The sequence below is a fragment of the Dromiciops gliroides genome, chromosome 2 (genome assembly GCF_019393635.1).
Source record: "Dromiciops gliroides isolate mDroGli1 chromosome 2, mDroGli1.pri, whole genome shotgun sequence".
NCBI lineage: Eukaryota > Metazoa > Chordata > Mammalia > Microbiotheria > Microbiotheriidae > Dromiciops > Dromiciops gliroides.
In genome coordinates, this window is record NC_057862.1 from 211,486,263 (window position 1) to 211,774,620 (window position 288,358).

General features: G+C 40.6%; 3 protein-coding genes across 3 annotated transcripts; 1 reads left to right on the plus strand and 2 right to left on the minus strand.

The window, feature by feature from the left end:
- Nucleotides 1-341: 341 nt before the first annotated feature.
- On the plus strand, nt 342-163,434 carry RIN3 (Ras and Rab interactor 3). Its single transcript, XM_043980311.1, has 11 exons — nt 342-728; nt 54,137-54,350; nt 68,247-68,364; nt 99,447-99,519; nt 107,023-107,114; nt 128,259-128,763; nt 128,893-130,079; nt 135,530-135,838; nt 147,270-147,401; nt 160,067-160,230; nt 162,000-163,434. The coding sequence occupies exons 1-11, from the start codon at nt 685-687 to the stop codon at nt 162,306-162,308; spliced, it is 3,147 nt and encodes a 1,048-aa protein (XP_043836246.1). The 5' UTR covers nt 342-684; the 3' UTR covers nt 162,309-163,434.
- Nucleotides 163,435-190,773: 27,339 nt separating this feature from the next.
- LOC122744092 (legumain-like) lies at nt 190,774-226,488 on the minus strand. The gene is made up of 14 exons (XM_043989434.1): nt 226,323-226,488; nt 223,137-223,293; nt 212,294-212,391; nt 210,506-210,587; nt 207,979-208,064; nt 205,089-205,164; nt 204,030-204,092; nt 199,546-199,612; nt 198,349-198,467; nt 198,169-198,258; nt 195,844-196,044; nt 193,977-194,147; nt 193,434-193,501; nt 190,774-191,324 (listed from the first exon to the last, which is right to left on the minus strand). Exons 2-14 carry the CDS (start codon nt 223,272-223,274, stop codon nt 191,282-191,284), a joined length of 1,302 nt encoding a protein of 433 aa, XP_043845369.1. The 5' UTR covers nt 223,275-223,293; nt 226,323-226,488; the 3' UTR covers nt 190,774-191,281.
- Nucleotides 226,489-254,087: 27,599 nt separating this feature from the next.
- LOC122742038 (legumain-like) lies at nt 254,088-276,249 on the minus strand. The gene is made up of 13 exons (XM_043986016.1): nt 276,097-276,249; nt 269,882-269,979; nt 268,507-268,588; nt 267,143-267,228; nt 265,312-265,387; nt 264,257-264,319; nt 261,614-261,680; nt 260,596-260,714; nt 260,416-260,505; nt 258,895-259,095; nt 258,034-258,204; nt 257,493-257,560; nt 254,088-254,647 (listed from the first exon to the last, which is right to left on the minus strand). The coding sequence occupies exons 1-13, from the start codon at nt 276,232-276,234 to the stop codon at nt 254,605-254,607; spliced, it is 1,302 nt and encodes a 433-aa protein (XP_043841951.1). The 5' UTR covers nt 276,235-276,249; the 3' UTR covers nt 254,088-254,604.
- Between the last annotated feature and the right edge of the window lie 12,109 nt (nt 276,250-288,358).

Genomic DNA, 288,358 nt, shown 5'->3' on the forward strand with positions numbered 1-288,358 from the left:
GTGAGGCTGAGCCTTAGGATCCAAGGAGGCAGCGAGGAAAGCCTGTCCTCAAAACACCCCGCCTTACCCTAATCAAGGCAAAGTCTGCTGACTCCAGCTGGTTCCAGTTAGCCTGTAGGAATATAGACAGACCCAGGCTGTAGGAATGAACCGGCTCTTTCTGACTGGTCTGAAACAGCCTCAGAAAGCCCTCCCAAAGCATTGAGTACTGCTCTCAGTACCTGCAGCCTTCTCTATGAGCCCGTCCCTTCCTTGGTCCCTGGGACCCGAAGGCGTGCAAGTGTCCAGCGTCTGCCTTCCATGGGCCTGGGACCCCCTTGTCCTCGGAGCTGGAAGGCATGCATGCCTCAACGCGGCTTTTGACCGAAAAAGCCAACGCAAAGTTTGACCAGCAAGGGACAGCCTCTTCCTGAAATCCCCCGCTCACTTCAATACAGGAAGTAGACTGAAAAGGCAGGTCTCAAAGTCTCTTCCCCACTTCGCAGGTCTGCGCTCGGGCGGTTTGGGCCCCGGGACTGGGCGGGGGAAGCCGAGAAGGACGTGTCCTGCTGAGTGAAGCTTGGACCCTCCCTGAAAAGAAGAGAAAGGGGGAGAACGATGCGGAGAAGCCGAGGGGCCGCTGCCTGCAGGAGGGACTCGGAAAGCCCTTCTGAAGTTTGAGCTACCCTCAGTGACTTGGCAGGGATGATGAAACCGGCGGGGGGCCGAGGAGTCGGGGACCACCCTGGGTAAGCCTTTGCAAACTCTGCCCAGGGAAGGAACGGGAGCTGGGCGGGGGGAGTGGTCTTCGCCCCCTGGCCTTTTGCAACAAAGGGCTCTTTCACATGTTCCCGGTGACAGCCTCCCTAAGGAGGTTGGGTGGAGGCTCGCGCCTCTTGTTGGGTGAAGGGACGCCCGGGCCAGGACGTCACTGGGCATCTTGCAGGCACGGTTACTGGCTGAATGCCCTATGGCATGCCCTGGGTTCCCCAGGGGGTTTGCAACCTCCTCGATAAGTCATCTGGAGGCCTGGAGGGTGGACAGTGTGCTGGTAGGGGAAGGACAAGAGTTTTGGGGGAAATGGGATCCCCAAAGTTGCGTGCAGACTCATTTTCAAAGCAATCCAAGTCACTCACGTGAGAGAGTCCTTGGGTTTCCCGGCTTTTCCCTCCCCCGCAAGGTGAGGATGGAGGAATGGAAGGAAATGGGAGATTAGGGGCTCCCAGGTGACAGCGCTAGGGCTCCCCGGGAGCTCTAGGGACCGTTTCACAGTCCGCCTGGAAACCCGCCTAAGTCGAAAAAGACCATCGCGGAACCTGTCCATGTTTCCTATTGCCTTCTGGGGAAGCCAGTGCAGGCTTTGGTAGACTTGGACACGGCTTCCCCAACTAGAAATGCCCCGAGAGCGCAGCGCTGGGTGTCTGGTAACTGTCAGACATCGGAGCGAGGAAGGCGGGGAATGAATAGACCAGAGCAGTCTAGGTGCCTACGTGGGCTGAGCTGCGCAGCCCCGGAGGCCCCGGAGCCTCCTGCTTCAAAGTCTGCCCAGTGAAAGTTCCTCCTGGCCCAGATTTGGGGGATCCCGAGTGTGGAGGAGGACTCAGCCTCCTTGGAGGATTGCAGCCAGAGCAAGGCGAACTTTGGAAGTTTGTCGTCTCCTCTGCGCTCAGGAAAGGGAAGAAAAGGGAGCCCGAAAGAGTTTTTTAAGGGCGGAAAGGGACCTTATTCGAGATCGTCTGTTCTATCTAGCTCCTTCATTTTGTGTTCTTTAAGTCAATTTTTTATTCAGATGTCAGAAATCTATTTTTCCCCCCCACCCCCATGGGGAGCTGGGGGGGGAGAGGAAGAAGAAAGGAAACTTGTAACAAATATGCAAGGTCAAGAACAATAAATTCTCGCGTTGGCCTTGTCCAAAAAATAAATGTATATCACTTTCAGCACCCTGAGTCTACCTCTTTATCGGGAGATTAAACCCCTTCTTTTTGCAGAAGAGGAAATTGAGGCCCAGAGGGAGGAAATGACGAGTCCGAGGACCTGGGTTCGAATCCCAGCTTTGCTACTTAATTCTTGTGTGACTTTAAGGCAATTCACTAAGGTTCTCTGTAGTACCTTACCTATAAAACGGGGAGATTGGACTAGCTAATTTCCAAGTCCTTTCCCGGTCCAAAACTATAATCCAGTCTAAAATACTGACAAAGTTTTTTTTATCCCTAAAGGGAATCCAGATTACAGGATTAGGCCTCTCCTGCCCTCTAATTCCCCCACCTCCCAAAATAACAAATTTTTGGGCGGGTTTATTTTATCTGACAAACTAGCCTCAGGGGCTATACTCCTATAGCATCCTCCCCTCCCCCACCTCACATACCGGGCTGGAAACTTCTCTCCCCCCGGGAAATTGAAAACCTTATCTCTAGTTTTAGGAGGAGGGGCCGGGAGTGAAAAGATTCTTGGATCCTTTGCCCTGGGGAAGGCTAGTGAGTGTGACATCTCGCCTTCGGGCCTAAGTGGTTAATAGCTGACAGGCTGAAACCACATACATTGAAAGTAACCGGTGTCAGAGTGGAGTTTGCCCTGCCTACTGCTTCCCCAGCCTGCTCGGCCCCAGGGAGGATGACTGCACGCAGGAGGTATGCCAAGCCTCAGGATTGTGACTGGGCCAAGTGCAGAGGAAACATTGAGAGTATTGGCCAAAAGGGCTGCACTTTTAAAAATCATTCTACTTACTGTACCAAAGAGCGCTTTGTTGGACTGGAGTATCCATTTGCAGCTCTTGAAGAAAAGAATAAAGTTCTTGGCCTTCGATAAACCAAACTGGTGCTGGGAAGCCAAGCTTTCCAGAATGGTCGGATTAATTTGAATCTCCCCCAACCACAGTTTGTTATCATGCCTGCCCTCCAACAATTGTCTTTTTCTTCTTTTCTCAAAGCTGGCAGTCTGATGGCTGTGAGGTAGAACCTCAGGGTGGTTTTCATCTGCTCTTCACTCATTATTAGCAATTGGTGGCATTAAAAAAATTTGGTTATTGATAGCTGCCTTTCTTATTTTGAGAACTCCTGGTCCGTGCCCTTTGACCACTCACTTATTAGGTAGATAAGTGAGTTTGGTCTTATATATATTTGTTTTAATTCTTGATGTATTGGGAAAATCAGGCCTTTATCGGAGAAGTTTGCTTCCACCCAGTTACATGGTTCCCTTTAATTTTCAGTTTTATGTAATAATTATTGCCCTTTTTTTTCCTGTAATCCTTTATATCCCTTGTTTGGTCAAGAGCTCCTCTCCCATTCATAGTTGTGAAACATATCTTCTCTGTTCTTTTATTTTGTGACCTGACCCTTTATATATTTAGGTCGTGTATCCATTTGAAATTTACTCTGGTACATGGTTATGAGATGTTAGTCTAAGATTTAAGTTGCATAATAGTTGATCTGCATTGGTAAACAGTTTCCTCACTTAGAAGTCCTGACACCAATCAAATCATAGGTTAAGACAAAAGTAAATTGTGTGTATTTGTATGTGTGTGTTTGTGTTATGTTTTAAGGGAGAGAGAGAACTATTATAATCAGCTAGGCCAACTCCCTTATTTTGGAGATGCTACTAGAAAGTAGCAGTCAGAATTTTAGAACAGGTTTCATTACTCTAAATCCAATACTCTTTCCACTATACCATAACCCTATATATTTCTGCTGAATATTAGGAAAATCTTCCTAACAATTGAAATTGTCTTAAATCCAAACCTAAGTACCCCAAGAGATATTGACATGAAGGCTGGACGACCACTTTACCAGAATGTTGTAGAGGGATTCCTGCAGAGAAATGAATGACATGCCTTCTGATGTCGCTTCCAACCTTGAGATTCTGTGATTCTGTCACCACACTGCAAGGTTCCAGGGCTGTGGGATTTGAGTATGCTTGACTCCAGTTCCCCCACCATATTTGTCTGTGTCTCATCACGTGAGTTGGTCACGTCTAGAAGTGTTCCCATCAGTTTTACCAAACAAAATTTGACATATTGGAGCAGCTTGTGTGGTAGAAAGAATAGGGGTATGGAAATTAAGAGACCTAGGTTCTTGTACTATGTTTGTCACTTACTGTATGACCCTGGGTAAGTCACTTCTCTGGGTCTTAATTTCCTCATTCATAAAGAGGAACAGGTTGGACTCAAAGAACTTGGAAAGTACCTTCCAGCTCTAACATTGTAAGATATCTATAATTCAGTTTGGAAGATGAGGGGGTGAGGTTAGGGGGGCGGGTGAGAATTTCTGGCAGTTTCAGAATATATATGAGGATAAAGTCTCTTAAATTGGAATTGACTGGGGCAGTTCTCTACCCCATCAAACTATGTGTCCACCCATATAGTATGATTAGAAGAATATCTAAAGACAAAACTACCATAAATGCTGCCCCTACCCTTCCTATCTCCTGCAATGTCTGGAATTCCCACTCTTGCAGTTATTTCTTTTGGAAGAAGGCACAGTTTCCATAAGGACTACATTGAAATGTAAATATTGTTGCTACCTGAGATGATTTATTAACATACTGACTGCTGTTAGCACCATAACAAGTTAGTGTAGCTTCTTGGTTTGTAAATAATAAAGAGTTGGAAGGAACTTTAGAGGCCCTTTAGTTGCAGTTCCTTTCCAAATCATGAATCCTTTCTTTTTTTTTTCTTTTTTTTTTTAGTGAGGCAATTGGGGTTAAGTGACTTGCCCAGGGTCACACAGCTAGTAAGTGTTAAGTGTCTGAGGCCGGATTTGAACTCGGGTACTCCTGACTCCAGGGCCAGTGCTCTATCCACTGTGCCACCAGTGAATATTTCTTTTTAAATTGAAGTACTCAGAACTGAGCACAGTGCTTCAGATATGATTTGACAGCGGAGTGCAAGAGGAACTATCAACCTCACTCTGGATATTATGATTCTATTCATGCTATCAAGTAGATAGGAGCCTTTAAGGAATAGGATACAGACCAAGTAAATTTTGAGGGAGCAGGGTTGGGAACTGATGAGGACTGGGTAGGGCACTAGGCATATTAAAGCAAGGTATTAGTGGAGGGAGGAAGGGAAGGCTAGAGGTCAACAAAAGGAAAAAGAGTTAAAACTCTTTAGGGTAGACAAGTGCTTGTGACAAATTTGACAACATGTATTTCCTAGTATTTTCAGCATCACACAGGCTAATTTTATTTCTCATTTTTCTCTTACCTTTCCTTGGAAAGGGGAAGAAAAAAACAGTACAATTTTCCCTATTCTTACATCTTTCTTTCAGTTCACAGAATTTTAGACTCACAGGTTGTTAGGACTAGAAGGGGGGGGACATGCTACAGTTCGAGGAGTCTTTAGAGATCATCTAAATCAGGAATTCTTTGGGTTTCTGAATTTTGTAAAAAATTGATGACTGTCTTTCTTTCTTTCTTTTTTTTTTTGTGAGACAATTGGGGTTAAGTGACTTGCCTAGGGTCACACAGCTAGTAAGTGTTAAGTGTCTGAGGCCGGATTTGAACTCAGGTACTCCTGACTCCAGGGCCAGTGCTCTATCTACTGCACCATCTAGCTGCCCCAGATGACTGTCTTTCAATATAAGTGGTTTCCTTTCTAATGCTATGTATTTGGTTTTATACATTTAAGAACATTATTCTGAGAAGAGTGTCATAGGTTAAGAGGGGTCTGTGACACAAAAAGGACTAAGAACTGCTGATCTAAGTCAACTGCCTTATTTTACAGATGAGGAAACCGAGGCCCAGAGAGATCACAGCTAATCAGCTGAATTGGGACAAGAACCCAAGTCTTCTCATTACCAGAGAGGCATTCTTTCTAAGCAAGTCCATAAACAAATGGGCAAGTGTTTCTTTTGGTCAGAGTCCCTTTCTGTATCTAATTATCCAAATCCTTCACATTCTAGTTCAAATCCCACCTTCTCCATGAGCCATCCCATGATGATCCTTCTCTTCCTTCTTAAAATCTATGCTATGTTTTTTGCATCTTATTACAAACTGTCCAGATCACTGAACTGTTTAGGCAGGTTAGATTTACATGGGTGAACTTGCCTTGGTGATATCTGCCTAAGGCTCAGCTAGTGTCAGAAGTTAGGATTTAAACTTCTTGACTCCAAGACCAGCTTTCTATCCATTACATGATATTGCTATATACATTGGACATAGACTCTCAGAGCTGATGGTACTTAAGTGGTCAGTTAGTCCTGATAAAGGAATTTCATTTACAGCTTCCCCAAGAAGAAGGCTCTGCTTGAGATATCTAGTGACAGAGAACTCATTGTCTTATAAGACAAATTAATTCCACAACTGTAATTGTTAGTATTTACCATATGCTCAGATGAAATTTGCCTTCCTGTAACTTCATTGTTTTTTTGTGTTGTTTTTTTTTTTGCGAGGCAATAAGGGTTAAGTGACTTTCCCAGGGTCACACAGCTAGTAAGTGTCAAGTTGTCTGCAGCTGGATTTGAACTCAGGTCCTCCTGGATCCAGGGCTGGTGCTTTATCCACTGCACCACCTAGCTGTCCCCAACTTCAATGTATTCTTTCTTGAGTCACTACTCAAACCCAGAAGGAACTGCTAGGTGGTGCAGTGGATAGAGCGCTAGATCTGAAGTTGGGAGGACCGAAGTTCAAATCTCACCTCAGACACTTTACTAGCTGTGTGACTCTGGGCAGGTCACTTAACCCTAATTGCCTTAAATATCTGGGGCTATCTCCAGTCATCCTGATATGTATCTTGCCCAGATGGCTCTTGAGAGAGTGAAGCTGGTGACTTTACCCAGCCCTCCCCTACTTTAATCCAATTTACTGCAAATCATGACATCACATCTATGTCATGATCCTCTTTGAGAACAAAGGACAAACAAAACAACAATCTAAAGCCAGAACCCAAAGTATTCATCCTCCACATTCCACATCTAGTACTTTGGCCTGCTTCCCCCCTCCCCAAGTCTTCTTTAATTTGTTTGGCTTCTCTTTGCTCTTAAGCATCTTTTGAAATCTGAACCACACCCCCATACATCCAACCCAGAGTAAGTCACCTGTTACTCAGGAGACATTATTTGAAAGAATCGATGACCTCTTCCTCTACAAATTATAGCTCTGAAGGGCAGTCTGCCTGCATCTGATCCTCGTCTGCATTCTTAGCTGAGTTCTTTTTCCCTCCTCAAACGGCACAGACTTGAAATCCTGGCCAGGATTCTTTTTTAAATTGTTGATATCTTTTCTTTTGATATCACCTTCATTTGATATCATACCTTTTTTTTCCCCCAGGGCAATGAGGGTTAAGTGACTTGCCCAGGATCACACAATTAGTAAGTGTCAAGTGTCTGAGGTTGGATTTGAACTCAGGTCCTCCTGAATCCAGGGCCAGTACTTTATCCACTGTGCCACCTAGCTGCTCCACCTTCATTTGATATCATCTTTCATATATTCCTCTCCCCTCCTCAACCCAAAGAGTTATCCTTTATAACATAAAAGAGTAAATTTATAAAATCCCTTATAAAAGAATAAAAGAGAAAAGGAGAAAAAAGAACCAGTTCAGCAAAATGAACCAAATATCAATCAGCGAGGTCTGACACTGTATGTGGTATTCCCCATCCATAGTATCCCATGTGTGAAAAAAGAGAGGGAGCTGTCTCTATTTCATAATCAAGCTTGGTCCTTAAAATTACACAGCATTCATTTTTTATTTTTGTTATTGCTGGGTTTTCCACTTACGTTATTGTCATTGTGAATTTTCCTTTTGCTTTCCTCACTTCTCATCAGTTTCCATGTCTTCCCACTGGTCCTTTTTCTTCATTTCTTATAGAACAGTAATATTCCATCACATTTGTTTTGCCTTTTCCCAGTGGATGGAAATCTTCCTTCCAATTCTTTGCTACGAAAAATAGTTCTGCTCTAAGTATTTTGTTGTATGTGGGACCTTTCTTTCTTACTTAGCTCCTTGGGGGTATGCTCCTAGCAGTGGGATCTGTGGGTATATCCATGTAGAATAAGAAAGAAGGGTCATAAATGTTGACCCCAAGTGACATTTGTTAGGGGATAGTGAGGCTTTCTCCCTAAACGAAAGATAAGTTTCCTGAACAGTTAACCAGAAAGCTTTTAATGGGTTTTTACTCTTGGTAGAGAAAGGTAAAACCAAGGTAGCCAGGAACCACCACTCTGCCCTTGAAATAGAATGAAAGACTAGGAGGCCCATTGGGAAATTGAAAGCCAATCAAGTCAGACTTTGGTGGTCTACCTAACTGCTAGAGATCTTAATCAGCAGTGTCTGCTTCCTGAAGCATGAGCCTTGTCTGAATAAATAGACTGTTAGTGACAAGTATAGGTAGAAAACAAATTGTAAGTGTGCTTTGCAGCCTTCGGCTGTAGAAGAAGCTTTGGATTTGGAGTCTGAAGATCTGGGTTTGAATCCTATTTACTATCCCTGACTTTGGGCAGGTCACTTGACTTCTTTGGGCCTCAGTTTGTAAGATGTGGGGGTTGGATTAGATGTCCTTTAAGAATTGTGGTCCTGGGGCAGCTAGATGGCGCAGTAGATAGAGCACCGGCCCTGGAGTCAGGAGTACCTGAGTTCAAATCTGGCCTCAGACACTTGACACTTACTAGCTATGTGACCCTGGGCAAGTCACTTAACCCCCGTTGCCCTGCAAAAAAAAAATCACAAATTATATGTAAAAAGAATTGTGGTCCTGTGATTCACCCTGGTAAGGTGTAAGAACATTTAACATGGTACAGTGCTGCTCAGAGCATAAACACAAAACTGGCATGTTACTGCCCAATCCTCTTCCTTTATGGAAGAGAGGTTCAGGGATCAAAAAATGTTTTTAAAGTACTTTAAAACCTATAAAGTACCCTAGAAGGGAAGGAGAAAAAACTACATTTATTAAGTACTTGCTATATTCCAAGCACTGTGCTAAATGCTTTACAAATATTTATCTTATTTGAGCTTCACAACAACCAGGTGCTGTTATTAGCCCTATTTTACAGTTGAGGAAACTGAGTCCCAAAGAGGTTAAGTGATTTGCCCAGGGTCATACAACTAATAGTAGTAAGTGTCTGAGATCAAACTTGAACCCAGATCTTTCTGACTCTAGGCTCAGCGCTCTACCCAGCTGCCTCTCTTTAGGCGATTATCTCATTTGAACCTCTTGACAACCCTATGAATTAGGTATTACAAGCAAAGAGACTAAAGCTCTTGAGAGGTTAAAAATGTACCTTGTTACATAGCTAGGAGTCACACATCAGGGGTAGACCTTCTTGACTCTGAGATCAGCATTCTAACTATGGAATCACACTTCTTTCCCCTTAGATATCATCTTTAATCTACTCACAACCCACCTCCCTCTTCTGCTCTCTACCACCACCACCATTTTGTAGATTAACTCAGTGAGGCTCAGGGAAGATAAACTTGACTCCAGGTTATACAGGTAGTAAGAGTCACAGCCAGGGGCAGCTAGGTGGCGCAGTGGATAAAGCACCGGCCCTGGAGTCAGGAGGACCTGAGTTCAAATCCGGCCTCAGACAATTGACACTTACTAGCTGTGTGACCCTCGGCAAGTCACTTAACCCCAATTGCTTCACCCCCCCAAAAAAAAAAGAGTCACAGCCCCAAATTTGAATATATGCCAAGTTCGGTCTTCTTTCCACCAAACTGGGCTGCTTCCTTACTTAGCGCCTATCAACCATTCAATCAAAAAACCTTATGCAGTGCCAGACCACTGGGGATAGGAAGCCAGTGGTAGACAGTATTTACTTATATAGTTATCTACAAAATAGGTACCGGATGATGGGGGCACAGAGCTGGAGAAGGAAGGTTCTAACCACTATTAGGATCAGAAATGGCCTTGTATAGGAAAATATGGTCCTTAAGCTGAATCTTAAGGAAAATAGGGATACCAAATGATGGAGGCACAGAGAGAGTCTGTTGGGCACAGCTACTACAAAGACAAAGGCAGGAAATAGAATGTCACATAGGAGGAGCCATAAGAAGCCCAGTTTGGCTAGACTAGAGTTAGGCTAGAGCCAGGTTGTAAAGGGTTGTGAATGCCAAACATGGCACCTGAATGTGATAGGAATCCACTGGGATTTACTGAGTAGGGGAGGGACAGGATCGGATTTGTGCTTTAGGAGAGTCCGTTAGGCATCCAAGTGGAGAATGGACTGGATCGGGGAAGGACTTGAGTCAGAGAGACCAGTTAGAAGCTATTTGTTAAAGTCTAGGCCGGGGTGAAAAATGGGCCTAAACTTCTGTAGAGTGGAAGCCATGTGAGTGGAGAGGAGATGGATAGAAGAGATGTTTTAGAGGTAGAAATGACCCAAGCTATTAATAATAATTTTCTTGTTGGTTAATTGTGTCCAATGACAATAGCACCCCAATACTGTCTATAGGGTTTTCTTGGCAAAGATTAAGGCAAAGAGAGGTTAAGATATCCATGGGGCTTGTTGATGTTCAGTTTTGTCCAACTCTTTGTGACTCCTTTTGGCCTTTCTTGGCATATGGGTATGGTGTGGCAAAGGAAGGGAATTTTAGTCTAGAAAGTCACCTAAGGGATAGTGAACGGGACCAGAGGGTAGTACTTTGTACTTGCCTTTTCTGCATGTCTATTTTAGTGCGTGTTCCATTAAGGAGTGATATGAATGAGTGAATGGATGGATGGATGGATCCAGAAGATGGTACAGAAGAAAGAATGTGGGGTTGGGAATCAGAAGACCTGAGTTCTAATTCTGGTCTTATCAGTTAGAGCTGGGAAAGACCATTGGGATCATTTAGTCTGAACTCCTCATTTGACAAGAGGATTGCTGAAGTCTAGAAAAGAAAAGAAAAAGATTTGTCCAAGAATTCAGAACTAATTAGAAACAGCAAGGTTGCACGGTAAATAAAGCACTGAACTTAAGAGAAACTGAGTTCAAATCTAGCCTCATACACTGCCTAGCTGTGTAATCCTGGGGAAGTCACTTACTCTGTCTGCCTTTGTTTCTCCCTCTATAAATGGAGATAATAATAGCACCTACCACCCAGGGTTATTGTGGGGATGAAATGAAATAATAGTTGTAAAGGGTTTTGCAAAACTTAAAGTGCTATGTAAATAAACATTAATTAGGGGCAGAGTTTAGAGTTTAATGATTTCTGGGTCTCTGTTTGCTTCATCCATAAAATGAAGACAATAATCCATACTCTGCCCTTTTCACAGGACTATCCTGGGGAGCTAGTGAGGCCAGGGTTGTAAAAACACTTTGTGAACTATAAAATTCACATAAATGCAAGAAATTGTGTCTATTGTCAATTAATAATAATAGTCATCACCACAACTTTTTAAAGTCCTAAGTTACTTGTGAGCTATCTCTTTACAGTTACAAAGCATTTCTCTTATAACAGACCTGGGAGGTAAATAGTGCAAATAGTATTCCCACTTTTTCTCATTAAGAAAATTAATTTGGGGGCAGCTAGGTGGTGTGGAGGATAAAGCACCAGCCCTGTATTCAGGAGGAACTGAGTTCAAATCTGACCTCAGACACTTGACACACTTACTAACTGTGTGACCCTGGGCAAGTCGCTTAACCCTCATTGCCCTAAAAAAAAAAAAGAAAGAAAATGAATTTGAGAGTCTGAGTGACTAGCTAGTAAGTAGCAGAGCTGAAATTTCCACGCAGGTTCTGTTCTCTATATATTATTTGTTGTTCACTTATATCCAACTCTTTGTGATCCCTCATGGGGTTTTCTTGGCAAATATACTGGACTGGTTTGCCATTTCCTTCTCCAGTGGATTAAGGCCAACAAAGGTTAAGTGACTTGCCCAGGGTTACATAGCTAGTGAGTGTCTGAAGCCAGATTGGAACTCTAGTCTTCCTAACTTCAGGCTCTATCCACTGAGCCACCCAGCAGCCTCTTGACTATGCTAACTCTAAACCGGTAAAAGGGATTGATATTGTTATTATTTATATAGTATCTTATGATTTAAAATGCTTTATGTATGTTATCTCAGTTGATCCCCCACGACAACCCTGGGAGGCATAGTGGTTTAAATTTTATTATTTCTACTTTACAAATGAGGAGACTGAGACCCTGAGGAATAAATCGGTCTGCTCGTGGTCACATAGTTAGTAAGGTACTAAATACATAGTACTGTTATTTATTCTAGTCACCCTGTAGATGGGAAAAGTATAGCTAAAAAATAGCTGACATTTATATAGAATTGTCAAGTTTGCAAATCACTTAAGTTATCTCATTTAAACTGTCAAGTCATCCTGCAATGTAGGTACTTATGGGTTTAACTATTACCATTTTACAGAGGAATCTGATCATCTAACTACATGCTTGAGTGGTCATTCAGCTCATTAAGCAGCAGAGGCAGTATATGAACCCATACTTTACTGACTTCAAGTCTAGCACTTTATCTGCTGTGAAATATTGCCCTGACACATAAAGGGTTAATGAGCCAGGCCAAGCAGAACATCTTCCCCAGGGCCCAAAAGGTGAGGGGTCCTCCAACAGTTGTACTCTGTAATGAAAACATCCTCTCAACAACAAAGACAAAGGAGAGAGGGCCCTTCCGGGTCCTTATTATGACCAAGTATTAGGAAGGAAACAATGAGTTATTGGTTTTTTTCTTGTTGGGGTTTTTAACTTCATATCTCTGGGTTTGTTATTTCAAATTCATCTTGAAAAAAATGTATTTAATGTGAAATCAAGGGCACAACTGCACCATGCCCTCTTGTTAGCTGTATTGAGGATGGTTCTGTTTGGGGATGGGCTTGATTATCCTGAGGCAAAGGGAGAGTGTCAGAGTTCTTTAGGTGAACAAATTTGGAAAGTTTCACACACTGGGTAGGACACAGGCCTCTCTTGAAGTGGCCTAGTTCAGAGTGGAGCCTGTTACTCTGCCCAGAGCAATGAGGCAGTGTTTCAGGCAGAGACTTACTTCATTTCCTCTTTAGGGTTCTTGTACACTGTCACCTAATTCATTTTTGGTGTGAGAGAAGTCACAGTGGCATAATTCACCGGTTTTAGAATTAGAAGGAGGGGCGCCTAGGTGGTGCAGTGGGTAAAGTACTGGCCCTGGATTCAGGAGTACCTGAGTTCAAATCTGGCCTCAGACACTTGACACTTACTAGCTGTGTGACCCTGGGCAAGTCACTTAACCCCCATTGCCCCACGCAAAAAAAAAAAAATAGAATTAGAAGGAACTTAAAGTTCATAAAACCTGTGGTTCTTAACCTGGGATTGGTGAATCTTTGAGAGGTCTGTGGATAGATTTTTATGAACATGTGTGTGTTTGTTTAATATTTTGATACTGTTCATTCTTTTTTTAGTCATGTCCAACTCTTCGTGACCTCATTTGGGGTTTTCGTGGCAAAGACCAGAGTGATTTGCCATTTTCCCTAGCTCATTTTACAGATGAGGAAACTGAGACAAACAAGGTTAAGTGACTTGCCCAGGGTCACACAGCTAGGAAGTGTTTGAGGCCAGATTTTGCACTTGGAAAGATGAACCTTCTTGATTTCATGCCCAGCACTCTATCTACTATACCACTTAGCTGCCCATATTGATAACTGTGGTTCAATATAATTGGTTTCCTTTTATTCCTATATATTTTATTTCATGCATTTAAAAACTTTATTCTGAGAAGGGGTACGTAGGTTCACCAGACTTCTTCTTTTTTTGGGGGGGTGAGGCAATTGGGGTTAAGTGACTTTCCCAGGGTCACACAGCTGGTAAGTATTAAGTGTCTGAGGTTGGATTTGAACTCAGGTCCTCCTGACTCCAGGGCCGGTGCTCTATCCACTGCACCACCTAGCTGCCCTGGTTCACCAGACTTCTAAAGGGTTCCAAGACACTAAAAAGATTTTTACAAAAAGGTTAAGGGGGGGGGGGTGGCTAGGTGGTGCAGTGGATAAAGCACGGGCCCTGGATTCAGGAGTACCTGAGTTCAAATCGGGCCTCAGACACTTGACACTTACCAGCTGTGTGACCCTGGGAAAGTCACTTAACCCCCATTGCCCTGCAAAAAAACCCCAAAAAACAAAAAAGTTAATGAACCCCTTTATGGGATGGATGAGGAAACTGAGGTCACAGAATTTTTAAGTTGGAAGAGACTTAAGATTCTATCTAGTCCAAACCATCACTGGAAAAAAAAAATCCTCACTACATCATACCTAAGTTGTGGTCCAGCCTCTGCTTGAATACTTCTAGTGATGGGAAGCCCACTCCCTACCCAAGACAACCCATTCCACTTTTGGACAGCTTTTCCTCACAGAAAGCCTATGTTTTTCTTTGTAACTTCTTCCCATTCTCTTGGTTCAGCTCTCTGGGACCAAACAGAGCAAATCGAATTCCTTCTGCACATTAGAATCTGTCAAATGCTTGAAAACAGCTATCCTATCATATTCCTCCTTTTGCCTCCCCCCCTTTCATTTTTACTTCCCCTGTTTCGTTTACTTGATCCTCATGGCATGAACTCAAGGCCGCTTACCCTTCTCTTGATATTCCCCAGCTTATCAATAAATATTTTTACTAAATGGTGGCACCCAGAACTTATCCAGATGTGTTCTGAATAGGACAGAGTCCAATCCATTGGGTTATTGGTTTTATCTTCTTATCATTTTTTTTCTAACTTGTGGGAGTGAAGAACAATGCCATGTAACCGTACTTCAATCATCTTGAAAAGCTGGTTTTTCAAATCCAAGTATAAGATCCAAGGTCACCCAGTTTGTAAATTGGAAAGCCGGGATTTAAGCCCAGTTTATTTGCATAGGCCAGCATTTTTATTTTCCTGGGAGGCCAATCATAAAGATCTGGAGAACCATCCATTGTTTGAGGGGCAAGAGGCACTCACTGCGACTCTTCCCTAGAGTTAGCTTAGCTTTGGGAATGGGGGGAGAGATATGAGTGAGAAGAAGGGATATACTTGGAATACTCAGGGTTATACTTAAAATGGGATGGGAAGATGGGAGTAGGTGTGGGGATATGTGCTAGAAAATAGAAGCAATTGGCTATCCCTCCCCCAGTGTGCCTATTCAGGTTCTAATGAACCCAAAGAGCTATCTTGAAGAGGAAAGAAACGGGTATAATGGAGAGAACACTGAACCTGAATTTGGAATATACCTGTTTGAGTTCCAGTCCTCCTACTTTCTGGTTGTATGATGTTGAACAAATCACCACTTAATGTCTCTGAGCCTCCTTTTTTTCCTCATCTGTAAAATGAGTTGGGGCAGGGATGGGTGAGAGTAGTACTGGAGCCAACTATCGGCATAGAGAGCCTAATTGTTAAATTTCCAGTGTGAGATTTTACACCTTGGAAATTGACAACTGATCCAAATTTGGGCTTGATTTATTGTTTTGTTGATTGCTGAGACTTAATAAAATGTTGGAGGAAAATGGTACTAATGTAGATTTTTTTTTACATTTTTTTTTTTTTTTTTTAGTGAGGCAGTTGGGGTTAAGTGACTTGCCCAGGGTCAAACAGCTAGTATCAAGTGTCTGAGTCTGGATTTGAACTCAGGTCCTCCTGACTCCAGGACCAGTGCCTTATCCACTGCTCCACCTAGCTGCCCCCTAATGTAGATTGAGAAAGAGTGTCATTGGTACTTTGGGGGTAGAGGAGCTGGTTGTTAAACATTTACCAGCATGTGCCTGGGGGTGGATCAACTATCTGTAATGCCTCTTCAAGTTCTAACATCCTGTGATTCTATCGCTTTCTTAAGGGAATCCAGAGTATTGAAGGTGGAGGGAAGAGAAGACTCCCCCTCTCTTCCCTCTAATTTGCTTTGGGAATTAGGGGTGAGGTAGCAGGATAGGTGTAGACTGATTGTATGTATGTGACCTCGAACAGTCATTTTTACCTTTGTTGGCCCTAGTCTTCTTTTATGTTTTTTAAAAAAAGGAGGGGTAGACTAGGTATCTCTAAAGTCTCTTCAGTTCCGACACTGTATACTGTTATCTGAGTTTATCAGAATCTAACGTCTCTTTTTTTAGCATCAGCTAGAGGAAGATCTCCCTCCCCCAGCATGCCTCCTTGAGTCACTGAAGCCCTGAGCCCCTTCCCTGTCCCCGAAATGAGAGGGTTTGAGGTGACTATTCTAAATAGGTTTATTGTATAATGAATGATATGATAGTCCATTTGGGAAGGAGATTTCTTTCCCCCTCCCCCTTCCCATTTTGTACATGTTGGAAGTAAAAACTGGTAAGCTGTGAAGCAAAAACTCTCCTTTAGAAAGAAACAGCAAGGCAAGCGGTTGTGGTCAAGACCCAGTACTTCTGAGCCCCCGGAGCTTATTCAGGCCACATCCTATTTAGTAATTGCTCTAGCCACAAATGCTTCTGTCCCATCTACTCTCAAAACTTTGGCCTTCCCCTAGCAATTCCCTGAGCCCCTGAAGCACAGATTTGAATGGAAATATTCTGAGCGGAGAAAAGGATCTAGGGAGAAAGGAATGTGAGAGCAAGAGACTTCTCCCAGAGAATATCTGAAAAATCCAGGGCGGTGATTGGTAGAGCAGCCAGTCCCCTAGGCCCTTGCACTGGCTTGGCTGCCCTTTTCGGAATCAGGTCTCTGCATGGGGTTCACCTACAGGGAAAGGCCTTCATAGAATTTTAGCATCTCAGAGGTAGAAAGGACATTGGAAATTTGATTGCTATCATGGAATATCAGAGCAGGGACCTCAGAAACATGGAATGTTAGAACTGGAATTCAGAGGGAGAAAAAGGTCTCCGAAGAGAGATGGAGGTGAATACAAACTCTACCTCCATAATTTTTCTGAGAATTGGTCCTTCTCACTGAATTTTTTTGCAAGGTTGTAAGCCTTTGTCATCATGTCCTCGTTGCTATCTGTTCTCCCAAGCACTGAATTCGCTTTCTCATCCTATTTTGTCTCACATCAGCATTCTCGGTGTATTGAATAGCTTTGAATTTGGTTGAAGACCCTTGTCTGTCATTCCAAATAAAACTTGAAATGCAATACCCTGATTAATTTCTTATTTGTTCTTCCCTGCTAAAGCTTTCCCCAATAGGGAAGGACAAGTAGGAAGATTCACCAGGGTCCTGTTTATACCATGTAGTCAATAACACAAGGGAAGAACAATTAGAAAAATTCACAAGGATCCCATTTATATATAAGTTCTACTTTAAACCTACTAGGACCTGGCTGATTTGTCCTTCATTCTCAAGGACCGAAACATAGGGATGATGTCATGATTTGCAGTAAATTGGATTTAAGTGAGGGAGGGCTGTGCAAGGTCACCAACCTCACTCTCTCCTCCAGGGCTATCTGGGTCCAGTGGCAAGATATACATCAGGACTCGACCCCAGTCAAGCACTGTACTAGGTTATGGGGAGATCTACAGATAACTAAAAGGAGGTTCCTGACCTCAAGAAATTCAAAATCTGGTAGAGAAGGTATGACATGCACACAAATAACTGTGAAACAAACAAGAACGTGGCAAGTATTTAAGAGGGATGCATGACTGGAAAAAGAGGTGGGTTGGGCTGGTAGTGAGATTGAAGGATAATTGATGTGCCTTGTCACATTCTATGTAGCCATGAAATGTCAAGCCATCTAGAGGAAGTTGAAATTGGGTGTACGCCACTGTGAAACATTTATGGCGATAAATGGAATGAGTTTTGAAGTTAAAAAAAAAAAAGCAGATAGGCTGTTACCTGAACTATTTTTTTTTTCAGTTTATCCTTTTATTTATTTTATTTTTAATTTATGGAAAAAATAAGCATTTCCATAACATAGTATAATACAAAAAGGTGATGGCAATGAAACTGTAAATGTATTGTGTACAACTTGCTATTCCTTTTAAATATATAATTTAATTTAAATATATAAGTTATCATGTAGGGGCAGCTAAGTGGTACAGTGGATAAAGTACTGGCCTTGGATTCAGAGGACCTGAGTTCAAATGTGGCTTCAGATACTTGCTAGCTGTGTGACCCTGGGCAAGTCACTTAACCCCCATTGCCCCCCCCCCACACACACAAAAAAAGTTATCATGTAGAGGTCTTTCTTCCTCCTTACCCCCACCCTGCCCTAAAGATGGGTACCATTAGACAAATATACATATATACTTTTTTAATCATAAAAGTATTTTATTATTTTCCAGTTACACGTAGAGATAGTTTTCAACATTTGTTTTTACAAGATTTCTAGTTTCAGATTTTTCTCCCTCCCACCCCCCTCCCCAAGACAGCAAGCAATCTGATATAGGTTATATATGTACAATCACATTAAACATATTTTTGCATTAGTCATGCTGTGCAAGAAGAATCAGAACAAAAGGGAAAAACCTCAAAAAAGAAAAACAGTATGGTTTAATCTGCATCCAGATTCCACAGTTCTTTTTTTTTCTGGATTTGGAGAGTATTTCCCATCTCGAGTCCTTTGGAACTATCTTGGACCATTGTGTTGCTGAGAAGAGTCGAGTCTATCACAGTTGATCAACACACAATATTGTTGATACTGTTGTTACCTGAACTATTAAAGGAACTCTCCACATTGATGACTTTACAGATCCAGTCTATGGAAGTGCATAAGAGAAGTACAAACATTGCAGCTGGGTAAAGAAAGATCATTTCTGGGCTAGAAAAGGAATGAAAATCAGAGAAGGCTTCACGGAGGAGGCCGAATTAGGCCTGAGCCTTGAAAGACAGGAATGATAATAAGCAGAGATGGGGAGGAGAGCATTCCAGGGCTAAGGAATAAGGTGAACAAAGAAAGATGAGAAAGCCTTTGTTATGTGAGGGATAATAAGTGATTTGCTAGCATAAAGTGCACATGATGGGAATTGTATGATAGAAGGCTAGAAAGGTGAATTGGGGACAGATTGTATAGGACCAGTGAACAAGCATGTTGTGTTTCATAGAATTAATGGTGTGGAACTGGAGGGGGCTTTAGGGACTATTCAGTCCAACTTTCATTTTATAGACCTTCATCATAGAGAGAGGAAAAGTGACCTATTCAGTGTCACACAGTAATTTGCTTAAATTCAACAATCATTTGAGTTCCTACTATGTACCAGACCTTTTGACAGGTCCTAGGGATACAAAGGGACAGTTTGGTGGCACAGTGGATAGAATCAGGAAGACAAGAGTTCAGATCCCAGCCTCATATACTTAATAGCTATGTGACCTTGGTCAAGTCACTTAACCCTGTTTGCCTCAGTGGACAACCACTCCTGTATCTCTGCCAAGAAAACCCTAAATGGAGTCATGAAAAGTAGGTCATGACTGAACAACAACAAAGTGATGCAAAGACAAAAAAAGTCTCTGCCCTCCTAGGAAAGGGAAGGATGAAGGGAATGAGCATTTGCATAGTTCCTAGTAGGTACCAGTCACTGTGCTGAATAATCATCTCATTTGATCTTTACAACAACCTTGGGAGGTAGGCACTATTATTATTCCCATTTTATAGTTGAAGAAACTGAGGCAAATAGGTTAAGTGACTTGTCCAGGGTCACACAGCTAATAAGTTTCTGAGGCCAGATTTGAACTCATGTCTCCCTTCCTGACTACACACACCCAGTCCTCTGTTCACTGCATGCTCTATATGCCTCTAGTTTTTTACTGGGAGCATATATCATGTACAAAGATACGTAAATATAATGAAATTTCAGGTTGAAGAGGGCAGTAACAGCAAGGGAGGAGATCAGGAAAAGCTTCAAGTAGGAAGCAATTACCTGAGCCTTGAAGGAAGCCAGGGATACTAAAGGATAGAGGGGGAGGAGAGAGGATGTTCCATGTGTATAAGACTGCTCTTGCAAAGACACCAAGGGAGGGAGAAAGAATCTTGATTTCAAGGAACAGTTAGGTCATTTTGACTGGCATAGAGTGTGAATGAGAGTAATGTGCAGAGTAGGTAAGGAAAGGTAGATAGGAGCCAGATGGAGGAGAGCTTTGAATACCAGGCCAAAGATTTTCTATTTTATCCCAAAGGCAATAAGGAGTCACTGCAGATTTTGAATAGGAGAGTGACACTTAGTGGCAGATCCCAGATTAGAACCCACCTCCAAGTTTGATGCTCCTTCCTATACTGACAGCCTCAAGCTGTCTTTTGATGGGCATTTGATAGAGTTCAGATATGCTAGAGTGGCTTAAAATGAGAATTAATTGTTAAATTTTCATTGTGAGCATTTATAACTTAGAAATGGGCAAACAGGGGCAGCTAGGTGGCCAGTGGATAGAGCATTGGCCCTGGATTCAGGAGGACCTGAGTTCAAATCCAACTTCAGACACTTGACACTTACTAGCTGTGTGACCCTGGGCAAGTCACTTAACCCCAACTGCCTTACCCAAAAAGAAAGAGAAAGAAAGAAATGGGCAAACAGGGAGGAGCTAGGTGTAGGAGTACTGAGCTTAGAATTAGAAGGACCTGAGTCCAAATCTGGCCTCAGACACTTAGTAGCTATGTGACCCGGGGCAAGTCACTTAACCCCAATTTCCTCCAAAAAAAAAAGAAAGAAAAGAAAAGAAGGGGAAAAAATGGGCAAACATTGTAAATTAGGGCTTGATTTATTGTTTTGCTGATTAGCTGGACTTAAGTGATGGAGAAAATGTTAATGCAAATTAAATTTTAAAAGTCCCTTGCATACAATTTTTCTGGAGAGCTGCTTATTAAATATTACCAGCACATGGTTGATTATATGTATTCCTTTCTATAACTTATTGATTCAACCCAATGGTTTTTGGGTTCTTTTCATCAAAAGTATACACGATTTTCCCCTTTATCAAGTTATAGCCCAACTCTGCTATGTCCTTGAGAGATGTTAAGACCTTACTTGGTATTGGGGGTAATTCCCACCTTTGCCCTAAATAAGTAATATAGCAGAATGACTTGGTTATTTTCAGCAATGCAATGATCCAAGATAACTGAAGGACTTATGAAAATTGCAATCTATCTACAAAGAAGGAACTGATGGTATCTGAAAACAGATTGAAGCATAATTTTTTTGATAGTTCCTTAATCAGAAGTTCTGTTTTTGTCTGTTTTCTTTCACAACCTGGCTAATATGGAGATGTTTTGCATGACTACTCATGTATAATTTATATTGAATTGCTTGAGTTCTTGGGAGGGGTGGGGAGGGAGGGAGGAAGAGAAGTTGGAACACAAGTTTTTTTTTTTAATTGGTGTCAAAAATTGTTTTTACATGTAATTTGGAAAATAAAATTCTAAATTAGTAACACAGCACCAGTGATCTCTTACCACTACACAACATTTCACAGGCAACTTTCCCATACAATCTCTAACTTAATATCCCTAACAGAACTGGAAGAAGTTAGCCAGGTCAGGCCCTATTATCCCCATTTCAAAGAAGAGGAAACTGAAACTTTAACAAGATTAGGCCTAGAAGGTATCTCTTCTTGATTTCTAACCTGAGTTCTTTATTCCCACAAATAATTAAATTGTTATATCCTCATTTGGTGATACTGTTCCATGTTGGCTAGTTGCTAATATTCCTAAGCATTTGGAATGATTCTTTGAATAATAGAAGTGATACAATAGAATCATAGGATTTGAAACATCAGAGTTTTTTCCTAAGCTGAGAAGAACCTTAGACATGAAACTAAGGCCCAGAGAGGCTAAATGAGATAGCTCATTGGTGGTAGAGCCAATTTTGTAGTAAGGGGGCCTTGTGAATAAATATGGACACATAAAAAATATAAGTAGCCAGGTACAAAGGGGCTGATTTCTAACTGGCACCCAGGTGACTTCAGATGAGGTGGACTCCCCAAATGCCCCAGCTTGGTTGCAGTAGGTGCTTGAAAGATGTTTGGTGGATGGATGGATGGATGGGTGGGTAGATAAGGTGAATGGGTGGGTAGATAAGGTGAATGGGTGGGTAGATAAGGTGAATGCATAGATTCAGGTCCCTGGACTCCCAGGCCTAGATCCTTTTCCCCATATTTGTTGTTAGTGAGTCATTTCAGTTTGGCTTTGTCATCCTGGGCAAGTCACTGAACCACTGTCTGAGTTTCTTCGGTTGTAAAATGGGTTTTATAATAGAGGATAAAATGAGATAACATTTGTGAGGTGTTTAGCACAGTTCCTGGTACACAGTAGGTGCTTAATAAATGTTTGTTTCTTCCCTTGAGGTGTCCAACACACCACTTGCAGCCCACAACACTCCCAAGTGCTGCCCAAACCAGATTAAAATGTAATTGGGAAGCATTTAACAAAATAATTCAAAATGCAATAAGACGGCTGATATTACATTCTAAAAATAAGTCTCTGCAGCCCACAGGGATGCATTTAATGGCCCCATTTCTATTTGAGTGTGACACCATTATTTTAAGCAACTCTAAGCTGTACGTAGCAAAGTCAGGAGCTGATCTCTATTGATAGGAGTTTCCTGAGCTGGGAGTTCCCATCCCAATATCTAGTCCCTATCTTTTTTTTCTAATAGTTAGATATTTTATTCTTTAAACTACTAGCATTTCTTTCTTTTTCTTTCTTTTTTTTTTTTGGCAGGGCAATGAGGGTTAAGTGACTTGCCCAGGGTCACACAGCTAGTGTCAAGTGTCTGAGGCCAGATTTGAACTCAGGTCTTAGTGAATCCAGGGCCGGTGCTTTATCCACTGCACCATCTAGCTGCCCCTAGCATTTTCTTTTTTTAAATTTATTTTATTATTTAAAGTATTTTATTTTCCCCCCAGTTACATGTAAAGACAATTTTTAGCGTTCTTTTTTTTTTTTAATGGGTTCCGGGGCAGCTAGGTGGCGCAGTTTATAGAGTACCGGCCCTGGAGTTAGGAGTACCTAGTTCAAATCCGGCCTCAGACACTTAACACTTACTAGCTGTGTGACCCTGGGCAAGTCACTTAACCCCAATTGCCTCACAAAAAAAAAAGGGGGGGGGTTCCAAATTCTCTGTCTCCCTCACTTCCACCCTCATTGAGAAGGCAAGCAATTTGATTTGGGTTATCCATGTGCAGTCATGCAAAACATTTCATATAGTCATATTAAGGAAAGAAACAGACACCCCCCAAAAAAAAACCAACCCAAGAAAAATAAAGTTTAAAAAAATAACCTTCGATCTGCATTCAGACTCCATCAGTCCTTTTTCTGGGGATGGATAGCATTTTTCCTAAGTCCTTCAGAATGGTCTTGTGAAATATCAACATTTTCACAAAGGGCATTTAAGTACTGCCTTAGTCTACAGGCTTCACCTGGCCTCATCAACTCTAACCTCCAGAGTGAGAGAACAGCTTCCTCTAGGTAATGTATTCTTATTGTTGTTGGGCCATGCTGCTTCCCAATGAGAGCCTTGGAGACTTAAAGCCTTCTTTGTGAATGGAAATGGGCTACCTAGAATGTGGTCTTCAGATTTTCAGAATTTAAGGACTGTGGCTCCGATCAACCTCATGGTAGGGCAGATTATGTCTTGTCCTTTTGCCGATCAAGATAGTGTAACTGACTGTTTCCTTTGCTTGAGGCCAGTTGGGGAAACAGCATAGTTGTAGGAGAAGGGGCTCTAGATTTGGGAAGGGAGTCAGTCTAATCTCAGCTGTACCCCCTCTCTAGGACTCAGTTTCTATATCTGTAAAATGAGTTTTCATAGCTGTAAAATGACTTCTCAAGTCCCCTCCTACTCTTGTTGTTCAGTTGTTTTTCAGTCATGTCCGACTTGTCATGACCCCATCTGGGGTTTTCTTGACAAAGAAACCATTTCCTTCTCCACCTCATTTTACAGATGAAGAAACTGGGGCAAACAGGGTTAAATGACTTGCTCAGGGTCACACAGCTAGTAAGTATCTGAGGCTAGATTTGAACTCAGGTCTTCCTGACTCCAGGCTCAATGCCAAATTTGAATTCAGGAAGATAAGTCTTCCGGACTCCAGGCCTGGCACTTTATCCACTGTACCACCTAGCTGCCCACTTCCCAGTTTAATGATCTGTAATGATATATTTTGGTTATCCCTAAGGTCCTTTCTAGTTCTGATATTCTGTTAGGCAGCTAAAAGTGCTAGTCCTGGAATCAGGAAACCTGAGTGTGACCCTGGCAAATCACTTAAACCTCTTTCTGCCTCAGTTTCCTCATCTATAAAATGGATATAATAATAGTACACAGGGCTATTGTGGGGATCAAATGAGATTACACTTTGAAAACTCCAAAGTACCATATAAATACTAGCTATGTGACCCTGAGCAAGTCACTTAACCCTGTTATTTTTATTTTTATTTTTTTGTTTGGTTTGTTTTGGGTTTTTTTGCCAGGCAATGAGAGTTAAGTGACTTGCCCAGGGTCACAAAGCTAATAAGTGTCAAGTATCTAAGGTCAGATTTGAACTCAGGTCCTCCTGAATCCAGGGCCGGTGCTTTATCCATTGTGCCATCTAGCTGCCCCCCACTTAACCCTGTTTGCCTCAGTTTCCTCATCTGTAAAATGAGCTGGAGAAGGAAATGACAAACCACTCCAGTATCTCTGCCAAGAAAACCCCAAATCAAGGTCAGCTGAAATGACTGAACAATCACAATAATTAATTCTTAGGTCTTAAAACCCTTTCTAAACTCTAACATGCTGGGACTCTTGTCAAGCCTTTCAAATGCTAGTAATCAATCAAGACAGATGTTGAACACATTCGTCTGTTTCTTGTTCTTTTCTGCAGCAGCCATTAACTGATGTTAGAGCTTTGTCTAGCTGTGACAGGGCTCCAGAAAAACTTTTGTCCTGAGATGGCTGGTGTTTTATTTCCCCTTTTCCTGGCTTAATCAGGCTTGTTCATAGCCTGAGATCACCTCCTCCAAATCTCCTTCTCACCACACTTCCTGTGACAGGGGGTCATATGGTTAACATGAGATTTCCTATGGGGTGTGGAACAAACCCCACAGTTTCCCCTGCTCTCTCTCCTTTGGGTGAAGGCCCCATCACAAGGCAAATGTCTTCCCCATAATGGAATAGACCTGAATCCACCATCTACCACCAGTATCCTAGCTCAAGGTTAGCTTTATCAGACAGCGAGGTCCAGCAGGGACTGGACAGAGGATTTTCATTTCAGGCTTTCCCAAGAGGGACAAGGGGTTCCTTCTTGGTGTACTAGGAGGGATTGGAAAAGGGTTCAAAATGACAGAAAACAGTACCAAAGGACCTTGGGCAGGTAGGTGGCAAACTGGTTAGAACGCTGGCACTGAAGTTAGTTGGGAGGACTTGAGTTCAAATCTTACCTCAGACACTAGCTGTGTGACCCTGGGCAAGTCACTTAACCCCAATTGCCCTTAACATCCAGGGCCATCTCCAGTCATCCTGATTCATATCTTTTTGTTGTTGTTGTTGTTGTTTTTGTTTTTGCGGGGCAATGAGGGTTAAGTGACTTGCCCAGGGTCACACAGCTAGTAAGTGTCAAGTGTCTGAGGTAGGATTTGAACTCAGGTCCTCCTGAATCCAGGGGCAACACTTTATCCACTGCGTCACCTAGCTGTCCCCCTGATTCATATCTTGCCACTGCACCCAGATGGCTCTGGAGGAAAGAGTGCATACACCGAGTTAATAGCAATGTAAGGACTCTGATCAGCCCAGTGGTCCTTCCACCAGGCATGGCTACCTAACAGATCTGGGACAAGCTTAACTGGCCCACAGCATCTGATCCACCTCAGCAGGAAATAGGTTGTGGGATAGGGAAGTTCTATTGAAGAGAAAGGAATGAGTGTAATAAAATGAGTGCCTCTACTTAGGCCCAGCTCTGCCTCTTAGCTTAGCTCTTGGTTACCTAGAGAAAGTCACTACCTCTCTGGGCCTCAATTTCCTCATCTGCAAAGTTTGGGCTTGATTATTTCTAATGTTCCTATCTATCTAAGGCTCTATGAATTCCAATACAATAAGTGCCTGGGGAACAGGGGGGCTTTTTCTGTAGTTTATCTTTGTACACCCAGTACCTAGCACAGTACCTGACAGACAGCACTTGATTGGCTAATTTAATAATAGCATTATTGATATGGTACCCGAAACTCTACCAAGTGCTTTTTGTTTGTTTGTTTGTTTTGTTTTTTGGATGGGGCAATGAGGGTTAAGTGACTTGCCCAGGGTCACACAGCTAGTTAAGTGTCAAGTGTCTGAGACCAGATTTGAACTCAGGTCCTCCTGAATCCAAGGCTGGTGCTTTATCCACTGTGCCACCTAGCTGCCCCCTACAAAGTGCTTTTTATACATTGTCATCTAATAGCCTTATAGAGTAAGTGGTACAAGTATGATTATCCTCATTTTATAGATAAAGAAACTGAGAGGCTCATTCATAGGCCATTTGGCCCCAAATCCTACCGCTGAGTGTCAGAGCTGGGATTTTGAAACCAAATTCAGATGGTGTAGTGGATAGAACCAGACCCAGGAGTCAGGAGGACCTGAGTTCAAATACGGCCTCAAACACTAGCTGTGTGATCCTGAGCAAGCCACTTAACTCCCATTGCCTTTTTTTTTTTTTTAGTGAGGCAATGGGGGTTAAGTGACTTGCCCAGGGTCACACAGCTAGTAAGTCTTAAGTGTCTGAGGTCGGATTTGAACTCAGGTCTTCCTGACTCCAGGGCCAGTGCTCTATCCACTGCGACACCTAGCTGCCTCTCCCATTGCCTTCTAAAAAAAAATTTTTTTTTAAACTCCAAACCAAGTCTTCGTATTCATATGCTGTTTCCATCATATGGGGAAAGAGGGAGCCTGGGGCTCCTGGCATTTCCCTCATAGTGGGTGTAGGAGGTCCTTAGGTATTCTTCTGTAAAGAATAACACTCTGCACGAAGTCCAGTTAGAATTAAAATGGTCCTTTATTGGACACTAGAGAAAATGACAGAGAGGAAAGTCAAAGACAGCCTCAAGAGGAGGAGATGGCTTAGAGACATCTTCCTCCCAGAACTGAAGGAAGGCAAAAGCTTTTATAGAGGATAGATGGGGTGACCACCTGACAATGGAAAGTTCCTTTTGGGGGTGGGATGGGGTGGGGAAAGATTCCTGAGAGTCTGGAGGATTTTCTTTTTTTGTAATGATAGTTCTGACCTCTGGAGTTATCTCTGTCTCCTTGCTCAGGTAATAGCCACTCCTAACTGACTTTCCTGTTATAGAATTTTATCTCCCCATACTTCTTTTTTTAAAAATTGTTTTGTTTTTGTTTTACAGAGCAGTGAGAGTTAAGTGACTTGCCCAGGGTCACACAGCTAGTAAATGCCAAGTGTCTGAGACTGGATTTGAACTCAGGTCCTCCTCAATCCAGGGCCAGTGCTTTATCCGCTTCACCACCTAGCTGCCCTTCCCCTTATTTCTTAGGATATCTAGTTGGCTAGTTTAAACCTTAATAGTCCCTTGACGCTTTGATATATCTGTCCTATCTTAAACCTCATGTCAATGGGATTCTTGAATTGTCAAGGACTCACATAGCATCATAGACAGAACTGGATGGAACCTTAGAGGTCATGTAGTTCAAACCCTTTACCGAAAGGAAACTAAGTCCAAAGAAGCTTGCCCAAGGCCACACAGTCAATCAATAGTAGTTAGGATTTATATGGTGCTTAAACATTTGCAAAATGCTATTTTATCCCCACAACAAACTTGAGAGGTTGGTGCCAGAGCCCTCATTTTACAGAAAGCTTAAATGAATTGCCTAGGGTGACATAGCTAGTAAGTGTCTGAGGCAAGATTTGAACTCAGGTCTTCTTGACTCTAGGCCCAGAGCTTTAATGGTGTCAGGTGCTGTGTGTGGGTAGTGTCAACCTGAAAATGAATAAAAATGATGTAGCAAAATGAAGGGGCAGAGGAGTTTGCAGGAATGGGGCTGGGAACAGGGTTCATTTGGGGCAACAAAACCGAGTGACAGATTGCCTTTGGGAGGTAAGTTTTACAGAGCTAGCAAAAGTAGATAAAGAAAGCTTGGGAATCTCTAGGCTTTTACAAAATAATCAGAAGCTTGAATGATGATGTGGGTCAGCGCTAGGCAATTCATTGGCCTAGGAATGAAACTAGCTGGAGTTCAGTCAGTTCTCAGTCTGTTATGTTTGTCCATAGGAAGTCAAAACCAAAAACAAACCCTAACCCTCAAGGAGCTTGTATTCTGCCTATTTCCTGGGAAACTAGAACTAGAGCTGCCTAGAGGCAGAGATGAGGAAGGAAAGAGTCCTTCACTTGGGGAACAGGCCAGGGAAAATGCCCAGAGTCAGTGGATGAAGTGTCTGGTTTGAGAAATAATAAAAAGAGGCAGCTAGGGAGGAAGTGGATAGAGAGCCTGGCTTGGAGTCAGGAAGACCTGAGTTCAAGTTCTGTCTCAGATACTTATCTGCTGTGTGACCCTGGGCAAGTCACTTAACCTGTTTGCCTGATTCCTCATCTGTCAAATGAGCTAGAGAGGAAATGGCAAACCACTCTAGTATCTTTACCAAGAGAACTCCAAATGGGGTCCCAAAGAATCAGACATGGCTGAAACAACTGAATAACAAAAAGAAGCCAGAGTCACTGGATCATATGGGGAGATGAATGTATAAGAAGAATAGAAAGGGACTGGAGAGAGCAGGTTATAAAAGTTATAAAAAAAGAACCATACAGAAGATTTTATATTTGATCCTGGAAGTGATAGGGAGCCATTGTAGTTCATTGAGTAGGGGAGTGGCTTTAGGAACACTAAAGTTCTTGAGGAAAAGAACTTGACAGCTGAGTGGAGGATCTAAGGAAGGGTTTCCTTACATCACAGATAAATCTCACTTCTCTTTAACTTCCACCCATTGTTCCCTTTGGAGGGGGGAGGAGGGAGGGACTCCAATCCCATTTCCTCTGGACCATCTTTCAATGCTTGAAGCTGTCCTTTGTATCTCCCCTGAGACCTCCCTGCCACCACCACTACCAGTAACCTCTAATCACTTGAACCCATTGAATCAGCTTTTTTAACTGGAAAAAAAAGAAAAAGAATACTTTTAGTATTTCTCTCACATAATTATTATGAGATACAAAAAAAGGATAATGTAGATAGCATGATATGGAAAGCAAGATATATATATATATATATATATATATATATATATATATTCATGAATTGTTGCTATTATTGTTATTACTATTACTATCAGGCCCAGGTGAAAATTGAAGATTATGGTTTACCTTGAAAACCTTCAGTCTTCGGGGCAGCTAGATGGTGGGGCAGCTAGGTGGTGAAGTGGATAAAGCACTGGCCTTGGATTCAGGAGGACCTGAGTTCAAATCCTGCCTCAGACACTTGACATTTACTAGCTGTGTGACCCTGGGCAAGTCACTTAACCCTCATTGCCCTGAAAAAAAAACCCAACAAAAAACCTTCAGTCTTAAGCCCCTTCTGAACTTTTCCTCACTTTGGCTATACCTTCAGGCTTCTCCTCCCACTGCACAGGCCTCAAACTTGTCCTCCCCTACCTTCCTCCAATCTATCCAAATTTGCCCCAGAAGTGCACTGAGATATAAAGGACTTGAAACCGTTTGGAGTTGCCCCTTCCTGGGGGATTTGCATTCTTGTGTGTATCTAAGTCAACCCAAAGAAATGATGCTCTAATGGTGAAATTTCAGGCATTGATTAGTAGGGACCATACCCTTTGGAAAAGCAGGAAAGGGAGGGAAGGAGGGTCGAAACTTTCCCTATCTCAGTTTTGGTATATCTCTGGCTAGCATAAGAAATTAAATGGGAATTTTGAATGAGTTTTCCCAAAGCTACAGAAGAAGTTTAGAAACTCAGAAATGCATAAAATATATGTATGATATGGTATAATATCAACCCATTTTTTAAGATAAGGTACCGTAAATACTCCATAAAAGAAAAAGAAAAAAATCAAGACTTCTTCTCTGGTACACAGAGAAGGCCAAAAATGTTTATATAGATTTTCCAGATCTTGGGGGCGCTGTGCCCCTGACCCCCACAATGTAGAAGAGTTTTTCAGTGGTTGTCCTTCATAATCATGGAAAGACTTCATAAAGAGAATCTACTGGCCCACTAATATCTCCTTTTAGAAGGGGGGTGGGAAGTGGGGGAGGGTTGACTTATAGATAAGAAAGACAAAGTAACATTTTGACATTTGGATTTATCTGCAAAGTCTTTGATTCTCACATGACACTCTCACCACCAAGCAAAGGAAAAAGTGGTCACAAGTGTTAGGCAGGTTGTAGAATCATACTAGTGAGCAGTCCTTGGTGACTCAGTGGAACCTTCAGGGTGGGGAGTTGTAGGATGAACTTGAGGAGCTTCCTGCGGGGTTCAGATCAGAACCTGGTCTCTGGTACAATTTTCTCATTCATTATCTTGATTGAATTTCAAAGGCCACTGTGTGCTGGTCAGACTTGCTCAGCCAATGTTTGGGAAGGTAAGAATGAAATCATAAGCCATCATCTCCAAAATGTGGTGATCTCACCAGACGATCTCTAAAGTTTCTTCCAGTTCTCAATCCTAGGATCCATTATTTCTTATTTTAAAAGCTTTTTTCTAAGCATCGGCAAAAGCTTTTAACAAATATAACCTTCCCTTTTATCTGTTATTTCTAGTATCTATCATATACTTGTATCTATTATTTTAGAGCAAGACTTCTTTAAAAGTGTTTTTCACACTCATTTTATCCTTTGACTCTAATAGCTACCCTGTGAAGTCAGGGCAGGAATGACTAACCATATTTTACAGATAGGGAAACTGAGGCTCATAGAGGGGAAATGCCTTTTCCCAAGGTCACCCAACTAGGTAGCAAGGGAAGGAAGACTTAAGACTCTTGAGCTCCTAACTCTAGCTCAGCGTTCTTTTTTTCCAATGAACCATTCATGGAAAATTGAATTAAAGGACAGAAGTAGGATGTAATTCAATCGGGACCTAATACACTTAGGGAAAAAAATGTTAACCTCATAAAGTTGCTATAGGTGTTTGGAAAGGAAAGGTACCCAGTGATCAGAGTATTTATGGTGACTTAAATTTAACTTCTTCACTTCCGAGAGAGTAAAAACTCTTCTGAATAACAACAGTCCCCCACACCCCCACATACACCCCATCCACCCACCCACACACCCCAGGCTTATTTTCTCTTCTCTTCCTCTTTTCTGTTTCCAATATCTTCACCATACCACCCCCTTGTCCAAAGCAACATGAGGTGAGAGAACTGTTATGCTTACTTCCTTGCTCTTCCCATACATAGAGACAAAAATTAACAGATTAGATTTAGATCAATGGGGCAGAGAAGAGGGAAGAGAGGACCATGAGGTATGAATCTCTGGGATTGGATGAATTTTGGTCAATTCAATTCAAGAAACATTTATTCTGTACATGAAAATAGTTCTGGATACTTGGAATATAAGAATGGATACAAAACAGGGGCAGCTGGGTGGTGCAGTGGATAGAGCACCGGCCCTGGAGTCAGGAGTACCTGAGTTCAAATCTGGCCTCAGACACTTGACACTTACTAGCTGTGTGACCCTGGGCAAGTCACTTAACCCCAATTGCCTCACTTAAAAAAAAGAAAAAGAAAAAAGAATGGATACAAAACAGACCCTGACCTCAAGGAGTTTATAATCTTTATTAGATTTTTTTTTTTTTGGTGAGGCAGTGAGGGTTAAGTGACTTGCCCAGGGTCACACAGCTATTAAGTGTCAAGTGTCTGAGGCTGGATTTGAACTCAGGTCCTCCTGAATCCAAGGCCAGTGCTTTATCCACTATGCCACCTAGCTGCCCCAAGGAGCTTACAATCTTTAAAAAAAAAAATTATTCTGAAGTTAACAAACACCAAATAAAATGAGCATTACCTAACAAAGTAGAACAGAAAGAGAGGATTGTATATGACCAAATAAATTTGTCCAATGCTGGGCAGAATCAGGTCTTTCCTTTTGTTCTCCATCTCATTTGTGGTTGCATGTTGGGAGAAATTGAAATGGGTTTAATAATAATAGTTACAAATAACTATATAATAACTAACATTAAAATAGAGCTTACCATGTGCCAGGCACTGTACTAAGCACCTTATAATTATTATCTCATTCGATCCTTAAGATAACCCTGGTAGGTAGGTGCTAATGTTATCCCCACTTCACAAATGAGGAAACAGGTTAAGTGATTTGCCCAAGGTTAAGTGATTTGCTCAAGGTCACACAACTAGTAAGCAACAAAGGCTAGATTAGAACTCAGGTCTTCCTGAGACTTTTAAGCCCAACATTCTAGATGCTGAGCCAACTAGCTGCCTCAAAGAGGGTCTGTGGTTTTCACAGTCTTTATTCTAGAGGGGAAAAGAATGAAAGTTTTAGAGATACAGGCATCATGGAGTCCCAAAATGTTAGAGCCAAAAAAAAAAACTTAGAACATAGGTGCAAATGTAGAATATAAAACCTCAGAGTTGGAAGGGAATTTAGACTGTAAAATGTGAAGCCATAAAATGTCAGAATGGAAAGGGACCACAAAGATCCCATCAGTCTCCCCCATTTTATGGATGAAAATACTGAGGTCTTGAAAGTGATTTGTAGCATGGTAGAATACAAAGAGCATCAAAATGTCCCACAGTAGATAGAGGTGGCCTCGGAGTCAATTGGCAAGACCTGGGTTCAAGTTCCACTTCTGACGTGGAAGAACTGTGTGACTTTGGACAAGTCACTTAACCTCTCAGTGCCTCAGGAACCTCTCAAAGACTAAGTTGCAGAATAATTGCTGTTATGCTTTGGTGGAGGGAGATTCCTCGAAAGTTATTTATATCAATGAAATCATGAGTCTAGTCCAAAAGAAAAAAATAGTGGAAAGAATATTGTACTAATAGCCAAGAAAAAAATGTCTTGGCTCCATCATTCTAGTCCTGTGACCAAGGGTAAATCACTTGGCATCTCTGACCTGGTCACCCTTCAGAAGGTAAGTTCCTTTGAGGACAAGCACTGTTGTTTTTATTTATTTATTTATTTATTTATTTTTTGCATCCCCATTGACTAGCACAGTGCTTGGCACATAGAGTAGGTAGCTAATAAATGCTAATTGGTTGATCAATATCTTCATCTAAAAGACAGCAATAAATAATACTTGCCCTTCCTATCTCCTAGGGCTGCTATGAAGAAGGTGCTTAGTAAAGAATTATGAGCTTATTATAATTATTGCTACCCAAAGTCATGCGAATAGAGAAGGCTATAAGGTAACTTAAGAGAAACAGACAGCTATGTAGCCCAGTGGATAGAAGGCCTGGAATCAGGAAGACTCATCTTCCAGAGTTCAAATCTGGCCTCAGACACTTATTAGCCATGTGACCCTGGGCAAGTCACTTTACCCTGTTCCACTTAATTTCCTCATCTGTAAAATGAGTTGGAGAAGGAAATGGCAAAACAATCCAATATCTCTGCCAAGAAAACCCCAAATGGGATCACAAAGAGTCAATCACAACAGAAAATAGACTGAACAAGAGAATATGAGAATATTAGAATATGAAGGTGGCTCTCTCAGATTTATTCTATGTTCAGGTTCCATGAAAGGAAGAACAAGATTAAGAGGATAGTAGTGGGGCACTGGATTGGCATTCAGGAAGATCTACATTCAGATCTTGCCTCAGAATATGGGGCTTTTTTAGCAAGTCATTCCACCTGCATTAGTTAATTCATCTGTAAAATGAAGGGATTGGGCAATGGCCCTTTAAGGTCCTTTCCAATTCTAAATCAGTCACTCAATATTTATTAAGTGCCTACTATGTGCCAGGCACTGTGCTAAGCACTAAATCTCTGATCTGTGAGATATAAGGAAGCTGTTCCCAGCAGGAAGGTCTATTAAACACTGGACCAGATGGCTAGAAGAATGGTTATTTCCCTTTCCTTGACAATGTCTGGATGGATAGGCTAGATAACCTCCTGTTTGTTGTAACCTAGGTACAGTTGGACTCTGAGGCTGGTCTGGTCTCTGTTAGTTGTGTTATTTTAGAGGGCATGATTGCATTTTGGGGGGGCAGCTAGGTGGCGCAGTGGATAAAGCACCGGCCTTGGATTCAGGAGGACCGGAGTTCAAATTTGACTTCAGACACTTGGTACTTACTAGCTGTGTGACCCTGGGCAAGTCACTTAACCCTCATTGCCCTGCAAAAAAAAAAAAGTCTAGGCAATTAACAAAACAAAAAATCAAGACCAGATTTGTAATATTTGATGATTTCCAAGGTGTAAATGCCCACAGTCCCCTTCAAGCCAACTCTCCAATGCCGCTGAGCACAACTGTAGGATTTAGAGCTGGAAAAGACCTTAGAAATTTTTCTAACCCACCTCCTTCCTTTTAGTTTTGCTGGGTAGGTGATTCTTGGTTGTAATCCCATTTCCTTTGCCCTCTGGAATATCATATTCCATGCCCTCTGGTCCTTTAATGTAGAAGCTGCTAGATCTTGTGCTATCCTGACTGGGGCTCCACAGTACTTGAATTCTTTCTTTTTGGCAGCTTGCAATATTTTCTCCTTGACCTGAGAGCTCTGGAATTTGGAATATTCCTATGAGTTTTCCTTTTGGGATCTCTTTCTGGAGGTGATCAGTGGATTCTTTCAATTTCTATTTTAGCTTTTTCTTCTAGAATTTCAGGACAATTTTCCCTGAGAATATCTTGGAAGATGATGTCTAAGCTCCTTCCTTGATCATGGTTTTCAGGTAGACCAATAATTGTCAAATTATCTCTCCTGGACCTATTTTCCAGGTCAGCAGTTTTTCCCAGAAGATATTTCACATTGCCCTCTATTTTTTTATTCATTTGGTTTTGCTTTATTGTGTCTTGGTTTCTCATAAAGTCACTAGCTTCCATCTGTTCAATCCTAATTCTTATGCAATTATTTTTGTCAGAGAGCTTTTATACCTTTTTCCATTTGGCCAATTTGACTTTTCAAGCTGTTGACTTTTTTCTTATGTCTTTCCTGCATCACCCTCATTTTTCTTTCCATTTTTTCCTCTACCTATCTAACTTTATCTTCAAAGTCCTTTTTGAGCGCCTCTATGGCCTGAGATCAATTCATATTTTTCTTGGAAGCTTTAGATATAGGGGCCCTGATGTTGACATCTTCCTCTGAGGGTGCCCCTCGGTTTTCCTTGTTACTGAAGAAACTTTCTATGGTCCTCACCTTTCTCTGTCTGCTCATCTTGCCTTTCTTTTACTTGACTTTTAGCTCCTTAAAGTGGGGCACTGTTTCCAGGCTGCAGTATCCCAAGCTTAAGAAGTCCCAGCATAGACCCCTGTGGTCTCCCCACTACCCAGGGCTCAGCCCTCTCACCAGATTGTGAGCTTAGTTCCAGACGACACTGGTGCTGCAGCTGATTCAGAGGCTCTGGGGAGTCTCCTTCTCTGATAAGGCCTTCTTGGGACTGGATGTGTGTCAGGGTGACTGTGGGGTTGGGCTCGACTCCTGTATCAGCACAGCAGCTCCCTCCTTCTGACCTTCCAAGCCGTTCTTGGTTAGAAGATTCACCCCTTTCCTTTTTTTTTTTTTTTCCAGGGCAATGGGGGTTAAGTGACTTGCCCAGAGTCACACAGCTAGTAAGTGTCAAGTGTCTGAGGCCGGATTTGAATTCAGGTACTCCTGAATCCAGGGCCGGTGCTTTATCCACTGCGCCACCTAGCCACCCCCACCCCTTTCCCTTTACAGAGGAGGAAACTGAAGGCCCGAGAAAAGTGGCTTTGTTCAACATGACACAAGGGAGTAAGGGCTTGAACCCAAACCCTCAGACCTCAAATGGGGACATGAAGAGTTGGACATGAGTGAAAATGACTGAACAGCAACCACTGTTTCCCCCAGTCTTTGTAGTTTGGGGAAGGTCAGGGGCCTTTTCCAGAATCACAAACAAAAAAAAAACACTCAAGAAATAAGACCTGGAGGACCTGAGTTCAAATGTGACCTCAGATATTTAATAGCTGTGTGATCCAGGGCAAGTCACTTAATCCCGATTACTGAGGAGGAGGAAGGAAGAAAGAAGTTGTAATATAAAACCTTGTTCAATATTTGGGTCTGCTTTTTTCTAGCCATGTGACCTTGAGCAAGTCTGGGCCTCAGTTTCCTCCTGTGGAAAATGAAAGGTTGGGATTACATGATCTCAGAGGTCCTTTCCAGCTCCAAATACTACCAAGTACCTGTGGACCACGAGAAATGTGTAAACATATGTTATGTTAACAGAAATGAAACTTGAATAAAGGCAAGTTCCTATTTCCAGCCCTCAGTGATCTAGGTCTCCTACATCTTGTGTCTTTTAGATCCAATCTCAGGGTGGTGAAATGTCAGTGCACTATATAAGGAAACAATACTACAGAGTAGAAGGAGTCTTGAATTTGGACTAAGATGACCTGAGTTCAAATCCTCCCTTTGCCACTTAGTATCTCTATAACCCTGAGAAAGTCACTTAAGCTCTGTGGGCCTCAGTTTCCTCATCTGTAAAATGAGGAGTTGGACTAGGTTTGAGTCCTTTCTCTGCTTCTTATTTTACTTTATTATTTTTTTTTTGTAGGGCAGTGAGGGTTAAGTGACTTGCCTAGGGTCACACAGCTAGTAAGTGTCAAGTGTCTGAGGCCAGATTTGAACTCAGGTCCTCCTGAATCCAGGGCCAGTGCTTTATCCGCTGTGCCACCTAGCTGCCCCTGCTTTCTCTGCTTCTTACTTGCAGGGCAATCCTGGACAAGTTACTCTTTGAACCTCAGTTTCCTCATTTGTAAAATGGTGATAATAATAATAGCACCTATTTCACTGGGTGGTTGTGTGGATGACATGAGTTAACATATATAAAATGCTCTGCAAACCTTCTAAGTGCTATGTAACATCTTAGCAATTGTTATTTTTATTATCTGAAAGAGTTGTCACAATAATAAAATATTATCATGTATATAAAGCATTTGATAAACCTTTCTGTTTTGTGGACATATCAGTCATTGCTATTATAATTGGTGTAAGTCAGTGGCTCAGTGGATAGAGCACTGGCCCTGAATTTGGGAGGACCTGAGTTCTGATCTCTGAAACTTACTAGCTGTGTAACCCTGGGCAAGTCACTTAACCCCAACTGCCTCAAACATCCAGGGCCATCTCCAGTCATCCTGATGTGTATCTTGCCACTGGACCCAGATGGCTCTGGAGGAGAGAGTGAGGCTGGTGATCTTGCATTTCCCCCCTCCCTTAAATTGAATTCGGTGCAAGTCATGACATCACTTCCCAATGTCACGATCCTCTCCTAGAATGAAGGACAAGCAACAACAGTAATTATTGTGAGTCAGTAGGAGTACTTGGGGGGTGGTACTAGGGTACAGATGAGGGGGTAAGAAAGTGTCAAACTCAATTTTCATCTATTTCAGTGTTGTCTCAGGTCAGCACAGCCCCAGAAAGGAGGAAGAAAATTCTTCAACTGTTCTAGCATGTGATCCTCTGTTCCTAAGCACAGTATTCAGGCCAATAATTTTAAAATCACATTTCAATAATATTTTAAAATTTATAAAATATTTCTTCACAGTGTTCTTACAGTTAAGTAATGTAATAGTTCATTTTGACAGAAAGGAAAACTAAGGCTTTGACGGGTTAAATGTTCAATACTTTCAGTCATGTCTTACTCTTTGTGACCCTATTTGGGGTTTTCTTGGCAAAGAAAGGGAGAAAAAATTACAGATGAGGAAGTGAGGCAAACAGGGTTTAAGTGACTGATCCAGGGTTACATAGCTAGCAATTGTAGGAGGTCAAATTTGAACTCAGTTCCTCCTGACTCCAAGCTCTGTGCTCTATCCACTGCACCACTTAGCTGTCTTCTGTCCATTATCTGAGCCAAATTTTAACCCACTTCCCTTGACTCTAACTTTCACTACATCATCTATATTTCTAATGGATTAATATTAATAGTAAATCTTTTCCATATAATGGGCTAAATAGCCCTTTGTGAGCTAGCCTGGGGAACATAAGCACTATTTATAACACTTTCTCTGGGAAAATCTGTTCCTAGTTACAACCAGCTGACTTAGAAACAAACTTTTGAAACATCCCCAGAGCTGTAATTAACACTGGGCAGCATGTTCTTTGCCCCAGGGTAAAGACAGCTGGGTGGGCAAGCTTTACTGTGGGTTTCTGGGTCCTCCACTAGCCTCCTGTCTCCAAGCACAAACTTGCCTGTTCCGAGGGCATCAATACTCCCTCAGATACCATCATCATCACACATCTCCTGGGGCTCTCACTTTCCCCAACCACTGGAACTGTTTTATTGTAGCATTACTGTCATAGCCTGACAAAGTTGAGCTGTTCAGCTCCGCCTGAGGACCTACCCTGTGGGATCAGTGACAATGGTGACATGTTTTGACATCCCCAGAAGTGTCCTCTGTAATCAAAATTTTGTTTTTATGCTTATCTCCTACAGAAAGCAAATCAGAGAAATTATTTTCATAACGTCTCCTACAAGAAAAACCAAATCAGAGACAGGAAAAACAGAGTACCAGTTTTTTTGTCCCAAGAATAAGCAAGCATGAATCATAGGGAGACTCCTTCCAAAGAAGGAGTTCAAAAGATATATAAACAAGGTGTTATCAATTCAATCAACTTGATACAAATCAACTTAAAAGCAAACACTGACAAGAATGTATGAAATACAAATCAGCTTAACAATTTCAATTATAACAGGAAAGTATGAAATGCCAATCAGTTCAATAGTTTGACATAAAGCAAACACTATGGTAAGATTATATGATTCAGAAAAGACGTTTGGCAGGGACAAGAATGCCCAGATATTTTTACAAGATAGGGTCTTACTATGCTGGGGAAAGAAGTTAGCAGATAGGGACCTATCTGCTAGCTATCTGGGTTCACTTTGGAGGGCATTTTACTCCTATTAATCCGGAGTTTCATAAAATCTTTTTGGGTGATAAGGCAGCTCCATCAAATCCAGGTGGTCCGTACATTCATTATAACACCTCAGATTTACTGTTGGCTCCATCCTTCTCTACCCCCTCCAAATTAATCCCTCTGGGTGTCAGAATTAGTTCTGCAAAACCCATTCATTATTGTAGGTTTACTAGCCATGTGACCCTGGGTAAGTCACTTTAACCCTCTTTGCCTTAATTCCTCATGTGTCAAATGACCTGGAGAAGGAAATGCAAACCACCCCAATACCTCTGCCAAGAAAACTCCAAATTGGGGTCATGAAGAGTTGGACACAACTGAAACAGACTCAACAACAAGAAAAAGTCCTTGCATGGTGAAACATTCATAGGTTTTTCTGTAGAAGATAACAGTTTTCTTCCTGGGGAATCCTGAGTCACAGGATTTAGATTTAGAGTTGGGAGGATCATCTAGTACAACTCCTCACTTCAGGAATGAGGAAACTCATGGTTAAGATCAAACAAACGCTAAGCAGTTAGACCTGTGTCTTCTAAAGCCCTCAGTTTCCTCATCTGTGAAATGAGTGATTAGATTAGATGATCTCTAAGATCTCTTCCAATCCTAAAACTATGACACTATAATTAAACTAACATTTATTTAGACCTTTATCTAGGCTCTGCAAAATCCTTTACATACATTATTTTATTTGGTCCTCACAACAACCCTGTGAAATTGGCATTACAGGTATTGACATGTCCAGTTTCCAGATGAGGAAACAAGGTAAGGAGGCTGAAATATAAGGTGGAGAGTAGGATGGGCAGCTAGGTGGTGTAGTGGATAGAGCACTGACCCTGAAGTCAGGAGGACCTGACTTCAAGTGTCACCTCAGACACTTACTTGCTGTGTGACCCTGGGCAAGTCACTTAACCCCAATTGACTTAAACTTCTGAAGCCTTCTCCACTCACCCTGATGTATATCTTGCCACTGGACCCAGATGGCTCTGGAGAAAATGAGGTTGGTAAGTTTGCACAGCCCTCTTTCACTTAAATCTCATTTAGTGCAGATCATGACCTCACCCTGATATCATGGTCCTCTGTGAGAACAAAGGACAAACAATAACAACAAGGAGAATAGGATGATAAAGGAGAGTGGACTGATGAACTGTCCAGGAGAGATACTGCTTTGATTCTAATAATCAATATTTATTATCTTGTTGTAGTCTGAAGGCCCCCTTCTCTAAGTTATAAAGAGCACTGACTCTGAACTAAAGGGGGTTGGCCTAAATGACCTTTGAACTCCCTTATGACTATAAGGCTATAAGTTCCCTATTGCCTCCAGGATCAAAATATAAAATCCTCTGGCTTTTAACACCTTCCATAGCTGAGCCCCTTCCTACTTTTCCAGTCTTCTTATGCCATACCATCCTGAACACACTCATTCAGCAATCCAGAGATGCTGTCCTTGCTCCTTGATCATGGTTTTCAGGTAGACCAATAATTTTCAAATTATCTCTCCTGGACCTATTTTCCAGGTCAGCAGTTTTTCCCAGAAGATATTTCACATTGCCCTCTTTTTTTCATTCATTTGGTTTTGCTTTATTGTGTCTTGGTTTCTCATAAAGTCACTAGCTTCCATCTGTTCAATCCTAATTCTTATGCAATTATTTTCATCAGAGATCTTTTGTACCTCTTTTTCCATTTGGCCAATTTGACTTTTCAAGCTGTTGACTTTTTTCTCATGTCTTTCCTGCATCACCCTCATTTCTCTTTCCATTTTTTCCTCTACCTCTCTAACTTTATCTTCAAAGTCCTTTTTGAGCATCTCTATGGCCTGAGAACAATTCATATTTTTCTTGGAAGCTTTAGATATAGGGGCTCTGATGTTGACATCTTCCTCTGAGGGTGCACCTCGGTCTTCCTTGTCACTGAAGAAACTTTCTATGGTCCTCACCTTTCTCTGTCTGATCATATTTTACTTGACTTTTAGCTCCTTAAAGTGGGGCACTGTTTCCAGACTGCACTATCTCAAGTTTCAGAAGTCCCAGGTGGTATGATTTAAGGAGGATCAGGTTCTTCACTAGCCTGGCCTGTTCCCTGGTCTGTAGACCAGACCAACTTGCTAATCAACCAGCTTTATGTGTTGTGGTTGTCAGCTCAGCTCCGATGAGCCTGTGCTCCTCCCCCACCTGGGCCACTGCTACTCAAGCCTCCCTCTTGGTTCCCAGCAGGGGTGAAAAACCCAAGTTCTGCCTCAGCACCAGCATAGACTCCTGTAGTCTCCCCCCTGCCCAGGGCTCAGCCCTCTCACCAGACTGTGAGCTTAGTTCCAGACGACACTGGTGCTGCAGCTGATTCAGAGGCTCTGGGGGTCTCCTTCTCTGGTGAGGCCTTCCTGGGACTGGATCTGTGTCAGGGTGACTGGGGTTGGGTTCCACTCCTGTCTCAGCACAGCAGCTCCCTCCTTCTGACCTTCCAAGCCGTTCTTGGTTAGAAGATGATTTCAGCACATTCATCTGTGGGTTTTGCTACTCCAGGCATTGTCCTATGGCATTATTTGGTTGTTTTTTGGAGTGATCGTGTCATGAGTTCAAGAGCTCATGGCCTTTCCTCTGCCATCTCGGCTCCACCCCGCTAAAGCAATCTGATTTCTGTCTTTGCTCTTTCTCAAACAATACATTCCCATCTCCCACCTATGGGCATTTTCACTTGCCCTCCCAATGCCTAGAGCTCTCTCCCTTCTCCTTTTGACCTCCTGGCTCCCCTGGCTTCTTTCAAGTCTCAGCTAAAGGTCTACCTTCTGCAAGAAGTCTTTTCTGATCCCCCTTAATGCTAATTAATGCCTTCCCTCTGTGGATTATCTCCAATTTATCCAGTATATAGTTTATAGCTCATTGGTTGTTGAGGTCAGGGACTGTCTTTTGCCTAGCATCTCTAGTTCTTGGCCCAGTGTCTGACACATAGTAGGTGAATGACAAATGTTTGTTGACTAAAACTTTTTTTTTAGTGAGGCAATTGGGGTTAAGTGACTTGCCCAGGGTCACACAGCTAGTAAGTGTTAAGTGTCTGAGGCCGGATTTGAACTCAGGTACTCCTGACTCCAGGGCTGGTGCTTTATCCATTGCGCCACCTAGCCGCCCCAACATATATATTTTTTAAAAGGCAATTCTGGACAAAATGCATCTTCCTCTCTTCATTGTAGTGTAAGAAGTGAGGTCTTGGGGAGACCACAGAGATGGAATGTTGCATATCCTGTTAGACATCACTGTATCAGTTTTACTGAATTGTCTTTTTCTTTCCTTTTAAATTTTGATTTCAAGGGACAGCTTGCTGGGGAGGGGAGGGCAGAGGATAGATTTGGAAGTTGCCAAGATATAAGGTGTCCATAAAAATGAGATGGAAAACATTTTAAATACACAATTTCTTGTTCAATTTTATGTTCTGGTTTCTTGAATGAATATATTCATTAGAAGGGAGTGCTCTTGGCAAATTCCAGCTTGCCTCAGTTGCAGTTAAGTTGTCAGGCATGTGTAGCCTTTAGCAATTTAAGCTTACTGTGGCGCACTGGGGAGAGTAGATTGGACTGAAGCTCCGATTCAATTCCCATTCCTACCAGCTTTTTTTAGTCTTAGGCAAGTCAGTTCACTGATGTGAGCCTCAGTTTTCTCATCTGTCCTGCTGTGTTCTTATGAAAACAATATGAAGTAATAGCTATGAAAATGCTTTTTTATAAATGTGTTCTAAACATGCAAACAAGGGGTTAAGTTGGCATTCTGGTTAAACTGACATCAGTCTGTGTCTTGCCTACCTGATTACATTTGAACAAACTAATTAAATCCAAATTTTTGAAACTGCAAAGCAGATGACCAAACCCAGCGTGCACTTCTATGTTTACTACAGGAAAGGTAGGGAGGGAGGAGAAATTTCTTCTCAATATTCATTGGGGTGGGGGGAGGGAAAGGACTAATTCCTTGGAGTTTCTCATTGGAATTCATTAGGCACTTTCCATTGGAATAGGGGGAAATGATAGTCTTTCTACTGCTCAGCCTCATTGTTAGTAAAACTGGCTTTTGTAAACTGCTCCTGGAATTTAATCGCCCTTATAACATTGTTTCTATTGGGAAGTTTATTTCTCCATATCTGTAGAACTTGGCTGTCCTCTTTGTCCCACTAATTTTCCTTCCGGGCTGTCTTCCCCTCCACGCCCTTTTCTTCTCCTTTGACCTCAGTCAATCAACAAACATTTCTTGGGTTCCTGCTATGTTGATCAATTTAACTAAAGAGGGTGCCCCCGTGCTTGCTTCAGCTGCACTTATACTAAATAGGGTGCCCCTCAAGTTTTAGTACACACGAAGTTAGAAAATTAAAACTGCACCAAGACTTTGGGGACATCCTGTATAGTCTGGTAGACAACATAATGAAGGGTTAAGAAGACGTGGTCCTTGTCTCTTAACGTCCTTTCAGTCTAATAATGGGAGAGATAGAACAGCATAGTGAAAAAGGATCTGGCCTCTGAGTTTGGAAAATACGGGTTCTTGTAAAATTTTTGTATGTGTTGGCTTATATGTACTGGCTGTCTGATACTGGGCAAGTCACTTAACCTCTAGATGCCTGGGGCAACTCTAAGAACACTAATTATATAGCTAGTATAGCTCTGTATTGATGAAGTTCTCTCTCCAGTGAAATCACAGGTCTGGTCTGTTATGGGAATGCAGTGGGACCCCAAGAAACCAAAAGATCCCAACCCTCCCTAGGAATCCTTGAACTCTCCCAGGGGAGGGGCAGCTCTGCCTCCCACCTCAGGAATGGGTGTTGAGGAGCACTACCCTGGTAAACTGATATGCAAAATATGGATGGGTGCTGCATATCTTACTGATGCCCCATTATTCCAAAATCCCCTCCCAGTTGTTACATTTCCCTCCTAGTTCTTTGTAACTTCCTTCCCTCCTGGTAAAAATACAAAAGACCAGTCTTCTCTTACTTCTTACTTACTACTCTACTTCTTACTTCTACTTACTTACTAGGTGATCTGTTCCCCAGCCATATTTCTCCTAATAAATCTCTTTATTTTACAAGATTCATGATGAGCCTCCAATTCTTTTGGGTGACCCCAATCAAGGTCGCAAGTCTCCCCCAAAACAGGTCCAACATAGGTTTTAGTGTTAAACTGTGGGACTGACTAGGACAAACTGGTATATTGGAGAAAGTACTGATCTCCTGATCTCTTATCCATGTGGATTTCCCTACATCTCAGCATCCTTGTCTATTAAAATGACATAATTTGGCTAGACCTGGGAGTTTTTACCCTGGGGCCCAAAAATCTAGTTTGTAAAATATTTTGATATCTGTATTTCACTAGAATTGGTTTCCTTTTTAATCCTGTGGATTTTATTAGGTGCATTTTTTTTTTTTTAGTGAGGCAATTGGGGTTAAGTGACTTGCCCAGGGTCACACAGCTAGTAAGTGTTAAGTATCTGAGGCCAGATTTGAACTCAGGTACTCCTGACTCCAGGGCCAGTGCTCAATCCACTGCGCCACCTAGCTGCCCCTATGAGGTGCATTTTAACACATTATTCTGGGAAGGAGTCCATAGGCTTCACTAGATTTGTAAAGGACATGACAAAAAATTTTTAAGAACCTTTGGATTAAAGTATCTCTTATTTGTTGTTTTTAAGTTGTGTCTAACTCTTCATGACCCCATTTGGGGTTTTCTTGGCAAAGATACTAGAGTGATTTAGCCATTCCTTCTCTAGCTCATTTTACAGATGAGGAAACTAAAGCAAACGGGATTAAGTGACTTGCCCAGGATCATACTGCTAGTAAGTATCTGAGGCTAAATTTGAACTCTCATCCTCCTGACTCCAGGCCCTACACTCTATCCATTGCATCACCTACCTGCCCATGAAAAGAATCTCTTAGGGGCCCTTCTAACTCTGATATTAAATGAGTCTGTGACTCCAGGTACTGCGGAAGTTCAGAATATAAGCTTCTTGAGGGCACAGGTGATTTTCTTTTTTTTTTTTAGTCCATTTTCATTTCATTTTGACCATGCCATGCACAAAGTAGGCACGTGAGAGATGTTTATTGAAGTGAACTAAAACAAAGTGTCATATGAAGCCTGACCTGTTGTCATTATAGCCAGGCAGAATCAGAGAAGATTTCCTGGAGGAGGTAGCATTAAGAGAAGAACATTCCAAACTGGTAGACTGGTAGAGCAGAACAGGGAGGCAGCTGGATGGCCCAGTGGATAGAGAGCTGGGTCTAGAGTCAAGAAGATCTGAGTTCAAATGCAGCCATAGACAATAGCTGTATGACCCTGGACCAGTTACTTAACCCTGTTTGCTCCAGTTTCCTCATCTGTAAAATGAGCTAAAGAAGGAAATGGCAAACTGCTCTAATATCTTTGCCAAGAAAACCCCATGGACAGTATGGTCTACATAGTCACAGAGTCAGATACAGCTGAACAGGTTGAGAACAAACAAAAGACATGGGTACTCACACGAGTAGGGTGTGTTTTTGGCAAAGGCTGAATAAAACTATTCATTTTGATCCAATAAGTATTTGGGGGGATGGGTAATGAGGATTGAGTTATTTGCCCAGGGTCGCACAGCTAGTAAGTGTCAAGTATCTGAGGCCACATTTGAACTGAGGTCCTCCTGAATTCAGGGCCGGTGCTTTATCCACTGTGTCACCTAGCTGCCCCTCAATAAGTATTTATTAAGCATCCTCTGTGTTCTAAGTCTGAGTGAGGCACTTGGTATAGCATGTAAGGACAAAATCCAAAGAATCCCTGTTTTTCCCTTTCCATTCTCTTGGAATAAGACAACAGGTATACAGTTACATAAACATAAAATACACACAAGGTAATTACAAAGTAATTTTGTGGCAGAGAAAATTAGGCAAGATCTCTTGTACAATGTGGCCCTTGAGCTGACCCTTGACTTCTGGGTTGTTTTGTTTTTTGTTTTTTTTTTTTAGTGAGGCATTTGAGGTTAAGTGACTTGCCCAGGGTCACACAGCTAGTAAGTGTTAAGTGTCTGAGGTCAGATTTGAACTCAGATACTCCTGACCCCAGGGCTGGTGCTCTATCCACTGCACCACCTAGCTGCTCCTGACCCTTGACTTCTGAAAGGCGCTAAGGAGGGGTTCCAAGAGGCAGAGGTGAGGAGACTGAGTTTTCCCCAAACACAAGTGGGAGAGGGGATGTTGTGTACACAAATCAGCAAGTGCACCAGTGTTGGAAAAGCAAATGGAAGCCAAATAGTGGTAGACTTTAAACACTGTATAAAGGAGTCTGTATTTTATCCCAAGGGCAATAAGAAGGACAAGGGAACTTCTTGAGTTGGGGTTCAAACCTGTTCAAACCTATGTTTGAGTTATATCCGTTTAGGGGGGCAGCTAGGTGGTACAGTGGATAAAGCACCGGCCCTGGATTCAGGAAGACCTGAGTTCAAATACAGCCTCAGACACTTTATACTTACTAGCTGTGTGACCCTGGGCAAGTCACTTAACCCTCATTGCCCCACCAAAAAAAAAAAGAAAGAAAGAAAGAAAGAGAGTTATATCCGTTTAGCAGTTGTGTGAAGGAAGGATTGAAGAAGGCACTGAATGCTTAGGGAATAATTTAGGAGACTAAGTAATAGGCCACTCAGAGATGATAAGGATGTTAAGGAGACAGGAGAGATGTTGAAGAGGTAGAATCAACAAGATTTAGCAACTGATTAGATATAGGAGGTAGAGGACTCCAAGGTTGTAAACTTGTATGATACTGCTGTTGTCGCTCATTTGTTTCCATCATGTCCAACTCTTCGTGACCCCTCAGACACTTACTAGCTGGGCAAATCAGTTAACTCTGTTTGCCTCAGTTTCCTCATCTGTAAAATGAGCTGGAGAAGGAAAAGGTAAGCCACGCCAGTTTTACAGGATCATAGAGTCAGACCCGACTGAAACGACTGAACAGCAATGAAATTATCATCATTATTGGAGGAAGAGAGGATGTGGTTGGAGAAGGCTGTTTGTTGCACTGAACAAAGCAGGAGATGACTAGGGACCTTTTCTTCCCTCTCTCCCCTGTATCCCTGGAGTTTTGCACTTGTCTATCCAGTGACATTGATAACAATAGTTCCCTATCTCAAGGTCTCATTAGGGTGCACATCTTTCTGTCCTTTTCTGAATTGCTTTCCCAGAGACCTAAAGTTGGCAGCCCAGAGGATGATTTTTGTGGATCTGTTTATAGTTGGGCCACTGCCTCTCTTTCCTTTGAAGCAGGTTTAGAGACTGGCCCAGGTCCCATCACCCTCAGTATGCCAGGTCATCTCTTTCCACACGTCAGCTTCCATGCCCCCAACCCTCCCAGGAAGTTGGGCTTTCTTCCTTTCTCAGGAACAGGGGCACCACCACTGTATATTTTAACAGTGGAAGATGTCAATCAGATCTTTCCTTCTGAGAGCTGATTAGAAAACCCTCCATGGACAAATCCCCCAAATATAGGAGAGCACCAGGCTCTGGGATTTACACCTTGAGGCCCAGGGGGTAGGTAGGGTTTTCCTGAGTCACTTTCCATAATGAAGTGGTTTGGGATCGAACTTCGTTTCCCCCTGGCTCTAGCCTAATTCTGCAAACCTCATGGAGTTATACTACTGGCATGAGACAATTGTTTCATTACTTGTGAGCGGAAGGGAAAATTGTCCTGAAACTATTATTGTTTCCAGGGGAGCCTCTGTGAGAAGAGGCTCATTATTTTGTGGAAGGCAGGCTGCTCATTAACAGAGGTCACCACCGCTGATGAAAGTTGCCACTGTGTACCCAAGCAAACTTCCATGATGGCTGAAGTCGGAGTTTAAATAGAAAGGGAAGTTGTGAATTTTATTCATTTATCCATTCAACAATTTTTTTTTTGTCCTCCTACCACTCACCACGATATGTGCAAGGTACTGAGGGGAAGCTGAAAATCAAACTGAGATGAGATGTCGTTATACCCTTTAGGAACATCCTTTCTAGTAATGATAATTCATATTTTTAGAGCATTTTAAAGATTTCCAGGGTGATATCTTTTTGTTTGTTTGTTTGTTTGTTTGTTTTTAGTGAGGCAATTGGGGTTAAGTGACTTGCCCAGGGTCACACAGCCAGAAGGGTCAAGTGTCTGAGGCCGGATTTGAACTCAGGTCCTCCTGACTCCAGGGCCGGTGCTCTATCCACTGCACCAGCTAGCTGCCCCTCAGGGTGATATCTTGATGGGCCATCCATACAAGTTAGATAAAATGCATTTTTCATAGATTTGGTTTTTTTCCCAGGTGAGTAACTTGGCCAATGTATTCAGAATAACCTTAGTTTTTTTCTCAAGAAGTCCCTGTAGTATTCTGGGTCTTGATGCAACTATCATGATGCCATCTATAAACAGGAGATCACTATCTATAGGGAATGATAGCAATTATAATGCTCTTTGGCTATGAATCATAGAACACTACAATCTCAGGAGAATGAAAAAAAAAATATATATATATATATATATACCCTCTGTGCCCCAAGGAACAATGGAAAACCATGTGTGGTGAGCAGGGATGGCATATTCCCAACAATGACTCATCCATAGACACAGATGACCAGAAAATGAGGTTAGCCGTGGTACAAGACTAAGTGAAGATAGGATGGAGTTTTGCCCTGGCTATTTGTAAAGTTCGAGACAATTCAAATAATGGTCTCCAGCACATTGGGTAGGCAGATCTTCTAGAAAAGAGTCATAGAAGAGGGGTAGACAAGAATCACACAGAGTGTGATGGTATAGATGGGTTTTGATCTACACCAGAGGTTCTCAAAGTGTGGTGGAATCCCTGAGTCTTCCCCACACCCTATCAGCTGTTCTATGAGGTTAAAACTAATTTCTTTTTATACTTTCAGTTTTATTGATGAGTTTCATTTTTACATTAAACACATTTACAGATTACTTCAAGTTCCCAAGGTCTCTTGTACCAGCAAAACAGTTAAGCAAAACTAACAATAAAATGACCCTGTCTGAACATCCATATAACATTTCGCATCTGTGGCACCCCCTACCTCTTTTTTTTTTTTTGTGTGGGGCAATGAGAGTTAAGTAACTTGCCCCGTGTCACACAGCTAGGAAGTGTCAAGTGTCTGAGGCTGGATTTGAACTCAGGTCCTCCTGAATCCAAGGCCAGTGCTTTATCCACTGCACCACCTAGCTGCCCCCTGCCTCTTATTTTTAAAAAATGAACAGATAGGTATTTTCTCTCCTTCCTTCACACTGGGGCAGGGGAGGGAAGAGAGAAGAAAATTTCTTATAACAGTTAAGCAAGACAAATTCCCCCAATGGCTCTCTCTCTCTGTCTCCCTGTCTCTCTGTTTGTCTTGTCTGTCTCTGCATATATGTGTATTATATATAAAATGTATGTATATATGTGTTTTTCATTTTGTACCCTAAGTCCATCACTTCTCTATAATGGTTTCATCACCAGTCTTCCTAATATTTATTAGTACTGGTATTAGTATTTTTTTTTAATTTAAAAAAAAATGGGGGGGGGCCAATGAGGGTTAAGTGACTTGCCCAGGGTCAAGTGTCTGAGGCCCATTTGAACTCACATCCTCCTGAATCCAGGGCCGGCGCTCTATCCAGTGCACCACCTAGCTGTAACTGGTATTAGTATTAATAGAAAATATGGCTTAGTAGAAAGAACACTGGATCACCTGCATTCAAATCATACTTTCTAGCTGGGTGGCCACCAGTCAGTCACTTTGTGTCTCCAAATCAACATGTTTGTTTCCTTATCTGTAAAATGCAAATAATACCTGTAGTTACTGCCTCACAGGGTTGTTGTAAGGCTAAAATGAGATAAAATATGTAAATAATAAATTTTAGTTAGTTCTGCATACAAATATATACAGGGGAAAGCTTGGTGGCACAGTGGATAAAGCACCTGTCCTGGATTCAGGAGGACCTGAGTTCAAATGGGGCCTCAGATACTTGACACATACTAGCTGTATGACCCTGTGCAAGTCACTTAACCCTCATTGCTCACAAAAAAAAAAAAAAAAAGCAACCTCCCTCCTTCCCCGGTCATATACAGGGTGTCCCAAAAGTCTTAGTGCATTGTAGTCTTAGTCCCAAATGATAAAGCTTTTAATTGAAACAAGACTTTTAGGACACATATATGCATATAATGTATTACATATTTACATGAGTATATACATGTAACTATACTTGTACCTATACCAATTTCTATATACATACATAGCTATGGTATATTTGAACTCAGGAGATCTATGTGTCCTGTGTCTACCACTTACTTATTCTTGGGACCTCAAAGCCAGTCACTTAACTGCTCTGAGCCAGAGTTTCCTCCTTTACAAAATGAGTCTACTAGTACTTTACCTGCCTACCTTTGGGTTTCTTGAAAGGGCCAAATGAGCTTGACACATGTGAGAAGTGCTTTCCAATCAGCCAAGGTCTATGTCCATAATTTATCCATAAGTTATTCCCTGCTTTGCCTGCAGGAAAAAGGAATCCAGATCATAGGAGAAACTAAGGGTACTTCTTAAAAAAAAATGTAGTGGAGGGGCGGCTAGGTGGCGCAGTGGATAAAGCACCGGCCCTGGATTCAGGAGTACCTGAGTTCAAATCCGGCCTCAGACACTTGACACTTACTAGCTGTGTGACCCTGGGCAAGTCACTTAACCCCCATTGCCCCGCAAAAAAAAAAAAAAGTAGTGGAGACTCTGAAGGAAGCTCAACCTTGGGTCCTGCCTTTCAGTTTATCTCCAGTCTCCTGTGGAGTTTGAGGTTTAGATGTGCGTGTGTGGTTCCCACATAATCAAGCAGGTGTCTCTGTGGTTAGCTTGGATGATAGGCTAAACCACACACCATGTTAACACATTAGTATCATCCTTCCATCTGCCCAAGGCAGAAGAGGAAGCCTGTGGCAGCACTCCCTAAGCAGGCTTAGTAGCATTACAATGATACAGGCTCCAGCTCGAGTCTGACCCCTATTTTTTACAAAGGAGACTTGAGAAGTCCCTAAAAGGAAACTGTTTGGCTCAAGGTCATAGAGATAGGAAAACAGCAAAACTAGAACAAGAACCTAGGTCTCCTGACTTCCAACCTAGTGTTCTTTCCACTATTCAACACTATTTCCACTGCTATTCCCTCCCATAGTGTCTTCAGAGAACTGAAGATACATTTGGAGCAAGAGTAGATTCATATTTTCATGATTTCTTTTGTTATAAAAGAAAAGGTGCTCTCAGTCCTGACAAGGCAGCCTGGGCAAGGAGCTGGTGAGGTTAGGTCACTTGGCAGAGATTCAGTTCCAAGGGCACAAAAGTACAGGTTAATCCCAGGCTTCTGGGCAATGGCCCTCATGCCCTGTAGGGGAGTGAGTATCCCTGGGGTCAAGCTAGAACAAGATAATCATCAAGTCTTTCCTGGATGGGAATACTTGTTTTGAAACTTGTGTACAAAACTATGTTAATACAAAGACAAACTTCTGAGAGGAGGCTGTTGTAATTAGAAAGGTAGCATGGTGAGAAAAGATTCAGAAGATTTGGGTTTCAGCTCTGACATGTCCTTACTGTGTAGTCACACAAGTAACTTAATCTCTCCAAGCTTTATTTTCCTTATCTAAAAAATGGGAGTAATAAATCCTATATTAGAAAGTTGTTGCAGGAATCAGAGGTAATCCAGGTAAAACACTATTTTAAAAGACAGGAATTATCTTTTATTTGAGCGCTAGAGAAAGGAAACCAAGAGAAGACAAACTTCTCTCAAAGGGAGATAACAGAGACACATGATTCTCTGAGATACCTATCTCTTCATACAGGAGAAAGGCCATAGCTTTTATAGTTGGTAGATGGGGGTGATCACCTGAGAGTGGAATGTCCCTTATTGGGTGGCTTGGGAGAAGTCAGGTGAGGGGCGGTTGTTGGAGCTATATCTGTCCCCTTGGCTCCACTCAGGCAGCAGTCACGCCTAATGGGACTATCTACCCAAGGGGTAGGGGGAGACTAGAATGGAGGGTGGTGGTCCTGGAGTTATCTCAGGCCTGAGTGGGTGCCGCTTATCTTCCTTCTTTAGGTGTGTCTGTCCTATGGTTTAGCTTCTCAAGGAGAACCAGCCCAGACACGGGTCCCCATGCCTAACTGGCCAGTTCAAACCTCAGCATTCTATGTTCTCAAGACCTTTCCAGGTTTTAAAATTTAGTCTTTTTGTGTTTCGACATTCCATGTTTTAAAGTCCCTTCAAACGCCAACATTCTCTGTCTTATTCTCTAACATTAATAATAATGATGATGATAATTTATATAATGCTTTCAGGTTTGCATAATTCTTTAAAAATATTATTTCATTTGATCCTCACAAAAACTCTGGGAGGTAGATGCTATTATTAGAGATAGAGAAACTGAGGCTGAGTTGAGGTGACATGCCAGGGTCACACAAGTAGTAAATGTCCAAGCCTGGATTTGAACTCTAGTTTTCCTCACTCTAGGATCAGCACTCTAACCACTATGCCACCCAGCTATATTCTATGTCCTAAGGTCATTTATAAGTATCATTTTATGGTTTTAAGATTAAGTGAGGGCTGAAGGGAAGGAGGAAAAAGGTGAAAAGTGGCAAATTCTTAGGACTGAGGCTGATAGCTCACATTGTCTAGGATCTTCCTTTTTCTACTTTTCACCTCTATTTGTGGAGTGCTATAAGCCCCTGGGGTACTGTTTCTTCCACCATAGCATCCAAATAATGAAATACAGGACTCCATGAAGATGTTACTCTTTAGCTAGCTATAATTCTACTTCTCTGCTTTCAGCATGAGGCAAGTATATCAATGTTCAGATGTTGTCATTCATTCTGCAAACATTAAACACTGACTGTATATTCCTCCCAAGTGAAATGAAGCTGTGCTAGGCACTGGGGGAGGAGAAATGTTTAGATGAGATGGTCCCTGACCTCACTGAGCTTGTATTTTGTTCCACACGGAATAGAAGCACTCTGAAGATGTGACATGGGTCAGATCTCATTGAATTTTCCAATCACACCAAATTGGAAGGATTAACATTCTAGATGGCAGGTTCAGATTCCAGAGGGCTAGGACATTGGGCTGGATCTAATAGGATAAAGTTTATAGCAATAAATGTAAAATCTTATATTTGGATACAAAAAATGAGTTTCCCAAATAGAGTACAGGAGGGCTATGGTTAGACAAGTACCAGTTTGTCTAAAAGACTTTCTGGACTTAAGAAAGTGATAGAGAAAATGTTAGTAACAGATAAAACTTGAAAGTGTATCATGTGCTGAGTGAAATGAACAAAACCAAGAGAACACTGGTTGTTGTTTTGTTTTGTTTTGTATTCCGGGCAATGAGGGTTAAGTGACTTGCCCAGGATCACACAGCTAGTAAGTATCAAGTGTCTGAGGCTGGATTTGAACTCAGGTCCTCCTGAATCCAGGGCCGGTGGTGCTTTATTCATTGCCCCACAGAGCTGTGGGCCCCCCACCCCCCACCCCCAACATTGTACATAGTATCAACAACATTGTGTGATGATCAACTGTGTTTGACTTAACTCTGTCTTGGATCATTGTATTGCTGAATGCCAAAAGACTTATGGTGGAAAGTGCTCTCCACATGGAGTCTGGATGCAGATTGAAGCATACTGTTTTCACTTTTGTTGCTGCTTTTTTGTTATTGTTATTGTTTCTTTCTTGAATTTTTCTTCCTTTTGTTCTGATTTTTCTCTTACAACATGACTAACATGGAAATATGTTTAACATGATTGTAATGTGTAACCTATATCAAATTGCTTGCTGACCTCGGGATGGGGGAGGGAAGGGAGAGGGGAAGAAAAATTTGGAACTCAAAAAAATATCTTTATATGTAATTGGGGAAAAAATAAAAATTTCATTTAATTTTAAAAAATAAAAGAAAATGCATCAAAAATACTTCCCCCCCACACCCCCCACTCCCGCCCCAGAAAACCAGTTGTTAAATATCTACCAGCATGTCCCAGGAGAGGCAGGACTTGATTTCATGTCTTCCTGTTTCCAAGGCCAGTTCTCTATCCGTGACATCATGTTGCCTGTGTTGAGCAGACAAAGATGAAAATGAAACAGTGTCAACCATGTGAATTTTCTTTTCTTTTTTTTTTTTTTGGTGAGGCAATTAGGGTTAAGTGACTTGCCCAGGGTCACACAGCCAGCAAGTGTTAAGTGTTTGAGGCCTGATCTGAACTCAGGCACTCCCGACTCCAGGGTCGGCGCTCCATTCACTGCGCCACCTAGCTGCCCCAACCATGTGAATTTTGCTAGAGAATTTAGGAATTACAGACAATCACTGCTACAGAAAAACATTGAGAAGTCAGGCATTATATTTCTAATTCTTTCTTTTTTAAAAATTATCACCAATTCCCCTTTAGGATATCTGCCTATTCAGTGATCACGTTCTTTTGTCCCTTCAGTCCTATTCCAGATAATGGACAAGGAGAGAAAGAAGAAAAGACAGATGATGAAGAGGAAGAAGACACTGAGTCCCTTTGGTCAGCTGCCCTGAGCAAATGCCTTCCCCGGGGAATTAGTGTTCTGGAGAAGCTTATTGCCACCTGCCCAGTCTGGCTACAGTTGGACATGGACCGGGACAAGGCAGCTCAGATCCTGGAAAGGGAAACAACTGGGGTGAGTTGGGCTTGATACTTATCATGTATGTTCGGCTCTGGGTGCCACATTTTAGCAAGGACATTGACGTGCTGGAGCATTGCCAAAGAGGTATTGACCTGAATGGTAAAGAAGTGATGTAAAAAATGGGGGCAGTGAGAGTAGCCAACATTTTCTAGGAGTTTGGCGGCAAAAGGAAGGAGAAATAGAGAATGATAGCTTGAGAGGATGGTAAAGTCAAGCAGAGGGTTTTTGTTTGTTTTTTAAAGCTATCTCTGGGGGCAGCTAGGTAGCATGGTGGATAAAGCACTTGCCCTGGAGTCAGGAGGACCCGAGTTCAGATCCAGCCTCAGACACTAGCTGAATGACCTTGAGCAAGTCACTTCACCCTGATGGCTTGGGTGAGGGTGGAAGAGAGATAGGACTGTAGAAATGAAAAACAAAATTAAAAGCTGGTTCTTTGAAAAGAAGAATAAGAAAATTAATAAGCCTTTCATAACCTAAATAAAATAAAGAGGGCAGAAAATGCAATCTACAAAACAGCAAATGAACAAGGTGAAATCACAACAACAAAGAACGAAACAAAACAAAACAAAATATCACTGACCTGAACAGGTTTATAGGTGAGAATAAAAAGCTAAAAATAAAGAGAGGAGGAAGGGGGGAGAAGAGACAGGCAGAGACAGAGATAGAAGGAGGGAGGGAAAGGGATAAAGAGAAAGAAAGAGAAATTATCCATGGGACAATCTTCTGGAGGGGATGAGTTTAAGGCTCTGAGTAGAGAAGTGGACTCAATTTGTAAAATAAAAACAGAGGTTTCTGCCCAATTACCTGCTAATCCTCCCCACTCATGAAGATGCAGGTAAAATTAGCCCTTCCATCCTGAGCATGAAAGAGCAGAGCAGAGTTTTCCAAAGATGATGGGTTTTTTTGAGGTGGAAGAAGTTCATTTCCCACCTGCTAGGGAAACATTGGGGAGCCTCAGGGGAAAGTGTGTGAGGAACATTCTGCAGAGATGCCCAGGAATGGCCCTCTCTACCTATGTGTAGGAATATGAGTTCTGTGCCTGGGGAGGGGAAGGCCTGGGAGCAGATTTTTGTACTGTGGCCGGAAGAACCACACCCCTCTGGCTCCTATTGGGGAAGGAAGTCAAGACAGCTGGAATAATAGCAATCACAATAACAACTCACATTTCTATTGTACTGTAAGGTTTGCAAAGTATTTACCTTAGATTGATGTTCTATCCCCATTTTTACATAGTGAGGAAACCAAGGTTCAGACAAATGGTTGCTCAATTAGTAATAATAATAATAATAATAGCTAACATTTACATAATGCTTTAAGGTTTGCTGAGCACTTTACAAATATTAACTCATTTTTATCTTCAGAATTACACTAGAAGGTAGAGGCCATTATTATTCCCATTTTACAGATGAGGAAACTGAGGAAGACCAGTTAAGTAGCTTGACCAGGGTCACACAGCTAGCTAATCAGTGCCTGAGGCAGTATCCCAGTTCCAGAACTCTTCTTCTGCAAGCAAGGTTAAGTGACTTGCTCAGGATTTCACAGTTAGTAAAGTGTCAGAGGCCAAATTTGAACTCAGGTCTTCCGGACTCTAAGTCTAGCATGTTATCAATCAATTAATCTATTTTATCAGTGAGAATTTATTAAGCACCTAAGTGTTAATTACTGTGCTAGGTCCTGGAATCCACTCTTTTAGGACAAATACCAAATTGTACCAAAAAAGGAAATATTTCCCCTTTGCTCTCAGCATTTCTTGCCTCCCTTTAATCTCTCTCTCTCTCTCTCTCTCTCTCTCTCTCTCTCTCTCTCTCTCTCTCTCTCTGTGTCTCTCTCTGTTTCTCTCTCTCTGTCTGTCTTCCCCCTAGTTGTCTATAGTTAGGGCCCCCATGGACAACTCTGAACCACCAATCCTTCCCAACATCCCCAATAGTTTCAACAACCTTCTACTATACAATAACAACAATAGCTAACATGTACGTATATGATGCTTTAAGGTTTGCCAAGAGTTTTACAGACATCTCATTTGATCCTCAAAACAACTTTGTGAGGTAGGTCATATTATTGTCCTCATTTTATATGTTAGGAGGCTGACAGTCATTAATAAGTGATTTGCCTAAAGTATCAGGATGTATTTTTTTTAAACTTAGAATTTTATTTTTTCCCAATTACATGTAAATACAATTTTAAACATCCATTTTTAAAACTTTGTGTTCCAAATTCTCTTCCTTCCTCCCTCCCCATGCCCCCTTAAGGGAAGCAATTCAATATAAATTATACTTGTAGTAGTCATGCAAAACATTTCCATATTAGTCAGGTTGTGAAAGAAAACAGACCAAAAAACCTCAAGAAAAATAAAGTAAAAAAAATATGCTTCAATCTGTATTCAGACACCATCAATTCTTTCTCTGGGGATGGATAACATTTTTCATCATGGGAATTGTCTTGGATTATTGTATTGCTGAGAATAGCCAAGTCATTCACAGCCGATCATTGTACCATTTTGCTGTATACTTTGTATACAGTACATTTCACTTTGTACCAGCTCATCTAAGTACTTCCAGGTTTCTCTGAAATCTGCCTGCTCATCGTTTCTTACAGCACAATAGAATTCCATTACATTCATATATCACAACTTGTTCAGCCATTCCCCACTTGATGGGCATCCCCTTAATTTCCAATTCTTTGCCACCAGAAATGAGCTGCCAGAAATATTTTTTTGTACATATAGATCATCAGTAAGGCAGGATTTGAACTCAGGTTTTCTTTACTCAACTTCTAATAATCTGTCCTGACTCCAGGGCCAGTGCTCTATCCACTGCACCACCTAGCTGCCCCCTAAAATTAAAAAAAATTAAATTAAATTAAAAAAGAAATTAATTAAAAAAGAAATTTTAAAAAGGGGGGCAGCTAAGTGTTGCAGCCCTGCAGTCAGGAGTTCAAATCTGACCTCAGACACTTGACACTTACTAGCTATGTGACCTTGGGCAAGTCACTTAACCCCAAGTGCCTCACCAAAAAAACCCAAACAAACCAAACAAAAAAATACTAGAGGAGTTCAGAAGAAATTGCTTCTGATTGGGGAAATTTGGGAGGGAGGAGAGGTCTCAGAGAGGAAGTGGAGTTCAAGCTAACCCTTCAGGGATAAGCAGTGTATTGAATACAGAACTGTTCCTAGAATTAGGAACACTTCAAAGCTGGCTTGGGCCATTATGTGACTCAGGGCAAGTCACTTAACCTCTGCCTGCCTCAGTTTCCTTAATTGTAAAATGGGAATAATAATAGCGTCTACTTCATAGTTGTGAGGATCAAATGAGATAATATCTGTAAAGTGCTTAGCACAGTGCCTGGCACATAGTAGGCACTTAATGAATGCTTGTTTTCTTCCTTTCAATTGTCTGAGGAATGCATTCAGAGTGGGGGAGCAGAACATTATGAGGAAAGAAGTTCCATTTCTGTTTGTGGATCAGAGAAGAGGAGATTGACTAGTTTAGAGGGAACATGGATAGGTGGAACAGAGCTAGGTTTGTGGAACTCCTTCAAAGCAAGGCAGAGGTTTGCAAATGCTTTGTATACATTATCTTGCATGATTCTTGATTTAAAGTTGTATTTTTTCAAGGGAAACTGGGAAGAGCTCAGGCAACTTCCTGCCTTTTTTTCTGTCATCTTGGCTCTGCCTCATCTTGTTTGATTTTTAGGAAGTTAGTGCTACAGTTGTTATTCTTACCATTTTACAGAAAAGTAAAATGAGGCTAAGAGAACTTAAGTGATTTGCCTAATTTGTTACCTCCTTATACATATCTGAGGTGGGATTTGAATCCCTGTCTACCTAATTCCAAGTCCATCACTATGCACTAAGCCACACCGCCCCACAAACTGAGGCAATGGTAAATGTATCATTCTTAGAGTTATATCACCTGGGCAGACAGAAATTATACCAAGTTACTGGGTTAGATATTGTATTGACAGTAAGAAGTAGAATTCTTATTCTTTTTTTGGGTGGGGCAATGAAGGTTAAGTGACTTGGCTCAGGGTCACACAGCTAGTGTCAAGTGTCTGAGGCCAGCTTTGAACTCAGGTTCTCCTGAATCCAGGACCAGTGCTTTATCCACTGCTCCACCTAGCTGCCCTCTAGAATTCTTATTCTTATAGCACTTTGTCCCTCTCCTCTGTAGATCTCATATTTCATCTGTCTTCTCATTATGGTTTTACATGCCTTGTCTCCCGACTTGAGCATAAGGTCCAAGAAGGCAGGATCTTAATGACTTTAGAGAGCAGAGCACAATGTTTCCTACATAGTTGATGATGAATATCTATTTGTTGAACCACTAAATAAACTAAAACTATGGCTCGATGGGAGGCCAGTGATCCTCTTTACCCCAACCACCTGGCCAGAAAGTCAGCAGGATAACCCGGCTAAGGTCTGCTGAATTGGAGAATAGATCTCTCTTTGGAAACTAAGAACAACAGAGGCTTCCAAATAGAGAAAGCTTCTGAATTCCTCTTGAAATGACCTCTGAGGCCGTAAAAATTAGAATGAGCTTTTCCAGGTGTGAAGGCAGCTGGGCATTTTTACGGAAAGATTTGGCAAGATTGAAATAGCTCAGCTATGTCCAGTCATGAACGAACCCCACTGTCTATCAGATCTGACCTGGGCCATGCAGCAGGTCATTAGTCCAGTGTTCTATCCGCTATATATGGAGGCATTCATAGCAGAAGAAAATCTTGTTTTTCATTTTCGTTTTTGTTTTCTTTTTTGGTGAGACAACTGGGGTGAAATGACTTGCCCAGGGTCACACAGCTAGTAAGTGTTAAGTGTCTGAGGCCGGATTTGAACTCAGGTCCTCCTGAATCCAGGGCCAGTGCTCTATCCACTGTGCCACCAACTGCCCCACAGAAGAAAATCTTAAAGTGGCCCTTGCCAGTAAGTCATTGCTTTCCAACTGTAGTCAAAACCTATAGCTAAAGGGATGGTGATGTAATGATGGAAACTGAGGCATCATTTAGTCAGTGGAGGAAGCACCAGGCAGGAGGGCAGGTCTCTCAAGTCACGTACAAAGAAGGTTACCTGTTCTACAGTCAATATCTTTCTTTATCTGTGTGCCATCCACCTTTTCTATGCAATGGCATTATAAACTGGTAAAGGTGGTCACATCCATAGACAAAATAAATGGTGGTCTACCTAGCGTAATTTCAGAGGGGCTTGAAAATCCCCCCAAACCCAATATATCTCTTCCACAGGTATCACATAATGCCTAGAACACTACCAGTGAAGGTTTATTCATTTAGATAAAGCATTCCAAAGCATTAAAAAAAATACCCTGGGGGCAGCTAGGTGGCACAGTGGATAAAGCACTGACCCTGGATTCAGGAGTACTTGAGTTAAAATCTGGCCTCAGACATTTGACACATACTAGCTGTGTGACCCCGGGCAAGTCACTTAACCCCCATTGCCCTGCAAAAAAAAAAAAAATACCCCTAGAAAGGAATCATAGAATTGAGAGCTGGAAGAGACCTTAAAACATCGGATGCTAAAACTTATAGAACATAGAATATAAGCATTAGAAGAGACTTAGAGTACAGCATGCTAGAACATAGAATCCTATAGCAGGTAAGAACTTTTGACATCATTGTTCAGGCCAACCCTATAATTTTCTTTTTTCATTTTTTAAAGTAATAACCATTTTTATTTATAGTTTTGGGTTCTAATTTTTATCCCTCCTTCCCTCTCTCACCTCTCCCTTCCCTGAGGCAGAGAGCAATCTGATATGGATTATACATGTAGGATTATGTAAAACATTACCATATTAGTCATTTTGTATAAGTAAACAAGAATAAAAGAAAAGAATGAAAGAAAGTGAAAAATAGTATGCTTCAGTCCATATTTCATCAATATCAGTTCTTTCTTTGGAGGTGGATACTGTGTTTCATCAATAGTCCTTTGCAACCTTATTATTTTTTTTTTTTTGCAGGGCAATGTGACTTGCCCAGGGTCACACAGTTAGTAAGTGTCAAGTGTCTGAGGCCAGATCTGATCTGAACTCAGGTCCTCCTGAATCCAGGGCCAGTGCTTTATCTACTGCACCACCTAACTTCCCCCCACCTTATCATTTTCTAGATGAGGAAATAGGGACTCAGAGAAATGACCTATTCAAGTCACATCAAGAATTAGTGACAAAGGTAGGACTCATGTCTAGGTCTCCAGGGTTGCTTTCATGGCTGACCATATGGCTGACAGTGTGCCTTTTTCTTTCCTAATTGGCTAATTTATCAATAGATACTAGAAGGCAGTTAAAAAAAAACACCTTTCTTCATTTATGTAAAAATAAATAAACAGTGAATGAAAATAAATGAAACCTGCAAAAAGAAATTTGATTTTTATACTGGAGACAAATTATGTCCTACATAAAAGTTGTACATACAAAAAATTTGTAATAATTTAAACTTCTTATAAAAATGCAACAACCAGACGGAGCCAAGATGGTGGAGGAAAGGCAGTAAGCTCTCGGGGCTCCCAACACGATCACATCAAAAATGCAACAAAGGGTTGCAATTAGTGTCAGGTCGCATGTATTCAGGAAATACCATCTGATTTTGATCTGAGACAAGGAAAAACAGACAATAAAAGTCCTTTTCAAGAGTCTAGAGAAACTGTTGCAAATAGCAAGAAAGTATGTTGTTTTTCAGTAGTGTCCAACTTTTCATGATCCTATTTGGAGTTTTCTTGGCAGAGATACTGGAGTGGTTTGCCATTTCCTTCTACAGCACATTTTACAGATGAGGAAACTGAGGCAAGCAGTGTTAAGTGATTTGCTCAGAGTCACAGAGCTATTAAGTATGAGAAAGAAAGAGTATATATTGAGGGAAATATAGGCTTCAGTTTTCTCATCTGCGAAATGAAAAGATTAAGTGATCAATTAACAAATATTTATTTAATCACCTACTATTTTCTAGGCACTGTGCTAAGCACTGGAGATACAAAAAGAGGCAAAAAAATAGTTCCTGCCCTCAGGAAGTTTATAATCTAATGGGATGGTCTCTAAGATCCATGGTCTATATTTTAACATTCCAGGGGGCAGCTAGGTGGTGCAGTGAATAAAGCACCAGCCCTGGATTCAGGAGGACCTGAGTTCAAATCTCGCTTCAGACACTTGACACTTAAATTAGCTGTGTGACCTTGGACAGGTCACTTAACCATAATTGCCCTGCTGCACCCTCCCCCCCAATTCTTTAAGTTTATGGCTTGCCTCTTTTTCATAAGTGCAGGACTAGAGGAATTAAAAGAATTCATTTCAGTGCTCACCCAACCTGGAATTGAATTTTAGAGCTGGAAAGTGTACCTCATAACTTGCATAAGTGTAGCTCAAATCCTGCATTTTACTGATAAGGATACTGAAGCCCAGTGTGAGGGAATCTCTTGATATTTAAAGCATAATCTGGTTTCAGACTACCTTTCCAAGTGTATTGCACCTTAGTCCCCTTCATATGCCTGACAATCCAACCAAACTGGCCTGGTTGCTGGTCATTTCTCTTCCTCAATGTTACATGTCCCATCTCCATTCCTTTGCACACACTATCCTCTATGCCTGCAACACCTTCCCTTCTCACATCAGCCTCTTGGAATCCTTAGCTCCTTTCAAAACCCAGGTAGGTGAAGTAATGGACACAGAACTTGGAGTCAGAAAGACTCTGTGATGTTTAAAATCTAAATTGTGGTTGCCTTAAATTAGAAGCTTCAGCACCAGTCTTTGGGCATTAAACATTTATTAAAGCATACAGGTATTCACAAGGAGTTCAGAAAGTTAAGAAAAAGCCTATCTAGCCTAGAGTTCCAGCCTGGTTGGGTTCTTCTTCAAGTCCTCCTCCACAAGCCTGCTTTAATCAGGAACTCCCTAGCAAACTGATTGTGAAGCTTTTTATAGGTCTTGAACAGAGGCGGGTCCTTACACACTGCTTCAAGCTGATTGGTTGGTGTCCTCCAAACCCATTGGTTCACTGAACTTGAAGGTGTTCTCAAGTTAAGTTCAAAGTCTAGCTTCTGAAAACCATACCTTCTTAAGGGCTAGCCAGGTGTGATTACAATCTAGTTAACTTTGAAGTAGACTAATCAGCAGTCAATCACTCTCACTTGATACAATCAGTTTAGATTAATCTCCAGGTGGGTCTTTGAGTATCTGCTAAATCCCATTATTTTATTACATTCCCCCCTTTGTTTCTTCTAGGAATAGGTGTTCCTTGATGAAACACCTCAGATACTTAACTGCTGTGAGTCTCTGGGCAAGTCACTTAACCTGTCTCAGTTTTCCCATCTGTAAAATAATAATAGCACCTGCTTCACAGGGTGAAGATCAAATGAGTTAACAATTTTGCAAAACCCAAAGCAATATGTGGAATGTTATCCATTTGATAACGGCCAGCTGCATTTTGAGACCTTTCTTAATCACCAACAGCTACAAGTATCCCCTGAAATCACTTACTTTTCCTTTGTATGTTATTTTATATGTGTATAGGTCATTTCTCCTGATAGAATGTAAGCTTTTTGAAGGAGGGATGAGAGGATTTTTGTCTTTGTATTCTCATAACGTAGCATGATTCCCAGCACACGTAGTAGGTGCTAAATAAATTCATGGTTGGTCAGTTGCCAAGGTCTCACCTAATGAGCAGCAGAGCTTGGACAGGAACCCCAGATGTCCTGACTCCCCGTCCAGTGCTCTCTCTGCCATACTATATCATGCAGAATTAGTAAACTAATAGCAGATGGAATAGAACAACACAAAGATTTCTGCTCACATCATCATGATCAGGAAAATAGAAAAAGCAATTCACTTTGGAAGGGAGATTGGATGTCATGGTATATTAACATTTGCTCATGTCTCATTAATCAAGGAGGTGATCCCACCCAGTAGAACTGCTGATCCTTCTCTCTTCATTTCCCACTGTTTTTAGTATTTTTATTAATAATAATAGGTAGCATTTATGGATGGGTACTTTATATAGCACCTACTATGTACAGGTACTTTATATAGTACCTACTATGTACAGGTATGGTTTTAAGTACTTTACAAATATTATCTTATTGTTATTATCTAGTGTAAGCCACAATAATGGCAGAGTGGATAGCTGGCACATATACTATGTGATCCAGGTAAGTGACTTTATCTCTCAATGTTCTAGGAACTAAGGCTAAGCTGTATGGAAGGTGCCGACCTGTATGGGTAGAGAAAGCTTCTACCATTGAAACTTCTCCACACTAATGAAATCACAGTTCCAGTACCTAGCCCTATTGAGCCATAAAGAGAATAAAAGATAATAATAATAGTTAACATTTATATAGCACCTACTATGTGCCACTAGCTGTGTGACCCTGAGCAAGTCACTTAATCTCTGTTTGCCTTAATCCACGAGAGAAGGAAATGGTGGACCACTCCAGCATTTTTTTTTTTTTTGGTAAGGCAATTGGGGTTAAGTGACTTGCCCAGGGTCACACAGCTAGTAAGTGTCAAGTGTCTGAGGCCAGATCTGAACTCAGGTCCTCCTGAATCCAGGGCCCGTGCTTTATCCACTGTACACCTAGCTGCCCCTCCCCCTTTATGAGAAAGAAAGAAAAGGCACTTGTTTTTTAACTAAAATTTGTGACTCCTATCCATGATGATCTCTCTCAGCCTAAGACTACATGTCCTGCAGCTTTGCTTTCCTCTTTCATATTGTTTCTTCCTTTTTTTTTTTTTAATATTGTTTCAAAGGAATCCTATCCAGACCACCTACTAGAAAGGCATCTTCTATGTAGAGGCTTCTTTGAGCTGTACTCAGGAAAGAGGGATTGAGGAAGCACAAGGGAAATAAACACCGCTGGAAACCTAAAGTCCTTGTTTTAGTTCATTTTAGTTTTCTCTCCTGCTCCCAATTTTTTCCCACAACTCTTTTTTTTTTTTTACAGCAAATTTTCTTTTCCTCCTCTGCCTCCTCCTCCTCCTCTCCTCTTCTTCTTCTTCAAGGCAAGCAAGGTTAAGTGACTTGCCCAGGGTCACACAACTATCTCTGAGGCCAGATTTGAACTCAGAAATGAGTCTTACTGACTCCAGGCCTGACACTCTATCATTGTGCCACCTAGCTGCCCAAGCAAAGCACTCAGTAACATGTTAAGCACTATGGTGCTTTATAGATAGTATCATTAAGCAGAAAAGGGCCAAGGGAGTTTGCACACTGAATAACCTTAGTCCTTTCAGCCTATGTTGCATACACAGATGGTAACTACCATAAGAAGAGTATCTTAAGAATATAACAGGGATACAGAAGGATGGGATATTCCTAGCTTGGGCCGAGGCAGCCTATGGGGCAACCTAGCAATGGGGGAGGGAGAGTCCCAAATTTCTGACCCACTTGGGTCTTTAGGACCTTGTTCTCTCCGGTCAGCAATGTGGTGCATTGTAAAGAGGGCTGGACTTTGAATATCAACACAGATTCTAGCTGTGTGACCCTGGGGGACTGACACAACTTCTCTGAACCTCAGCATCCTCTTCCATGAAATAGGGACAATAATAACCTGTAGAACCTATCGACTTTGTAAGGTGGTTGTGAAGATCAGAGGAAACAAGCTTTCTTCTTTCTTCTTTCTTTTTTTTTTTTTGATGAGGCAATTCGGGTTAAGTGACTTGCCCAGGGTCATACAGCTAGTAAGTGTCAAGTGTCTGAGGTCAGATTTGAACTCAGGTCCTCCTGACTCCAGGGCCAGTGCTCTATCTACTGCTCCACCTAGCTGCCCCTACAAGCTTTCTTCCCAACCATATTATAAGCTGTCCTCATTTGGGCTTGTCCTCATTTCACAGATGAACAAAGTGGAACCAAGAGCAGCTAAATGGATGTTTTTACATGGCTGCTAAATGGTAGAACTGGGAAGAGATCCAGATCTCCTGCCTCCTCCTTGAAAGCTACCCTGATTGACCATGGCTTATATTAAACCTACCCCATTTCTGAATTTTAATGCCACATCATTCATATCAAAGTAGCTAGGTAGCTCAGTGGATACAGCAATGGGCCTGAACTTAGGAAGACTCATCTTCCTGAGTTCAAATCTGGCCTCAGACACTTAGTAGCTGTGGGACCCTGGGCAAGTCACTTCCCCCAGCTTAGCTCAGTTTCCTCATCTGTAAAATGAGCTGGAGAAGGAAATAGCAAATCACTCCGGTATCTCTGCCAAGAAAACCCCAGTGTGGTCACAAACATTCGGACATGACTGAAAAACTACTGTATCATCCATATCATTCATATTATCGAAAATAGCATTTGAGCATACACTTTTGTTTTACCGTTCTCTAGCTGCTGTAAGTCTGTTGAGCCCTGCCTCCCCAACTACTTTAGTATAAATTCCCTAAAGGAGGGAAGTATGTCATCTACTTTTTTATCTGCATGAAGCTTAGTTCAGTGCTACACATATAGCAAAGAGCATTTCATCAGTATTTGACTTAAAATAAGTGGCTTGCTAGATTGTGATCTTCTCCAGGCCAGAAAGCAGACCACATGTGGAATCAGTCCACGGAATAGCCTATACCAAGTTCTGATCTAGTCCCCAGAGCTGACTCATTGGACCAAAGCATCCAACTTCCTTCTGCCTCTGGGGGAGATAAGGAGCTAGCTATCTTAGGGAGAGCTGACTTTCAGAGATAGATAGCGGATATGGCTGTAAGACCCATTGCTAAAGAGGAAGTACTGTGTGATACTGCTAACCAAAAGGGTGGCTATTTAACTGTTCTGGGGCTTGGGCTACATAACACATCAGGCTCTTTTAGGAGAAAGTGACAAACATAAAGCTGGCCCGTTCTTTCCAAAATGACTTCCAGCCAGGGAAGACTGAGCATGTTCAAGGCAGAAATCCAGCCAAGAAATGATAGCAACAACAAGTGAAATTCTAAGATTCCGTGGTTCCTTCATTCTGAAAATTCTGTGAGATCCCATGATTCCATGAATCTCAAATCCTAAAATGCCAAGATTTCATTCATTCCTTAAATAATTAAGGGACTATACTATGTGCAAAGAATGTTCAAAGGGTGAGGAGGGAAAGATGATATTCCTATAGATTAATATGGGCAAAACACTTTGAGAAGAAGAAGAGAGGGAGAGGGAGACAGTAAGTCTGGTAAATTTGAGCCAAATCATGTAGGATTTTAAATGATATGCTAAGGAGTTTTTATTTTATTTTATTTTGTTTTGGTTTTGGTTTTGGTTTTTTTTGGGGTTTTTTGTTTTTTTTTGGTGAGGCAATTGGGGTTAAGTGACTTGCCCAGGGTCACACAGCTAGTAAGTGTTAAGTGTCTGAGACCAGATTTGAACTCAGGTACTCCTGAATCCAGGGCTGGTGCTCTATCCACTGCGCCACCTAGCTGCCCCCTATTTTATTTTATTTCATTGGCAGGGAGTGGGGGGTGGGGTGGGGGGGGTGGAGCAGGCCAATGAGAGTTAAGTGACTTGCCAGGGTCACACAATTAATAAGTGTCAAGTGTCTGACGTTGGATTTGAACTCAGGTCCTCCTGAATCCAGGGCTGGTGCTTTATCCACTGTGCCACCTAGCTGCCCCTGGAGTTTTTATTTTATAAAATATAACTTTGTTTACAAAACACACATATGATCTCCTTTGATCCTCAGGAGCTATGTATTCTTTTTTGGTTTTTTGTATTTTAATACCATCTGTACTTTGTCCCATAGTCCATTGGGAACACCCAAGTGGTGGCTACAATGGCATTGTTGGGGATATTAATTTGCTATAGAAATTTTAACAGATCTTTTCCCTTTCAAAAAATCTGTTCTCCTTCTAGCCCCTCTAAACTTATTCAGGCTGGTACTTGAAAAATAGACAAAATCTGAAGCCTCTCCAACATAGTGGAACCTTGCTAGAGTTTTTGCTTCTCTTTATTAACCTTTGAGCACTAAGGATCACTTGTGCACCATAGAATAAATAGATTTTATGGCCATTAATACTAATAGGCAGTTAATACAAGTATTATTATGCCTATTTAATGGATGAGGAGAATGAGATCAAGAGAGATTAGTCAGCTTGATTGTTACACAGCTAGATCCCCTGTCTCTTTCTGCTATAACATTGTTTTATCATTTGCTGAAGGGCAAGGCAACTAGGAAGTCACTTTTCCTTTCTGTTACCATTACCAATAATGTAATAAGTAGATTATAGTGCTTACATTAAATATTATATTATTATATAGAGTATGTTAACATTATAGTGAGCAACAAGTAGAAGATAGAATATCAGGGCTAGAAGGAGTCCTGAAACCAATCTAGTCTGGGGATTCTTAACCTTTTTTGTGGCTTGGATGGACCCCTTTAGCTATCTGGTGAATCTCTACAGGTACATTCTCAGAATGTTTTTAAATGCGCAGGATTGCAAAGGAAACCAATTATATTGAGATACTTTTTTTTTTAAAGTCAAGTTCACCTCCCCCAGGTTAAGCACCCTAATCTAGTCCAATTCTTTCTTTTGATAGAAGAGCAAAGTAAGGCCCAGATATTTTTAGTGGCCCAGGACAGTTAGTGACAGAGGTAAGGTCAGAACTTAGATCTCTTCTCTCAGTCAACTATTTTAACCACTGTGTCCTTCCTCTTCCCTGTTTGAAGGCAATCTGGAAACATTTTTCTCTTATCTTTTTTTAAAGGTTCCTCTCTGGGGGGCAGCTAGGTGGCACAGTAGATAAAGCACCAACCCTGAATTCAGGAGGACCTGAGTTCAAATCCAGCCTCAAACATTTGACACTTAACTAGCTGTGTGACCCTGGGCAACTCACTTAACCCTCATTGCCACAGGGGAAAAAAAGGTTCCTCCCCGGACCAATGCTGGAATTTCATTTTACAGCTCAGAGAACATAATTCTATCTTTCTTTATGTTCTAGATCTTCTTGGTCCGTCGGGAGAGTAATCTCAAGCACATGATCCTCTCTGTCCATTTCCCTTCCCTGAACGAGACTCTTTCACATGTACTGGAATACAACATTAAAGAAGAAAAGTCAAGTAAGTATATAAACCTTTCCTTTTCTGGCCTTGGACCAATAAGCTGCATTAGCCACTTTCCAACCACAAGCACTTGCCGACAAACATTTGATAGTGTTTAAATTAGGAGGAAAAGAATGTCTTCAGCAGTCACAGCTGAGCAGAGTTTCCTCTGACCTCAAGTCAAGAAAGGCTGCTCTGAATTTGATGCATCACTTTAATTTGCACCTGCCAATGTCATGGGTTATTTTCTCTGCATCCCATATGGCCTCAGTAGAATTTCCTTTCATTTTCAAGAAGTCAAAGGTAAGAAGGCAGCCATTTAAGGAGCAGGCAAATTGAATTGGGAGACAGGATAACTGGGTATCAGTCCCTGCTCCATTACTAACTCAAAACATAACCCTGGGCAAGTAGTAGATTCTTAGAACTAGAAGGGACCTGAGAGGTTCATTTGTTTCGACCCACACGTGAAGCAACATTCTACAACATTCCAATTTTCCCCCTTGCAACTGGCCATAAAATTTCTCTTTTCCCCACTTAGCTGGTAGGTGCAAAAGTACTTTGGGAAGCATAACATTGTCCAAAGATCAGGGATTTGTTTTAAGATGTTTAAACTGAGTCTTCTCAAATGGTTTTGCACTTCAAACAATGATACAAGATTTCACAATTTCCTCTTCTATAAAAAGAGGGAATTAAACTAAATGACCCCTTAGGTTCCTCCCCACTCAATCCTCTGATTCTATGAACCTAGGTGTTTGCTAGAAGTTTCTCACTATTGTTTGGCAGTGACACAAAGACAGGTGGTTAAAAAACAGATGATGAAATTGGCCCCATATTTTGGTTTCCCAGTGACACATTAATTATTCTAGGTTGTTCCTTCATGTGACAAGTCTGACTTCTTTGTTTTTATTGTTATCTTTTTCTCTACATCACCATAATTTCCTAGTATCTCTTTCCTATCCCTCCTAGATAGCTATCCTATAAAACAAATAGCATTTGTTAAAGACAAAAAAGAAAAAAGGAGGAAAAATCAGCATAAACTGGTCAATAAATTGGAATATTCTGAGAATGTTTGCAATGCACACTTGTGAACTTAGCACCTTTGTAATGCGGTGGGGTGGGTAGAAATGTTTTCTCATATTCCTTTCAGGCCATGCTTATTCTTTGTAATTTTTGCAGTACTCACTTTTGAGTTTTCTTGTGGTGGTTCTTTCTATTTATATTGTTTGTAGTCATTTTGTATTTTTATTTCTTGGTTCTGCTTACTTCATTCTGCATCACTCCATGTAGATCTTTCCATGCTTCTCTGTTTTCATCACATTCATCATTTCTTAGAGCCCAGTAATATTTAATTACGTTAATGTACCACAATTTGTTTAGCTATTCCCAAATTGATGGATATCTCTTTTGTTTCTAAATTACCTGCTATCACAAAAAGTGCTATCATAAATATTTTGATGTACAGTAGGACTTTCTTTTTTATCAATGGACACCTGGGGGTATAATAATAGTAATGGATGGAATCTCTGGGTCAAAGGGTATGGACATTTTAGTCACTTATTTGCATACCTTCAAATTGATTTCCAAAATGGTTGTACTGATTCTCATAGCTCCACCAACAATTCACTTGTGTGCCTACCTTCCCACAACTGCCCTGATATTATTTAGTCCCATTTTTTATCTTCAGATCTACTGGGTGGTACAGTGGATAGAGTGCCAGGCCTGGAGTCAGGAAGATTCATTTTCCTAAGTTCAAATCTCGCCTCACACACTTACTTCCTGTGTGACCCTGAGCCAGTCACTCAACCCTATTTGCTTCAGTTTCCTCATCTGTAAAATGAGCTAGAGAAGAAAATGGCAAACCACTCCAGTATCTTTGCCAAGAAAATCCCAAATAGGGTTACAAAGAGTCTGAAACAATTGAACAATAACTGATTCTTTTTTTTCTTTAAAAATAAAAAACTAATTTCTTAAAAGGCAATGTGGTGGGGGCAGCTAGATGGCGCAGTGGTTAAAGCGTTGGCCCTGGATTCAGGAGTACCTGAGTTCAAATCCGGCCTCAGACACTTAACACTTACTAGCTGTGTGACCCTGGGCAAGTTGCTTAACCCCCATTGCCCAGCAAAAAAAAAAAAAAAAAAAAAGGCAATGTGGTATAGTGGAAAGAGTCCTATATGTAGAATTACCTTATGTTTATTTGAGATATATATTTTAATATACTTATGTGTGCATGTTATCTTGCCTATGAGGACAAGTACTTTCATTTTTGTCTTTGAATCCCTTGTTCTTTGTATAGCAAGTTGAGACAGTCACTGCCACCAAAGTTTTTATGGTCTAACTAGGTAGATGATATATTTGAAAAGTTAAAAGGGGGGCGGTGGGGCTAACTATCTAGGCAAGATGGGCAGCTAGGTAGCACAATAGATAAAGCACTGGACCTGGACTCAGAATGAGGAAGATGTGAGTTCAAAGACAGCCTTAGACACTTACTAGCTGTGTGACCTTGGGCAAGTCACTTAACTGCTGTCTGCCTCAGTTTTCTTATCCCTTAAAATGGGGGAAATAATGCCACCTACCTTACAGGGTTATTATGAGGATCAAGTACGGTAATATTTGTAAAATGTTATGTAAATGGTAGCCATTATTATTATTATCCCTTTGCCAATAAACACACTTGATATATTGGAATGAGTAAACCTCATAGCTGCCAAACCAAATTTGGCAGAGTATTGGGAGGTGGGGTATCAAAATGGAAAGGATTATTGTTTATTATTTGAAACTTCTACTAGTGTTTTTTTCAGTGGCTCAGCGGTGACTTTTTAAAAAAATTTGTAATAAACATTTTTATTTATAGTTTTGGGTTCCCATTTTTATCCCTCTTTCCCTCCCTCCCCTAACCTGCTCCCTGAGGTGGCAAACAATCACATATGAGTTATACATGTATGATTATGAAAAACACTACCATATTTGTCATTTTGTACAAGAAAATTTGATTAAAAGAAAAAAATGGAAGAAAATGAAAAATAGCATGCTTCAGTCTGTTACATCAATATCAGTTCTTTCTCTAGAGGCGGATAGTAATGTTTCATCAACAGTCCTTTGGGATTGTCTTGGATCGTTGTATTATTGAGAATAGTCAAGTCATTCACAGTTTCTTCATCAAACAATATTGCTGTCTCTGTGCACATTGTTCTCATGGTTCTGCTCACTTCACTATATATCATTTCATACATGTCTTTCCAGGCCTTTCTGAAGTCATCCTGCTTGTCATTTCTTATAGCACAATAATATTTCATCATCATCATCATATACCACAGGTTGTTTAGCCATTCCCCAATTGATGGGCATTCCTTTGATTTCCAATTCTTAGCCACTACAAAAAGAGCTACTAGAAATATTTTTGTCTTTTTCTCTTTTGGGGGATGTCTTAGGGTTATAAACCTAGCAGTGGTATTGCTGGATCAAAAGAGTATGCACAGTTCTATAGCCCTTTGGGCATAGTTCCAAATTACTCTCCAAAATGGTTGGATCTTTTTACAACTCTACCAACAGTGGATTAGCAACAGTGGTCACTTCTTAAAAGTCACGTCCGGGGGAACACAGGGTCTGACAGGGCCTATCAAGGTAAAGAGGCTTTTAGTATGATTATAGTATCATCACAAATGACACAGATGTGTCATCCAAAGAGTTACCTAGCAAGTAGAAAAGGATTCACTTGGGGGCAGCTAGGTCGTGCAGTGGATAAAACACTGGTCTTGGATTCAGGAGGACCTGAGTTCAAATCTGGCCTCAAACACTTGACACTAGCTGTGTAACCCTGGGCAAGTCACTTAACCCTCATTGCCCTGCAAAAAAAAAAAAAGGATTCACTTGGGCAGCTATGTGACACAGTGGATAGGATGCTGCACTTGGAATCAGTTCAGATACAATCTTCAGACATTACTAGCTATATGACCTTAAAGAAGTCATATATAACCTCTTTTTGCCTCAGTTTTCTTATCTATAAAATGGGTAGAATAATAGCACCTGCCTCCCAGGGTTGTTGAAAGGATCAAATGAGAAAATATTTGTAAAACTTAAAGCCTTATATAAATGGCCAGAATGTTGGCCACAAGGGAAAGAGGGGTTGAGAGAAAAGAGAAGGATTTTGTATCAGTTAAGAGTATCTTCAACAATGAAATCATGTATTATTATTTTTTTTGAAGCATGTATTTTTTTATCATAAGAATATTTTGTTATTTTCTAGTTACATGTAGAGATAGGAATCATGTATTCTTTTTTTTTTTTTTTTTGCGGGGCAGTGCGGGTTAAGTGACTTGCCCAGGGTCACACAGCTAGTAAGTGTCAAGTGTCTGAAGTCGGATTTGAACTCAGGTACTCCTGACTCCAGGGCTGGTGCTTTATCCACTGCGCCACCTAGCTGCCCCTCCCCAAGTATTCTTAAAGTAGGAAGCATTATTTGGAAAGAGAACATTGGACCCTCGGAGGAATGCTAGAGAACCTCTGGTGCAGTCCCCTCATTTTATAGATGAGGAAGCACAAAGAGATTTCGTGATTTACTCTTGGCACTATAGTTATGCGGTGGCAGAATTGGGCCTCAGACCCTTTTTCTTTTGATTCCAAGTGTGATTTTTTTCCTGTACATCAAGCTTCCGATCAGTCTGAACCAGGGGACGTACATGAGTTGAAAAGGCATCTCACTCCTTAAAATGGATGTAACTTCCCTAGTCTCTTGGCCAACTTCTCCAATATTGATTAAAAAATGCTCTTGGGGCAGCTAGGTAGCACAGTGGATAAAGCACTGGCCCTGGATTCAGAAGGACCTGAGTTCAAATCTGGCCTCAGACACTTGACACATACTAGCTGTATGATCCTAGGCAAGTCACTTGACCCTCATTGTCCACCCACCCCCCCCCCCCCCCCCCCCCCCACAAAAGTGGCTTGCCCAGGGCCATCCAGCTAGAAAGCACCTGAGGAAGGATTTGAACTCAGATCTTTTTGAATACAAGTCCAGTGTTCTAGTCATTACTAGACTTGGGTGCTTCTAGGTGGTAGAAGTAATTACAACTCCACAAATATTTATTGAATGGTTTGTATGTTCTACACCACGCTAGGCAATGGTCAAATAAGACAGGGTCACTTCCCAGAAGATGCTAGCAGTACCAATGGAGAGAAAAGGCATACACAGGAAAAATTAGTTTGTAATATTAGATAGTATGGGAGATTCAACTGCTTCATTCAGTTCTGAATACCTTGTTTTAGAAAGAACATTGATATACTAGAGCAGTCAGAAAGGGACCAGTGTAGCAAGAGTCCTGGAAATCATATCATGAGCATCAGCTATGAGACAGATGATTATTTCTCTCTTATGCTAATAACCCTTTACTGGTGGGGAGATCTGGGACTTTTTTCCCTTCTGAGTTCCTCAGTCTCTACTACTTCAAATCAGTCCCTGAACAATAGGGCTGATAATGAATTTGGATTTAGCATTCTCCTCACTTTCCTTCAGATTCCACCCAACTGGGGAGGCCCATTGTGGAGTGTTTTTTTGTTTTGTTTTGTTTTTGGTGAGGCAGTTGGGGTTAAGTGACTTGCCCAGGGTCACACAGCTAGTAAGTGTCAAGTATCTGAGACTGGATTTGAACTCAGGTCCTCCTGACTCCAGGGCCGGTGCTCTATCCACTGCGCCACCTCAGTTGCCCCAGCCCATTGTGTTTTACTGGGCTTGGATAGGGGTGGAGTGGGGAGATCCTGTCTGGGAGTAAGAGTGACATAATCAAAGTCATATCCCTCAGCCCCTCATTAGAATAGTTTGTCCTCTCATTATAATATTCATTATTCTCATTAACTGTTAACCAATCAGAGTTGGCTGCCATCTATCAGGAACATCCACTCTTCAAAGGTCATATAAGGGTCAGTAGGCTGCCATGATCCATCTTCAGTTCAGGAGAGACGGCCAAATGACCAATCCCTTTTTTAATTACTTGCTAATCATAATTAATAAAATGATTACTTATCCAGAAATTGTCTCTCAAACTTTTTATATATCACAGCTGAAGGGATTTTTATCTGTTTATTTATATACTTTCGTATATTTGTATATTTGTTCTATTAATCATGGGGGTGTGTAGTCAGGAGAAGAGAAGAACAAGGGGATTATTGTTGCTGTTCAGTCATGTCAGTTATGTCCAACCCTCCAAGATCCCACTTGGGGTTTTTTTGGCAAAAAGACAATGGAGCAGTTTGCCATTTCCTTCTCCAGCTCAGTTGATAGATGAGGAAACTGAAGCAAACAGGGTTAAGTGACTGGCCCAAAGTCACACAGCTAGTAAGTGTCTGAATTTGACTCAGATCTTCCTGACTCCCAGGCCCCTATACTCTATGCACTATACCACTGAGTTGCACTCAAGGAAGTACACAGTAGCTATCTGTTTAAAGAGCTAGCATTTCACTTGTCCTCTTTGGCCTGTTTGGCCCCAAAGGGCAAACTGAAAGCAAAAGGTAGAAGTTACAAAGAGCAGACTTAATGTAAAGTAAAACTGCTATTCCAGAGTGGAAGTATCGCCTCAAGGGTTAGTGAATTCATTATCACCTGGAAATCTTCAAATAGTTAAAAGTGTTGTGGCAAAATGATTAGACTACTGGACTTGGAGTCAAAAGATCCTGCCTCTAAAACTTATATTCTAAGCCTCAGTTCACTCATCTATAAAATGGGTATATTAATGACACCTATATTAGTTCATCAGTTCACAAGCATTTCTTAAGAAATTATGATGTGGCAGGTACAACAGGGTTGTTAAGAAGATCAAATAAGATAATATATTCAAAGAATTTTGCAAACTTGAAAGCCATATATTAATGTCAATTATTATTCAAGCAAAAGCTAGACAGCCCTGCTTGGCCTCTGAGAATAGAAGTGAGGAAGCTGGAAAGAAGCAAATTTAGGTGTGATATAAGGAAATATTTCCCAACGAATGGATGAATGGACAAAGCATTTATTAATCACTTACTATGTGCCAAGCACTATGATAAGCTATTGGGTGGGGATACCAACAGAAAAATGAAAAGTCAGAGCTCATATTTGTTGGAGAGATAAGTAAACAAAAGTTCAGCTTTAGACCACAGGGGAAAGCCCAGAAGTCTGAGTGGGTACATAGTGGTCCTCTGTTGCCCCATGAAGGAATCTTCTATAACATCACTTGAAAACCTATGGTGAGGGGGAACTCACTATCTTATCTGGCAGTTTACTAGCTAATACCATAATGAGAATTAGATTATCTGATTAATCCATTACTAATTTTTTTCCACGTGCAGACAGCAGGGCCCTGAAAGCATGGAACAGAGGAAAGGAAGGCTTTGACAGGTATGAAGAAAAGGTTCCAAAAATAGATATTCACCAAACTTACATGTAATAGCTAATAATAATAATAACCCACAACAATAATAATAACTAGCATTAAGTTTGCAGAGTACTTTACGAATATTATTTCATTTCCTTCCAGCTCTAAATCCTAATCTTTGATCAAATCCTACAGTGAGAAAAAATTGGGTGAATTCCATTGTAAGACTAAGTAAATAAGAATTTAATTCACGATCAATTTGTCCACCATACATTTGTTAAGAATCTAGGGGCAGCTAGGTGGCGCAGTGGATAGAGCATGGGCCCTAGAGTCAGGAGGACCTGAGTTCAAATCCAGTCCTCAGACACTTAACACTTACTAGCTGTGTGACCCTGGGCAAGTCACTTAACCCAAATTGCCTCACTATAAAAAGAATCTAGCACGAACAGTTTTAATTTGCCGTATAAGATAAATTGAGTCCTGGTCTCTGCCCATAAGACGTTTGCAGTTTTGTAGAAGGGATGAGACATTACACAGACTACTCATACAAATTAGAAATGTGAATAAACGCAGGAAGGCATTTATTTTTATATGTTTATTTATATACTTTCATATATTTGTATATTTGTTCTATTAATCATTACGTCATCACAGATCATTAATTATTTGTATTGATTAGTATGATAATATAGTTATCATATGAGTATATTATAGTCTATATCCTATTTGAATATTTATATGGTTACAGTCATGTTTGTTTACGATATATTTTTTATATTTCAGGTATTTTTATGTGTATATATTATCCTCTCCAATAGAATACAAGTTTCTTGAGGAAAGAGGCTGTTTCATTTTTTGTTTTTTGTTTTTTTTTTAATGTATGAGGTATTTTATTTTTTCCGTTACATGTAAAAATAGTTCTCAACTTTTGTTTATACATGCTTTACAATTCCAGATTTTTCTCCCTCCCTCCCCTCCCTCCCCCCTCCCCTAGACAGCAGGTAATCTGATATAGGTTATATCTATATATCTCTATACATATACATATAGATATATATATATATACACACATATATATATACACATAATAACATTAATCCTATTTCTGCATTAATCCTGTTACAAGAGAATCAGAGCAGTGATGCAAAACCTCAAAATAGAAAAAAAAAACAGCACCCAAAACAAAAGAAATAATATGGTTCAATCAGCATCTATACTCCACAGTTTCTTTCTTTCTTTTTTTTTCTTGGATTTGGAGATCCTCCTCTATCATGAGTTCCCTGGAACTCTTCTGTACCATTGCATTGGTGAGAAGAATATAGTCCATCACAGTAGATCAACACTCAATGTTGATGATACTGTGTACAATGTTCTTCTGGTTCTGCTCATCTCACTCATCATCAGCTCATGTAAGACCCTCCAGGTTTCTCTGAACTAGAGGCTGTTTCATTTTTAATAATAATGATGATCATGATCATAGCTAACAAGTATATAGGGCAGCGAGATGGTGCAGTAGTATCTCCAGCCTTGGAGTTAGGAAGACTCATCTTCCCAAATTCAAATCCAACCTCAGACATTACAAGCTGCATGACCCTGTTTGCCTCAGTTTCCTCATCTGTCAAATAAGCTGGAGAAGGAAATAGCCAACCGCTTCAGTGTCTTTGCCAAGAAAACCCCAAATGGGAGGGGGAGGGAGGGGATCAGACACTACTGAAATAATGACTGACTGAAACATTTATATAGTGTCTACAATGTGCCAGGCACTGTGCTAAGCACATCACAAATATTATCTCATTTCATCCTCACAGCCACTCTGGGAGATGGGTACTATTATTATCCTCATTTTACAGATGAGGAAAACTGAGCAGGTAGCATTTAAGTGACTTGACCAAGGTCAACAGTGTCTGAGGCCAGATTTGAATTCCAATCTTCCTGACTCCACCTGTCTTTGTATCACCAGGGTCCAGAACAACAGTTGGCACACGGTAGCTGCTGTGTATACTGAATGATTGACCTAATGGTTATCACAAATATGTGTCAAAACTGCTCTTTGATTCCAGATATCGTTGACTCTAAGTCTAGGACTCATTTTGTTATACCAGTTTGACGTCTCCAGTCTTAGGAGTTTAATTAAAGGGAAAGCTTCACATCCGTGTTTATGTTTTTGTTTTTTTGGCAGGGCAATGAGGGTTAAGGTGACTTGCCCAGGGTCACACAGCTAGTATGTGTCAAGTGTCTGAGGTCGGATTTGAACTCAGGTCCTCCTGAATCCAGGGCCAGTGCTCCATTCACTGTACCACCTAACTGCCCCCAGTGTCCTGTAGGTTTTTTTTGTTTTTTTTGTTTTTTTAGTGAGGCAATTGGGGTTAAGTGACTTGCCCAAGGTCACACAGCTAGTAAGTGTTAAGTGTCTGAGACCGGATTTGAACTCAGGTACTCCTGATTCCAGGGCCGGTGCTCTATCCACTGCGCCACCTAGCTGCCCCGTCTGTAGTTTTTGATGGTATGTGTTTTGTTATAGTTCCCCTCCACCCCCCCCCCCCCATTAATCATTTTGTTATTCTCACTGAAACCATATGAGGTAACTAGACATGCTTTGTGTAATCAACTTATTGGGAAGCCAAGATGTTCTCCTGAAGAATGCAAATGTCATTTTATTTATTTATTTATTCCACAAAATGCAAACCCAGGACAAATCTATCGATTCTATTTTTATGCCCCACCTAGATGCCTCCTCAACTTCTCTGGACTCCAGTGACTCAATCAAAATTGCTTTCCTGAGGAAGTAAAAGACCCAGTCTTAGTGAATTCAGAATACAAATCACAGTACCCACAGCTTTGCCCTTGTAGTTTCACAAATAGGAAGTTGTGGGCATCTTTGGAGCTGTTACATGGCCCAGTGGAAAATGCATTGGCCTGGAAGTAAAAGAGATGATCTTGATTCCCTCCTTGGCTCTGATAATAATTTGCAGTGTAAATGTAAGCAATTCACTAAACTTCTGTGGGCCTCGGTTTTTCTCACATTTAAAATGGGAATAATAATACCACAACCTCATCTTTTCATGGGATTATTGTGAGAATAAAATGCAAGCACAGACCTAAAATCACTGTGGGAATTCAAAAGAGTTTGAAAAGCTGTAAGGAATGTGTTTTGGGTTTTGTTTTTTTTTAAAGTCTTCATTGTGATCTCATATGCCCAGAGCACAATGCCTTCTGCCACTCCCCACAGACCAATCGGTAAATTGAGAGTTGTTCTATAACAGTTTTACCTACCTCTTCTCGTTTCCTGCCTCTCCACAAAACTACAGAAGCGGCCAGGGGAGAAGTTTATTGGAAAGTACCAGCCAAATGAACTGGCAAGTTCATTGTCTATCTTTCCATATCTCCAAGAAGATTAAAGATTCTTTTGTACTTTAGGAAGCTGGAAATCCTGATCCTGAAAAGTATTATTGCTTTTCACAATATTATGTTGTTACTTCTCCCCTTCAATCTTGTTCTCACTGTGGAAACTTTCTGGATTGTTTAGTGGAATTTTCCCTAACAGAAATGTTCTTCATTCAGTCATCATCCCTGTTCCAAGCCCACTTGGCTTTCCTTTAGTACCTGTGAAAATAGGGTTCACCCACAGTACTGGAACTGTAGGTGTTTTTAGTAAATTTTTATTGATGCTTTTGCTTTTATGCTGTTTGGGTTTCTCCTTGTATCTGTCCCACTCACCCTTCCAGAGAGTCATTCCTTATAACAAAGACTTCTTTAAAAAATGAAAACAAAAAAGGAGGAAATAGAGAAAAAATAATTCAGTAAAACCTATAACACAACAAAAAAGTCTGGCATATACTTTAAAGACAGAAGCACATCAGGTGTTGTCTAGTACAATCTACCCCTATCCATTTCATTAAGCAAACATTTATCAAGCCTCTCTTTATTATTTTGTTGATTTTTCTAGACTTAAGAAATGATGGAGGAAATGTCAACATACAGATTAAACTTTAAAATGTATTGCCGGGCAGCTAGGTTGCGCAGTGGATAGAGCACCGGCCCTGGAGTCAGGAGTACCTGAGTTCAAATCCGGTCTCAGACACTTAACACTTACTAGCTGTGTGACCCTGGGCAAGTCACTTAACCCCAATTTGCCTCACTAAAAAAAAATAATAATAATAAAATAAAATGTATTGCTACTGTTTTTTTCCAGCAAACTTATTGTTTAATATTTACCAGCATTCCCAATATTAATATATATTTACATAATATATAAGCACAGCAACACAATATCAATATGTGGTATTAATGATAAATATAATTAGTGTGATATATAGATTATCTCTGTGATCTATCCAGCAAGAGGACTTACAACTTCCTCTTGATTATGGACATTTAACCTTAGACTCTATTCTCCATTAACCAAAAACAAGCATTATAATCACTGAATCCTATATAGGGAAGAAGGGATTGTACACATCATTCTTACAGCAGTGTCACTTTCTGAAATTCTCAAAAGTTCCCTTGGAGGAGGGAGAATTTGTTAAGGGAACAGGATGGGGAAGTAGGGTAGATACAGTCTGAACAATTTATACCTATGACTTATGTTTTATTTCCTTTCCTCTTTTAGCAGAGGGATGTATTAACATAAAAACCTTTGGAATTACCCAAGAGTCTACCGTGAAATATTATAGACAAAGAGGTCATCATTTTATTAAAGAGAAGTATTAATGCTTCTAGTCAACACAAGAAGACTTAATTGAATTGAATAGCATTTAGAGGTAGTGGGGTATAACAGAAAGCACACTCAGTTTGGAATTAGAATACCAGAGATCCATATCTGGTCATGCCACTAACTTAACTAGCTTTGTGATTTGGAGGAGTTCATTAAGCTTCTTCATCTGTAAAATGAAAGGACTGGGCCAGATAATGCTAAGATCCTTCCCAAACCCCAACATTCTGTTTTATAATCTAACATTCTATTATTTATTTATTATTCATTCATCCATTCATTATTTGTTTGTTTATTTTGTGAGGGCAATGAGGTTAAGTGACTTGCCCAGGGTTACACAACTAGTAAGTGTGTCTGAGGCCAGATTTGAACTCACATCTTCCTGAATCCAGGGCCAGTGCTTTATCCACTGTACCACCCAGCTGCCCCCCATAATCTAACATTCTATCTTCTAGTTCTATTGTCCAATATAAGATATGTTCTATATAGATGCCAATATAATAATGTTCTATGCTCTAAGTTCCCTCTGCTGGTCCCAGTTAGGGACCCCACTGTTTACTGTGGTTTACCAAAGGGGCATTTATGGAGTTCCTTATAGGTAGAATCTGTGATAAAACTCTTTGAAAAAGGATACCCACAAAATTTTGTGTTTGGTCTGAAACTTCTTTAAGAAGGGAAGTTGGGTCCATTAGTTGGGTTTTGAAGAGGATGTGTGAGAGAAGAGGAATTGTTTTCTTACGTGTAGCTAATAGTAAATTAGAATGAACCCCAAGGAAGAGAAGGCTGGGGTTATGTGAGAGGTTTGGGTTTATTAGGTATTTCAGGGTGAGTAATGTAGCATGTCTAATCAGATGAGGTGTCATTATCTTGAAGTCATGCAAGAGATTGGTAATGTCACCCAAGGCTATTTCACTAAGACTTTGGGCTGGCCCAGTGTATGGGCGGTAGATTAGAAATTAGATGTCCAGAATTTAGCCACATATCCAATTTAGCCATATTTAACACTTATTGATTCATCTCTGCAGTATTTTATAGTCATAAAATTGCTTCCCCAGTGCTGTATCATTACTCTCAGGGGGAACTCAATGTTAGTTTAACACAAAATCAGCCATACTACTGGATAAAAACTCAACAGTCATATTCCATGGGGTTTTGATGGCATTGTACACCCTTCAAGGGGAGTAGCCAGATAATCAAGTATATACAGTACTGGGGCCAGAGTTAGGAACACTCATTTTCCTGAGTTCAAATCTGGCCTCAGACACTTACTTGCTGTGTAACCCTGTTTGCCTCAGTTTCCTAATCTACAAAATAAGCTGAGAAGGAAATGGCAAAGCACTTCATATCTGCCAAGGAACCCCAAATGGGGGCCATAAAGAATCAGATATGAATTAAAACTGAACAACAATAAAACCCCTTTCAGGGATGAGTGTGGTTAGTAGCACTATTTCCATATATAAAGGTCTATACTTTCCCTCCTCCTGTCCAAACCTCAGAGGCAAAATGTTGTTTCTCAGAATAAGCCTCAAACATCCCAGCATCCCCTAAACTGTGGTCTTGGAATTAAAAGACAAACACTCCTCTTAGAGAACTGAAACACATTCAGTGTAGATATTAAGACCATTGGACACTGCTGATCTTCACAGAGCTTTATTACCTCGCCACCTCCCTCCCCAACTCCCTTTCTGGAGCCCTTTTCTCATCCAGAAAACTGCCTCATTTTTGGCTACTCTTTAGGCATCCCCGACATTTTGCAATTTGCAAATCTCTTAATTGTCTATTCTCTTGTTTTGGCACAGTAGCCTAAAATACTCTGCAGGAAGAGCCCTGGTCTCTCTGTTGACAGTTAATACACTATTCCTGTTTTCAGACTCTGAAATTCTAATCTGGACACTTCCTAAATATGGAACAGAATCACATGAGAAAAGGACCCTGTATTCAGACTGAAGAGTCAGGGTCTCTAATAGGGCCAAGCAGAAAGCATCAGAGATTCTGAGGTGACAAGATACCTATCAGTCCCACAAAAAAAAAAGCAATAGACAAATTCTGCTGGCATCAAAATGAAATCTTGGACAATTTAAATTTTACTCTGACCCATCAAGAATTGGATTTGGAAAAGAAGCGAGGGAAAGAACATATTTTAGCCTGAAAATCTGATCTACTGCCGTGTGCATTGCCTGGTATACAGTAGGATTCATCCCCTGCTTGAAAACCTTCAATGGCTCCTTGGTGCTTTCTGAATAAAATCTAAACTCAGTCTGACATTCAAGGCCCCAACCTAACTGCCCTGCTTAGTACCAGGTAGTTTCATTTTTGTCTTTATATTTTCAGTACCTAGGACAGGGCCTGACACATAGTAGGCACTTAAATTCTTACTGAATGATCTCATGCTACCCCTACTACATACCCTTGGCCCCTTGTCATACTAGATTTCAATCATTCATCTCTCAAACTCTCCCTTCCTCTTGGCTTCCCTACTTTTTTTTTTCCCATCTCAAGTTCTATTCTCTTCTTCCTATATTCCTACTCCTTTTTCTTTCTGTTGAAAACCCTGCCTATCCACTAAGGATTAGCCTAGATATCATCTCTAGTTAAAACACTCTGGCTGGAGGTCTCTCACAACCCCTAACATTGTACCTTTCCTATGCATTTATCATCATCTGATTTTTCTTATATCAGTTGGCATTATCTTCTTGAACTTTGTTAGAAGTGTTTTACTCTTCTTTTCATCTTACATGGCCTGCAGTAGGCTTTGCACATAGCAGGGAGATGAGGCAACTATCTTTTAAAGAAGAGAAGACTTTCCCAAGGTCATACATTCTCTCTAGTAAATGACAGCACTGGACATAGAAAGGAAAAGAGATGGTTGCTATATTCGAGAGACCTGGATTTGAACCCCACACTTACCACTTGAGCAAATCACTTAATTCTTCTGGCCTTAGTTTTTTCCTCCCACATCCCCCTACCAGATAACCTCAAGTCAGTTTATCAAAGTTTTAGTGAGGATCTTACCTACATATCTCGTTCTGTCAGTGCCATCATCCAAGTCCAGGCCCTCATTACCTCAAGTCTGTTGTTGTTCAGGTCTTTTCCATCATGTCCAACTCTCCATGACCCCATTTGGGTTTGTCTTGGCAAAGATACTAGAGTGGGTATGCCATTTCCTTCTCCAGCTCATTTTACAGATGAGGAAACTGAGGCTAGCAGGGTTGAGTGACTTGCCCAGGGTCATACAGCTAGGAGAAGTGTCTGAGGCCAAGTTTGAAGTCAGGGAGAGGAACCTTTCTGACTCCAAGCCCAGCATTCTATCCACTGCACACCCCTAGCTGCCCCCTCGTCAGGCCTAGATTATTTCAACAGCCTGATGGTCAGTCTTCCTGGCCCAAGTCTCCCTCCACTCCTATCTTCTACTCAACAATCAGTCTGATCTTTTTCAAAGCATGTCCTGACTGTGTCACCACCAAAACCCTCCCCCTCATTTAATGACTCTAATGGCTTCCTATTATATCCAGGTTCAAATATAAAATCCTGTTTGGGCTTTTACAGTTCTACATTACATCTACTCCCTGCCAAGTACCTTGTGATCCAGTGACCCTGGACTCCTGGCTATTCCTTGAACAAGATGCGCCATCTCTCAACTGGGCATTTTCACTGGCTGTCTTCCTTGCCTGGAATTCTGTTCTTCTTCATCTCCAACTTCTGGTTTCCTCTGGTCTTAGTGGCAAGACCCACCTTCTACAAGAGACCTTTCCTAGTCCTCTTTATTCTTTTTTTTTTTTAGTGAGGCAATTGGGGTTAAGTGACTTGCCCAGGGTCACACAGCTAGTAAGTGTTAAGTGCCTGAGGCTGATTTGAACTCAGGTACTCCTAACTCCAGCACCAGTGCTCTATCCACTGTGCCACCTAGCTGCCCCCTCTTTATTCTTATGCCTTCCTTCGGAGATTATCTCCAATTTATCTTGGTCTATGTCTTGTTACCATAGTGGTTTCCTGCCTTTCTTGCTTCCCCAGTACTTAACACAATGCCTGGTACTAGTAGGTGCTTAATAAATGTTTTATTGGTTTTGAGTTAGGGGGCTACTTGGATGAGTAAGACATAGTGTTATCACTGTCAAGGGAGGGGTGGTATTCATGTTGCCTGCTACCAAAATTCCCCCTTGTGACCTAGAACTCCCAAATAGCCAAAACTCTTCTAATAGCTTTGCGCTAAATTGTGAGATATAGTGGAACCCTAGACCTAGCAGTACTTCTAGAAGGGAGACCTATTTGGCATCATCTCCAAGTGACTCTGAGGTCCCAGGAACCAAAACTAAACCTTTGAGGGAGACGGGGGAGTGATGTCTGAAAAGGGCCTGGGGGTGGGGTGGGGGTGGGGAGGGGAGCAGCTCGAAACCCACACCAGGTGGTAGTTGTCATGGCAACCTCACAATCATCATGTTGGGATTGTAGAGAGTCTTTTAAAAAACAACAAAACATCAAAAAGCTATGTTCTGGAGTCAAAACAGAGCACCCAGTCAGTCAAACCTATCTTTGCCTTTTTCTTTTCTATTTTTTTTTTAAGGGGGTGTGGAAGTTGGGAGACAGGACCTCTCATTTCATTGACAATGCAGATCACCTTTGCAATGTATGGTCTTAAAGACTTGCCCTGAGGCACTGAAGTGGAGGCGTCTGGGGTCACACAGATAAGACTTCCAGAATGGGACTTCATAGAACAAAATTATGTGGAATTGAAATGGAATTTCTATGAAATTTTGAATTCTGCCAAAATTGAAAGTGGTCTTCTCGGTCATGTAGTCCAACTCTTACAGGATCCCCATTATAACATATCAGCCTCTGCTTGAAGATAACCAAGGAGGGAGAACTACTCACCTCTTGAGGCAGTCTGTTCCACTTTGGGACAAGTCTAATTGTTAGGAAGTTTTCTGGACATCATTTTTTTTTAATTAAATTTTTTCAATTTAACAAAAATTGATTTTTATCTCCCATCTACCCTTTAGGGAAAAAAAAGGGGGGGGGAACAAACCCCTTGTAACAATTATGGAGAGTGAAGTTGAACAAATTCCTACATTGGCCATGTCCAAAAATGTGTCTCATTCTACACCCTGAGTCCATCTATCAGAAGGGTGGAGTAGGAAGTTCATCATCTCCCATCCGGAATTGAAGTTGTTCCTGATATCAAGATTAAATTTGTGAGGAAGCTAAATTTTGCAGTGGATACAGTATCAGCCTGGAATAAGGAGGACCTGAGTTCAAATGCAGCCTCAGAAACTTACTAGCTGTATGATCCTGGGGAAGTTGCGCCCCCCCCCCCCCCCCCCCCCGCAAAAAAAAAAAAAATTAAATTTGCTTTTGCAACTTGCACTCCTTGCTCTGTTTTGCCCTCTAGGGCTAACTAGAACAAGAATAATCCTTCCTCCAAGTAAAGAGTCTTCTGTTCTCTATGCTAAAGTGCTCAGTTTGTTCCACAAACCCTCATTTAACCAGAACCCAAGTCTTAGGCTAGGTCTTTATTCACTATTGCCATGCTGCCTTTAAGCCATTTGATTGGGGGTTTGAATTGGAGACAATTACAATCTGGTATGGGTTGATTTGGGTGGGAAGTCGGGATTCACCTGCAGAAGGGCTGACTAAAGAAAAAGCAGTCAGTGCCTTCAAGGGGGACACCTGGGAGAGCAGGTGTGACCCAAGTGTGACCTAGTGCACAACAGAAACTAAATTTCTCACCTCCACCCTCTTCCTGAGGACTAACAGCCCAGCCCCACTCTCTCTGTAATATGTTTTGCCATAAGATCTTTCACTTTTCATCTTTTCAACCCAAACTCCTTTTCTCTGACTAAAGAGTAAGGGTACTAATATCAGTAGCCTGCCACCCCCATCAGGGAAGGGAGAATACTACTAAAGCTTAATTTATTGTAGTTAGGTCATGTTGGGACTCTTCATGACCACATATAAGGTTTCTTGGCAAAGATATTGGAGTGGTTTACCCTTTCCTTCTCTAGGTCATTTTACAGATGAGGAAACTGAGGCAAGCAGATTTTAAGTGACTTGCTCAGAATCACACAGCCTGTACCTTTCTGAGGTCAAATTTGAATTCAGGTCTTCCTGACTTCAGACTCCAGTGCTCTATCCACTAGCCACCTAGCTACCTCTGAATCTTAATAACTCCCCACAAATGTAGCTTTGCTTTCTGGGGTGAACAGCATGGTACAACGTCTAGATGCAACCTTGAAAGCCAGTAAGATGTGGGGTTTAGGTCCCCACCTCTGACCTATGCTGACAGACTCCAGCATGTCACAACTCTAGGCAACTGTGTAAGACTGTAAGTTGTAGATAAAGAGCTGACCTTCCTTGGTAGAGGAAGTTTCCTCACTTGGTAATTCCCTATAACAGTGAAATCAAAGGTCCAGTTCCTATCCCCATTTTTCTTCACTTTGCGGAATTTAGGCAGTTTTTCTCTGACCAACACAAGTAATTGATACTATAGATCAGGGTCAGTCTATTCATTCTTTCCTCCTGACCCAGGGCTATCCTTTAAAAAACAAATGAGTAAACAAACAAAAAAACCTCCTGAGGCACAGCTAGGTGGCTTCAGTGGATAAAGCACTGGCCTTGGATTCATGAGGACCCTGAGTTCAAATCCGGACTCAGACACTTGACACTTAACTAGCTGTGTGACCTTGGGCAAGTCACTTAACCCTCATTGCCCCATCAAAAAACCCCCCAAAAAAAACCTCCTGAGTTTAAAATTGGGGTGCCTAGGTTTGAGTCCTTACTCTTCCACTTTAAATGTGTGACCGGTAGAGAAAGCATCCCCATTCTAAGCCTTGGTTTCTCATCTGTAAAATGGCAAGGCTTGAACTAAGTGATGTATAAGTGATCACTAAGTGAAATAAGTGATCCAGTTCTAATATTCTTGCTCCATATCTAGACTCTTTTGAGAGACAGAGAGTGTAAAGACATAGAGAAGTAAGTCAGTTGTTTATAGAAAGTTTGTGTCAGTGGGAAGGGTCACAGTTGTGACTCTAGGTCCCACTACTTCCTGTCACTCTCGTCTTAACTCTGTAAGTATATCTTCTGACCTCATCACTGAACTGAAAGTACTCTCTCCACAGTTACCAATGAACTTTTAGATGCTGTATCTACTGGCCTTTCATGTTGATGATCACCTTCTTTTTTGCCATGATACTCTATTCTGATTTCCAGACCCTACTCTCTCCTCATCCTCCTCTTAGCAGTCTGGTCAGTCAGCCTCCTTTTGCTGCATCTTCATTCACATCATGTGTACTAATTGTGAGTCTCCCTCCTGTCCTGAGCCCTCTTCTCCCTCTATATTATTTCACTTGTTGATCTCACCAGTTTTCATAGATTTAATTGTTATCTCTCTACTGATGATTCGCAGTTGTATTTATTCATCCTAAGCCTGTCACCTAACTTCCAATCTCACATCTCCAATTTCCTATTGCAAATCTCAAATTGGATGTTCCATAGATTAATCAAACTCAGCATTACTCCAGAATCATCTATTTCAAATACATTCATTTTCCCACTTAAGAATCTGAGGCCCAGAGAGAAAAAGTGACTTGTGCAAAAGTCAATTCAATAAAGATGTATTAAATTCCAGAGGGGGAAGAATAACAAACTTTGGACCAGATTTATTTACAAGTAAATTAGGGACAGCTAGGTGTCACAGTGGATAAAACACTGGCCCTTGATTCAGGAGGACCTGACTTCAAATCTGGCCTCAGACACTTGACACTAGCTGTGTGACCCGGGGCAAGTCACTTAAACCCTCATTGCCCCTGTAAAAAAACAAAAACGAATAAAAAACAAATAAATTATATAAACATCCTGAGAGGGGGCGGCTAGGTGGCACAGTGGATAAGCACCGGCCCTGGCTTCAGGAGTACCTGAGTTCAAATCTGGCCTCAGACACTTGACACTTACTAGCTGTGTGACCCTGGGCAAGTCACTTAACCCCCCATTGCCTCGCAAAAACAAAACAAAAAATAAAACATCCTTGAGAACAATAAAAATTCCAATATTACATAAATTGTTTACCAAAAAAATGAAAGGATCCTTCCAAATTTCTCTATAAAAATGTGGTCCTGATACCTTAACCAGAGAGAGATGAATGAAAGAAATCAAGTTGTAAACCAATATGCCTAATGAATACGACACAAACTTATTGAATAAAGCATTGGCAAAAAGGCTATGGCAAAAAAATCAAAAAGTATGCACAGGGCAGCTAGGTGGCGCAGTGGATAAAGCACCAGCCCTGGATTCAGGAGGACCTGAGTTCAAATCTGGCCTTAGACACTTGACACTTACTAGCTGTGTGACCCTAGGCAAGTCACTTAACCCTCAGTGCCCCACCAAAAAAAAAAAAATAGGTACATACATATATATATATATATATATATATAGCAGCTAGGTGGTACAGTGGATAGATAAAGTGCCAGCTCTGGAATCTGGAATACTCATCTTCCTGGGTTTAAATCTGGTCTCAAACACTTACTAGGCTGTGTGACCCTGGGTAAATCACTTAACCCTGTTTTGCCCTCAGTTTCTTGATATGTAAAATGAACTGGTCACTGGAAATGGCAAATCACTACAGTATCTTTGCCAAGAAAACCCCAAATGAGGTCAAAAAGAGTTGGACACAACTGAAACAACTCAACAACAAATATTACAGTACAGCCTGGGTTTTCCCTCCCCTTTAAAGTATGTAACAAATTCAACATGATAGTTCCCAAACTGTCCTTCTTATCTGTGTTTCCCTTTGAACTTCCTTCTGCTCTTTTCTGGCCATTTTTAAGTGGTTTGTCCAAGGTCTCAAAGAAAGTTTGTAAGGTTTGTGTAAGAATGGAAACTAAAACCCAGGTATTCTTGCCACCATAGAATGCTTCTTCTTGCAATGCAGATTCTAATCCTCATTCTCTCATTTACTGTGTTGACTTTACTTGGCCTCAGTTCCTTTGCTATCAAATAGAGTGGGCTGTGCATCTTCAGTCATAACATTCTATGGCCTGAGGTCTCTTCCGACTCTTAACATTCTGGCATTTCATCTCTCAGCCCATTAAAACTATCAGGACTTGGCCTCATCGTACCAAATTAATGACAACACTTGAAATCTTTTGGAAATAATAGAGTTTAACAGCTAGTTAGCAAGAATAATTAGCTAAAATAAGAAACTTCTCTATGGTGGATGGAGTGAGCCTGCTGCGACTCCTTCTCAATCCCCAGTGTACAGCCTAGGGATGGATGGCCTGACACTGGTAGTGTGTGGTCTCTCTTCCCTAGCAGTGTTCCCCCAATCTCAGCTGAGGATGCCAGAACGAAAATTCTTAGTTATAGCTCTGGACTGCAAATACTAATAATAGCTAACATTTATATTGTTCTTTAAGGTTTTCAAAGCTTTACAAATGTTATCTTGTTTGATCTTCACAACAACCCCTTGGCAGGGGTTTTTGTTGTTGTTTTGTTTTTTTGGTGAGAGGCAGGTTATTATCCCCATTTTTACAGATGAGGAAACTGGGACAAATAGAAGTTAGGGGACTTGCCCACTTTCACATAGCTAGTGTATGTGCCTGAGACCAGATTTGAATTCAGGTCTTCCCTGACTTGAGTCTACTGCTGCCTCATGTTATTTGTTGTTCAGTTGCTTTCAGTCATGTCCAACTCTTCACCTCATTTGAGGTTTCTTCACAAAGATACTGGAGGGAGGGGGCAGCTGGGTGGCGCAGTCGATAAAGCACTGGCCCTGGATTCAGGAGGACCTGAGTTTCAAATTTGGCCTCAGATATTTGACCCTTACTAGCCTTGCGACCCTGGCAAGTCCTTTAAACCCTTATTACCCCACCAAAAAAAAAAGTAACATAAACAAAAGATACTGGAGTAGTTGGCCATTTTCTTCTTTAGTTTATTTTACACTGAGGCAAAGAGGGTTAAGTGACTTGCTCAGGGTCACACAGCTAGCTAGATTTTAACTCAGAAAGATGAGTCTTCTTGACTCTATTCCCAGCCCCTAATCCATTGTGCCACCTAGTTGCCTTGTTCATAGCTGCCTCAAACAGAAATTTATAGAAACATTTTTTTTTCTCTCACCTCAGTCCCACTGCATTAGAATACAGTGTTTAGTATTTAGAAGCATTTGAGTCATATTAAACACTGACACTAGGTGGAGCTGTGGTCTATCCTACCCTGTGGTTCTCACTCAAAGCCCAGTAATGAACTAGTGTGAAACACGTGATTTCCAGTTCTTTGCAACTATACTAGAAAATTAAAACCAAATCACAGGATCCCCCATAGGAGTTTGAAGCCAGAAGAGACCAACTTTCTTATTTTACAGTTGAGGAAACTGAGGCCCAGGGTTAAATGACTTGCCCAGGGTCCCATAGGTAGAACACAGCAAAGGTAGGATTTGAACCTAGATCTTCTGATGCTAGCACCAGTTTTCTTTCCATTATGCCATGTGATATGGAAGTTTCTTTCTCAAGGTCACACAGAGAGACAGATACAGAGTGCTAGATTTTGAGTCAGGAAGACCTAGGTTCAAATCCTGCCCCAGACATTCACTGTGTGTGATGCTGGGCAAGGCATTAAAACTTCCCTGGGCCTCAGTTTCTTCATATGTAAAAGAAAGGGTCTGGACTTGCATAATGTCTAAGTGCTCTTTCAATTCCAAATCTATGATCCCATGATGCTAAGTAGTCATTGAAATGGAGTCATCTTGACTCCAGACCCACTTATGCTGGTCTACTCCTCTCTCTCATCCCTTATAGAGCAATCCATTGTGAGCTCTCTCACAAGGTTAGAAGATTTGTCTTTTCCTTACTAATTAACGACTCTCTCCAGAGCTGAGTTAGACACCATTTCCTTATCTACTAGTTATACTGTATGAAGAAATCCTAGAGACTCAGCTAGAACCAGCACTAAGATACAGGAGTTTTATATAGTCTAACCAGGGAAATGAAATTGCAACAGGGAAATCATCAGAAAACAACATGATACTTATAATAGTCAACCCGACTCCCTAATCCCATTGTTCTATAGTCCTTCCATCTAGTGCTACTTAATCTACCTATGAGCCTCAGTTCTACCCAAGGTTTGAGGTTCAACCTTATGCAATAAACCTGTATCAAGTATCTCTTTGTTCAAATCACTGTTTTCGGGGCAGCTAGGTGGCACAGTGGATGGAGCACCAGCCCTGGAGTTGGGAGTGCCTGAGTTCAGATCTGTCCTCAGACGATTGACACTTGCTAGCTGTGTGACCCTGGGCAAGTCACTTGACCCCAATTGCCTCCCAAAAAAAACAAAAACAAAAACAAAAAACAAAAAAAACCAAATCACTGTTTTCAATGCTGGGGAGTTACTAACTCTCAATAAGACTCTCTTCTGTATTCAAGGAACTTACAATCTAGTTCAATGTAGTCAGGGGATAGGACAAAAATATAGATAACTGTAATATTCATCCAATTATAAAAATACAGATAACCATAGTATTCAATAATGTTATCAAGGTATTCGATACAAAACAAACTGCTATGTGAGGTCCAAAAGGAAGGGTTATTCTTGTTTTGGGTTTTGTTTTTTTTTGGTGAGGCAATTGGGGTTAAGTGACTTGCTCAGGGTCACACAGCTAGTAAGGTGTCAAGGGTCTGATGTCGGAATTGAACTCGGGTCCTCCTGAATCCAGGGCCAGTGCTCTATCCACTGCGCTACCTAGCTGCCCCCGGAAAGGTTATTCTGAATTGTGGGAATCAGGGAAAGCTTCACAGAGGTAAATGTAGAAATATATGGTAGCATGGATTAGGAAGCACTGAAAAATCAAGTAAACAATGATAAGCCAATCTATGCCCCAAAAAAGAGTTTTGCCTGGAGAAGTGTAGTTTTGTTGTTGCTCCGTCATTTCAGTCACATCCAACTCATCAGGACCCCACTTGAGATTTCTTGGCAAAGATACCAGAATGGTTTGCCATTTCCTTCTCCAGCTCATTTTACAGATGAAGAAATGGAGGCAAAGAGGGTTAAGTGACTTGCCTAAAGCCACATAACTAGTTAAGTGTCTGAGGCCAGATTTGAACTCAAGGAGATTAGTCTTCTTTGCTCCAGGCCCAATGCTCTATCCACTGTGCCACCTAGCTGCCCTGATCAGGTGTTTAGGTAAGGGAAATATAAGTATTCCAGTCCAAGTACTCAGGCTGATAGTCTGGCTTGACCTTATATCATGCTTCTAGTAACTGGGCTCTAAGTTTCCTAATTGCTATATACTCCTCTTGAACCTCAATTCTACATAAGTTGATTCACTTCCTTGCTTTTCATGCGCAAGGCCCTACTATGGTCCCCAGCCTGGCATTTTGGTTCCTCAAGAACTAGAGTCATTTCTTTTCTTTATTTCTTTTTTTTTTTTTTTTTTGCATGGGGCAATTGGGGTTAAGTGACTTGCCCAGGGTTCCCACAGCTAGTAAGTGTTAAGTGTCTGAGGCCGGATTTGAACTCAGGTCCTCCTGAGTCCAGGGCCGGTGCTCTATCCACTGCGCCACCTAGCTGCCCCTAGAGTAATTTCTTCCATTCACTGGTCTTCCTTAGGGCTGGAGTCCTCTAACCTTGCAGGAACAGGCTTCTGCATGCTGCTAGATTTCCTCAGACCCCTAATTGCTCATTTGAACGTCTGTTACTGGTCTACTGCCAAGCTCTCTGATGTTATTTCCTTGTCCACGTGCTCACAGGCCCCCTTCTGACACCAGCCTCATGCCAATCTGGGTCTCTGAGGGAGCCCACTTTGGATCTGGAACTTGTTGGGGCTGTGCTATATAGGAACAGAGCTAAGCTGTGGACCTATTCCTGTTCCCCACTCCAGAGGATGAGGATACGGGGGAGGAGGGGTCCTTCTAACTTGAGAATTCTTGATATTCAGTCCTGTTATTTGGGTAGAGCTTTTACCCAGAGCCCATACATATAGACACACTCAGGAACACTTCTCCCTTAGACTATAGACACATAGGCACTTCTCCCTTGTTTGCCATCCAGGTTGCTTATAATTGGATTCTGGTCCACTGGCTTCCTCCCAAGCATTCTCTCCCCATGCAGAGACTACTGAAGCTCCAAACTGTGCCAATCAGACAATAACATTTATTCCATTGTCATCACAATCTCTAAAATGCTGATACTGTTTCTTAGAATGACCTCTATGATCAGTTCCATAGGCAGAGGTCATCTTTTTCAGCCTGGCCCACTGAACATGGACTTAAAAGACCTTTTCTCTATTCTCACATTCTAAGCACAATCTCAGTTCCACATTTAGAGGCCCTTCCTTCCTTACATTCATTCCCCAAAATGCAACAGGGCTCTTCACTGACCCAACATTGTCTTGTGCCCCTGCCCCCAACCATGTCAAATCAGAGGACTTCTCAGTGTTCTACTTCAATCCCTTCAAATAACCACTTCCACCAACTTCCAATACATACAGACTCCAGATCTCACTAGCACCACGTCAGCTCTAATAGCCCAGGGCAGTTTGGGGGCAGCTGCAAGAATTCTCCTTCTTGGCTGTGTTTTTTTTTTCTGCACAGCTGTTTGCCTTTCCCCAGGATTCTCAACTTTAACAATCCCAGTGATTTCAACTATGGATTCTTTCTTTTCCCCACTAAGCCAGGGCCTTCAGTGTTGATTAAAGGAAAAACGGTGACAGTCATAGAACAGAGAAGGTTAGAGCTGGAAGGGCAGCTTTAGAACACGAGTGCCAGAATTAGGAGACCGTAACACAACTCTTAAAGAAGTCCAGCCCCCTCATTTAACATTTTATTTCATTTTTTAATTAACAAAAATTTGTTTTCTCTCATTCCTGCCTCCCTTCCCCCTTGGTAAAAGAAAAAAGAAAAACCCTTGTAACAAATATGCGTAGTTAAGCAAAACAAATTCCCACACTGGAGGGTGTGTGTGTGTGTGTGTGTGTGTGTGTGTGTGTATACAATGTGAGTGTGTGTGTATATACACATACATAAACATATACATATATCCAATTCCAGAGACATTTTAATAAACCCTGGACTCAAAATGCCTTCTCCTTGATTACAGCAATTTGTCACAAGGATAATACACTATGACCAGGTGGGATTTATACCAGGAATGCAGGACTGGTTCAACATTAGGAAAACTATCAACATAATCAAACACATCAGTGACAAAACTAACCCAAATCATATGATTATCTCAATAGATGCAGAGAAAACTTTTGACAAAATACAGCACTCATTCCTATTAGAAACACTAGAAAGCATAGAAATAGGTGGAGCTTTCCTTAAAATAAAATACCTTCTCCTTGCTAGCAATGTTTAATTCAAATCCTTAAGGATGTGTAATTTCATCAGCATGGGTACATCCTTCACAGACAAGAAACCATTTAGTTCAGCAGTTCTCTAACTTTTTGTTCTCAGGACTCTCAAAAATGATTGAGCCCCCCTCCTCCCCTGTGGTTTTATGTGGGTTATATCAACATTTACTATATTGGAAATTAAAACACCTTAGTATTATTATGAAAATAGTTTTGACTCGTGGACCCTTTGAAAGTGTCTTGGGGACCCCCAAGAACCACTAAGTCCAACATTATCTCTGACCAAGAATCCCTCCACAACATTACAGCTAGGAGGCTAGCCTCTCTCTGAAGACCTAGGGGAAAGCCACCACTTCCTAACAAGAAGCGATTGTTTCATTCTTTCTATTTGGTTTCCCTAGAGTCTAGCACAGTGACTGGCGCATAGGGGATGCTTAATGAATATTTGTTCATCAATTGGTCCAGAGATCCCATGCCTTTCTTCTTCCGCTCTAACTCTTTGGAAGTGTTGTTTGGTTTTTTTACTTCAATCTTTCTGCAGATTCCACCCACTGTTCCTAGTTCAGTTGTCTGAGGCCAGGCTGAAAAAATCTAATCCTTCTTCCATCCTTCACATACTGATGAGAGGCAGCTATTGTTTCTCTTATTAACCTTCTCTTCTCTAGGTCAATCATCCCTAATTTCTTTAATTCCTTATATGGCATGGTCTTGAAGTCTCTCAGCATGCCGATCACCCTTCTCTAAATAGTCTCCAGATCAACAATGTCCTTCCTTAAATGTGGTGTCCAGAAATCAGTCTGAGAGCTGCCTAGGACAAGACATGATAGAATGATCACCTTCCACATTTTGGACACCTTTTTGTTCTTCATGTGGCCCAAGACCACATTAGGTTGATGCAATATTAGACTATTGATTCATACTGACTTTACACTAACATCCCCCCCTGAGAATTTTGGTTTTTGTTCTCTTTTTTCTTTTTAAATATTTTTGATGCTTTTTTTTCCTTCTTTTGCATCACTTATTTCCTTATGACTTTCTCCTACACAATAGAAACCCCTAACACACGCATATAGTTAGAGCAAATAAACACTCGGTCATGTCTAAGGATATATGCTTCATTCCACACCTATAAAAAGTAGTAGCACCTCTATTTAGGGAGGCGTGTTTTACCATCAGCCTTCTGAAGTCATGCTTTATTTATCAGAGTGTATATTTTTAAAATGAGCCACTTCCCATCCAAACTTCACCACCCTTTACTTTAGGAAGTTGATTTCTTGGACCCAAATGTAGAACTTTCCATTGATCGCTATTACATTTTATCTTATTAGATTCAACCCATCTCAATCTTTTTTTTTTTTTTTTTTTGGTGGGGCCATGAGGGTTGAAGTGACTTGCCCAGGATCACACAGCTAGTACGTGTCAAGTGTCTGAGGTCAGATTTGAACTCAGGTCTTCCTGAATCCAGCTTTATCCACTGCACTACCTAGCTGCCGTGTGCGCGCACCCTCCTCTTCCACCCCACCCCCATCTTGATCTTTTTGGATCCTATCTCAGGGATGCAGCAGGCTACCAAATCCCTCTTAGCTTCATGTCAACTGAACTCTTTATAACCTTACTCCCCTAGAGGTAAGGATTGGATTCTGCAATCCAATGACACTGGCCTCCTTGCTTGTCCTCTCACAAAATACCAACATCTCCCTATTCTGGCATTATCACTGGCCATCCCCCATGCCTGAAATTCCCTCCCTCCTCAACTCTCCCTTCTGTATTCCTTGGTCTCAGTTACAATCTCAACTTCTGCAAGAAACCTTTCCCAGTCCTTAATATAGTCCCTTCCCTCTGAGATGAGTCCCAACTTATCTATCCATAACTTATTGGCACATGGTTGTTTGCATGGTCTCACTCATTAGACCATGAGCTTCTCTAAAGCAAGGACGGTTTTCACCTTTTAAAAAATCCCTGGTATTTAGGAAAGTACCTGACACAAAGAAGCTGCTTTATATATACTTGTTGACTTGAGCTTTACTTCTTGACTTCAATAAAGTCATTGACAAAACTGTTGAAAAACACACAAGACAAAACCTGGGATACCACACTAAAGATGTCCCTCTAAGTTGACATTATTAATCCATTAATAACTCTTATTTGTGTATAAATCATTCAATCACTTTGGACCCCACTTAACTTTACTATCCTGTAAATTTTTTCTTTCCATATTGTCCACAAGCATGAAACACTCTGTTAAATGCTTGCTTGAAATCTAAATACACTTTCTTTACAACTTTCTTCTGATCCAACAATTTAGATATGCTTTCAAAATAGGAAGTGAAATTACTTTACTTGTGTCTTCAGAAAGTCATTCTTGAAAACACCTCCCCCCTTCTTAGGCCAACTTCCTTAGCAAAATATTAGGCCAGGATATCCTACCTATCTTTCTCTAATCCCTTGAGATCTAATGCAAATTTCAGACCATACTTACTTAGCCTCTCATTCTCTGTCATGAGATAGAAAACTGACCATGAAGAAGTAACCCACTCCCCATGATTCTTGACATGCCCACATCCCTCCCAGTCCCTCTCAGATGGCCAAAATCGGTTCCAGAATAAAAGCTCCTCTAGTCACTTACTTCCTCTATTTTTGAGGGTTGAAATTATGCTGAAATCAATAGACTTTTTTTTTAATCAGTCATGGCCAGAAAAAGCCCCCCAAAACTAGGCACCTAGAAGCCTGACCTAGGAATATAATAACCCTCTCCACTCTTGGCTAGTCTTATTCTTAGACGATAAATATACAGATGTTCATTGTTAGACCTATACTTGAAAACTTTCTATCTTGAGAGCATTTACCAAAATTTGTGATCAGCCTAAATAGCTCTGGAGAATCCCAGGCCATTTCCATGCCTAATGCACCACTAGCCCTCCTATTAACAAAATGTCACCCAAGGCCCCGGGACCCTTCATTAAGGGTTCTGGGAAGATGTAGGCTGGGATCGGTCCTAGGGGAGATCTACTCTAAAGGGTCATTTCTTCTTTTTAGCTCTTTGCCTCCATCTGGAGTCGGTCCAGAGAAATCTCTAAAATAAAGTATGGGAACAGGGACCCTAATGCTCACAATAAGCATCCAGTGCACAGTATGTGTATCAAGTATGGAACGGCTTTTATTTCACTTGCTACAGAAAATACATGACTCCAAGGACTCCCAGGAGCCCATAAATACAGAAACATAAAGCACTCACATGGCCCATTAGACTCATTAGGTTCCTTCAAAAGGCAAAGGTATGTTAAGGGGAGGTAGGGGGGTAGGAATGATTCTCATTCATCTTCTACTTACACTGTCCAGGCAACTCCCAAATAGATGCAGCAGGCGTGGCAAAGTCCAGATCTCCCGGCCTCCCATAATATGGTTCTAATACTCTAACACTTGCTGGGGCCACGTTGGTGCTCTTCTTAACTCCAAGTAGAATGCTATCGAGGAAGCCAGCTCTTGAACTTGGGGACTCTCAAATTCAGGGTTAATAATAATAATACTTATTATATATATAGTGCTTTGAGATCGGAAAAGCAGTTTATTTATGCCATCTCATTTGATCCCCAATGACAACCCTGTGAGGTAGCTGGGATTATTATCCTCTTTTTGTTTTGTTTTGTTTTTTGTTTTTGGTGAGGCAATTGGGGTTAAGTGACTTGCCCAGGGTCACACAGCTAGTAAGTGTCAAGGGTCTGAGGCCGAATCTGAACTCAGGTCCTCCTGAATCCAGGGCTGGTGCTCTATCCACTGCGCCACCTAGCTGCCCCTTTTCTCTTTTTACAGATGAAGAAACTGATTGAAACGACTAAACAACAACAATACAGTGAGGAGAGTTTCTCAAGTTTCTTCTCACTCCAATCCATCCTCCATTCAGCAACTAAAGTGGTTTTCCTAAAGTGCAGTTCATGCCCTCCCTCATCCTGCACTCAATAAACAGTGGCTCCCTATTACCTCTAGGATCAAATACAAAATGCTCTATTTGGCGATCAAAGACCCTCATCGCCTAGCCCCTTTCTACCTTTCTAGTCTTCTTACACTTTTTTCCCTTCTTCTCTCCAGTGACACTGGCCTCTTGGTTCTTTCACAAAAGATGCTCCATCTCTCTCTGATCTGGGCCTTCTCTCTGGCTGTCCCCCATGCCTGGGATGCTCTCCTTCCTCCTATCCAAAGACTGGACCTTCCTGGCTTCCTTTAAGTCCCAACTAAATCCTGCCTTCTCTGGGAAGCCTCCCTCAATTGCCCTTAATTCTAATGCCTTTTCTCTGTTAATTATTTCTTATTTATCCTGTATATAGCTTACTTTGTATATATCTGCTTGTTATCTCCCCCATTAGATTGTGAGCTCCTTGAAGGCAAGGACTGCCTTTTGTCTTTTAGCATTCCCAGCTCTAAGTACAATCCCTAGCAAATAGTGTTGTTGGGGCAGCTAGGTGGTGCAATGGATAAAGCACCAGCCCTGATTTCAGGAGGACCTGAGTTCAAATCCAGCCTCAGACACTCAACACTTACTAGCTGTGTGACCCTGGGCAAGTCACTTAACCCTCATTGCTCTGCAAAAAGAAAAAGACTTCCATGGAAAAATGAGCTGTTATTATTTCCTTATACCTGTACACTCTCCTGTCCCCCTTATTCCCCCCAATTCTTAGGGCTAAAGGAAAACATTCACTGAAAGTCTTTTTCTGTCTCTCCTCAGTCCTGTACCTGGAAGGATCTGTTCTTGTATTTGAGGATATCTTCAAACTGATCGCTTTCTACTGCGTTAGTAGGTAAGTAGAACTCAGCCACCCCACCCCTCCCTTTTGTCCCTACAGGCAATTGATGTTTTTTCTTAATTTTTTCCTCAATTAAATATAAACAAAAATGAACATTCTTTTTTTTTTTTAATTTTGAATTCCAAATTCTCTCCCTCTCTCACTTCCCTGCCCCCTCCTTGAGAAGGCAAGCGATTTGATATCGATTACACATGTTATCATGCAAAATGGGTAATTAATCTTCGAAGCACTGACAACCCCAGGCCAAAAGAGCTATCATTAAAGAAGGTAAAGGAACTGAGGATATCCATAGGGGACTCAGGTATAGTTGAGTGGAAAGAGTACTGATCCTGGAATCAGGCATCCTTGGTTCAAACTATCTGTGTGACCTTGGAGAAGTCACTTGACCTTTGGTACCTCAGTTTCCTCATCTGTAAATTAGAGGATTGAACTAGATGACCCCTGTGGTCTCTTTTATTTTGTTTTTCGGTGGGTTTTTTTGGCTGGGCAATGAGGGTTAAGTGACTTGCCCAGGGTCACACAGCTAGTTAAGTGTCAAGTGTCTGAGGCTAGATTTGAACTCAGGTCCTCCTGAATCCAAGGCCAGTTCTTTATCCACTGCACAACCTAGCTGCCCCTGTGGTCTCTTTTAAATCATGATCCAGGATCCTTCATGCTTCCCCACCCTTCAGTATGTTTCTCTAGGTAAAAATGGGTTAGAAGTGGGATTCTTAACTTGGTATGCATGATGTTTGTGGGATTTTTTAAATTAAGTATGCCAAAACTGAGGGGTTTTAAATTAATTGCTATTACACCAGTTTTGGCAGCAAGCATGTATTATTAATTAATATTATATATACCAATAAAGAATTGGCCATGTGGTAGAGAAAGCAGGGAGAGCGTTTCGGCATGGCAGATAGCAAGAGCAAGAGAAAAGCCCCAGAAGATCATGGTCTCAAGGAGAGTTCAGAAGACTGATGCTGTCCTAAGAAGAAGATCTAAGCCAAGAGCGTGTCCAGAGAGAAAGCTTGTGGCCTTTTCCAAGAGTTTTTATCCTCTTTTGATAGAGGCGGGTCATTATACATTGATCAAAGCTAATTGTTTAGCATCATTCCATTCCATTGGTTGGCATCATTTGAGGGTGGTCTGCATTAAAATGAACTCTACAGATGACATCAGGGAGAATGTAAAAGACCCTTGGTGAAGGGCAAAGGCAAAGTCCAGAAACTAGGCATAGTTCGATCCCATCAGTCCCTCACTGAGCTAAACAAAAGAGTCTATCTCTATTTCTTTTGTTCCTTTGGGTTTGTCCCAGACAAGGAGAACAGGACTATCTAGAGTAGGCAGTGAGGGGCAGCGGGGTTGGGGGGAGGTGGGGAGGAGGGAGGACTGATCTCTGGGTTCCCCAGGAAATCCATTATTAATAATATGTTTCAACATAATTGGTTTCCTTTATAATACTATGAATTTTATTGTATGCATTTAAAACGTTATTCTGAGAAGGGGTCTATAAGCCTCACCAGACTACCAAAGGAGTCTCAATGACACAAATAACACAAAGAATTGTAATGGTGGGAAATGGGGTATGAGGTTTGAGGTTCAGGGGTGACAGTGGTATGGGGTGGAGGGGAGGCTGGAGGCTCAGGGGTTGTACCATCTGCCTGGGGGGTGACCAATGTTGCTGATGTCACTTCAATGGTTATGGAGCTAGGAGATTTGGTACCTCTGAGCCATGTGCTTTGTTGCCTATCTCCCCATGAGAAGTCCAAGGATTTCTGTCATGGTTTCCCTCCCCCCACCCTTCCCTACCCTTACTCCTAAATAAACTACCACCTTATTCTAACTACTTTTGTGTGCAAGAGGGTGTAATTCTTTAAAGAGGAATTCCTAAGAACCCCAACCCCTACCCCAACCCGTACCCCATTTCCCACCATTACAGAATGAACATCAGAGGCTACTTTGAAGAAGAAAAAGAGGTCACAGAAGGTCAACACAGAAGTTTAGGGCTTTGAGGGAGGGGAGAAAGATAGTGCAATATGTATATGAACAGGGCAGCTAGGTGGTGCAGTGGATAGAGTGCCAACCCTGGAGTCAGGAAAACTCATCTTCCTGGGTTCAAATCTGGTCTCAAACACTCACTAGTTGTGTAACTCTGGGTAAGTCACTTAATCCTGCTTGCCTCAGTTTCCTTGTCTGTAAAATGAGCGGGAGAAGGAAATGGTAAATCACTCCATTATCTTTGCCAAGAAAACCCCAAATGGGGTCTGGGAGAGTTGAAGGACACTAAACATCATTTGTATATGAGTCATATTTCTCTCTTAACCTGGCCTTGAGTCACTGCCCTAGGGAGCAGCTTCCTCCACCCCCAAGCCAACATCCCACGCCCACGCCACTCCCATCGTCCATAATCAAAGGTTCACAGGCAGATTTGAATTCCACCTCTAATAGCTCCTAGCTGAGCTTCAGTTTTCACATCTGCAACATAGAGATAATACCTTTTGTTGCCACCTCACTACTTAATTGTGAGGATCAAATGAGATAATGTGTATAAAGTACTTTATAAAAACCTTAAAGTCTATTTTAGCTCATAGGATTTAGAATTGGAAATGACGTTAAAGATCTTCTATGCCTTCATAATACAAATGAGGGAAATGAGGCCCAGAGAGAGGAAGTAATTTGCCCAAGGTTACACACATAAGTATCAAATTTGTTGTTAAGTGTGTTCCACTCTTCACGACCACATTTGGGGTTTTCTTGGAAAAGACACTGGAGTGGTTTGTCATTTCCTTCTCCAGCTCATTTTACATATGAGGAAACTGAGGCAAGCAGGGTTAAGTGACTTGCTTAGCTAGTAAGTGTCTGAGGCCAGTTTTGAACTAGGCTTCTCCTGATTGCAGGCCTGGCGCTCTGTCTACTTTGCCACCTAGCTGCCCCAGCTGGTGCTCAAAATTATTTCCATTGTTCCCCCTGTTACAGCACATCGCCTCATAATTAGCTCAGTTGGGTAACGATGAGTGCTTTAGAATCTTCTAGGGTATACTTTTCATCAGTGACCTGACAATAAGTCAAAACATTAAGATAGTAAGTCAAGGGGAAAAAAAAAGGAATTTCCTTCATTCAGGAGTAGCTGGTAGGTACCAATGGCTTACTGGCCCATTTGTGGGACTAAATTGTGGCCCAACATATATTTGACATGGATGACATATATTTTTAACATGGATGAGGTGAAAGTAACAACTGTGAAAGAGGGATGATAATACTTGCCTATAGGCTTCTTGTGAGAAAAACATTTCATTGACTCAAAAGCCCTATATAAATCTAAGCTGTTAATAGGCTAGGGACGAGATTAGTGTTATGGTTGGTGGAAGGGAAACTCTTCAGTGAGAAATTTCTCTCTACTGATACAAGTCAGCACTTTCTCTGCAAATTATAGTCTTAGAGAGGTTCCTAGGTCAGTGAGAGGTTAATAAGTCATTTGTCCAAGGTCACATAGCCAGTGTATATCAGAGGTAGAATATGAATTCAGCTCTTCCTGGCTCCCATCCCAGCTCTCTAACCATTCTATACTACGTCTCAAAGCCATTCTCATTATTTTATATCAGTTCCAGAGGTCTGATTTTATGTTTGTGGCTGATAAAAGAAAGAAACACAAGAGCCTTCAGTAAGGGTCTTTGCTCCTTGTGAATAGTGAGCAAGGGCTCCAATGTTCCTTCAAGTTAGTCATGGTGGGTATTATCCCTTTTTTTGAACGTGAGAAATCTGAGGTATGAAGGGTGAAGTGATTTGATCAAGTCCCATAGCTGGTAAATGGAGGAACTGGAAATGGGTCTGTGGACCCATCATAAAGATGATAATTTGGCTGGAGCCAGCATTTCCAGTTCTGTGTTCCCATCTTTGGGGCAGTGGATAGAGCACCTGGCATGAAGTCAGGATGGTGCATCTTTCTGAGTTCAAATCTGGCCTCAGACACTTACTAGCTGTGTGACCCTGGGGAATTCACTTGCCCCTGTTTGCCTCAGGTTCCTCATCAGTAAAATGAGCTGGAGAAGAAAATGGCAAGTCACTCCAGTATCTCTGCCAAAATACCCTAAATGAGGTCATGAAGAGTCGGACAAAACTGAAATGATTCAGCAACTCCTGGCCCTTTCCAATGAAGCTCATCTCCTCTTCTTCAGCCTCAGGCAGATAGGGCATGAGTTCTTAACTCCACTGATTCCCAGAGACATCAAGCGAATAATTCCATTAGAGAGACAAAAGTCACTATTTTTCTTTGTAGCTTCTCAGCAGATGTTTTCCATGTGTCACGTTAAAGAGCATGTCCAGATTTAATTATTTGATGATATGTGCATCCACTGAAGAAGGAAGGAAGGAAAGAGAGGGGAAAAAAAGGAAGGAAGGAAAGAAATAACCTTTAATAGTGTTTTAAGGTTTGCAAAGTGCTATTCATATATTATCTCTTTTTAAAATTTTTTTTTATTTTGTTTTTTGTTTCATTTGAGTTTCAAGTTGTTTCCCTCTTTCCCTCATATCCCCACACTAGAGAAAGCCAATATATATGTATGTGTGTGTGTGAGAGAGAAACTATAGAATCTTCCTTCATAGGTCTATTGTAGTTCTTTCTTTCCTTTTTTTTTTTTTTTTTGGTGGGGCTATGGGGGTTAAGTGACTTGCCCAAGGTCACACAGCTAGTAAATGTCAAGTGTCTGAGGTGGGATTTGAACTCAGGTATTCCTGAATCCAGGGCCAGTGCTTTATCCACTGCACCACCTAGCTGCCCCGGTCTATTGTAGTTCATTTAAATACTCACATTACTCAGTGCAGTTAATCATTCCCATTTGCTCTTTAAACAATATTGCTATTACTATTTGTAATGTTCTCTTGGTTCTACTCATTTTCCTCTTCATTATTTCATGCAAGTCTTTCCACGTTTTCCTAAAATCAACCTGCTCATCGTACAGCACAATTTTATTCCATCAAAATAATTTACCATGACTTGTTCAGCCATTTCCTAGTTGATGGGCATCCCTTCAATTCCCAGTTCTTTGCTACCACACATATGTTATCTCATTTGATCTTCATAACCACCCCAAAAGAGGTGAGTGCCACTATTATCCCTTTTTTACAAATGAGAGAACTGGGGCAGGCAGTGGTTAAGCGACTTGTCCAGGGTCACACAGTGAGGAAGTATCTGCTGCTGGATTTGACCCCAAGTCTTCCCAATTCCGGGTCTGGTCCTCTAGCTACTGCACCACCCAGCTGTGAAGCAAGGAGCATTTATTTATCATTTAATAAGAGCAAAGAACTGGGGGTACAAAAAAGCCCCTGATATCAAGGACTTTGCTTTATAAAGGGATCGCTGAGAGGGAGACCTAATATGTTGGATGATGAAGTCATGATCTTAAAAAGATCGTGACAGGCCAGGACGGTGGACCAGATCCATCCAATAAGGTGAAATCTAATAGAGGAAAATGAAAAGTCTTACCCTTGGGTTCGTTTGTTTGTTTTTGTGGGACATGGAGGGTTAAGTGACTTGCCCAGGGTCACACAGCTAGTAAGTGTCAAATGTCTGAGGTCAGATTTGAACTCAGGTCCTCCTGAATCCAGGGCCAGTGCTTTATCCACTGCACCACCTAGCTGCCCCCTTACCCTTGGGTTCAAAAAATCAACATCACAAATTCAGGATAGATATGGCAGAGGCATGGAACAAGAATCTATTCTGGGTGAAAATCCAGAAATGGACTACAAGCTCAAAATGAATCAACAGTGTAACATGGTAAAAACTGACATTATTGTATAAAGTGTTGCAGTGGATAGAGTTCTAGGCCTGGAGTTGGGAAGACTTGAGTTCAAATCTAGCATCAGATACTTCCTCACTGTGTGACCCTGGACAAGTCACTTAAATTTCCTCAACTATAAAATGAGATAATAATAGTACCTCCCTCCCTAGGATTACTGTGAAGATTAAATGAAATTATATTTGTGAAGAGCTTAGCACAGTACCTGGCATATTGTAGATGCCTGATAAAGTCTTTTTTTTCTTTCATATCATAGATTGCATTAAGAAATAAATATATAGTGGCAAAGATTTGGAAATCGAGGGGATCCCCATAAGTTGGGGAATGGCTGAGCAAGTTGTGGTATATGAATGTAATGGAATATTATTGTATTATAAGAAATGATGAGCAGTTAGATTTCAGAAAAACCTTGAAGGATTTACATGAACTGATGCTGAGTGAACTGAGCAGAACCAGGAAAACATTGCACATAGTAACAGCAACATTGTGTGATGATCAGCTGTGATAGACTTAACTCCTTTCAGCAATACAACGATCCAAGATAATTCCAAAGGGCTCAAGATGGAAAATGCTCTCCACATCCGGAAAAAAGAACTATGGAATCTGAATGCAGATCGAACCATACTATTTCTACTCCTTTTTTTTCTTTTTTGAGGTTTTTCCCTTTTGTTCTGATTCACAACATGACTAATGCAGAAATATGTTTAATGTGATTGTACATACATAACCTATATCATATTGCTTTCTGTCTTGGGGAGGGAAGGAAGGGAGAAAAATTTGGAGCTCTAAATCTTATAAAAACAAATGTTGAAAACTATCTTTACATGTAAGTGGGAAAAAATAGAATACTGTTAAGATTGGGGGGGGGGAAGAGAGTTGTATATTGTCCATAACTTAGGCATTAGTAATCCTATAACTGGAATATTATACTCTGTTTGGGGAGCAACATTTTAGAAAGGACATTGAAACAAGAGAGCGCAAACAAATGAAGTTGACCTGTACAGTGAGGAGGCTCAAGATTAAAACCGATAGGGGCAGCTAGATGGCGCAGTGGTTAAAGCACCGGCCCTGAATTCAGGAGTACCTGAGTTCAAATCCGGCCTCAGACACTTGACACTTACTAGCTGTGTGACCCTGACCCTGGGCAAGTCACTTAACCCCCATTGCCTACAAAAACAAAAAACAAAAAACGAAAAGATTACAACCGATAAGGGGTGGTTGAAAGAACTGAGGCTGTTTAGTGTGGAGAAGCAAAGACAGTGGGGGGACATGGCATCTATTCTCAAGTATTCGAAGAACTACCACACGGAAGATGATTTAGACTGGTTTGGCTTGGCCCCAGAGGACAGAGCTAGGATCAGTGGGTGAAAGCTACATAGAGGCAGATTTAGGGTTTATTTTACCAAACCAAACCAAACAACACCAACAAATAGGGCTGTAAAAAGAAATGGGACCTGACAGCTAAGGAATGCATAGATTCACTAGACATTGGTATGAAATGTACCTTAGAACATAACATGTTGGAATGTCAAACCTAAAATGCTAGGGTGCCAAGAGTCACTGGGATATTATTAACACTAGAAAGGCTGGTAGAAGATGGAATGTTAAAGCGGAAGGGACCTTAGGGACCAGCTGCCATTTATGAATTCCTCATCTCTTCCCTTGTATTTTTTCTTTTTCTCTCTCCCGAATTCTCCCTCCCCCTCGTGATGTGCCTGTGCAGAGATTTGCTGCCCTTCACCTTAAGACTGCCTCAGGCGATTTTGGAAGCCAACAACTTTAAAGAGCTTGAAACCATCTCTAATCTGGGGATAGGTAAGTCCTCTATTCACTACAAGGGAGGGAGCAGCAGAGACTTTAACAGAGCAGCCTTTGAGTCTACTCTAGGTCTACAGTAGCCAACAGAGTAAGCCAGATTTCTCCTGTCCCTTATCCAGGAGCCTTAGGTGAAAAGAAAGAATTTCAGGACTTTAAGTAACTTGCCTCTGGATATATGTTGGATATATGTAGGAAATATGTAAGTTGGATATATGTAGGAAATCGTGTCTACATGGGGAGTCAGTCAGTGTCCCTGGGTCTTGGTGTTAGTCTCATGGAAGGAACAAAGCTGTAGTTTGTCTGCATGGCTAAAGTGGCATAAATCTAGAGCCCTCCTTCTTTACTTTCTCTCTCCTTCCCCTTTCTTTCAGCACAGTCTATCAACTAAAACCACCCCAGGTGAAAGAAGTTGTATCTTGGGTTTTTGGGGCTTTTGGGGTTTTTTTTTGCAGGGTAATGGGGATTAAGTGACTTGCCCAGGGTCACACAGCTAGTAAGTGTCAAGTGTCTGAGGCTGGATTTGAACTCAGGTACTCCTGAATCCAGGGCCGGTGCTTTATCCACTGCGCCACCTAGCTGCCCCCAGTTCTTCTTTTCAAACTCCAGATCCAGTACTTTATTCCCACCTCTCACTTCCTCCCACGGCAATGTGCTATGGTGGCACTGGAATTAGCACACCTAGGGTCAGATTCTGGCTCAGGCTAGCCATGTTTGGGTCTGTAATTTAACTTCTCATCTGTGAAATGAGGGTTATAAGTCTTTATACCACCTGCCTCACAGGGTTGGTTGTTATGAGGGGAACATTTTGTAAAACTTCAAATCCCATAGAAATGTAGGTTGTTATTTCATACGAGAATCCCCACTGAACTCAGATTGAGGCATCTTACTGAAACCTCAACTAGTCACGAACTGTTAGATTCAGAGATGTTTACCTCATCTGGAGCCTGAGGAGAAGTTACAAGGCTCAGGGAAAAAATAAAATATCACTACCATATTTGAATTTGAAATCTGAAAAATGCTGATCACCCCTGAGAAAACCACATTCCATTATAGAACCAGACACCTCTTTTACCCTGGGACAGCTCAGCAGGGATGACAAACTCACTGCTGCATCTCATGACATGGATGTCATCTCCTGGGTATGTGTCGAGAAAGTTGACACTACTTAAAATTCTGCCATGTCAACATTCACTTCCTTAAAATCTAGGTTCAAGTGACACCCAATGCGCATGTGTCTTGAGAAATTAGGTTGTCCTGCTTTTATGCAGAATTGTCAAGTGTTTGAGGGCCTACTGTGGGAATGTGTGGTTTTCTGAGGCTAAAGTTCTGAGAAGAAACTTTGCCTAGATTGTTTTTTTCACCATATTAGGGTACTTCAATTATATTTTCTTGTGCCTCTATCTCTATCAAAAGCCTTCCCTTTATTTAAGGGTAGACTCAGATGTTATCTCCTATATGAAGCTTTTCTTGACCTACCTACCCCACCCTCAGCTAGAAGTGATCCTTCCCTCCTTATATGTCTCATAGTAAAACTTTAGACCACCCTTTTTCTCATTCTTCCTTATATCATAACTATTTGTTCATTTGGATCTGTGCCACTCCCAATTAGGTTGTAAGCTCTTTGAGAATTGGGTCTGTCCTATATTTCTTCCCAATGCCCAGTAAAGAGCCTTGCAGATAGTAATAAATGTTGTGAAATGAATTGAATGGATGAGACATTCTGTACTAGGGTATAAGAGATTGTATTTGGCTAGTCTGCCCTCTATCAGAGGTAGAGTTGTTCATATCCTTGGACATTGTACTGGGAGGACTTTGGCTTCATTGTACCTGATATCGTGACTAAGAAATAGGGATATACTTGGTCCCTTGCCTGTGTTCCATTCCCACTTTTAACCTTCCATTAGCCTAACTTCCTTTTCCTTCCTAACTCTTCCCTCCTCTTTCCCCTAGTTCTTCGGTGTAAGAGGATCCATACCACCTCAAAGCCCTATCTAAGATTACAGCAGTTTCCAGAGAAAATCAATCATTAAACACAGATTAACCACTTGCTATGTACATAACACATTACTAGGAAGCTGTAGGGGTTATGAGATTTATCAGTATGACTTCTCGGTCACTTGCATGTCAGAAAGGATGGAATGAATACATTATGGGCAATTCCTTGTTTCTCTGGTTCATGGTCCCTCTCACCTAGCCCCCCATACCCCCAACTGGGAAGCCTGGGTTTTCCCATGTTTGTGTGATATGTAAGAATTGTGAAGGGAGGCAAGAGTCACAACAGATTCTAAATGTTAGAAGGGACCTCATGTCTCACCAAGATTCTCACCCATATTCCCAGCCTGTACTTGAAGCCCTCCAATGAAGGAGAGTCCACTGCTTCCCAAAGGCATCCTATTACATTTTGGGGGGGCGGGGCAATGGGGGTTAAGTGACTTGCCCAGGGTCACACAGCTAGTAAGTGTCAAGTGTCTGAGGTTAGATTTGAACTCAGGTACTCCTGAATCCAGGGCCAGTGCTTTATCCACTACGCCACCTGGCTGCCCCCCATCCTATTACATTTTTAGACAGTTTGGGACAGTTCTAATTGTCAGGATGTTTTTCCTTACATGCAACCTAATTCTGCCTCTCTGCAGCTTCTGCCTGTTAGTCCTAGCTCTGTCTTTTGGAGCTAAGCCTAAGAAATCTAATCACTCTTTTATGTGAAAACTCTTTCTACATTTGGAGATGACTTTTGCATTCTCCCCCTCATCCTGTCTTCTCCTCTTTAGGTAAAACATACCCAATTCCAGATTCTAATATAACATTTCCTGGCCTTCTCACTATTCTCTTCTGGATGTGTCTTTCCTGAAATAGGGTGCCCACAAATGAATACCGTTTTGACTTGATTAAGGCGGAGATTAATAGGACCTTTCTTCTAGATACTGTATCTTTCTTCCTTTCTTTCTTTTTTTTGGGGGGTGAGGCAATTGGGGTTAAGTGACTTGCCCAGGGTCACAAAGCTAGTAAGTGTCAAGTGTCTGAGGTCGGATTTGAACTCAGGTCCTCTTGAATCCAGGACTGGTGTTCTATCCACTGTGCCACCTAGCTACCCCATACTGTATCTTTCTTAATGTAGCCCAGGATAGTATTATTTTTGAAGGGTGTTTCATAAGACTTGTCTGGCTGTGTCTCCCCATCTTATAGTTGCAAGGTATTCAAAATTTTAGACAAAACTTTACATTTGTCCCTATTGAAATTCATCTTAGTGTCATATCAGGTATTGTTCTGGCCCATAGAGCTCTTTTCAAATGGCTTGTCTCAAGAAATTTGGCAGACATGACATTTCTGCCTTCATCGGAGTCACTGATTAAAATGTCAATGAAAGAGCATTCCACAAGGAAGTCCCTTCAAGTTGACATCATCCCATCAATGGCTATTTTTTTGATCTGGTCATTTAGCAAGTTTCAAATCTACCTAAATAGACCATTTTCTAGCCCATATCAAGAAGAGTGAAGGAGATTCTCAAATGCTTTGCTGACAGCTGGATAGGGAAGAAATTAAGTGGCCTGGAGCTACTCTTGGAAAGCTGATTGTTGAATTTTCCATGTGAGCATTTTAACCCTAGAAATTGGCAAAGCAAACCAAAGCATGATTTATTGTTTTGTTGATTGATTAGACTTAAAGTGATGGAGAAAATGATAATACTGAAGATTAAACTTTAAAATTTATATTGCATCTTTTGATTGTTAAACATTTACAGGCCCACTGCAACATGATATATCTGATATGATCTTAATATTTGTAAAGAAGATCCTGCATTTTATTATATTGACTTTTTTTAGTAATTAATTTGTAGTTTTTTTTACCTCTCTTTCAATTGAGTGATTGTGAAGGAGTAAATTGCTATAAAAAATCAACTTTAAAAATTGATCTGAGCCACTTTAACATCTCAATCAAAAATATCTTTAATGTATGGATGGACCATTATCATAATAATTTTGAAGAAATGAGAAACAAGGCATTTGGTTCTGTCGTTGTTGATGTCTTCTTTGTTGCCTTTTTTTTTTTTCTTTGCAGGGCAATGGGGGGTTAAGTGACTTGCCCAGGGTCACACAGCTAGTAAGTATCAAGTGTCTGAGGCCAGATTTGAACTCAGGTACTCCTGAATTCAGGGCTGGTGCTTTATCCACTGCACCACCTAGCTGCCCCTTTGTTGCCTTTTTAAGGTAAACAATACCAACATATGACATTTTACATTCTTTTGGAGTTTTCCTCTCCTTGAGCTATCTTCATAATCAATCTCTGAGTGCTTTTAATTCGGTTTAAGTCAGTTTTCAGTTCAACAGACGATTGGTAAGCACTTACTATATATATAAAGCTATATGCTAGTAGGTTCTGACAATACAAAGACAAGTACTAAATAGTTCCTACCTCAAGTAGTTTATATTTTACTGGGTGGAGACAGTATGTGCACAAATAAGCACAGTGCCAAGAAATTTAAAATTTGATCATAGGATTTAGAGTTCGAAGGAATTATAGAGATATCTAGTTCATCTCTCTCATTTCACAAAGGAAGAAACAGAAGTCTAAAGAGGCAAAGTAAATTGTTCAAGGTCATTCACATTGGTAGTAAGTAAAGAAGCAATATTTGAACATAGATTCTCTGACTCCAAATCCCATGTTCTTTCCGTAACATTTCTCTACATTTGTATCTATCACAAATTTCTTTTTTTGGGGGGGGGGGGAGGCAGGGCAATGAGTGTTAAGTGACTTGCCCAGGGTCACAAAGCTAATAAGTGTCAAGTATCTGAGGCTGGATTTGAATTCAGGTCCTCCTGAATCCAGGGCCGGTGCTTTATCCACTGTGCCACCTAGCTGCCCCCCCTAATTTCTTCTTTGTATGTTTGGTCAAGTTCAGTTGCTTTTGTCTCTTTAACTTCAGTTTTTTAAATATTTTCTCTCTCTCATAGTATATTGGGTACCAATAAGATGTTAAAATCTAGATGTAGTGATTCTATTGTCAACAATGATGAGACTACATCTCTATTTGTCTATTTGTGGTCCTACCAACTTAAGGCAAGGATGTTCATAATGGACAATAATTTTCATCTGCAATGATTCACAATCGTACTTGACCTCTAAATTGCCCTTGGCTGTCATGTACTCTGATTGGCAAGGATATCAAGAGTTTATTGGCTAAACTAACTTCCCAAATGTTTTTGGCTACTTCATTGTAATAAGTTTTATATCATTCAAATGTCTAAGTACTGGTGTTTTAAAAAATCAATGTCGGGCAGCTAGGTGGCGCAGTGGATAGAGCACCGGCCCTGGAGTCAGGAGTACCTGAGCTCAAATCCGGCCTCAGACACTTAACACTTGCTAGCTGTGTGACCCTGGGCAAGTGGCTTAACCCCAATTGCCTCACTTAAAAAAAAAAATCAATGTCTTTACTTTATCCTTTTCCCATTTTTTATATTATTCTAATAGGTCAAACTAGAGCTGTGTAAGTGCTCTAATTATTTTCATTATCATCTTTACATTTCTTTCTAATTTGATATTGATTCTGACCTTTTCTCTAATCAACCAATCATTTTATTCTCATGTAGATAAATGTTATAAGATAGTCTATTTAATTTTTTGTGGTGTCAAGTCCTTAACACACCAATCGCTTTTTGATGAACTTCTTGAAGAAATGGTTCATTATCTATAGGTATTTCATTTGTTGTTGTTCAGTCATTACTGACTCTTCGTGACCCCTTAGGGTTTTCTTGGCAAAGATACTGGAGTGGTTTGCCATTTCCTTCTTCAGCTCATTTTTCAGATGAGGAAACTGAGGCAACCAGGGTTAAGTGACTTGTCCAAGGTCACCCAGCTAGTAGTAACTGTCTGAGGCCAGATTTGAACTCAGGAAGATGAATCTTCCTGACTCTATACTCAGCACTCTATGCACTGTACCAAGGCTTCTGAATAATGTGTGTACCTGAGATGCCTTTCATTTCTTAACTATGTTTTTTGGTTGTTGTTTTTTTTTTTTTGGCAGGGCAATGGGGGTTAAGTGACTTGCCCAGTGTCACACAGCTAGTAAGTGTCAAATGTCTGAGGTCAGATTTGAACTCAGGTCCTCCTGAATCGAGGGCCGGCGCTTTATCCACTGCGCCACCTAGCTGCCCCCTCGTTTCTTAACTATGAACCATATTTACCAACATTATTTTTGCTATTTTCCCTCTTTGTCCACCTGTACAATCCCAGTATACATTGATTTGATTTGGGAAAGCTTTTAATTTCTTCACAGAACTTCCATATTTCTCCATCCTCTACAACAGATGATAAAGAATTTGCAGTTATCTTCCTGGTGATGTATTTGTTATGCTTTTCAAACATTCTAAAGTGAGATGATAAAGTGCCCATTAAAATTATGCTTCTTTTTGCCCTTGGGCCCATTAAGAAGCAGAGATTGGCCCGTGTAATCCCATTCCCTGAGCCCATGGTGCAGCATGCCTTCAGATCCCCAGAGAGGGGTGAGTCTTGAGGCCCTGATAGAGCCTCTAAAATGGCCACTTCCACATCCAGAATGAGACACAAGCAGAGATAACTAACGAGGACCTCTAAGATGAGGTGGCATGCCAACCTCCTGCCACTCTATAGTGTAGCCTCTGAGCACCATGTCCAAGGATTTGCCAATGCCTGGCATAACACAAAATGTTTTTCTGCTTCTCTTCCCACTTGCTACCCAGCAAAGCCACTAAGGAAAACCACTAACTTCCCCTTTTTTTCTGAAATGTCACACACCCAAACTGCCCCCGCAGTTCACTGACATGTTCTTTGCATGCTACTGAGTGTCCCAGCTGCCACAGGAAAGGAACCAATCGGCCATCTCTTCCAGGAGCAAGTGATATCATCTGTAACATTCAGCCAGTATCCATCAGGAACAGGCCCAGAAGGTCATAGAACTCCTCAATATCCTTTTCTGTGTTTATTGTTCTCAGACACACAAACTCCAGTACTTCTTCCCACTAAACTTTCTTCCTGCTTCCACAGGCATGGCCTTTGTATAGAACTTTCTGAACAACCATAGAAAATGTGCTTCCTTTCAAATATGTACATATAGGGGCATCTGGGTGGTGCAGTGGATAGAGCACTGGCTCTGGATTCAGAAGGACCTGAGTTCAAATCCAATCTCAGACACTTGACACTTACTAGCTGTGTGACCCTGAGCAAGTCACTTAACCCCAATTGCCTCACCAAAAAGAACGCATAATCTAATGGCCCTTTAATGTTTACAAAGCACATTCTTCTCCTAATTGCCCTGTGAGATAGATAATGCAATCATTTATTATCCTTACTTTACAGGGAACTGAGAGGCCAAAACAACTTAAGTCTCTTGCCATGACTTCAAAAGTGGTAAAGTCAGGATTTGAACTGAGGTTTTATAAGGACTGGGTCCTTTTTCTACTCTAGCAAGATGTATTATTGTTATCATTTTACAAAATGAGGAAACTGAGCAGTGAAGTTACTTGCCCAGGGTCATGTTGTTGTTCAGTTGTTTACGACTCTTTGTGACCTTATTTGGAGTTTTCTTGGCAAAGATACTGGAGTGGTTTGCCATTTCCTTCTCTGGCTCATTTTACAGATGAGGAAACTGAGGCAAATAAGGTTAAGTGATTTGCCCAGGGTCATACAGCTGGTAAGTGTCTGAGGTCAGATTTTAACTCAGGTCTTCCTGACTTCTTCAGCCCTGTCGCTCTATCCACTGTGTCACCTGGCTGTCCCCTGCCTAGGGTCATAGAGTTAGTAAGTACAGACCCGGATATAGTCATAGCAATGGCCCTTAGCAAATTTTGAAGGAGTAGTTTGCCCTTGGGCATCCTTATTTCCCTCTCTCCTGGGCTGCCCACTATGCCAGGACTCTTATCATTCTCATCAAACTTTCCTGCCCCCATATCTCATCCTCCCACTGCCCTGCTTTGCAGCCAAGTTGATAAACTAATTCAATTTTAGGTTTAGTGGCTAAGAATCTCACAGAAAACAATCACATTGTCATTTGAGATCTTTATGTTAGGAAAAAAAGAAATTGATTTTGTGGGAGTCTGAAGGAAGGTCGTTTAGAGGGAAGGAGAGATTTTTTTTGGCCAAGGACACCTTTGCAGAACCCTTCAATTTGTAGTTACCTATTTTAACCAAGTGTGATAATAGTCCTGTGTCTGATGCCCCCTCCAGTAGAAAAGAATCTGTTATAATCATTAACAACAGGGTGTTAAATCTGAAAGTGGGGCTTGAGGATCATAGAACATCAAATCTCAGGGTTTAAAGGAATTGTGAAGATCATTTAGTCCAACCATGTCATGTTACAGAAGAGGTGACTAAGGCCCACCTGAGCAAAGGAAAATAGAGAATTTACTTGACCTGTTGTAGATGCTGCCCTTAACATTGACTAAAAACTTTACTAATTTTGAGAATGGGAAGTTACAGTAAGTATAAATTATTTCCTCTTCAGTAGTTCTCACCAGGAAATAAAGCTTGTTATTGGAAACATTTGGAGCTTTGTAATCTTCTTTTGAGTCATTTTAATTTTGCCACTTTACCTTCTTTTTTGTATTCTTCTAATACATATTTAATTTTTCAAAGAATTTAGGAATTACGAAACACCTCAGAAGCCATCTAGTTTACCCAAAACACGAATCTCCTCTGTAACATCCTCCTTCCCGGCAGATGTTATTATCATCCCCATCTCATAATTGAGGAAACTGAGGCAAACAGAGGTTAAATATTTGCCCAAGATCATGCAGCTAGTATGTGACACTGAATTCAAACTCAGGTCTTCCCAACTCCAGTGCCAATGCTGTAAACAGAGGCTCTGAGACTTTCAATGACTTGGCCAAAGCCACAGTTAGTAAGTGTTGGAGGTAGGATTTGAGTTGTCTTCTTGACTTCAAGACCAACACTCTACCTACTATGACATTCTAGCTGGTATTATTTATATAAACTTGGGCAGGTGACTTAATTTCTCTGGGCTTCAATTTTTTCAAGTCAAACAAGTGGGTTAAAGTAGATAGTCATTAAGATCCCTTCTGTCTTTAAGTTCTACAGTCATATAGCTTCCTCATATTATGCCAATATTGACCTCTACCTCTGAGAAAGCTGAGGAAGGAAGGAACACCTCCAATTCAAGGGATTAGGGAAGGCTTCATGAGCAAATGACCCCTGAGTGGGGACTTGAGAAGACAGAAACAAGGGTTGGGCAGGATCCATCCAGACATGAGTAAAGGCAAATGAGATATGATGGGATTAAAAACTGGGGTTGGTGAATAGTCTATTTTGGCTACAATACATGAAGGAGAACATTATGGAATAAAAGGTAGGTCGAAGGTCTTAAATGCCAGGATCAAGACATTACATTACATTACATTCAATAATAATAGATAACATTTATAAAGTGCTTTACAAAAAATATCTTGCTTTGTCCTCACTCTAGGAGGTAGGTATAGTTATTATCTTCTTTTTATAGAGGAGGAAACTGAGGCACAACTAAATAAATGTCAGAGGCAGGATTTTAACTCAGGTCTTCCTGAATCTAAGGCCAGTACTCCATCCAGTGGGCCATCTAGCTGCTTAGGCAATGGGGAGCCACTGGATATTTTTAAATAGAAGGGAAGCGTGATCAAAGCAGAGATTTAGGGAAATTCCTTGGGCAGCAAATTGAAAAAAGTATTGGAGACATAAGAGAGACAAGAGAAAGAACATTCAGGAAGCTGGCACCTTTCCTTTATTTTCTATAGTATATCTTTTGATAGCTAGGCTTGCCCAAATATCTAACACACTATGTACTTAATCCTGTTTGCCTCAGTTTCCTCATCTGTCAAATGAGCTGGAGAAGAAAAATAGCAAACCACTTCAGGACCTTTGCCAAGAAATCCCAAATGGGATCACAAGGAGTCAGACATGTCTAATTGGCCAAACAACAACAAGCCATCTAAAGAGAACTGTTTTCAGCTCATTTCTCTGTGAGTTTGTACCAGGCGTCAGTAAAGCTTTCATCTCTTCCAGATCATACATTCAGGCCTTGGTTAATTGGACTGAACTGATTTTTGAAAGTAGGATTTTTGAAGGCAGCAATAGTAACCCCGCTCATTTCTCTTCTTCACCAGGCTAATATCCCATGATAGGGTTTCAGCAACCAACCCTCAACATCACAGGTGGCCTTCTTTCAAAGGTTATCTATTGCCTCCTTTGTTTCATACATGAATGCAGAAACTTGCTTTGTCATGTCCCTTGGGCTGCTTGGTTACACCATTAACCCATTGAGCTTGTCATCCACTTAAACCCCCACATTTTTGTTTTCTAGTAAACTGCTAGCCAATACTTTCCCCATCTTGTCGACGTAAAGGGCGTTTGTTACAATTCAGGTCCGTTTAGGGGCGTTCTGAAGCCAGCCATACTGGCCCCCCTCACTGTTAAATCTTTAGTGTAAGCATCTACACTTCAGATTTATTGTTTTGTTGATTGTCTAGACTTAAGGTGCAGATTAAACAGAAAAGGTGTGTCCTGGACGTTTTTGGAGAAAGTTCACTGTTAAACATTTACGAGCACACTCGTGCATGTATTCTTATTAAATTTCATCTTTTATTTGACCCATTGTTCTAATGTCCTGAGATCTTTTTGTATGTATGATTATCCCTTCTGAATTGCATGTGGGGGGGGGTGTTAGGGGTCTGGACTCCCCCCCCCAAATCTGGAAAATCTGCATAAAATTATTTGGCCCTCACTGTATCAGAGAAGTCTGAATTATTACAGTATTAAAAGATAAAATATATTGATATTATACAATGCTATACATATATTTTATGCATCTGCTAGCCTTCATGTGTCATCTGTGGCTTCTGCAAAACTCTCCCAAAATTCCCATTTTTTTCTTATACCAACCCACAATATATTGATACCACAATGGGGAGAGTGGTGATGTGGAAGAGATAACTCTACTAAGATCTTTTTGGCTCTGTGGCCAGGTGCTACCCAGAACTAGGCACAGTACAGTCTTATCAAAGCCCTTTTTTAAAAATCCTAACAAAGAAATAAGATTTGTTTTCCTTTTGACTTTTATTGTTTTTAGTGAGACAATTGGGGTTAAGTGACTTGCCCAGGGTCACACATTTAGTAAGTGTTAAGTGTCTGAAGCTGGATTTTGAATTCAGGTCCTCCTGACTTCAGGGCTGGTGCTCTATCCACTGTACCACCTAGCTGCCCCTTGTTTTCCTTTTTAAACAATAAAAACTACTTGGAAAACTGGTAGCAATAGTTGTCTTAGATTAAAATTGGCACCAGTGTTTATACAAACACTAGATTCATTTGGAAGTAAGGGATATGGGAAACTTAAAGATTTATTAATTACTAATAATTGTAAAGTGCTTAGCAAAGTGCTTGGTATGTAGAAAACACTATATAGATATTAGTGATGGTGATGGTGGTGGTGTGCCAGGCACTGTACCAAGTACTGCTGTTACAAATAAGAAGAAAAACAGTTCCTGCCCTTAAGAAGCTTACAATCTAATGAAGAAAGACAAAAGGAAACTGAAAATCTGGAGGTGGGGGGGAGGGTCACCAACAAAAGGCATGTAGAACACAGGAATGGTTTTCATGTATAGTTATTATCTAGTTCTAGGTATCACTATTTATCTCTGCTTTGATCACACTTCCCTTCTATTTAAAAATATCCAGTGGCTCCCCATTGCCTAAGCAGCTAGATGGCCCACTGGATGGAGTACTGGCCTTAGATTCAGGAAGACCTGAGTTAAAATCCTGCCTCTGACACTTATTTAGTTGCATGACCCTGAGCAAGTCACTTAATGTCTATCTGCCTCAGTTTCCTCCTCTATAAAAAGAAGATAATAACTATACATGAAATAACTAAATATCTGGTCCAGTTTTGCTTTGCCCTCCAGCTCTCAGATCAGAGGGGAGGAAAAACTGGGGTTAATGGAGAGGTTTTGGGTATCAAAGCTGAAGCAATCTCTATAATGATGAGATTTGTGGTGAAGAGCTTATCCTGAGGGAAGCATGATGTCCCTGAGTCAAAACCAAGAAGAGCAGCTGGTGGGAAGTAAAGAGGAAGTAATAGAATTGTCCGTTGTAGACATCCTGTTTCCAAGAAAGCTGAAACAGAAAACAACTATCATGAAGAATTGGAATCAAAAGTAAAAATTTCTTTCCCATAATGAGGAGAGTGGATGAAGAGTAGAGGTGACATGCCAAAAGACTATTATTATGTGTATTCATTTGATCAATAGCATTGGCTTTTCTTGCCAGTGAGGGATTTGAGGGCTACAGTTCCCTTTAACCTCACTGATAAGGCATTGCTCTTGGGGGTGAGGTGGGAAGGCACACAGTGTTCTTAAGCTCGTTGAACTCTTCCAGAAGATAAGCCCATCTGCTTCCTATTCTCTATGGGGGGGAGGGGGAGTCTCCTTACATACACAGTATTGTGGTTCTGTAGAGCTCAGTCCTTGTCTGTATTTCATTTGACATATTTACTCTTCACTTGGCTGAAGACATAGATCGATCAAACAATATTTATTAAGTGCCTACTATGTGCCAGGCAATGAAGGTATCCTCAGATTTGTGGGTAACTTGAAGCTGATAGGTAACTAATACAAGGAATAGCAGAATGATCACCTTTCCATGTCTCCCCCTTCCCCAAACATTCTGACAGGTGGAAATGGATGTAAATCATTAGGGACAAATGTAAATAGGTGTACAGATAGAGGATGTAGGAAATGGTGGTTGGATTTATAGTTGGTTTTAGTGGATTACAAGTTTAGTACTAGGGCAGCTAGGTAACTTTATTTACATTCTGCTTCAGTTACTAACTGTCGTGACCCTCAGCAAGTCACTGGACCTCTCTCATCTGTAAAATGAGGAAATTAGATGAGATGGCCTCTAAAGTGCCTTCCAGATCTTAGTCTAATGAATATGAAGCCATATTGTATTGTGATGACCCAACGCTAAACTATTGCTGCACAAAAGTTCTTTGGGGCTATTGCTCCCACATTTGGAATGACAGCAGTAATTGACTCAATTAGAAACATTTCTGCTGAGGTTGAAAGGTTAGCTCAGGATACAACTCAAGCCATTGCTCAGACAACTAAAGCCATCTTCTTCCTCCATCCAGGAAGAGATGGACTCTTTAGCAAAAACAGAACTGCAGAATCCATTGGCTTTAGATCTTCTCACTGTAGCTTCAGGAGAAGCCTGCGAACTCTCTTAGGACTTCTTTGACACCATGTGCCAGAGATAGCATGGGGCTTTGGGGGCTTTTGTCCTGCTTGAGCTAACTGGCATGTTGAAGCTCTCTCCTTGATTCTTCTACCACCCGGCCTGAGACCATGAGAAGCTAGGGAGACTCGTGGTCAATCCTTTACTGGTATATCATATTGATAAATTAAAATATGCTAGCCCCAAACTGATATTTAACAATAGCAATTCTTTTAAAAAACACAATGGCAAGTCTATAAAATAATCATGACAATACTACTACTACCATTTATAAAGCTTATGTGCTAAGCACTCTACAATTATTATCTCATTTTATCCTTACAATAACCCTGGGGGGTGGGGGGTAGGTGCTATGATTATCCCCCTTTTACAGATGAGAAAACTGGAGCTAAAAGAGGACAAGTGATTTGCCCAGGGTCACACAGTTAGGAATTCTCTGGGACCATATTTGAACTAAGTTCTTCCTGACTCCATGATCAACACTCCCTCCACTGTGCCATCTGTTTAAAAATGAGAAATAATCTATGTTACCAAGAATTAGAGAAGGGTTTGAATGAATCATGATATATTCATGTAATGGAATATTATAGTGCTATGAAAAATGATAAGAATGAAGAAAGAACTGATCACCAGATCTATATAAAATGATCCAAAGGGAAATCAGCATTACAAGAATAGTAGTATACAGGGGCAGCTAGGTAGTGTAGTGGATAAAGCACTGGCCCTGGATTCAGGAGGACCTGAGTTCAAATCCAGCCTTAGACAATTGACACTTAACTAGCTGTGTGACCCTGAGCAAGTCACTTAACCCTCATTGCCCTGCCTCTCCCCCCCCCCCAAAAAAAAAAAAAAGAAAAGAAAGGGGAGGAAAGGCAGAAATAGCATAAAATCAAGACTATCTGGATAGGAACACAGAATAAAAATGTTCTTTTGTTTGGTATTTTTTTAAAAAAACCAAAAACTAAACTATTCCAGCCGCGAGCTCAATAAAGGGATAATGCAGAGAATAAAAGTAATGATCATTCTTGGTCAGATCACAAATAGAATATTGTTTCTAGTTCTGGGTATCACTATTTATTTATTTATGCATTCAGTTATTTATTTATTTGCTTGCTTGCTTGCTTGTTGCTTGTTCATTTCTTTGAGGGAGGCAATTGGGGTTAAGCGACTTGCCCAAGTTTATACAATTAGTAAGTGTCTGAGGCCAAATTTGAACTCAGGTCTTCCTTACTCCAGGACTGGTGCTCTATCCACTATACCATCCACCTGCCACTTGGGTACCATATTTTAGAAACGAAAGACATTTACAAACCTGGTGTTTATCTATGGTATTGTCTTGGATCATTGTATTGCTGAGAGTAAAGTCATTCACAATTTCTCATAGAGCGATAATGTTTTCACTGTGCACAATGTTTTCCTGGTTCTGCTCACTTCACATCAGTTCATATGGGTCTTTCCAGGTTTTTCTGAAATCATCCTGCTTGTCATTTCTTATAGTACAATAATATTCCATCACCATCATATGCCACAGCTTATTTAGCCATTCCGCAATTGATGGGCATTCCTTTGATTTCCAATTCTTAGCCACCACAAAGAGTTGCTATAAATATTTTTGTACTTTTTTCTTTTCTCATTTTCACAGTTACTATTATTAACTGTTCCCTTCCATCCTATTCCCTTCCCCATGATATTTGCTCTATTTTCTATCTTTCACCCTATTCCCCCTCAAAAGGGATTTGCTTCTGTCTGCTCCCTCCCCCAATCTGCCCTCCCTTCTTCTACCCCTCTCTCCTTATCCCCTTCCCCTCCTACTTTCCTGCTGGGTTAGATAGATTATTCCATCCAATCAAGTGTGTGTGTTATTCCCTCCCGGAGCAAATTCTGATGAGTATAAGGCTCATTCACTGCCCAGTTTAGATAGATTACTCCACCTATTTGGGTGTGTATGCTAATCCCTCCTTGAGTCAACTCTGATGAGATTAAGGTCTTTGAGCATATTCTGATGATATTTACTGCCCTGCTTCTCCCCCATCTCTCCCCTCACACCATAAGCCCTTTCTTGTTTCTTTCATATGTAATTTCAACCCATTCTACCTCTCCCCTCCCCCAGTTCATTCCTCTCACCCCATAATTTTACCCTAAAGATGTCACCATGGGGTAGCTAGGTGACACAGTGGACAAAGCACCTACCCTGGACCCAAGAGGACCTGAGCCCAAATCTGGGCTCACCTTAAATTAAAAATTTTAGCACCAGTCTTTGGGCATTAAGCATTTATTAAAGCATACTAGGTATTAGTGAAAACAGAACACATGGAGTTAAGAAAAAAAGTTAAGAAAAGGCCTAAAAAGTTAAGAAAGTTAAGTTAAGAAAGTTAAGAAAAGGCCTAAAAAGAAAAGAAAAGGCCTGTCTAGCCTAGAGTTCTAGCCTGGTCTGGTTCTTCCTTAAGTCCTCAACCATGAACTGCCTGAGCAAACTGAGTGTGGAAGCTGTTTATAGGTCTGGAGGAGAGGCAGTCCTTACACATTGCTTCAAGATGATTGGTTAGTGTCATCCAAATCCATTGGTTCACTGGACTTGAGGGGGGTCTTGTGTTGATGTCATAGTCCACAGCCTCTGAGAACATGCCCTCCTGGGAGTCAATCAGGTGTGGCTTTAATTGAATTAATTGTAAGTAGGTCAATCAGCAGTCAATCAGTCTCACAATTCAATCAGTTCTAAATTAATCTCAGGTGGGGCCTTTGAGTATCTGCCAAATCCCATTATTCTCTGACACTCACCCACTGCATGACCCCAGATACATAACCCAACTCCAAATACCCCACAATAAAAAAGATAAAAAATAAATGCTTTACAGATATCATCCCTTCATAATCAATTCCTACCTGTACCCTCTGTCTAAATTTATTTCTCTCATCTGCCCTAATACTGTAAGTAGTTTAACCTTTTAACATCTCTCTTAATTTCTTTTTCCTGTTTACCTTTTTATGCTTCTCTAGGGTCTTGTATCTGAAAGTCCAATTTTCTATTCAGTTCAGATCTTTTCATCACGAATATTAGAAAGTCCTCTTTTTCATTGAAGTCCCATTTTTCCCCCTGATATATTATACACAATTTTGCTGGATAGGTTATTCTTGGTTGTAATCCCATTTCCTTTGCCCTCTGGAATATCATATTCCATGCCCTCCAGTCCTTTAATATGGAAGCTGCTAGATCTTGTGCTATCCTGACTGTGGCTCCACAGTACTCAAATTGTTTCTTTTTGGCAGCTTGCAATATTTTCTCCTTGACCTGGGAGCTCTGGAATTTGGCTATAATATTCCTGGGAGTTTTCATTTTGGGATCGCTTTCAGTAGGTGATCGGTGGATTCTTTCAGTTTCTATTTTACCTTCTGCTTCTAGAATATCAGGGCAATTTTCCATGACAATTTCCTGGAAGATGATGTCTAAGCTCTTTCCTTGATCATGGTATTCAGGTAGTCCAGTAATTTTCAAATATCTCTTCTGGATCTATTTTCCAGGTCAGCTGTTTTTCCAAGGAAATATTTCACATTAACCTCTTTTTATTCATTTGGATTTGTTTTATTGTGTCTTGATTTCTCATAAAGTCATTAGCTTCTATTTGCTCAATCCTAATTTTTAAGCAATGATTTTCTTCAGAGAGCTTTTGTACCTCCTTTTCCACTTGGCCAATTTGGCTTTTCAAGCTATTAACTTTTTTTTCCATGACCCTCCTGCATCACTCTCATTTCTCTTTCTATTTTTTCCTCTACCTCTCTTACTTTATCTTCAAGGTCCTTTTTGAGCTCCTCTATGGCCTGAGACCAATTCATATTTTTCTTGGAAGCTTTGGATGTAGGAGCCCTAATGTTGCTATCGTCTACTGAGGATGCATCTCGATCTTCCTTGTCACTAAAGAAACTTTCAGTGGTCTTCACCTTTCTCTGTATACTCATCTTGCCTGTCTTTTACTTGACTTTCCAGGTTTTACTGAAATCTGCCTGTTCATCATTTCCTATAGCACAATAGTATTCCATTATATTCATATACCACAACTTGTTCAGCCATTCACCAATTGATGGGCCTCAGTTTCTAATTCTTTACCCCCACAAAAAGAGCAGCTATAAATATTTTTGTATGTATGAGTCCTTTTCCCTTTTTTATGATCTCTTTGGAATATAGACCTAGTCGTAGTATTGCTGGGTCAAAGGTATGCAGTTTTATAACCCTTGGGGCATAGTTCCAAACTGTTCTCCAAAATAGTTAGATCAGTTCATAGCTCCATGTAGGTGATGTTTTAAAATTTTTCCCAGAGAGGGATAATACATGAAGTTGGGAAAGCCTTAGTATGAGGTAATTTTCCCTAAGAAAGATTGTTAGGGATGAGAACCCCTTACAATTTCCCCCAAATCTTATTGTACCTTAGGGATCACAAGAGTGGGGTCTGTTTGCCCTAAATCCCCAACAAGGCCATAGGATCTATGTCAGTAAGTTATTTGATCAGTGGGTCTCTTCCTAAGACCATTCAGGGATCTTTCTCAGCTCTACCACTGCCCTGACCTCTCCAGATGCAAGGATAATTATCATCATCTTCAGAATTCTCAGGAACATTATTATAAGTAATATTATTCTAGTGGAAGAAGCCCTCAGGGTTGAAGATTCAAAGTCAGGTTCTATCACTGACTGACTATGTAACCTTGGGCAACTCTATCATTATCTTTATTGTTATTATTGTTAATATTTTATAAATAGTAGTAATTGTTATCAATAATAATTACCACTCAGTAATTTATGTTTATAGAGCATTTTGCACACACATTTGAGTCTTATAACAACACTGTGAGGTAGATACTATGGGCATCATCCCCAGTTACTGATTTGGAAACTGAGGCCCAACAAGGTGAAGTGGGTTTCCCCAAATCACCTGACTAGTAAGCGGCACAGCCAGAACACAAAGTTAAGACATCTAGTTCCCATACTAAATCTTTTTTTTTTTAACTACTTTTCTTGGCCTTTGTATGCAAAGTGAGGATATTATATCTACCTACTCCTTACCACACAAAGCTGTTGAGAAATGAAACTAAGATATATAGGCAGTGTTCTGAGATTCTTGAAAGAAAATACTCTCTATGCATTCAGGGCTGTAAATTATTATTATCCTAGTTTCTTGTCATGGGGAAAAAAGTTATCAGTAAAAGTACCTTAATAAAAAATATACTCTGAAAAAGTATTTTGATTTATCCCTCTTTAATCCATTCATCATGTAATGTTATATATTATAGATATCTGTGAATAGGTCTTCTCACTGAATTAGTTTCATGAAGTCAGGGGTCATGTCATGTGCAAACTCTGTATCTCCCCAAGAGCCTAGCACAGTGTTCTGCATATAGTAGGTACTTAAATATTTGTTTTATTGAATTGATTAAATATATGGAGAAGTTTGGAAATGGAATGGTGTACAGAGGGAAGATTATTGAGAGGTTACTGAAGCAATGTGGTAGGGTGATAGGAGCCCAACACTTGGAATTAAAATACCTCCCTGGTCCCAGGCTCTACTAATTACTTTTTTTTTTTTTTGCGGAACAACGAGGGTTAAGTGACTTGCCCAGGGTCACACAGCTAGTAAGTGTCAAGTGTCTGAGGCCAGATTTGAACTCAGGTATTCCTGAATCCAGGGCCAGTGTTTTATCCACTGTGCCACCTAGCTGCCCCTCTACTAATTACTATCTATATAAACTGGAATAAGTCATTTTGCTTTCCTAGATCTCAGTTTTCTCATCTGTATAATGGAGTTAAACTAGATGTCCTCCCAATTTCCTTTCAGGTTTGGGACTCCAATAACTATCTTTATGTCCAGAATGATCAAGGACTGATTTAGAGACACTTGAAGACAGGGAGATGACCATGCTTTTCTCCTGAAGTTTTTTATAGTTTGAGATTTTGACACTGAATTTAAGTTGAAAGCTCAACTTAGGGCTGAATTAAAAAGTAGGTTTCAGCACTTTTGAGTTTTATGTTATGATCTTCTTGTCTGTGATCAAAATGATACTTAAAGTAGAAATAATCCTAGGGGGCAGCTAGGTGGTGCAGTGGATAAAGCACTGGGCCTGGATTCAAGAGGACCTGAGTTACTTGAGTTCAAAATGGGCCTCAGACACTTGACACTTAGTAGCTGTGTGACCCTGGGCAAGTCACTTAACCCTCACTGCCCTGCCAAAAAAAAAAAAGGGAAAGGAAAGAAAGAAAGAAAGAAAGAATCCTAGACAGGGAATCAGGATTTTAATCCCAGGGCAAGTGTAACCTTTGGGCAAGTTCCTTCCCTGATGAAGAATTCAGTTTCTTCCTCTGGAAAAGATAGTGTCTGGACTAAATAGTCTGTAAGGGCCTATCCAGTTATGACATTCTATGATTGACTTAATTGATATTAAGTATTGGCTAAGTATGTTTCCCATAATCTGGGATTCCCATAACTGATTATTTCACAGTTAGCATTTGGCTCAGCCCAGGATCTTCATGTACAAGTTCATTTTGAGTTCCATCATCTCCACAAATCCACACTTCAAAACTTTTCATCGTGATATATTTACTCTTCCTTTGTTCCAGGCTCAGAGAATTTGTTTCCAAAACTAATCCCTCTGCTGATGTTCTTAGTCCCATCCCCTCCCATAGGGAGTTTTCCTCATTGACCATTTATCTTCTTTCTTTCTCTCTCTCTCTCTCTCTCTCTCTCTCTCTCTCTCTCTCTCTCTCTCTCTCTCTCTCTCTCTCTCTCTCTCTCTCTCTCCCCCTCTCTCTCCTTCCCTCCTCCCCTCCCTCCCTCAGTGTGTGTGTTTCTGCCTCTCTCTGTCTCCTCTTTCTTTACTACCGATAAACATGTCTCTCCTATGCAAACAGAACCAGAAGTTCACACCCTATTTGCACATAACTGTTTTCATTAGTAGAGATTGATTGTACGTTGTTGTTTTGCTCTTTTAAAGTCTATTTTGCAAAAAAGAAAACAACCTTCGTAAAGTCCTTTTTTGATGGATGCATGGAATCCAACAGAGTGTGGTAAAGGAGGAAGGGACCTTAAAACAAAGATCGTTAAAACTTAGACTATTAGAATTATACTCTTCCCTGCCATCTGCAGAGAAACATTAAAGATCATCCAGTCCAATACCCTCATTTTATAGTGAAGGAAACTTGGCCCAGAGAAGGTAAGTGACTTCTCCAAATTCACACAACTACTAAGTGAAAAGTTAGGATGAGTATCACCAGCTTCATTAGTACTCTTCTTCACTGTCTCCCCATCTCTTCAGTACCCCACAATTACAACCAAAGTCCTGTTTGTGGGTATTGTGAGGTACTTTTTTTTTTGTTGTTGTTGTTGTTGTTGTTGTTTTTGTGAGGCAATTGGGGCTAAGTGACTTGCCCAGGGTCACACAGCTAGTGTTAAGTATCTGAGGCTGAATTTGAACTCAGGTCCTCCTGACTCTAGGGCCAGCTCTCTATCCACTGCGCCACCTAGCTGCCCCATGAGGTACTTTTGATTCCCCCAAGAATCAGGAAGTGTTGAGAAAGCTGGAAAGAACAACAATGAAAAAGAAGGAGGGGCAGCTAGGTGGCGCAGTAGATAGAGCACCGGCCCTGGAGTCAGGAGTACCTGAGCTCAAATCCGGCCTCAGACACTTAACACTTACTAGCTGTGTGACCCTGGGCAAGTCACTTAACCCCAGTTGCCTCACTAAAAAAAAAAAAAAAAAAGAAAATGAAAGAGAAAAAAGTGAAATAAACTCTTTCTACTCTTCTCTCCTGCCCTATCCTCCATATAAGGCTTCTTCAGTGCTTCCTCAGCACTTCAACTAACCAGGAGCAGGAACTTACTACACATCTCTCCTCGTTTCCCTCCCTTCGCACAGGTTTCTGGGACTCATCTCTAAATCCTCGGAGAAGGAGAGATACCACTGGCTCAGCTCCAGCGACACCGCTAGCCACCAGTGGCCGATCCCCACCACGTTATGCAAACTGTTCCTGTGAAATTGAGTTGTCAATAGGAAATGACAGACTGTGGTTTGTGAATCCTATTTTTATAGAGGACTGTAACAGCTCACTACCTTCAGAAGAAGCCGTACTTCAGAGTTGCCAGGCCAGTTTGATTCCCCCTATTGCTACCTCACCTGCTTCTACAAGAACTCCTCGAAGGCGGCCACCTCCTCCACCTCCTCCTCCTCCTCTTTCTTCTTCTGCTGCTGCTGTCCCCCTCTCTCCTCCTGATCCTACTGTCTCTGCTGCTGCTGCTGCTCCCCTCTCTGCCCCTGCCCCTTCTGTCTCTCCTGCTCCCCTCTCTGTCTCTGCTGCTGCTCCCCTCTCTGCCCCTGCCCCTTCTGTCTCTGCTGCTCCCCTCCCTGCCCCTGCCCCCTCTGTCTCTTCTGCTGCTCCCCTCTCTGCCCCTGCCCCCTCTGTCTCTGCTGCTGCTGCTGCTGTTCCCCTCTCTGCCCCCGCCCCCTCTGTCTCTGCTGCTGATGCCCCCTTCTCTCTTCCTACCCCCATTTCATCTTCTGCTGCTGCCAATGTCCCCCTGGCTCTTGCTGCATCTTCTCTTTCATCAGTTCCTCCACCCTGCCTTCCAGTTGCTACTGCACCTCCTGTAGGACTTCCTGGAAAGTCTGGCCAGCAGCCTGTGACTCCCTGTGCGAAGGTCCCACCCTGTCCAGTGAACTTAGGACAAATTGGTGAAGGGGATAAAAAGGAGGCCGTGGTGCCCAACTCATCCCCACAGCTCCTGGAATCCAAAAAGAGCACCCGGCCAGCTATTCCCCCGAGGAGGAAGCTCTCAGAGAGGATTTCATTGGAAGACAACAGCATGGTGAAGACTGAAGGGGGGGATGGAACGGAAGGAGTGAGGTGGCAGGGAGAGCAGCAGGATTATCCCCAGACCGTCCCCAATAGCCTTCCAATCAAAAAAGCAATAGGTGTTCCCAGAAGAGCTATGGAGCAAGGCCTCCATGTGAAGGAATCTGCCATGGTCAGTGTTATAGGAAATGGCCCTGAGCAAGAGAAAAAGACTAAGCAACCTCCCATCCCACCCCCAAGGAAGAAGAGGATTTCTCGACAGCTTGCTTCCTACCTCCCCAGCCAGCCCGAAAACCCTGAACCTACAGGTGCACAGTTACATGGACAACACACCCCAACTCTTCCCATAACCAGCTCCCCTGCCCACAGAGGCTCTGGCACCCATGTGTCGACTCAGTGGGAGGCCAAAGGCACCCCGCCATCCTTGGGTTCCTCAGAGTTCAAAGGCTCCATGGCTTCACTGGCTGACAGCCTGGGGACATCAGCCCTCACCCCAGACCAGGACTCCTACTCCACCAGCAGCACAGAGGATGATCTGGACCAGTTCAGCAGCCCCAGTGTGAAGAAGAAGTCCTCCGTGATCCTGGGCAAGGCCAAACACCGACTGTCCTTTGTGAATTTCTCCAATGTCTTCAATGCCTTCCTTTCCAGCAACCGGAAGCTACAAAAGAAACTGGTGGAGTTGGCCCAGGAAAAGGACTCATACTTTGGCAACCTGGTACAGGACTATAAAGTGTACAGCTTGGAGATGATGGCAAAGCAGAACTCCAGCACAGAGATGCTCCAAGAAATACGAATGATGATGACCCAGCTGAAGAGTTACCTGCTGCAGAGCACGGAGCTTAAGTCTTTGGTGGATCTTACCCTTCATTCAGAGGAAGAACTTGGTGAGTGCTTAGCAGGAGTGGAGATGCCTATCTTTGCTGGGGGGTGGGGGGGAGGTCGGCACATGGATGGCGCCTAGGGAATGGGGGGGGGGGTCTTGTAGTGGAATCTTAAGACCATAATGCTCTATTCTTTCTGGTTTCATCCCCCACCCTCCAACACCAACTCTGATCAGGATAGCAGTTCACCTTTCTATAGCACATTAAGGTTGGTGAAGTGCTTTCCCTACAACTCTGACCTAGGTGATAGGAAGTTTTTTATCCTTATCTTGCAGTTGAAGAAAACACTGGTCAGATTGGCAAAAATGACTTTCCATAGGTAACAGAGCCAGTAAGTGGCCAAGCCAGGATTCTCGTTATTGCTGATATTGTTATAGAAGTCCTGAGGCAGGAAGAGGGACAGTCAGTGCAGTGGGCTAAAGAGAGGACACAGCTATTGGGAGGCAGGGTGGAGTGCCTGAAGTGAAAGAAAATTCATCAGGAGAGATGGGGCACAGCTGCAGAAGAGAAGGCTTGGGGATGGAAGAGAGAAGGGAGCGTGTGTGAGCATGCATACAGTGTTTACTGGTCCCTTCTTTCTCTTTTGCTCCTGCTCCAGTGTATGTATGTAGGTATATACCTGTGTGTGTGTACACACACACACACACACACACACACACACACGTTGTTTTTCAGTTATTTTCACTTGTGTCCAATTATCTCCTAATTATAGCTCCAGGCACCACTTAATATCACTTAAGCCAGTGATATCAACTCTGCACAGGGGTTTGCTGATCAATGTTTAACAATCAACTATCTGGAGAAAATAATGAGTGCACAGAACACTTTTAAGTTTAATTTGCAGGGGTGGCATAGTGCAAAGCTTTGGGGGGGGGGGCAGGGCAGTGCGGGTTAAGTGACTTTCCCAAAGTCACACAGCTAATAAGTGTCAAGCGTCTGAGGTCGGATCTGAACTCTGGTCCTCCTGAATCCAGGGCTGGTGCTTTATCCATTGCACCACCTAGCTGCCCTCAAAGTTTCTAAACTGTGGGTTGCAACCCCATATGGGGTCACATAACTGAATGTGGAATTTGTGAAAAATTTGGCAACAGAAAATGGTTACATATACCTATTTTTTATACCTGTACACCTGGGGTTGTGTAAAAATTTCTCGGGTGAAAAGGGGTTGCAAGTGGAAAAAGTTTAAGAAACTCTAGCATAATGAATAGAGCACTGGTGGCATCAGGAGGACCAGAGTTCAAATCTGCTCTCAGACACTTAAGCTATGTGACCCCAGGCAAGTAACTTAACCCCCCCGATTGCCTCCAAAATAAAGTTTAGTCTGCCTTACTAACATTCTCTCCATTACTTTCTCAATTCTAGATAACCAACAAAAATAAATCAAGCCCTGGTTTTATATTGTTTGCAAATTTCTGAGGTGTAAATGGTAATGGTGAAAATCTAACAATTTCATGTCTTCCTTAGCTCTTCAGTAAAATTGAAAAACTTAATTTTGTACTAGATTATCAGTGCCGTGGGCCAACTAACAGATTGACTGTTTTTCGAGGAATCAGTCTGTAAGAGGTGATGTAGGGAGATAGTCAGAGCATAAGCAGAAGTGTTTACTGGCTTCAGATTTATGGTAAACAAAACTATTAGTCTATGAGGGTGTTGTGTTAATACAGGAAAGCTGAGGAGGGAAATTTCAGAAAAAGAGGAACAAAGGGTATAAACTCTGTATAGAGTAGCTAGATAGCAACCTGACCTGGGGCTGGGTGGGGTGGGGAGGATACATTATAGGAGGAGACGTGATGACCGGGATGGGGAGGTGGGTTGGTGGTTTGGAGCAGGGGTGGAGTTTGTGGACAGAGAGACAGAAAGTAGGTCTCATTGGGAAGCCCCTGGGTGTAAGAGTAGCAGGAGGGCTTTTTCACAGAATGTTTGTGATGCCTGTATATAACTCATCGGGGGACTACCTACACGCACAGACATTCTTTTTTTTTTAATTAATAAAGTATTTTATTTTTTTTCTGTTACATGTAAAGATAGTTCTCAACCTTTGTTTATACAAGCTTTACAATTTCAGATTTTTCTCCCTCCCTCCCCCCTCCCCTAGACAGCAGGTAATCTGATATAGGTTATATATATATATATATATATATATATATACATACATACATACATAATAACATTAATCCTATTTCTGCATTAGTCATGTTATAAGAGAAAAAAAATCAGAGCAATGATGGAAAACCTCAAAATAGAAAAAAAAAAACAACAGCATCAAAAACAAAAGAAATAGTATGGTTCATTTAGCTTCTATACTCTGCAGTTCTTTTTTTTTTTTTCCCCTGGATTTGGAGATCCTCTTCCATCACGCGTTCCCTGGAACTCTTCTGTACCATTGCATTGGTGAGAAGAATATAGTCCATCACAGTAGATCAGCACTCAATGTTGATGTTACTGTGTACAATGTTCTTCTAGTTCTGCTCATCTCACTCACCATCAGCCCATGCAAGACCCTCCAGGTTTCTCTGAACTCCTCCTGCTCATCGTTTCTTATAGCACAATAGTATTCCATTGTATTCATATACCACAACTTGTCCAGCCATTCCCCAATTGATGGGCACCCCCTCAACTTCCAATTCTTTGCCACCACGTAAAGAGCAGCTATAAATATTTTTGTACATGTGGGTCCCTTTCCTCCTTCCATGATCTCTTTGGGAAAAAGACCCAAAAGGCGCACAGACATTCTTAGGAATAAGTGCACGGCTAAGGAAGGAGAAATAAGCTAGGCAGTAGACTGAAGACGCAGAAGACCACAGTGACTGAAAGGGAGACAGAAAGAAGGACAAAGAGATATGGAATTGAGTTACTGAGTGAAATAAGTAGTCCATTTTACAGATTTGTAAATAAAGTGTGACGAATAAAACTAATGTGTGGTTGCCTTATTCCTGTCCCAAGTGTAGGGAAAATTAGCTAGGGTTTACTTATAAATTAGAAGCTTTATCACCAGTTTGGGGTATTAAGCATTTATTAAAACATACCAGATATTAGTAAAACACCTGGGTCAGAAAGTTAAGAAATGGCCTATCTAGCCTAGAGTTCCTCAAGTCCTCCTCCACGAGCCTGTTCAAGAGATGAACTCAGTTGAAGCTCCTCCTTCATCCAGAGGAGAGGTGGTCCTTACACACTGCTTCAAGCTAATTGGCTAGCATCACCCAAATCCATTGGTTCACTGGACTTGAGGGTGGTCCCATGTTGAGGTCACAGTCTATACCCCCTGAGATCCAGCATCTCAGGTAGGTGTAGTTTCAATCAAGTCAACTTCCAGTGAGTCAATCAGCAGTCAGTCCATCTCATCAATCCAAATCAATCCAAGTCAATCCCCTCGACCTGGGACCTTTGGGCGTTGGCAAAACCCGTTCTTTTCTCACAGAAGGATTGGGGGGGTGGTATCCCATGGCTGGTAGATAGCAGAGCTGCAATTCCAGCCCCCATCTTCTAATTCTGTAATCAGTGGTTTTCCATTATACCTCACTCACTGTCGGTCCAGGAAAGATTTTGGCCTTTAACCATCAAAGCAATATGGCTGTGGGAAGCCTAAGTTTTATGTGGTGACTTTCTGTACTAGATACCCACACCAGGTCTGTGTAGGAACCTTCCCAGCATCTCTCAAAATAATGCCCACAGGTGAGTGACTGTCCCTTTATGAGACCAGCCCTAGCTATGCCTGGGTGTGTGACACTCCCTTGGCATGGTAAGGGAGTTTGTTACAAGGGTAGTGAACAGTGGAGGAGATAACATCTTACCTGTCATGCCTAGGAGTCTTCAACCTAGTCTGGAAAACCCTAGAGTGATTCTGAAAGATTACTCTGGGTACTGCTACCATGTGGTTTGAGACAAGCGAAGAAGGTGGGCCTTACCTTAGACTGGATGCCCAGAAGGGATGTTGTGTGTTGGGATGCAGGATCCCAGGGTGCTAGGGTTTGAAAGCTACAAGGGATCTTATCCAGAGAGCTGAAAGGGAGCCTTGGAACAGAGAATGGCAGAACCACAGAACACAGAGTGTTAGCATTGGAAAGGACCTTCAAATGTGGACTGTTAGAACATAAAATATGGGATATCAGAACTAAAAAGGGACCTTAGAAAATTATGTTAAACTCTAAAACATAGAATGTTTGAATTGAACTTAAAACTAAGATGTTGGCATTGGAAGGGGCCTTAAAAATCATAGATTATAGAATATTAAAGTTGGAAGGGGCTTCAAGTCCACCCCTTTCCTTGAGCTAACTAGGTGGTAGAACAGATAGAGCATTAGGCCTGAAATCAGGAAGACCTGAGTTCAAATCTAGGCTCAGATATTTGCTGTGTGACCCTGGGCAAATCACTTAACTTCTGTCTGCCTCAGTTTCTTCCACTATAAAATGGGCATAATAATAGCACTTGCTTCCCAGGGTTATGATAAGGATGAAATGAGATAGTATTTGTAAAGTATTTAGCAAAGTGCCTGGCATATTTCCTTCCTTTTACAGATGAATAAACTTTCAGATCACTTACTAATTATGATAGAAGCAGAACTAGAGCCTAGACTGCCTGACTTCTTCACTTTCTCCTCTCTGTACCAGTTAGAAAGCTAAAATGCCTGGAATAGATAAAGAAAGAAAAATGATAATAGTTTCTTCATGGAGTTGAAGGTATACTGTTCTCCAGACTCAGAAAGGCAGCTTTGTAAGCTCCATTGGAAAGCATTATTAAATAATACACTAGTCCCAAGTAAGAATCAGTCATTCAATAAGTATGTATTGACACTGTCATTTAAGAGTAGAATCATAATGTTTTTAGATTTGAAACTTAGTCAAGGGCAGTCAATTCATTTTGCTCCTGAGAAAACTGAGTCTGAGATAAGGGAAACAATTTAATCCAAGGTTACTTAGCGAGTTAACAGTGGCATAGGTACCAGAAGCCTGGTCTCCTAGGTTCCAGTTTGATGCTTTTTGTTAAGTGCTATAGGGTGAAGAGTATCCATAAAGAATGAAGCAGGAGCGGGGCAGCTAGGTGGCACAGTGGATAGAGCTCCAGCCCTGGAATCAGGAGGACCTGAGTTCAAATCCAGCCTCAGACACTTCACACTTACTTGCTGTGTGACCCTAGGCAAGTCACTTAACCCCAATTGCCTCACCAAAAAAAAAAAAAAGAAAAAAGAATGAAGCAGAAACTTCAGGGGGCTGTTTCCTCAAGGCACTGTATCCTAACTTCAGGCTGTGTGTGAAACATCTTATCTTGGCCCCATTTCATTTTATATGACAGAATCTGAGAGCCACAGGCAACAGACATTTGGCAGGATTGGAAATGATGAAGGGTCGGAGAGAGCTGGCTGCCCACATCAGATGAATGTTGAGAAGCAGGGCCTTTGAGGTATGTTTCCTCTCAATCAGTTTCTCTGTTTTAATCCTTCTCTCCCTCACTCGCAGAAGCCATTGTGGAGTCTGCCTTATATAAATGTGTGCTGAAGCCCCTGAAGGAAGCCATTTATTCACACCTCCAGGAGATCCACATCAAGGATGGGGCCCTACAGCTCCTAAAAGGAAATCAGTTAGTCATCTTGGCCACCACCACCACTGACCTGGGTGTGACCACCAGTGTGCCGGAAGTTTCCACCATGGAGAAGATCCTTCACAAGTTCACTAGCATGCACGAAGCCTACTCCCCTGAGAAGAAGATTTCAATCCTGCTCAAGTCCTGCAAACTCATCTATGACTCCATGGCCTTAGGGAACCCAGGTAGGCAAAACTGGAAGATGAGGTTTGTACTTAGGGGTGGGTTGGGCCAAGTGACCTCTGAGAGTCTGTGAAGGACAGGAACAGCTAGATTCTCCAACATTCCTATTTCTAGGGTCAATGAACAGAAGGCCTTCCTTGAGTAGTCCCAGGCAAGAGTTAGAAGGTCTTGAAAGACTTTTTCACTGCTCAGCAGTAAAGCCCAGATGCTTCCTGAAGCTTCCATTCTGCTGGGGGGGGGGGGGCGCAGAAAGCAGGGGGATATATATCCACAGACAAGTGAATATAATTTGTGATTTATTTGTTTTGTTTTTTGTGAGGCAATTGGGGTTAAGTGACTTGCCCAGGATCACACAGCTAGTAAGTGTCAAATGTCTGAGGCCGGATTTGAACTCAGGTACTCCTGACTCCAGGGCCGGTGCTTTATCCACTGCGCCACCCAGCTGCCCCTTAATTTGTGATTTATAATGTTGCAGAATGGTATAGCACTGGAGAACTAACCTCTGGTCAAGAAGAGGTTCAGGGGCAGCTAGATGGCACAGTGGTTAAAGCACCGGCCCTGGATTCAGGAGTACCTGAGTTCAAATCCGGCCTCAGACACTTGACACTTACTAGCTGTGTGACCGTGGGCAAGTCACTTAACCCCCATTGCCTAAAAAAGAAAAGAAGACTTGGGTTCAAGTCCCTTCTTTGATACATACCGGTTATATGACTGAACAAATCGCTTAACCTCCCTGTCCCACATGCAACTCTCTGAGAACATAAGTTGTCCAGAGGAAGTGAGGTGGTATAGTAGAAAGAATATTAGAATTTGATTCAAGAAAGCTTGAGTTCAAATTCTGCCTCAGACACTTACTTGCCTGTATCACCCTGGCCGAGTCACTTAACCCCTGTTTGCCTCAATGCCCTTAACTATAAAATGGGGATAATAATAGCACCTACCTCTCAGGGTTGGTGTGAGGATCAAATGAGATAATATTTGTAAAGTGCTTAGCACAGTGCTCTCGAGGAACAAAAGGGAGGATTGTGGTAAAAAGTTTTAACAGTTGGTTAGATAATGGAGAGACGCCAGGTTTTTTTTTAGGACCACCCTTTTGGGGAGGAGACCAACAGCATGAGCTACACACACCACCTGCAACGCACGCCAGATTGCCTGCTGAGCACTCGACTTCTGGGGTGCGAGCTTAAAAGGCAAGGAGAGAACGGAAGTAGGGCTTTTTTCCTGCTCCGCTGGTCTCCTGGCTGCGCTGCACAGACAGACGAGGACTGGAGTTTGCGCTTGACTCGGTCTCTCTCCCCAAAGGTGGCCTAGACTTAAGACGATTTGTATTGTATTTCTACTTTCCTATCCTTCTAATCAACATCACCTTGTGACTACCATACAATAAAAGCTCTATCTAGAAAACCAGAAGCCTCTTCCATTTACTAGTCTGGGAGATAAATTAAGGGAAAGGTTAAGTAGGGTAGATTTATGATCTAATATCCAATTTTAATCTCACAGTGCCTAGCCCATGGTAAACACTATATAAATGTTAGTCATTATTATTATATGATTGTTGTTGTTTGTTATTATTATAAGTTATAGAACCTTTGTCAGTATGCCTTAGCAAAAGGAGTTTCCTCACTGGAGTTATGTAGAATGATGAAATAACACATACTGACTAAAGACAATTGTAACAGTCATTTAAGACCACAGGGAGATACAGAGTTCAAGGTGAGGCCTAAGGGAAATCGGATCCCTTTGGCTTGGTGGAATCTGGGGAAGTTTCATGGAAGAGGTGACATTGAAGCTAGACCTTAACAGATAAATAAAATTTGAACAGTAATGATGTTGGGCAGGAAGTAGTTCTTTTGGCGCATAAGGAGTGGTAAGAGCAAGAGTTTAGAAAATATAGGCAGAAAAAAACAAACAAACAAACAAACAAAAAAAGGGGCGGCTAGGTGGTGAAGTGGATAAAGCACTGGCCCTGGATTCAGGAGGACCTGAGTTCAAATCCGGCCTCAGACACTTGACACTTACTAGCTGTGTGACCCTGGGCAAGTCACTTAACCCCCATTGCCCCACAAAAAAACAAAACAAAACAAAACAAAAAAAAGAAAATATAGGCGGGGGTGCAGCTAGGTGGTGCAGTGGATAAAGCACCGGCCCTGGATTCAGGAGGACCTGAGTTCAAATTCGGCCTCAGACACTTGACAGTTATTAGCTGTGTGACCTTGGGCAAGTCGCTTAACCCTCATTACCCTGTTTAAAAGAACGAAAGAAAGAAAAAAAGAAAATGTAGGAAAGGGTGGAAAGGACCAAGTTAGTTCAGTTAGACTGTTGCACAGGGCATGTATATACACATCAACACTGGAGACGCAGAAAGATTCTGGTCACCACAGTTATCAGCACCTCATACCCTGTGGCGGTGATGGGGGGGCTAGGGTGGGAATTTACAATCTGGCTGGATTCCCCTATCCCAGTTCCTCTCACATCTTTATTCCCTCTCTGATAGAATGGACATCATCCAGAGATGAGATGTCAAACATGACCCATGGCCACATGTGGCCCACAACACTCTCAAGTGTGGCCCAAACCAGATTAAATTGCCATTGAGAAATATTTAACAAAGTAAATAAAAATGTACTAAAGCATAGCTAACACAACTATGTGCCTTTCTAAATCAACATGTGGCCCATAGAGATCCTTATTATAGTTGAGTGGTCCCCATTTCTATTTGAGTTGGATACCACTGATCCAGAGAAATCTCTGCTTCCAGGTTACTAAAACATCAATCGAATAAAGAAGGGGAAGACCTGGGTTCTAGTCCCCAATCTGTCACTAACTGGCTCTGTAACCTTAGGCAACTAAGTCATTTAACCTATGAGCCTCAGTTTCCTTCTCTGTAAACTTATTTCATTTGAGCTAGATGACCTCTAAGGTCATGTCAGCATCTAAGTGACATAGTAGATAGACCTCTGGATCTGGTGACAGGAAGACTTGAGTTCAAATCCAGCCTTCAGATTCTTACTAGCTGTGTGACTAAACAAGTCATTTAACCCCTGTCATTCTATTCCATGTGTAAAATGGGGATAATAATAGCACCCACCTCCCAGGGTTGTTGTGAGGATAAAAAAAGGATAATTTTTATAAAGCACTTTGCAAACATTAAAAGTGCTATATAAATACTACCTCTTATTAGCCATGCAGCTAGGTGGTGCAATGGATAGAGCGCCAGGCTTGGAATGAGGAAGACTCATCTTCCTGAGTTCAAATCTGGTCTCAGACACTTACCAGTTGTGTGGCCCTGGGCAAGTCACTTAATCCTGTTTGCCTCAGTTTCCTCCTCTATAAAATGATCTGGAGAAGGAAATGGCAAACTGCTCCTGTATCCCCACCAAGAAAACCCCAGTGCGGGGTCACAAAGAGTCAGACACAACTGGATCAACAACACCAATGTTCCCAAATCTCTTCTAGGTCTGATATTCTACATACTGAGGACTCTTTCTAGCTCTTTCTTTGCTCTGAAGCAGAGTTTCTTAACCTGGGGTCCGTGAACTTAGGGGATTTTGGGGGGTTTTAGGGTGTATTGGGATTAAGTGACTTGCCCAGGGTCACACAGCTAATAAGTATCAAGTGTCTGAGGTCAGATTTGAACTCAGGTCCTCCTGAATCCAGGACTGGTGCTCTATCCACTGTACCACCTAGTTGCCCCATGTGAACTTAGTTTTGTTTTTGTTTTTAATATTTTGATAACTATTTCAGCACAACTGGTTTCCCTTGAAATCATCTGTAGTTAATTTTATGCATTTAAAGACATTTTTCTGGAGAGTCCATAGGCTTCTCCAGACTACCAAGGGGGTCCAAGACACAAAAACAGGTTAAGAACCCCCATTCTGAAGTCTCGCCTGGCTCTGCAATGCCATGGTTCTATGATGGAGGCCCATCAGTCCTCATCCTGGCCCCAACCAGCAGGTTACATGATGTAAACAGGCCCAATTTTCCTTCTCTGGCAATAGGGCCATTGGCTTTTGGAAGCATCCATTTGTGGTTCCTTGAAGTAATTTATTTCCAGAGACTATAATAAGTAAGTAAATCATTGTATTTATTTGCAAGCAGTGACTTTTTCAAGGAATCCAAAACTTTCCAATGGGATAACGTCCAATCAAAGCGGGTCTTATAAATAATAAATATAAATAACACCGTTCCATCCTGCCAGAACACTGTCTTATCTAATAGCCTTCTGAACTCTGCAATCAGTATTTCTGAGCATGTAATAAATCACTTCAAAATGCCAAGTTACACAACCAAGAGATAGTGAGCACTGGTTGGGCAAAGCTGAGGGGCAATTAACATAACACCTGGAGAATAGAGACATGTGGTCTTTTCCTTTTGCTGCTGAAGACTTTGAGTGGGTCACCCCACATCCCAGCATGCCCCCATTTCTCCACAGTGTAACCCTATGAACTCTGTGGTACAATTGTTATTATAGGGAAATTGACAGTCAGAAAGAAGTGACCTGTACTATATCATATCGCCAATAACCGACAGCACCAGGACAAGACCCTGGGTCCTCTGGGTTCCCCAAGTCCAGAGAAGCCTTCCTGCTATACATTATGGCTCTCTTCTATACATGAAGGCTTATCCCTTATTTGCATGATGATCATAAATCAGTTTCTATAGTGCCTCAAAGTTTATAAAACACTTTGCCCACAATAACACTATGAGGTAGATAGTACAAGTAGTATCAGCATTTGTAGATTAGGAAACTGAGTCTGAGAGATGTAATTTGCATGTAGTCATGTAATAATAATTAGTGTTTATAAAGTGCTTTGTTAAGATTGACAAAGAACTTCATATATATTACCTCGTTTGATCCTCACAACAACCTGGGAGATAGGTGCTATTATTATCCCCATTTTACAAATGAGGAAATTGAGTCAGCCAGCCATTAAATGACTTGCCCAAGGTCACACAGATAGTAAATGTCTGAGGCTGGATTTGACTCTCGTCTTCCTGATTCCAGGACCAGCGCTCTATTCACCCAGCTGCTTTATCACAATTCTACAACTAGTAGAACCTGTATTCAAATTCAGATTTTCTGACTCCCAATATAACTCTTTCTTTTACACTACCCTGTCTCTAATTATTTTATCAGATGAGTCTTTTGAGTTAGTTTGAAATATGACCTGACACCTTACAGTGACCCCAAAAGCTGGGAAGAATGATAGCCCATGAGAGGCCAAGAACCTGAAGCTGTCAAGAGAATAGAAAATAGCACTGGACTTTTCCGTGGCCAGAACCTGGCTATTTTGGAGGATCCTGGCCAACCCTGGCTATAAAAAATTGTCACTGAGGACCAGATAGGGGAAGTGGGATCTTCAAAACTTAGATCACTTTTTATGCAACTCTGGCTTTGGGTTATGAAAATACGTGGTCAAGGCCACGCTTGTTAGTTATCTTTTTAGCTCCTCAGTGCCTTGCTCATGGTAGGTACTTAAAATGTGCTTCTTGGCTTGGTTTATATTGGATTGGATAATTCTTCTTGGCTCCTAATTCTGGGCTCTGCATACCGGATAGGGAAAGGAGCCTTAGGCCAGCAGTGAGAAGACTGTTCTGCCATGTGGGTGTGACCCTAAGCAAGTCACTTCAGAATCTTGAAATTGGAAGTCACCTTAGAAGCCACAGTTTGTACTATATATGAATCTTCTTCACAATATCCCCAAACCATTGGCTACCAGCCTCCACCTGAAGACCGCTAGTGATGGGAAGCCTCTGGCATCCAAGTCAGCCTTTGGATAGTTCTAATTGTTAGAAACTTTCCTGGATTTCAGTTTCATCATCTGTAAGAGGAGCCGGGCCAACCACTAAGATTCCTGTGAATTGTCGGGAGGAGCCTAATCTTGAGCACATCCAGAGGATGGTGACCCATATAGTGAGAGGACTAGAATTCATATGATCAACAGCTAAAGAACTAGAGGATCATTAGCCTGCAGAAGAGAGTTAGTTGGGGCAGCTAGGTGGCACAGTGGATAGAGCACCGGCTCTGGAGTCAGGAGGACCTGAGTTCAAGTCCGGCCTCAGACACTTAACACTTACTAGCTGTGTGACCCTGGGCAAGTCACTTAACCCCAATTGCCTCACTTAAAAAAAAAAAAAAGAAGAGAGTTAGTTGCTGTCTTTAAACGCCTTAAGGTACCTCTCCCCACTGTGGGAGAGACAATATACACATAATGCCTCTAATTTTGAACCCTATGCCCTCCTAACCCTCTACTATTTCCTATCTCATGATTGGGTAGCCCCTACAATTGATTTCTTCACTTCCGCTCCAGGACCGCTGAGCATTTGTGAGGAAAATTATGAAACTAAGCTCATTTCAGCCACTACAAATTTATATTGCATAACCTCAGTTGGGCCTTTCATGCGACTTAACCATTTTTGCTCTTCCCTTAGTGACTCCCTACTTCATTCCCCACTACATTTATTCCAAACCTCTTCTCTTCTCTTACTCCTACTCCCACCCTGACCCTCCGCACTGATTGGGGTGTAGGAGTACTTAGCCTTCCACTTTGCTGAGAAGACTAGGGCCTTCTGGTAATGAGTTTCTTTATCCTCCTTCCTCCTTTCTTCAGAATTACTCAGTACGCTCCTCCTCTTCTCTAATCTTGTTAAAGCTAATTTCTCTACCTGAGCCTTTGATTCCATTACCTCCCAAAAATCACCCCACCAGTCTTATACATTTTCAATCTCTTCCTTTTTACTCTCCACCACACTCAAGCCTCTTCAATCATGCAAAAAAGCCTTCTCTCAGACCCTTCTGTGCCATATAGTTATTGTCCCGTTTGTCTACTCCCTTAAACTTCTTGGAAAAAAAATTTCTGTGTGCAATATCATAGTTTCTTCACTGCTCACTACTCTTTGTAATCTGGTTTTTATCTCTTCTACTTTACTGAAACCACTCTGTCAAAGATCATCAGTCCAGCAGCAAATCCAATGGCCTTTATACTGTGCTCTCATCCTCTTTGACCTCACTGGACATTTTGACATAGTTGAGTAATCCCCCTCTCACTTGTTATTCTCTCCTCCCTTAGCTTTATCTTGTTCTCCTTCTTCCTCTCTAAACACTCCTTTACTCTTATGGTGTGTGTCCATCAAGGGTCATTCCTCAGCCCTCAGTTCTTCTTTGTCAATACTTTTCCCTTTAAAAATCTCATTCACAGGGCAGCTAGATGGCACAGTGGATAAAGCACTGGCCCTGGATTCAGGACCTGAGTTCAAATTCGGCCTCAAGCACTTGATACTTACTAGCTGTGTGACCCTGGGCAAGTCACTTAACCCTTATTACCCTGCAAAAAAAGAACAAACAAAAACAAAACAAAACAAAAGAAATCTCATTCACTCCTACAATTTCAACTATCACTTCTAGGCAGGCTTTTCCCCCCAGATTCTATTTGGTTTTGTTTTGTTTTGTTATTTAATTTAATTTTCACTTATTTAATTTTTAATTTATGGAATATGACAAGCATTTCCATAACATAGTATAAAAAGAAGATGATTGCACATGAAACAGTAAATCTATTATATACAACCTGCCATTCCTTTTAAATGTTTAATAAGGTTATCATGTAAATTTCTTACTTTTTCTTCCCTTCCACTCTCCAGTCCTTGCCCTAGAGATGGTTACTATTAGACACAGGTACACTCTTGCCTCCCCCAAAAGCTGAATGGACATCTTCCCTCCATCCATAGAGGTGAAGGGTTGATTTGCCAAATATCAGTTCTCACCATGCCATTTATCGCTAAACATAAGCCAAAGGGTGGCTTGCTGTAATAAAAAAGAGAACTAGTCTTAGAATCTCAAGGCCTGGGTTCAAGTGCTGGCACTGTGATTTTTTTGTTTGCCAAGGTTACCTTCACTAGTCACCCCTATGAGCCCTCTCCCTTTCATCATAGTAAAAATAAGGACTAAAATACTTTTTTTTTTAATTGGGGTTAAGTGACTTGCCCAGGGTCACACAGCTAGTAAGTGTTAAGTGTCTGAGGCCGGATTTGAACTCAGGAACTCCAGACTCCAGGGCCAGTGCTTTATCCAGTGCACCACCTAGCCACCCCCAACTGAAATACTTTTACTGCCTACCTCAAAGGTTTGTTTGGGTAAATGGGGGAATCAAATGAGATAACATGTATGTAAAGGTATGCAGGGTACATTGCACATGTGAAATACTACATGGACGTAAACTCCTTGAATTATTTTCCTAAGCAGATTGGATTCTGTGTTATTTAAAATATTGGAGACTAGGCTAGTTTTTCTAAAATATTGCTACTTAAAAATTAATGGCTATTGCACCAGTTTGGCAGTAAGCATTTTTTTTTTTTTTTTAGTGAGGCAATTGGGGTTAAGCGACTTGCCCAGGGTCACACAGCTAGTAAGTGTTAAGTGTCTGAGGCCGGATTTGAACTCAGGTACTCCTGACTCCAGGGCCGGTGCTTTATCCACTGCGCCACCTAGCTGCCCCGTAAGCATTTATTATTAATTAATATCACCTACTAATAAAGCATTGACCACGTGTCTCCCTGACTTCCCCATTAGTCACAGCCTTACAGGCCTAAACAATTACATACCCAGCATGGAGAATAAAAGAGTCCCAGGAAGAAGAGACAAGAGAGAGATCCTCCTGCTGTGCCCAGGGGGTTTTATCCTCTTTTTGGTAGAGGTGGACCACCACCTAATTGGTTAGCATCATTCAGCTCCATTGATTGACGCCATTAGGGGGCTTGGTCTAGAGATCAAATTCCAGCCATCTAGGTGTGCTTCTTCCCCATGCTAAGCAGAAGGATCAATCTGCATTGCTTTTGTTAAGCTGAAGGCTCATTCCAGGCTGGTTTCTGGTGAGAGGGAGAGAGCAGCTAACATCCCAAATTGTGCCTAGCGCATAAATGACTTGCGATCTGCACAGCTGTTACCTCTTTGGACATCTTTGGGAAAAAGAAAGGATGGTCAAGTCCTCAGGGTCCTAGGAAACCTCAGAGGCCATGAAATCCAACCCCCTCATTTTACATGTAACAAAACTGAGCACCAAAGTGGATAAATGACTTATCCAAGGTTTCCTTTGTTATAAGAATAATAGGGGGGCAGCTAGGTGACACAGTGGATAAAGCACTGGCCTTGGATTCAGAAGTACCTGAGTTCAAATCCAGCTTCAGACACTTGACACTTACTAGCTGTGTGACCCTGGGCAAGTCACTTAACCCTCATTACACTGCAAAAAATAATAATAATAATAGGCAGGCTTTGAGAAGCACTGCTTTTTCTACTATATTAGATGTTAATGCAAATCATGCATTTGTCAGTTCCACCAGTACAGCAATCAAGCAAGTAGATGGGTAAACAAACATGTCTCCTCTGCATGGGACATCAGGCAAGGCACCAGACTCCCACAGGCCTTAGTTTCTTCATGTGCAAAAAGAGGTTCCATTCCATTATTGAATGTCACTGAAAGAACCATTGAACTTTGGAGTTGGAAAGAACCTTAAAGACCATCTAATCCAACCCTCTCAATATAAAAATGGTGAAATGCCAATGCAATGGTACAGAAGAGTTCCAGGGAACTCATGATAGAAGAGGATCTCCAAATTCAGGGGAAAAAAAAAACAAAACTGTGGAGTATAGATGCTGAATGAACCATACATACTATTTCTTTTGTTTTTGGTGCTGTTGGGTTTTTTTTCTATTTTGAGGTTTTTCATCATTGCTCTGATTTTTTTCTCTTATAACAGGACTAATGCAGAAATAGGATTAATGTTATTATGTGTATATATATATATATATATATATATGTGTGTGTGTGTGTGTATATCTATATCTATATAGATATAACCTATATCAGATTACCTGCTGTCTAGGGGAGGGGGGAGGGAGGGGAGGGAGGGAGAAAAATCTGAAATTGTAAAGCTTGTATAAACAAAAGTTGAGAACTATCTTTACATGTAACGGAAAAAATAAAAATACCTTATGTGTAAAATAATTAATTAATTAATTTTTTTTTAAAAAAGAAAAGGTTAAAAAAAATGGTGAAATGCAGACTTTAAGACTTTTAAGTGTTTTCCCAAGGTTGAAAAGATAAGAAATAAAAGACCTGGCATCCAAAGCTAGGTCTGATGCCTCTAAAACCAGTGTGCTCATTTCTTATGTAATTTTTTGTTTCCAAGTATTTGGGGCTAGCCTTGGAAGAACTAATTCATTCAATGAGCAATTACTGAGTGCCTACTATTTGCAGAGCCCTGTGCTACAAGCTCCAAAGGATACTAAGACTCATATGCACGTATGGTTCCTGGCCTCACAGGGAAGAGAGAGAGAGATTCAATGCTTACTATGTGTCAGGTACTGTGCTAAGCCATAAGCAAACAAAATCATTCCTACCCTCACAAGGCTTACATTCTAATGGGGGAAAGACAAACATAAAAGAGAATTGGTGGTAGAAGGAGAGTGCCCAGCAGGGACATGATGAGGAGGCAGTCAGGAGGTGGCTGCAGAAGTGTGCTGGAGTCAGCTTGTACTGGTGTAGAGAGGGGGTTGTTAAATTTTCGGGATGAGTATGTACACTTCAAAAATTGGCAAACACTACAAATCAGGGTTTGATTTATCATTTTGTTGATTGTCTAGGCTTAAGAAAGTGATGGAAAAAAATGTTAATATAAGATTAAACTTTAAAATATGTTATACTTTTAGGTGGAGAGTAGGTTATTAAACATTTACTGGGGGCAGCTAGTTGGCTCAGTGCATAAAGCACCGGTCCTGGATTCAGGAGGACCTGAGTTCAAATCCGGCCTCAGACACTTGACACTTACTAACTATGTGACTCGGGGCAAGTCACTTAACCCTCATTGCCCTTCAAAAAACAACAACAAAAACAACATAACCAAAACATTTACCAGCAAATCCTTGCTCAAAGGCCTGGATCCTTGCAGGATAAAGTGAATATTTACCTATGTGGGGGTGGAATGGGGGTGGGGGGCAATATGGAGAAGAACCAAGTATGGATTCCAAGTTTCTGGTGGATAGAGAGTGTTGAAGAGTAGGGTCATGTGAGAAAATCTAGTAGAAACTTTGTTTGCAATGTTTCCAGTCCTTCACTTGCTATTTCAGAACCCTTTCTTCCCCATAAAGATACCCCTCTCCAATTCCATTCCCAGGCTCCTCTGTTTTCTTGCTGTTCTGGGTCTCTCCCATGAAAGTCCAATAGGGCATAGGAGACTCGCTGTGCTCCCCAGACCCACTTCCCACCAAGAGGGAATCCTAACTCAATGAAATGCTGTTAAATGCCGGGCCTTGGGACCTGGAAGACCAAGACTCTAACACGCCAAAGAACTTTGGAGAGGAACGAGAGTCCTTTCCCTCAACGGTGTGAGCTGTACAGAGCCAACTTTTCACCATCGGTTACTTCCTTCATACAGGGAAACCCTATGGAGCTGATGACTTTCTTCCAGTCCTCATGTATGTCCTGGCCCGCAGCAACCTGACAGAAATGCTTCTCAATGTAGAATACATGATGGAGCTCATGGACCCCGCCCTGCAACTGGGGGAAGGTAAGAGATCAAGGTTCTGCTTCCTGAGGGGCAGCCCTGTCACATACATAGACACACACAGATTGGGGGGAAGGGGCAAAAGAGGCATTTTTCTCTAAAGGGACCAGAGAGACCAATGACCTTCATTTAACAAAGGAGGAAACAGACCCATAGAGGTTAAGTAACTTACCTAAGGTCACATAGCTTATAAGAAACAAAACCAAGAATCAAACCCAGCTCTTTCAGCCTCCAGCTCCAGTTGTCTTTCTGTGATACAACACTGCCTTGACACACTGGAGAGAAGGAGCCAGCCAGGCAGCCGTGTGGAAAAATAATGGGGAAAATGCCTGACTGGTAGGATTCATTCAACAAATATTATTCATTCAGCTGGGCTGAGAGGGCCCATTCAACAAACATTCATTTGATACATTCCATAATAATAGCTTTGATCACTAGCATTTTGAAATTTGAAAAAGTCTTTCTTCCAAATAACTCTATGAAGCGGGTAGGGTATGTTTTACATTACAGCTGAATAAACTAAGGTTTTAGCTAATAAATGCCAAAGTCAGGATTGGAACCCAAGTATCTTGACTCCCTATACAACTCTAGGGAGTCTTTAATTACAAATAAGACATGATCCCTGCCCATCAAAGAGCTTACAGTTTTGTGAGTATTAGATAGAGAGCAGTAGTGTCAAACTCAAATAGAAACTGGGCTGCTCATCCATACCTATGAGCAACACATTGACTTTGATTTAAAATTTATTTATGTTTAATTATATTTTTATTCTATTAATATTTCCTAATTACATTTTTTGGGGCAGGGCAATGAGGGTTAAGTGACTTGCCCAGGGTCACACAGCTAGTAAGTGTCAAGCATCTGAGTCTGGATTTGAATTCAGGTCCTCCTGAATCCAGGGCCAGTGCTTCAGCCACTGTGCCACCTAGCTGTCGTCCCCCCCCCCCCATTACATTTTAATCTAGGTTTTTTACCTCGGTTTTTGGAAACTATCCCAGGGAAATGTATGTTCTAGTAGGTTCTACTACAACCTCCTAGAAGAGCTACAATAATGGGCCTGGTCAAAGATAGAGTGTCTGTTACCTGAGGACCAACCCAGATGAAAAATGACCTCCAGGTATGCCTATAATGATGATAATTGTGATGATGGTGGTTAGCACGTATAGAGTGCCTTCTATGTGCCAGGTACTGTATCTAGGATGTAACGGGTAGTATAAGACCCATGGGCTGAGTGTTTGACCCCTTGGAGTAGAGGCCTGTGGCTCACTTCACCACCCAGTCTTCCCAACACACAGGTGACTGGCTCCCTAGGAAGTAGGGCATGGCAGGGAATGGGCATATCCTCTTACCAAAAAGTATTCATTAAAAAGGCAAACAAAGGTAATTAAAGGTGACAAAAGTGTTCGAATGTAAATTGCCAGCATGGTTTTTTGGCCCTTCCTTCAGTTTCCCTTTTCAACACACCCTTCCTCCTTTCCTCATTGGAAGCCAAAAGCCCATTGGTACCACTGTTAGACAGAACATTGGACTTCTAGTTTTCCATTGCTAATTGGGGAACCTATTGTAGAAGAACAGGGTTGCCTTTCTAATGTTCCTCTCTTCAAGAGAACACATTTCTGACTCCCTTTGGCTGAAAATGACTATGCCTAGCACGAAGTAATCACCAAATAGATGCTTGATTAACTGATTGATTTTCCCCCCTCAGATATCTCAGGGTATGTCACCTGGACCTCACATTTATTCTTCCCCTGCTCATCCCTTGTAATCATGGTTGTTTATAGTTCTTGTTGAGTAGTCTTAGTTGTGTCTTACTCTTTGTGACCTCAATTGGTTTTCTTGGCAATGATACTGGAGGGGTTTGCCATTTCCTCCTCCTGCTCTTTTATTTATTTATTTTTAATAGATTAGGAAATCAAAATAAAATAAACAGGGTTAAGTGACTTTCCCACAGTCACACAGCTAGGAAGTGTCAGAGGCCAGATATGAGCTCAGAAAGATGAATCTTACTGACTCCAGGTCCAGCACTCTCTCCAATGTGCCACCTAGCTGCCTGATTTATTATTTAACCTCATTTAGATTCTTAGCACTTGGCACATAATCTTTTGCTTTTTTATTCAGTTGATTTGAATGCCAGCATCCATAGTTAGAATTATTAAGCACCTACTGTGTGCTAGGCACTGTGCTATACATGGGAGACATAAGGACAGAGATAAAATCATCCTTACTCATTTAAACTCAAAGAGCTTAATTATGGCTCCGTTCTTCAATACTTGGAAAGATCTGTGATTTTATTGCTATTGGTGCTCCCTCTATGTCTTAGTAGTCATTGTGACTCAAAAATATGTCAGAAAGCTAGATGGAGCAGTGGATAGAGTTCTGGGCTTGGCTTCAGGAAGACCTGAGTTCAAATGCATGACCTTAAGTCATGTAATCTCTCTCTTTTTTTTTTTTTTAAGTGAGGCATTTGGGGTTAAGTGACTTGCCCAGGGTCACACAGCTAGTAAGTGTTAAGTGTCTGAGGCTGGATTTGAACTCAGGTACTCCTGAATCCAGGGCCGGTGCTCTATCCACTGCGCTACCTAGCTGCCCCTGGTCACGTAATCTCTTAGCCTTAGTTTACTCATCTGTAAAATTGGGATGATAATAGTACCTACCTCCTAGAGTTGTTGTGAGGATCAAATGAAATAATATTTGTAAGGCATGGTGCCTAGCACATAGAAGGTGCTTATATAATTTTATTAGTATTATTATGGGGTAGGTAGGATGGCACTGTGGGTAGAGACCTGGGCTTGGAATCAAGAAGACTCATCTTCCTAAGTTCAACTCTGGCTTCAGATACTTACTACTGTGTGTCCTTGGGCAAGTCACTTCCCTCTGTTTGCCTCAGTTTCCTCTTCTGTCAAATGAGCTGGAGAAGGAAATAGCAAACCACTCTGGTATCTCTGCCAAGAAAGCCCCAAATGGAGTCATGAAGAGTAGGACAAAACTGAGAATGGCTGAACAATAACAAATCATTATTATGTGCATCCCCTGGTGGGCATCTTTCATCTAGGTTGGTACTCAGATGACAGACACTCTATGACCAGGCCCATTCTTGAAGCTTGATACTGCCTACCAGAACCCATACTTCCCTGGAAGGGCCAGGGTCACCTCCACATGACCATGAGGCATCAGATAAGGAGGGCTTTAGTGGGGGATGAGTCTACTATCTAAACCCTGCTTTAATCCGTGGCTATTTTCAGTCTGTACCATTTATCAGGATATATGATTCTAATAGGGTATTTCTTATGTTCTTAACAGATCAAGGGAACACATTAGAAATGAGGGCATTTGCCATCGCTTTATGACCTTGGGCTTACCTAGTGCATAAGCCATCGTGTGCTATAGCTTTAAAAAGACAAATAAAACCAAACCTTGTTTTCAAATGACAAGACCTGGGTCTGGCTCTGCTGCTTTGCTATTGACATGACCTTGGGAAGGTCATTTCCCTTTTTTTCTGAGCCTCGTTTCATAGATTGGATAAACCTCGAAAGTCCTTCTTGAGGCTTTTAAAAGCCCTTCTTTAGCCTATAAAACTAGAGAGGCTTTCTCTCCTTTTTTTTTTTTGGTGGGGCAATGAGGGTTAAGTGACTTGCCCAGGGTCACACAGTAGTAAGTGTCAGGTGACTGAGGCTGAATTTGAACTCAGGTCCTCCTGAATCCAGGGCCGGTGCTCTATCCACTGCACCACCTAGGTGTCCCCCTTTTCTCCTTAAATATTTTTTTTCCTGTTGTAAGAATAACACCCCGTGGGGCACGTAGTCCAATCCCTGTCATTTTATAAATGAGGACATTTTGGCCTGGAGGGATTAATTTATCCAAGGTCACACAGAACATGTCAGAGGTAGGATTTGAACCTGGATCCTCTAACTCCAGAGGCAGTACCCTTGCCACTGTATTAAAAAGTAGCTACATGATGCACTGCCTAGAACACCGGGAGTCAGAAAATCTAGCCTCAGATACTTGCTAGCTGTGTGATCCTGGGTAAGTCATTTAAGTTTCCTCCTGTGTAAAACAGGGATAATAATAGTACCTACCAGGGCAGCTAGGTGGCACAGTGGATAAAGCACCAGCCCTGGATTCAGGAGGACCTGATTTCAAATCCGACCTCAGCCACTTGACACTTACTAGCCGTGTGACCCTGGGCAAGTTATTTAACCCCTCGTTGCCCTGCAAGAAAATAATAATAATAATAATAGTACCTACCTCCAAGGGTTGTTGTGAAGATCAAATGAAATAACATGTGCAAAACCCTTTGCAAATCTTACAGAGCTAATCATGTAAATCACATAGTGCATATAATGCAAATCATAGAAATGCTCACTCTTGTTGTTGTTCTGTCTCCTGAGCATAATCCACTGTTCTAGGCTCTGGAGATAAAAAGACAAAAGTGATATGTCCTAGCTCTCATAGAGCTGACATACTGAGGGGTATGTGGGGTTCAAGAGGAATCCCATGGGGCAGAGAGCGAGGTTGACATGTGAATGTGGACCTAGCTCTTCTTCCCTGCTGCACTCTTCCTCTTTATAGACTAGCAAAATAAGCTAGGATAGACTTTAATAAGTCCTTTGGTCTATGTTGCTAAGGTATTATTATGTCCATTTTACAGATTAATCAATCAACAAGCATTTTAATTTTACTAAGCAATGCCAGGCACTGTCCTAGATTCTAGAGAGACAGACAAAACAAAATAGTTTGTATCTCAAGGAATTTATATTCTGTCTGGGGAAATAGCATCTCCATATACAAGTAAACACAAAATAAGTACAAGGTAGTTTGGGGAGGTAGCTCAAGGAGGTGGGGTATCAGGGAATGCCTCATGTAAGAGGTGGCAAGTGAGTTGAGCATTTGAAGGAAGCTGGGGATTCTAATAAGCAGAGGAGAAAGCTTAGAAAAGTTATGAAGAGTTTTAAATGCTAAACAGATGAACCTACGTTCTATTCTAGGGGCAATAGGGAGCCACTAGAGGTTTTTGAGCCGGGTGGTGATGTGCCCAAAACCGTGGCTTAGGAATTTGGTAGCAATCCGCTAACCTATGTCAAGTGGCTAGTCTGAAAGAATGGTTATCTTCCCAAATGAGAGATTGTTTACTGCTCTTTCAACAGAAGGACTGGGCACCTGCCAATAGATTGGCCACCCCCTTTTTCAGAATTTACTGAGGTACCAGACCTCAGTATTCCTCTGATAACTCATTGTGGCATGGAGGTCATCCTGGGTTCTCAAAGCCTACACTAGTGGAGTATAAACTCTGGGTACCCCTACCAATAGTAAGGCAAGGGGAGGTTTACTAGTGAAGGCCCTTTGGTAAACTAGCCACATGTATGTCTGTGAAAAAAGCACAGCTTAGTTTTGGGAGTATGATTAATTATAGCTCCCTTCTTCAATACCCAGAAAGATCTGTGATTTTGTTGTTACAGGGTGGTAAATTTTTCTACCACTATTCCCAGATCCTACCTTACCAAGTAGAAGAGTTGTAGTCAGTCAGCATCTATTAAGTGCTTATCAAGGCACTGTTCTCTCTATCAGTGGGAAGACCCATATCTACAAAATCACAGCTCCTAGAAGTATTGAAATACAGATACCAGAAAGAAGGAAAGTCATGCAAGCATTTATGAAGTTCCTCCTGTATGCCAGATACTCTTCTGAGATACAGAGATGAAAATGAAACAGTCCCAACGCTCAATCTGTTAGGGAAAACAATATGTAACAGGTGATCTGGAGAGCCCTCTGGTCAGCTTCCCATGGAACTAGAGACCTGTGGCCTTTGGCTCTTTGGGGAGGTGCCCCAGTCCTGAAGATCTGGGCTTTGCCCAGATGGCTCCTATTATAAATCCATTGTTATTGTTGTCATTGTTCAGTCATTTTTCAGTCGTGTCCAACTCTGCATGACCCCATTTGGGGTTTTCTTGGCAAAGATACTGGAATGGTTTGCCATTTCCTTCTCCAGCTCATTTTATAGATGAGGAAACTGAAGCAAACAGGGTTAAGTGACTCGCCCAGGATCACACAGCTAGTAAGTGTCCAAGGCTAGATTTGAACTCTGGAAGATAAGCATTCCTGATTTCAGGCCTGGCACTCTATCCACTCTGCCATACAGCTTCTCATTTAAATTAATACATGGGGGCAGCTAGGTGGTGCAGTGGATAAAGCACAGGCCCTGGATTCAGGAGGACCTGAGTTCAAATCCAGCCTCAGACACTTGACACTTACTAGCTGTGTGACCTTGGGCAAGTCACTTAACCCCCATTGCCTCAAACCCCCCCCCCCAAAAAAAATTAATACATGTACTCATTTAAATTCATACAATCTAATTTGGTTGAGCTGGGGAGAGAAGAAGAGGTACTGGGGTAGGGGTGAGGAGCAGAGATCATGCAAAGCCTTGTAACCCTTGGGTCCTGCCAAAGCTGCCACGTTACTCAGAACCCAAGACTTTTGACACCTAGTCCTTTGCTTTTTTTTAACACCTCAAAATCAGTTGGTTTAGTTTAAAAAAAACAAAAAGCATCAGAGGGATAAGATCCTGGCTCCACTTCCTGATACCTGTGTGATCTTGGGCAAGTCAATCAACCCCTGTAGGCCTGTTTTCTCAACTGTAAAATGGGGGTGTTTGGACTGTGTGTGCCCTCTATGGTCCCTTCTACATGGAAGCCTAGGAATGATACCATACTGTTAATTGGAAACTTGAGAGCTTTGAGGAGGTGAAGCCTGCCACCTAGTGGTCCTGAGAGTCATTTCAGGGCATCCAAAATGACAAATGCTTTCACAGAATCTCCAAATGGGGGGGGATCTTGGTAGCCATCTTGTCCAATCCAGACCTGAAAAGAAATCTTCTATACAACACCACTGATGAGTGATTATCTAGTCTGGGTCTTCCAGCGAAGGGGAGCACACTACCTCCCCCATTCTTACATAACTCTAATTAAGAAAGTTTTCCTGACTTCAGATATAAATCATCATGTTACTTCTAAGTCTTCTCATTCCTAGTTCCTCCAACACCATGTTTCTCAAACTTTTTGGTCTTTATACTCTTTTTTTTTTTTTTAAGTGAGGCAATTGGGGTTAAGCGACTTGCCCAGGGTCACACAGCTAGTAAGTGTTAAGTGTCTGAGGTCAGATTTGAACTCAGGTACTCCTGACTCCAGGGCCGGTGCTCTATCCATTGCGCCACCTAGCCGCCCCGGTCTTTATACTCTTAAAGATTATTGAGCCAAGGGGCAGCTAGGTGGTGCAGTGGATAGAGCACCAGCCTTGGATTCAGGAGTACCTGAGTTCAAATCCGGCTTCAGACACTTGACACTTACTAGCTGTGTGACCCTGGGCAAGTCGCTTAACCCCCATTGCCCCGCAAAAAAAAAAAAAAAAAGATTATTGAGCCCTTGCCCCCAAAATATATGGACAATGTCTATTAATATTTTCCATACTAGTAAGTAAAATATATTATTAGGAAAATAATTTTTACTTTGTAGACTCCCTACAAGGGTTTTGGGGATTTTGGGGGGTCCCCAGACCACACTTAGAGAACCCCTGCTCTAACCTGTCCTTATGATATTATCTTGAGGCACCTCACTATCCTTTGGATGCTTTCTGGTTTGTCAGTATCCCTCTTTAAATGTAGTTAGGTGTTCTCTTACAGTCTCCTTACCTATATTGAATTTTAGCTCACATTTCTGTTCTGGTCTCTCCAGTACAAATATTATTCCTTTGGCAAAGAAAACAGATAACACAAGAGCTGAGTACTTTTTCTTACCGTATATCATCTGTGGACATAACTCCATCTATCCAAAGCATTGGTCTTGTCCTTCTTTATACTCCTTTTTTCCCCCAAAATAGTGCGTGTGTTTTTTTAATTTTTAGGAAAGCCTTTCACTTTCCTAAGTATTCATTATCATCCTAAATTTGTTCCAAGTTTTCACAATCCCAAAACTTTTCTTCTAAGATTCTGCCTTAATTTTTGTATACATTTTCCATGATCCACAAAGGCACCTTCCACACATTAATTTCAATTGAAGATGGTCAGTGAGTTCCCTGTACATCTCCTTTGGTCTCTCTACACAACTCTTCTTCTTTCTCATTGATATTGTTTCTTTTGGCATCTTCAGAATTTTTTTTTTTAGAGTTTCTTGTCCACGATGGACTTTACTTCCCCTATGGAATTTTAGACTGTGTAATTTTGCTTATTGTTTCTAAGAACACTTTTACGTTGGATTCCCCCAGAACCTAAGCTGTTCATCAAACTATGCCCAACTTCCCTCTCACTTATAAATTGTAAGACAAAGTGGTCACTTTCCCCCAAGTTTCCTGTTGTTTCTACTTTAGCAGCCATTTCCTAATTGTTAGAATCAAATACAGAATAGCTGTTCCCTTTCTTTATTTCCCACAGGCAATAACTTTCACTTTCTTTAAAAAACAAAACCAGGGCAGCTAGGTGGCACAGTGGATAAAGCACTGGCCCTACTGCCTAAGGACCTAAGTTCAAATCTGGCCTCAGACACTTGATACTTACTAGCTGTGTGATCCTGGGCAAGTCACTTAACCCTCATTGCCCTGCCCGAAAAAACCAAAACCAAAACCAGGGCTTTGAATACTTTTCAGGATAAGACATGTACACCCAGTGATATGCTTAACAGCCAGCTCTCCAGGGAAAAAACTTAAGACACCCTTTTATTTTTTTAGAGGAAAAAAATAAAAAACTAAAAAACTATTGGTTTTTTAAAACATAATATTTTTTTCTCCAATTACGTCAATCTTTTTTTTTTAAAGGTTTTTTTTTTTTAGTGAGGCAATTGGGGTTAAGTGACTTGCCCAGGGTCACACAGCTAGTAAGTGTTAAGTGTCTGAGGCCGGATTTGAACTCAGGTCCTCTTGACTCTAGGGCCGGTGCTCTATCCACTGTGCCACCTAGCTGCCCCTGGAACTCAAAACTTTAAAAAAGGGGCAGCTAGGTGGCACAGTGGATAGAGCACCGGCCCTAGAGTCAAGAGGACCTGAGTTCAAATCCGGCCTCAGACACTTAACACTTACTAGCTGTGTGACCCTGGGCAAGTCACTTAACCCCAATTGCCTCACAAAAAAAAAAAGTAGGTGCTTAAGTTTTGAGTTCCAAATTCTATCCCTCTCTCCCTCACTCATACAGATATAATTTATAAGTACAAAATGAAGGCACTTCTTTTAGTTTGTCATCTATTTCTTCTGACTTGTTGATTTTATATTCTCTCTGCATGATAAGTACTCAGCGATAACCAGGGTTTCATCTTCTAGAGTTGAGTAAAGATAATCCCCAGGTTCTAGACTATGACCCAAGAGTTCATTGATGCCTCTGTTTCCATATCTTCATCTCTTGAGGCACTAGAAGTAACAGCATAACCTAAGGGGGATTTTATCGATGAAGCTGAAGAGGAATCTTCAGGTAGTATATTTACATCAGGGAGAAGGCATCCTCCCTCATATGCAAGTGTCTGAGCAGCCTGCTGAACATTTCCTCTAAATATTCTGAGAATTGTCTTGGCTGTCTCAGCTTCAAAACCTATATATACCAACTTAGCAATATTTTCTTGAGAAACATGGTTGCTGCTAGCGTGAGGATCTGCATCATTTAGCCACCACCTCTGAGGTTGACTGAGAAGAATCTTGAGGGCTTCCCCCAGGTTTCCTCTTGCCTAGTGGAGCGCTTCTTTTTTTTTTTTTTGGTCAGCTTTCTCTTTCTTTAGTTCTTCCTGAAGATTTCTTAGAGCATTTTCTTCTGACTGCTTGAGTTCAAGTTCAAGTTTTCTCATTGTGTGTAACCCCTTGCTCTTCCAGGATTTTCCCTAAATAAAGGATTCCGCTATTCGTGATCTTTGATGTGCAGTTTGGTTTCTTATGTTTTCTTAGTATTGAAGGCAAGAATATCTCAATTGTAGTAACACCTGTGGTTTTTAAATTTTTCATTTCCTGTTCTACATTCAATTGCTTTATACCATCTTTCTTCAATTATTTTTTCTCTTTCATTCCTACAGCATTCTGGCTTGTCTGAATATTTCTTTACAAGTTCCTTCAATGCCAAACCAGCTTCCTTGTTCTCAGTTTTATATGAAGGTTTCCAAAGTTGAATTTTATTTTCCCCTAAGAAGTAGGGTCAGTTTTGCTTATAGGTGATATTTCTTTTATGCCATCCTTCATATCCCCAGTGCTGGTCCCAGAGCACAGTGGAAACAAGACCTCCACTCTCCTGCAACTCCTCTGGGGCAAGGGGGACTGGGTGACCCTCAGTTCCAGGAGAATCCCAGGGGATAGGGTGGGGTAGGGCATGGCTACAGGGCTTGACCAGAGCTGACCCCACTGGAAACTGGACTGATGAGAGGCAAGGAAGAAGGCCCCCAGCCTACCATCTCAGTCCAGCCCAGCCAGGCCAAAGCCTCACTCACCTAAGACACACTTTTTTGGGTTTTTTGGGTTTTTTTGTGAGGCAATTGGGGTTAAATGACCTGCCTGGGGTCACACAGCTGGTAAGTGTCAAGCATCCAAGGCCAGACCTGAACTCAGGTCATCCCGAATCCAGGGCCGGTGCTCCATCCACTGCACCACCCAACTGCCCCCTAAGACATACTGTTAAAAATGTAATCTTCATTATTGACCTTTTTCTCCATCAATTAAAGTCTAGACAATCAACAAAACAATAAATCAAGCTCTGATTTATAGCCCTTGCCAATTTCAAAGGTGTAAATGCTAACACTAATATTTAATTAACAATGGGCTCTCTAGGCCCCATATGAGCTGGCTGAAGTATATTCCTGTGCATACCTGAATATCCTCCCATCTCTATCCAAACCTTTGGACTACATCCAAAATTTAATATGGGAGGAAAAAAAGAGAGGGGATGGAGAGGGAGTAGGAAAGAGGAAGAGGAGAGGAGTAACTCACTATTTTACATGGATAGGGTGCTTAAGGAAAAGAGGAAGGGTAGAGAGGGAGGAGGCATCTCATGGGCTCACTTTTATCTGAGCCAGAAAAGGAGAGTTGGAACACACATATACAAACAAACACACATGGGCAGACATAGAATTTGGTATAGAAATACATTAAATTCAACAGAGAAACTGGCAATGACAGGGAAAGGGGATGGGGGAGGGGAGAATAAGAGTTCTATAGGGAATAGTTACAAGCAAAATAAATTTCAGCTTTATAGGATTGATCATAAAAAGGGAAACAAAAGAGAGAAAGAGAATGAAAGAACCAGCCTTGGTGAAGAGAGTAAAGCCCAAAGGAGTAGAAACAGAACACTTCAGTTACAGAATTCTAGTAATTTTTTTTTTTCTTAATAAGAGTCCTTCTCTTTCTCTACCCCTTTGTAAAAAGGGCAATAGGAGGAAAAAGTAGCAGACGTTGTGATGGAGGGAAACTCACAATTAATAATCATAGGAGTGAATGAAATGAACTTGTCCAGAAAAGGGAAGAGAGTAGCAAAATAGATCTAGCTAAATTCAATGTTATTTACAAGAATCACACTCAAATTATAAAGATTATTGTTAAAGTACATAGATATAAAATAATCACAAAAATAATCAGCCTTTCTGCTTATTACTAGCAAAACCAATAGGAAGAACTAGAAAAATACATTTTGCTCAAAGTAACAGAAAAATGTATAAAATGTTTGGTAATCTAGATACCAAGACACACACAAGAATTGCGAACACAACAACAAAACACTATTTAGGGAAATAAAAGCAGACTTAATGATTTGAAGAGTTATTGTTTGCTCATGTTTGTACAATTCCAATATAATAAGTTATATATAATACTACCTAAATTAATTGATTATAGCCAATGCTATGCCAACCAAGTACCTCGTATAGTTATATATAATATATGCACATATATATATTTATTCTACATATTCTTACATGTGTACATGTTGTATCCCCAATAAAATATAAATTCCTTAAGAGAAGGAATTGTTTTATTCTTTGTATTTATTGATTGTAATGATTGATTAATTTCCACTATTTGTACAGCCAGCCCCCTCAATGAATGCCTACCCATATTTTCAAGCCTAAATCTAATCCCACTTCCTCCAAAAAACTTTCCATGAATCCCCATCTGTAATATCCTTTCCCCTTAAAATCAATGTACCAAGATTGTACATTATAGTTTTCTGTTTTTATGCCCTTTCTAGGTAGTTCTTATATAAACTCTGCATTTCCATTTGCACGTAGCTCAGTGCTCTGAACATAGCAGGCACTTAATAAATATTTATTGAATTGAATTGAATTGAATCTACTTGATCCTTACCATAGTTCTATAGGGCTGGCAAGTCAAAGATCTTTCCCACCAATTTATAGATGAAGAAACTAAGGCTGAGGGGGGCTTAAGTGATTTGCTCAAGACCAAACAATTAGACAGTGGCATAGCCAAGACTCTTGATTCTTGGTTCCTTGACTCTCTCCACAGTCTACAGGGACAAGAGTAATTCTTCCCCCCTCTCCTCAACCTTGAGCACATATGCAAAGCCACATGGTAATACTCAGGGAGAAATGGGTCTTAGGTCTGTTCATTGAATCCCAATAACTATATCCTTATTTCCTTCTTCCCTAACCACCCACCACCAAATCCTACCTTTTCTGTTTATTAATGGGTTCCTCTTGTTCTGCTAGGTTCCTACTATCTCACCACAACTTATGGGGCCCTGGAACACATCAAGAACTATGACAAGATCACTGTCACAAGGCAGCTAAGCGTGGAGGTACAGGATTCCATCCACCGCTGGGAACGCCGCCGGACCCTCAACAAGGCCCGAGCTTCTCGCTCATCTGTGCAGGTGAGTGGTTTGACAGGGTAGCTACAAGTGGCAGCCCAGGCTGTCATCCCAGTTATGGTGGGGGTTATCATCTATTTGATTCAGGAAAGATTCCTTATCTAGAATACAAGTTCCTGACCCACAGAGCAGCTAAAATGAGCTAAAAAGGAGTCAGTGCAAGGAAAAGAACCATTTCCCACTGATCAACCTTGTCAAAGCTAGGCTTCATAAAGGCAGAGGGACTTGGGTAGATAGCTAAAAGTTCTGCCCTATCCAAGAGAGTTATATTGGTCCTTTAAGAAGTGGAAGGGAAACTATAGGTCCTAAGATGATACAATTATAAATACCCCAGAGTGAGTATGGATTGATCATGAGATTCAGCAGCCTCAAGGTATCTGGGTAGGGGACACCATTTCTATCCAGACCTCTCTGGCTAGTTTTCTTCTTCAAGAGCTGGGTCTCCCTAAACTCTAATGGAGGAGACCAAGGACTGGGTTTCTTTCCCCAAGTAAGGGTCTAGATTCTGTTTATACTCTGAACAGAAATTAAGTTTCCCAGTTGGGTTTTTTCTCTCATGGTTTTTCCCTTTTGCTCTGATTCTTCTTTCACAACATGATTAATGTGGAAATTTATTTAAAATTATTGTACATGTATAACCTAGAGCAGATTGCTTGCTTTCTATGGGAGCTGGGGGAGGAGGGAGGGAGAAAAATGTGGAACTCAAAATCTTATTAAAAATAAATGTTTACGGGGCAGCTAGGTGGCTCAGAGGATAGAGCACCAGCCCTAGATTCAGGAGGGCCTGAGTTCAAATCTAGCTTCAGACACTTGACACTTCCTAGCTGTGTGACCCTGGGCAAGTCACTTAACCCCAACTGCCTCACCAAAAAAAAAAAAAAAGCATGTTTAAAACTATCTTTACATGTAATTAGAAAAAAATACTATTAAGTGGGAAAAAAGAAGCTGTCTTTACACATAATTGGGAAAAATAAAATACCATTTTAAAAACAACAACAACAACATTATTTTAGGTGTCCCTAGTCTGTCCACAGTGTCCAGACTTCCAAGGGGTAGCACAGACAATGTTATGGACTTCTGCTCTGAGGCCACATCTACCTCTGAGTTCCATGAGCCCCGAACGTGGCAACTTAGGGACATCACAGACGACCGCTCCTTGATATTCCTCCAGGGATCTAGTCGTAGGGTTCAGGGGCAATATATCAGGCCCTGGCTCTTGTCAAACTAATGACCCTGTGTGAGTCCAGACACAAGAAGACAAAGCTCTTTTCTAGGCAGCTAGGTGGGGCAGTTGATGGTTCAATTTGAGACCCAAGTCTAAATCCTTCCTTAGATGTTTGCTAGCTGTGTGACCCTGGACAAGTCACTTCACCTCTGTCTGCCTCCATTCCTCATCTGTAAAATGGGAGAATAACTGCCCCTACCTCATAGGGTTGTCGTGAGGATCAAATGAGGTAATATGGGGGGTCAGCTAGGTGGCGCAGTGGATAAAGCACTGGCCCTGGATTCAGAAGGACCCAAGTTCAAAATCCCGCCTCAGACACTTGACACTAGCTGTGTGACCCTGGGCAAGTCACTTAACCCTCTTTGCCCTGCAAAAAAAAAAAAAAGGTAATATGTATTAAGAACACTTTGCAAACCTCAAAGTATTGCTGAAATAATAGTTATTATTTGTTTCGTTTTGGTTTTCTCCTTTCTTCCCACTCTGGCCCCAATTCACTGACCATGAACCTTATTTCTCCCCCCCCCCCCCCCCCCCCCCCCCCCGCCAGGACTTCATCTGCATTTCCTTCCTGGAGCCTGACAACCAATCACGAACACTGGCGTCGAAGTCGGACACATTAGCTGAGCAGCTGAGAGCCCAGTGTGCCGAGAAATTCGAAGTGGCTGAGCCCCAAGACCACAGACTCTTTGTCCTGGTGGATGGCAAGTGCTTCCAGCTGGCAGATGACTCGCTTCCCCATCACATCAAAGCCTACCTGCTGAAGAGCGAGCCCAAGAGGGATTTCCATTTTATTTATAAAGCCATGGATGAAGGAGAGACCCAGATTCCCATTGTAAAGGAACCAAACTTTCTCTGAGAGCAAGACCTTCCTTGCAGCTCCGCATGTACAAAGGCAGAGGTGTACACCTGGTGTTTACAGTGTGGGATTCAGGCCTGAGAGTTGGATCTCACTAATAAGCAGTATTTCCCCCAAGGTCCTCCCTCTTCCTATTAGAAGAAAACCATTGTGGACCAGGGCAGTAAAATGTATGTGTGTGTGTGTGTGTGTGTGTGTGTGTGTGTGAATACACATACACACACACGAGCCTTCAGACCTTAGAATCATGGACTGCTTCTCATAGTACATTAAAAGCATCCAGTCCAACCTCCCTCATTTTAAAAACAAAGAAGTAGAGGCCCAGAGATGGGGAATGACTTGCCCAGTAGGGTCACATAGCTAGTGAGAAAAAAAGCTGGGGCTTTTCAAACTCAGGTCTCCTGTTTTTCACCCCAAGGCTCTCTCCACGATGGCTCCTCCCTGGGTCAGGGGGACTCGGTTTTTAACAGAGAAAAAGTTACTGGGGAAATGACCCCCATACTATTTCAGACATAGAACTGCCTGACTGGGGGAAGGGAGGAGGAGGAAGTAGGGAGCTACAGCTCTGTGGGTCCTGTGGTTACCCAGCTTCAAGGCCAACAAGACAATGGCATTTGGCCTCGTGTGGATCCCTGCCTTGGGCCCTCCATGAAACCATCCTTGTGAAGTGGAGCCCCAGTGGGAGGGCTTGTGAAGACTACCCAGAGGTGGCCTAGCATGGCAGTCTCTGACCGTCCTGTGCAGTGAGAAGGGATGCAGTTCAGAAATCCCTCTGACACTGTAGCAGGCTGCAGGAATGCTCAGGACTTCCACAGGAGACTACTGGGAGACTTTGCCACTGTCACTTCAGTTGGGCATGTCAGGGGAAGGAGAAGTCCCATTCCCTTCAACTCCACTGCCCTCGGGAATGTTTACCTTGGCACAATGAAGAATGGAGCCCCCAAGTATCCTTCTCTGCCGAAGGGAAAACTGACAGGAACATAAATAAACAAGGGAGGTATGGACTCAAAGACCAAATGTAAAGTACTTTGGGGAATTCAATAAACATAATAATTTTGAAACTGGTTCAGCCTCTGGCCTGAACAATGAGGATATGAGATGTAGGTCCAAGATTTCCTGAGTTAAATTGTTGGAGATTGAAAGGAAACTTCCCTTTTAGTGCTTTTTTTTTTTTTTTTTGGTGGGGCAGTGTGGGTTAAGTGACTTGCCCAGGGTCACACAGCTAGTAAGTGCCAAGTGTCTGAGGCCGGATTTGAACTCAGGTACTCCTGAATCCAGGGCCGGTGCTTAATCCACTGTGCCACCTAGCCGCCGCCGCCCTCCCCCCCCCCCCCCCCCCCCCCCCCGTTTTAGTGCTTTTAAGCCCCTCGTTGTGACATTCATGTTTTCTGTTTCAAGTTGTAAGGCTAAACAATCTGTTTCTGATTTGGTTGTCTCTTCTGTCACACTCCCTGACAAGCCTTTGATTAGTTGGGATCCTAAATTGTTCTCATCTCCGGCATCCTCAGTCGCTGTTCTCTTTGTCTTAACTACTCCCTCTGCAAACCAGGAAGCCACCCCACCCACAAACACAGAAGATAGCCCATTCCTTTCAAACCATAATTAAATTAAATCTGTCAGCCAACAAGCATTCACTAAGTGCCAAGGACTGGACATACAAAAATTAAAATTAAAATAGTCCCTGCCCTCAAGGATCTTACAGTCTAGCCTGTTAGGAGGCAGTTGATCAATAAATGTATTAAATGTCCACCACCACCACCTACTAGACCTGGAGTCAGGAAGATGAGTTCAAATATGACTTCTGACATTTATTAGCTATGTGGTCCTAGGCCAATCACTTCATCTCTGTCTACCTCAGTTTGCCCCTCCATAAAACAGAAATAATAATAGCACTTCCCAAGGTGGTTGTTGAGATCAAATGAGATATTTGGAAAGTGTTCTGCAAGCCTTAAAGCTCTTTATAAATGCTATCTATAACTCTCATTGTGTGCTAGGCACTGTGTTATGAGCTAGACAAAAATGAAGCAGCTTCTGATCTTGAAGAATTTAGATTGTATCAGAAGAAATAATAAGTACATATATGTGTGTGCATGTGTATATACATATATAAATATATGCACAAATATACACATACATATATAGACAGATAGATAGATATGGATATAAAGTATAGTGGGTGATTGATTGGGGACCCTGATCAGCTGAGAAACATCCACACCATCTAACTTGATAAATTTATAGAATACAAAGAGCAATTAATAGAAAATATAAGGAATAGGGTTTTGCTCCTTATATCCTAAAATGTTATTCAGTTGTGTCCAACTCTTTGTGACCTCATTTGGGGTTTTCTTGGCAAAGATGCTGGAATGGTTTGCCATTTCCTTCTCTGGCTCATTTTATAGATGAGGAAACTGAGGCAAACAGTGGAAATGGTTTGGAAAATTCGGAAACTAATAACTAAGGCAGCTAGGTGATAGATAATGGATAGCACACTGGTGTAGGATTCAAGAAGCCTTGAGTTCCAATCCAGGCTCAGACACTTAGTAGCTGTGTGACTATCTGAGCCTGGATTGGAACTCAAGGCTTCTTGAATCCTACACCAGTGTGCTATCCATTATATCATGATGGCGGCAGAGGGGACAGATTCAGTTATGCTGTGCAGCATAATTCCAGCAGGCCTAAAGACCTCTTCAGTAAAGAAGTGCCTCCCCACATTGGTTTGTTTTGTTTTGTTGGGTGAGGCAATTGGGATTAAGTGACTTGCCCAGGGTCACATAGCTAGTAAGTGTTAAGTGTTTGAGGCCAGATTTGAACTCAGGTCCTCCTGAATCCAGGGTCAGTGCTCTATCCACTGTGCCATCTAGCTGCCTGTCCTTCATTCTCAAAGAGGACCATGACAGGTTGATGTCATGACTTGCAGTGTATTGTATTTAAGTGAAGCAGAGCTGTGCAAATTCACCAACCTCACTGTCTCTTTCAGAGCCATCTGGGTCCAGTAGCAAGGTATGTATCAGGACAACTGGAGATGGCCCTGGATATTTAAGGCAATTGAGGTTAAGTGACTTGTCCAGGTCACACAGCTAGTAAGTGTCTGAGGTCAAATTTGAACTCAGGTCCTCTCAACTTCAAGGCCCCCACATTGAAGCCTTCAGAGAAAGCCCCAGTTGTCCCATTTTAGTTATAGCTCTGAAAATCAGGTTCTCCCATAATAAGTTACTAATTAACCTAATGTGCCTCTGCTTATTAACTCATAGAAATTTAGAGCCAAAAGAAAAGATAAATCCAACAGATGAGGTAATGGTGATAAGAGAATGATATGTCCAAAGTAATTCATTAAACAGCCAGCAAACATTTACTAAACACTGTGATAGGCTCTGTGGGGCATTAAAAAACACATGACAAAGTCTTCCCTGAGAAAGCTTCCCCCTTTATAGACAGGATAAGACACACATACAAGAAGAACTAAGTGCTAAATGATGAGTCAAAAAAGACCTCTCCAAAATGCACCACGTGTTCACACTGGACATGGAGGAACAGGGAATGCTTCAAGGAGCAGGTGGTGTTTGATCTGGCCCTTGAAGGATGGGATAAGATTTCAACAGCTAGCAATGGAAAGACCCTTCAGATGGTTAGAATTATGCGAGTAAAAATAAAAAGCCCTGAAGATTTTGAAGAGTGAACATTGGCTGGCTATTATGTAGGGTTGCCATAGCATAGGAGATGAACCTGAAAAAATAGGTTGGGGCCAGAGCATGGAGGAGGTCCGAATAAGGAAGTAGTTATACCTATATGTGAAGAACATTAATTTAGTGACATATGTAAAGTGGATTTGAGCAGGGAGAAATATGGGAGATGAGACTAGGCAGGAGGCTGTTACAATAGTCCAGGTGAGAAGTAAGGAGAAACTGAATGAACCAGGGTGGTAGGGAGAAATGAGGCAGCTAGATGGCACAGTGGAAAAAGGCCTGGGCCTGGGGGCAGAAAGACCTGAGTTCAAATCCATCCTCAGACACTTACTAGCTATGTGACCTTGCACAAGTCACTTAACAAATTTCTAGTTGCCTCAGTTTCATCACAATGAGAATAATACCTACCTTGCGGGGCTATTGTGAAGATCCAATAAGATAATAATAAAGTGCTCAACACGATCTCAAGCACATAGGAAGTGCTATGTAAATGTTAGCTATTCTTATTGTTGTTATTAATAGGTTCAAGATCCATTGAAAAGCTAGACTCAAAGTGACCTCAGAACCAATTAGGTATAAGGAGTGAGAGGAAAAAATCAAATATGGTAGAGACTTTTAGTCTAGGATACATATTCATTGGGAACAAATTTTGAATTTGGGCCCAAAGATGAAAAGGGTCAGAACTAGCTGGAAGGGGTGAAAAGTACAGAGTAATCAATTTCAGCTCAATATTAAAAAGAAAAAAATTTCCTAACAATTAGGAAAAACAAATTAGGAAAACACCTTGGGAGATGGTGAGTTCCATATCAGTGGATGCTTTTTTTGGTTGTTTTTGTTTTGTTTTTGTTTTTTTGTAGGGCGATGAGGGTTAAGTGACTTGCCCAGGGTCACACAGCTAGTAAGTGTCAAGTGTCTGAGGCTGGATTTGAACTCGGGTCTTCCTGAATCCAGGGCCGGTGCTTTATACACTGTGCCACCTGGCTGCCCCCAGTGGATGCTTTTTTTTTTCTTTTTTTTTTTTTGCGGGGCAATGGGGGTTAAGTGACTTGCCCAGGGTCACACAGCTAGTGTCAAGTGTCTGAGGCTGGATTTGAACTTGGGTACTCCTGAATCCAGGGCCGGTGCTTTATCTACTGTGCCACCTAGCCGCAACCCCCCGCCTGTGGATGCTTTTAAGTAGGATAAGCCCTGTCAGGGATTTCTGCTCAGGATTATTATATTGGATAAAATGTTCTCCAAGGTTCTGCAGTATACAGCAGAGGGTTCACCAAAAAACATAGGCACTCTGATGTGACTTGTTTTTAAGTTGCAGAAACATCCTGGTGGGGTGAGAGGGTCTAGAATATCCTCTCCAGGCCCACCATTTTCTGGACAGTGGTGCTCCAACCCTGTGATGCATGAAAAATTTGGTCTTTCTGATTTGTTCTTATGTCTTTCAATGACCAGCCTGTGAAATCCTACAGATCATACTTCTCAAGCAAATGGCACAGGGTCAGGCCACACAGACAGAAACATGGTTCCAAGCTGAAATGGTCATGCAAATCATTCATTAGCTCCCAAATGATGAGAACTTTATCTGGACCCTAGAATAGCATAGATCCTGACATAGCCCTCATATAAAACTTCTTTAATTCCTTCTTGGCTCCAAGGAACAAGTGAATCCACTCTTAAGTTTTACAGCCTTTCACACATCTCAAATGATCCACCCATGAAAGGAACTCATCCTTTACAATGTGCAAATGCAGAGTCTGAATGAGACATACCCTTTCCTGAGTAAGACCTCATGAGTCACAGCCGTAGGGCCTAACACATAAGGCTTCACCAGACATATAATAAGCAGAGAACACTCAGTGAATGAATGCCAACCAAGAACATCAGACCATGCATTCTGTTGACCTCACTCCTTGGATCCTTGCTATAGTAATTCTGTCTAGCTTGTACACAAAATGAGTGACCTCTTTCCTCTTGAGAGGTAACTAGGAATTTAACGTAAGTGCCCTCTCTAGTCCGTGACCCCCATTAGATCATAGCTCATAACATTTAGAAATAGACCTTCAAGGTTAATCTAATCCACCTTTATTTTACAATTAAAGAAACTGAGGACCATCAAAAATCAAGAATTTTTTTTTTTGCAGGGCAATGAGGGTTAAGTTGCCCAGGGTCACACAGCTAGTGTCAAGTGTCTGAGGCCAAATTTGAACTCAGGTCCTCCTGAATCCAGGGCTAGCGCTTTATCTACTACGCCACCTAGCTGCCCCCAAGCATTTTTTTTAAAGCACTTACTACGTATCAGGCACTGTGCTACTTGTTAGGTATTGCTGTTGTTGGTCAGTCATTTTTCAGTCATGTTGGACCCTGTGACCTCATTTGGGGTTTTCTTGGCAGAGATACTGGAGTAGTTTGCCATTCCCTTCTCCAGCTCATTTTAGAGATGAAGAACAGAGGCAAACAGGGTTAAATGACTTGCTCAGGGTCACACAAGCTAATAGGTGTCTGAGACTGGATTTGAACTCAGGAAGTTGAGTCTTACTGACTCCAGGCCCAGCACTCTATCCACTGTGTCACCCAGTGTCCACAATCTTTCCTTTCCTCTATACTAACAATCTTATTGTAGAAATACTATGACCTGAGCAGAAGGCTTTAGTAATGAGCCTCTCCAGGTATCTCTCTGGGGACCTGAAGAAGGCTTCACAGTTTGGGGCCACTCACACAATGCAATCCCTTAATTGTTTCTCCTTCCAGCATACCTTCCTTAGCACTCTACCCCACCAAAGCCTAGAGACTTTCCAATGGGATCCTAGTCACAGTTCAAAGGCATCCCCCAATTTTGCAGTCCTTTGCAAGGATCTATATCCATCACTATGCATCCGTCCTCTAATAAATGGGCATTCATTATTATCATTATTATCATTCATTTTCGCATGCACACAATAACGCACAATTATACAAAGCTCCCTAGGCTAAAACCAACTTTGAAGCTTCCAAGGGCTATTATTCTCCCTCGGAGTTTTCATACATATGCATATATGTATACACATATATAGATATAAAGATATACATGGATACTAGTTTGGGATAAGAATGTGGATATATATTCATAGACCCATTCGGAGGCTCTTGCAGTATCTATCCCCTTACATGTAGCATGGGGGTGTTGTGTGGCTCAGAGAGGCAAAGTAGATACCTCTAGCCAATCTCCCCTTACCCTTCTCTAAGGGTTTCTATTTCCTGACAGGAGGGCAAGTAGGAGGTTGGGGAGATAAAGGATGCCAAGAAAGAATTAGATCTGTTTCTTTAAATATTATCCTAGGGAAGTGGCTTTCAGGTCCAAGCCAAAATTCTGATTGCTGTTTCTTCATGGGGAAGTGAGGGCCCCAAGCTTTATATCTCCCTACTAAATCCCAGTTCCATAATAAACACATCTACCCAAGTCGATAGTAAAACAGAAACCAGAGAAAGTATACGTAGGAGAAGGCGAATATGTCAGATAATTCAGAGTGAAGGCATTTTCTCATTGGGAGCAAGGTAACTAAGCTAGAGGAGAGAGAGAGAGAGACAGAGAGACAGAGACAGAGAGAGGAGAGAGGAGAGGAGAGACAGAGAGGAGAGACAGAGACAGAGAGAGACAGAGACAGAGAGAGACAGAGACAGAGAGAGGAGATAAGAGAAATGAGAGATCCAGATCTCACCCAAGGGAAATTCCTCAGTCTCTAGTGTAGCAAGCTGGGGCTAGGGGCATGATGGAGACTGCTAGCTCCTCTCCATGTCGGATTCTTCCCAGAGTTTTATTCTCCCTTTAGCAATCTGAAGTGGAGTTGGTATCATCCAATCTCTTGAAGACAGAAGTCAGCAGCAAATGAAGCAGCTGCAGAAACCCAAGAGACCCAAGAGCTTGAAGAAAATGAAATGACACTAATGCCCGGATCACTCTTCTGCTCTTGCCAACTCTGTTTCACCCCTCACACAGGCAGGACATTGATCTCCACCAGTGAGGAGAGAGTCCCATACCAATGCACTTTGGGACTTAGGACATACATTTACATACACACATACATGTATAATTCACATATAAATAATACCTATCTGTGTGTGCATACATACATGTGCATATGCACATCTACATCTGTGTATATACCTATATTACATATGAATATATAGGTATATATTTGTGGATATGTTTATGGATAAACTCCCAAAATGTAAACCTTGTCTCAGAGGTTCCTTTCCAACATGAATGGCCCTTTGGAGGAAGGAAAATAGGCATTTATTAATCACCAGCACAGTGCCAAACATTGGACAAATAGTATCACATTTGATCCTCGCAACACCCTTGTGATTTAAATACTACCATCTTTTTACAGTTAAGGAAACTGAGGCAGACAGAGGTTAAATGACTTGCCCAGGGTCATACAGCTAGTAAGAGTCTAAGGCTAAATTTGAACTCAAGTCTTCCTGACTCCAAGTCCAGTGTTTTATCCACTGGGCTACCTAGCTGCCTCTGTCCAGATCAGTCCATTCACTCTTCTAGCTTATTACCCCTACTCAGGTGGAATCAGTATCTGGGTAGCCACCAGGAACTGGCTTGTAAGGCTCAAAATATAACAGTTTTATTTGCAAATTAATGGACACAGAAAAAACTTTCTCATCTCAGTCTTTCACAGTTTCTGTGACTTTACAACACTGTCCTGGATGGGACTCCAGCATGAAGACCAGGGTTTGTTCCTCCCTTTCACTCTCCATTCTGTCTCCAGTATGTGAGGAAATGGGGAATGGTCTCCTCTCAATAAGAATATAATAGTCACCATTCAAATTATACTCCTCTGGACCTGTTTGAGGAAAAAGGTTTCCTTCCCCTCCTCCCCCTCCTCCCCCTCTGTCAAACAAAATCACATGGTTCAGGGAAGCCCAGAGCTGGTCTCAATTAGGTCCGCTCCTGAGCTATGTCCATATAAGGGAGTACTGGAAAATTGTCCCCGTGTCACCTCCCCCATTGGCTAAGAACCCAAAGAATAATTATGGAAATTAGGAATACTGGGTTCTGGTTAGCTAGTTTTTGCGTAGATTGTAACCCTTGAGTAATGAGACCAGTGATGAAAAAGGGGAAGGTCTATTTGCGTTAGGGACCAGGGCTTAAAAGGGGACCTGCCAGCCCCCAATCTCTGCACCCACCAGCCGCACACTGGGTTGCCCATTCTCACGAGAATGACAATAAATGAGCCTTTGACACATCACCGCGGCTGAGTTCCAGAGAATTATTGAGCAAGAGTTGTTCCCAGATGATTGTGATTGCTCCTGGAAGGCCAGACTCACTGTCCTCTATGGGTCTATTTCCTGTTGCTCAACTCCCAGCCCTTTTGGCCTTCCCTAATCTTACCTCCTGGGGCTTTGCTTGCAAATCCTAGCTCTCCCCCAACTCAGCCTCTCCCATCTCTCCTTTGATTGGGCTCCTGCAGTTCTCCATCTTTCCAGCAGATGGTGCTCCCTGAGAGACTTTTCTGGAGTGTCTTGTTCTACCATACTGTATTTGCAACTTAACACTAAATGTCCTGTGCATTAAGGTCCCCTCAGCCCCTCCCTCTATGCAAAGAGCTTCCTCTTGAGCCACTCAATCAGGCTCTGTTTTCTATTCCCAGTTAACTCATTTATAGTCAATCAGTCCCCCACGCCTCCAGACTCCAACAAACTCTCAGATTAGAACCTGCTAGGGACCCAAATCTACCACTCATAACACATTTTACACACACACACACACACACACACACACACACACACACACACACGAAGAAGAAAGGAAAGGGGGAGTAAGCCTTTATATAGTGCCTACTATGTGTCAAGCACTGTGCTAAGCACTTTTTACAAATATTATCTCATTTGATCTTTATTGCTACCCTAGGAGGGAGCAAGGGAGGTGCTACTATTATCCCCATTTTTTCCTTTTCTTTTCTTTCTTTCTTTCCTTCTTTCTTCCTTCCTTTCTTTCTTTCTTTCTTTCTTTCTTTTTTTTTTGTGGGGCAATGAGGGTTAAGTGACTTGCCCAGGGTCACACAGCTAGTGTCAAGTAAGTGTCTGAGGCCAGATTTGAACTCAGGTCCTCCTTGAATCCAGGGCCAATGCTCTATCCACTGCGCCACCTAGCTGCCCCTATCCCCATTTTACAATCAAGGACACTGAGGCAACCAGAGGTTGAGTTGCCCTGAGGGTCACACAGTGCCTTAGTCTGAATTTTTCCTAATCAAAGAGCATTTACTGAGCACCCACTATGGGCAGAACACCGTACTAGGCACAGTGAGAGGAGAAAAGGGAGTACAAAGGGGAGGGGTTTTTTAAAGGTCTTGGGTCAAGGGTCCAAGACTAAACTGTAGACAATGCAAAGTATTGAGTAGTATGTTTCAAGATACAGAGAGTAAGATTAGCCAATGTACTAAAGTTTCTTGCCAAAAGAGAAAATACCCTAATTAGTCTGAATTTGATCTCAGGTTTTCCTCATTCCAGGCCTATTCTATCCATTATGTAACCAACTGCCTAGTGATGACCAATCATTATGTCATTATTTCTATTAACAGTTTAGACTTAAATAGTGCTTAAAATTGTAAAAGTGCATCATATATTCATTCAACAAGATATTATGGCGAGGTAATCACTATTGGGAGAGAGGAGACATAGGTTATGTTCAGGGTCTATCACTAATAATAGCTCACACTGATGGAGGATTTCATAAAAGACTTTCAACACCTTTTTGAGGTGTCTAGTACAAGTATATCCCAATTTTACAGCTAAATCAATTGAAACAGGCACACATTAAGTGCTTACTATGTGCAAAGCACTTACGGGGATTACAAATAGAAAAAATAATCCCCACTCTTACTCCCTGAGTTGTCTTTTGGGGGAAACAACAAAATTGGAGAATTTCAGCTGTCAGTCATATGGAAAAGTTCTGTGGTTTTTAGGATGTAACGGCAAAGCAGATGGTAATTCCTCTTTAATATAATTTCCACTGATAAAATCATATCTGTTTCAGAGGTTGAATCATTTGATGGTGCCAGTAGTTTTGGTGACAGGAATTTTCTTTTTCTGGGTGTTCAGTAGCTGTGGCTGTAACACCAGTCGGAGGAGTGGCCACCTGCATCCTCTCAAGGGGTTGCTTCTCAGGATAATGGCTATGTATGAAAGCTGGGTTTCTTAAAGAAGCAGGACTGGTGGTCTGGGAGATCCTGCCACTCCTAGGCCTTCTGTGCATGAAGGAAGAGGAACTGAGGCCCAGAAATCTGAATTTGCCTAGTGTTCCACAGCTACTAAATAGTAGAGTCATCTAGGCAGCACAGTGAATAGACTGGGTGTGGAGTCAGGAAGACTCTTCTTCTTGAGTTCAAATCTGGCCTCAGACATTAACTGTAGCAAGTCACCTAACTCTGTTTGCCTCAGTTTCCTTGTCTGGAAAATGAGCTGGAGAAGGAAATGGCAAACCACACCAGTATCTCTGTCAAGAAAACCCGAAACAGGGTCACAAAGAATTGGATATGACTGAATAACGACAGCAGAAACATGATTAGAATCCAGTTCTCCAGAATCTAATTTTAGTACTTTCTATTATATTAAATTCCCCAATTCTATCCCTTTATAGATTGTAAGATCCTATAGATTCCATGACAGGGAATCCCCTTTGCTGAATACCAGTATGTATATATACCAAGTCACTTGTGGTTGTAGATAATTTAAGCTGTCATACAAGCATCAATTTCAGAGAAGAGAGCTCAATTTCACAAATACCAAGGAAGTTCCCTATGTAAAAATTAGAACCACAATTACCAATAGCCTTGAGTATTAATTTAGTCTTTTATTTTTCCTCTTTCACAACTGCCATTCTTTTTACTTGAAAATATCACTGAACCTTAAGATGGGCCCATTTCAGGCACTTCTCAGGGATCCATCATATCTCAAGATAACCAATGTGTTTTGATACTATAGCTAAAAATGAAACTTTTAAAAAGATTTTCTCATTTCTTTGTTTCCAAGCATATCTCTCCACCAATACATAGGGAGTTATCCCTTGTAATGAAGGTATAAAAAGAAAAAAAAAAACTAACCAAACAGGAACAACTAACCAATACATCGACAGCTTCTGACCGCATAAGTGACATTCCACATTCATACTCTATATATCCCTAGTCAAGGCAGAGAGGTGCATGCTCTCACATTTTCTGAGGGCAAATCTTGGTCATTATAGTTACACACCATTCAGTTTCATTTTTGTTCTTTCCATTTATATTGTTGGAAGCATTCTTAATGTTGCTTCTCTCATTCCACTTGCTTTCCCTTTGCATCATTTCATGCAGGTCTTTCCATGTTTCTGTGTGTGTGTGTGTGTGTGTGTGTGTGTGTGTGTGTGTGTGTGTGTGTGTGTGTGTGTGAATTGGGGTTAAGTGACTTGCCCAGGGTCACACAGCTACTAAGTGTCAAGTATCTGAGGCTGGATTTGAACTCAGGTCGTCCTGACTCCAGGGCCGGTGCTCTATCCACTGTGCCACCTAGCTACCCTCCATGTTTCTTTTAATCCTTCATATTCATAGCTTCTTGTAGTAGAATAATATTCCATGATATTCCTGTACCATAATGTGTTTCACCATTCCCCAATTGGTGGATACCTACTTTGTCTCCAGTTCTTTACTGCCACAAAAAAGTGCTGCTATGAATATTTTGTTTAGATATGCTTTTCTGTCTTTGATTTCTTTGGATGTGCCAAACAGTGGGATTTATGAACCAATGATATATGAGCATTTTAGTCACTTTTTGGGTAGCATAAAAAAGAATTGCTTTCCAGAATGATTGCATCAATTTGCAGTTCTACCAACATAGTATTAGTATGCCTGTCTGAAAATGCAATTTAAAATTCATTCACCTTCCATACAGAAAACATACTCAGTGGCTAAGTGGGAAGAGGTTTAACTAGAAGTCTGAATATAGGATACAAAAAGAGGCAAAAGATGGTCCCTGCCCTCAAGAAGCATACAATCTTTTTGGGGGGGAGGGGCAGGGCAATGAGGGTTAAGTGACTTGCCCAGGGTCACACAGCTAGTAAGTGTCAAGTGTCTGAGGCCACATTTGAACTCAGACCTTTCTGAATCCAGGGCCAGTGCTTTATCCACTATGCCACCTAGCTGCCCCTGAAGCTTACAATCTAATGGGAGAAACAACATGTAAACAAATATATACAAAGCCAGCTATATACAGGGTAAGTAGGAAATAATTAACAGAGGGAAGGCACCAGTCTCATCCTGACTCTGCTAACTTGCCATATGATTTTGGGCAAGTCACTTCTCCATGAGCTGCAGTTTCCCCATTTATAAAATGGGGACAATAATACATACATTGCCCCACAAGATGACTGTCAGGATCAGATGTGCTAATGGATGTTTAGATCCTCTAAAAATATATATATACAAATGACTTCTGGTCAAGAAGGATGTCTGAAAGGGGTAGTTCCTACATATGAACTTCAGCAAAAACCTAATATTCACACCAGACGAAATAATGATTTAAAAATACAATGGAGGGGGCAGCTAGGTGGCGCAGTAGATAAAGCACGAGCCCAAAATTCAGGAGGACCTGAGTTCAAATATGGCCTCAGACACTTGACACTTACTAGCTGTGTGACCTTGGGCAAGTCACTTAATCCTCATTTCCCTGCCCCCCTCCAAAAAAAAAAATCCAGTGGAAAGGCATAGTAAGTGACTTCTTCCACTCCAGAACTACACAAATAGCCAGAAGCCCACTAATTATAGGAGCAGGGGCTACTAAGAAAGCCATAGCGGGGCAGCTAGGTGGTGCAATGGATAAAGCTAAAGCACCAGCCCTGGATTCAGGAGGACCTGAGTTCAAATCCGGCCTCAGACACTTGACACTTACTAGCTGTGTGACCCTGAGCAAGTCATTTAACCCTCATTGCCCCGCCAAACAAAAAAGAAAAAAAAAGAAAGAAAGCCATAGCGAGAGTAGGCAAAGAAGCCATTAGGGTTCTGCATCCAGAGGCAGCAAGAGGAAGACCCAGGGGAGCCAGAAAAACCCAGGGTGGGAACTTTGGAAAACCCAGGGAAATAGTGACCAGCGTGCCATGGCAGGGTTCAGAATAGCATGGGACCAAGAGCTCTGAGGGTCCCAGCACTTTGTTCTGAGATGCCATGAAGAACCCCAAAGATCCAGCAATCTGAACCTGAGAGATCCAGGATTAGCTAACCCTAGCAGAACCAACTGCCCCACCTCAAAGCAAAATTGAATGTGGTTCTTAGCCATGGCACAAAGCCCCAAGTTAGGAATTAAAGTCAGAGAAATGAGCAACCAAAGAAAACACTGAAGAACATTAAAAAAATTATTGTAGTGGGCAGCTAGGTGGCGCAGTAGATAAAGCACTGGCCCTGGTTTTAGGAGGACCTGAGTTCAAATCCAGCCTCAGACACTTGACATTTATCAGCTATGTGACCCTGGGAAAGTCACTTAACCCTCATTGCTCCACAAAAAAAAAAAAAAATTATTGTAGCTCTAGAGGTCCCTCAAAAGACAAAAAGGATTAACTGCACAACTGCAAAGAAAGGGGGGTGGGGGTGGGCGGGTATTAGATTTTCTTCAAGGACTATATGAATATCCAAAAGAAATAAAGAGAGGAAAAAAAATAAAGCTCTGGAGAAAAAAATTGGAAGGAGGAAAAAATAGTTTAGAAGAAAAAGTGATAAACTTCATCCAAGTAATATAGTCACTAAAATCTAAAATAAATTAAACCCAAATCAATGACTCCACGAATCTGCAAACAATATTAGAACTAAATCAAAAGATTGAAAAAATAGAAGAAAATGTAAGATTTATGATACCAAAAGCAACTTACCTATAAAGTAGGTCAAGAAAAGATAATTAAAGAATCACTGGACTCTGGAAAACCATGATTTTTTTTTTAAGCCTGAACATTATATTTCAAGAAATCATAAATGAACACTGCCCAGATCTATTAGAACCAGAGAACAATATGAAGATATAAAGAATCCACTGATTGCCTCCTGAAAGGATCCACAAAAGGGAAAAATCTCATGAATTTCATAGGCAAAATCCAGAGCTCCCAGGTCAAAGAGAATATATACAGGCATTCCAAAAGAAGCAGTTCAAGTAAAAAGAACCATAGCTAAGATTATAATACATGACCTGGCAGCTTCTACAATATTCCCCGAGTCAAAATAGATAGGCTTATAACCAAGAATAAATTACCCTGCAAAGCCAAGTATTATCATACACAGGGAAAAATATGGATCATTAATTGAATAGAGAACTTCAAAGCATTCCTGATGAAAAGACCAGAACTAAGAACTTTGAATATAAACACAAAAGTCAAAAGAAACCTAAAAAGCTAAATTCATTTGGGCAATTAGAAAGTGTGTAAAGATATCATGTTAATAGTCTAATCGGGAAAGAAGATACAAGCTTTCCTTCAGAATCTTAGTGTCCTCAAAGGGCACTTTTAAATAAGACAAGCAGATGTCCTGCGAATAGATTAGTTCTGTTCTGAGGGTTTAAAGGGGTGGGGGGGGGAGAAATGAGGGTTAAAAGGAATATATTAGTGTAGAAAGGAGGAAGAAGGGGCTGGAACTTCTTATTTCTCAAAATTTTGAGGTTTCTGAGAAAAAGTATACAGATAGGGTATCACTCTTATCTGAAATGAACAAAAGAAGATTGAACAGAGTTTAGTGTAGAAATACATCAAATACAACAGGAAAACAATGATTGGAGTAGGAGGAGGATACTGGGAAGGGAACAGTTGCAAGCAAAATAAATTTCTCTTGAAGGGATTAAATAAAGAGGAGGAAACAAAAAAAACTAGAAACTAAAGGGGTGTCTTAAATTGACTCTTGGAAAATTGGGGAATTACTAAAGAAATTTGTTTTGCATGACTACACATGTATAATTTACATTAAATTGTTTGAGTTCTTTTTTTTTTTCTTTTTTGCAGGGCAATGGGGGTTAAGTGACTTCCCCAGGGTCACACAGCTAGTAAGTGTCAAGGTCTGAGGCCAGATTTGAACTCAGGTACTCCTGAATCCAGGGCCTGTTCTTCATCCACTGTGCCATCTAGCTGCCCCTGAATTGTTTGAGTTCTTAAGGAGAGGTGGGGAGGGAAGGAGGAAGAGAATTTGGAACACAAAGTTTTTAAAAAATTGATGTGAAAATTTGTTTTTATATGTAACTTGGGGAGAAATCTAAATAAAGAAATAATTTTTTTAAATAAAGAAATTGTGGTATATGAATGTAATGGAATATTATTGCTTGGTAAGAGATAATGAAAGAGATGATTTTAGAGAATCCTGGGTAGTGTGAACTGATGATGCAGAGTGAATGAATTGAGCAGAACCAGGAGAACAATTTAGAAAGTGACATCATAAAAAAAAAAAAAAAAGGAAAAAACACAACTTTGTAAGACTTAAGAACTCTGATCAATGCAATTACCATGTCTCCAGAGGACCTGTGATGAAGCATGCTGCCTACCTCTTAACAGAAAGATAATGGGCACACAGTTTCTTCATACACAAAAGTGCTTGTAGAAACATACATTTTTTAACACGGCCACTATGTGGATTCTTTTTTGCTTGGATTTGCTTATCTATTATAAAAATTGTTGTTGTTGTTGTTGTGCTCTTTAGTCAATAATTGGGGAGAAGGAATTTAAAGCCAGCTAGATGGCAATAATAATGCCCCACCAAAGTCCATTATAATATTTTTAAATGCACAGAAAAGAACTGAAGGAAGTTCAAAAGGAAGCAGAAATACTCAGAATGGTTTTGAAAGTAACATATAGAAATTAATTATATTTTCATTTTTTTAAAAAGCAAGCAGGGCAGCTAGGTGGCGCAGTGGATAGAGCACCAGCCCTGGAGTTAGGAGTACCTGAGTTCAAATCCAGCCTCAGACATTTGACACTTACTAGCTGTGTGACTCTGGGCAAGTCACTTAACCCCAATTGCCTCACAAAAACCAAAAAAATTAAAAATTAAAAAAACAAGCAGTATGAAATGGAAATTCGCCATTTCATATAGAATCTTTCTTTTGTGTTCTGCTATGTATATGGAAATGTATATGGCAGTGTTTAAGTTCAAATTTTTAATGTAAAAATTTTAATTTTTTTAAATTAAAAAAAATTAAGTAAAGCTATGATATGGCAGAGGAAGGTTATGTTTTGCCCTAGAGAGTAGACCTAGAAAAAACAGATAAGAACTTTATGGATGATGGGAGGAAAAATTTCCTATTAGTACTATCTAAGGGTGGAATAGAGTAGCAGAGTAGGTTATATGGCCCCTCTCAATGGAGGTCTTAAAGCAAACACTCAATGACCAGATTAATCCTGTGTCTCTTGTCCTGTTACTGCCTGAGTCATGGTTCTTGTTTCTGGATTTAGTTCAGAAATTTAGCTGGCTTGCAATGAGTTTAAGTTTAGAAATCCACTTCTCCGACTAATCACTATTGTATTCTTGCCTTGAGGAAATCTGTTTTCCTTGAGGGATGTGGGTGGATATCAGGGTGTCTGGTCCAGTATCCTTCAAGTAAGCCTTCAAGGCTATCTGTTTGTTATCCAAAGAAGTCTCGTCCACTATCTCTAACCTTATAGATGGACTCAAACAATGAATATTTCTTAGTCACAAGAGGGAAGGAAGGGGTTGTTGCTAGTCCCTGTCCCCAATTTCCAACTAATCATATTGTTGCCTTTGCCTCAGCTCTGTAACCAATTGTGTTTATTTCTTCATTCATGATGTCCTGCTCTTTTAACCAATCGAAACTTGTTCCTCACCTACAAAATCCTGTTCTTTGTTCTGTACTCCCCAAAACTATACAAGAGAACTATTCCCCCTCATTCAGGGTCTTATCTTTGCTGGGGAAGCTGAGACTCTATTTAATGGTAAATTCTGCTTTAATAATACACTGAGGGGCAGCTAGGTGGCGCAGTGGATAGAGCACTGGCCCTGGAGTCAGGAGTACCTGAGTTCAAATCTGGTCTCAGACACTTAACACTTACTAGCTGTGTGACCCTCGGCAAGTCACTTAACCCCAATTGCCTCACCCAAAAAAAAAAAAAATAATACATTGATCATGTTCGGAACTTTGTGCTTCAAATGTGACCGTTATATTACAGTGAGAATTCTTTTGGTATGGGTTGGAAGAGGTAGCCACTCGAGGTCCCTTCCAACTCTGAAACTTTATGATTCTGCAAGGAATCCTGGGTTCAAATCTTGACTCTTCCACTCACTCTGTGACCATGAAGAAGTCATTTTTTTGTTGCTTCAATTTCCTCACTCTTTCCTCTACATTTATTCAGCACCTGCTAAATGCACTGCTAGGAGCAGCTAAGTGGCACAGTGGATAGAGCACAAATAGAGCTCAGTTTCTTTATCTGTAAAAGCAGACCTTTCTTTACCTACCTCAGAAGAGGCAGCTAGATGGCAAAGTGGATAGAGTGCCCAGCCTGGAGTCAAGAATTTGAATTTCCTTCAATTCTCTTCTGGGCATTTAAAAATATTATAATGCCTTCTTTTGGGGGCATTATTATTGCTATCTACCCCTTTAAATTCCCACTCCCCAATTAACGACTGAAAGAGGTGGAGAAAGCACAACAACCTTTATAATAGATAAGCAAATCTAAGCAAAAAAGAATCCACATAGTGGCCATTTAAACCTGAGTTCAAATCTGACCTCAGACTCTTACTAGCTATGTGACCCTGGGCAAGTCACTTAACATGGTTTGCCTCAGTTTCCTCCTCTGTAAAATGAAGTGGTGGTGATGGTTATTGTCCTTTGTTCTCAAAGAGAACCAAAATGACTCACTATGTTGGGGTCAAGGTATATTATGTCCAACTGTGGCTGATCAGACTTAACACAAGTTCAGAAAGCTCTACCAGAGGTTGGGCACAAATAGCCCATATGAACACTTGGAGTGGAGATATCTCTAAATTTGCACATCTCACATTTCTGTTTTTGTTCCTGTGCAAGTACTCAGGCTATCAAGACATTTACTATAGGTTGGGTTTTCTTATAATTATTCCACATTTTAAAAACAGAGGACTTACTGTCAAATCCATAAACAATCCATAAACAGTAAACTCTTCTTCTGAGAAGCTAGGTGGCACAGTGGATAAAACACTGGCCCTGGAGTCAGGAGGACCTGAGTTCAAATCTGACCTCAGATGCTTCCTAGCTTTGTGACCCTGGGCAAGTCACTTAACCCCAACTGCCTTAAAACATCCAGGGCCATCTCCAGTCATCCTGGTCTATATCTTGCCACTGGACCCGGATGGCTCTGGAGGAGAGAGTGAGGTTGGTGGCCTTGCACAGCCTTCCCTCACTTAAATACAATATACTGCAAACCATAACATCACTCCAATGTCATGTTCCTCTTAGAGAATAAAGGACAAACAACAACAACAAACTCTCCTTCCTTTTTAAGTAAATCTCAGGTGAATGAACCAGTCCTGACACATTTATAACTCATCAAGGAGATATCATTAGTTTTTTTTTTTCTTGTTTTTTTTTAGTGAGGCAATTGGGGTCAAGTGACCTGCCCAGGGTCACACAGCTAGTAAGTGTCAAATGTCTGAGGCCGGATCTGAACTCAGGTACTCCTGACTCCAGGGCCGATGCTCTAACCACTGCACCACCTAGCTGCCCGGATATCATTAGTTTTTAAACAAAGGACCACATAAATAGGGCCACAAAAACCAAGCATACCCTCTACATAAAGAACTTTACACCTTTAAAAAACAAAACCAAAAACCTCTCACCTGTATTTGAACCCCAAATGCTCGGCCTGGAATCTAGACTTCAACACTTAATAGCTTTGTGACCCTCTGTGAATCAATTCTCTCATCCTCACTTTCTTCATCTGCGAAATGGGTTGTAGTAGGGGAGGATATCTAATATGTGGTGAATGAAAGAGAAATAATTTCTTAAGTATTTAGTATGTGTTAGGTACTATGCTAAGAACAGATTACCACCTGGTCTGAAATTTATTGATAACCATGTGTTGGGTTTGACTCTAAGGATATGGGCACTATCTTCAGAAGAGCCCTGGTGAAATGTAGATATTATCCCAGGGGAACAGGAGCGTCGTCAGGATCCTAACTGCTCCCTACCCTCATTCTTCCACCCACCCCATGCACAAGGGTGTAGATAAGCTCACCAAAATAGCAAGGGGTTATATTGAAAAGCACAAAGAGTGAAGAGGGATGGGTGAAGGAGGAAGACGGGATTAGCTACTTACAGTAATGATAATTCATAATTCTATTGATACTAAAAGTACACAAAGTTCCTTCCTCACAATGACTCTATGAGATAAATAAAATAGGTATTCTTATCTCTATTTTACAGAGGAGTACACTGAGACCAGAGGTGAAGTGTTTTGTCCATAAGCCACGTAAGTTTCTGATCCAGGACTCAAAACTTTATTAAGGGGGCAGCTAGGTGGATAAAACACTGGCCCTGGATTCAGGATGACCTGAGTTCAAAATCCTACCTCAGACACTTGATACTTAACTAGCTGTGTGACCCTGGGCAAGTCACTTAATCCTCATTGCCCAGCCAAAAAAATTTTTTTTTAAGTTTCCTAAAAAAAAAATAAAAAAACAAAACAAAACAAAAAACTTTTATTAAGCCTTGTGACTCCAAGACCAATGCTCTTTTCTGTACAATATGCTACCTTTTGTAAAAAGCACTTAATAAATATTAAATAATTGATCTCCTCCAGGTAGAGCTGATGAGGTGTGACTAAACTGAGATGAAGCTATATTGTATATTAAAGCAGAGGTCCTGAAAAAAATTGGCTCAGATATTTCAGCCCTTTCTAATGGTTTCTCCACCAAAAAAACATTCAGGAATTTCTGCTCAGCTGACCCATAAACTGACTCATGACACTAAAACAATCCCTGGGCAAGGCAAGAGAGACTCTTGTGAAACCTTCTACTCTGAGGCCACTCAGGGCAGCTGACAAGTTGTACAAAGGGCAGGTTTCTTGAGAAGTAAGTCAGCATTATTCATGATCCCCAGCTGTGCATGGGTGGGGCATGACATGAGAGGTGGTTAAAATTGGGGGTGAACATTTCAGTGAGAACCTCAGCAGGCTTAGACAATAGAGGAAGATAGTGGTAAGCACCCTCTCAAGTCACACAATCAGCTTCTCTCCTCCTGTCAGAGGCAGCTTGGGAATCACTGAGGGGTCTGCCCCTGTTCCCACATGCAATCCCATCCCCTCTTCATTTAGTTCTGAGCCAAGAATTAAGGCCTACTACTCCTTTAGCTCCCACCACCACTACTACCCACTACCCTTAGCATCTGTCGGGCCTCATGGCAAGTATCTCCTAGGGGCAGGGGGAGAGAACTCAGCTTAGTAGCTCAATGGGGAAATGGTGATCCCAGAACACAGGGTGGTAGATTTAAAGCTGAAAGGAGTTCATTTTCCTTAACCCCATCATCTTACAGATGAATTAACTGAGATCAAAGAAAGGTTTTATAAATAACTAGAGGTCACACAAGTAATAGAATTCCTGGTAGAGCTGGGATTTGAAACTATGGGTCCAACTTCTCTCCATTATAGCACTTTGCCTCCTCCAACTAACATCACGCACCTTATTTCCTCAGCAGTTTTACAGATAAGGCAGCACTATCTGAGATCACCTTCCATTTACACTGTATTTATCTTGTGTTTACATAGTTGTTTATAGGTTGTCTCCCCAATTAGAATATGAGCTCATTGAAGGGAGGGACCTTGTTTTTGTCTCTCTTTGTATCCCTGGCACTTAGCATAGAGCCTGGTGCATAGTAGACACATCATAAACACTTATGGAGCATGATGATGACCATCCAGTTAAAAAGGAGAACTAGGCAGAGAGAAGGAATACTCAGCAGATGTATGGACCACTCTCACCTATCAGTGTTAGTGGAGGCCAACAGTGATGTGAGTAATGGTAAATAAAAATGTAACCCACACATAAACACTGAATTTGGAATCACAGGATCTGAGCACGAATTCTGGCTTTTCCTGGCTTGGGAAAGTCCTTATGGGCTCTCGGTTTCTTCCTCAGTAAAACCTGAAGTTAGACTAGATAACCACTAGGATTCCTTCTGAATTTGTACAATTCTATGTAAAGGATCAAGGAGGAAGAGAGGGCTGTTATAAGATTTCAGCAAAGTAGAAGAGGAAAGGAGACCGAAGGGAGTGAAGTAGGAAGGGGAAAAAAAAGAATTGAGAAAGAACAGTTCATAGAAAACTCAAATTAGAGCTGCAATATGACCTGCAGCCAGAGAGCACACTTTGCTCTCCAACTCCCCTCCCACTAGACTCAGAGAAGTCCTGTTGCCCTACCTGGATTCATTCTCTAACCTTACTCTGGTCCTACCATGGGCAACCTCCATCTTTACAGCAAAAAAGAACACCAGATTTGGAATTAGAAAACCTTTATTCAAATTTATATGATAAAGTATTTAGATTTTTATATAAAAGCACTCATATAAATTACTAATGAAGAATAATTTACTATTCACATATTTGTATGATAAATAAAACTATCTTCTCCAGCACTTATCATAAGATCCCGCAGGTAGTAGGTGATTTATAATGAATGATATATGAATAGTTGTATCAAGGACCATTGAATTGTAAGATCATTGATTTAGAGCTAAAAGAGACCTTGGGGCCATTTGGTCCAATTTTCTTTTATGGATGAGGAAACTTAAGCCCAGATAGGTTGGGCTTTAAAAAACAAGTAGGGATTTAATAGGCAGAGGGGAAGGAGAGCATTCCAGGCCTAGGGAATACCTGAGAAAAGAAGTGACAATGTCTGGTATTTTCAGGAGCCAGAGAGTTTTCATGGAAAGGAAATTCATAAATTGCTACAATATCAGTTTGAATGTTGTTTCCCCTATTAGATATGAAACTCTTTGAGAGCCAGGACTATTTTTAATTGCTTTTCTTTGTATTCCCAGTGCTTAGAAAAAAGCCAGGACATAGTAGGTGGTTAATAAATGCTAATTGACTGACAATTTCATAAAGCATCTTGAATGATGAAAAAGGAGACAACTTCGTTCGGGAGAAAACAGGAAGTTTCTTAAGATTTTTGAATAGAAAAATGCCAGGACCAGATTTTTGTATAAGAAAAGTTTTTTGTTTTTTGTTTTTTTTCTGACAGCAGAATTAAGGACAGATTGGAAGGCAAAGGGTGTAGATGGGAGGAGCTCTTGGGCTTATTTAATAGTGCACGTGGTAGTGGGAGGCAATGGGCCTGGAGATGTCTGTGCATTTTTTGTCAACAGCCTTTTGTAAGGAAGACCTATACCCACACAGCTGGGTGACCCAAATCCAGGTCTAAGCAACAGTACCAGACTCCACAGATGCATTGGGACCCAGATCACCCACACAAGCCAAGAATAGGCCAGGGCCAATCACATAAATGACCCTACTTCATCAAGGGAGTTGGCATTCAACCTTCCATTATAAATAGACACAGTGTGTTGTATGGACAGAGTGCTGGACCCCTAGGTAACAACAGATAGATAGATTCAGAATGACCATGTAAAAGGAATTTATTTCTAGAGAGAGCTTATAAAAAGACTAAGATTTGAAGGTAGATCCTCTATATACTAGGATGTATTAGAGTGGCTGGCAGAAGAATTAGAGATCCCATATCTGCATCCAATTCAGTCAAAAACATGCTGACAAAGAAACACCAAACAACTAGCTGAATAACTCAAATTTGTTTATGGCTATGCTGGCAATTCAGGACTGGGTCACTACCACTGGAAATTACAGAAGGGTAATCTTAAAGAACCTGATTTGGTAATCCACATAGATTATGAAGTAAATGGCAGAAGGCATCCAACACATCCACTGTAGGCTGCCAAAATTTAGCACCTGAATACCTAGGAATTCTTTGTTAGAATTTATCAGGGGGCACCTAGATGGTGCAGTGGATAGAGCACCGGCCCTGGAGTCAGAAGTACCTGAGTTCAAATCTGGCCTCGGACACTTAACACTTAACTAGCTGTGTGACCCTGGGCAAGTCACTTAACCCCAATTGCCTCACACACAAAAAAAAAAAGTAAAAAAAAAAAATTTATCAGAAGCTCAATGTTTCATTGACTGCAGACAAGGGAAGTGGTGACACAGAGGTGTGGGAAAAAAGGGAGAAAATAAGCACTTCACACACACACACAATCACCTACTTGGCATAGTGGCAGGCACTGTGCTAAGTGCTTTACAAATATTCTCTCATTTGATCCTCACAACAACCCTAGGAAGTAGGTGCTACTATCCCCATAATACAAGTTGAAGAACCTGAGGCAAACAGATTAAATGACTTACCAAAGGTCTCACAGCTCTTAAGCATCTGAGGCCAGATTTAAAGTCAGGTTTTCTTGACTCCAGGCCCAGGGCTCTTTCTCACTGCCCTCCCTCTTCCTGCCCACCATTCAATCATTCGCCAAGTCCTGTCTTCTCTACCTTTATAACATCTGTCACATATGTCCCCTTCTTTCCCCTTACACTGCCACCACCCTGCTGCTGTATGCCCTCATCAGCTCATGACTGGACAACTGCAATAGCCTCATGGCTAGTTTCCCTGCCTCAAATACTTCCCCACCTCAGTCCATTCTCTATTCAAAGTGAGCTTCCTAAAGAACAAGTCTGACCATGTTACTCTCTCCACATATAACAAAAAAATTAAAGCATCTTCTTAAGAAATATTGAAACTGCCTACATGACAAATGTCAGCATTTTCCAATACTCTTATCAGTCTTCTTGTGGCAACAGGATCATAATTCGGCTGCATGACCCCTTCTAGTCAAGCATATGTAATGAGTGGAATGATGCCACCTACTGGAGACTTACTATAGGAAAGCTCCACCATGAGGAAAATGCCTCAGAGGGCAAGGCCATGTGGCTTTTCCTTGGCATCAGGAAGTGACATTTGCTCATGGGTTCTGTCTATCAAGGCTGCCAGCCAATCAACTTGAGGAGCCTCCTATTTTCTGGGAGCAGACAGGAAGGAGGAGAGGGAGCCTGCACGGAGAGCTCTGGCACTTTTGGGTTCCTGACTTGATGGTGGTGGCGGCAGAGGACTTCACAGGAAATTTGAGGAAAGATAGGAATGCCAGGCTGTTGGAATTCTGTTCTCAATCTTTCTCTTTCTATTTTTCAATAAACCCTTAAAAACCTAAACTCATTTTATCAGTGATTTTAATCAGTTTCCCCCAAAACTGGGGGAACAGATTAGAATCCACATTTAGAATCTTAAATTACACACATATCACTAGTGGACTGCATCACCCTCTTGAATCAAGCATAACACTCATGGTTTCTAAAATATAGTATTGCTGACTATTGTATTGTCTGATATTACTTAATGCTTGACATTGGAAAATATCATCTGACATTATTAATTAGAAAGAAAAGAAACTTAATCTACTAATACAATTAAAATATCTAAATATAATAAGTCACAATTTTCCAGTTAGTATGATGATTATTATCATAATTAAATCACTTTAAATCTCTTATAACTAAGGGGTGAGGAAAATCTCACTCACACCTGTACATATCCTGTTTGTACAGTTGTTTGTATGCAGTCTCCCTCATTAAATTGTTACCTCACTGAGAGCAGGGACTGGATTTGGGGGGTTTTGCCTTTCTTAGTATCCCCAAGGCTTAGCACAGTCCCTGACAGTAATTTGACTTATTTGTTGTGGACCCTTATCACCTCATACCTGAACTACTGCACTAGCCTGTTGCTTGGTCTCCCTTCCTCAGGCGTCCCACTCCAATCCATCTTCCACTTAGCTGCAAAAGTGATTTGAAGGTTCAGGTCTAACCATGTCCTCTCTGTTCAATAAATTACAAAGGTTAGGGCACAAGTCTGACCAGAGAGAATGTGTGGACTTGTTTTTCCTGAGACTAAATTTCTTACAAGTGAGGGCTTTTAGTTTTTTGGTTGTGAGGAGACTTAAATAGGAAAGAAAAGCAGAGATATTAATACTAAAAAAAAACTTGGCCATCATTTTAAAACTACAGAAAAGGGGCAGCTAGGTGGCACAGTGGATGAAACACGAGCCCTGGATTCAGGAGGACCTGAGTTCAAATTTGGCCTCAGACACTTGACACTTACTAGCTGTGTGACCCTGGGTCACACACCAAGTCACTTAACCCTCATTGTCCCGAAAGGAAAAAAAAAAACCTACAGAAGAGAGTAGAAGTTTAAAAGGGGACACATACAAGGAAATGATGGAACTACCAAGTTTTAAATACAAAAACATATTAACTCCCCAAACCAAACTCCTTGTGGAGATTGTTTTTCCTGTTTGCCATCCTAACTTTCTATTCATTTGTTTTGTGAAATGTCCAATGTTGATGTTTGTCTGGCTCAAAAAAAAATTAAGTTCCTGGAGGCAAAGGGTCACATGCACAGTAAGCACTTTCTTAAATCCCCACTGACTGGGCAAATGTTTATTTGTTCCAGACTTACTGCCGTGCTTTTTCAACTTGCTCCCTAAATGAACTTGAAGCCATCTTCCAGAGGAGTTTGGCTTTACCTCACCTGACACCAAGCAATTGACTAGGGTGGGGTTAGTGTCCTCATTCACAGGATCAAGGATTTAGAGTGAAAAGGTAGAGCTATTTTATTGGTATAACATTTGTCTATGCTTTTTTGCAGTGACACTGGGGGACCTTCAGACAGTAATATCTGACCAAGGACACCACTGGGCAAGCTTAGGTATCCTAGAGCAACTAGAGTTGTTCAGTTGTATCTGACTCTTTGTGACCCCATTTGGGTTTTGTTTTGTTTTGTTTTGTTTTTTGCAGGGCAATGAAGGTTAAGTGACTTGCCCAGGGTCACACAGCTAGTAAGTATCAAGTGTCTGAGGCCATATTTAAACTCAGGTACTCCTGAATCCAGGGCCGGTGCTTTACCACTGCACCATCTAGCTGCCCCTCCCCATTTGGGGTTTTCTTAGCAAACATACTGGCATGGTTGAAGTTTCCTTCTCCAACTCAGTTGACAGAAAAGGAAACTGAAGCAAACTGGGTAAAGTGACTTGCCTAGGGTCACACAGCTAATAAGCATCTGAGGCCAGATGAACTAAGGAAGATGAGTCTTCCTGACTCTAGGCCTGTATTCCATCTACTGTACCACCTAGCCACCCTACTAAACTAAAACAATAAGCAGTCAAAATTCAACTAGGTAAATATATATATATACACACACACACACACACACACACACACACGTTTTCCCCCAATCTAAATAGTATTTTTCCAGTTACATGTAAATATAGTTTAATATTCATTTTTATAAGATTTTGAGTTGTAAATTTTTCTCCCTCCCTTCCCTTCCCCCCCTCTCCAAGAAGGCTAGCTGTCTGATATAGGTTATATATGTACAATCACATTAAACATTTCCACATTAGTCATGTTGTGAAAGAAGAATCAGAACAAAAGGGGAAAATCTCAAGAAAAAAACAACAAAGTAATAATAGTATGGTTCAATCTGCAATCTGATTCTAGAGTTCTTTTTCTGGATGTGGAGAGCATTTGTCATCATGAGTCCTAAAGAAATGTCTTAAATCATTGTGTTGCTGAGAAGAGCTAAGTCTATCACAGTTGATCATCACACAATGTTGCTGTTACTGTGTACAATGTTATTCTGGTTCTCCTCACTTCACTCAGTATCAGTTCATGTAAGTCTTTCCAGGTTTTTCTGAAATCTGCCTGCTCATCATTTCTTATGGCACAAAAGTATTCCATCACATTCATATACTACAACTTGTTCAGCCATTCCCCAATCAATTTCCAATTCTTTGCCAACACAAAAAGAGCTTCTATAAATATTTTTGTACATGTGGCTCCTTTTCCCTTTTTTGTGATATCTTTGGGATACAGACTTAGTAGTGGTATTACTGGGTCAAAGTTAATGCACAGTTTTATAGAACTTTGGGCATAATTCCAAATTGCTGTACAGAATGGTTGGATCAGTTCACAACTCCAACAACAACAAATTAGTGTTCACATTTTTCCACATCTGCAGCATTATTTTCCTTTTTTGTCAGATTAGCCAATCTGATAGGTATGAGGTGGTACCTCAGAGTTGTTTTAATTTGCATTTCTCTAATCAATAGTGATTTAGAATATTTTTTTCAATTGGTAATATGTAGCTTTGATTTCTTCATCTGAAAACTATCCTTTCATATCCTTTGGCCATTTCTCAATTGGGGAATATAGGCCAATATATTAAATGTACCTACTCTTAGCAAAGCCCTGGGTAAGGCACTGAGAGAAAAAAAATGAGTCACAGTTCCTGAAAGCTTCACACCTTCTGGAGGACACAATAACTATGAGACAAGAGAAAGTGAGATAGGTGACCCTAGGCAAGTCACTTAACCCTCATTGCCCCACAAAAAAAAGAAAGAAAGTGAGATAAATGCAAAGGAGATCCAAGCAAAGCGCTAAAGCCTCTTAGGGAGGAAAGATCCCTGACAGGCAAGGGAGGACACCTCAGGAAGCAACAGGAACTTGAAGAAAGGGACTTCAACCCACAGAGGGAGGGATCAATTTAAACCCAGGGCAAAGACAAGTAAATAGGCTCCTAGTTTAGCTTGACTAGAACATAGAGTACATGGAAAGCAATGGTGGGAAGAAAGGGAAAACAGATTTAGAGTCTTAAGGGGTGCTTGCTCATAATGGAAGAAAGTTTCAAAAGGGAAAAGTATAAAAAAAGAAATAACAAATTGTAAATCTTTATTTTGAGGCACTGAACTCATCTCATACATATTTTATGCATATACACATTAATCTTGGAGAAACATGATCAAAATAACTTTCCAGTACATGTTTGCAATTTCGCTAAGTACAATTCTTACAGTTTGTGGAACTTCAGCAATGTCACCACACAGGTCAAGCCTACTGAGGTTACCATAAAGGGAACCAAGTGAATTTCTTTCTTTGTTAAGCTACTGTTTTCAAAACTGGAAAATGTTACACGTAAAGTTCAGAAATATTTCAACCATGACATTGGCCATCCAAACAGATACCATTTGCAGCAATGACTCAGATCTGAAAGAGTGAGGGAACAGAGAGAAGTGAGCAACAGCCCCCCACATGCAGACTTTCTGAATGGTTTAGCAGCATTCACAAGAGTACAACCATGTCAGCCCCTCTCCTGCTACAAGGATGCAGTTGCAGTCTTCCAACTTCACATCTGTTCTTAGACATTACTGGGAAGGCAGACTTCAGTAGGAGCCCAAGCACACTTTGTCCATGGCCAGCTTTATTCTGTAAGAGATAAGAATAGAATTACATACACCACATCAACTTTCTTCCTCCTCACGACTCAATGTTGAGATGGAAATGAAAGATGGTGGCACAGGATGGCTATAAACTTAAGTGACCTATAGAAAAAAATTGGTGACCAAGAGACCCAAGTCCTAGCTTTGCCTATGTCACACTGACTTGCTATTTCCCTAAATGAGTCATTTAAACCTCTCCCTATCTGCACTTTAGTTTTCTTAGTGACAAAAAAAACATGTTTTGCAATTAGCATCTATCCACTAACATATATGGCTACCTCTCCACAACTAAGCAGATAATCTTCAAGAGCAGCTGTGGCACTGCTGGTGGAACTGTGAACTGATCCAACTATTCTGGAGAGCAATATGGAACTATGTCCAAAAAGCTAAAAACCTATGCATACCTATTGACCCACCAATATCACAATTAGGTCCAAATTAAAAGGAAGAGGGTCAGGGCAGCAATGTGGCGCAGGGGATAGAGTACCGGCCCTGGAGTCAGGAGGACCTGAGTTCAAATCCTCAGACACTTAACACTTACTAGCTGTGTGACCCTGGGCAAATCACTTAACCCCAATTGCCTCACTGAAAAAAAAAAAAAGGAAGAGGGTCCACATGTACAAAATATTTATTAGCAGCTCTTTTTGTGGTGGCAAAAAAATTGGAAATTGAGGAGATGACTAAACAAGTTGTGGTATATTTTTTACTTTATTTATTTATTTTGGTGAGGCAATTGGGGTTAATGTCTTGCCCAGGGTCACATAGCTAGTAAGTGTCAAGTGTCTGAGGCCAGATTTGAACTCAAGGCCTCCTGAACCCAGGGTTCATGCTCTATCCACCGAGCCACCTAGCTGCCCCCGTGGTATATCATTTTAATTAAATACTAATATGCTATAAGAAATGGAAAGCAGGATGCTCTTATAAAAATCTGGAAAGACTTTTATATAAGCTGGTACAAAGTGAAATGAGGGGGCAGCTAGGTGGCACAGTGGATAGAGCACCGGCCCTGGAGTCAGGAGGACCTGAGTTCAAATCTGGACTCAGACACTTAACACTTACTAGCTGTGTGACCCTGGGCAAGTCACTTAACCCCAATTGCCTCACCAAAAACAAAAAAACAAAGTGAAATGAGAAGAACCAGGAGAACATTGTAATAGGAACAGTAATACTGAACAATGATCAATTGTAAATGACTTAGGTACTGACAATACAATGATACAAGACAATTCTGAAGGATGTCATAAAAAATGCTATCCACCTCCAGAAAAAGAACTGATGGAGTCTGAATGCAAATTGAAGCATACTTTTTTCCTTTCTTTATTATTCTTGGGGGGGTTTTTGATCTGTTATCTTTATCAATCATGGCTAATGTGGAAATGTTTCCTTGACTGCACATATATAATCTACATCAAATTACATGCCTTCTCAAGGAGAGGGGAGGGAAGGAGAGAATTCAGAATGCAAAATTGTTCTAACAAATGTCAAAGACTTTTTGTTTACATGTAATTGAGAAAAAAGAGTTGCTGTTCCAAAAATAAGTAAAATAAATTCATTCTGATAGGGAACCTCTCTCAACTTAACTAGGCTGATTCTTAGAGAACAGAAGCAAAGATAGTCAGTCCATCACAATGCCTAGCATTAAAGCCCTGGCAGCCTGAAGAACACATAGTAGAAGCTGGCAGAGCTTAAGCTCTGTTGGTATAACCCTTCATGAACCCAAGATCACTTCCATGTCACAAAGCAGCATCAGCCTAGGGTTTCAGTGGATGATGCACATACATGGTATGTATTTTACTAGCTAACTTTATTGACTCTCAGATGGTTACCCAAAGAGAAGCAAAGATTTTTCTCTCAGGAGTGAGCCACTGAGCATAACCCCTTTTGCTTTTTTTTTTTTTTGCAGGGCAATGAGGGTTAAATGAGTTGCCCAAGGTCATACAGCTAGTAAATGTCAAGTGTCTGAAGCCGAGTTTGAACCCAGGTCCTCCTGAATCCAGGACCAGTGCTTTATCTACCGTGCCACCAAGCTGCCCCCCTTCTTTTTACCCCTTTTGCTATTAAAGGAATATTAATTCTCCAAATACTGTGTATTTACCTGTCAAATGGATGAGCTCCTTCACAAAGATTGACGAACACATATAACTGTCGAAGGGCATACTCATACTGGAATAAAACACATTTTATTTCCTTTTTAAAAAGCAATATTCAAAATTATTTTAAATACAGAAAGGTTCTTAACTATTTTATGAGTCAATCTTATATAGCCAACTTTATCCAAAGTGCTATTATGGGCAGCAGCCTGGTACAACTCCTACCGTCTATTGCAAATGACTGTCAGGCAAAGATACAAACAAGACTGAATGAGGGTAGGAATCAGAAAACAGTGTAACTCTCCTGCAGTCCAATACAAAGGTCTAGAACTTTGGGTGGTTATAAAGTCAATTTCCAAGTCTTTACAAGGCTCTCTTTTCCCCTCCAATATACTCTTTTCCTCAAGTTAAAAAACCAAAACCAAAGAGCCTTTAGAAAACATTCCATATTTTCAAAAAAGAATCTTCCATAATGGTACTCCTTGAATTGACTTGATTTGAACTAACAACATGTTCCTGATTGGCTCATTGTCTTAAATGTGACTTACCATGGCGGAGTGCCAGTTAAAACAGTGGGTCCTGAAATGAGTCACAGCTGCCTTGTAGCAATCATGGGCTGTGAGTGGCCATCTCTCAGAAAGCATTTTCTCAGTCTGAACACTGGAGGCAGTCACCACAGATACAATTTGCTGCACAGCCTTCTGAATAACGGTTCTAGTCTGGAAAGAAATTGTTACTTGTAGGATGTAGCCTCCCTAAGAGATCCTTAGGGTAGATACTCAAGTTTCTGTCATTTATTTTCTAGGGTGCCTTGCAAATATCAGGTGAACTAGGTATTCAACAGTACTTTCAGAGCAGGATTAGAGAAATCGTCTTAAGGTTTCTAACATGTATTTATAGAAACTAGTGAAAATTTTTTTTTCTGTCATCACAATAAAAAAAAGGATAATTCCTCAATAAACTAAGTACAAACAGGTCTTGCTTTAGATTTCAGAATTTCTGGAGTCTGTCTAAAAGCAGTTCACTATCAGATGATGCACTAACAGTATATATAGTACTAACTTCCTCTCTTTGGACACAGACTGAAACTGCCACAAATAGAGCTGCTCAGGGAAGAGAGAAGTCTAAGAATCAGACAATATTTGAATGGGAAACTTGGAGACCATCTAATCTAGCCCAACCACCTCCAAATGAAACTAAGGCAGAGAGAAGGAAAAAGACTTGTTCAAAGTCATACAGCAAGCCAGTGCTAAAGTAAGGACCCAAACTCAGGTCAACTAATTCTCATCTCTGGCATTCTTTTCCCTGTGCTGCATCTCTAACTTGTCAGGACTTTAGTTCTGGTCATGAGCAAGAAACATAAAGCAAACTCCAGGAACTACCTTTGTAAAAAATAAGATCTTAGTGATCCAAGATAACACCAAAATGGCATTTTAATCGTCTCCAACTAAGGCAAAAAGCCAATTTAACCATAAAAACAGAGGATGAGAAGTTATTCTCACTTCTAAACAGTGTAAATCAGGTCATTGCATTTTCAAAAGAATACATTTAAATACGTTTAATGGCAAAAGCATACAAAAACCTCACAATTATTTTTGTAAAAATAATTGGGAAAGCATTTGGGGCTCTTTCCCACCATATATGCATTATTTATCATGGGGATGCTAGTGGATGTGGGTTAATAAAATATGTTGGTTAAAAGCACAGCAAACTCTATCATCCAACAGTCACACAAGTCTCTCTCTTGTGGCTCTTTTGGCAACAAAGTCAAATCTGAAAAGTTATTTTGGTAATTCCAGATGGCATTGGTGGGCTAAGGAAAACTAACCTAGTCCTCCTAGGCAACTACTTACTTTTAGTTTGGGTAGCGAAAGGCAGGGAGCTTAGGGGTACTGCTGTCAGTTCTTGATATGATCTGGTTTCTTCCAAAGGACTTTAAGATGTCTAAGAATTTATGATTGGTTAAATTTAAGATGTCTAGGAATTTATAATTGGTTAAAGAATCATGGAGCAACAGACAATAGTGAGGGAAGCAAAGCAATGGCTTCTATGCAAACTTAATGAGAATCAGCATCAGAGATGATCACACTAAGGTGCCCCTGCAACTTGGCCAAACTGGCCACACTGAAGTCCTGTGGCCCCTACCCATTCCTACCAAGTGTTTAAGATAAATCTACTTGCTGAAATTGAAGTCAATCACTGTTCTTCTCGCTAACCTATTCTGATAAAAAGTACCAATACCTTGTTTTTTTCAGCATACATGACATTCTTCTCATGGCAAGATTGAAGAATTATGTTTCCAGTTCCTCACACTATCAGACAAGTTGAGAGGTATATTTGAGGGCATGTACATAAGTTCTGCCTAGAACCATCTTAGAAAAGGCACCTGAAAATGATCGGCTTACATGTGCTTACCTGTAGATGTGCCTGCAAGTTACCAACAATTTTCTTAGCTTCGTTTGCATCATTAGTGGCCATTAATTTCCTTTTCAGGATTGCAATGGGGACATCAGGGCTTGGAGTGAGGTCATAGTGTTTCACAGGTGGCAGAGAGATGGGAGAACTGGCTTGGTGTTTTATTCCCTGAAACTGCATCACTTTCATGTGGGAGATTGTCTGCACAACAAGAAGAGAAATTGCTTTTCCTTAGAATAGCTGCTGTGTCCCACACCTCAAGCCAGAACACAGCCTCATTAGAGGTAGCTTTCCAGCTCACTCTACGTACAATCTAGGATTGGGAAACCAAGGTCACAGTCCTAAAATGAGCAACCATCCTTCAAAGGGAGCAAGGTACAAACAGCAATTCAACTGCTTTAAAATGTGTCAGTCATTTCAAGCTCTAAAAATGGCAGACCACTGAAGTTCCCCCAGCCCAACACAGTTTATTTAAATAATTTAAAAACATAAAAAAGAGGGGAGGGAAGCAGTTGCTCTTCATATGAGGAAATGAAAGGGGAGCCAATGGTCCTATTGTAAAGGCCAGCATGGATTCTGGCATTCTTTCCAAGAGATGGATCTGCTCATCTAGCCACACTTCCTATCTAGTTCTCAATGAACAATGGCAGGAATTTGCAAAACAGATGTCCAGAGAATGGGACAGGGTCTGTATCCAAGATCAGAGCAAAGCTTGCTGGTTAAATTGATGATCTCAGCATCAAAACCTGGCCCAGTAGCCAGATCTAAGTAGCTACAGTCACTTTTTACTTAGGTCGTTTGCAATAATCAGCATCCCAACAGAAAGCACATACTTCCATATATTCTCAGGTACTGGCCATATTCCAGGAAAGGAAGCTACCTTTAAAAGGGAACAAGGGTCTTATTCAATAAGTCCAATAGTTCACAGCAAATAAGGAATATTGAAAGAAAAAGGCAAAATAATGGATGCAGCCAAGTTCACTTTGGATGTCCTTCCTAGAACTGCCCTTTTTTAGCTACTCGTGTCTTCATGTTGAGCTCCGTGGAGCTCTCCAAGTCTCCCTCTCTCAGCCCTTCCAATGTAATAGAATCACCTTCATCCCTTTCACTCTATCCCTCAAAACTTGTCTTTTGTCTCATTCCCTCAGGGCTATGCTGGGTCTCTACTAATTAAACTTTTCATAATGACAAAGGTGACACAGTGAGTAGGGTATGTATCTATGGGTGTATGTGTACTTACTACACTTTACTTTTTACTAACTACTTTTCATAAAAGGTGGTAGTACAAGCATAATTACTTCCATTTCAGGATGAAGAACTGAGTCTCAAAGAAGGTAAAGAGCTTGCTTAAACACACAACTACTAAAGGATCAAATATCTACCAAAGTAGGATTCTGAGGACTGGGAACATATTTCTGGCCACTAGAACTGTGTGCTTAGACATGTGCCACTTGAGTCAGTTTCTCCAGTGTGATATGAGCAGGTGACTCATAGGGGTACAGTGGGTAAACGGACTATATTTACCACTTTGCATATTCTAGAGCTAACAGTCTAGTTGGGAGTTATGACACAGACAGATAAGCATAATTCAAAATTATATGTAAGTACCTAAGAGAAAAGAAAACAAAATGTAAGGATGAAGTGGTGTGTATGTAGAAGGGGAAGGGGAACACTAATAGGGAGATCAGCAAAAGCTTCCCAGGCAACATAGAACTTTTAAGGAATGGGCAAGAAATCCATAGGAGAAGGGGGCAATAAATGGCACTGGGAGAAGTACAACCAAAAAAAGGAGGAAAAAGTTCATGGTGTCCTAGGAAGCAATCTGGAACCACAAGGTAGGCACCAAAAAGACAAAAAAGATTTTAAAAAGTACCCATGTGTACACAAAATATTTAAAGAGCTTTTTTATTTATTATAACAAAGAACGAGAAACTATGGTAAGGAACAATCAACCAGGGACAGGATAAACTAATTATGGTATGTGAGTGTGATTGGCCCCATAAAAAATGGCAAAAATGGACAGTTTCAGAGAAAGCTAAGAAGACTTGTACAAAGTGATGCAAAAATAAAGATAGCAGACCCGAGAGACCAATTCATAAAACAATGAAAAGAAAGCCTGAAGACCTCTCATATACAAGGACCAATCACAAGTCAGAAGGAGTAATTTAGCATGTTTGCCACTTCCTGACACAGTGAGAGGGCTTTGCTCTTCTTTTCCTTCTTGCTCACTACTTCCAATTTCTCTTTGGAGGGAGATAGAAGGAAAAAAAGGAGTCTAGAGGTGGACTTGCCAAAAAAAGAAAAATTTAATGATGTCAATACTACCTTGTTTCCATACTGCATGACATGGCTGGTATTGGTATGCTTTTTCACTAATTGAAATTGCTTATGCAGAGTCTCTTTAGTCAAATCTTCCTACAACAAAAAGACAAAGTTACATTTCTTAACATCTAAATCTAATTATAAATATTTGGATGAACTACTTGCCTCAGGTAAAGAACTTACCACATCTGAATCTTCCATCCAGTTGACACTATACCAATCACCCAGGTAAGTATTTCTCTCTTCATCATAGTAACAGGCATAGGAAGACTCAGCAGGATTGGCAGCAGTAGTTGCATAAACTATCAAAAATTAAACTTCTTTTATATGTGGCTCATCCTTTGCCAATGGAAACACTTAGAACTTAAGCTCTCCTTTCAATCCCAGTCAAAACAAAATATTCAAATTACAACTTCAAGAGAGGTTTCTAGAATCTAGTTTTTTTCTTTCTTTTTTTGCATGGCATTGAGGGTTAAGTGACTTGCCCAGGGTCACACAGCTAGTAAGTGTCAAGTATCTGAAACCAGATTTGAACTCAGGTCCTCCTAAATCCAGGGCCAGTGTTTTATCCACTGCATCACCTAGCTGCCCACTCTAGAATCTAGTTTTAACAAATACTATTTATTCAGCAGCATACTTTTTGAAAGTTACTGAACTAATCTAAATTCAAACATGGAACAGACAAGCTGTCAGAAGAGAGTACGACTCTTAGATGAAGTGACATTTTTCAGAAATAGGGAAGACATATAAAGGAGAATCTCCAGCAAGTCAAAAGAAAGCCCTGTGTGGCCTTTTTAAGGGTGATTTCCTATACTTAAATATAGAAATGAAATTTTGTATTTTCAAAACCATGCTAAAATTCACAAAAGGAAAAACCACTCTGTGGCAGATATGGACACAATTCACTTCAATAGAACTCAAAGAATCAAGAGCCCAGAAGTGTAAGGATTTGCCATATATACTATGTGACCATGACCAAGTCTTTTTCTTTTTTTTGGCAGGACAATGGGGGTTAAGTGACTTGCCCAAGGTCACACAGCTAGTAACTATCAAGTGTCTGAGGCTGGATTTGAACTCAGGTCCTCCTGAATCCAGGGCTGGTGCTTTACCCACTGCACCACCTAGCTGCCCCTTGACCAAGTCTTTAACCTCTATATATCCATTTCCTCACCTATCAGCCAGGAAAAAGTTTATGCTTGTCTCAAAGGGCTTGTATGAGGACTGACAATGATTTTTTTCAAATTAAATTAATTTTTTCTTAATAAAAATCTATTCTCTCCCACCCACTCTCCTGTTAGAAAAGAAAAAAAAACTGAAATGACAATGCACATGAAGAATACTATGAGAGCTGAGTAAACATAAGTTTTTTATAATATTTACCATCAATATCATCAGGCAGGTGGTTCATCATTGAGCCAGATTCACATGCTTCAATGTAGAACACCATCTGAAAAATAAAATAATGAGTTCTAATTACCTAGAGGGAAATCTCAAATGCTAATAATTAATGCCCTTTTCAGGTTCCTGAAGATATGTGTGTGTGCTTACTGAAAGGAAAATTGGTAAAAGTGGTCATTTAAAGTGAATCCATTTAAAAGCAGGACCAAAACTCTATAGTAAATAGTTGGGGTTGGGGTAGAGTAGCAAAAGATCTGAGGGTTTATCATGAAAAATGAAACTAGTAGAAATAATTACATCTGTACATTAGCTCTCAAAATGAACAAGGAATGAAATCCTGTGGGTTTTTTTACAGAATGGACATTTTTTAAATGGTCAGTTTGGAAATTAGTGAAAATAATTGTCAATTATTCCAAGGTTATCAAAGGGTCTCTCTTAATCTTTTGATATTCAAACAAGTCTCTTTTTAAGTTACTGAGGCAACTATGTAACTGGAAGAGCTAAGATAATGAATATTGAGAGTATTCCTTTAAAAAATTGAGGGGGAAGGGTGAGATATGCAGTAAAATACTTCTTAGTTCTGAAAATATAAGCATTACTTTCAATAGGCTAGATAGGGATTTATGGTCCAAAAAAGAAATGCAAATTATAACAACTCTGAGACATCATCTCACATCTATCATATTGGTTAAGATACTAGAGGAAGAAAACGACAAATGTTGGAGAGGATGTGGAAAAACTGGAACGCTAATACATTGTTGGTGGAACAGTGAACTGATTCAAACATCTGAGGGGAATCTAGAATAAATTATGCCCAAAGAGTTAGAAAACTGCGTATGCCCTTTGACCTAGCAATAGCACTGCTAGGTCTGTTTCTCAAAGTGATCAAGGAAAAAGAAAAACCACCTAAAATATTTATAAAAACTCTCCTTCTGGTGGCAAGAACTAGAAAACGAGGGGATGCCCATTAATTGGTGAAGAGCTAAATAAGTTATGATATGTGGTTGTGATGGAATACTATTATGCTGTAAAAAATAATTATCTCTGGGGTAGCTAGGTGGTGCAGTGGATAGAGCACCTATCCTGGTTCAGGAGGACCTGAGTTCAAATCCGGGCTCAGACACTTAATACTTACTAGCTGTTTGACTCTGGGCAAGTCACTTAACCCCAATTGCCTCACCAAAAAAAAAAAAAAGAAATAATTATCTGGGGACAACTAGATGGCACAGTGGATAAAGCACCAGCCCTGGATTCAGGAGGACCTGAGTTCAAATCCAGATTCAGACACTTGACACTTACTAGCTGTGTGACCCTGGGCAAGTCACTTAACCCTCATTGCCCCACCAAAAAAAAAGAAAGAAAGAAAGAATTATCTGGCAGATTTTAGAAAATCATGGAAAGACTTGCATGACCCGATACAGAATGAAATGAGGAGAACCAAGAGAATGTTGTATATAGTAGCAGCAATATTGTTCAAAAGTAACTGTGGATGACTAAGTTATTTGGAGCATTATGAATACCTAAGTCAACTAAAAAAGGGCCTATGAGGGAAGATGCTATCCAGCTCCAAAGAAAGAACTGATAAATACAAGTAGGCATAGAATGGTTTTACATGAAAGAGTGAGTGAGTGTATGTGTGTTTTCTGTTTTTAGACTTTTATTTTCCAAATTACATGTAAAAGCAAATTTTGACATCAATTTTTTTTTAAACTTTGTGTTCCAACTTCTCTTCCTCCCTCCCCTCCCACCCCCACCACAAGAAGTCAAACAATTCAACATAAACTATACATGAGTAGTCATGGCAAACAATTCTACATTATCTAGGTTGTGAGAGAAAACAGATAAAAACAAAACTTCAGATGAAGGAATTGTCAAAAAAAAAAAACACAAAAAAACGTGTTTCAGTCTGTTTTCAGATTCCATCAGTTCTTTCTCTGTAGATGGACTGCAATTTTCCTAAGTTCTTCAGAGTTATATTGGATCATTGCCTTGTTGAAAATAACCACGTGCTTCCCAGCAGATCATCTTGCACTAATGCTGTTATTTTGTATATAGCACATTTCTCTCTGCTTCAGTTCATGTGGGTCTTTCCAGGTTTTTCCTTTTTTTTTCTTTTGAGGCAATTGGGGTTAAGTGACTTGCCCATGGTCACATAGCTAGTGTCAAGTGCCTGAGGCCGGATTTGAATTCAGGTCCTCCTGACTCCAGAGCCGGTGCTCTATCCACCACGCTACCTAGCCGCCCCTCCAGGTTTTTCTGATACCATCCTGTTCATCATAATTTTTATATAGTACCTTGAACTTGACAGAGAATTTTCTTTACAATAGCCCAGCAGAGTAGGTTTTGACATTGTAGTCAATCATCATTAACTGTTTCTCTCCATCCCATACCCTTCCAATGATATTTATTCTATTGTCTATCTTATTTTGCCCTAATCCTCCTCAAAAGTGTTTTGCTACTGACTGCCCCCTCCCCCACTCTACCCTCCCTTCATTCACTCTTCCCTCCTTATACTCTTCCCCTCCTACTTTCCTGTAGGGTTAAACAGATTACTCTTTCCTCTTGGGTGTGTGTTATTCCCTCCTTGAGCCCACTCTGATGAGGTTAAGGTCTTTGAGCTAATTCTGTTTTCTAAATTTTTCTTCCTCCATCCCTCCTCAACACTCCCACTGAAATCAAGCAATTCAATATATGTCATACATGTGCTGTTATGCAGAACATCTTCACCTTCCTCGAAAGTGTTTTGCTTTTTACAGCTCCCTCCCCAAAACTTCCCCTTTCTCCTTCCCCTCTTCCCCCCCCCCTTCTCTCCCACTTTTCCTCAGGGCAAAAACATATTACTATACCTGCTTGAGTATGTATGTTATTCCCTCTTTGAGCCAATTCTAATGATAGTGAGGTTCACTCTCTCCCCCTCTTCCCCTCCCCTCCATAGGCTTTTTTCTTGTTTCCTTCATGTGAGCTACCTCTCCCCATTCCACCTCTCCCATCCCCCCCAGTCTATTCCTCCTACCTCTCACCCCTATTTTAAAGATGTCATGATGGGTTAGCTAGGTGGCACAGTGGATAAAGCACCAGCCCTGGGCCCAGGAGGCCCAGAGCCCAAATCCGGCCCCAGACACCAGACAACCCACCTTGGTTGCTCCAGAAAGAACAAGGATGTGTGTGTGTGTTTTCTATCTGTGTTAAATGGTGGCTTTCTCTAGTCTGAGGTGGAGAGGGATGGAGGAAGACAATTCAGATCTTAACATGGAACAAAAAAACCATAAATTAAAAAAAAAAGATCCTTTAGCAGATTCCAAATAAAACTAGGTTAGTATATCTTAAAAATAATTATTATTGTTATCTTGTTTTTAGAACACCTTCTTTCATATTCTTGCCAGTCACTTCCTTGCTCACAAACAGAGACAATGTCCTGGAGGAACTTTTACCCTGGGAGGCTCTACTCTCTGAAAGGGTTCTTTCTGTCTTTGCTCTGCCCCATCTCTAGTTCTGGAACCACAAACTGTCATCAACTTGGTCAATGTATCTGGATGGGGTGTGTCAACATACTCCTTATGGCCCCACAAAAACAACAACCAGGTTACTTTCCAGGACCCAACTGCCCTCCCCTGCCACCACTACTCCATGTCTTGTTCTCAACCATTAGAATGTTAAGCTCCTTGAAGACAAGGGCTCTTTGCCTATGTATTCCCACCCCCAGGTTTATCACAGTGTTTGGGATATAGTCAAAGTGGATTTTCATTCCAATCCCTCCTCTGCTCAGGAAACCAAGGGAGAAAAGAATTATTTTTAGCAACACTAACCAATACCTCAAAGATTCCACTTTGCAATGCACAGCTTGAACCATGGCATAGCACTCCTCAAAAGCCTTCCTTAGAAGCCCTTTTCCTAGCCTGGTATTCAAGGGGCTTTACAACTTAGGCCTAACCTAGGCACTCCTATTACTTTCCCTTCCCCCAATTTATTCTCTCCTTTTATGCTTTCCTGTCCCTCACTTTTTGCTCATCAAGTCCCTAAGTTTAGCATATCCAACCCCCACCCATCTCTACATGATGAAGTTCTAAGCATCCTTCACAAACCAGCTCAAATGTCTCTAATGTCTTCCAGAAAGGCTTCCTCAAATCTCTAAGTGGAAGGCCCTATGCCCCTGCCTCTGAATGCTCATACTTTACAACAGTAGCTATATGCACATACGTATACTGGATTATAAAGCTCCTAGGAGACAGGAATTTTGTAATATTTATCTTTATGTCTTTATACAATATATGCATCTTAACACAATCTGGGCATTTAATGTGGCTTGACCAATACCACTCTGAAGCTGCCCTGGAAACACATGGTGCTCAACAGGAATGAAGGTTCCATCTATATATTCATTCTCTTAGATCCCTCTATCACTCCCTGTACATCTACCCCCCTCCCTCCCAACCCAACAAAAGAAATTCTACCAACAATGAGTTTACCTTTTTGTATTTTTTCTGTTGGTGCATATAACGGATGGTCTTGTTCAAATCCTTTACATGAAGCTGAAAGAGAAATATCACGTGATTCAGATCAACAGGTCAGAACAGCATAAACTATTATTCATGTAACAGCAACAAAACACAATTTTCTGGTGCCAAGTATAAACCTCATAGGACCACAGAACAAGTAACACTGATACCTTCATTTTAAACATGAGGCCACAGGTAATGTCACCTGCTCAAGCTTCTAAGTCATCTGAGTGTTTTACTTCAACAGTTCAAAGAGAAAAGAGGAGAGCACCAAGGGGCTGTTTACAGAGAGGCTGTGCTGCCTCTCTGTAGGAGACCTGGCTCTCACACTCCCTCCCTCCTGCCATACCCTGGCTGTGTGGCCCTCAACAAGTCCCATACTCCTTCAGTGCTCCAAGTACCTGGGTGAAGGACTTTCATTTGGCACATCTTCATTTGTAAAGGGGAATTTCCTCACTAGTAGTTTCTTAAACCAATAAATCACAGTCCCTACTGCACCCTAAACACCCAGCCCCCCAAAAAAGGAGGTAGGGGGACAGAACTTGAGAAATTTGCCCCCCAATTACCATCCTCCTTTCCAGAGCAATGAGGTATTTCATTCTATCCTTCTTTCTACTGGAATAAGAGGTTCCATAAATGAATAAGGAGGGATAATTCAATGGAAAAGCAGGTCTTAGATTGTTTTGCAACTTAAAACCTGACCCTCTTACCTTCTTTTTTTTGTTTTGTTTTGGTTTTTCTTTTTTGGCAAGGCAATGGGGGTTAAATGACTTGCCCAGGGTCACACAGCTAGCAAGTGTCAAGTGTCTGAGGTTGGAATTGAACTCAGGTCCTCCTGAATCCAAGGCCGGTGCTTTATCCACTGCGCCACCTAGCTGCCCCCCCTCTTACCTTCTATAGGCTCACTTGATACCTTGTTTATTCTACCTATAAAGGTAGATATTCAGAGTAAAAGTTACTCATTTAAGCCAAATGCCAGCCTGACTTTGTCTTCTTTAATATAACTTTAAAAGATTCTGAAAAACTCACATCATCATCAGGGAAAGCCAAGAGTCCAGGAGCTCCATGATCAGTGAAGTAAATGAACACATGATCCTTGGGACCGCTACCAAAAGAAACCAGTCCTCTTCATTAGGTTGGCTAATGCACTAAATTATGACATCCTGAAAGATTTGTCACTTCCATTTTTAAGTTAACTTCACAAAGAAAAGAGTTTAAAAACGAGTAGCCAGTCAAAAAGTCCATTTAGAATAAATCATAACATATAAAGGGGGAAAACCAACAATCAAGCCATGCCCAGCTCAATTTCTTCCTTCATAGAGGTGCTATTCTGAATTATAGGGGAGTTTCCTTCTAATTCAAAGTTTTGGAATAAGGGTTGGGGAATGAAGGAAATAATGGGAAAGGTCGCAGTATATGGTAGAAGACTGATTCAAGAAACATTTACTAAGTGCCTTGGAGACACCTGGAATAAGGCTAATTATACCAAAGCAGGGCCAGGAGGAGACAATGAAGCTCTGCACATGTTCCTTTTATTAGCAAGGCTGGCATTTGCCAACAAAAGGGGTGATGGTATATCAGTAACCAAAGACACCAAGTAAGCTAAGACAGGATCTTTATTATCGATTAATAAGGTTACAGGGCAGTGGTTTGTGAAGTTATAGGGGTGGAAGTACAAGTCACAAGAATAGAATCGTGAGCTATGTGACCAGAGTACACTTGCTGGGGGTAAGGGATTTAAGAGTCATATAGGTGAACATACAGATGAGATAGAGAACATTATGAAATGCAAAATGAATCATTTTGATTATATTAAATAAAAAGGTTTTCTACAAACAAAACCAATGAAAATAAGATTAGAAGGAAAGCATAAAGCTGGGAAACAATTTTTACAGTCAGCATTTCTAATAAAGGCCTCATTTCTAAAATATATAGAGAACTTAGTCAAATATATAAAAATACAAGTCATTCCCCAATTGAGAAATGGCCAAAGCATATGAACAGGCAGTTCTCAGATGAAGAAATTAAAGCTATAGAAATATAAATTAAAACTACTCTAAGGTACCACCTCACACCTATCAATTGGCTAATGTGACAAAAAAGGAAAATCATAAATGTTGGAGAAGATGTGGGAAAACTGGAACACTAATGCACTATTGGTGGAGTTGTGAAATGATCTAACCATTCTGGAAAGCAATTTGGAACCATGTCCAAAAGGCTATACAACTGTGCATACCCTCTGACCCAGCAATACCACTACTAGGTCTGTATCCCACAGAGATCATAAAAAAGGGAAAAGGAACCACACATACAAAAATATTTATAGTTACTCTTTTTGTGGTGGCAAAGAATTGGAAATAAAGGGGATGTCCATCAATTGGGGAATGGCTGAACAAGTTGTGGTATATGAATGTAATGGAATACTGTTGTGCTATAAGAAATGATGAGCAGGAAGATTTCAGAAAAACCTGGGAAAACTTAGATGAATTGATGCTGAGTGAAATGAGCAGAACCAAGAGAACACTGTACACAGTATCAACAACATTGTGTAATGATCAACTGTGAAAGACTTAACTCTTCTCAGCAATACAAATGATCCAAGATAATGCCAAAAGACTCATGATGGCAAATGCTCTCCACATCCAGAAAAAAGAACTATGGAGTTTGAATGCAGATTGAAGCATACTATTTTCACTTTTGTTGCTGCTCTTTTGTTGTTTTTGTTTATTCTTTCTTGTGTTTTTTTTCCTTTTGTTCTGATTCTTCTCTTACAACATGACTAATGTGGAAATATGTTTAAGATTATTGTTACATATAACATACATCAGATTGCTTACTGATTTCAGGAGGGAGGAGGGAAAGAAGGGTGGGAAAAAATTTTGAACTCAGAATCTTACAAAAGTGAATGTTGAAAACTATCTTTACGTGTAATTGGGGAAAAAAATAAAAATAAAGGCCTTGGAGGATTCACATAGGGAAGAATATTAAATCCATGCTGGATTGATTAAGTCTTAACTAAGGGAACTATCAAAATTGTGGCACCAGGGGCTTATTCTGTCAATACAAGATGATTTAACAAGGAGAAAGTTTTAAATTGCACCAAGTGAATCCCTTTATAGAGGATCTAGGAGAAGACAAGAACAAAAGATGAAGAGGATGAGAAGGCATGTCTGGGTTGCAATATACAATCTGGGAGGAGTACTCACATGATGAGATAAACTGACCATGTATGTTTATAATCTCTCCATATGTATGTGTCTTTTTCTTGTTGTGTTTGGTCCTGTCCAACTCTACATGACCCCATGTATCCGGGGATTTTCTTGGCAAAGATACTAGAGTGATTTGACATTTCCTTCTCCAGCATGACCTCATTTTACAGATGAGGAACTGAGGCAAATATGGGTTAAGTAACTTGCCCAGGGTCACACAGCTAATAAATAACTCATATCTGGGATCTAAGCCCAGTGCTGTATCCCCCTCACCACCTAGCTGCCCCTATATATAACAGGCTACAAAAAGAGGGTGTTACAGAATTTTCAGTTCTGTGCAGTGTTGAAGAAAAACAGAAAGGTAAAACAAACCAGGTAACCAAAATATTATAATTATTTTTCTGGTTCTAACACCTGTAATTTTTGTACCTGTAAACTACTGAAGAATAAACAATAGTAGCAGATAACATGTATAAAGTGCTCAGAGTATTTCATCTGCTCTCCACAAAGGTGGAGCAGGCAACATAAATACTGGACCCCCATTTTGCAGAGGAGAAAGTTAAGGCTCAGGTGTTGAGCAACCTGGTCAAGATCATAGCTCTGAACCACAAGAGACCAGCCTTGAAGACAGAGGTCTTTATGCAGCTCTTCTAGGCAGGAACCCAATTGTGTTCATAAATGCTTGTTGATTTCCATAAAATAATCATTACCTATTCAAAACCTTCCCTGATCCTTTATTCTTCACAGCTTCAGCATCACCTCTTAACACAGCAAGGAAGTTTTCTGGGGTGACCTCCTGGGTAAAAAGAAAGACATGCAAACATCATTCAGAGTCAAAAGCAAATGTTCTCAGGGCAGCTAGGTGGCGCAGTGGATAGAACACCGGCCCTGGAGTCAGGAGTACCTGAGTTCAAATCCGGCCTGAGACACTTAACACTTACTAGCTGTGTGACCCTGGGCAAGTCACTTAACCCCAATTGCCTCACTTAAAAAAAAAAAAAAAAGCAAATGTTCTCACTGCCTGTGGCAGTACCCCACTAGAGGGGCTGTGGGCTGACCCCAAGGGGGGGGGTCACATGTGATCCTCCCTGAAATTGTGGGGTTGGTGCCCAACACAGCCACATACTCCACCATAGCTTAATATTCTTCCCTCCACTCTTCTTCCTTATACTGCTTCCAAGTCCTGCCTTTGTGAGCCAGGCACTGGCCCTCTTTGTCTTCCACTGGAGGATTTCATCAGTTTCCATGGCTTCCATTATCATCCTGAAGCAGATGGATGATTCCTTTATCTATAGCATCCTCTCTCCAGAGCACCATCATGCCTCCTCAATGCCCCATTAGCCACCTTGACCTTGACTTCCCAAAAGCATCTCAAACCACGTCCAAAAGAGACCTCATTTTCTCTACCTTCAAGCCCTCCCCTCTTCTGAACTTCCCTGTTACTGCTGAGAGTACCACCCTCCTCAAGTTACCCAAACTCAGAAGCTTGGTGTCATCCTCAATGTCTGTCTCTCATCCCCCATTTTCGAGGAACTGTTATGGAGGCAAAAGTTTCTGCTTCCACAAACCTTCCACATTCATTCACTTTTTTTGTTCACACGCCCTTGTTCAAATCCTCTCACTTGGATTATTAATATGCTCCTTGTTGGACTCCTTGCCTCAAGTCTCTTCCCTCTCCAAATCCATCCTCCACATAGCTGCCAATGTGATTTTCTAAAAATTCAGGTATGACCATAGAGTCCTCTGGCTCAAGAAACTCTGGATTCTAGGGGGTGGATATTATCTCATCCTTTGAAAATGTCCATTTTTTACTGCTTTTAATGTGATGATTATTAGCATAATAGTACACATATAATTTATAAATAAGTACATATGCAGATATTGGAGGTGCATACTCAGTTTGGTTTTTTTATTGATGGGTTATGTGATTTTTAAGTTTGGCCTATTCACTTCAGGTTCCCTGTTGGTTCTAAGCATTCATTGGCTTTTCATGACTAACAAATAGCCTTCGAATTTCCAAATAGGTATAATACACTAGAAAGCTATAGTTTTAGAACCAACATGTCAGACATCATAAGGAAATTGAGACACGTTTGGGTTTAATCTTGGCATAATGGATGGAATATGTGGTAGGAGTAGTACCTGCCAATATTCCTGCAATGTATAGATCAGGCTGAGTATTTTCCCCTAAAAGGCAAGGAAGCTGTACCTGAGATTTGATTGGCCAAGAGGGATAAGACTAGAGCCATCTGACTTGTGGTTGAAACCTCACTATATGCATTAAATTAAATTATTATTCAAATTAAATGAAGTCTTTCAACAGAGACTGATTGTTTTTGAATGTCCAGAATTTAGCATACTGGTTTTTCACACAGTAAACAATTAGTAAATCCTTTCATTTATTTTTTCCTACATTAAGGAGGCCAGCCCACAAGGAAACAGGCCCCTCAGATTTGGCAATATCCAAATGCCATTAGAATAAGCATTGTAATGAGATGAGAGAGGCCATGCTAGAGCCCTGCTGAGTATCCTTTCTATACTATGACCAAGTAAACCTTTTCTTAACTAATTTGGTCTATGAATGCCTGAATTCATTCCAATCTGAATCTGAACTACCCAACTCGACTGAGTTAGACTTGGCCAAAAGAGCACATGCATTGCCTGAATAAACACTGGTTCCACAAAAACCACATGGCCAATACAGAGAAATGCTAAAAGCTACATTGATCGCTAGGTGTGAGAAAAAAAGAAAATAAATGAGACTAGGAGGGTAAAACCAGAAGCAAACTGTGTTGGGCAAATGGGTAGATTTAAATGTATAACAAACATTTTAATTTATTCAGAAATTATATAGTAATGTTTAGTTGAATAAGGTTGCAGCAAAGTACAACATGAACAGAATCTCATTCCACTGGACCTAACATGACAGTGAGGCTGACACTCAAAATACTATTTAGATTACCTATGTATGATCTGATTATTAAGAATTCCTAAAAGAAGTACAATATTTGCATAGCATCTAGCATAGGCCTTTAAAATGTGGACTAAGAACTTTAAAATCAAACCAAACAAAAATCTAGAAACTTGCAAGTGTTCAAAACTTTCTCTAACGTTTCTCTAGTAGGATTCCAAGATCTCTACTAGTGACACAAATCCCTATAAACAACAAATACTGACAAGAAGTTAAATGAAAAATGAGACATTTAGTTGGAACCAGTGGTTGAAGAATAAACTTACCCCTTTTGTATAGTCTTTTGGAACCCCTTTATACACATCAGTGCCATTTGGTCTATTGATGATAATACCTTGTGTGGGATTTCTGAAAAAAAAATTAAGTGACAGAATAGCTATTTAGAAAAATGGAATCCTATAATAAAAACAAAATGTAATGAACAAAGACACAAAATATGACAAATCCACTTAAAAGAAATATATTAATACCTCACTATGACACAATCCATGGCGATTTTAGGTAAGACAGTCTTTTTAAAAAAAAGCCCTAATTTTGTGAAGTAGGATACAATACAGTATCATCATATACTAAATTTTGCTATAGCAAATAATGTTGTAAGGTATGGTCAGAGATATATAGTTAACATCATTCCCAGCCATGTTGGTTGGGTTAGTTATTTTCCCTAAAGTTACTGAAACTATCCATAAAAGTTGATGGCTTCAGGGGACGAAGTCTACTAGCATGAATTTCTGGACACCTCAGTACAAAAAAAAACCAACAAAACTTTAAGGAGCCCCAGCTGTCTCCTAAAGCTTGACCACCCTAGTCAACACAGGGAAAACATGCAGAAATAAGTGACCTGTCAAGGCTAAGTAAACCTCCTTTTGTTAACTGTTAGACAACATGATACACCAATACAACCTGGTCAGCCCTGGCTTATTATATAAGTGAAATTTAAATTCTGAAGATTGCTATGCCCCTAAATCCATTATACCAGTAGCCAAAAAAGATGCCCACTGCCAAGTCTAAGCCAAAAATATAGATTATTTTACTCAGACATGTTCATTTATCACCTCAGCTAGGAAAGATTTTAGAGGCCATCTAGTGAACACCTTAATTTTATAGAAGAGAAAACTAAAACTGAAATGACTCGCCCCATGTCCCATACGTAGCATGTGACAACAATAGTACTATAGGTCTCCCATTGCTAGTTCTTATCCTAGCTTTTCAATTTCATGTAATCAAAATTATCTGCTTTATAATTTGCAATCTCTTCCATCCCTTGCTTTAAGAATTCTCCCCATAGCCAATGTTATGAAATATTTCCACTATTTTCCTCTAATTATAAAAAACATGCCCATATCATATAATGCATAGGAAATATCTATGGAGAACTGCATGTGGTATAAAATGTTCAACTAAACCTATTTTCCATGAGTAAATTTTCCACAGTAATGAAATTATCCATAACCACTGAAGCATCTTAAAAAAATCTTCTGTCATGTAGTCCCTATCTATTATCCTTTTCTTGAAGGCCTGGAGCCATTAGGTACATCAATGATTGTACTTTTTTGTAAGACAGCAGTACTGTTCAAGATTGTTTGACTTCATGCGCTAGATGGTCCTATCTTGCTGTGCTTTGAGTTGAATCCAAATTCTGTTTCTAAATGCTTCTTAGGTGTCTTTTTTCTGTCTCCTCCTTACTTTAGTGCTGTCGCTTGTCACTTTTTGCCACTGTGTCTGAATCTAGCAGCTACCCCTCCTCTCCTCCCACTATTTCTAGTTTGCTTTGAACCGAGGAAACATATACTTGTTTGAATTATCTAAGAGTAGATAGACCCTAAAATAAAAACCTAACTGAAATTGTATTAACTCTCTGACACTCACTTTGGAAGCTCAGGATCTGGTTTTATGATGTTCCCAAATTTAAGGCTAACCTCACAAGAAGTGAAATGTTACTATATTTTAGACTCTCAACCACAAATTATTTTATGTACCACTTTTGCATTTGTTAGCATAAAAATATCTCTTAAATCTTTTTTTCTACCAAGTTCTATGAAGGTCCTACTCACTGTTCATTGTTTGCAATGTCATCATACATCATGACAATTATCTGTTCATCAGGAATCCCATTTCGGTGAACAATCTGGTATGCATGGCAGGCGTCAGCCTGGAAAAGAACAAGTTCTATAGTCTCACAGTGCTTCTTAGATTATCATTTTTCAGTTTAAATGGTTATCAAAACATTTTTGCCTCAGCCAATATTATATTATAATAACAATAATTCAACAAGCATCCATTAGATGGCTATTTTAAAAGGCTCTTGGTGATAAAATATTAAAAAGTCCTTGGCTTCTGAGACTACACTCAAATAAATACAAAACGCACAGGAAGTCATTTCAGGAAGAGAACACCAATAAGGGGGAAAAGCCTCTTTTTGGAAAAAAAGGCACGAAGGAAGGGGAATGTTGTGCATAAGGTACAGAAAATAGGCAACCAGGTGTGGTTGGAACATAGACTACATGAGGGAGTGTAATAGGAAACCAGTCCAGAAAGGTAGGCTGAAATGAGACTGTACAGGACTTCAAATGCCAAGCAGAGTAAAACATGTATTTTATTCTAGAAAAGAGGGAACAGGAAACAAAAGTGAGGGGCAGGAGAAACCTGTGCTTCAAAATCATTTTGGAAGTTACTGAGGAGTCTGAGGTGGAGAGGGATTAGACGTTGTTTTACATATGATGCTATTTTGGGGGCAGCTAGGTGGTGCAGTGGATAAAGCACAGCCCTGGATTCAGGAGGACCTAAGTTCAAATCCAGCCTCAGACACTTGACACTTACTTAGCTGTGTTACCCTGGGCAAGTCACTTAACACTCATTGCCCCACAAAAACAAAAAAACCCCAAATGATGCTATTTCATTAGCCTGATTTTAGTATACACCACAGCAACTTCATCAAAAATGATCTTGCAAATATTTGCATACACACACTTGTGCACAAGTATCAATTTCTTACTAACTTTAAATGCTTCCCTTTAAACTCTCATGCATCAAGTGAAAAACCATGAACCCACATGGATAGAGCTACTCCCATGAACAAAAGGCTCTTTAAAATTTCCCTTTATTGAGTAGAGTGGAGGAGTCTATTTTTTTAAATGACATGTGTTAAGTCACATGAAGAAAATTGCTACCATCAAGATAGGTGTCTCTTGACCTAAAACATTTTCTAAATTCAGGAGCCTTTCTGAGCTTGTGTTTGTAACTTCTTGCCAGGATAGCTCCCTGGACAGGAGGTAGATCTCTCCTAGTTTCCATATACCCACTTGGCAAAAACCCTCAAGTTCAAACCAGCCTGAATGATGTTCAGGAGAGCCAAAGAAAAACTAGAATAAGCAACTTCTTCCACATCAAAACTGCACAAAAAAGAAGCCAGAAACCTAAGGGCAATGAGGAATTGACTTTTCCCAGCAAAGCCAGCACTAACACAAGGTGACATCCCAAATCAACCAAAGATGGGATGTGGACTTCAAGAATCTGTGTCCAAAGGGAGCTAGAGTGGAGGGATCCTCTGAGAAAGCCCAAGGTTAGTTTTAAAGTCTAGATATCAAGCAACATTAACTATAGTGCTCAGGGGGCAGCTAGGTGGTGCAGTGGATAGAGCACCAGCCCTGGAATCAGGAGTACCTGAGTTCAAATCCGGCTTCAGACACTTAACACGGACTAGCTGTGTGACCTTGGGCAAGTCACTTAACCCCAATTGCCTCACTAAAAAAAATAAAAAACAAAAAACAAAAACTATAGTGCTCAGGTCCAAGGGCTCTGAGGTCTCTAACAGCATATGCCTTGACAGAGAGGGCCCTGAAAATCTAGCACTCTGAATCTAGTGTGAGATTATGATACTCAAAAGCAAAGCAGGGAGCAGAGTCTGGTCCTGATACAGATCCCCAACTCAGCTAAAGTTGGAGAGATGAGTAAATAAGAAAAACAGTAATCACTATAAAAAAATTATCACAGGGCAGTTAGGTGGCCCAGTAGATAGAGCACTGGCCCTGGATTCAGGAGAACCTGAGTTCAAATCCGACCTCAGACACTTGACACTTAACTAGCTGTGTGACCTTGGGAAAGTCACTGAACCCCAATTGCCTCACAAACAAAAGAACTACTGGAAAAGCTGAAAACAAATTTAGGGGGAAAAAAATTATCACAAATCTAAAGATTTCCCTAAAAAGAAAGAAAAATTCTAATAACTGAAAAACAGAGACTTAAAAAGGTAAAAAATGGATTTTCCACAAGGATAATCTAACTACCCAAAAGAAATGAAGCAAGAGATACATAATAAAATAAAAGTTCTGGAAAAAAGAACTTGAAGGAAAATAAATAACTTAGAATAGAAAGTGATAAACTTTACCCCAATAAAGTAACTCTGAAAATTAGACCAAACCAAATGACTCCATGAGACGGCAAGAAATATTAGAACAAAATCAAAAGATGAAAAAACAATTAAGATCTAAAATATCGGATAGCCCCCCCAAAAAGTGATCTGCAAAACATGCCAAGGAATGATTATTTAAGAATCATTGGAATCTGTAAATAAAAAAAAAAATTGGAGGGGGCAGCTAGGTGGCACAGTGGATAAAGCACTGGCCCTGGATTCAGGAGGACCTGAGTTCAAATCCGGCCTCAAACACTTGACACTTACTAGCTGTGTGACCTTGGGCAAGTCACTTAACCCCCATTGCCCCGCCCCCCCCCCAAATTGGATACTACATTCCAAGAAATCATAAATGAAAACTACCAAGTTCTATTAGAACGAGAAGAAAAAGTAAAATAAAAAGGAAGTGCCAGGAATATCAGAGCCAAGCTCCAGAGCTCTCACATCAAAGAAAAAATACTAGAAAGATCTAGAAAGTGGCAACTCAGGTACCAGGGGACCACAGTCAGGATTACAAAAATGCTGGCAACTTCACCTATATGCAAGAATAGATCTCGGAATGCAATATTACAAAAGGCAAAGGAGATATACAATCAAGGATAACTTATCCTGCAAAGCTAAGTATTAAAGGGGGAAAGAATTAACTTTTGAAGGAAAAAAGATTTCTGATGAAAAAACCTAGAAAAGTATACTTATTTGAGAAATTGTTAAGAGGTATGTGATATATGGTGCTCATATGCTAAAAGGAGAAAAGAAATATCTCTTCAGAACTTTAATATTTCCAAAGAGTATAGAAGGAATTAAATAAGAAAAACAGAGGTCTTGGGGGTGGATTGGTTCTGTTTAAGGATTTGAAGATGAGGGAAAAGGGAGAACAAAAGGAATTCGTTAGTGTAGAAAGGAGGGAGGGGAATTTGCTATTTTTCATAATTGTGAATATATAAAGGAAGATGAAGAGATAGAGGAATGGTATCAGATGAACTTCACTGTTATTTATCTGAAATAGACAAAGGAGTGTGGAATACAGAGTCTGGTATAGAAATACATCAAACTCACAACGGGAAAACATGGGGATGAGGAAGGGAAGATAATACCAGGGGGATAATAGTTGGATACAAGGTACAGAACCTTGCGTTATTGAAGATGGCTATTTGCAGATTCATTTTGATTGCCTATGCCTATTTTTACAAAGGTTTTTTTGCTTTCTTAACGAGGAAGTTAGGGGGAGTAAGCAATAGTGATACCAAAAAAGAAACCCATTTTAATTTTATAAAGGGCACAGAAAATAGAAGGAAGCAGAGACAAGCAGAGCAGTTTTGAAAATAAACATTTTTTAAAGCAAGAGAAATTAAATGGAGATTCAGTTTCATTTAGAATCCTTCGGTGTTCAAAATAAAAAAAAATTATCTGGTAAACAATATGCTTCTGATTCAGGAACTAAAATGTGTAATGTTCTCTCCAAATTAAAAAAAGTTGACAGAATGGGAAGAACAAAAAATTACTTATTCTAAGATACCTTGAAATTTGTTATTTCCTTTGAGAGGATGTATACAGTAAAGCACTCAGCATAGTAACTACTTGAGAAGTTTTCCTGCTTTAGATTTCAGAAATATATTTTGTTTAAAGAAAAATCTAATGTTGAGAAATATCATTAGGCAATCAACTTATAAGTGTTGCAAGTGTAAAGAACACTGGATTTTGTTCTTGAATTATAGGCTGAGTCTCAGCTCTGCCACTTGTTAGTCATATGACCTTGGTTAAGTCTCCAGACTTTCTCTAAGCCTCTTTCCTCATATGTGAACTAGAGATGGTCTCCCAGAGCTACTCTGCTTTGTAAGCCTCAAAGAATAGAAGAAATAAGTGAATTGTTTTTATTACAGAAGTGTGAACTATTTTTACTAGTTTACTATATATAAATTAGACAAACATGCACAAAAAACTTCCTATGAAGTTTATTTTGATCAGGATAAAAGATGGTTATTAGAGGGGGCAGCTAGGTGGCGCAATGGATAGAGCACCAGCCCTGGAGTCAGGAGTACCTGAGTTCAAATCCAGCCTCAGGCACTTAACACTTACTAGCTGTGTGACCCTGGGCAAGCCACTTAACCCCAGTTGCCTCACTAAAAAAAAAAAAAGAGAAAAAGAAGATGTTTATTAGGTAAAATCCTATTTTTTTTATATTCACAAAGGCATAAAAATACCTAATATCAAATGGGGCAATCACTACAGTAAGGATACCTGTTGTTCACACAATATTTTGGTGTTTTAGTTTTCATTAAACAACCAAAAATGTAGAGTTTGATTAGGTCACTAAATTTCTTCTTGGCCCCTGAAGATACAAAGGTCTGTCTGCTATTCTCTATAGTCGCTGACTCAGGAAAACACTCCCCAGACTCTGCAGTAGAGTGAAAAACCAAATAACTAAGCTTTTTAGAACTAGTAGAAAAGGTGGTTCCTACAGTAAAGTGTCTACATTTTTTTTTTAAATGACTCAAAGGAGAAATATGAAAGTCAACTCAAATAACTGAAAAACAGAAGTATATGCGGGCAGCTAGGTGGTGCAGTGGATAAAGCACTAGCCCTGGATTCAGGAGGACCTGAGTTCAAATCTGACCTCAGACACTTGACACTTACTAGCTGTGTGACTCTGGGCAAGTCACTTAACCCTCATTGCCCCGCCAAAAAAAAAAAAAAGAAAAGAAAACAGAAGTGTAATTCAAATTGGATTAGTATTTGCCTAGGGTAAATATATCCTTATATATACTTTCCCCTTCAAAACGGAAGCCTCCAGAAATGTGTTACTTGTATAATAGTTTAGGAAAAGTGCAGAACACTTTAAATTTTCAACCAAAAAAAAAATGGTATATCAACATATCTTTAAACAACGTGTGCTAGAGTCTGACACAGCAATATGACTTCCTGTAGCAAGGCCACATGTCCACTTACTCCCCTCATAAGATTTGTTTGGGAGAAGATTCACATTTAGATTGTATATGTGTGTAGCTATAAATATATATGTACACACAAATACACACACACACACATATATATATATATATATATATATATATATATATATACACACACCATATATCTAGATATACAGTCACACACAGAAATACATAAAACTATATTGTTGGGGGCGGCTAGGTGGTGCAGCGGATAAAGCACCGGCCCTGGATTTGGGAGTACCTGAGTTCAAATCTGGCCTCAGAAACTTGACGCTTACTAGCTGTGTGACCCTGGGCAAGTCACTTAACCCCCATTGCCCCGCAAAAAACCAACCAAACAAACAAACAAAAACTATATTGTCAAACAGTTGAAGTAGTTGCTGAACTGCTTTGTCCACTCTTTATTATAAAACCTCACTAGATTGGGAAGGGAAGAGTGATATATATGGAAATAAAGGTAATGTAAAGACGAAAGTGATGTGGGATGGAATTAAGGTGATCAAATTGATGGTGAGGCATCCCAAAGAATTACAAGCATCTGTGACTCAGTTTCCCAAGTTTTATTGCAATACTGTGAGTGACCACAGGGAGAGCACCCAAAGGAGGAATGTGTCTCGAATAGGGGGAAGAATAGTTATATTTATAGTGAGAAAAAGTTATCTCCTCATTATCTTAATCTCCTCCTTGTGGGAGGTTCATGGGAGGTCTCACCCTAATTTGGACTTCCTGGGGTCCTAAGACAACCCCCAGGTGTGTACCTTTTTCCGTGGAGGTGTGTTTTGGGGGTTTACCCATCATAAAGTGAACCTAAGGACACATTTGGTCCGTTCTGAGCATGTTCCTAAAAACATTCCTCACCTTGCCAAGGTCAGAGTGTCTCTGTGTTTTTGATCTCTTTTTTCTTAGGCCTGGTTTCTGGGTACAAACATCTACCAGTTAGGGTCTCTGTGACCTGTCTCCTTATATTTATGTTATAGGTGGTAATTAATGGAAAGTGGACCTCCAGGTAACAATTAACAAGAACCTAGGCCCTGTCTTATATTGGTGAGGGCCCAAATCTTAAGTTATCTATTAATCCCTTTTAGAACTGGGGTCTGTAAGTTATCTATTAGCCCTTCTTGGAGCTCAGATCTAAATTAGAGCTCCGGTCTTAGGTTTGTCTGTTAACCCCTCTGTTACCTCCTCCATCACTAGGAGGCAATAAAAATACATTTTTCAAAAGGAATACAGGGCAGCTAGGTGGTGCAGTGGATAAAGCACCAGCCCGGGATTCAGGAGGACCTGAGTTCAAATCCGGTCTCAGACACTTGACACTTACTAGCTGACTACTTAACCCCCATTGCCCTGCCAAAAAAAAAAAAAAGGAATACAAAGTTCCATGTTCTTGTTGTCCATGGGTCATTTCTGATAAATTTCCTAGGAACCAGGAAGGATTCTTTGTTGTTGTTGTTAATGAGGGAGCTGGACTGGGTGTGTTCAGACGGCCCTTCCAGCTTCAGAGCTATGATCCTTTAATGAATTAACTATTTCTTGTATTTGTTCAAGTCACTATTTTGTTTAAGTACCAATGGATGACAAATGAACATCAGCAATACTTTTATGTGGAAAGGAACCACCGTTTCAATTTCATGAGCTTATTGTTTACATTGTCCATTCATTATTGTTCACACACTCATCTGAACAATGACAAAGCTCTATTGTATGTTTTGGGGGTATAGCATAGTACTGGGCAACTAGCAGGCTAACTACCTAGGCTCACAGGGTTTAGAAGGTAAGAAACTTTCCAGTCCAACCCCTTGATTTTTCTAGATGAGGAAATCAAATGCTCAATTCTGAGAAGATGGACTTGCCTAAGGTCTCCAAGGTTTTGTAAAAGCTGAGTAACAAAGCCTCTGATTTAATGACCTTTCTGGACAGATCCAGCACTGAAACTTGTTAAATCATAAGTTAAATTCTAGCAAGCCGGCTCTGAATGATTATAGTACAATAACTCACATTATCACTTTAAGATTTACAAATCTCTCTTTTTATCCTCACAAAAACCTTGGAAGGTAGTTTCATTATCCCGATTTTCCATAAGAGGGAACAAGTTAAATGATTTGCCCAGGGTCGCACAGATAGGAAGTGCCTCCTAAATCCAAATCCCAGCATTCTATTCACTGTACCACCAAACTGCCCTATGACAACCACCTTTCTCAGGTCAGTCAATTCTGTTATTTGGGAGCTGCTTATTCAGTTATTCAGTTTGTGATCAAGCTGTTTAATGAATTTTCCAAAATTACACCTAACATGGTAGACCCTAAAGAGATAGGAGAAAACACTGGACTCCTTAGTAAAGGTGGGGGAGGGGAGATGTATGAGTGTAACTGATCATGCACTGTCAGTTTTAGTAGGCCCTTCAAAAATACTAGTTGGGGGGCAGCTAGGTGGTGCAGTGGATGGAGCACTGGTCCTGGATTCAGGAGGACATGAGTTCAAATCCGACCTCAGTTACTTGACATACTAGCTGAGTGACCCTGGGCAAGTCACTTAACCCCAATTACCTCACAAAACCAAAACAAACCAAAACAAACAAACAGACAAAAAATACTAGTTAACCAATAAGATTAGTTTTGCCCAATTTTTTCCCTCTCTTTTGTCCTCTAAGAAAATTCTGTCCTGTGGAATGGCTCTGTAAGAGGCATAAGAGAAGCAGCTAGGTGGCACAGTGGATAGAGCACTGGCCCTGGAGTCAGGAGGACCTGAGTTCAAATCTGACCTCAAATCTGACACTTGACACTTGCAAGCTGTGTGACCCTGGGCAAGTCGCTTAACCCCAATTGCCCCACCAAAAAAAAAAAAAAAGAATGCCTTTAGGGGCGGCTAGGTGGCACAGTGGATAGAGCACCGGCCCTGGATTCAAGAGGACCTGAGTTCAAATCCAGCATCGGACACTTGACACTTACTAGCTGTGTGACCCTGGGAAAGTCACTTAACCCCCATTATCCTGCAAAAAAAAAAAAAAAGTTTGGGGCAGCTAGGTGGCGCAGTAGATAGAGCACTGGCCCTAGAGTCAGGAGTACCTGAGTTCAAATCCGGCCTCAGACACTTAACACTTACTAGCTGTGTGACCCTGGGCAAGTCACTTAACCCCAATTGCCTCACTAGATATAAAATTTTTTTAATAAAACACAATTCCAGAGAATAAGCTTAACAACAGTTAATGGGGAAGTGAAATAAAAATAGTATAGATAAAATGGAGTCTATCAGTTCACCAATTTGACAGTCCTAATTTTTATAAAATCCCTTGTGCGTGGGGAATAGTAATAAATTAATTTAACATACAGGTTTGTTTATATGAAATCCAGGGCATCTGAATCAGTATGTCACTTCTCACTAACTCTTGGTTGGCAGGACAGGAAAGTTATGAATGAAGAACTCCTATGGCCAATGACTCAAAATATTCATAAATCAAAATAAATCAATTCTTGGGGGGGAAATACTTCTGGCAAATACTTGTTAAAGGTCTTATAGCCTTAGTATCAGGATCATAGATGTGGAGCTGAAGGAACTTCTGAGACCATCTCGTCCTACCTTTTTACTTTATAGGTGAGGTACCTGAGGTCTAGGAAGTTAAGTGACTTGCTGGAGGTCACACAGCTGTGTCAGAGGAAGATGTCACTCCTTGATAAGTGAGCAGAAGATGAACAGTTTTCAAAAAAAGACAAATTGGGGGCAGCTAGGTGGTGCAATGGATAAAGTACTGGCCCTGGATTCAGGAGTACCTGAGTTCAAATCCAGCCTCAGACACTTGACACGTACTAGCTATGTGACCCTGGGCAAGTCACTTAACCCCCATTGGCCCCCCACACACACACACACACAAGACAAATTAACAACCACATGAAAAAAGCTGCAAATCACTTAAAAACAAACAAAAATTAAAAATTGGCAACTGTACTTCACACTCCCCAAACTGGAATAAAATGTCAAAAGATTTTTAAAATGGTAAACACCAGGCTATGGGAACAGGAACAATAAAATATTATAGAATGTGTTAATTCATCAAAATGTATCCCCTCTTTGACCCAGCAACCCTACCCAACATAAGCAAGGAGGTCAGAGGCAAAAAGACTAATCCCCTTGTGTATAATGTGTGTACAACAGTACTGTGAGGAATGATTATTAATAACCAACATCTTGGGGCAGCTAGATGGCGCAATGGATAGAGCACCGGCCCTGAAGTCAGGAGTACCTGAGTTCAAATGCGGCCTCAGACACTTAACACTTACTAGCTGTGTGACCCTGGGCAAGTCACTTAACCCCAATTGCCTCACTAAAAATAAATAAATAAATAAATAACCAACATCTTGGGGAGACTCAGAGCTCCTTGTCCCCACCTTCTTTCAAAGCCCTGACTTGGTCAAGTTTTCTTTTGAAGACATTATTTAAAAAGAGATTGCAGGGGCAGCTAGGTAGTGTGGTGGATAGAGCACCAGCCCTGAAGTCAGGAGGACCTGAGTTCAAATCCAGCCTCAGATGCTTGATACTTACTAGCTATGTGACCCTGGGCAAGTCACAACCCCAATTGCCTCCCCCACCCCCAAAAAAAGAGAGATTGCATTAACTCTCTGTCTTGGTCAGAAACTACCCAACCTTGCAAGAAATTTAAAATAGGGTGGGGAAGTCCATTATGTTCTATTCAAGCTTAGGTGGAGAAAGTTCCTGTCTTTTTTTTGGGGGGGGGGGCAATGAGGGTTAAGTGACTTGCCCAGGGTCACACAGCTAGTAAGTGTCAAGTGTCTGAGGTCATATTTGAACTCAGATCCTCCTGACTCCAGGGCTGGTGCTCTATCCACTGCACCACCTAGCTGCCCCGGTAGAGTGGTTTTTATGAAGTCTAACATTTAACTAAGACACTTGTTGCTCATTCTTCCTTCCTTACCAGAATTTCATGGAATGAAGTATGTCATAGTCTAAAGCCTAGTTTGCTTAACTGTACTTTTGGGGTTTTTTGAGTTTTTTTGGCGGGTAATGGGGGTTAAGTGACTCGCCCAGGGTCACACAGCTAGTGTCAAGTGTCTGAGTCCATTGGAACTCAGGACCTCCTGAATCCAGGGCTGGTGCTTTATCCACTGCGCCCCCTGGCTGCCCCCCTTAACTGTACTTTTATTACAATGGTGGGTTATGGAGGGAGGGCAGTTCTTGGGAAGCAGCTGTTAAAAATGTATCTGGGAATCAGAGAACAGAAGACCTGGAAGGGATCTTACAGTTAGTTCACCTTGTCCAACCTTCTCATTCTGTGGAGGAGGAAAATGAGGCTTGCTTTACTAGGAACACTGAAGAGACTAGGACCTAGAGCTCCTAATTTTTGGTCCTATGCTCTTTTCCCACTTTGGGGAGGGTTGAAAGGCCAGGCAAGAGCATAGTCTGTCTAACCAAAGTTTCATTCCTGAGAATTTTAGATCAAATGGCTTAAAAATCTAATATCCAACAACTTCCATGTTTCCTTACATATTTCAAATACAGTCATGAATAAGATAAGTCCTTTCTTACTTGGTGTCTGTAGTTATCCCAGCCAGATGAGCCTGCCACAATAACAATCCAGTGCTTCCCTCCATCCTCAGGATCATCAATGGGGAAACCACTGATTCCCAGGACAGTGGCCAACAATACAATTGTCTTCAAAATCATTCTGTTCTTTGGACTCAGACTGAAGAGATGGATAGAAAATAAAAGATTAAAGTTAAAAAGCAACAATAACAGTCTCAAAACAAAATTTTAAAATCCCAATACGGTGATGATTGTGTCACAAAGATAAACCTGTAAATACACTGCAGAGAGGTCAGAATACTTCATGGAATAGAGGAGTACTTCAAACTCTACATTTTACTTGTCAGATAATTGAGACAACTCATTTACACTGTACACTGTACATGAGGCTACCCACTTTGCCCAGACTTGACTAAATTAAACCAGAAAATATTTTGCATTTCTTGATATATAACTTTCAGTGGCATTTCCGGAATAATGTCCCCTTTACAATTTGTTAATACAATTTTTTCCTGCAAAATTGAATCTGAAGGGGCAGCTAGGTGGTACAGTGGATAGAGCGTTGACCCTGGATTCAGGAGGACCTGAGTTCAAATCTGGCCTCAGACACTTAACAATTACTAGCTGTGTGACCCTGGGCAAGTCACTTAACCCCAATTGCCTCACCAAAAAAAAAAATTGAATCTGAATTAAACATCTAAAATGATTGGTATTGTATAAGTCTTAAGAAAATATCCAAGTATGCAAATATGAACGCAAAGAGGACAGAACCTAAATTTAAATCTTTGAATCATGCCTTTAAGTCAGGACCTACCACTTCAAGGGAATAAGGCAGAGATGTCAAAGTCACTTCCGGGGGAGGGGATGAAGGTGGGGTGGTGTGTGTGACCTGAACTAGATTAAAATGTAATTGGAAAATGTTTAACAAAATAAATTAAAATAAAATATAGCATAGATGATGTTAATTTGTAGTTCTCTTTTCCCGGCAATTGGCCGGGAAAAGCTTATTACCAGGAAACTCACCATATTCACCAGGAGTTTATTTCAGTTTCAGTACTTAAACCTCCTCATTACCCATAATAGCCTCTACTTTGGCTGGAGGGCAGAGCAAAAGACTCCCCCAAAAGCCTCCCATTAACACAATCCACTAGGAAGCAGAAGGGGACTGGGAAGTCAGTGGAGTCAAACCAAGCAGCAGTTCTGGGGGCAACAAAGGGCTTCTGAGCCCAATTTAAAGAGAGCCTTTGGGGAGGAGTAACTAATGATTTACTCTAGACTGAACTACAAGTTACCTATGTGATTTATTAATTCATTTTTTCCAGAATTTACAATTCAATGAGAAACAAGATCCAAACCCCACGATTTTTAGGACAACAGTGGTTATCAGGGACAAACAACTTTTCATTTTTAGAGTTTGCATGATTTGATGTACCTACCAGATAAACCCTCCTGGCACCAGCTTCTTCAAAAACAATTTTAATTCTACTTTTAAAATTACAAATTCGGGGGTGGCTAGGTGGCGCAGTGGATAGAGTACCGGCCCTGGATTCAGGAGGACCTGAGTTCAAATCTGACCTCAGACACTTGACACTTACTAGCTGTGTGACCCTGGGCAAGTCACTTAACCCCCATTGCCCCACAAACAAACAAACAAAAAATAAATAAAATAAAATAAAATTACAAATTCACCCAATTTAGGAGGAAATGTCATATAACCTAGCAAAATAAAGCAAAGACATAGCTTTGTTTAGAATAAAAGAGGGTAATCTTTTGGTTTGGGAAAAAAAGTGAAAGGAAAAATTCCCCCCTGAACTCCTGCATTCTCATTATAACCAGCTACTAAAATCTTGTCATTTCTACCTCTACAACATCCCTTAGCATCCCCTTCTCTCTTCTCAAAGAGTCATCACTCCAAAAATAAGTGTTTTTCACATTACATTATTGACACCCAAATTCAGCTATTTCAAAAACACCAAAGAAAGGCAAGAACTACTATAAGACTTCAGGCCTTTGTAAACTCATAAGGGTGGGAGATGAGTGTGAAGTTTAGATAACAACCAACAACAGTTCCAGTTTTGCTGAAACTAAAAGGGTCAGGGAAGAGAGTAATATAAAATAAGCCTGGAGGGGTGCACAAGAGCCAGATTGTGTCAGGCCTTAAATGTGACACTAAAGAACTTTGAAGCAATAGAGGGACACTTAAGTTTTTCTGTATTGGGGAGGGCTTATGATAGAATAAGGTCAGCTAGGTGGCTGAGTAGGGAGTCAGAAAGACCGGAGTTCAAATGCAGCCTCACACACTTACTTGCTGTGTGACCCTGTTTGCCTCAGTTTCCTCATCTGTAAAATGGGAGTAGTAAAAGTACTTACTCCTCAGGTTGTTATGAGGATCAAATGAGATAGCTGAACAAACACAATACTTGGCACATAGTAGGCACTGCATAAATGTTAGCTGTCTTTATTTTGATTGTCTGTGGACAGTGACAGCAGGGAGCCCAGTTACAAGACTACTGCACCAGAAGAACAATTCATAAGATAATAACAACATTGCAAAAACAACTTTGAGAGACTTAACCATAACAAATGATTAATGCAAGCACCAAAGGAGGTGATGGGAGTCAAAATGTACAATGAGGTATATTTTTTTGGGGGGGGACATGTCCCCCCAAGAATTGGTCTCGCTTGAATCTGTGTTTATTATTTTTAAGGCGGGGGGGGGGGGGAGAGGAGAGAAAACAAAATGCTCGTTCATTGGCCCCTGGGGTCAAGGGGACCCGCGTTCAAACCCAAGCTCCTCCTCTTAGTATCCCCGACTCTGTGAGTCGCTTCATTGCCCCCGGGCCTCAGTTTGCTTATCTGTAAAATGAGGACTCGGGCCCCAAGGTGCCTCCCAAGCCCACGCCTAGGATCCTCCGTTCCGGGTCTCTCCAGAAGAGGGAGAATCCCTGAAAACTCCCGGCTAAGACCGAAAGGGTCGGAAAGGACAAAAAAAGAAAAGAAGAAATCCCCGGCGGCCCCGGGAGAACAGACAGCAGCAGTTGTGGGGAGGAGGGAGGAGGACCCCGACTAACCTCGTCCTTACCCCCACCCCAGTCCCCCTACCCCAGGCCCTCCCAGCGGGAGGGCGGCCCAGAGCTGGCAGTCACGGGGGGAGTCCAGGCCCCCAGGAGACTAACGAAGCTCGGTTACCTGCTCTAAGCGGCGGAGGAGGAGGCGTGGCGCCGGTCCGCGGTAGGACCCGTGAGAAATCACTGGCGTGCGGATCCACTTGGTCGGGGTCCGGATTTCCGCTCCACACTGATTGAGTTCACGGTCAGGTTCAACCCAAATAAGAGCACTGGACTTTAAGGAGGCCCCAGACCCACCCACCCACCCACACGCCTCCACGCCCACCCCAGAGATGATTGGCGGATCCAGGTGAGGGGGCGGAGTCTAAGAGGGCCAATGAGAAGAAGGAGAGTGAGAGTCACTAGGCCTGGAGACTACAAGTCCCGGGGTGCAACGGGGTGTTTGGAGATTACTGGGTGGGCCACGTGCTAGCCAGGTGACTCCGCAGAAAGGGTTGGGGCGGGGGGGCGTCTAGGTGGCGCAGTGGATAAAGCACCGGCCCTGGATTCAGGAGTACCTGAGTTCAAATCCGGCCTCAGACACTTGACACTTACCAGCTGTGTGACCCTGGGCAAGTCACTTAACCCCCATTGCCCCGCAAAAAAGGAAAAAAAAAAAGAAAGGGTCGTGGGCAGTGCGGGAATGTGAAGGGAGTCTTTAGTAATGATAATCTGAAGTTGGATGCAGCAAGTACAGTTCAAATCACTTGACCCTATTACAAATCCTCATAACCACTCTCTTACAGTGATTGAAAACATTAAAACTGGGGGTGGGTGGCTCATCGCCCCTCTCTCTATATATAATGGTGATGAGCATGATGACAGTTAACATTTATGTAGCGCCTTCCATGTGCCAGGCTCCATGCTAAGCAATTTGCAATTTTTATCTCATTTGATTCCCACGGCAACCCTGAGGGTTCGGTGCTATTTATTATCCCAAATTTGATATTAAATAGCTGTTCTATTCTTTACTATAATCCAATGAAAGAGAGCCTGAAGAATTGGAAGTCAAAGGAATATCCATCAATTGGGGAATGGCTAAACAAACTGGGCTATATGATGGTGATAGAATATTATTGTGCTGTAAGAAATGATAAGCAGGATGATCTCAGAAAGACCTGGAAAGATTTGTATAAACTGATGTATAGTGAAGTGAGCAGAGCTAAGACAAAGTTGTGCACAGAGACAGCAATACTGTTTGATGAAGAACTGTGAATGACTTGACCATTCTCAACAATACAATGATACAATGATCCAAGACAATCCCAAAGACTATTGATGAAACATACTATCCACCTCCAAAGAAAGAACTGATATTAGTAGAACAGACTGAAGCATGCTATTTTTCACTTTCTTTCATTTAAGTTTTCTTATACAAAATTACTAATATTGTAATGTTTTGCACAATTTCACATGTATAACCTATATCTGATTGCCTGCTGCCTCAGGGAAGGGGAAGGGGAGGGAGAGAAGGAGGGATAGAATTTGGGACTCAAAACTATGAATAAAAATGTTTATTAATAAACTGAAAAGAGGAGAGGAGAGAAAGAAGAGAAGAGAAGAGAAGAGAAGAGAAGAGAAGAGAAGAGAAGAGAAGAGAAGAGAAGAGAAGAGAAGAGAAGAGAAGAGAAGAGAAGAGAAGAGAAGAGAAGAGAAGAGAAGAGAAGAGAAGAGAAGAGAAAGCCTGGTTTTGTTGTTTACAGGAAGCCAAGGCTTGCTTGCACATGGCTCTTCCCTTTCAGGATTCAGACCCCAGCCCACTCATGCCCGCTCAATCTGAATGACTCTTTATCAGTGTACTGCAATAAATTCTCTGAGAAAGGCTGGGGTAAAAGAGAGCTTAACTTTCTGCTGCTGACCAAGCCAGGATAGTGCTCCACCTTTTGACCAAGTACTCCCTCCCAGCCAGGAGCCAGGCAGCAAGGTGACACAGTGCATAGAGCACTGGCCCTGAAGTTGGGAGGACATGAGTTCAAATCTCATCTCAGACACTTACTAGCTGTGTGCCCTTTGGCACACAATTGTTTTGCTCTAATTCTTCTCTCTTAACATGACTAATGCAGAAATATGTTTAATGTGATTGTACATATATAACCTATATCAGATTACTTGCTATCTTGGGGAGGGAGGAGGGAGGGAGAAAAATTTGAAACCAGAAATCTTATAAAAACAAATGCTAAAAACTATCTCTACATGTAACTAGAAAATAATAAAATACCTTTATGATTAAAATAAAATAAAATAAAATTTTACTGATAAAAAAGATAAACCTCCCAGGAGAATATAATAGGTGTTATGGGTTACTGTATCATGACTTAAGCCTATGTCAATGCACATTTATTAGGTTTTTGTGTGTTTTGAGCATTTCCTTTGTGGTAGAAGAAATAAATAACTGTCCCATAACTGGCCTACTTCATACATTGAGTACCTTTTCTATAAGGGATATGAGCCAAGCTTAAGCAAAAAGGAAGTGGGGCTGATAGAAGAGAGGGTAGACTGAGATGGCCAGAAACAAAACACTAGTGAGAAAAATAGGATGCAGGGAAATACACAGATAGTAATCATAACTGTGAATGTGAATGGGATGAACCCTGCTATAAAATGGAAGCAGATAGCAGAGTGAATAAAAAAACCAGAATCCTACAATATGTTGTTTACAAGAAACACATTTGAAGCAGAGAGATACACACAGAGTAAAGGTAAAAGGCTGGAGGAGAATATATTACCCCTCAGCTGAAGTAAAAAAAAAAAAAAAGCAGGGGTAGCAATCCTTATCTCAGATAAAGCAAAAGCAACAACTGACCTCATTAAATGAGATAAGGAAGGAAACTACATCTTGCTAAAAGGTACCAGAGACAATGAATGAATTAATACAGACATATGTGCACCAAGTGTTACAACAACCAAATATTTAGAGAAGTTAAGTGAGTTACAGGAAGAAATAGATAACAAAACTATATTAGTGGGGGGACCTTAACCTCCCCCTCTCAGAACTAGATAAATCTAAACACAAAATTAATAAGAAAGAAGTTAAGGAGGTGAATAGAATTTTATAAAAATTAAATGTGATAGAACTCTTAGGAGAAAAACTGAATGGGGATAGAAAAGAATATACCTTTTTCTCAACAGTACATGGCATGTACACAAAAATTGACCATGTATTAGGGCATAAAAACCTCACAGTCAAATGCAAAAAGGCAGAAATAGTAAATGCATCCTTTTCAGATCATGATGCAATAAAAATTATGTTTAATAAAGGGCCAATGAAAGATAGATCAATATTCTCATCCTAAAAGAATGAGTGGGTGAGTGGGGGCAGCTAGGTGGTGCAGTGGATAGAGCACCAGCGCTGGAGTCAGGAACACCTGAGTTCAAATCTGGCCTCAGACACTTAACACATACTAGCTGTGTGACCCTGGGCAAGTCACTTAACAACAATTGCCTCACCCCCCCCAAAAAAACCAACCAAACAAACAAAAAGAATGAGTGGGTCAAACAACAAATCATAGACACAATAAATAACTTCATTCAAGAGATTAACAATAATGAGACAACATACCAAAATTTATGGGATGAAGCTAAAGCAGTTCTTAGGAGGATTTTATGTCCCTAAATGCCTACATGAATAAAATAGAGAAAGAGGAGATCAATGAATTGGGCATGCAACTAAAAAAACTAAAGTTGTTAATTGTTTCAAGTGGTTTTTTAGTTGATTCTTTTTTCCCATTTATTTAAAATTTAATTTTTTCCCAAATTATGTGTAAAACCAAATTTTAACATCAATTTTTAGTTGATTCTTTAGGCTTCTCTGGGTATACCATCATCATATCATCTACAAAGAGTGATAGTTCTGTTTCTTCTGTAAGGGTCAAATTTTAGGTGGGCGACTCGCCATAATATTGGGGTTCAGAAAATAATGAGAGACCTCTAGGTCCAAAATTTCTTCCCTTCCAAACTGCCTTTTTTAGTTATTTATCCCAGACTAATAAGACAGGAGATTAACAGCCTCTTTTCCACAAACAAACCAGGTTTTATTAATGGGAACAAAATTTACAAAAAAAGTGAAGTTAATAAAGCCAGGGACAATGAGAAAGGGAATGAGGGATGAGAAAACGAATAAGCTCCCTGGCTCTAACAAAAATTGACTCAAACCCCAAACTTGCTTGCTGCTCAGCTAGCTCAAAGAGTTGCCCTTGCTTCCACTCACCACCACCTGGGGTCTGTAGTTTTTTTGTTTGTTTGTTTGTTTTGGGGGGGGGTCTGTAGTTTTGAGAGTCAGCTGTGCAGTTTCTCTCTGGTTTGCTCCAAAGCTCTCTCACACAGCTCCTCTCTCCCCTCTTCTTGCCTCTCCCACAGGAAGGGGAGGTTCTTAGCCCTGCTGAGTCTCCAATTGGTTCAACATACCCCCTGGGCTGTCCCTATTATAATTTGGCCAGGCCCATGTGGGCGTAGGGGAACTACTAGAAAAGGCTTAGATATTTAGTTGTTCAAGAAAATCAAGGGAATTAATGAAAAAAATTCAAAGGAAGGTGGCCTAGCTATACCAAATCTAAAATTATAAGGCAGCAATCATGAAAACTATTTGCTACTGGCTAAGAAATAGAGAGGTGGATCAGTGGAATAGGCTAGGCACACAAAACACAGCAGTAAATGAATGTAGCAATCTCCTATTTGATAAATCCAAAGATTCTAGCCTCTAGCATAATAACTCACTATTTGACAAAAACTGATGAGAAAACAGGGAAATAGTAAGGCAGAAACTAGGCAGAGATCAACATCTTACACCATACACCAAAGTAAAGTCAAAATTGGTACAAGATCAAGACATAAAGAGTAATACCATTGGCAAATTAGAAAAAGAAAGAATAGTTTACTTGTCAGATCTATGCAGAGGGGAAGAATTTATGACCAAAGATGAGATAGAGAACATTATGAATTGCAGAGTGGATCATTTTGACTACATTGAATTAAAAAGTTTCTGCACAAACAAAACCAGTGCAAGCAAGATTAGAAGGAAAGCAGAAAAGTCATTCCCCAATTGAGAAATGATCAAAGGATATGAACAGGCAGTTTTCAGATGAAGAAATCAAAGCTATGTATTGCCGTATGAAAAAATGCTCTAAATCACTATTGATTAGAGAAATGCAAATTAAAACAACTCTGAAGTACCACCTCATACCTATCAGATTAGCTAATAGGACAAAAAAGGAAAATGATAAATGTTGGAGAAGCTGTGGAAAAATTAGAACACTGATGCATTGTTGGTGGAGTTGTGAACTGATCCAACCATTCTGGAGAGTAATTTGGAACTATGCCCAAAGGGCTATAAAACTGTGCATACCCTTTGACCCAGCAATACCACTATTAGGTCTATATCCCAAAGAGATCATACAAAAAGGAAAAGGACCCATATGTACAAAAATATTTATAGACGCTCTTTTTGTGGTGGCAAAAAATTGGAAATTGAGGGGATGTCCATCAATTGGGGAATGGCTAAACAAGTTGTGTGGTATGTGAATGCAATGGAATATTATTGTGCTATAAGAAATGATAAGCAAGCAGATTTCAGAAAAACCTGGAAAGATTTACATGAACTGATGTTGAATGAAATGAGCAGAACCAGGAAAACATTGTACACAGTATCAATGACACTGTGTGATGATCAACTGTGATAGAATTGGCTCTTCTTAGCAATACAATCATCCAAGACAATTCCAAAGGACTCATAATGGAAAATGTTCTCCACATCCAGAAAAAAGAACTGTGAAATATGGATGCAGACTGAACCATACTGTTTCTACTTTTTTTGTTTTTTGTTTTTCTTTTTTGAGGTTTTTCCTTTTGTTCTGATTCTTCTTTCACAACATAACTAATGCAGAAATATGTTTAATGTGATTGTACATATATAACCTATATCGGATTGCTTTCTGTCTTGGAAAGGGGGGGAGAGAAGGGAAGGAGGGAGAAAAATGTGGAACTAGAAATCTTATAAAAAAATGTTGAAAACTATCTTTACATGTAACTGGAAAATAATAAAATACTTTTATAATTTAAAAAAAAGAAGGAAAGCAGAAAGTTGGGAAACAATTTTTGCAGTGTTTCTGATAAAGGCCTCATATCTAAAATATGTAGAGAACTGAATCAAATATCTAATAATACAAGTCATTCCCCAATTGAGAAATGATCAAAGGATATGAACAGGCAGTTTTCAAATGATGAAATTAAAGCTATCTACAGCCATATGAAAAAAATGTTCTCAATCACTACTGATTAGAGAAATGCAAATTAAAACTACTCTGAGGTACCACCTCATCCAACTGGCTACTATGATAAAAAAGGAAAATGATAAATGTTGAAGAAGATATGGGAAAATTGGAAGACTAATGCACTGTTGGTGGAACTGTGAACTGATCCAACAATTCTGGGGAGCAATTTGCTTTTGTTTGTCTGATTGTTTTGGTTTGTTTTTTAAGGTAGGGATTGTTTTGTTTTTGTCTTTTTTTTTAAAGTAATAAACATTTTTATTTATAGTTTTGAGTTCCAATTTTTATCCCCCCTTCCCTTCCTCCTCCCTGAGGTTGCAAACAGATGTGGGTTATACATGTACAATTATGTAAAACATTACTATATTAGTCATGTTGTACAAGAAAACTTGAATAAGAGAAAAAAATGAAAGAAAGTGAAAAATAGCATGGCTCAGTCTGTGTTCCATCAATATCAGTTCTTACTTTAAAGGAGCATAATATGTTTCTGGAGACAATTTGGAACTATAACAAAAAGGCTTTAAAACTGTGTATACCCTTTGACCCAGCAATGCCACTACTAGGTCTATATCCCAAAGAGATCATAAAAAAGGTAAAAGGACCCACATATACAAAAATATTTATAGCTGCTCTTTTTGTGGTGGCAAGAAATTGGAAATTGAGGGGATGCCCATCAATTGGGGAATGGCTAAACAAGTTGTGGTATATGAATGTAATGGAATACTATTGTGCTGTAAGAAATGATAGGTAGATGGATTTCAGAAAAACCTGGAAAGAATTACATGAATTGATGCTGAATGAAATGAGTAGAACCAAGAGAACATTATACACAGTATCAACACCATTGTGGAATGATCAATTGTAGTAGACTTACCTCTTCTCAGTAATACAAGACAATGCCAAAAGACTTATGGTGGAAAATGCCCTCTGCATCCAGAAAAAGAACTGTGGAATCTGAATGCAGTTTGAAGCATACTATTTTCACTTTTGTTGTTGCTTTTTTGTTACTGTTCTTGTTTATTCTTTCTTGCATTTTTTTTGTCCTGATCCTTCTCTTACAGAATGACTAACGTGGAAATACGTTTAACATGATTGTAATGTATAACCTATATCAGATTGCTTGCTGGCCTCAGGTTGGGGAGGGGAGGGAGGGTGGGAGAAAATTTTGGAACTCAAAAAAAGTATCTTTACATGTAATTGAAAAAAAAATTTATTTAAAAAAAAAGCACCCAGTGAGACATCAATAAACCATGGACTGGAATCAGAAAAAAGAGAAATTGTGTAGCTATTGTATAGTTTAGACCTTAACATAGTGGGACTTAGGGCCAGAGTTAGCCTTTCTAAAAATGAAGGGGAAAAAGGAGTCAGCTATTTAATTAACCAAGGTCCAGGCAACATAAGTACTCTTAAGCAAGACAAGACATTCCAGGCAAGTAAATGATTAATAGACTCTGTATTATTTGTTTAAAAAAAATTACCAAGAAAGAACTTAGATCAGCAGAGTCAATGCTAATAATGAAAGAGGAAAATGTAGGTAGTCATATGACAGAGATCAGTCCCCTCTCTGCCTGTCATGTGTTAGTTAAAAAAAAAAAAAAGATCTCTGTGCAAAGTGACTTAAAAAGTGCTTACGGGTCCAAAATAGAATTTGCTGAGTAAATACTTCCCCAATTCTTTGTAAAGGATATGATAGTAAATGGCTTTATTCTGGGGCTCTACTCAGCTGTCTAGTTTTTCTTTTAAGGTTAATAATATCCCCTTCTCCTTTATTGTATGAACACCAGGGGCCCACAGGAATACTAAGCTCTCTTCAGTTTGTTTAATTTAGATGTTACAATGTTATTATAGTAACAGCTCATGAGGCCGGGAGGAGGTAATGGATAGAGAGCTTCTCTCAAAGGCCGGAAGAGAATGTGTGCGAATGGATAGAGTACAGGGCTTAGAATCAAGAAGACCAGGGTTGAAATCTTCCATCTGACACTTACAAAGTATGTGATCCTGAACAAGTGAAGTGAATGCTCTGACCCTAAGTTTTTTCCTCTATCAAACGAGGGGGCTGGACTAGATAAGCTTTCAGGTACCTTCCAGCTCTAAATATATGACCCTATGATTTAAGACCTGAGTCCAAGTCTTTTCTCTAATCCATATAGACTGTGGGACCCTGGACAAGTCTTATATTATATTGGTTTTTTGTATTCTCCAGTGCCTTACACATACCATGTATTTTCAAGCTGTTGACATTTTTCTCATGTCTTTCCTGCATCATCCTCATTTCTCTTTCCATTTTTTCCTCTACCTCTCTAACTTTATCTTCAAAGTCCTTTTTGAGCACCTCTATGGCCTGAGAACAATTCATATTTTTCTTGGAAGCTTTAGATATAGGGGCCCTGACATTGACATCTTCCTCTGAGGGTGCACCTCGGTCTTCCTTGTCACTGAAGAAACTTTCTATGGTCCTATAACCTTTCTCTGTCTGCTCATCTTTCCTTTCTTTTACTTGACTTTTAGCTCCTTAAAGTGGGGCACTGTTTCCAGGCTGCAGTATCCCAAGCTTAAGAAGTCCCAGGTGGTATGAATTAAGGAGGATCAGGTTCTTCACTTGCCTGGCCTGTTCCCTGGTCTGTAGATGACCCCAGACCAATTTGCTAATCAACCAGCTTTGTGTGTTGTGGTTGTTAGCTCCGATGAGCCTGTGCCCTTTCCCCACCTGGGCCACTGCTACTCAATCCTACTTCCTGGTTCCCAGCAGGGGTGAAAAACCCAAGTTCTGCCACAGTACCAGCATAGACCCCTGTAGTCTCCCGCTGCCCAGGGCTCAGCCCTCTCACCAGACTGTGAGCTTAGTTCCAGATGACACTGGCGCTTCAGCTGATTCAGAGGCTCTGGGGGGTCTCCTTCTCTGGTGAGGCCTTTCTGGGACTGGATCTGTGTCAGGGTGACTGTGGGATTGGGCTTGACTCCTGTATCAGCACAACAGCTCCCTCCTTCTGACCTTCCAAGCTGTTCTTGGTTAGAAGATGATTTCAGCACATTCTTCTGTGAGTTTTGCTGCTCCAGGCATTTTCCTATGGCGTTATTTGGATGTTTTTTGGAGCGATCATGTCATGAGTTCGAGAGCTCACTGTCTTTTCCTCCATACCATGTATTTTAATGAATATTTGTAGAATCCAAATTGTATTGAATAAATTTAGATGAGAGACAAAGTGATTTTCCTTAGGTCACATGTGTAATGTGGTACATTCTGGTCCTCTCTCCCAGGCTTGATGATAGAACAGTTCTGCTATATTACCCCTCAGGTTCTAGGGGTAGATTATTATTTATCATTTATTGTTATTGTTTGAACCTAGCTTTATGTAGCTAGAAAATTGTCTGACCTGAAAAGCTTACTATAGAAGTCAGGCTTGCTTCAGAGCTCCTCCAACAATGAATCCTCTTGATTATTCAAGGTTTTGGTAAGCAGCTGCTAAAAAAAAAAAAAATCTGGTTAAAATTAGCCTGGTTTGGTCCTTTGGTAGGGAATAAGCAGAACTAAGGCCAGCTAGGTAGCATGGTGGATAGAATACCTAGCCTGGAATCAGGAAAACCTGAGTCCAAAGCTGGTCCTAGACACTTACTAGGTGTCCTACTGGGTAAATCACTTAACCCTGTTTGCCTCAGTTTCCTCATCTGTAAAATGAGTTGAAGGAGGAAATGGCAAAGCACTCCAGCATCTCTGCCAAGAAAACCCCGAATGGGATCACATAGAGTCATACATGACCAAAACAACTGAATAAGAACAGCAAAGCAAAGCAAAACTGAAGCTAGTTTGAAATGATTCGACAGAATCGAATTGTTTAGGTAAACTAGTAGCAAAGTCATCTAAATTGAAATAGACTATGCAACTCCAGAATTAGAAGTTTAGCACTTCTAATTCTAATTTAGCAATCAATTGGTATTATATAAATTAGTATTGTAGAAGAAAAATGCAAGAGACAAGGCTTAAGTAGAGAAGAATGGATAGAACTTTAACAAAAGATGGAGTCCCTTTCTGCTAAATGGAAGGTTATGTGAAATAAGGGTTTGAAACTTTGAAAAGAGGATTGAGAAGGTTTTTGATCACATTAACCTGATCACATTGAGATAAAAAGATATAAGAAACTTTTTTGAAGAAATTCCTGTTAGCAATTGCAGACAGACAAGATTCTATCAAGTGACAAAATGTATTAAATTGGAAACTATAGAAATAAATTTGCAGCATGGAATTATTTGATTATAGCATACTAAAATCTATCTTTGAAGAATCATTGGAACCATTGAGTGTGTGTTCCAATCCTTAGAGGCTCATGAGCTCTAAAAAGAGGGAGATGAGAAGATGAGATTGCCGCTATGAATCTTTGGAAGTGAGCTGACTGAAAGCAGTGTGTTCTATAATTTGAGCTGCTGGCAGCTAATGGCCCTAGGGAAAATAGAGATTTTCAGTGTTATCATTTGTAACTGTAAATCCAGATTTTACTTGGTTGAGGTTCATTCTGAAGCTAGATTTTAACATCTCTTTTAAATCTCTTTTAAAGAGAGATGTGTTCTCCTATTAAGATAACTGTAGTAAATCAGAAATTAATGCAAAATACATTTGATTTTTGGCATTGAGGGATATGCTTATATACTGCATGGGTCAGGTAAATCTGGGTTCAACTATGGTTTTGGATGCTTACTAGCTGTGTGACCCTGAGCAAGTCACTTCACCTCTGTTTGCCTCAGTTTCTTCATGAGTTAAAAATGGCACTTACCTTGTTGTGAGGAACAAATGAGATAAAATGTAAAGTGCTTAGCACAGAGCCTGGTGCATGATAAGTGATACACACACACACACATATATATATATATATATGTATATATATATATGTACATACTTTAGTTATTATTTTTTTTTTGGCAGAGCTATGAGGGTTAAGTGACTTTCCCAGGGTCACACAGCTAGTAAGTGTCAAGTATCTGAGGCTGGATTTGAACTCAGGTCCTCCTAAATCCAGAGTTGGTGCTTTATCCAATGTGCCACCTAGGTGCCCCTATTATTTTTATTAAATATAATTACTCTATACTAGTTTTTGAATGCAATTGGCATGGAATGCCAAACTGATAGTTGGGTCAGGTGATTTTCTTTATCGGAGGATTCAGAAATATAGTCAAGTGGATTGATGTAATTTGACTGGCAAAAAGCTTTGTGTTATGTTTTTTAAATACATAATACCATTTATGTTATTCTTAGGCTTCTAATTTTTCTCCTTTTGTGATTTTTGTGAAATTGTTGTCTAAGAAATGCTATTAAATTGAATAAATGATACCCAACGGATGTTGCAATTATATCATTAGAAGATTAACTTCTCTTTAACTGGATGCTGTTAGATTATGAATGTGAATGTGAAAACTGTTAAATATTTAAATAAGTATATTTTGCTTTAAAATAGATAATAATAATAATAACTTATTATTGGAGAAAACAAAAGTAGCAGAGATCTCTTAAGCTGTCCTTATCTATGAGGTTTGTTAGGACCTTTTATTTGGGCAGAGTCAAAAGACCTTATTAACTCTGTGAGAGAAACTGATGACAGCTGGTTGCAAAGTTGTAAAGAACTTAGAAGTTTGTTTTAGTAAAGAATAAGTTTTATCTGAGACTACCTACTGCCTGCATGAAGCCAAGCAGGCAGATGTCCTTACACCCTTGTCTGAACACTACAGAGTGTAACCCAACAAAGATGGAAGGAGCAATCCCTTCTTTCCAACTCCATTGCTCTACCCAATAACCTGATAAATTTCTTTCTAAAACTATTTCAGATTTGGGTTTTTTCCCTCCCAAACAGCATAGACTACTCTGAGGAATTGGTTGATGTCTCTATTGCTATGGGCTTGGGGCCCTCCCTACAAAGTCTGCACCCTTCCCTGTTCCTCCCCCCACCATTGTTAGAAGCCATTAACTTGTACCTATGTTCCATTTAACCACTTAACATAAATTATCTTATATAAAAGGATATTTGCTTCAAAGATACAGAAAGAAAAAAACATATGAATATTTTCTTCCAGACCCCAGAGAAACAATCTCCCCTACAAAAACTCAGTCTCTGGAGAGGATTAGGCTTAAAACATAGTTCAGTTCTTGTAATAGCATTGGTCCCACCAAGCTCAGGTCCAAAGGCAGCACTGTCCTCGTTTTAGCTTCTGCTTCATGGGTCCAGAAGGTTGTTCCTTGTTCCTCAGAACATTGATGCTGGCTGCAAAGGCAACTTGGACTGCCTCCAGACCCCTCAAACTTACAAAGTCCTTAGAGACTCCACTCCCTCCATCTAGAATGGAAAAGAACAAACAAAAAGAGCAAGGCCTGTTTTTCAGGACCTCATGGCCTTACAGGGGAGAAGACCCTAGGGCATATAGCATGGTCTCTTACCAGATAATGTGAGCAAAGGACAAGAAGACTTCCCAAACTCTTTTCCATATCAAACCGCTTCTTCAGTTATACTATTGACTGAAAGGTATAGAGAATACAAGATCCAGTCGTGTTTTTGGTTTTAAAAAAAGTACTCAGTCTTTGAAAGTCTTTTTTTTTTTTTAAGTGAGGCAATTGGGGTTAAATGACTTGCCCAGGGTCACACAGCTAGTAAGTGTTAAGTATATGAGGCCGGATTTGAACTCAGGTACTCCTGACTCCAGGGCCGGTGCTCTATCCACTGTGCCACCTAGCTGCCCTGAAAGTCTTTTTAAAAAGTATTTACCTTGGAAGAGAACATAGATGTAAAGCTTTCCAATAAGTTAAAGATTCCTTGATAGAGGCAATCATGGAGATAACTATAAAGTTATTCTCTAGGAATAAAACCAATCAAGGATTAAAGTCTTCCTGACTCCAGGCCCAGCAGTCTATCCACTGTGCTATCTAGCTGGCCATAATAATTCATGTAAGGAAAACCAAATGAAGAAAGAACAACTATTTTCTGAATTATAATATGCAGTTAGAAGGGTAGTCCATTGAGTTACTCAATATACATGTGTGTATACATACATATATACATGCAGATAGGCCAAAAATCACAAAGGAGTTTCAATATTTAATAACTCTTTTACTTTTAGGTTTTATTTTAAAAACAAAATTTTATTTTGTACTAACATCACCATGGGCTAAATGGTGAGATATCTATGAAACATAAACCAAAATGACACAAAGAATAAAAATTAAACAATAACCTATGCACTTAAAAATTTTTTATTTTATTTTACTGAGGCAATTGGGGTTAAGTGACTTGCCCAGGGTCACACAGCTAGTAAGTGTTAAGTCTCGGAAGTCAGATTTGAACTCAGGTACTCCTAACTCCAGGGCTGGTGCTCTATCCACTGCACCACCTAGCTGCCCCTAACCTATGCACTTTTTTTTTTTTTTTTTTTGGTGAGGCAATTGGGGTTAAGTGACTTGCCCAGGGTCACACAGCCAGGAAGTGCCAAGTGTCTGAGGCCGGATTTGCACTCAGGTACTCCTGAATCCAGGGCCGGGGCTTCATCCACTGCTCCACCTAGCTGCCCCCTATGCACTTTTGACTGGCTTTTGATCTAAACATAGTGTTTTTCTAATTTATTTAGCTCGCCTTGGTATCTATTTCAGTTTGAAACATATCATTTTCCCTTAGTCTCTAAAACTATTGCTAATCTCAGCTTTGTTCCTTCCTAAAGCTAAATACTTCACATAGCTATACCATCCTATGTGACAATAACTCCTTTACTTTTGTTTTAAATTTAGGATACCATAGCATCATATACAGTATATATAGGGAATTAATTTATATTACATGTGAAAAATCAAATATTAGAAATGGCATTATTTAAATTATTAAAAAATTGTTGGGGCAGCTAGGTGGCACAGTGGATAGAGCACTGGCCCTGGAGTCAGGAGTACCTGAGTTCAAATCCGGCCCCAGACACTTAACACTTACTAGCTGTGTGACCCTGGGCAAGTCATTTAACCCCAGTTGCCTACCAAAAAAACATACCAAACCAAAAAAAAAAATTGTTAAAACATCAGACCCTTTTGTGACTTTTGGTCCACTCTATATATGTGTGTATAGATGTAGATGTAGATGTATGTGTATATGTGTCTGTATACATACATAATACATATGTATGTGTATACACACACACACACACACACTGAAGAGGCACTGCAGATCAATCAGTTAATCAACAAGTATTTGTTATGCATTTAATATTGTAATGATTGGAATGATGCCACCTACTGGAGACTTGCTGTGGGAAAGCTCCTCCATGAGGAAAATGCCTCAGAGGCATTGTGGCTTTTTCTTGGCGTCAGGAAATGACATTTACTCATGGGTGCTGTCTATCAAGGCTACCAGCCAATCAACTTGAGGAGCCTCCTATTTTCTGGGAGGAGACAGGAAGGAGGAGAGGGAGCCTGCTCGGAGAGCTCTGGCGCTTTTGGGTTCCTGACTTGGTGGTGGTGGCGGCAGAGGACTTCACAGGAAATTTGAGGAAAGATAGGAATGCCAGGCTGTTGGAATTCTGTTCTCAATCTTTTTCTTTCTATTTTCCAATAAACCCTTAAAAACCTAAATTTGTTTTATCAGTGATTTTAGTCAGTTTCCCTCAAAACTGGGGGAACAGATTAGAATCCACATTTAGAATCTTAAATTACACAATATATTTCCAGTACTGTGCTAGGCACTGGTGATACAAATACAAAAAGTGAAACAGTCCTTCCCCTTCAGGAGCTTACATTTAACTAGGAGGATACAACATATATTGGGGGGTTGCCAGGAGGGGTAGCATTGGTTGAGGCCAGGCAGAGATCCTTAACCTTTTTTGTATTATGGACCCCTTTGGCTGTCTTATATAGCTTATAGACTCTTTACCACAATAGTTAATAAGGTATAATTATTAATATTTTATATAATTTAATTGATACATTAAATTAATAAAACACATAGAATTATGCACAAAACCAACTATATTGAAATATAATTATCTATTTTTTTTTTTTAGTGAGGCAATTGGGGTTAAGTGACTTGCCCAGAGTCAACACAGCTAGTAAGTGTTAAGTGTCTGAGGCTGGATTTGAACTCAGGTACTCCTGACTCCAGGGCCCTATCCACTGTCCACTCTATCCACTGTGCCACCTAGCTGCCCCTATATATATATATATATATATATATTTTTTTTTTTTTTTTACATATAAGGTATTTTATTTTTTTCTGTTACATGTAAAGATAGTTCTCAACTTTTGTTTATACAAGCTTTACAATTTCAGATTTTTCTCCCTCCCTCCCCTCCCTCCCCCCTCCCCTAGACAGCAGGTAATCTGATATAGGTTCTATCTATCTATATATATATCTGTATACATATACATATATATACCTATATATATTTTTAAGGGTCACAGTTATCAGTTTAAGAACCCCCGGTCTAGGCAATCATAGGGATTATAAAGGGCATCAACAGGGAAGTAGATTGTCATGGTAGATAGCAAAATGCCCACATCCAGGCCCTGATACCATGATGAATGACTAAAGAGACCAAAGTATGACCTGGCAGTCTAAGGCTGACTAGGTATAAAGGACTGAGATGATTCCAACAGCAATGTCTAGGGTGTGAGTCCCAAAACTGAGCTGCTTAAGTCTCAGGGAAAGGGAGGAGGGTTTTTAGACACCCCAATCTAGAGGAGTACTACTCCTTGTGGGGAGAATAGATGGTAGCAGGGTATTTGGGAAATTGTGCAGTGCTTTCAATGATACCAAGCAGTTCCCCAACACCTCCATCTTTTTTTTTCATGAATATTCTTCCTGTCCTCCATAAAAGTTCTACTTTGAAGCCTTATCATGTTATTGGAGTGGCCTTTATATCCTGGGTTTCTACAATGCTGGAAAGGCTTCCAGGTCATTCCTAGAAATAGACAGTCTGTTTTCCAAGAACCAGTTTAGCTGAACAGGAAGCAGTTTATCTGCAGTAATCTGGACACTTGGTGTTGAATTCTTTGGTTTTGGCAACCCATGAAATAAAGAGAACTACAAAATGGTCTTCAGTCCTGTGCATCCTCCTTCTCTGCAGTGACAATGGCAAGGGGACAGGATGCTAAAAATCACAGTTTTTAGAACATCTATAAAGTTTAAGTTGGCTATCAATATTCTAAATATGAGATCCTTATCCAATGACCAATGAGTGGACATATAATTGCAGGAAGTGAATCCTCAATCTCACTTTCCTCTTATAAATGAAACCCAGTTAATGGGAAGAATGAGTCACAACTTCTCCTTGGAAATATTGTCATTCATTTAAAGCCAACAAGAAATTATCTTATGGAGCAGTTGTAGCATGGATGATAAATATTTGCAAAAAGACTACTATGAAAATAACTGCAGCTTATGCACCAGATACTTTTGCAAATAATGAAGGGATAGACAAACTCTACAAAGAATTCAGTGAGATCTTCTAAATCAACAAATGCTTTCACATTCCTCCTTTATATGTTTGTGTGTTTATACATTTAAATATTTGTGTGTATATACATGTGTTTATATATGGGCACATGTGTATGTGAGAGAGAGGTATAGCTCTTTCATATGGAGCAATTTGGTGCTAAAAGGGGTCCCTCAAAAATAATTAATAAATTTTAAAAAATAATAATGGGAAAGGGGGCAGCTAGGTGGCACAGTGAATAAAGCACTGGCCCTGGATTCAGGAGGACCTGAGTTCAAGTCTAGCCATAGACACTTGACACTTACTAGCTGTGTGACTCTGGGCAAGTCACTTAACCCCGATTGCCTCACCAAAAAATAAAAAAAAAATTTTAAAGGGGTCCCTCAGCTCATTTGCGTATAACTGTTTTAAACTTAGAGGTAAAAAAAAACAAAATGAAAAAAAAATCATATAACTATTTAGAGACTGAAGGGTGATTAAATAAGGACTATTGAATTTATAGGAGAAATTCTTACCAAAAAAGTGAAAGCTGAGTCCTTGGGTATCAAGAGGATCTGATTTAACCTATTGAGGCTAAACCTGAGGAAAGGGCAGTAACACATGGGCAGGAAAAGACTGAGCAAGGGTTTGAAAAAAAAGCTTTGTTGGAGCTGTTTGAAGAGACTAGTAGGAGCAGTTAGCAGTCAGGAAAGACTTCAGCTATTAGTTTCTAATTGCCTTAATAAAGGTTTAAGGTCAATGGAAAATAGGTTCAGTACTAGCTATTGCCTACCAGCATCACCTTGAGCTTAAGAGAGGGGAAGTTTCTCAGAAATGCCTGTCACTTTTTTCCCCCTCTCTGGTTTAAGAAGGGAAAACAGAAAGGTTTTTGTGGCTGGTTTGTGGTGAAATCTAAATCAATTTAAAGGCAGCAGTCACTTGCCCTGAGGGACTCCAACCTACAAACAAGTGAGTGCCAAGTTGAGGAGTGCCCCAGCATGGGGTGAAACCTCTTCATTCTTGTACTCAATATATATCTGGGTCTGCATCTGTTAGTTATTATACTGATTACATCAATCCCCCAAACATTGTAGAGCTTCTTGGAAAAGATCTGCAACTGCTCAAAGGAATTTAGCCCAACCATCCACATGGGAAAGAACAAATGGATGAAGAATGTTTATTACCCAGATGATAATATGAATTTGGATGGACAACCCATAGAGCTTATCCATCAGTATGTATATCTGGGACAGACAGTCCAGATGGACAATGAATTGGACACAGAACTGAACAATAGGAAGACAGTGGACTGGATTCCTGTTGGGAAATTCTAAAGTTTCTTTAATGACCTTAAACTTATAGTGAAAACAACAATCCATCTTTTAAATAACAAGATTCTACTGGTATTATTATATGATTGTAGCAAAACACAGAGCACAATACAACAAAGTCCTAATTAGTGTGAATAATGAATCCCCTGAAGTGGTTGCATTTTTCAAATTAACACTTGCATATTTCCATTGGCTAGAACCAATGACCATATTTTATATTATTATAATTATAACTTTAACTAGTGCCAATTTGAATACATGCAACCATTTCAGGGAATTTGTTATTTGTCCCAATAAGGATCTAGATGTGGTTTCTGAAGAATTAAAAATAAATATCACACAAAGAACAATACTGAGATATTTGATGGGTACCAGCAAGCTGTAACATATAAACTACCTCCCAGTACATTGCCAGTCATCCTGACTTTTGCCTTACCACTGGACTTTGGAGACTCTGGAAGACAGAGTGAGGCTGGTAGCTTTGTACAATTCTGCCTCACTCAAATCCAGTTCACATTCCAGTCAATACATCATCCCATGATTTCATTGGTCCTCTTGGAAACAAACAACAAAAACACCACCACCACATAAACCAATGAAGGACTCAGAACAGGAATAAAAGATGACATCAAGGAATTATATGATAGGAAGAGAAAATGGTGTAGTCATGTGGTGAGGGTGAGATATGACAATATGACAATAATAGCCAGAGCACTGCACTAGACCTTCATTATGTGAGAAGAAAGCTCTGTTTGGGGCAGCTAGATGGTGCAGTGGATAGAGCACCAGCCCTGGAGTCAGGAGTACCTGAGTTCAAATCTGGCCTCAGACACTTAACACTTACTAGCTGTGTGACCCTGGGCAAGTCACTTAACCCCAATTGCCTCACTAAAGAAAAAGAAAAAGAAAAGAAAACAAAAAGAAGAAAGGAAGGAAAGCCTCCGGCACATTGGATAGGCGTATATGGAGAACTTATAGGAGATGCACATAAGAGTTACAGAGACTGAACAAATGGAGATGGGTTGTGATCTGCATCCTCATAGAGAACAGATATATCATTGGCCTCACAGATCCTTTTGAATAGATGGGTGTTTTGTTCTATTGGTCTAGACAATATATACTTTCTAGGCAACTTTTTTTTTTTTTTTTTTTTGCTGGGCAATGAAGGTTAAGTGACTTGCCCAGGGTCACACACAGCTAGTAAGTGTTAAGCGTCTGAAGCCGGATTTGAACTCAGGTCCTTCCAGAGCCAGTGCTTTATCCACTGCACCACCTGGATACCCCTTCTTATCATTGGTTGTTAATGCAATCATGCTCTGTGGCTTTGATCCTGGGTCCAGGTGGTACTCAGGTAGTCTAACTTGGTCAGATGCAGTCAAATTGGTAACTTAACAATCAGGGTATAACAATGAGTAGACTCTCAGGGTCTACTGAGGAAAGGCCTGGGGAAAGATTGGAAGTTTCCTCCCCTAGGCTCCAACATGGCAATAAGCAGTATTCCTCACCTCATAGTCTTTGGATTGTCCTGTCAAGGGGAGAAAGTGTACCCCACAAATGTTGGCACCCTGGGTCAAAGCAAATTCGGATGGTCCTATATTAGTTTGGGATTCTTCCCCAGAGTATTAATTTTGTTGCATATCTGTGAGTCCTGGAATAGTACTGTCTCCAACAAATCTAAGGTGAACATCATGCAAAATGGAAGCGCATGTGGTAGACACATGATAAATTTTTCAAGTGAAGTGGTAAATAAAGGGACAAGATGGACAGCTTGAATGCCCCACTGGTATCCATTCACTATGAAGAGAATAAGAGTCTCTGAGGTGGGCTGTATAGTTTGGGTGTCCCCTTGTGTTAAATTAATAGGAGGGCATGGATGTACATCCCATGGAGTAAGTAGGCATGGAAGGGTTGCAATCTGCATGGTTGTAAGCAGGGATCAAGGGAATTACAGATCCATTGGAGTTTGGAATATCATAACATATTTTTTATTGGCTGTTTTTTTTCCCTTTGGCATTTCTATTTCTTGATTATTTTGAGAGATAGAGGAGGAACCTGGCTGAGAGAAATGATAATTTCTCTCTTATATTAAGAACCAATTGGGGGCGGCTAGGTGGTGCAGTGGATAAAGTACCAGCCCTGGATTCAGAAGTACCTGAGTTCAAATCTGGCCTCAGACACTTGACACTTACTAGCTGTGTGACCCTGGGCAAGTCACTTAACCTCCATTGCCCTGCCCAAAAAAAAAAAAAAGAACCAATTGCTAATGTTGGAAAGATTAAGGATTTTTTTCCCTCCCTGGTTCCTCTTTTTCTACTAGGTCAAATTAGCCTCTGAAGAATAGAGTCGAGGGGGCAGCTAGGTGGTGCAATGAATAAAGCACCAGTCTTGGATTCTGGAGGACCTGAGTTCAAATCAGGCCTCAGACACTTGACACTTACTAGCTGTGTGACCCTGGGCAAGTCACTTAACCCCCATTGCCCCACAAAAACAAAAAAGAAAAAAATAAAACAAACAAGAATAGGGTTGATGATGAGATTGGATTTAACATTCTCTTCAATCTAGTTTAGACCCCACCCAACTCCTCAGATGTCTGAGGTTAGAAGGGGAGAGCATATGTTTAGATTGCCCAAGGCTAGGGGTGGTCTGGGACTAAGAGTGACATAATCAAAGTCATGGTCCTCCAACCCCTCATTAGACTAGGTTCACGTATGATTATGATACTCATTCTTTTCATTAACTGTTTTTGTTGTTGTTGTTTTTTTTTTTTAGTGAGGCAATTGGGGTTAAGTGACTTGCCCAGGGTCACACAGCTAGTAAGTATTAAGTATCTGAGGCCAGATTTGAACTCAGGTTCTCCTGAATCCAGGGCCGGTGCTCTATCCACTGTGCCACCTAGCTGCCCCTTCATTAACTGTTAACCAGAGTTGATTGCCATCTGTTGGGAAGACCTCCTCTTCCAAGGGTATATAAACATCAATAGGCCAATTATGATCTATCTTTGGTCAAGAGAGTTAGCCAAATGACCATCCTTTTATTAATTATTTGCTAACCGTAATTAATAACATGATTAATTACCAAGAAATGATGTCTCTTGAACTTTTCATGTCACATGGCTCTTTTAAAACCTCTCATTTTGCCATCTTGACTGAAAATCACTGTTGCATGTCTATTACAATTTTTAAAAGCTATCTAAAAGAGTATAAAAACAACTCGGGGAAGCTAGGTGGCACAGTATATAAATCACTGGCCCTGGATTCAGGAGGACCTGAGTTCAAATCCGGCATCAGACACTTAACACTTACTAGCTGTGTGATGACTGGACAAGTCACTTAACCTTCATTGCCCCTTAAAAAACAAAAAAACCCAACCACCAACCTAGGAGTAAATTAAAACAGGACTTCCTAGATTTTTAGAACTAGAAGGGAATGTAAAAGTCCTTTGGTCCAAAATACTCTTTTCACAGGAAAGAAATAAACCAGACAGGGAAAATTACATTCCCGAGGTCACATAGTAAAATAGTGACAGAGTTCTGACAAGAATGCACTAATATTCTTTCTACTAAGTCAGGGGAGGAATTGGGGAAGAAACAATGAGAAGACAGAATTAAGAAGGTAGGGAGAGGAGAAGGAAGATGAGTAGGCAAGCCCAGAGAAGGATGAGAAAAGGGGCTAAAATTCTAGCTAGGCTGTCTAAAAATCTAATGGGTGGTCGCCATAAATTAGAAGCTTTAGAAAGAGTTTAAATTTTTAAGTATTTATTAAAGAGCATTAGGATCTAATGATCAGAGAGAAAGGTAAAAATCTAACTATTTCTAAGAGACCCCAGCATCCGACCTGCCATGGCGAGGTCAGGAACCAAAAGGACCCAGTGCTTCCTTCCTCCTCCCAGAAGCCCCCTCTCCAACAGGAAACAGAGCCATCCACACACACAGCCCCAAATTAATTGACTGGCAGCCTTGATTGACAGAACTAACAGCTGGCTCTACAGATGCAAGCCAGCCAGCTTCTGGACGCCAAAAACCACATGGCTTGTCCTCACCTACAATATCTCTCCAGTAGGGGGTACAATTCCAATTCTCACAGGGCTGATGGTGAAACATGCTCCTTGCCAGAGACGTAGTAAACAAAAGTGTGGAATGAGGCATATGTTATCAGACATGGTCAATATGTTGGTTTACTTTGTTTAACTCTGTTACAAGGGAGGGTTCTATTGGAGAGAGTAGTGATTGGGAAATGGCAGAAATAAAAGAGAAGAGCATCAACCTAAAATCATTTTTTTGGATATGAGTTATGGGAGTTGAAGAGGTTGATGAGTTGTGAAGCTAACATGTTTGGAGAAACTTCAACATTAATACTGAAGTCACCAAATATAAGGGCAGGGATTGGGGTGGGAGAGGAACACTTGAACCCTTGATACCGAACTCTTTTAGAAAGGAGGGAGAATGATTTGTGAGGCAACAGATGGCGGCAGTAAGGATCCTTGGACTGCTTGATATATATGGATGGAGAGAACTTCAAAGTAGGAGAGATTGTTGAGTCTCTCTTTCCAGAGCAGAAGACTCTGGAAATGCCAATAGGAAATAAGGAGTATACTGACCCCCTTCACTGGGATAATATGATGCTAGCATAAGTGAAACAATGGCCAGAACTGTCAAGGAATAAGTCTCGTGGAAAAAAACAAAGGTTTCTTGGAACTCCAGAAGATTCAGGGTGTATAAGAAGATAGCTAAAAGGAATAAAGGTAACAATGTTTAAAAATTAACTTTGGGACTCTTTTCTAAAATACTATATAAGGGTTCATAAGTCAATTCAAACATACATTATAAACTTATGTTCTCTGACAGACACTTAGCATACGTAGGATTTGAAAGCGAAATAATAATCATCTGGCAAATCATGACATCAACCCGGATGTCATGGTCCTCTTCGAAAATGAAGAATAGTCATCTATGAAACAGTATTGGATGCCACCTGCTGTCATATAAGGAGAATTGCTTACAGAAATAGGAACCTTAGAGAACCACAGAGCATCTTGGAAAAAAATCACACAAGACTGGAGTTAGGAAGTTATTTATTTCAATTTTCTAAAATTTTCCTTTTTAAATTTGAAACTTAAATACCAAAAAAGAGCATTTACATACACAGAACACAAAAAAGATGATTCTTCGAAATCATGGATCTCCATTTATACAACTCACTTTTTTTAAAAAGTATGTAAAATACACACATTATATTCAAATCTCTCCTGTTTGTGTGTGCTTTTTTCTTAATTCCCTTCTGTTCTCTTTTGTGCATTAAAAATGTTAAAAAACAGACTTATTGGCATCAGTATTGCCCCAACCACCAGTTAAAAAACAAGTGAATGAAATAAAAACCCTTTGTAAAAAATAAACATAGTCAAGCAAAATTAATCCAGTGACCCTATCCAAAAATGAATGTTTCATTCTGTATATTGCATCCATCACTTCTCTTATCAGATGAATAATAAATTTCATCTTAGGTCCTCTAGAGACGTCATTAGTGATTATATTGATCAGATTTTTTTTTACATCTTTCAAGTAGTTTTTTTTTATAATGCTGCTGTTTTCAAATAAATTATTTTCCCAATTCTTAGTTCATACTACCTAGGATTCTCTGAAATGGTTTCTCTCATTTTCTTGTAGCACAACAATATTCCTTAGATTCATATACAAGAATCTATTCAGTCTATTACCTTTCTAGTTTTAGTCTCACTCTTAAGCCCCTCTCACATTTATTCTCACTTTTCTCCCTGTTGTTTGATATATTTCTATCTGAGTGTGTTCAATCCTCCATACATTTCAGAAGTTTCATCTAATACCCATTCCTTCACCCCTTCTTCCATGTTTTTACTCTTCTTATATACACCAACTATGAAAAAAGTTCCATTTCTTTTTTTCCTTCTTTCTACACTAGTATATTTCTTTTAACATATTTTTTCCTCCTTTTTCCTCTCAAATTCTCAGAATAGACCCAGTGCACCCCTAGAACCTGTTTTTCTTATTTGATTCCTTCAATACCCTTTGAAGACATTAAAGTTCTGAAGAAACACTTATTTCTTCTCCCCTTATTAGACTGTTCACATCACATCATCCTACAGCTCCCTCTAATTGCTCAAATAGATTTTTCTTTCTAGATTCAGGACTCTTGTATTCATATTTCAAAGTTCCTACTCAGGTCTGAGTTTTTCATAAAAAATACCTGAAAGTTTTCTATTCCTTAAAGGTTCACTTATTTCCCCTTGTAATATTATACTCAGCTTTGCAGATTAAATTATTCTTGGTTGTAATTTTATTCCTTTTGCATTTTGGGGCAGTTAGGTGGCACAGTGGATAGAGCACCTGCCCTAGAGTCAGGAGTTCAAATCCGGCCTCAGACACTTGACACTTAACACTAGCTGTGTGACCCTGGGCAAGTCACTTAACCCCATTTGCCTCACTAAAAAAACAAACAAACAAACAAAAGAATATTGCATTTCACAAAATGGATGATTTTGATTACATTAAATTAAATTTTTTTACAAACAGAAGCAATGCATCCAAAATTAGAAGGGAGGCAGAAAGCTGGGAAACAGTTTTTATGGCCAGTACTTCTGATAAAGGCCTCATCTCTAAAATATATAGGGGGCAGCTAGGTGGCACAGTGGATAGAGCACTGGCCCTGGATTCAGGAGGACCTGAGTTCAAATTCAGCCTCAGACACTTGACACTTACTAGCTGTGTGACTCTGGGCAAGTCACTTAACCCCAATTGCCTCACCAAAAACAAAACAAAACAAAAATAAATAAAATATATAGGGAACTAAATCAAATTTATAAGAATCCAAGTCATTCCTCAATTGAGAAATGGTCAAAGGATATGAACAGGCAGTTTTCTGATGAAGAAATTGAAGTTATATACTACCATATGAAAAAAATACTCTAAATCACTATTGATTAGAGAAAGGTAAATTAAAACAACTCTAAGGTACCACCTGACACCTATCAGATTGGCTAATAAGACAAAAAAAAAAGGAAAATAATAAATGTTGGAGAAGTTGTGGAAAAATTGGAACACTAATGCATTGTCGGTGGAGCTGTGAACTGATCCAACTATTCTGGAGATCAATTTGGAACTATGCCCAAAGAGCTATAAAGCTGTGCATACCCAATGACCCAGCAATACCACTATTAGGTCTTTTTCCTCAGGGAGATCATGGAAAAGGGGAAAGGACCCACATGCACAAAAATATAGCTGCTCTTTATGTGGTGGCAAGGAATTGGAAATTGAGGGGTTGCCCATCAATTGGGGAATAGCTGAACAAGTTGTGGTATATGAATGTAATGGAACACTATTGTGCTGTAAGAAATGATGAGCAGGCAGATTTCAGAGAAACCTGGAAGGACTTGTATCAATTGATGAGTGAGATGAGCAGAGCCAGGAGAACATTGTACACAGTATCAACAACATTGTGTGTTGATCAACTGTGATAGACTTGATTCTTCTCAGCAATACAGTGATCCAAGATGGTTCCAGGGGACTCATGATGGAAAAGAACTGTGGAACCTGGATGCAAATCAAACCATACTATTGCTATTGTTTTGTTGTTTTTTGCTCTGATTCTTCTCTCATAACATGACTACTGCAAAAAAGTCTAATGTGATTGTACATATATAACCTATATCAGATTACTTGCTGTCTTGGGGAGGGAGAAAAATTTGAAACTAGAAATATTAAAAAACAATGTTGAAAACTATCTCTATATGTAACTTTAAAAAATTTTATATACCAATTTTTTTTTGAGGGGCAATGAGGGTTAAGTGACTTGCCCAGGGTCACACAGCTAGTAAGTGTTAAGTGTCAGAGGCCAGATTTGAACTCAGGTCCTCCTGAATCCAGGGCCGGTGCTCTATTCACTGTGCCACCTTGCTGCCCCAACAATTTGGATTTAATTGTAGTACAAAAGTCATTTAACTGGGCATGATTTTGACCCAAAGATACCACTACTAGGCTTATACCTCCATTGAGGAGAACCCACTATCTCCTCAACCAACCCACTTCACTTTGACATAGCTCTAAAACTAGAAACTGTTGAAAACAAAGAAATTAAAAGAACCCATATGTACAAGAATATTTTATTTTTTATTTTTTGTGAGGCAATTGGGGTTGTGACTTGCCCAGGGTCACACAGCTACTAAGTGTTAAGTGTCTGAGGTCGGATTTGAACTCAGGTACTCCTGAATCCAGGGCCGGTGCTCTATCCACTGCGCCACCTAGCTGCCCCTGTACAAGAATATTTATAGCATCTTTCTGCTGCTAAAAGTGGAAGCAGACTCACCATCGGCTGACCAAATTATGGCATACTGATGTGATGGAATATTATTGTGCTTTAAGGAATTATAAAAATGACACATTTTCAGAGAGAATGTGTAGACTTGTTTCTTGGGAGACTACATTTCTTACAAGTGAGGGCTTTTAGTTTTTTGGTGGTGGGGAGACGTAAGTGGGAAGTAGTGCATTAATATTAAAAAAAACCCCTGTCAATCATTTAAAAACTACAGAAGAATAGAAGTTTAGAAGGGAACACAAGGCAATGATGGAACTACCAAGTTTGAAATATAAAAACATATTGACCCCCAAACCAAACCCCATGTAGTGGGTTTCACTATTTGTCATCCTACTTTCTGTTCATCTGTTTTGTGAAATGTTCAATGTTGATGTCTGTCTGGTTCATAATAACAAAAAAATTTGAGTTGCCTGGGGGCAAAGTGTCACATGCACAGTAAGCACTACCTCAATTCTCCATTGACTGTACAAATGTTTCTTTGTTCCAGACTTACTGTCTTGCTTTTCCAACTCACTCCCTAAGTTCACTTGAAGCCATCTTCCAGAGTTTGGCTTTTCCTCACCCTGACACCAAGTAATATGACTAGGGTGAGGTTGGTGTTGTCATTCATAGGATCAGAGGATTTAGAGCCAAAAGGCAGAGCTGTCTTGGTGGTAGAACAAACATTTGTCTATGCTTTTTTTCAGTGGCACTGGGAGGACCTAAAGACAGTAATTTCTGACTAAGGAAACCACTGGGCAAGCTCAGGTAGTCCAGAGCAACTAAAACAGTTGTTCAGTTGTATCTGACTTTTTGAGAACCCATTTGGGTTTTTCTTGGCAAAGATACTGGAGTGGTTGAAATTTCCTTATCCAACTCATTTGACAGAAAAGGAAGCTGAGGCATACGGGGTGAAGTGAACCTAGGGTCAAAAAGCTACGAAGTGTCTGAGGCTAGATTTGAACTCAGGAAGAGGAGTCTTGACTCTAGGCTTTCATTCTATTTACTGCACCACCTAGGCGCCCTACTAAACTAAAACAGTAAATGTAGTCAAAATCCAACTAGGTAAATATATCAAATGTATCTACTCTATGCAAAGCTCTGGGTAAGGCACTGAGAGAGAAAAAGAGTCAAAGTTCTTGAAAGCCTCACACCTTCTGGAAGACACAATAACTATGAGACAAAGGAAAGTGAGATAGATGCAAAAGGGGATCCAAGCATAGTGCTAAAGCCTCTTAGGGAGGAAAGATCCTGCCAAGCAAGGGAGGACACCTCAAGAAGCAACTGGAGCTTGAAGAAAGGGACTTCAGCCCACAGAGGGAGGGATCTATTTAAACCCAGGGCAAAGACAAGCAAAGACAAGCAAATAGGCTCCCTAGTCTAGCTTGACTAGAACATAGAGTACATGGAAAGCAATGGTGGGAAGAAAGGAAAAACAGATTTAGAGTCTTAAGGGGTGCTTGCTCATAATGGAAGAAAGTTTCAAAAGGGAAAAGTATAAAAAAAGAAATAACAAATTGTAAATCTTTATTTTGAGGCACTGAACTCATCTCATACATATTTTATGCATATACACATTAATCTTGGAGAAACATGATCAAAATAACTTTCCAGTACATGTTTGCAATTTCGCTAAGTACAATTCTTACAGTTTGAGGAACTTCAGCAATGTCACCACACAGGTCAAGCCTACTGAGGTTACCATAAAGGGAACCAAGTGAATTTCTTTGTTAAGCTACTGTTTTCAAAACTGGAAAATGTTACACGTAAAGTTCAGAAATATTTCAACCAAGACATTGGCCATCCAAACAGATACCATTTGCAGCAATGACTCAGATCTGAAAGAGTGAGGGAACAGAAAGAAGTGAGCAACAGAAGCTTTGCAAAGCCCCCCACATGCAGACTTTCTGAATGGTTTAGCAGCATTCACAAGAGTACAACCATGTCAGCCCCTCTCCTGCTACAAGGATGCAGTTGCAGTCTTCCAACTTCACATCTGTTCTTAGACATTACTGGGAAGGCAGACTTTAGTAGGAGCCCAAGCACACTTTGTCCATGGCCAGCTTTATTCTGTAAGAGATAGGAATAGAATTACATACACCACATCAACTTTCTTCCTCCTCACAACTCAATGTTGAGATGGAAATGAAAGATGGTGGCACAGGATGGCTATAAACTTAAGTGACCTATAGAAAAGAATTGGTGACCAAGAGACCCAAGTCCTAGCTTTGCCTATGTCACACTGACTTGCTATTTCCCTAAATGAGTCATTTAAACCTCTCCCTATCTGCACTTTAGTTTTCTTAGCGACAAAAAAAACATGTTTTGCAATTAGCATCTATCCACTAACATATATGGCTACCTCTCCACAACTAAGAAGATAATCTTCACACCTTACACTAAAATAAGGTCAAAATGGATACGCGATTTAGACATAAGAGGTGATACCATAGGTAAATTAGGAGAGAAAGGAATAGTCTACCTATCAGATCTTTGGAAAGGAAAACAGTTTATGACCAAACAAGAGATAGAGTATATTATAAAATACAAAATGGATGATTTTGATTACGTTAAATTAAAAAACTTTTGTACAAACAGAAGCAATGCATCCAAAATTAGAAGGGAGGCAGAAAGCTGGGAAACAATTTTTGTGGCCAGTACTTCTGATAAAGGCCTCATCTCTAAAATATATAGGGAACTAAATCAAATTTATAAGAATCCAAGTCATTCCCCAATTGAGAAATGGTCAAAGGATATGAACAGGCAGTTTTCTGATGAAGAAACCAAAGCTATCTATTCCCATATGAAAAAATGCTCTAAATCTCTAATGATTAGAGAGATGCAAATTAAAACAACTCTGAGGTACCACCTGACATCTATCAGATTGGCTAAAATGACAAAAAAGGAAAATAATAAATGTTGGAGAAGTTGTGGGAAAATTGGAACACTAATGCATTGTTGGTGGAGCTGTGAACTGATCCAACCATTCTGGAGAGCAATTTGGAATTATGCCCAAAGGGCGATAAAGCTGTGCATGCCCTTTGACCCAGCAATACCACTTTTGGGTCTTTTTCCCAAAGAAATCATGGAAAGGGGAAAGGGACCCACATGTACAAAAATATTTATAGCTGCTCTTTATGTGGTGGCAAGGAATTGGAAGTTATGGGGATGTCCATCAATTGGGGAATGGCTGGACAAGTTGTGGTATATGAATACAATGGAATACTATTGTGCTGTAAGAAATGATGAGCAGGAGAAGTTCAGAGAAACCTGGAGGGCCTTGCGGGCTGATGATGAGTGAGATGAGCAGAACCAGAAGAACATTGTACACAGTATCATCAACATTGAGTGTTGATCTACTGTGATGGACTATATTCTTCTCACCAATGCAATGGTACAGAAGAGTTCCAGGGAACTCATGATAGAAAACAAAAGAACTGTGGAGTATAGATGCTGAATGAACCATACTATTTCTTTTGTTTTTGGTGCTGTTGTTTTTTTCTATTTTGAGGTTTTTCATCATTGCTCTGATTTTTCTCTTATAACATGCAGAAATAGGATTAATGTTATTATGTGTATATATATATATATACACACACACACATATATATATATATATATATAAAACCTATATCAGATATATACACACACACACACACACACACACATATAACCTATATCAGATTACCTGCTGCCTGGGGGAGGGGGGAGGGAGGGGAGGGAGGGAGAAAAATCTGAAATTGGAAAGCCTGTATAAACAAAAGTTGAGAACTATCTTTACATGCAACGGGAAAAAAATAAAATACTTTATTAATTAAAAAAAAAAGATAATCTTCAAGAGCAGCTGTGGCACTGCTGGTGGAACTGTGAACTGATCCAACTATTCTGGAGAGCAATATGGAACTATGCACAAAGAGCTAAAAACTTATGCATACCTATTGACACACCAATATCACTACTAGGTCCAAACTAAAAGGAAAAGGGCCCACATGTACAAAAATACTTATAGCAGCTCTTTTTGTGGTGGCAAAGAATTGGAAATTGAGGAGATACCCATCAATTGGGGAATGACTAAACAAGTTGTGGTATATGATTGTAATGAAATACTAATATGCTATAAGAAATGACAAGCAGGATGCTTGAAAAATCTGGAAAGACTTACATGAGCTGGTACATGAAATGAGAAGAACAAGGAGAACATTGTAATAAGAACAGCAATACTGAACAATGAGGTATTGACAGTAATACGATAATATGAAAGAACTGATGGAATCTGGATGCAAATTGAAGCATACTTTTTTCTGTTCTTTATTATTCTTGGGGAGTTTTTGATCTGTTATCTTTATCAATCATGGCTAATGTGGAAATGTTTCCTTGACTGCACATATATAATCTACATCAAATTACATGCCTTCTCAAGGAGAGGGGAGGGAAGGAGAGAATTCAGAATGCAAAATTGTAAAAACAAATGTCAAAGACTTTTTGTTTACATGTAATTGAGAAAAAAGAGTTGCTGTTCCAAAAATAAGTAAAATAAATTCATTCTGATAGGGAACCTCTCTCAACTTAACTAGGCTGATTCTTAAAGAACAGAAGCAAAGATAGTCAGTCCATCACAATGCCTAGCATTAAAGCCCTGGCAGCCTAAAGTACACATAGTAGAAGCTGGCAGAGCTTAAGCTCTGTTGGTATAACCCTTCATGAACCCAAGATCACTTCCATGTCACAAAGCAGCATCAGCCTAGGGTTTCAGTGGATGATGCACATACATGGTATGTATTTTACTAGCTAACTTTATTGACTCTCAGCTGGTTACCCAAAGAGAAGCAAAGATTTTTCTCTCAGGAGTGAGCCACTGAGCATAACTCCTTTTGCTTTTAAAGGAATATTAATTCTCCAAATACTGTGTATTTACCTGTCAAATGGATGAGCTCCTTCACAAAGATTGACGAACACATATAACTGTCGAAGGGCATACTCATACTGGAATAAAACACATTTTATTTCCTTTTTAAAAAGCAATATTCAAAATTATTTTAAATACAGAAAGGTTCTTAACTATTTTGAGTCAATCTTATATAGCCAACTTTATCCAAAGTGCTATTATGGGCAGCAGCCTGGTACAACTCCTACCGTCTATTGCAAATGACTGTCAGGCAAAGATACAAACAAGACTGAATGAGGGTAGGAATCAGAAAACAGTGTAACTCTCCTGCAGTCCAATACAAAGGTCTAGAACTTTGGGTGGTTATAAAGTCAATTTCCAAGTCTTTACAAGGCTCTCTTTTCCCCTCCAATATACTCTTTTCCTCAAGTTAAAAAACCAAAACCAAAGAGCCTTTAGAAAACATTCCATATTTTCAAAAAAGAATCTTCCATAATGGTACTCCTTGAATTGACTTGATTTGAACTAACAACATGTTCCTGATTGGCTCATTGTCTTAAATGTGACTTACCATGGCGGAGTGCCAGTTAAAACAGTGGGTCCTGAAATGAGTCACAGCTGCCTTGTAGCAATCATGGGCTGTGAGTGGCCATCTCTCAGAAAGCATTTTCTCAGTCTGAACACTGGAGGCAGTCACCACAGATACAATTTGCTGCACAGCCTTCTGAATAACGGTTCTAGTCTGGAAAGAAATTGTTACTTGTAGGATGTAGCCTCCCTAAGAGATCCTTGGGGTAGATACTCAAGTTACAGTCATTTATTTTCTAGGGTGCTTTGCAAGTATCAGGTGAGGGGGCAGCTAGGTGGCGCAGTGGATAAAGCATTGGCCCTGGATTCAGGAGGACCTGAGTTCAAATCAAGCCTCAGACACTTGACACTTACTAGCTGTGTGACCCTGGGCAAGTCACTTAACCCACACTGCCCCCGTAAAAACCAACCAACAAACAAACCAAAACCAAAATCATGTAGCAACAGACATTAGTGAGGGAAGCAAAGCAATGGCTTCTATGCAAACTTAATGAGAATCAGCATTATAGATGATCACACTAAGGTGCCCCTGCAACTTGGCCAAACTGGCCACACTGAAGTCCTGTGGCCCCTACCCATTCCTACCAAGTGTTTAAGATAAATCTACTTGCTGAAATTGAAGTCAATCACTGTTCTTCTCGCTAACCTATTCTGATAAAAAGTACCAATACTTTGTTTTTTTAGCATACATGACATTCTTCTCATGGCAAGATTGAAGAATTATGTTTCCAGTTCCTCACACTATCAGACAAGTTGAGAGGTATATTTGAGGGCATGTACATAAGTTCTGCCTAGAACCATCTTAGAAAAGGCACCTGAAAATGATCGGCTTACATGTGCTTACCTGTAGATGTGCCTGCAAGTTACCAACAATTTTCTTAGCTTCGTTTGCATCATTAGTGGCCATTAATTTCCTTTTCAGAATTGCAATGGGGACATCAGGGCTTGGAGTGAGGTCATAGTGTTTCACAGGTGGCAGAGAGATGGGAGAACTGGCTTGGTGTTTTGTTCCCTGAAACTCTATCACTTTCATGTAGGAGATTGTCTGCACAACAAGAGAAATTGCTTTTCCTTAGAATAGCTGCTGTGTCCCACACCTCAAGCCAGAACACAGCCTCATTAGAGGTAGCTTTCCAGCTCACTCTACGTACAATCTAGGATTGGGAAACCAAGGTCACAGTCCTAAAATGAGCAACCATCCTTCAAAGGGAACAAGGTACAAACAGCAATTCAACTGCTTTAAAATGTGCCAGTCATTTCAAGCTCTAAAAATGGCAGACCACTGAAGTTCCCCCAGCCCAACACAGTTTATTTAAATAATTTAAAAACATAAAAGAGAGGGGAGGGAAGCAGTTGCTCTTCATATGAGGAAACAAAGGGGAGCCTTTGGTCCTGTTGTAAAGGCCAGCATGGACTCTGGCATTCTTTCCAAGAGATGGATCTGCTCATCTAGCCACACTTCCTATCTAGTCCTCAATGAACAATGGCAGGAATTTGCAAAACATGTCCAGAGAATGGGACAGGGTCTGTATCCAAGATCAGAGCAAAGCTTGCTGGTTAAATTAATGATCTCAGCATCAAAACCTGGCCCAGTAGCCAGATCTAAGTAGTACAAGCATAATTACCTCCATTTCAGGATGAAGAACTGAGTCTCAAAGAAGGTAAAGAGCTTGCTTAGACATACAATTACCAAAGGATCAAACATCTACCAAAGTAGGATTCTGAGGACTGGCAATATATTCCTGGCCACTACAACTGTGCGATTAGACATGTGCCACTTGAGTCAGTTTCTCCAGTGTGATATGACCAGGTGATGCATAGAGGTACAGTTAGTAAAGAGACTATATTTACTACTTTGCATATTTTAGAGTCTAGTTGGGAGTTATGAAACAGATAAGCATAACTCAAGATTACATATAAGTACCTAAGAGAAAATAAAATATAAGAAAGAGGCGAAGTGTATGTGGATGGGGAAGGGGATCACTGATGGGGAGATCAGCAAAAGCTTCCCAGGAAACATAGAACTTTTAAGGAATAGGCAAGAAATCCATAGGAGAAAGGGGCAATAAATGGCACTGGGGGAAGTACTACTAAAAAGAGGAGCAAAAAGCTCATGGTGTCCTAGAATGCTATCCAGAACCACCCCGCCAACAGGTAGGCCCCAAAAAGACAAAAAAAGATTTTTAAAAGCACCGGTGTACAAAAAATATTTATGGAGCTTCTTAATTTATTATAACAAAGAACTAGAAACTGGTAAGACACTATTAACTAGGGGTAAGATAAACAAATTATGGTATGTGAGTGTAACTGGCCCCTTAGAGGTGGGCTTGCCAAAAAAAGAAAAATTTAATGATGTCAATACTACCTTGTTTCCATACTGCATGACATGGCTGGTATTGGTATGCTTTTTCACTAATTGAAATTGCTTATGCAGAGTCTCTTTAGTCAAATCTTCCTACAACAAAAAGACAAAGTTACATTTCTTAACATCTAAATCTAATTATAAATATTTGGATGAACTACTTGCCTCAGGTAAAGAACTTACCACATCTGAATCTTCCATCCAGTTGACACTATACCAATCACCCAGGTAAGTATTTCTCTCTTCATCATAGTAACAGGCATAGGAAGACTCAGCAGGATTGGCAGCAGTAGTTGCATAAACTATCAAAAATTAAACTTCTTTTATATGTGGCTCATCCTTTGCCAGTGGAAACACTCAGAACTTAAGCTCTCCTTTCAATCCCAGTCAGAACAAAATATTCAAATTACAACTTCAAAAGAGGTTTCTAGAATCTAGTTTTAACAACTACTATTTATTCAGCAGCATACTTTTTGAAAGTCACTGAAATAGTATATATTCAAACATGGAAGAGACAAGCTGTCAGAAAAGACTACTCTTAGATGAAGTAGGGAAGACATATAAAGGAGAATCTCCAGCAAGTCAAAAGAAAGCCCTGTGTGGCCTTTTTAAGGGTGATTTCCTATACTTAAATATAGAAATGAAATTTTATATTTTCAAAACCATGCTAAAATTCACAAAAGGAAAAACCACTCTGTGGCAGATATGGACACAATTCACTTGAATAGAACTCAAAGAATCAAGAGCCCAGAAATGTAAGGATTTTCCATATATACTATGTGACCGTGACCAAATCTTTTTCTTTTTTTTTGGCAGGACAATGGGGGGAGGTTAAGTGACTTGCCCAGGGTCACACAGCTAGTAAGCGTCAAATGTCTGAGGCCATATTTGAACTCAAGTCCTCCTGAATCCAGGGCTGGAACTTTATCCACTGAACCACCTAGCTGCCCCTTGACCAAGTCTTGAACCTCTATATCTCCATTTCCTCACCTATGACCCAGGAAAAATCTATGCCTGTCTCAAAGGGCTTGTATGAGGGCTGACAATAATTTTTTTCAAATTAAATTAATTTTTTTAATTAATAAAAATCTATTTTCTCTCCCACCCACTCTCCTGTTAGAAAAGAAAGAAAAAACTGAAATGAAAGTGTACATAAAGAACACTATGAGAGCTAATTAACATAAGTTTTCATAATAATTACCATCAATATCATCAGGCAGGTGGTTCATCATTGAGCCAGATTCACATGCTTCAATATAGAACACCATCTGCAAAATAAAATAATGAATTCTTAGTATCTAGAGGGAAATCTCAAATGCTAATAATTAATGCCCTTTTCAGGTTCCTGAAGATGTGTGTCTTTACTGAAAGGAAAATTGAATCCATTTAAAAGAGGGACCAAAACTCCATAGTAAATAAATTGAAAAATGAAACTATATTTTAGTAGAAATAATTACAACTGTATTTTGTGTTCTTGAAATGAAAAAGGAATGAAATCATGTATTTTTCACAGAATGAACATTTTTAAAATGGTCACTTTTGGAAATTATTGAAACTAATTGTCAATTATGCTAAGGTAACCAAAAAGTGTCTCTTAATCTTCTGATATTCAAACAAGTCTCTTTTTAAATTACTGAGGCAACTGTGAAACTGGAAGAGCTAAGATAATGAATATTGAGAGTACAAAGAAATGCAAATTATAACAACTCTGAGACATCATCTCACATCTATCATATTGGTTAAGATACTAGAGGAAGAAAATGACAAATATTAGAGGGGATGTGGAAAAACTGGGACACTAATACATTGTTGGTGGAACAGTGAACTAATTCAAACATTTGGGGGGAATATGGAATAAATTATGTCCAAAGAGTAAGAAAACTGTATACCCTTTGACCTATCAATAGCACTGCTAGGTCTGTTTCCCAAAGTAATCAAGGAAAAAGGAAAACAACCTACATGTTCTAAAATATTTATAAAAGCTCTCTTTCTGGTGGCAAGAACTAGAAAACGAGGTGATGTCCATTAATTGGGGAATGGCTAAACAAGCTGTGGAATGTGGTTATGATGGAATACTACTATGCTGTAAGAAATAATTATCTGGCTGATTTTAGAAAATCATGGAAAGACTTGAGTGACATGATGCAGAATGAAATGAGGAGAACCAAGAGAATGTTGTATATAGTAGCAAGCAATATTGTTCAAAGAGAAACTGTGGATGACTAAGTTATTTGGAGCATTATAAATACCTAAGTCAACTAAAAAGGGCCTATGAGGGAAGATGCTATCCAGCTTCAAAGAAAGAACTCATAAATACAAGTAGACATAGAATGATTTTACGTGAATGAGTGAGTGTGTGTGTGTGTGTGTATGTGTGTTTTCTGTGTTTTAAATGGTGCCTTTCTCTAGTCTGAGGTGGAGAGGGATGGAGGAAGACAATTCAGATCTTAACATGGAACAAAAAAACCATAAATTTTGTTTTTGTTTTTTGCAGGCAATGGGGGTTAAGTGACTTGCCCAGGGTCACACAGCTAGTAAGTGTCAAGTGTCAGAGGCCGGATTTGAACTCAGGTACTCCTGAATTCAGGGCTGGTGCTTTAACCACTGCGCCATCTAGCTGCCCCCTCATAAATTTTTTAAAAAAAGATCATTAGCAGGTTCCAAATAAAACTAGGTTGGTATATCTTAAAAATAATTATTATTGTTATCTTGTTTTTAGAACACCTTTTACATTCTTGCCAGTCACTTCCTTGCTCACAACAGAGACAATGTCCTGGAGGAACTTTTACCCTGGGAGGCTCCACTCTCTAAGAGGGTTCTTTCTGTCTTTGCTCTGCCCCATCTCTAGTTCTGGAACCACAAACTGTCATCAACTTGGTCACTGTCTCTGGATGGGGTGTGTCAACATACTCCTTATGGCCCCACAAAAACAACAACCAGGTTACTTTCCAGGGTCCAACTGCCCTCCTCTGCCACCACTACTCCATGTCTTGTTCTCAACCATTAGAATGTTAAGCTCCTTGAAGACAAGGGCTCTTTGCCTATGTATTCCCACCCCCAGGTTTATCACAGTGGTTGGGATATAGTCAAAGTGGATTTTCATTCCAATCCATCCTCTGCCCAGGAAACCAAGGGAGAAAAGAATTATTTTTAGCAACACTAACCAATACCTCAAAGATTCCACTTTGCAATGCACAGCTTGAACCATGGCATAGCACTGCTCAAAAGCCTTCCTTAGAAGCCCTTTTCCTAGCCTGGCATTCAAGGGGTCTTACAACTTAAGCCCAACCTAGGCACTCCTATTACTTTCCCTTCCCCCAATTTATTCTCTCCTTTTATGCTTTCCTGTCCCTCACTTTTTGCTCATCAAGTCCCTAAGTTTAGCATATCCAACCCCCACCCATCTCTACATGATGAAGTTCTAAGCATCCTTCACAAACCAGCTCAAATGTCTCTAATGTCTTCCAGAAAGGCTTCCTCAAATCTCTAAGTGGAAGGCCCTATGCCCCTGCCTCTGAATGCTCATACTTCCTCTCTGAACATTCTACTTTACAACAGTAGCTATATGCACATATGTATACTGAATTATAAAGCTCCTAGGAGACAGGAATTTTGTAATATTTATCTTTATGTCTTTATACAATATATGCATCTTAACACAATCTGGGCATTTAATGTGGCTTGACCAATACCACTCTGAAGCTGCCCTGGAAACACATGGTGCTCAACAGGAATGAAGGTTCCATCTATATATTCATTCTCTTAGATCCCTCTATCACTCCCTGTACATCTACCCCCCTCCCTCCCAACACAACAAAAGAAATTCTACCAACAATGAGTTTACCTTTTTGTATTTTTTCTGTTGGTGCATATAACGGATGGTCTTGTTCAAATCCTTTACATGAAGCTGAAAGAGAAATATCACGTGATTCAGATCAACAGGTCAGAACAGCATAAACTATTATTCATGTAACAGCAACAAAACACAATTTTCTGGTGCCAAGTATAAACCTCATAGGGCCACAGAACAAGTAACACTGATACCTTCATTTTATTGGGTTTTTTTTTTTTGGTTTTTTTTTTTTAGGCAATGGGGGTTAAGTGACTTGCCCATGGTCACACAGCTAGTAAGTGTCAAGTGTCTGAGGCCGGATTTGAACTCAGGTACTCCTGAATCCAGGGCTGGTGCTTTAACCACTGCGCCATCTAGCTGCCCCGATACCTTCATTTTAAATATGAGGCCACAGGTAATGTCACCTGCTCAAGCTTCTAAGTCATCTGAGTGTTTTACTTCAACAGTTCAAAGAGAAAAGAGGAGAGCACCAAGGGGCTGTTTACAGAGAGGCTGTGCTGCCTCTCTGTAGGAGACCTGGCTCTCACACTCCCTCCCTCCTGCCATACCCTGGCTGTGTGGCCCTCAACAAGTCCCATACTCCTTCAGTGCTCCAGGCACCTGGGTGAAGGACTTTCATTTGGCACATCTTCATTGGTAAAGGGGAATTTCCTCACTAGCAGTTTCTTAAACCAATAAATCACAGTCCCTACTGCACCCTAAACACCCAGCCCCCCAAAAAAGGAGGGATGGAGACTGAACTTGAGAAATTTGCCCCCAATTACCATCCTCCTTTCCAGAGTAATGAGGTATTTCATTCTATCCTTCTTTCTACTGGAATAAGAGGTTCTATAAATGAGGGAGGAGGGATAATTCTATGGAAAAGCAGGTCTCATATTGTTCTGCAGCTTAAAACCTGACCCTCTTACCTTCTACATGCTCACTTGATACCTTATTTATTCTACCTATAAAGGTAGATATTCAGAGTAAAAGTTACTCATTTAAGCCAAATGCCAGCCTGACTTTGTCTTCTTTAATATAACTTTAAAAGATTCTGAAAAACTCACATCATCATCAGGGAAAGCCAAGAGTCCAGGAGCTCCATGATCAGTGAAGTAAATGAACACATGATCCTTGGGACCACTACCAAAAGAAACCAGTCCTCTTCATTAGGTTGGCCAACGCACTAAATTATGACATCCTGAAAGATTTGTCATTTCCATTTTTAAGTTAACTTCACAAAGAAAAGAGTTTAAAAATGAGCAGCCAGTCAAAAAGTCCATTTAGAATAAATCATAACATATAAAGGGGGAAAAACCAACAATCCAGCCATGCCCAGCTCAATTTCTTCCTTCGTAGAGGTGCTATTCTGAATCATAGGGGAGTTTCCTTCTAATTCAAAGTTTGGGAATAAGGGTTGGGGAATGAAGGAAATAATGGGAAAGGTCACAGCATATGGTAAAAGACTGATTCAAGAAACATTTACGGGGCAGCTAGGTGACGCAGTGGATGGAGCGTCGGCACTGGAGTCGGGAGTAACTGGGTTGAGGTCTGGCCTCAGACACTTAACATTTACTAGCTGTGTGGCCCTGGGCAGGTCACTTGACCCCAATTGCCTTAATTAAGGAAAAAAAAAAAAACAAACATTTACTAAGTGACTTGGAGACACCTGGAATAAGGCTAATTATACCAAAGCAGGGCCAGGAGGAGACAATGAAGCTCTGCACATATTCCTTTTATTAGCAAGGCTGGCATTTGCCAACAAAAATGGGTTATGACATATCAGTAACCAAAGACACCAAGTAAGCTAAGACAGGATCTTTAATACCTATTAATAAGGTTACAGGGCAGTGGTTTGTGAAGTTATAGGGGTGGAAGTAAAAGTCACAAGAATAGAATTGTGAGCCATGTGACCAGAGTACACTTGCTGGAGCAAGGGATTTAAGACTCACATAGGGAAGAATATTACGTCTATGCTAGTTTGATTAACTTTTAACTAACAGACTATCAAAATTGTGGCACCAGGGGCTTATTCTGTCAATACAAGATGATTTAACAAGGAGAAAGTTTTAAATTGCACCAAGTGAATCCCTTTATAGAGGATCTAGGAGAAGACAAGAACAAAAGATGAAGAGGATGAGAAGGCATGTCTGGGTTGCAATATACAATCTGGGAGGAGTACTCACATGATGAGATAAACTGACCATGTATGTTTATAATCTCTCTATATGTATGTGTCTATTTTGTTGTGTTTGGTCCTGTCCAACTCTACCTGACCCCACGTATCCGGGGACTTTCTTGGCAAAGATACTAGAGTGGTTTGACATTTCCTTCTCCAGCATGACCTCATTTTACAAATGAGGAACTGAGGCAAATATGGGTTAAGTAACTTGCCCAGGGTCACACAGCTAATAAATAACTCATATCTGGGATCTAAGCCCAGTGCTGTATCCCCCCTCACCACCTAGCTGCCCCTATATATAACAGGCTACAAAAAGAGGGTGTTACAGAATTTTCAGTTCTGTGCAGTGTTGAAGAAAAACAGAAAGGTAAAACAAACCAGGTAACCAAAATATTATAATTATTTTTCTGGTTCTAACACCTGTGATTTTTGTACCTGTAAACTACTGAAGAATAAACAATAGTAGCAGATAACAGGTATAAAGTGCTCAGAGTATTTCATCTGCTCTCCACAAAGGTGGAGCAGGCAACATAAATACTGGACCCCCATTTTGCAGAGGAGAAAGTTAAGGCTCAGGTGTTGAGCAACCTGGTCAAGATCATAGCTCTGAACCACAAGAGACCAGCTTTGAAGACAGAGGTCTTTATGCAGCTCTTCTAGGCAGGAACCCAATTGTGTTCATAAATGCTTGTTGATTTCCATAAAATAATCATTACCTATTCAAAACCTTCCCTGATCCTTTATTCTTCACAGCTTCAGCATCACCTCTTAACACAGCAAGGAAGTTTTCTGGGGTGACCTCCTGGGTAAAAAGACATGCAAACATCATTCAGAGTCAAAGGCAAATGTTCTCACTGCCTGTGGCAGTACCCCACTAGAGGGGCTGTGGGCTGACCCCAAGGGGGGGGGGTCATATCTGATCCTCCCGGAAATTGTGGGGTTGGTGCCCAACACAGCCACATCCTCCCCTATAGCTTAACATTCTTCCCTCCACCCTTCTTCCTTATCCTGCTTCCAAGTCCTGCCCTTGTGAGCTGTTTCCATGGCTTCCATTATCATCTTGAGGCAGATGATTCCCTTATCTATAGCATCCTCTCTCCAGAGCACCATTCATGCCTCCTCAATGCCCCATTAGCCACCTTGACCTTGACTCCCCAAAAGCATCTCAAACCACGTCCAAAAGAGACCTCATTTTCTCTACCTTCAAGCCCTCCCCTCTTCTGAACTTCCCTGTTACTGCTGAGAGTACCACCCTCCTCAAGTTACCCAAACTCAGAAGCTTGGTGTCATCCTCAATGTCTGTCTCTCATCCCCCATTTCCGAGGAATTGTTGTGGAGGCAAAAGTTTCTGCTTCCACATCTGAATCTTAACCACCCAACTGGGCTGCGTCAGACTTGGCCAAAAGAGCACATGTATTTCCTGAATAAATACTGGTTCCACAAAAACCACGTGGCCAATATAGAGAAATGGTAAAAGCCACACTGATCACTAGGTGTAAGAAAAAAAGAGGGTAAAACCAGAAAAAAACTGTACTGGGAAAATGGGTGGATTTAAATGTATAACAAGCATTTTAATTTTATAGGAATGTTTATTTGAATAAGGTTACAGCAAAGTACAACATGAACAGAATCTCATTCCACTGGACCTAACATAACAGTGAGGCTGACACTCAAAATAGTGTTTAGATTACCTATGTATGGCCTGATTATTGAGAGTTCCTTAAAGAAGTACAGTATTTGCATGGCGTCTAGCATTGGCATTTAAAATGTGGATGAAGGACCTACATATATGTACAAAAATATTTATAGCTGTTCTTTTTGTGATGGCAAGGAATTGGAAATTGAGGGGATGCCCATCAATTGGGGAATGGCTGAACAAGTTGTGGTATTGTGCTGTAAGAAATGATGAGCAGGAGGAGTGGTAAGTAGTAAGCTTCCAAGGTCTCTACTAGTGGCACAAATCCTTATAAACAATAAACTGACAAGATGTTTGATGTTTTGATAAAAAAAAAAGAAAACTATTAACATAAATGAGAAATAAGATATTTAGTTGGAACCAGTGGTTGAAGAATAAACTTACCCCTTTTGTATAATCTTTTGGAACCCCTTTATAGACATCAGTGCCATTGGGTCTATTGATGATAATACCTCGTGTGGGATTTCTGAAAAAAATTAAGTGAGAGAATAGTTATTTAGAAAAGTGGAATCCCTGTGTGACCCTGGGCAAGTCACTTAACCCCAATTGCCTCACTTAAAAAAAAAAAAAGAAAACTGGAATCCTATAATGTAAATAAAATGTAATAAGCAAAAGCACCCAAAACTTGACAAACCCATTTAAAAGAAATGCATTAGTACCTCACTATGACACGATCCATGGGGATCTGCATTTTAGGTAAGACAGCCTTTAAAAAAATCCCTAAGTAAAACAGCTTTACTGGGTTTAGCATGGTATATAAATAGTTCCTCACTTGTCACCAGGAAGAATAATTTCCATGAGTAAATTTTCCACAGTACTGAAACTATCCACAACCACCTAAGCATCTTAAAATATTTTTTGGTAAAAAAAAAAAATCTTCTGTCACGTAGTCCCTTTCTATTATCCTTTTCTTGAAGGCCTGGAGCCACCATTAGGTACCATCAATGCTTGTACTTTTTTGTAGGGCAACAGTACTATTCAAGGTTGTTTGACTTCATGCACTAGATGGTCCTATCTTTTTTTTTGGGGGGGGGGGCAATAAGGGTTAAGTGACTTGCCCAGGGTCACACAGCTAGTGTGAAGTGTCTGAGGCCGGATTTGAACTTAGGTCCTTCTGAATCCAGGGCCAGTGCTTTATCCACTGCGCCACCTAGCTGCCCCCCTAGATGGTCCTATCTTGCTGTGGTTTGAGTTAAACCCAAATTCTGTTTCTAAATGCTTCTAAGGAGTCTTTTGTCCTTACTTTGGCGCTTTCTGCCACTGTGTCTGAATCTAGCAGCTACCCCTCCCTTTCCTCCCATTTACTGTTTCTAATTTGCTTTGAACCAAGGAAACATACATTTGTTTGAATTATCTAAGAGTAGATAGTCTCTAAAATAAAAACCTAACTGCAATTGTATTAACTCTCTGATACTCATTTTTTTTTTTTGGCGGGGCAATGGGGGTTAAGTGACTTGCCCAGGGTCACACAGCCAGTAAGTGTCAAGTGACTGAGGCCGGATTTGAACTCAGGAACTCCTGAATCCAGGGCCGGTGCTTTATGCACTGCGCCATCTAGCCGCCCCCCTTCTGATACTCATTTTGAAAGCTCAGGATCTGGTTTTATGACATTCCCAAATTTAAGGCTAACCTCACAAGTGATATGTTATATTTTAGACTCTCAACCACAAATTATTTTATGTACCACTTTTGCATTTGTTAGCATAAAAATATCTCTTAAATCTTTTTTACTACCAAGTTCTATGAAGGTCCTACTCACTGTTCATTGTTTGCAATGTCATCATACATCATGACAATTATCTGTTCATCAGGAATCCCATTTCGGTGAACAATCTGGTATGCATGGCAGGCATCAGCCTGGAAAAGAACAAGTTGTGTAGTCTCACAGTGCTTCTTAGATTATCATTTTTCAGTTTAAATGATTATCAAAACATTTTTGCCTCAGCCAATGTTACATTATAATAACATTAAGCATTATTATTATTTTTTTTTTTAGTGAGGCAATTGGGGTTAAGTGACTTGCCCAGGGTCACACAGCTAGTAAGTGTTAAGTGTCTGAGGCCGGATTTGAACTCAGGTACTCCTGACTTCAGGGCCGGCACTCTATCCACTGTGCCATCTAGCTGCCCCCGACGTTAAGCATTATTAACAATAATTCAACAAGCATTCATTAGATGGCTATTTTTTACAGGCTCTTGGTGATAAAAGATTAAAAAGCCCTTGGCTTCTGAGACTACTCTCAACTAAATACAAAATGCACAGGAAGTCATTTCAGGAGGAGAACACCAATAAGGGAAAAAAGCCTTTTTGGAAAAAGGCACGAAGGCAGGGGAATGTTGTGTATAAGGTACGGAAAATAGGCAGCCGGGTGTGGTTGGAACACAGACTACATGAGGGAGTGCAATAGTAAACCAGTCCAGAAAGGTAGGCTGAAATGAGACTGTACAGGATTTCAAATGCCAAACAGTAGCATATATTTTATTCTAGAGAAGAGGGAACAGGAAACAAAAGTGAGGAGCAGGGGAGACCTGTGTTTGAAAATAATTTTGGAAGTTAGTGAGGAAGACTGGAGAGGTGGAGAGGGATTAGATGTTGCTATTTCATTAGCCCAATTTTAGTATACCACAGCAACTTCATAAAAAATGATCCTGTTTCCCCATAGAGATCATGGAAAAAGGAAAAGGATCCACATGTACAAAAATATTTATAGCTGCTCTTTATGTGGTGGCAAGGAATTGGAAGTTGAGGGGATGCCCATCAATTGGGGAATGTCTGGACAAGTTGTGGTATATGAATACAATGGAATACTATTGTGCTGTAAGAAATGATGAGCAGGAGTAGTTCAGAGAAACCTGGAGGGTCTTGTGTGAGCTGATGATGAGTGAGATGAGCAGAACCAGAAGAACATTGTACACAGTATCATCAACATTGAGTGTTGACCTACTGTGATGGACTATATTCTTCTCACCAATGCAATGGTACAGAAGAGTTCCAGGGAACTCATGATAGAAGAGGATCTCCAAATCCAAGGAAAATAAAAAAGAACTGTGGAGTATAGATGCTGATTGAACCATACTATTTCTTTTGTTTTGGGTGCTGTTGTTTTTTTTTTCTATTTTGAGGTTTTGCATCATTGATCTGATTTTTTCTCTTGTAACAGGATTAATGCAGAAATAGGATTAATGTTATTATGTGTGTATATATATCTATATGTATATATATAGATATAACGATATAACCTATATCAGATTACCTGCTGTCTAGGGGAGGGGGGGAGGGAGGGGAGGGAGGGAGAAAAATCTGAAATTGTAAAGCTTGTATAAACAAAAGTTGAGAACTATCTTTACATGTAACGGAAAAAATAAAATACCTTATATGCAAAAACAAAAAAACCCAAACAAACAAAAAAGAAATGATGAGCAGGAGGAGTTCAGAGAAACCTGGAGGGTCTTGTACGGGATGATGATGAGTGAGATGAGCAGAACCAGAAGAACATTGTACACAGTATCATCAACACTGTGTGTTGATCTACTGTGATGGACTAGATTCTTCTCACCAATGCAATGGTACAGAAGAGTTCCAGGGGACTCATGATGGAAGAGGATCTCCAAACCCAGGGGAAAAAAAGGAACTGTGGAGTATAGATGCTGATTGAACCATACTATTTCTTTTGTTTTGGGTGCTGTTGTTTTTTTTTTTCTATTTTGAGGTTTTGCATCATTGATCTGATTTTTTCTCTTGTAACAGGATTAATGCAGAAATAGGATTAATGTTATTATGTGTGTATATATATCTATATGTATATATATAGATATAACGATATAACCTATATCAGATTACCTGCTGTCTAGGGGAGGGGGGAGGGAGGGGAGGGAGGGAGAAAAATCTGAAATTGTAAAGCTTGTATAAACAAAAGTTGAGAACTATCTTTACATGTAACGGAAAAAATAAAATACCTTATATGCAAAAACAAAAAAAACCCAAACAAACAAAAAAGAAATGATGAGCAGGAGGAGTTCAGAGAAACCTGGAGGGTCTTGTACGGGATGATGATGAGTGAGATGAGCAGAACCAGAAGAACATTGTACACAGTATCATCAACACTGTGTGTTGATCTACTGTGATGGACTAGATTCTTCTCACCAATGCAATGGTACAGAAGAGTTCCAGGGGACTCATGATGGAAGAGGATCTCCAAACCCAGGGGAAAAAAAGGAACTGTGGAGTATAGATGCTGATTGAACCATACTATTTCTTTTGTTTTGGGTGCTGTTGTTTTTTTTTTCTATTTTGAGGTTTTGCATCATTGATCTGATTTTTTCTCTTGTAACAGGATTAATGCAGAAATAGGATTAATGTTATTATGTGTGTATATATATCTATATGTATATATATAGATATAACGATATAACCTATATCAGATTACCTGCTGTCTAGGGGAGGGGGGAGGGAGGGGAGGGAGGGAGAAAAATCTGAAATTGTAAAGCTTGTATAAACAAAAGTTGAGAAACTATCTTTACATGTAACGGAAAAAATAAAATACCTTATATGCAAAAACAAAAAAAACCCAAACAAACAAAAAAGAAATGATGAGCAGGAGGAGTTCAGAGAAACCTGGAGGGTCTTGTACGGGATGATGATGAGTGAGATGAGCAGAACCAGAAGAACATTGTACACAGTATCATCAACACTGTGTGTTGATCTACTGTGATGGACTAGATTCTTCTCACCAATGCAATGGTACAGAAGAGTTCCAGGGGACTCATGATGGAAGAGGATCTCCAAACCCAGGGGAAAAAAAGGAACTGTGGAGTATAGATGCTGATTGAACCATACTATTTCTTTTGTTTTGGGTGCTGTTGTTTTTTTTTTCTATTTTTGGGGTTTTGCATCATTGATCTGATTTTTTCTCTTGTAACAGGATTAATGCAGAAATAGGATTAATGTTATTATGTGTGTATATATATCTATATGTATATATATAGATATAACGATATAACCTATATCAGATTACCTGCTGTCTAGGGGAGGGGGGAGGGAGGGGAGGGAGGGAGAAAAATCTGAAATTGTAAAGCTTGTATAAACAAAAGTTGAGAACTATCTTTACATGTAACGGAAAAAATAAAATACCTTATATGCAAAAACAAAAAAAACCCAAACAAACAAAAAAGAAATGATGAGCAGGAGGAGTTCAGAGAAACCTGGAGGGTCTTGTACGGGATGATGATGAGTGAGATGAGCAGAACCAGAAGAACATTGTACACAGTATCATCAACACTGTGTGTTGATCTACTGTGATGGACTAGATTCTTCTCACCAATGCAATGGTACAGAAGAGTTCCAGGGGACTCATGATGGAAGAGGATCTCCAAACCCAGGGGAAAAAAAGGAACTGTGGAGTATAGATGCTGATTGAAACATATTATTTCTTTTGGTTTTGGTGCTGTTGTTTTTCTATTTTGAGGTTTTTCCTCATTGCTCTGATTTTTCTCTTATAACATGACTAATGCAGAAAAAAAATGATCCTGGCATGGGGGGCAGCTAGATGGCACAGTGGATAGAGCACCGGCCCTGGATTCAGGAAGACCTGAGTTCAAATCCGACCTCAAACACTTGGCAGTTACTAGCTGTGTGACCTTGGGCAAGTCATTTAACCTTCATTGCCCTGCCCCCCCCAAAAAAACTGATCCTGCAAATGCATACACACACTTGTGCACAAGTATCAATTTTTTACTAACTTTAAATGCTCCCCCTAAAACTCTCATGCATCAAGTGAGAAACTATGAACTCATGTGGATAGAGCTACTCCCATGAGCAAAAGGCTCTTTAAAATTTCCCTTTATTGAGTATATAGTGGAGAAGTATATATATATATATTTTTTTGGTGAGGCAATTGGCATTAAGTGACTTGCCCAAGGTCACACAGCTTGTAAGTGTCAAGGGTCTGAGGTCGGATTTGAACTCAGGTCCTCCTGAATCCAGGGCCTGTGCTCTATCCACTGTGCCACCTAGTTGCCCCAAGAAGTAAATTTTTTACAACAAGTGTAAGTCACATGAAGAAAATGATCACCATCAAGATAAGTGTCTCTTGAACTAAAATATTTTTTTAAAATCAGGAGCTTCCTGAGCTTGTGCTTTAACTTCTTGCCAAGATAGCAACCTGGACAGGAGGTAGATCTCTCCCAGTTTCCACATACCCACTTTGCTAAAACCCTGAAGTTCAAACCAGCCTGAATAATGATCAGGAGAGCCAAAGAAAAACTAGAAGAAAAACTTCCACCTCAAAACTGCACAAAAAAGCAGCCCGCAACCTAGAGCCAATAGGGAAGGGAAATAATATCTCTCAAACCTTTTAATCATCACAGTACTTTTTTTTGTGAGGACAAAGAACTGGAAGAAAAGCGGGTGCCCACTAAGTGGGAATCAATAAGCCAACTGGTATATGATTTTTTTTTTTTCAGGCAATGGGGGTTAAGTGACTTGCTCAGGGTCACACAGCTAGTAAGTGTCAAGTGTCTGAGGTTGGATTTGAACTCAGGTACTCCTGAATTCAGGGCTCCTGCTTTAACCACTGCGCCATCTAGCTGCCCCTGGTATATGATCTTTTTTTTTTTTAATGTATGAGGTATTTTATTTTTTCCGTTACATGTAAAGATAGTTCTCAACTTTTGTTTATACATGCTTTACAATTTCAGATTTTTCTCCCTCCCTCCCCCCTCCCCTAGACAGCAGGTAATCTGATATAGGTTATATCTATATATCTCTATACATATACATATAGATATATATATATATATATACACACACACACACACACTGGTATATGATCTTAATGAAATGTTACACTGTAAGAAACTGACACAAAACAGTAGGACAAACTTGGGAAGACACTTGTATGAGCTGAGTGTGAAGTAGAACCAAGAGAACAATTTATACAATGATCAAGTTAAAGGCAAAAAAACATTAAAGGACATCAGAACTCTGATCAATGCAGTGACCAACTGTGATTTCAGAGGACTGATTGTGAAATACAGGCCTTCCTCCTCTTAGAGGTGTGGAATAAAACATATTTAGTCAGAAGTTGGAGCAGGGGAAGGAAGAACAGTGTGTTGGTTTCTTTTGCTTAAGTGTACTCTGTCAGAAAGGGGGAGATCACAGGGAAGTATGGTGGTTTTGTTTTGGTTTTTTAGAGCATTGATAAAACATTTAAGTGTTAAATTACATAGGAGTTATGCAAAACAAATGATCAATTTTGAAGTTTTTTTTAAAAACCCAACCCAATCATCTACCATACAAACAATTAATTTCTAATAAAATACAGTCTAACATTTAACTAAGACACTTATTGCTCATCCTTCCTTCCTTACCAGAATTTCATGGAATGAAGTATGTCATAGTCTAAAGCCTAGTTTGCTTAACTGTACTTTTGGGGTTTTTTGAGTTTTTTTGGCGGGTAATGGGGGTTAAGTGACTCGCCCAGGGTCACACAGCTAGTGTCAAGTGTCTGAGTCCATTGGAACTCAGGACCTCCTGAATCCAGGGCTGGTGCTTTATCCACTGCGCCCCCTGGCTGCCCCCCTTAACTGTACTTTTATTACAATGGTGGGTTATGGAGGGAGGGTAGTTCTTGGGAAGCAGCTGTTAAAAATTTATCTGGGAATCAGAGAACAGAAGACCTGGAAGGGATCTTACAGTTCACCTTGTCCAACCTTCTCATTCTGTGGAGGAGGAAAATGAGGCCTGCTTTACTAGGAACACTGAAGAGACTAGGACCTAGAGCTCCTAATTTTTGGTCCTATGCTCTTTTCCCACTTTGGGGAGGGTTGAAAGGCCAGGCAAGAGCATAGTCTGTCTAACCAAAGTTTCATTCCTGAGAATTTTAGATCAAATGGCTTAAAAATCTAATATCCAACAACTTCCATGTTTCCTTACATATTTCAAATACAGTCATGAATAAGATAAGTCCTTTCTTACTTGGTGTCTGTAGTTATCCCAGCCAGATGAGCCTGCCACAATAACAATCCAGTGCTTCCCTCCATCCTCAGGATCATCAATGGGGAAACCATTGATTCCCAGGACAGTGGCCAATAATACAATTGTCTTCAAAATCATTCTGTTCTTTGGACTCAGACTGAAGAGACGGAAAGAAAATAAAAGATTAAAGTTAAAAAACAACAACAAATGTATATTTTTTTCCAGCCTCAAAACAAAATTTTAAAACCCCAATGAGTGTGTCACAAAGATAAACCTGTAAATACACTGCAGAGAGGACAGAATACTTCATGGAATAGAGGAGTATCTCAAACTCTACATTTTACTTGCTTGTTCATTGGGGGGAAAAAAACAACCCTGGGGTCAAGAGACCCTGCGTTCAAATCCAAAGCTCTATCTCTTAGTATCTCTGACTCGGTGAGCCGCTTCATCGCCCCCAGCCTTAGTTTCCTTATCTGTAAAATGAGGACTCGGGCCCCGGGGTGTCTCCCAAAACCACGCCTAGGATTCTCCGTGCTGGGTCTCTCCAGAAGAGGGAGAATCCCTGAAAACTCCCGGCTAAGATCGAAAGGCTGGGAAAGGACAAAGAAAAAGAAGAAATCCCCGCGGCTCCGGGAGAACAGACAGCAGCAGCTGTGGGGAGGGGGGAGGAGGAAGAGGACCCTCGACTCACCCCGGCTAACCTCCAGGGCTGGAGCCCAGGCCCGCAGCTTCGGTTACTAGCTCCCGGTGGCGGAGATAGGAGGCGTGGCGCCAGTCAGTAGTAACACGCCAGAGAAATCACCTACGCGACTTGGTCGGGATGTGTGGCTTTCACTCCACACTTATTGAGCGCACGTTCCAGTCAAAGCACCACTTGAGCACTGGACTCAAAAAAGGCGCCGGAACCACACACCCCCACCTACTCCCGAAGATGATTGGTGGAGTCCCGACGAAGGGGCGGAGTTTAGGAGGGCCAATAGGACGAAGGCGATAGGGAGTGCCTAGGCCTAGAAACAGATTGGTATGGCAATGAATAGGTAAATTACTTTAGGTAGAATTGCCTATCCATGAGCAATTGATATTTTTCCAATTACATAGATCAGATTTTATTTGTGTGAAAAGTGTTTTGTAATTGTGTTCATAGAGTTCCCGGGTTTGTCTTGAAAGGTAGATTCCCAAGTATTTTATATTGTCTCCAGTTACTTTATTTATTTTTTTTAATTTATTTTTTAGTGAGGCAATTGAGGTTAAGTGACTTGCCCAGGGTCACACAGCTAGTATGTGTTAAGTGTCTGAGGCCAGATTTGAACTCAGGTACTCCTGAGCCCAGGGCCAGTGCTTTATCCACTGCACCACCTAGCTGCCCCCAATACTGCTTATTATTTTAAGGAAAGCTCCACCTATTCTTATGCTCTCCAGTGTTTTTAATAGGAATGAGTGTTGTATTTTGTCAAACGCTTTCTCTGCATCTAGTGAGATAATCATATGATTTTGGTTAGTTGATTATATGAATGGTTTTTCTAATGTTGTGATGATATAAAGAAACTTAAGGGGCAGAATAAAAGAAGACTAGGGGGAGGAGAGGAAGGGGGAGGTGGAATGGGGATAATTACATCATATGAAGAGGCACAAAAAGAACCCATTATAAAAAAGGGAAAAAAGGGAGGGGTGGGGGGAGGGCAGCTAGGTGACCCAGTGGATAAAACACCCGCCCTGGATTCAGGAGGACCTGAGTTCAAATTCGACCTCAGACATTTGACACTAGCTGTGTGACCCTGGGCAAGTCACTTAAGCCTCAATGCCCCACCAAAAAAAAGTGGAGGGGAGGTGTGAACATTGTTTCAACCTTACTCTCATCAGATTTGGTTCAAGGAGGAAATAAAATACACTCACATTTGTACAAAGGAACTTAGCTTATCCTTTAAGGAAACAAAAGGGGAAGGAGAAAAGGGTGGTACTGATAGAAGGGAGGGCAGAAGTAGGGGGGAAAAGGGGCAAGAAAAAGAAGGGCAGCTGATAAAAGGGAGGGCATATTGAGGGAACCAGTGGTCAGAAACAAAACACTGGTCAAGAGGAAAAGGGTGAAAGAAGGGAAAAAAGAGTACAAAGAAAGGGGAAAAGAGGATGGAGGGAAATAAACAGTTAATAATCTTAACTGTGAATGTCAATGGGATGAACTCTCCCATAAAACAGAAGAGAATAGCAGAGTGGATTAAAAATCAGAATCCTACAATATGTTGTTTACAAAAACACATTTGAAGCAGAGAGATACAGACTGAGTAAAGGTAAAAGGTTGGAGCAGAATATATTATGCTTCAGCTAACATCAAAAAAGCAGGGGTAGCCATCCTTATCTCAGACAAAGCAAAAGCAAAAATAGATCTAATTAAAAGAGATAAGGAAAGGGGCAGCTAGGTGGCGCAGTGGATAGAGCACCAGCCCTGGAGTCAGTAGTACCTGAGTTCAAATCCGGCCTCAGACACTTAACACTTACTAGCTGTGTGACCCTGGGCAAGTCACTTAACCCCAATTGCCTCACTAAAAAAAAAAAAAAAAAAAGAGAGAGATAAGGAAGGAAACTACATCTTGCTAAGAGGTACTATAGATAATGAAGTAATATCAATACTAAACATGTATGCACCAAGTGGGATAGCATCCAAATTCTTAGGGGAGAAGTTAAATGAATTACAAGAGGAAATAGACAGCAAAACTATACTAATGGGGGATCTTAACCTTCCCCTCTCAGAATTAGATCAACCTAACCACAAAATAAATAAGAAAGAAATTAAAGAAGTGAATAGAATATTAGAAAAGTTAGATATGATAGATGTCTGGAGAAAACTGAATGGGAATAGAAAGGAATATACCTTCTCAGCAGTACATGGCACATACTCAAAAATTAACCATGTATTAGGGCATAAAAACCTCATAGTCAAATGTAGAAAGGTAGAAATAGTAAATCCATCCTTCTCAGATCATGATGCAATAAAAATTACATGTAATAAAGAGCCATGGAAAGATAGACTGAAAATTAATTGGAAACTAAACAATCTCATCCTAAAGAATGAGTGGGTCAGGGGCAGCTAGGTGGCGCAGTGGATAAAGCACTGGCCTTGGATTCAGGAGTACCTGAGTTCAAATCTGGCCTCAGACACTTGACACTAGCTGTGTGACTCTGGGCAAGTCACTTAACCCTCGTTGCCCCGCAATAAAGAAAGAAAGAAAGAAAGAATGAGTGGGTCAAACAACAAATCATAGAAACAATCAATAACTTAATCCAAGAGAATGACAATAATGAGACAACACACCAAAACCTATAGGATGCAGCCAAAGCAGTGCTTAGGGGAAATTTTATATCTCTAAATGCTTACATCAATAAAAAAGAGAAAGAGGAGATCAATGAATTGGGCATGCAACTAAAAAAGCTAGAAAAAGAACAAATTAAAAATCCCCAACTAAATACTAAATTAGAAATTCTGAAAATCAAAGAAGAAATTAATAAAATTGAAAGCAAGAAAACTATAGAATTAATCAATAAAACTAAGAGCTGGTTTTATTAAAAAAAAACCCCAATAAAATAGATAAACCTGGGGCAGCTAGGTGGCACAGTGGTTAGAGCACCAGCCCTGGATTCAGGAAGACCTGAGTTCAAATCCGGCCTCAGACACTTGACACTTACTAGCTGTGTGACCCTGGGCAAGTCACTTAACCCCAATTGCCTCACCAAAAAAAATAAATAAATAAAAATAGATAAACATTTGGTTAATTTGATTTAAAAAAAAGAAAAAACCAAATTACCAGTATCAAAAAGGGATGATTTCACCACCAATGAAGTGGAAATTAAAGCAATAATCAGGAGCTATTTTACCCAACTGTATGTCAAGAAATTTGACAATCTAAATGAAATGGATGAATATTTACAAAAATAAAAATTGCCCAGGTTAACTGAAAAGGAAATAAAATCCTTAAATAGGCCCATTTTAGAAAAAGAAATTGAACAAGCCATTAATGAACTCCCTAAGAAAAAATCTCCAGGGCCAGATGGGTTTACAAGTGAATTCTACCAAACATTTAAAGATCAATTAATTCCAATACTATTCAAACTATTTGGAAAAATAGGTGAAGGAGTTCTACCAAATTCCTTTCATGACACAAATATGGTGTTGATACCTAAACCAGGCAGAGCCAAAACAGAGAAAGAAAATTACAGACCAATTTCCCTAATGAATATTGATGCAAAAATCTTAAATAAAATATTAGCAAGGATATTACAGCAAGTGATAACCAGGATAATACACTGTGACCAGGTGGGATTTATACCAGGAATGCAAGGCTGATTCAACGTCAGAAAAATCTGTTGATTATTTTCATTTTATCAAGTATGTAGTTTGTTTTTACATAGCTATTTGCATGTGATATCCCCCAATAGATTGTATGCTTCTTGAGGGTAGGGACTGTCTTTACCCTTTCTTTGTATCCTTAGTGCTTTGCACACTGCTTGGCACAAAGTAGACATCTCATGAATGTTTATTGGCTGACTGACTATTCAAGAACAGAAAGGCCAATGTAGCTAGATCCTAGAGTACAAAGAGAGGAGTGAAGTGGAAAAATAGGAGGACCAGGATATGAAGAGCCTCAAAAACTCAACAGAATTTTATGTTTGATCCTAGAGGTAATAAGGAACAACTGTAGTTTACTTAGTGAGGAGGGTGTGTATGACATGAACATATCTGCTCTTTAGGAAAATCATCCTTTGGCAGCTGGATGGAAGATGGTTTGGACTATGGACAGACAAGACAGAGAAAACAACAAGAAGGTTATCAAAATAGTCCAGGCCTGAGCATCACCTCAGGCTGTGTGAGTGGAAAGAAGGAGACATGCATGAGAAACATTACCAAGGTAGAAATGACAAGACTTGGCTACAGATTGATATAGCATCCACACACACCCATGTGAGAGTGTGAGTGCCACTACGAAGAGAGCTGCTGTAAATTTTTTTGTACATTCATTTCTTTCTCTCTCTCTCTCTCTCTCTCTCTCTCTCTCTCTCTCTCTCTCTCTCTCTCTTCCTTTTTCTAAATCTCTTTGGGATACAGACCTAGTAGTGGTATTGCTGGGCCAAAGGGTTTTATAGCCCTTTGGCCGTAGGTCCAAACTGCTCTCCAGAATGGTTCTATCAGTTCACACCACTAACAATGCATCAGTTTTCCAATTTTTCCACACCCTCTCCTATATTTGTCAATTTCCTTTTCTATTACATTAGCCAATCCTAATAAATGTGAGGTAGTATCTCAGAGTTGTTTTAACTTGCAATTCTCTAATCAATAGTGATTCAGAGCACTTTTTCGATGACTGTTGATAGTTTTGATTTCTTTTTCTGAAAACTGCCTGTTTTGACCATTTATCAATTGGGGAATGACTTGTATTCTTATAAATTTGACTCAGTATATTTGAGAAATGAAGCCTTCCTCAAAGAAACATTCTGTAACCTAATCTATTCCACTGATTCACCACTTTTTTTTAAGCTACTGCAAGATTGTTTTGATATTTACTACTTTGTAATATACTTTGAGATCTAGTACTGCTAAGCCACCTTCCTTCACATTTTATCATTTTATTTTTCATTGAGTCCAAATTATCCATTTTACATTCTGTAATGCAGTCTTGTATTTGGTCAAAAATTCTTCCGTTATCTACAGATCTGACAGGTAAACTATTCCATGCTCCTCTAATTTTCTTAAGAGGTCACCTTTTATGTCTAAATCATCTACCCATTTTGACCTTATCTCAGTGCTTTCCAATTTCCCCAGCAATTTTTGTCAAATAGTGATTTCTTGTGGCCAAAATCTTGTATCTTTAGGACTGTCAAACTCTGGATAATCATGGTCATTTATTACTATGTATTGTGTACCTAATCTATTCCACTGATTCACCACTCTTTTTTTAAGTTACTGGCAGATTGTTTTGATGATTACTACTTTGTAATATACTTTGAGATCTAGTACTGCTAAGCCACCTTCCTTCACATTTTATCATTTTCTTTTTCATCGAGTCCCCTGATATTCTTAACCTTTTGTTCTTTCACCCATGCTGTTTTCCTTTTTTTTTTTGTATTATTTTTACATTTTTTTTCTCCCATCCTCCCTTCCCTCCCCCTACCCAAAGCCAGCAAGTAATCTGATATAGGTTATACATTACAATCCTGTTAAATATATTTCCACATTAGCCATGTTTTAAGAGAAGAATCAGAAAAAAAGGGGGAAAAAACACAAGAAAGAATAAACAATGACAAAAAAGCAACAACAAAAATGAAAATAGTATGCTTCAATCTGCATTCAAACTCCATAGTTCTTTTTCTGAATGTGGAGCGCATTTTCCATCATGAGTCTTTTGTCATTGTCTTCGATCATTGTATTGTTGAGAAAAGTTAAGTCTATCACAGTTGATCATCACACAATATTGTTGATAGTGTGTACAATGTTCTCTTGGTTCTGCTCATCTCACTAAACATCAGTTCATGTAAGTCTTTCCAGGTTTTCCTGAAATCCATCTGCTTATTATTTCCTACAGCACAATAGTATTCCATTACATTCATATACCACACCTTGTTTAGCCATTCCCCAATTGATGGACATCCCTTCAATTTTCTTTTTTCTTTTTTTTTTTTAACATTTCCTCAATTTTCAGTTCTTTACTACCACAAAAAGATCAGCTATAAATATTTTTTTACATGTGGGTCCTTTTCCCTTTTTTATGATCTCTTTGGGATATAGACCTAGTAGTGCTATTGCTGGGCCAAAGGGTTTGCACAGTTTTATTATAGCCTCTTGGGCATGGTTCCAAATTGCTCTCCAGAATGGTTGGATCATTTCATAGCTCTACCAATAGTGCAATAGTGTTCCATTTTTCCCACATCTTCTCCAACATTTGTCATTTTCTATTTTTGTCATATTAGATAATTGAATAGGTGTGAGGTACATTTCTCTAATCAGTAGTAATTGAGAACATTTTTTCATATGCCTAGAGATAGCTTTAATTTCTTCATCTGAAAACTACCTGTTCATATCCTTTGAGCATTTCTCAATTGGGAAATGATTTGTATTCTTATATATTTGATTCAGTTCTCTCTATATTTTAGATATGAGGCATTTAGCAGAAACACTGTCTGTAAAAATTGTTTCCCAGCTTTTTGCTTTCCTTATGATCTTGGTTGCATTGGTTTTGTTTGTGCAAAACCTTTTTAATTTAATGTCGCAAAAATAATTCATTTTGCATTTCACAGTGTTCTCTATCTATGGTCATAAATTCTTCCCCTCTCCATAGATCTGACAAGTAAATTATTGCTTCCTTTTCTAATTTGCCCATGGTATTACCCTTTATATCCAGATCATGTACCCATTTTGACTTTACTTTGGTGTATGATGTAAGATGTTGGTCTATGCTTAGTTTCTGCCATACTATTTTCCAGTTTTCCCATTAGTTTTTGTCAAATAGTAAGTTCTTATTCTGGAGTCTAAAGTCTTTGGATTTATCAAATAGGAGGTTGCTATATTAATTTACTGCTGTGTTTTATGTGTCTAACCTATTCCACTGATCCACCACTCTATTTCTTGGCCAGTACCAAATAGTTTTGATGGTTGCTGCTTTATAATTTCGTTTTAAATCTGATACAGCTAGGCCACCTTCCTTTGCATTTTTTTTTCATTAATTTCCCAGATATTCTTGATTTTTTGTTCTTCCATATGAATTTTGTTATTAGTTTTTCTAGCTCTGTGAAATAATTTTTGGTAGTTTGATTGGTATGGCACTGAATAAGTAAATTAATTTATGTAGAATTATGATTTTTATTATATTAGCATGGCCTATCCATGAGCAGTTGCTATTTTCCATTTGTTTATATCTGATTTTATTTATGTGAAAAGTGTTTTGTAATTGTGTTCATATAGTTCCTGGGTTTGCCTTGGAAGATAGACTCTCAAATATTTTATATTGTCTACAGTTATTTTAAATGGAATTTCTCTTTCTATCTCTTGATGCTGGACTTTGCTAGTCATATATAGAAATGCTGATGATTTATGTGGGTTTATTTTATATCCTGCAACTTTGCTAAAATTGTTAATTGTTTCAAGTAGTTTTTTAGTTAAGTTTTTAGGATTCTCTAAGTATATTATACATCTGCAAAGAGTGATAATTTTATTTCTTCTTTGCTTATTCTAATTCCTTCAAATTCTTTTTCTTCTCTTATTGCTAAGGCTAACATTTCTAGTACAATATTGAATAATACTGGCAATAATGGACATCCTTGTTTCACTCCTGCTCTTATTGGGAATGCTTCTAACTTATCCTCATTGCATATAATGCTTGTTGATGGTTTAAGATAGATACTGTTTATCATCTTAAGGAAAGCTCTATTCCTATGATCTCTAGTGTTTTTGGTTTTTTTTGTTTGTTTTTTTGCAGAGAATGAAGGTTATGTGACTTGCCCAGGGTTGCATAGCTAGTAAGTGTCAAGTGTCTGAGGCTGGATTTGAACTCAGATCCTCCTGAATCCAGGGCCAGTGCTTCATCCACTGCACTACCTAGCTGCCCGATCTCTAGCGTTTTTAATAGGAATGGGTGTTGTATTTTGTCAAAAGCTTTCTCTGCATCTATTGAGATAATCATATGATTTTGGTTAGTTTTGTTATTGATATTGTTGCTTATGGTGATAGTTTTCCTAATATTGAACTATCCCTGCATTCTTGGTATAAATACCACCTGATCACAGTGTTTTATTCTGGTGATAATTACTGTAATATCTTTGCTAATATTCTATTTAGAATTTTTGCATCAATATTCATTAGGGAGATTGGTCTATAATTTTCTTTCTTTGTTTTGCTCTTCCTGGTTTAGGTATCAGCACCATATTTGTCTCATAAAAGGAATTTGGTAGGATTCCTTCTTCACCTATTTTTTCAAATAGTTTGTATAGTATTGGAATGAATTGTTCTTTAAATTGATATGGTGGGAAATGGGGTACAGGTTGGGATTCTTAGGAATTCCTCTTTAAAGAATTACACCCTCTTGCACACAAAACGTAGTTAGAATAAGGTGATAGTTTATTTAGGAGCAAGGGAAGGGAAGGGTGGGGGGAGGGAAACCATGAAAGAAATCCTTGGACTTTTCATGGGGAGATTTGGCATAAAGCACATGGCTCAGAGGTACCAAATCTCCTTGAACAGGAGACTGGAAGGTACTTTTATAGAGGACTGATGGGGGTGGACCATCTGCCCGTGGAAAGTTCCTTTAGTGAAGGTGGACCATCCCCCACTGGTGGTAGCTGGGGGAATTGGTTGAGGAGTGGAGGACCATCCCCCACTGGTAGTGACTAGAGGAATTGGGTAAGGGGTGGCTACAGATCCCTCTTCAGAACGCAAAGGCCGCAGCCACACCCAAATTTATCTCCCCAGGGTAAGGGAGACCAGAATGAAGGGTAGGAATCCCAAGCTAGCTTAGTCCGATTTGGTTCAGCTTATCTCTCTGTCCTCTGGTTTAGTTTCTCAAGGAGAAGATTCCTCGGTGTGCCCCAGAGAAATTCTGGGGTGTTCTGCGCCCCATGACAAAATGTTTGGTAGAATTCACTTGTAAACTGTGAGAAATGGGTAATTGTCTCCTCTCAATGTGGATATAACAGTCAGTCATACTCCCCTGACCTGTTTGTAGGACAAAGGTCTCAGATCCCCTCTTCCCCCTCAGGTTAGCAAGGTCACATGGTTCAAGGAGCCCTGGTCTTAATTAGGTCCTCTCCAGAGTTCTGTCCATATAAGGAAGATAAGGTCCACTCCTGAGTCATGCCCACACAAGGAAGAGGGGTGGGAATACTGCATTCCAATTAGCTAGTTTTGGGGCATAGATTGTAACCCCACCAGTGATGAAAAAGGGGAGGGTCCATTCGAGTTAGGGACTAGAGTATAAAACAGGGCCTTCGAGCCCCCTTTCTGGGCATCAACTAGCTGCACACTAGGGTGCCTCCTTCTCATGAGAAGAAAATAAAGCCTTTGTCACCTCGCTGCTGAGTTCCTGAGAATTATTGAGAAGAGGATGAATTTTTCCCTCACATAAACCCATCTGGCCCTGGAGATTTTTTCTCAGGGAGTTCATTGATGACTTGTTTGATTTCTTTTTCTAAAATGGGCTCATTTAAGGATTTTATTTCCTCTTCTGTTAATCTGGGCAGTTTACATTTTTGTAAATATACATCCATTTCATTTAGATTGTCAAATTTATTGGCATACAGTTGGGCAAAATAGCTCCTGATTATTGCTTTAATTTCCTCTTCATTGGCGTTGAGTTCACCCTTTTTATTTTTTTGATGTTGGTAATTTGGTTTTCTTCTTTTTTAAAAAAATCAAATTAACCAATGGTTTATCTCTTTTATTGATTTTTTTATAGAAGCATCTCTTAGTTTTATTTATTAATTCTATAGTTTTCTTACTTTCAATTTGTTATGGGCCCAGAGCACCCCAGAAGTTCTCTGGGGGACATCAAGGAATCTTCTCCTTGAGAAACTAAACCGAAAGACAGACACACCTAAAGAGATAAGTGGAACCAGATGGACTGAGCTAGCTCCAGGACCCTCACCCTTCATTGCAGTCTCTTCCACCCCTGGGAAGATAAGATTAGGTGTGGCTGCTGCTTTTGTGTCCTGAGGAGATGGCTTGAGAGAACTTCAGCCACCCCTCACCCAACTCCTCCAGCCACCACCAGGGGGATGGTCCTCACTCAATAGGGGAACTTCCCATAGTCAGACGATCACCTCATTGGACCACCATCAGACCTCTATAAAAGTATCTGCCTGTCTCCCGCTCAAGGAGATTGGTATCTCAGAGCCACGCTCTGTGCCATGCCTTTCTCCCCATGAGAAGAAGTGCAATGATTTCTCTCTTGGTTTCCCTTCCCTTCCCCTGCCCCTAAATAAACTACTATCTTATTCTAACTGCTTTTGTGTGGAAGAGGGTGTAATTCTTTAAAGAGGAATTCCTGGGGCAGCTAGGTGGTGCAGTGGATAAAGCATCGGCCCTGGATTCAGGAATACCTGAGTTCAAATCTGGCCTCAGACACTTGACACTAGCTGTGTGACCCTGGGCAAGTCACTTAACCCTCATTGCCTTGCAAAAAAAAAAAAAAAGAGGAATTCCTAAGGACCCAAACCCCTATCCCGAACCCCCTACCCTATTTTCCCCACATCATAAATGACACCCAACTTTGAAGGGTACAGGAAATTTCCTTTCCTCTTGGCACACAAAACCTGGAGGTAGAACCTCCCTTCTGAGTTTCTTTTCTCCCTCTCCCACCTGACTCAACCTCCCATGTGAGTCACAGAGCAGTAGAGATGGTCAGCTTTTGCATTCGACAGCGTTAATTAGGGATTTTTAATTTGTTCTTTTTCTAGCTTTTTTATTTGCATGCCTGCGAGGGAAAAATCCATCCTCTTCTCAATAATTCTCAGGAACTCAGCAGCAAGGTGACAAAGGCTTTATTTTCTTCTCACAAGAAGGAGGCACCCTAGTGTGCAGCTAGTTGATGCCCAGAAAGGGGGCTCGAAGGCCCTGTTTTATACCCTAGTCCCTAACTCGAATGGACCCTCCCCTTTTTCATCACTGGTGGGGTTACAATCTATGCCCCAAAACTAGCTAATTGGAATGCAGTATTCCCACCCCTCTTCCTTGTATGGGCATGACTTATACTTCCTTATATGGACAGAACTCTGGACCAGACCTTATTGAGACCAGGGCTCCTTAAACCATGTGACCTTGCTAACCTGAGGGGGAGGAGGGGATCTGAGACCTTTGTCCTACAAACAGGTGAGGGGGAGTATGACTGACTGTTACATCCACATCGAAAAGAGACAACTACCCATTTCTCACAATGTCCAATTCATTGATCTCCTCTTTCTCTATTGTATTCGTGTAGGCATTTAGAGATATAAAATTTCCCCTAAGAACTGCTTTAGCTGCATCCCATAAATTTTGGCATGTTGTCTCATTATTGTCATTCTCTTGGATGAAAGTATTGATTGTTTCTATGCTTTGTTGTTTGACCCACTCATTCTTTTTTTTTTGTTTTTGTTTTTTTGCGGGGCAATGGGGGTTAAGTGACTTGCCCAGGGTCACACAGCTAGTAAGTGTCAAGTGTCTGAGCCGGATTTGAACTCAGGTACTTCTGAATCCAGGGCTGGTGCTTTATCCACTGCGTCACCTAGCCGCCCCCTGACCCACTCATTC

Bases quoted from the DNA above. Each gene is read 5' to 3' on its own strand.
- RIN3 (XM_043980311.1), top strand. From the start codon at position 685: ATGATGAAACCGGCGGGGGGCCGAGGAGTCGGGGACCACCCTGG. The intron at 99,520-107,022 runs GTAAGTAGAACT...GTGCCTGTGCAG, and splicing joins GCTTTCTACTGCGTTAGTAG to AGATTTGCTGCCCTTCACCT. The intron at 128,764-128,892 runs CTCTTCTGCTGC...TACCCCCATTTC, and splicing joins CCTGCCCCTGCCCCCTCTGT to ATCTTCTGCTGCTGCCAATG.
- LOC122744092 (XM_043989434.1), bottom strand. From the start codon at position 223,274: ATGATTTTGAAGACAATTGTATTGTTGGCCACTGTCCTGGGAATCAGT. The intron at 212,392-223,136 runs GTAAGAAAGGAC...GTTCTTTTCCAG, and splicing joins GGGATAACTACAGACACCAA to GCTGACGCCTGCCATGCATA. The intron at 199,613-204,029 runs GTAAACTCATTG...TTTATTTTTCAG, and splicing joins AACAGAAAAAATACAAAAAG to ATGGTGTTCTACATTGAAGC.
- LOC122742038 (XM_043986016.1), bottom strand. From the start codon at position 276,234: ATGATTTTGAAGACAATTGTATTATTGGCCACTGTCCTGGGAATCAAT. The intron at 269,980-276,096 runs GTAAGAAAGGAC...GTTCTTTTCCAG, and splicing joins GGGATAACTACAGACACCAA to GCTGATGCCTGCCATGCATA. The intron at 261,681-264,256 runs GTAAACTCATTG...TTTATTTTGCAG, and splicing joins AACAGAAAAAATACAAAAAG to ATGGTGTTCTATATTGAAGC.